This window comes from Choloepus didactylus, chromosome 6, assembly GCF_015220235.1.
Source record: "Choloepus didactylus isolate mChoDid1 chromosome 6, mChoDid1.pri, whole genome shotgun sequence".
Taxonomy (NCBI): Eukaryota; Metazoa; Chordata; class Mammalia; order Pilosa; family Megalonychidae; genus Choloepus; species Choloepus didactylus.
In genome coordinates, this window is record NC_051312.1 from 104,622,852 (window position 1) to 104,877,039 (window position 254,188).

General features: G+C 36.0%; 1 protein-coding gene and 2 pseudogenes across 5 annotated transcripts; 2 read left to right on the forward strand and 1 right to left on the reverse strand.

Moving 5' to 3' along the window:
- Positions 1 to 17,328: 17,328 nt before the first annotated feature.
- On the reverse strand, positions 17,329 to 186,230 carry NOX4 (NADPH oxidase 4). 5 transcript variants are annotated; one of them, XM_037841026.1, is made up of 18 exons: positions 185,895 to 186,226; positions 185,152 to 185,247; positions 148,635 to 148,745; positions 146,941 to 147,025; positions 138,095 to 138,192; positions 133,366 to 133,393; positions 125,532 to 125,604; positions 121,005 to 121,085; positions 104,284 to 104,500; positions 99,001 to 99,165; positions 98,806 to 98,868; positions 82,323 to 82,383; positions 53,755 to 53,836; positions 34,915 to 35,034; positions 33,264 to 33,372; positions 24,741 to 24,809; positions 23,230 to 23,330; positions 17,329 to 19,851 (listed from the first exon to the last, which is right to left on the reverse strand). In XM_037841026.1, the coding sequence occupies exons 1-18, from the start codon at positions 185,949 to 185,951 to the stop codon at positions 19,731 to 19,733; spliced, it is 1,737 nt and encodes a 578-aa protein (XP_037696954.1). In that variant the 5' UTR covers positions 185,952 to 186,226; the 3' UTR covers positions 17,329 to 19,730. The 5 variants fall into 5 exon arrangements, 4 of the variants coding, with proteins under 4 accessions (XP_037696954.1, XP_037696956.1, XP_037696955.1 ...); XM_037841028.1 differs by lacking the exons at positions 185,152 to 185,247; positions 185,895 to 186,226 and adding an exon at positions 185,300 to 185,317; XM_037841027.1 differs by lacking the exon at positions 185,895 to 186,226 and having other exon boundaries at positions 148,635 to 148,741; positions 185,152 to 185,242.
- LOC119535871 lies at positions 27,328 to 30,071 on the forward strand (annotated as a pseudogene).
- Positions 74,338 to 74,430, forward strand: LOC119538877 (annotated as a pseudogene).
- Positions 186,231 to 254,188: the final 67,958 nt, after the last annotated feature.

The following is a 254,188-nucleotide window of genomic DNA, read 5'->3' on the forward strand; positions in this document are numbered from 1 at the left end:
GTTTTTTCTGTCCTGTGGTTGTAGGCGATAAGATTCTCTTTCAATGTTGCCAAGAAGGCCCGTTGGCTTACACATTTCACCTTAAAGTAATTGCCCTTAGCCTTTTATGGTCTCTTTTCAGTGCATCACTACCACTCAACAAGAGCCATGAGCTTCAGTAGGCTTGTAATTACCACTTCCTTTGAACAACACAACACCTAAGTGTATTTTGTTCTACTAGTAGCCCATTCCAGTTCACACTGATAAATTTTAAACAATTGCCAAGTAAAGAATGCCAGGAGCTATCCACACTGGAACCTCTATTATAAATAGGGTCTTAATTGCCAATTCACTGGTAGGTTACCTAGCAACAAAACCCCATTTCAAAATCTGCTGAGATGGTTTCTGGCACCAGCTGTCTGCACTTTGGTTCCCTAGAGGCTTCAGGTGATCCTATGGAGATATCCGAAGCTGGGATGGTCTGTGAGAGCTATTCTACACCAAGACAAGGCTCTTTGGTTTTTGTTCCCCTAAACATTCTCTCCCTTATCCTTTAATATGAGTTGCTCCCAGGAAGGAGCTGTGACCTTAGGCTGGGAACTCCCTTCTGTGAAAGCAGTAGCAGGGAGAGACTCATCTATGTGGAACCAGCAGCCGACACTGACAGTAGATAAGGAAATGACTACCTTGTCTTGAAGGACCCATCTATGCATCCACAAACAATATCCACCAGACATGGGCATCCTTATCTTCTCCTCTACTTTCTTTCTGAGTGATCTTTTCCAAAATTCCCACAACTGTTGATAATTCTGAAGTTTCTATCTATTGTCTAAACTTCTTTTCTGAGCTTCTGCTTCATATATCCAACTGCTTACTTGAAAACTCACTTAAATATTACATAGGAATTAAAACTTATATCTAAAAGTGAACTATTAATAAGCTTCTAAAAATTGGTTCCTCCTCCAAACTTCTGCCATCAATAAAGGGCACCTATACTCAAGGCATTTCTCATACCAGGAACTTGGAATTCATCTCTAATACCTCATTCTCATTTGCCCTTCACATATAGTCTATCAGTGTAACCCTGGATTCTACATTCCATATACAATCAATTAGGAATATCTCTACTGATTTCTAACCTGCCCTCACTGCCACAGTCATCTCTATATTTAAATTCTAGTCTAAGATCTGTCATCTGTTGCTGAAATTGCTGTAATAGAATCTACCCTCTTGACTGGATTCTAGATGTGAATCTTAGGACCTCCCTCTTACTTTATTCCACTCTTTCCCGAAATTGCTACTCATCTTTTAGATTTCTCCTTAAATTTCACTTTCTCAAAAGAGTCCTTCCAATCTAAATTAGATCTCCCTCTCATTACTCTTATCACATACCTTTTTCTTTCATGGTATTCATCAAAACACGTCATTATGTATCTATTTCTGTACATATACTTGAAGGCAATTCTCTTCCACTAGACTTAGCTCTGTGAAGACAAGTCTTGCATCAGTTTAGTGAAATTATTTTCCCAATGAACAGCCTCTAGTAAGCATGAAGGAGACATTTAATGAAAAAATGAAAACAAAACTCAACAAAACAAGATAGATCTCAGCAAAAAGAGAACAGAACATATACACATGCATATTCACAAGCAGGAAATAAGATCTAGCCCAACCTCAGTATATCAAAGACTTTCAAAAAGTGAGGACTAGTGGTAGTTATGGAAGAAGTAAAGACTGCATCTACCATAGGTTTTACCCTTGGGAAGATGGTTGCTGTAAAGGAGAGACTAGGCCTCCCTATAATTGTGCATAAGAGCCTCCTCCAGAATGCCTCTTTGTTGCTCAGATGTGGCCCTCTCTCTCTAGCTAAGCCAACTTGAAAGGTGAAATCACTGCCCTCCCCCCTGCGTGGGATCAGACACCCAGGGGAGTGAATCTCCCTGGCAACGTGGAATATGACTCCCGGGGAGGAATGTAGACCTGGCATCGTGGGATGGAGAACATCTTATTGACCAAAAGGGGGATGTGAAAGGAAATGAAATAAGCTTCAGTGGCAGAGAGATTCCAAAAGGAGCCTAGAGGTCACTCTGGTGGGCACTCTTATGCACAATTTAGACAACCCTTTTTAGGTTCTAAAGAATTGGGGTAGCTGGTGGTGGATACCTGAAACTATCAAACTACAACCCAGAACCCATGAATCTCAAAGACAATTGTATAAAAATGTAGCTTATGAGGGGTGACAATGGGATTGGGAAAGCCATAAGGACCACACTCCCCTTTGTCTAGTTTATGGATGGATGAGTAGAAAAATAGGGGAAGGAAACAAACAAACAAACAGACAAAGGTACCCAGTGTTCTTTTTTACTTCAATTGCTTTTTTTCACTTTAATTATTATTCTTGTTATTTTTGTGTGTGTGCTAATGAAGGTGTCATGGATTGATTTAGGTGATGAATGTACAGCTATGTAATGGTACTGTGAACAATCGAATGTACAATTTGTTTTATATGACTGTGTGGTATGTGAATATATCTCAATAAAATGAAGGAAAAAAAAACCTAATAAAAGAAAACATAAAGTCATAGCTGGTAAAAAAAAAAAAAAAAAAAAAAAAAAAAAAAAAAAAAAAAACAAAACAGTGATCCTGAGAAGAGGGGAGTTTTCATTGCAAAATCCTCCACAGGAATTGATGGCGCATTGACATGATAAATCTGCCAATGGCTCTAGAAGGCAATATTCTTAAATTTAGATGGTAAACATCCCCATTAGAACCTCTAGAGTATAGTGCATCATGATGAAAAGTTCATTAATGACAGACAGTAGTAGAATGATTTATAAAAAGTTTAGATCAAAAAAATTATTTGTAGGCAACAATGGATGGAGCATGATCTGGAATTAGGCATCCCTGGGCTAAGACTGATGCTGATATACAGGTGTTTAGGTAGCAGTTCTGCCCTTAAGATGCTCGTAGTCCAGAGGAAGAAATATAATAAATGCCAGCACTCACAAATTATAAAAATATGCAACAGATTTGGCTTAGGACAATCAGAGAAGAGTTACAGTGGTTGAAAGAGTTGATCAGATAAATACTTAGGGTGGGCTTTGTAATATTATATGCCAGCATCTGGATGTTTTACACATTTGATCTCATTCAAGTGTCATTAACATACTGTGAATTTAGTATTATCCATTCTTCACAGGTAAGGACACTGGAATGTTAAAAGGTCATATAGGCTGTCCAAGGTCATACTGCTAGTTTGAAGTTGGAATCCATATGTACATCCGACTAGCTCCCAAGTTCATGGAGTTTCTACTATATCATGTTGGTGTAGCTTATTACCAGTAGTGTGTGTGTATGTGTGTGTTTGCACACATCTCATGGGAACAACAAGGAAAATTCAAGGAAACCATGAAATTTAAGATAATATTTCTGTTTATTCAGATGGATAGTATCTCTTGAATAAAGGTTTGAAGACATAAAAGACTGTTTGCCAACATTATGAGCATAATTACCAGCACTGAAATATATATCTGAATATGATTAAAAGGGGAAAAGTTAGATTGTATGTATGGTAACAATAAAAATTAAAAAAAAAATCCATGGAAGTACACTGTGCAAACAGTGGGCCCTAAGTTGAACCATTGGCTATAGTTAATATTATAAAAATGTGCTATCATCAATCGTAACAAATGTTCCACACTAATGAAAGATGTTAATAATAGGATGGTATATGAGAATGCTGTATTTTATACATTATGATTGTTTTGTAAACTCAGAACTTCTCTAATAAATAAAAAATAAGTAAAAATAAAAAGGCCCAATGAGGAAAATACTAGTTTTAGCCTCACTTATAGACGAAGAAAGTGAGGCTCAAGGAGGGTTAAATAATTTACTCTAAGTTCATACGACTAGTGAGTTTAGATTTCTAGCTCACCTTAGCTCTAGAATTTATACTTTTAATGACTACCTTAACTTGCCCATTAAAAATACTTCTTAGCTTCATATTCAAGTACAACTTGCATTCAGCTCTGTGCAACTTCTCAACCCTCACCTCCCTTGACATTTCATCCCCAATCAGCTGGAAAACCCACCATTCCTCATCATATGCCTCTTCTTTTCCAGATCCCTGAACTTGTCCACGCTGCTTTTGCTTACCATGGTGTTCCTATGTCTTCAACTTCTAAAAAATCTGGGCCCTAGGAATCACGTTTCCTATCAAAAACTTCCCTTTGTCAAATATGGCTCAGAAACATAGCTTCCAGCCTTTAAAGGACTTCTGTGGCTGTGGTAATGAGGACATCAGTGATGCCGCTGATGGGTTGCAAGTTGGAGGTCCTTCCTCCATTTTGAGTACAGCAAGCATCACACTTCTTAGATTCTGCTGCAACTCTGGGTGTCAAAAGATAACACTGAAGACAGATTGAATTTCTTCCTTTGCTGATAGGATGTAGGCTCAGAACAAGATTTAATAAAATGAGACCTCTTATAGTTCTATCTTTGTAGATTGACACAAGTATGGTCACAAATATACCATACCAAAATTCTAGGAAACTATGCCCAGGGGATTAATGGATCTCAAATGTAAGACCCATCAATCAAGTGTAGGTAGAGTAGCAGCACAGGCTGGGAAGACTTCCCAGAAAAGGTGCTGTTTGACCAGTGTTTGAAGACTGAGAAGGAAATAGCCAAGTAAAGCTGGGGCAGGGGTGGGGCGAGGAGACAGGTTTGTGTGGGTGTGGAAAAGTCATTACAAGCAGAGAAAGCAACAATTTGTTAACGTACAAAAGCAGAGGCAAATACTTATGTGACTTGGTTTAGTTAAATGTATGTGTGTATATGTGTAAATGTATATCTGTATGCCTATATATATATACGCAGACACAGATATCCATGCATATGGATATACATATACACAGGTATGCATACATATATACACATATATACTGGCATTGTAACTGTTACTTAGTACTACCTCAATAAAAGTTAGTGCCTTCATGTAAAAAAAAAAAAAAAGACTGTATTTGAGAATTGTGAGCTCATTTCTTTTGATAATAACATGGTTTTTCTAGAATATCAAAATAAAACCCTGCTTTCTTTTTCTTCAAGTGACTACTTTTCTCTAGGGCAAGCTTCCTGAGAACTTTGGGGTGTAACCTCAGGTAATGCCTAAAAAAATTTTGAGTGTATACAAAGACCTTAAATAAATGTTTTAGTTAGCCAGGCTGCTTTGAAAATACCACACAATGGATTGGCTTAAACAATGGGAATTTATTGACTCATAGTGTTGAGGCTAGGAGAAGTCCAAAATTGAGGTCTCAGCAAAGCAATGCTTTTTGTCCAAGGTCTGTAACCTTCTGGTGCTGGCTGTGGAGAGCCTTAGGGTTCCCAGGCTTATCTCACGGCTTCTCATCCTCACACTGAGATGTCTTTCTCCTCCGCTTCCCACTTGCTTCCGGCTTCCAGCTCCTCCCTGTGGCTTCCGGCTTCTGGCTCCTCCCGGCGGCTTTCTCTGACAGTGTGAATTTCTTCCATTTAAAAAGGACTCCATTAATCGGTATTTAGACCCACCTTCACTCGTTTGAGCCATACCTTAACTAGAAATGGTTTTACAATGGTTTCATACCCCCAGGAATGCAGATCAATTTGGGGTACATCATTCAACCCACCAAAAATAAAAAACAAGGACAAGTGATATGGATGTTGTAAAATGTTTTTGAATGCACATGGGAAAAAAAAAATCATTTCTATTATGTAAAGTGAATAGTCTTGAATTTAATGCTCTTCTATATTTTGGGCAGTGGATTAACTAGTTAGTATTCAGATTCCATCTAAAACTAGGATGATGGCCATTTGAGGAGAAGGGAACAGATGCAAGAAACCTTAGAAGGGAAAAATTAAGGGAAGTTGGTGGCAGAAGAAACAGAGAGGAAGAATCAAAATTAATAAGCAAGTTTTGAAGACTGAAACTGTATTTTCCATACTAGACAAATAATTAATTCCTTAGTGCTAAAAAAGGAACCTGTTGATCATATAAATTATTAACTGATTCTTTCTAGTTTAATTTTTCTTTATAATATTTATTTTCTTCCTTGAGAACAACTATTTTAAGATTCTTTCTATGCTAGTAAGCACCTCTAACAACACTCAAGTTTTTCTATTAGTTATACTCTTTAGTTATAACAACACAAAGGGAATTAGGTTTAATTTAGAAAATAGTTACTGAGAATCTATGAAGAATCAGATTATTTTGCTAGGACCTGAGCATATAAAGATGATTAAAACCATGCGATCATGTACTATATTGAAGAAATGTACAATCTGTGGAGGTGACAAGCAAGAAGACAAGTAACAATGAAATTATAATGGCTATATAATCACCTCAAAGCAATATTTTAAAACATACATTCATAAATAAGCCATAATACAGAAAAATGATGACTTATTTATAGTCTACTGCCAGATTTCTTTCAGAATAATTATAATAGTTACATTTATATGTAGCTATTGTGCCGGTTTGGATACATTATGTCCCCCAGAAAAAGCCATGTTCTTTAATGCAATCTTGTGGGGGCAGACCTATTAGTGTTGATTAGGTTGGAACCTTTAGATTGAGTGTTTCCATGGAGATGTGACTCACCCAACTGTAGGTGATAACTCTGATTAAATCATTTTCATGGAATTTTGACCCTGCCCATTCAGTGTGGGTCTTGATTAGCTCACTGGAGTCCTTTAAAAAGAGCCACACAGGCCCAGATGCTTGCTGATGCTGATACTTGGAGACGCTTGGAGATGCAGACAGAGGATGTTTGGAGATGTTTAGCTGAGAGATGAAGCCCAGAGTTTGCCCTGGAATATGCTAAGACAAGACCCCCAGGCACTTAGTGAGAAACATCCTGGGAGAAAGAACCAAGAACACCCAGCAACTGAGAGAGAGATGCTGGAGATGGCCATTGAAAGCAGACTTTTGTTGATGCTTAGGAGATGCTAGCTCAGAGTTTGCTCCAGAGAAGCAAGGAGAGGACAAAATGCCCCAAAAGCAACATTTTGGAGAATGCCATTTTGAAACACAACCTTGGATCAAAGGAAGAAGATGCCAGCCATGTGCCTTTTCAGCCGACAGAGGTATTCCAGATGCCAATGGCCATTTTTCAGTGAAGGCACCCTATTATTGATGCCTTAGTTTGGACACTTTTATGGCCTTAGGGCTGTAACTCTGTAACAAAATAAAACCCCCTTTATAAAAGCCAATCCATTCCTGGTATTTTGCATAATGGCAACATTAGCAAACCAGAACAGTTATCTACTATATACCTGACATGATCCTAAGCACTATGATTATACAATTGTTAGTTCTCATATAAATCTGAAAGTGAATATATTATCTCAATTTTAATGATGTTGAAACTAAAAGAAAGGAGATCTGCCCAACAACCATACAGCTAATAAAAGGGTGGAGCCAGGGTTTTTAATTTATAACTACCTGACTTTAACTCCTCATCCTTCCTGCTATCCCATACTGCTTCCATAATTTTCACACTTATGTTTGTCTATTTATTAGAATTATCATTGTTATTAATAGCATTGAGTTGTCACTCTGCATCAGTCCATAAACATTTCACATCTATTAATTCATGTAACCCTAGTCCTATAGATAATAAAACTAAAAGTTTTATTCATTTATTTTCTTTATTAAAAAGAAAAGTTAAAAAAAAATTTTTCCCCAAAATTACTTACAGAGCTCATATTGATGGAGACATGATTTTAACTTAAGCAGGATGACTCTAAAACTTCAGAAGCTTGTCTCAAAAGGGATTGTAACCACCACATTATATGGTCAATAGTGGAATTCTGTAGGTCTAGAAAGACACCAGTATATTAAGTCAGTTGAAACAAATCATCTGCCTTAATCTTGACAGAAGCATAAAAGCTCCTGGATAAAACATATTACTAAAGATATGGGACTTGATAATCAATATATTCAGGATCACTGTATTATATATTGACACTAAAATTTCTGTCTCAGAGTAAAGTGATTCCACTGCATTGAAATAAAGCAAACCTTGATGGGAAAACTGGTCCCTTGTATTTTCAAAAGCATATTAAAGAATGGCTGATGGAGTAAAGTTTATTTTTCCTAGGAATATAACCTGTCCTCTAGGTTAAGGTTGGAAGTATGAGATTTGATGAAATGAGATCAGTTGGGGAATATGGAAATAAAATAAGAGAAGAAAGAAAGAGTATCTTGAAATAGCTAATTCTACCAGCCCAAAACACTTCTACCACAGTCCACTTGGGGAAAAGACGGGGAAGAGATAGGTTGAATAGAATGAGTAGAAAAAGGAGAAGATGAACAGGTGGGAGGCACTAGGGGTTTTGGTGGAATTTTAATGATATTTAACAAGAGTGACTGTCAAATAAAAACAAATCTGGGCTTAGAAATGGTGAGACTTTATTCGGAAAAAATGCTATTGTAATTAGAACTCTCTAATCTTCGAAATCTACAAGTATCTTAAAATCAAACAAAAAAGGCATTTATAGGATAAGGAGGAGCAAGCAGAGATAAACAGAATCTTTTAAGGAAAACTGGGCAAGCAAAGGTAAATGACCAGTGGGGACTGACAGGTAAAGTGTCTCACTGTGGTCAGCCAATTCACAGGAGGAGTTGATAATGGGAGCATGTTTTACTTTTTTATGCTTGCCCAGGCTTGGGGACAAGCAGAGTACAGGAGCCTGTAGGAAGGAGGGAAGCCTGACAAATTTAGCCAAGATAATGCAGAGGGGAAGAAATGGGCAATTGTGAACACTTGCTGAGGACCAAAGAATGTTTGAAGTCTGCTCATCAATTACCATCAGTTAGGGTGGTGAAAAACCTCCTGAAATCCAACTTCCCAGATGCCGATAGTTCCCTCAGACTGCCATCACAAATTATCACAAACTTGGTGGCATAAAACAACAGAAATTTATTCTCTCATAGTTATGGAGCCTAGATGCCTGAAATTAAAATGTCAGCAGAGCCATGCCCTCTCTGCAGGCTGTAGGGTAGAAATCTCTTTTTTGTCTCTTCCTGGCTTCTGGTCATCACTGGCAATCCTTGGCATCCACGATTTTGTCACATAAGTCCAGTCTCTGCCCTCATCTTCACATGGCCTTCTCTCCTATGTGTCACTCCCTGTCTGTGTCTCTTCTTTTCTTAGAAGGAGACCAGTAATAGTGGATTAGAGACCACCTTAATTCAGTATCACAACCTGATTTTATCTGCAAAGACCCTATGTCCAAGTAAGGTCCCATTCACATGTACTAGATTTAGGATTTCACCATATCTTTTGGTGGGACACAATTAACCCATAACACCATTCAAGAGCCAATCTTGCAAGCAGACCCTTCTAAGGATAGCCGCCGCAGGCCTGCTATGTGTACTGTTATCTGCACACAGGTATATGCACTGTCTTTTATATATGATAACCATACCTACTATTAAGCATGGACGAATAAAAATTTCACCCTATCCAATCAAATTACTATTCTTAGTTATTGAGGTAGAGGAAAGAAAAAGATGGGAAAAGAGGCAGTCCATGTGAAATATCTCTCTCCCTACAGAAAAGATACTCCTAGTTGGGTCAGAAACTTTGATAAGTGAGGAATGAAGACTAAAGTCACCAACAGATGTACAAGCTTCTACCCCAGTCACCATACCCAGGAAAAGTAGATACTTGGATCATCACTTCATATGCAAAAGATCTTTACCTATAAATTCACTTAGTTCTATGGCACTTCGTGTGATAGGCAGCTACAGCAAGCACAGGCACAGAGAGGTCATGCTGGGCCCAGGCCAGTGCCTAAATGACTCCTTTAAGCCCTGAGGCAAAGGAAAGCTCAGAACCAAGAATTATAGGTTAATTCAGAGGCAGAATGAGGGGCAGACAGTAGCAAAGTCTGGGTTAATCCAGAGACCCAAGCAAATAGACTAAGTGTGACATAGGATCTGGGGTTTCCAGGGTATATAGCTGGGCTAGGAAACAAGATGAAGAAAGCATGCCTGAGAGTCCTAATAAAGGCTTAGGGTTAAAGCTGGGTTCAAGGAAATAGATGAGGAATAGAGTTTACAGCAAACAATTGAAAAGAGAAGCTGTAGTTACAGCATACCTGTGCCGATTTGGATATATTATGCCCCCTACAAAGCCATGATCTTTTAATCCAATCCTGGGATGGAACATTTTGATTGAATGTTTCCATGGAGATGTGACACACCCAAGTGTCGATGATGCCTTTGATTAAATTATTTCCATGGAGGTATTACCCTGCCCATTTAGGATGGGTCTAAATTAGATCACTGGAGTTCTATAAGAGACAGACATTTTGGAGAAAGCTGTTGAAAGCTGATGCTTGGAGATGTGGACGGAAGGACATTTGGAAATGCTAAGAGATGCTAGCCCAGAGTTTGCTCCAGAGAAACTAAGAGAGGACCCCCAGACGTTTAGATGTACAGGAGGCTAAGAGAGACAAGCCCAGAGACATTTTCGAGAAAGAAATTTTGAAATGCAACCCGGGAGCAACAGATGCCAGCCATGTGCCTTCCAGCTGACAGAGGTGTTCCAGACACCATCCGCCATTCTTCAGTGAAGGTATCTTCTTGATGATGCCTTAGTTTTGACCCTTTCATGGACTTAGAACCGTAAATTTGTAACCAAATAAACCCCCTTTATAAAAGTTAATCCATTTCTGGTATTTTGCATAACGGCAGCATTAGCAAACAATACCTTCAGGGTATGGCTGTAGATCTGAAGGTGCTGCCTGTTTGCCTCTCTAATTTGATGCATCCTTCCTTATACTGTCAGACAAGGATTCAAGGGTAGAGGTAACCACCCCAAAAGATAAGCCTTAACAAAGACCACAGAATTTTAACACATTTCTAGCCATAGTGCTTCAATTTGCTTTGGAAGACCAGTATGAAAGTAACTATCCCCAAAATGCCTTTTTTTTTTCCTAAGTCTCTCATTATAAATGAAAAATAAACAAACCATTTCCCACCACCACCATAAAACAAACCCAAGGAAAGTAGACAGTTATTTAAGAAACCTGAAACCTAAATTTGTCTTCTAATCAAAACCTCCGCGCAGTCTTGTCAGATAGACCAAACTCGGAATTTAACTTCAGAAATCTCTTTATCAAAATGCATATAAGATGACTTTGAAATCTATCACAATTAACAGTCACTCTAAGTCTAAGAGTATTTTTCATACAATAGTTAGGGACTATATCTGAAATGTAAAACCACTTCTGGGATGTATATTTACATCTCTCAGTTGACTACACATTTACCAGCAAGCTGCAAACATGACCTCTAAAACACAAACCACTTAAAAGAGATTTCTTGTAGATTTCATTGCATAATAAAAAGTCTGATGACAAACTTTTACTGTCATATATTTTCATATTTTAAGCTCTGGCAAACACATTCCCAACAGCAGAGTGATCAATATGAATAAGGGAAAGCATATTAGAGGAATTTTAATCTTCAGCATTGTGATTTGTACTAAAGTATCCTTGATTTGTGCACTTCCAAAAACATTTTTTTTCTAATTATCTTTTGTGTTTTTCCCTGACTGCTGCTGATGAGTAATTTTACAACACTAATGCTATTAAAGCATGCACCCCTGACCTCACTGTGACACAAAGCAAATAATGCACATATGGAATGCCAGCACGCAACTGCTAATCTTGCCTTTTAAATGCATTTGAACTTGACCTATTGAAATGCCCATTACAGAATTCATGACAGCTTGGCAAAATACTGGGGCCAAGACACCATCTCAGGAAAGCACCTTCTTTGAAAATAAATCATTTGAAAGACTGCAACGTGGTAAGAATTGAGAAAAATGCAGTTCCATATAGCACAGTAAGTGACCTCTTAAACCCTACAAACAAGTCCTCATTTCTAAAATGCACTATATATTAGAGTACTGTGGCATCTGATTTGACCCATGAATGACTTTTAAACTAATGAAAAAAATGAATAATAATTTAATTTAAAGAGCATACATTTAGTAACACTCATAGCACAATGTCTTTTACTCTGGAGCAAATATCTTTTCATCCTGCTGATGCAGGAAGGCATTCCAAAATTGTATACCTTTGAGGCATTCTTAGGACCTACAGGTGACTACAATCTTGTATCCTAAAGAACTTTTACTCATCCTGTCTCCTACAAAATTATAGGTGCCACTGAAGTTCACAGCCATCACAGAAATACAAAGTGGAGTGAATCTTGGAGAATTTTCTGGTCTGTACTTTTCTAATGGGAAAATTACACAGCTAATTTTAAGGTGGTACTTGGACATAGGTCTCCAGGACAGAGCTCATGGCAGACTGTTTATATCCCAGTTAACTATGTAAATGTAAGACAATCCTGTGAGTGACTCTATTTTTATTATTATTCATTTTGTGTAATTCACAGATCTCATATATGGAAGATGGTGAAGTGTAGGGAAAAACAAAAAAACAAAAACCTTTAAGCAGAAGTTATTCTATGGATGTAAATAGGTACCGTATCCTTAATGCTTAGGCAAAAGGGAAATCCTCAATAATCAGATATAAACACTCAACAGTTAGACTTCATAAATGAACATATTATATTTTATTAACTTTCTATGCAGAAAAATATATAATTTTGATACCTTAAAATTGTATAAATATTTAATTTTTAAAATTTTAACAAGTGCAAACTATGACATTTGAGAATAATATCAAAAAACAAAACAAAACAAAAACTACAACCCACAAACAAACCAAAAGTAAAACCCAAATCCCAAAACCAGGTTATTAAATTTATAGATCAAAATTCTATAGTTCCCCATAATACATCCTGAACTGAAATGCAAATTATAAATGAATTGAGAAATTCAGAAATTAGACCACTTTCAAAGGTTTTCATTGGCACCTTTCTGAAATATTTTTTTGTGTATATCTTCATATGGAAGATTCTTGGAATTGTTTGGGCTTGTTACAACAAAAGCAACACTACCCTATTTTCAACATCTTGGAGAAAATTCATGATTATAACTGCCAAAGGTGCACAATTAGATTACAGTTAAAAGAATTTTCAATATGTTTGTATAGCCACACTTGTTTGACTTGTAAATATTATGTCTTATTCCAAAACAACTTTTTAAAAGACATATACTATTCTTTACTTCAGTAAAATTACATATAAAAATAAATGTAATTTTTTTCAATTTCTTACAAGTATTGAATTTGAGTTAGTGCTTCCTTTCCAGCACTGTAAAATCTCACACTTTCATTTAAGTAGACAACAAGAATCAAACACCACACCAGGATTGCTGAGTATCTCACATTTTGATGGGAGGGCAACACTTCTCATTGCAAACATGCCACCGTTTAATGCTAACAATCAATGCTGGAAATCATTTTTTTACATTATTATAGAATTTTATTTTCTTTCAGGCAATGTTTCTTATAATCCACCATAAAGATACACACGCACTCACACACACATATACATATACTGACATATACATGTATGTAATGTAAATACAAAATTCTACATAATAATGTGAGCTTTGATGAAAAGACATAATGCGAAGTATCTTCAGTTAGTGTTAGGAAAAGATAAACTTACTTTATTTCCATCCACATGTGGGAAAAATTGGCTACATTATAGTGCTTTTGCTTTTCATGGAATCATTTCCAGTTTTAAAAGACAAAGGCCTTGGTTTTACTTCTGTAGGATGTCTCATAAACACTGGCTCTTCTCTCCATCAAACCTTAAATAAGCAGGATACCTCACATAACCCTTCAGCAATTCCTACCTCAATTTTCATAACTTAATGCAACTATCTCTAGCCACACTGAGCCTGACCAATAATTAGTCAAAAGGCATTCTGAAGGCAGTGATCCCGGACGTGGTAGGCAATTTTGTTTATGGGGATCTCAGAAGCACAAAGGCAGTAAGTGCTGGTATGTTTTAGGGTAGTTCTCTACACGCCCAGAAAACACAACTAAATGCAAAATCTTTCAGTTACCATGGACTGTGACTCATTAACAGTCCGTGTTTTTACTTTCTCAGAAGAGTGCTTTATTTTTACTGTTATCAAAATACCGAGCAAGGAAGACTTGTCCAGGAAATTGTGCTTTCCTCACCACCCTTCTCCTCCCCTTCTCCATCATTTTGCCCCACTGCATCCATGTCAGTTAGGCAGAGGTAGATATTATTCCCACTTATATGTATGTGGTCTAATAAGTTTCATGGAGAAAGGCTTCTGGTCTTCTGGTTTCTAATGCAGGGTCCTGTCCAGTCCTCAATGGTTGGAAATGGCTGGATGAAAGAATGACAATGGATCACACTCGGGGAAGAGCAGTACTGCATGTGATTATTCCTACTTTTTAGTGGTTTCTACCTTTCCTGTGAAAAGGAAAGAAAATAAAGACAATCTCTTGCTGATGTCATTTAGTAAGCAGATAATTTTCACCCTTAAATAAGGGTATAATTGCATTTGACGGGCACCCAGTTCTGTGGTTAAAAATGCAGAGCTGACTCTAGAGCTGGTATTTTCCTGATAGTGATATTCTCTGGAAACCTGGGGAATAGACTGTACAGCCTGTCTAAGCACAAAGCAGGGGTGCAAGCCGGGTCACATTTCAACATAGGTGTGACAAGATATTTCACATTTCTTTAAGGCTTAACTGGAAAGGAAATCCTAGAAGATTTAACTGCTTTCTCCTAAGCCAGTGTGTTGGCTGCAGTATATTATTGAGCAGGCAAGCAAGGCCCCCATTTTATGCACCATAGATTTCTCACCATTAAAATGAATTATATAGTCATCCTAAATTGATACCTAGGTTCAAATGAATGTACTGATATAGATGAACAGATACACTGTTATGATGCAACAAATAAAGTATCTGTTCCTCAATGTTTGCAATTGTTAAGAAGGTTTACATTCCCTGGGTGGAAGGATAAGAAGGGAGAAATATGACCTTTCAGTGTCAGAATTTTTATGTGCTGTGTATGCAGCTGAAACTATGTGCTGCAGCCTCTCTTTCTTTATCATTACATATATCAGAATATTTATGTAGTGCTGGTTCCCATCTGAATGTTGGGGCTCTCTAGGTTAAACAGCAGCTCATCAAAACTGTGATTCTTAAAGAAGCCAAATATAATTCTAGTCAAAGGGAAAGCTTCTGTTAAAATTCTAGTGTCAACAAAAATGTGAAATACTCTCTAAAAAGCAAACACCACATTATTTTACATTTTTCCAAACCGGAGCAATAAACAGTTTTGTTACAAGTTTGAGCAACTTTTGAGTTATAAAGAGAAAAGTATTATGTCTTGATGTACTAAATACTTTTTCTTTCTCTCACCCTTTTTTTTTCCTCCTACTTTTGTATCTATGAAGTATTTCTTGCCCTTACCTATTGTTAAATTTATAGTTTAACACTCAGCATTCAGAGTACTGGTGTCTGTTCTAAAACAACATTGCTTAACTTTTTGCTAATTTTCAATGATTCACATTGAATCTCTTCTTTTCTAGAAAAGAAGAGATTCCTAAGTAATGCAAATTACTAAGTAATGTAAATCTCCTTTTTTTCTTTGGAAAACTTCATCTAGCTAGCTTTTGCAAATTCCATCCTTTGAGACTGGTGCATAATGAAATAAAAGAAGTTGGGGCAATAGAGGGAGATTTAGACAGAAGGAAACAGTGAGTTCTCGTTGTTCCAGCGACTGAAGTAAATGCCAGTCTCATTACACTTGATTTAATTTAGTTGCTGTCTCAGTAGTTTACAAAAAACCCTTCTTTTCTCCTGGTCAAGAAGCAAGGTATGGTCCTAAGAATAGAGAACAATAGTTATTTGTTTTAATATCAACTCCCCTGCATTGTTAGAAATGGTGAAGTTACAGTTTTCATCTATGAACCAAAGTTTAACATTATAGTAGTGTTACAGTACTAGCATTTCCTAGAAACTGTATTGTTACATATTTCTCCAATGTAAAGTTCTAGAGAATATATTCCCTTTAGCAAAATTGTCATATTGTCATTTTGTCAAATATCAATTGTCATATCAGAACCTGATCTCTGAAAACAGGTTCTATGTGTAAAACTAACAAATTTAGAATGTGAAGACATATTGGAAAGAAGTGTGATTGTTTGTTTCTGAATCTGGAATTAACACATAGTACCCTATTTTTCAGCCTAGCACTAAATAGGGTTTATCCGGAGGTGCAAATTGAAAGGACTCAATTGAGTTGTCTTAGATATATGTATATATCATGCAGAGATAAAGAGTCATTCAGTAGTAGAGATTAGAAAAGTTGACCTCCAGTCTCAGCTCTGCTACAAACCCAATGAACAACCTGAAGCAAGTTACCATCTCCCTTTGGGCCTCAGTTTCCTCAACTGCAAAATAAGGGTCCTACTTACTTCAGCATTTTATGTTTCTATTATATAACTTGATATGAAATGCCCTACCTAGCACATGAAAAGAGAGTGGTTTATCATGAGTAGCACTTAAAAATGTGCCCCCTTGGTTGTTTAGGAAAATAACAACACTGTTTAGCTGAGGTAATCAACATATGGATTATTTCTTAAAACCTTCTCAAAAGTTTTTCTCTTTGTTGTAATAAACATTCTCCAACATCAGTATTATCTATTGATGACAATAGCCTATTTGCCGCTAGTAAATCTCTTTAAGAATACCTTATAATTTAAATCCATTATCTGCTATGAATGCTCTAAGTAAACACTGATTTGTGGATTTATAAATAACATAGCTACACAGATTAAATCAATTCAGCCTATGCTTGTCTACATTGCTTTCATTTCTTTGTTTTAAGTGCCTGTGCTATCACAGTCATCCAACTGGTAGTTTCAAGTCAATAAATGAAGAAAAATCATTTCATTTCTAACTTGAATTTTTTAAAAAAGCTAACTAAGCCCCAAACATACAGATACATGTGTATGTGTATATACACGTTTATATATGTTTATAAATATTTGCATCTGAGTTGCTGATTATTGTTTATAAGTAAAATCAAACTTTTCCCTCATATAAATCAGGAGAATTTAAAAGAATTTAAAAAAACTGATGGGTGGTCCTATTGGATTATTTGTTTGGGGGCATAGAAAGCAGGCAATTTCCTTTATCTACAAAATTAATATCTTAGTATAACCCTATAAAATGGATAGGTTCTTCCAAAAAACTAGAAAAAAGAAATGCGCAGGTAGAAAGATATATAGTGATCATCTTGTTGAGAAGTTCTTAAACCGGGGCACTTGCTCATAGACAGTGTTAGTGGGTCCCCCCAAATTGTATATACAATTTTGTGTGTATTTCAAAATATACATTTTCAATCAGGGTCTGAAAAAGATGCATTACCCAAAAAAGATTTAGGAATTAATGCTCTAGTCCAATGAGAAATCTTACTCCCAGAGTGAGAAGTAAATCTGTCATAGTTGCACCATTAGCCAGCAACAGAGAAGGCCCTGGAACCCAAATCCCTAAGGTTGCTCATGCTAGTGTGCACTCAAATGCTAATTCGAACAACTAGATTGTTTCTTAAATTTGCTTTATCTTGTGAACAAACACTTTCTTTCCAAGTTAAAGTGAGTTCACAGGGATTTCTAGGATACCATTTCATTTTTAACATTATTGCTACTAAAATTAATGATTTAAGAGTGGTATGACAAGAATTAGCCCCAGAGAAAGAATCCCTGCAAAACAAGCAAAGCTCTCTTAAACGTGCATGATGAATCCATAATGTCATTCCAACCTACAGAAGGAAAAAAAAATCTATGTTTAACTCCTTAATGGCAGGTTGAATGTCTACTAGAATTTAAAATAGGCAAGGAGGCTCATCTACCATAGCAGATCTGCACTGAAATATCAGCTGCCTTTTGAAAAATTGTCCACCTGTTTTATTGAAATTAGGTGCATTAATATAATCACATAAATAAATTATGACCAGTAAAGAGCTTTGCCATAGTATTGGACAAGTCTGGACTAACTCACTGATGATTTTTTTTTTTTTTTATTTTATTTTTTACTGTTTCTTTCAGATACTTGGTTTTATGAAAATTATTTTTAATTTAGAAAGTGCTTCCAAGTTATATTGGTTATTAAATGTACTCTCAGACCTATTTCTGCAGAAACATTTCTGCACATTTCTCATCACCTTTCCCAACTCACCTTCCTTCCACAGATGAGAGAAAAAAGAATTCCAAGGAGAGGAACAAATATCTACAAGAAAATATGCTGATGGGCACTCAACTCTAGATGGTTTAGCATATTTGATTATTACTGGTGAATCACAGCAAAAAAATGATAACAGCAGCTATCATATTATGATAGTTACATCATGCAAAATTTTAACAAAGGCAAGACAAATCATACTATTGATTTCAGCAATGTGCTATATTTTTGTAGCAACTGAGAAACATCTACAAAACAAAATCACAAAACTGTGCAAATGCCTTAATTCTTAAGGTGGTGAAACAGATTTGTCCTCTGAGTCAGGAATATAAAGGCCAAGGAAAATAAACGGATAGCATCACGCAGTGTAGTCTCATACAGACTTGAAGCCCAATAATTCCCTGTTGAGACTCAGGATAATAGACAGTGTAACAACAATGTTTTTGATACAAAACTTAAATTTGAGTAAGCAATGAAATCTTCCTGTTGTGTAAGAAAGTAAAATACAGATTTCCTTTTCAGGAATCTGACTGCACTTGCAATGTCTCCAGCATAAAACAATGTGTGACACAGTAGTGTGATCTTGAATCTCAGTGCCCAATGACAGACAAGATGCCCCTTTTGTCTCAAAGTGCAAATTAAACAAAGTATCTTAAGGGGCTAAAAACTAAGAGGAAGTGTGCCTATGAAAAATGTGAAAAAAATAACAGAGGCCAAAATGCTGAAAATGGAAAAAAGATACTAGTCTATAAGTCCCTTTATGATCTATAGGAATGGTATTTTTCTCATTACCATACAATAATAATAGATTAAATAAGTTATCGATGAAAAGGACCTAGTAAATCATTGTGTCTAATACATGCCAAGGGAGGGCACATTTTTCCTAGATAGAGGAAAAAGGAAGAAAGAAAAATATAAAAATAGATACTTTTATCGACATCGGCACAAGGGTCAGGCAGCATATGCTTTACAGACATCAAGAAGAGGCATTAACATTAGTAATGAGGAAGATTAGATATTGACACAAAGTACCCGTATCAATACAGAGCTCTATGTTGTATTTTCAATCACCTAATATATTTGCCTAGAGCTTTTCCAAATTAAAGCAACTCTATTTATAGGCAAAATAGAAAATGTAGCCTGTGTTTCAATGAATTTTTAATTTTGTTCAATCTTGCATTTGTTCAACCAAAAACAATTTAAAGAGGACTGAGGCTGCGAGCCTCACAGTGAGCAAGTTCAGCTCCTCACTGGAGAGCTCTTGAATCTGCCATAAAAATTAACAGTGTGCAACTAATAGTTTTCTTTTAATTTGAGCATTGTAAAGTGAATCATCACACAAATATTCTTAAGGGGTCTCTTTGGTTTCCAGATTAAACATGTAACGTGACCCGTCCTCTTGCTACATTCTTTGCATTTCCATTTTAAATAATCATAAATAACAAAACCTTGCTACTCTTTGGCATGGCAGAGCTGTTTGATTCAGCCGAATTTCTTAAAAATTGCACTCATTCCTTCTTTAGAGTCCTGTCTCATCTCAAAGGTTTTCAGCTGAAAGATTCTTTATTGTATTCAAATCTCGTTCCATAGGAGTTGTTGCGGTTACTCAGTTTATGAAGAGTCTTGGAAAGTGAATTGGGCCCACAGCAGAAAACACCAACTGTTTTCCTGGAAGGGGGAAAGAAATGAAAAATCAGGCTGAGAATTGGGATAATACGACAAAATATGCTTTATGACCATGACTTAAATTTGAGCAAAGTCAATTCCTTGCTGCTTTTCATATTGAAAACACTTCTCCTAATTATTCCCATGCATGAGTGACCATCAGGAAAATATTGTATTTACCTCATGTTTTTCATACTATAACTCACGATAATTCAAAGAATGTTACTATGCACATATATTAGCTTATTATCAGACACAGAGAGAGTGGTCTTAGGCTTTTCATTACAGACCATTGGTAAGGCCAGAAACGAAATCAAGAACAGATGACTTCCTACTTACATTGGTCCATGTCCATTCTCCTGTAACTAAGTATTTCATATACATTTTCTAAAGATTCCACATGGATTAATAAGGGCAATGATGAATAAGGGAAGAAAGGGAAAAGACATTACCAATTTGAAAGGATAATGTTGAGTGACTAATTTATATCCATATTGAAAGCACAAAGCATATTAATTTGGATGTATTTTCTTTTTAATTTATGCACTGTAATAATTGCAATAAATGCCAAGCAGGTTTTATTATTCACCAACATAAAATTTTAATAGTTAAGTTATACGTATCCCTAACAAATCCCAGGAAGTAAATAATGTTTCAAATGGATTCCCCTCCAAAAGTATGTTGATTTGTATTACATTCCTCCAAGGATATCAAAATGATTAGCAATTCATATCTCATCTTGGAAAAATCTAGGATATTCTCATTATCCGAGAATAATTGATGCTGAAAGAAAAAAAAAAAAAAACCAGTGAATCCATTTACACTGATACAAAAAATTTATAGTAAATACTGAAAAAATGCTTTTATTAAAACTTTTTCACCTTGAAAAAGGAAAAAAACAGACTATGAAAATAGGACTTCTACTTGAGGCCATGATGGAGGAATGGGGAAGAGATTTACCTTCTTGCATTAGACAACTAGAAAATGCAAACAGATATATGAAACAATTATTTTCAGCTACTGGACAGCAGGTAGCCCAAAACTGTGATTCTTGAGAAAAGGGGGGAAAAAAAAAAAGGAGAGTCCAGTAATTGTCTCAGCTTACTGCCTGGAGGCAGTTTCCAGGATGCAGTACAGAGAGAGGAAATCCAAGCAGAGACTGGCAGGTTTAATTTACATGCCTGCCTCCCTGACTTTCATCTAGTTTTTATGTTCTACAATTTATGTGCATGTGGTTAACCAAAAGACTACATCGAAAATGTTCCCTTCCATTTATATAGTGCCCTTTGTCTAAATAGATAATGAATCCTGAAGAGGCTGACACATTCTTTTCCTAAGCATGTTACATAAAAATCCTTTTAAAAACAATGCATTTTAGCTAACTGTCCCAGAGCAAATATACAAAGTGAAAGTGTTGTATAAAATGTCAACAGTAGATGGCGCACATTTGCTCTTCTTAAACCAGCTTTGAAGCTTTAAAAAAAAAAAAAAACAAGAAGCAAACATACAAAATCCCTCTAAGACATGAACAGTAAATAAATGAAAATCCTTAAGAACTAACCAAAGGAATCAAGACTTTCAATCTAATTTGCTGTAAATGATTCTCTGCTGTTTTGAGGTTTGATTTCAGAATTGAGCAAAACAAACTAGCAAGTTTTTCAGCACTATACTATGAAAACCAATAAAAGAATTCTTGTGAGAAGTCAGTGAAATGCCTTTAAGGAGCAATGAGTCTGAGGTGCATAGAAAGAGGCAGGTGAGTATGAAGGAATGTTACATCTAAGGTAGGTGATCTTGCAGAAAGTGGGAAAGGAATACGGCTAAAACTGGGTTGATATGTATATATATCAACTATATATATATAGTTCACCTTTAATTAGGCCAGTGAATATCACTAAAGATCTCCATTTAATAATGCTTCCTTTTCCAGCCAAAAACTACTTCATCAAGGAAAGTGAAATACTACAGACATAGTTTCAAACATGGCTGCAATCTAAATCACATGATTAGCTGTTTTCCTTTTTCAATTTTGCTTCTAGGACTCCACTCCATACCTACTAAAGCAAAATCGCTGGAGGTATATCCCAGAGGCATGTTGAAACAATGACTCTTTCAATAAATAATATTTATCCATAAATTCATGAATTGGAGCTTTTTCTTTTACACTCCACCTAATAAACTACTTCATTGATTTATAATCAAATTTCCTTTTTTCTATATTTATCAAAATATATTGCTAAATTATAAGTTGTTCAACTATGTATTAATAATTATAATGATAAAATCTAGAAGAGCAAATTTGAATGCTGAAGCCTTATGTCCACATGAAATTTTAAAAATTAAATCTTTAACTTATGTGCATTCCTGTTGCAGAAGTATGATTAGCTGAGCAGCAAAAGACTTTCAGTCATAAACAAATATGTTGAATTTTGATAAAATTCTGTGAGTAAAATGGAACGGGAATGCAAGTCCAAGAGAAAAAAGACCGACAAAATTTCCAATGGCTAGAGAAGAACTTGTTTGTTAATCTGTTTAATATATGTCATTGATATCAAGTAGCTATGATATTCAGATTTCTTTGGATATGTTTAAAGAGTTGCATTAATTTTAAAATGCTACTTTCTGAAACATGCTAGATATTACATCCTTTGCAACTATTTAAACTTATGATGAAACTATTTAGCTGTCAACTTCAAAATGTATGAGCATGTGGTTTACAAAATTGTTTTAGGATTCTTATATAACATTGCTCTGCACTATAAGTTTGCAGTAGACAAACAGGCTGGCTTTCCTGTGCCCTAAAATAAATGCTTTTCCTTCAATAGTAATTTCCTCAGATCATGGACACATAAGTTCTAATGTTAAGATTCTTGATAAAATTATAGTTCCCAAGAAGGAAATCAGGTTAGGAAATATTCTTGATTTAGAGACTGCATATTAAATTAAGAGGGCTTCTTAAAAATGTACTCATCTTCATGAAAAAGTACAAAAATTTGATTCATTGTTTGAACTATTTGTGGACTTTCCTTTTTCACCAACATGATTTTAAAAGACTTTTCCAATGATCACCTGATACATGCTGTGGGAATGAATATCCATTTGAATATGGGTATATGGAAATTTGAAAGTAGGTAGGAGAGTATGGTTCATCAACATATTATAGACTATTTCAAAGCCAAATTTTAATTATTTGGGATGACAGACATTTTGAGTGATCTCTGCCTCTGCTTCCTCCTTTGACAGTGATAATTGAATTAAGTGACTTTAACTTGCAAACCCATTGCTAATTCATCTTTAGAAACTTCATGTGATAACTTGGGATTTTTTTTTTTTTTTTTAATAATTAGCAACATGTCAAATTCTTTGAGGAACAGTACTTACCCTCTGTTACATTTGGCTATTTCATCAAACAGAAGTTTCCACCGAGGACGTCCAATAAAAAGCCTTGAATTCAGTGCTTGATATTTTTCTCCAATTATTTTCTGCCAAAAAGAAAGCATTATATTTTATATAACTAACATATTTGGACAGATAACTAATTGCTCTAACAACATTTCTGCTGATGCTGTGACTTCCCACCAAATTGCTGTAATATAAATGAATATAAGTATCAAATGGAAAACTATTAAGCACAATCATTTCAAAACATCATTTCCTTCCTCTTTTCCTTTAAAATGCATTCTCTTCTTGAATGTCATTCTTACAGATTTTCCTAGGCTTCAGTTAGTTGCTTTATTTTTAAACAATAATTTTAAACAACTGCAATATAACACAAAAAATGTATTCTATTTGCCCACTCTCAGAAAAGTTTCACTACATATACTTTATTGAAATATTTGTACCATATACAGTTGTCATCTTTGACTCTATATAAGTGAAATACTATAAACTGTCATCATAAATTTGGGGAGATGATCCTAGACAAGACAGCCCAAGACAGTAGAGCTCCAAATCTTGGATCTATCAACAATGGCTGTTAATGGGCTGGCTTTTGCAACTAACAGAACATTACATCTGAATAGATGATGGAGGGTCAGAGTGAAGTGAGCAGAGAGGAGAAAGTGAGACCCAGCAGACTTAAACAGAGAACCAAATGTAATTTATATTCTATACCTTAATTATAACAATACCAAGTGGAATATTGACTTACTTCATGAGTAGTAAAATGAAATATTTTTTTACATACCTAGTAGGGTGGAAATCTAACTAGAAAAACAAGGTTAGATTAGTTTTGAGGCTCTGACAAGCATTTCTATTTTGCCTTTAAAGGGTTATATCAATGTATTATAGAAAATACCAACCTAAAATTTGTGAAAGCATTCATGCCAAGATTTTAATACTTATCCAGCTCTCTAATGTCTCTAAACATTAGTTTTTTCATCTCTAAAATGGGGATAATAATATCATCTACCTCCTTAACCCTGTGGGATTACATGAAATAATATATGTAAAATGCCTAGTAGTGTCTAGCACGGTAAATGAATGATACATAATGGCTATTATTTTTTTTACTTTTCCTTGGAGGGAAATAAATTTAGTTGTATATGACCTCATCTTCTATCCCCACATAAATGCTCCTATCAACTAACACATCACAAGATTTCATTTATGGCCTCATCTCTAGGGATAAGGGATTTGGGGCTATAGTGAAGAGGGGAGAAATGAACTCAGGAGGTTTGCTCCAGCCCCCTCTGAGGAGATCAAATGAAAGGCATAGTATGGTTGAGTTCAAGGACAAGCTGTGAGTTTTCTGGACACGTACCAAAGGAGGCCTTCTTCTAGGAAACTTCTATTTAAAACAGCTGCAGAAATTTTCTTCCAGCACACCTCCTACAGTACATTTTCTATTAGCTAGAGGCTTGTTTAATTTACATTAACATCCAACCACATACCTGTATCCCATCTGTTTGACTGAGGTACAGCTGGATGTTGACATAGTCAGGTCTGTTCTCTTGCCAAAGCTGAGAGGACATAAAAAGAAGTAGCCATTTCAATTCTTCCTGTATGCTCAGGCAGTCTACTACTCTAAAATGGTTCATTCAGAATTTAACTCATATCTTGGTTATCACAATGAACATAAAGAAGAAAATGGGTATTGATAGATAAATAGATAGATAGATATAGCCATAGATGTAGATTATTTATATGTGTGTGTGTGTGTGTAGGATTCTAACATTAATAACATGACCCACTGGTACAAATTAAGCATCATGATGGTAGTGGAACAGAATAATTCTCTGTTATCTTTATAGACACAATATATAGATGGCTAAATACTATACTGATATTCCCCTAAGTCTTTCTCAAATATTATTGTCCTTATTCTATCCTCTCAGCATACCCAAATTTTACCTAGGAGTTCACCCATAAAGGGAAAAACATGATTTTCTTAGAAAAAGAAAAATCAGCAGTGATATATGTCTATTTGGAAATAAGCATATTTCCTTGCCTATTATTTTTTCTGGCTCTCCTGAGTCTCAGAAAGTACAGAGTGTGTTAAAATACAGAATGCAACAGACATAAAATCAAACAAAAGATTCTTGTTCCCCTCCCTTCCTTCCCCTTATTCAGCACTGGTTTCCCTTGTTTAAAAATGTACAAGGCAGGAAATATACCTGTCAAATAAGATAGCCTGGAAAACATATTGAACATTTCAACATTCTGCAAAATAAACTAAGAAAAATCTCATCTGAAAGAAAATAAATTGAAAAGGGGTAAAGGGTTTTCACTGTCCCTATGTTTCCTTTTTCTGGAAGACAGGAATGAATCTAGTAACCATTGGCTTTGCTTTGATTGAATCCTGACCTCTAAAATCTATATTTTCAAAAATATTATGCTTCTTAGAGCCTCCCTTTCCCACCCTGAAGTACCTCAATTGTTTCTTGATACAATCATCAGGTCACCTGATAGTTAACCAGAAGACATGTTTAGGGTTATTGTTATCTAGCCCTGACAATTTGACTGAGTCACTCAACTTACAGGTCTCAGTTCCTTCATCAGGAAAATGATAAGGTTGAGTGACATCATCTGAAAGTTCTCTTTCAGATGTAAAATTATACATCCTCTGATAGGTGGTAACATTGAATTATAAAACTCCAGAAAACATACTTTATTGAAAAGTAACAAGTGATGTTTCCCAGCACCCATAATGTTCTTAAAAACATTAGTTATGTCACATCAAGCAGTGGTTCCAAGTTACATTTAAACACTAAATTTATTTTAAGGCCCTTTCTGATTTAAAGCAGAGTTTATGAATTTTAATTGTTGAGGAACTGAGGAATTTCCAGGTGAAAATAATGGCTAGCACCTCGCAAACCACATGGCTTATGTTGATTCTTGCCTTAAATGCCTACAAAGACGCTGCTCTGCAAATAATCAAATAAATCCTTTACCAGTAACTGGTGTTTGGTACCTACACCCCATTCCTGCCCCCCAACTATGCAAACATAAATAATGTTTTTAATGATTTCAATGTTTCCACTTGAACTCATCCCCCACTGAATATAAACAATGGTATCTATTATAAGAACAATTTCCTCTAAGTCAAGGGAGCAGTGAAAAAACAAACATATAGATCAAAATAATCATGCAAACAGATTAGAACTGTAGTACCACGCCAAAAAAAAATTTTTTTTTTCATTTTTATTTCTCCTTCTAATCATTAATCATTCTTTCTTATTTTTCTCACAAATAAAAACAACAGTATGAGAGTCCCGGAATGAATTCACAGATCATTAATAAGAATGACAATAATTTTTAAAATACCATCAATATAAAAAACATTACGCACTTTGGATGTATTAAAGCAAAATTTTCTATCAGGCTTTATTATCCTCACAAATTGAAAGAATAAGTGAGGTTTATGGAGGTTAAATGCTTATCTAAGATTTCACAGCTAGTATAAGGTAGAACCACTGCTTCATAATAAGTGAAACACTACAAATGGCATGATGCAGCCCTCACCCCTCATTTTGATTCTCCTAAAATGACCTACAGAAGTGAGGTGACTTGAAGCAAGTCATGCAAGTTAGTTACTGGCTGAGTTACTGTCGGATCACCTGACACTTGGCCCTGCACTCTGTCTTAAACCACCACATTGACAAACCAGCCAAGCAAGATCTACCTGAGCACTAGTTTTGTAACCATTTCAGATAGCTGGGCAGCAAGACAGAGTGGCTAAGGCAGCTAGTTAGCTGGCAGACATCGTAGAACGATGTGGAAAAAATACACAGTTGGAACAAGATTGAAATGCCGGGGGTGCCCGGCCGGCAGGGGCGCGAGTCCAGGTGGCTCCGGGGGGGCGGTGAGATAGGAGTCGTCGGTAGGGGACTCTGGAGTCGTCGGTGGGGGACTCCGGGTTGGAAGCGCAGCTGTCTGAGGCCGCCGAGAAGCTCCGCTGCCCCGAGGCAATGCTCACCCGTGCCTTAAGGGGTTTGGCGGAAGGTGGGCTTGCACCCCTGAATCTTCCTGCTGGTGCCCATGGTGCTCACAGGGCACTCAGCACCGCCTGGAGTCAACTGCCCAAGAAGGAAGAGACGACCTCGAGGAGAACTACACACAGGAAGAGACGACCTCGAGGAGAACTACACACAGGAAGAGAGCCCAGCCAAGGCTGAGCCCGGATTCGTGCAGGGACACTGCCACCGACTGTAAACAAGCAGTGAGGACTTAGGGGATGATTGTGATTGCTGGGTCATTATATAAACGTTCCTTTTTACTTTCTGGTACATTAGAGTAGATTTGGAATCTGGTATATTTCAGAGAAATAACCTGAAATGTCTGAACTGTAATCAACTGCCTTGATCTCTGATGACTGTATAGCCTTTTTCCTGTAAAAACCTTGTGACTGATCCTCACCTGTATCCCCTTATCCTGTTTTTCAACTTTAGAGTCTTACAATTATTACTGACAACCCCTAATGTTTATTAATGAAAGGCCTTTAGTCAACCCAGAACTAACCCACCCCAATTCCAAAACAATCCTGCTGGAAGAAACTGGATCTAACCAAAGTTGGCCTGCCTGACATGGGCAGTAGTTTAACTTTAACCTATAAGTGACTTATACCTCATTAAAATACTAAATGCCATTTTCTTATTTACATTCTGTGACTAAGCATGTATTCAGTCTGCACCTGCTCAATAATTAGATCACCTCTAACCTCCTCATCTCAAGCCATTGTGCTTATTATCCTAAAACCTGCCCATCTTTTAATACTATAAAAATTATCAGAGTTACTAGAATTTGGGGAGTCAGATTTTTAGGCTGATAGGCTGTCTGATCTCCTGCTTCGTGCCTAGCAATAAACTCATTCTCTCTTTGAAGCGCCAGTGTCTCGGGAATTGGTCATTTGTGTGCATCAGAAAGAAAACCCACCACTTTTGATTGGTATCATGACTCCTTTTGCTTCTCTGCCTGCAGGAAGAGCCCTGAGGTCATTTTGCTTCGATTCTGGAGGTCTCCAACACTGACTCAGTGCTGGAATGGGACATCTTTCTGAAGTCAGTCAATTATTGGATCATGCGCTGTTTGTAGTGCTGGAAGACAGCACCCAGGTGCACTATAAAGAGGTTTGCACCAAGGACCTGAGCCAGTGTGAGCCCCCCAACCCGTTGCTGACCACCTGACAGCCTGGACAAAAACCTCGACCTGAGAAGCATCACCTTCCCTGTCTACAACCTCACCTGCCAGCCCATCTACCTGACCCGCCTGGTCTGAGGGACTGTTCTCGGTGAGAGGAAGGGAAACAGCCAGCTACTCCTGGAGGCCAAAGCCCTGCAGTTTCAGTACTTTTGAAGAGGAGGATGGCCAGAATAGCAAGGCGTGGCTGATCCATTTCCTGAACCAATTTAGTGACTTGGAAAAGATGCCACTGATCTTTAAGAAAAACTGGGTGGTCCACAGTACATCACTTTTCAGACAACTGGAATTTGAGGCAACTTCTATGACAGTGATTCCTTTGTTTCACTTGGCATACCTTCTAACTGTATTATTTGCAATCATATCTTTCTACAGGGATGATCGTGTTTGAAATAAAATGTGTATTGCAGCCTTTGGAGTGATTTCTGGGGCTTTGGCAGTGGCCAGCGGCTTTGGCCTGATGTTATACTTTGGAACGCCACAGGGTTCACTGTTGCAAATTCACCATTTCTTATTCAGGGTGTTGGGGTTGATGACATGTTTATCATGATTTCTTCCTGGAAATCTTTAATTTTATAATAAACTGCCAAATTGTTTTTGAAAGTGTGTGTGTCACTTTACACTCCCATGAGCAGGGCCGGATGCACAATTTGTAGGACCCAATACAAAATGAAAACATGGCTTCCTTGTTTAAAAAGGAAATGAGAACTAGTAGAGCTAAAATTACTAAAATATAAAGCTATTTTCTTTAAAAATATATTTACTTATAAAATGCAATAGGGTAAAAGTCATACATCGGAAGAACTCATGGAGACCGTGAGACTCATGGAGACCACGAGACAGCAGCTGTCCATGGTCTATTTAAAGGTGGCAATGTCCACCCCACCACCATCACCAACATCCTAGCCTTCTGTACAGGGATTATGACCTCTTTCAGGTACATACAATAAATACTTTTGCATATATACGGGAACAACCCTGCTTTTTTGTTATTTTTATAATATCACCTTCTGTTTTGGAGCATTTTTGGACCTGGATGGCAAAAGAGAAATAGTCTGTCCATGCCGGCTGAAAAAGCAAGAGACTCCTGATGGAAATGTACCTCATTAAAAAGGTCACACTGTCTCCAATTCAGTTCTCTCCCTGATGAACGTGGAACTGGTACCCATCCAAAGAATTTGTTCTTTAGACACTGTTTTGGCCCTTTTCTCACAAGCCCTGAGACTGAGTTTCTTGTGGTGATGATATATTTTGTATATCATAACCAGTATATATGGGTGATTCCAAGTGCAGGAAGGTTTAGACATTCAAAACCTAGCAAGTGACAATTTCTATATCACACCCTATATTAATCTAGATGAAGAGTGTTTTTTAAATTATGGTCCCGAGTCATGATGGTTGTTACTGAAAATGTTGAACACTGGGATAAAGATGTTAGGCAAACACTGGAACACTGTATGAGAGATTTTGAACACAGTGACTGTGTAGACAAAAATCTTACAAAGTTTTGGTTACGTAAACATGTGCAATGTATGTTGGGAGGTATGGGTAGAGGTTCATTTTCTTCCTATTATAGTTATCCATAATGTCAGTGAGATTCATCCTGTGTTGTTGGGTGTATCAGCAGTTCATTCCTTTCTATTTCTGAATAGTACTCCATGTGTGAATATATACTACAATATATTTTATCCATTCTCCTCTTGATGGACATTTAGTCCAGTTTGGGACTATTATGGATATATCTTTTCATTTTCCTTGGGTAAATACCTAGGATTAGAACTGCTGGATTATAGGATAGGTAAATCTTTAATTTTATAATAAACTGCCATATTGTTTTTGAAAGTGTGTGTGTCACTTTACACTCCCATGAGCAGGGCCAGATGCACAATTTGTAGGACCCAATATAAAATGAAAATGTGGCCCCCTTGTTTAAAAAGGAAATGAGAACTAGTAGAGCTAAAATTACTAAAATATAAAGCTATTTTCTTTAAAAATATATTTACTTATAAAATGCAATGGGGTAAAAGTCATACATGGGTAACAACATAAACTTACATATTGCAAAAAATGTTTTGGTGCCCTAATTTTATAAAATGCAATGAACAATAATATTTTAAAAGTTATATTTATCTACCGTCACAGAGATCATATGCAGAATCACTACACTTTATTGTTATTTGCCTCTCTCTCTCTCTCTCTCTCTCTCTCTCACACACACACACACACACACACACATTCTTTCAGTGAACTTGGTGACACAGCTGCAAACACAGAAAACAATAGCTTTTTATTTTTAAGTTATAAGGGGCACAACTGAACAAGTGTTGATCATGCCTTGGACTATCTGTGAAAGACCAAAAAGGGTGCATAAATTTGTGTGTAGATGATCATCAGCACGTTATTTAAACGCATTGTAAGCTTGCATGTCACGTTTACCATGGGTTCCTAAGAGGAAAAAAGATCCATCCAAGAACTTGAAAGGAACAGAAAACATAAACCTTAAGATTTTAATTGCTTTGAAGTTTCATACACTTACATTCTTTTTTTATTGTTGTTTTCCTTCCTGCTATTTGCTTTAGAAAGCATCATTTACATAAACATATCCCCCCACATTTTGGACCCCGTTATAGCCTTTCTTAAACATGTATAGGCCCTGTAAATCAATTCTAGGGAAAAAAAAAAAAAAAAAAAAAAACCACAAAGAAAATTACAAAGATAGGCAAAGTTACAATTAGTAACTCCAAGAAGAAATATAAATGGCCATTAATTATATGAAGAGAAGTTCAATTTCACTAGTATTCAGAGGAAAGACAATAGAGCTCACTGTTTAAGAAATTGGCAGAAATTAAAAAGATAGGTAACATAATAGATTGGAATAAAATTTCCCCATATTATTAGGTGGAAACGTAAATTGTTCCAGCCTCTTTGTGGGGTGGGGGGTGTTTGGTAGTATATATATACATATATATATATGTGTGTGTGTGTGTGTGTATAAAAGATTGTAAAAAGCTGACAACCTTCAACTCAGAAATTCCACTTATTAGCATCAATCTATGAAAATGCTTGCAAATTTGAGAGTGATGATTTGGCTCTTCTTTAAAGGTTTTCCTTACTTAGCCTCAAGGACAGCACTCCTCCTTGTTTCTCCTATTCCCTCACAGGCTACTCTCCACAAATCTCCTTTGTTGTCTATTACTCATCTTTCTGTCCTCTAGAAATTTCAATGCCCCAGGGCATGGTCTTTTAACACATTCTTAAGGCCATTGGTCTACTATAAATATATCAGTTTGCTCAAATTCTTTCAGTGGCTTCCTATCTCTTTTCACATGAAGTCTAAAGGCCTTATATACCACCCCCACCCCGTATCTGCCCCATAAAAAACCCTACATACATCTCTGATTGCCTCTCCTGCCATTCATTCTTCAGCTGCCTTACTCTGCTTCACCAGTACAGACCCCTTGTTTTTCCTCCAGTGCATCAAAGCCCATTCCTACAGAGTTTGATCCCTCTGTCTTGACATATTTGCTCCAATATATCTACTTGGTTTGCTCCTTTATTTCACTCAGGTCTCCCCTCAAAGCCATTTTGTTTAGCAGGCATTCCCAAATACCCTACATTAAAAAACATGCCTCTACTGATGATTCTTTGTTGCTTTATCACACTTTCTTTTCTTTTTAGTTCTAATCAAAATCAGACATACTATATATTTATTGGTTTGTCACCCATTTAGAATGTAAACTACATGAGATTGAGGATTTGGTTTTACTTTGTTACTTCATGTATCTCAAGCTCCTAGGACAGTTTTGATTCATTGTAGGCAGTTAGTAATTATTTGTTGAATGAGTGAATGACTGTCTTACTACATAAATGTGTGCACAGAAAGGTGTGTATAATGATACTCATTGCAACATTCTTTGTAATAACATATTAAGTATCCATCATTATGGAATGGTCAAATAAATTAGATACATCCATCCTATGAAATACTCTACAGCAGTAAAAAGAATGAGGTATCTCTATAGTTACTAAATACTAAAAATACTAGAAAAGGTTCAAGACAGTTTCAAGCCAAAAAAATCAATTTGCAGAACAATACTCATAGTATGATATGATTTATAGAATACTTATGAATTTCCTCTGTTTACATAGATTGGGTGAGTAAGGTAGTCAAGGAGGAGTTTGCTTTATCTGAATTGTTTGAAAAATTTGCAGCAAATATGCATATGTGTATTACTTCTATAATTTCATTAAATAAAGATAGATAAACAATAGACACATAAAAGATTAAAGGTAGGATAGGTACAGAATGTCTGTTGCCTTCTCTGTAAAAGATAAATCTTGTAGAATTTGCGATTTTTGAGATTTTATGCCAAGACATGTGGTGGTAGACCATTTGGAATATTAAAGGTGGAGGTAAGAGAAAAGAGCTATTAGAACAAAGAATGGAAAGTGTAGAAGCAGGTGCCCGCTGATAAGTTTCCTTCATCTGTCTTCCCTCACAACCCCCAGCCATATGCATACATTTTTATGTTAAAACATTCTATGTCATAGATGCATATGCATATTCACAAATACCCATATGTGAAAGATATGTATCAAATTACTAACAAAAAATATATCTCCTTTTTAGGTTCAAGAGATTTGCTTTTCTCCTTCTAAATTATATATGTTTTCCAGTTTATTCTATAAGAAGCATTTAATATTTTTGTAATATAAAAAAGGCTATGTTTTTTCCTAAAATAAAAAAGTTACAAAACTAAAAACAATCCTAATTTTACCTTGTTATGCAACACACAGAGTAAGTCTGCAAACCAACGGAAGGATTGGATGTCTCTGCACACCCAAATAAAATACAGTCTTCTAAGCTTGTATGGTTTCCAGTCATCCCTTTAAAATTAAAATAACATGGTAGGGATTAGGAAGGCAAAAAATTAAAGAATCCCTATGCCTTTGAAAATTTGCTTTTTATTAATAAGCAGCCAATAGAAAAACCAGTCATTTGCTTTCTAGCACCTGATACAGCACTTAAGTAATAATTTAAAACGCAACATGCTAACTCAAAGACAAGACAAACTCTGTGAACATAAATATTTTTACTTGTGAATATTACATACACATCACCCATTTCTGGTCAAAGATGGTAAACTAAACCCCTAGATCAGAATAATATCAGCCCCTGCACCTCAGAAAAACAAGTCTATTTTCAGTAAATTCTATGAGTGAGCAGTGCTCCAAAGGTCACCAAGTCTCACTCTGGCTTCCAAGCAAAATGACCCAAAACCATTCCAAAAATTTGGTTGTTTATCCCCTTTTTAATAATCACCGAAGAAAGAGATTTCACAACCACCTACTATGTAATGCATTCCAGCAACTCATACTTCCAAATCTGGATTCCTATTTATAATTATGAAGTAGACTTGAGGTTAAGAAAATATTCTCTCCTTTTCATAACACTAGGAGTCCAAGTAACTTGTAATGTGTTGTCAGGAACAAATGATTTCTGGCTTGGAATATGGTTATTTTTGCAAGAACATCCAAAAAGTCCCAAATTTGTATCAGGTATTTAAAATTGAAATAAAATATCATGCAAATACATTTTTTTCAACTTATTTGTTTCTTGGCACTCCATAAAAAAGGCTTTTAATGCAACTGGTGTCTATTTGAAAAGTGAATGGAAGAGATTTGATGGCAACTTCCTGCTGCTGTTATCATGCTTGTGTTTTCATGGCAATTAATATCAGTCAACAAATTTTGCTTATAATCCAGGAAATAAATTAATTTGAAAGATGATTTCCTGGTTAAGTAATCTCACCTGTGAAATGTCTTTTATTCAGTCTGCTGTAAATTTGCTTACTAATAGATTAAGGAATCATGTGCCCATTTGTCATCTCTTCAGACCATACATTTACAATAACCTCAGCCCTTCATTTCTCTATCCCATTAATGTCTTCTTTTAACCATATTTCTAATTATTCTCTGAAATTAACGTATTTATGAATTTTTCACTTTTTAATTTTTTACATGCCCCATTTGAATGCAAGCTTCTTAAGAGCAAGACATCTGCTTTTTTCATTGCTGTATTTCCAGTCCTTATAAGGCCAACTGGCACAAGGTAGGAGCTCAAAAGCATTTGTTCACTGAATGAATGTGCCACTTACAACTGATAAGAAGGTAGATAAATAGGGGACTGTGGTAAATAACTTTTAAGAGAAGGAAAGAACAGGAGAATAGATAACTGTGATACCAACAAATTTTACAAGAGATTATGCCTGGAGCCACAGACCACATGTTGAGAAATACCAGTAAATGGAGTTCCTTGAACAAGAAGTAGAAGAATTCCTTAAGGAATTATTTCATATTAAAAAGGGAGATTTCTGAAATATTGGAAGTTCTCTATTTGGACTAATAAATTGTATCAAAATGACATACAGCAAGGTGTTGAGTATTGATGCGAATGGGGTCACTCCAATGCCTCCAGCCACGCAGAGGCTAACCTCATAGTTCAGCGATTCCTCAAATGGACTTCCAAATGGACCATCGACGTATAATCTGTAGAGAAGGCAGACAAAGGTGGGTAAAACAAAAATAAGGTAACTTAATTTTCTGCATTATGTAACAAATGTGCTTAATCCAAGTCTTTCTTTCTAGCTTTGTGAGGCTCCTATCTTATTTTAATGTTTCTCAAACTGATAAGCCTAAATGAAGAAAGAATGTTGTTTATGAAATGCCAATATTAAAACAAGTTCATCTATTTTGAAGCATGCCATTTGGATGGAAAACATTCATTAAAAGTGTAGAGAAATAAAAAAAGGACCATGTGGGATAGCTAAGGACAAGTTAAAGCTCATATTATGTTACTATATTTGACTTAGTTAAAATATAAATTGCTTTACTGTGTCTAAATATAATAACTAATGTTCCTTTTAATAGCAAGGTCATTAACAGAAACATTTACTGAAACATTTACTGTGAATACAAAAAAATATGAGGAAAGAAAAGAATCTAATACTTTTCTTCCTCTTGCCCTAGTTAGGTTAATAAGTACAGAGACACTGGAGAATAATCTCAAAGAAATCTCTACTTGTCTTCTTGAGATTATATAATCAAATGTGTGTGTGTGTATAATTCAACTGCAGCAGAAGCTGCTAAAGTTCACACAATATTCATTCTTCCATTCTTTCTCAGTAATAGAACATTACTCTTATTCAGGAAAGCCAAGTGTCTGGCCACAATTCCACATTTCCCAGACTCCTTTCCATGTATGTGTGGATGTGGGACTGCTTTCCGGTTGAAGCGGGGTAACTGGAAGTGTCATTGGAACTGGGGTGGCTCCTTAAAGAAGCTGTCTGAATTGGAAGTTGCATCCACTTTGCTCTTCCTCCTTCCTCCTTCCTGGTGCCTGGAATATTGACCTTGAATGTCCAAATACGCTTTCTTTGATGACTAAAGGATAACCATGCCTTCCATGGACTGTCCGACTCCAGACTTCTTTATGTGAGACAAACATAAACACTATGTGTAAAAGATACTGCTATTTAAAATATTTTTCTATTATAAAAAATAACTGTCCAATTGAAGTGGTGGAATTGTAAACCATAGCGTCCCTTGAAATTTGTTCTACACCTATATGTTAAATGGTAATTTGAAAGCTATACCTTTTTGTATATATGTTGTATTTCATAATAAGGAAAACACTGAAACTATGGTATTATAACTCATAATAACATTGGAATTTCCTATATATCTACTTGTTAAATCATACTTTGAAAGATATTACCTTTTTAATAAGGAAATAACTGAAATTGTGGAATTGTAACCTACAATATTCTTTGAAATTTGCTCTCTTAACTACTTGTTAAATTGCACTTGGAAAGTTGTCACTTTATGTATATATGTTATATTCTACAATTAAAAAAATGGAAAACAACAACAACAACAACAAAACCTGTCCTAAAATATCATGATACAATATATTAGATTCTTGGTAGGAATCTCAAAATATCAGTGGCTTAGAAATAAAATAGGTGAATTGATTCCACCACTTCTCATCAAATAAACAAATCTAGAACACAAACATTAAAGCAACAAAATTGGGATTAAAAATAAATACTTCCAACTGCAAAACAACAGATTTATTGCAATGCTTTACAAATATTTTAGAATCCACTAAACCTAATACAAGTTTCTTTAATTAGTCATTCATTCATTTATTCATTAATTCAACAAATATTTCTATGCATCTGCAATATGCCAGGGACTGTTTTAACTGTGAACAAGTTAGAAAAAGTTCCTGGCCTCATGGTTCTGCAATTCTAGTAGGGGAGGACTGTCATGGTTTGAAGCTGTATTTACTCCAGAAAAACATGTTCTTAAATTTAATCTGTTCCTATGGGTGTGAAATCATTGTAAGTAGGACCTTTTGATGAGTTTACTTCAGTTAAGAAGGTGTGGCCCACCTCAGTCAGGATGGGTCTTAATCCTATTCCAGAACTCCTTGTAAGTGGAGTGAAATTCAGATAGATGGAGGGAGAGCCATGGGAAGCAAGAAGCTGGACATTGATGGAATCCGCAAGAGAAGCGAGAGACAAAAAGATATCACCATGTGCCTTGCCATGTGAACACAGGAGCCAAGGATCACCATTAGCCAGCCCCAGAATGCTGGTCTTTGGGAAGAAAGCATCGCCTTGATGTCGCCTTGATTTGGACTTGTTTTTAACCTCAAAACCATGAGCAACTAGCTAAGCCAACTTGGCAGGTGAAATCACTGCCTTCCCCCATATGTGGGATCTGACACCCAAGGGTGTAAATCTCCCTGGCAATACGGAATATGACTCCTGGAAGGGAATCCAGACCCAGCATCGTGGGATGGAGAACATCTTCTTGACCAAAAGGGGGGATGTGAAAGGAAATGAAATATTTCAGTGGCTGAGAGACTCCAAAAGGAGCCGAGAGGTCACACTGGTGGGCACTCTTATGTACAATATAGACAACCCTTTTAAGGTTCTAATGAATTGGGGTAGCTGGTGGTAGATACATGAAACTATCAAACTACAACCCAGAACCCATGAATCTTGAAGACAATTGTATAAAAATGTAGCTTATGAGAGGTGACAACGTGATTGGGAAAGCCATAAGGACCACACTCCCCTTTGTCTAGTTTATGGATGGATGAGTAGGAAAATGGGGGAAGGAAACAAACAAACAAAGGCACCCAGTGTTCTTTTTTACTTTAATTGCTCTATTTCACTTTAATTATTATTCTTGTTATTTTTGTGTGTGTGGTAATGAAGGTGTCAGGGATTGATTTTGGTGATGAATGCACAACTATTTAATGGTACTGTGAACAATCGAAAGTACGATTTGTTTTGTATGACTGCATGGTATGTGACTATATCTCAATAAAATGAATTAAAAAATACTAAAAAAATAGGTGAAGCATAATAATTGCTGAAACTAGATGATTTGATATATGGAAGCTCATTATACTCTTCTGTTTATTTTTGCATATATGTGAGACATAGGCAGTTTAAACGGGGTGATGCAAAATGCCTCTCTGAGCAGATACCTTTTAAATGAGACCTAAATGAAGTAAGGGTGCAAGATGTACAAACATCTGGGAGAAGAGTCTTCCCAGAAGTAACATAAAATGCAAATAAACAAAGAATTCTTGTCTTAAGTATGTACTCACACCAGGTAGACCTTTCCCAGGAACTTTCAGCTCAGTTTCCCTCTTTTCAATCTCCCAGAAGTGTGTCTATGTTTTATTCTTTTTCAGACGTGATACTCTGTTTGGACCATTCCATGCCACTCCTGTTCATTTAACAATTTTCTAGCAGCTATCCTATAAAAGGCACTCTTCTAGGTATTGGAAATTATAGCAATGAACAAGAGACACAAATCTCTGCCCTTTGTGATTAACATCAGCATACATAATGAACATCTTTTAGGTGCAAAGACTTGGAGATACAGAAGTATATCTATTGCCTTTAACAATTTTGTGCTGTCCACTTTTTCACTCATGCCTGATTCCTAAAAGGAAAAACAGATACATGGGCATTGTATTTGATCTACAAACAATAAAAGAGAAGAATAATGTAAACACCTCTTTTCTACTTGTCTGCTTTCCAACTCTCACATGCACACAGCTCCACACATACCCTATAGAGCTGTTGTTTGAGGTTTTGCAATGAATTTGGACAAGGAAACAAGAACTTGGAGATCTAGTCTCTTACTAGAGAGGGGATCATGGGCAAGTTACTTGTCCTTTCTAACTCTGATTTCCTTCATCTGTAAAATTAAATGTGATGACAGTTAAAAATTGTAGAGAACCACACAAATGTCAGAAATGCTTTTTCTTAATGGTATTGAGTGCCTGTGGGGCATTATCAGGTCATCTGAGAGCTCCAACTTCAGTAAAAGAAATGGACTATGTGCAATAATAGTCCATGGGGATCACAGAAGGAAAGTTGGTTTGGAGAACTTCAGACAATCAGATGTTTTCTCATTTGAAATGCTCTTCTGTAAAAAGTAAGACAGAATTTTGCTTCTTGGGAGGAAGGATGATTAATGAAATTATTAGTAATTGATTATTTGGCAACATCTGAGTTTATGAGGGAGGCAGGAAAAGGAACTACTTAAATCATATTTTATATTTTTAATCTGAATAATATCCAAAATGTATTGACTTTTATGAGCAGTGACTTTTCCCTCATTTTAGCAAATGGTCTTTAAAAGAATGCTTTGTTACTACTATCATTACATATATGACAAGGTTACAGAAAGCCAAAGTCACGCGACAACTTAGTGGAGGTGAGATTAACCAAATACATTTTTAAATTTTAGTTGATGACTAATGAAAAGATCATTCATGAAGGACTGTGGATCCACAAGAATTCTAATAAAAGGAGGGGTCTTCTTCCCTGCCCCACTCAAAAATATGTAAGCTATTTTTGAAACCTAAATAAGTTTTTCACCATGAAAGCAGAGTCCATTAACATTTTTTACTTAACTGTTTTAAAGAGTAAGAATGATAAGTTGATAGACCAGTTATATGAGCTCTCCCTCTTTCAATAGAGAAAAGAATCAGCTACAAATTAATACAACCATATTAGAAGATAAAAGCACAACTGACACTTTTTGAAATATGTTTCTACCATTTTCCACCACCTCCCCCCAGACACATCGATATCCTAATATATTAAAGTAGAACTTATTTCGATAATATGGAGGGAAAGCTAATCAGAATTTATAAAATTATTGTAAGCAAAACATCTTTACTCACTTAAAGAAACAGACATCTTGGCTGGTTTGAAGCTGTTACACACCCAGAAAAGGCCATGTTCTTTTAATCCATTCTTGTGGGTGGAGACTTACTGTAGATGGGACCTTTGAATTGGTTATTTCTATTGAGATGTGACCCACCCCATTCAAGGTGGGCCTTAATCATCTTTTACTGGAGTCCTTTATGAGAGGATAAGAAAGCAGAAAAAGCCGAAGAGAGCTCAGAGAGACAAACATCCAGAGAGTTTGGAGATAAAGCCCCTGGAATTGGGACAGAGGGATCCACCGAAGCCAGAAGCTAAAAGCAATGAAACCTGGGAAAGAAGGACCAGGAGACGCCGGCCATGTGCCTCTCCGTCTGACAGAGGTGTTCTGGATGCCAACAGCCTTTCTTCAGAGTCCAGGTAACATCCTGTTTGATACCTTGAGCTGGACATTTTCATGGTCTAAGAACTGTAATTTGCAAGTCAATAAATCCCCACTGTAAAAGCCAATACATTTCTGGTATACTGCATTTCAGCAGCTTTAGCAAAGAAACAATATCAATTAGCTCAGTACTTCCCAAAAGGGATTTCACAGAACAGTAATATAAGGAGAAAAAAAAGTATGTCTTGAGCAAATAAAATTGGAAAGTAAGTTATGATATTTTTATATTTGTTTATTTTAAAACATCTGTAATGCAAACTTCTCAGGCCTTTAACTTGCCAAAATGCCTTATTAATCTCCAAGTAGGGGATACACAATACTTTGCAAACATATTTCACCACAAACTCTTTGTCTCCACAAATCATATATTAGCATTTTAGAGAATAGGGAACAATTTGGAAAATGGAGACCTAGAATCAAGAAAAGACTTTTAAAACTCAAAATAACAAGTGTTTCTCTTTAACAAACAACCCCCCCCCCGTGAGGTTTTACAAAGGTTGCCTTTAGCTGCAATAGATGTTGCAAAAAACATTTTAAAAGTCAAATGACAACACTGTGAATATAATTACTGCCACTGAATTGTACATTTAAAAATTATTAAAATGACGGTTTTTTGTATTTATGTATTTTTACTGCAATAAAATAAGAATTTTTAAAAAGTGTATTAATTTTTTTTAAATATTTGAAGGAATGGGGGTAAGCATTTATGCACTTTGATTTAAATCAGTATATAATAATATAAAGTCAACTATCCCTAAGGCCCAGTATTGTCTGCTGTAGTAAAAAAGAGAGCGAGGTATGAGTTACAGCAATATCTGTCCTCAAGGAGATTATAAAGAAGGAAGTGGCTAGGACAGAAACATGCAACTATCAAGTAAGGAACAATTTGAGATGTGACTTAAATATGTAAATTATCCATATTACATATACACAATGCTTTGTACTTTTCACATATTATCCGTCATAATTTTAGCATTTTACGAGGTAGGTACAGTATAATTGTTTTCATTTCACAAACGAGGAACCTGAGACAACAAGAGAGAACATGGTTGGTCTGAAGTTCTACACCTCCTCAGGAGTATTGGGGTGGGTTGGGGAGAGGGTAGGGGGAGGAGAGAAGGTGAGGAGAAGTAGGCCAGGCCTGCCCATCCTTAAAGAAACCCTGTTAGACTGTGCATCTCCATCATGGATCTAAATGCATTTTCTGCCCAGGAAAGAAATGGGCGTGGAACCTTTGCTATCCTACATGTGGAGTGCTTACCAAAAACGGTTTCCTCTGCCTACCAGGAAGATGGTCCTGGATTCTCTATGGTGTCTCCTGACACTCCAATCCCACCCTTCTCCCCCCTCCTGCTCCATGCACCAACTTCGCTTGGCTGACTTTTACTCATTCTTTAAAATTCAGTGGAAACGTCCCTTTCTCCATAAAGACTTCTCTGAAACCCCTAGACACTCTCCAAATACACCTACGGAAAATAGTGTGCATATGACTGTCAATCATTTCATATTATTTTGTAATTTTCACTAGTCTGTCTCATCCACTGAATTCTAAGTTCCATGAAGGAGTTCCTCTTTGCAGCCACGGTGTCTAATATGTGGTGTGGAAGGCTGAATTATGTACCCCAACAAACTCATGTTTTTAACCTTAATCCAGATCCCTGTGGGTGCGAACTTATTGTAAATAGGACCTTTTGAAGATGTGACTTTTAGGTAAGGTGTAGCTAACTGAATCATGGTGGGTCATAATTCATATCATTGGAGGCCTTATCATGAGATCCTGGAAAGTCCCAGAGGCCAGAAAGGCGAGGATATCACTGTGTGATGAGAGGTACACATACAGGCCAAGGAACCCCAGGTCTTGCAAGCCCTTGATTTTGGATTTCTTCTAGCCTCAAAACCATGAGCTATTATATTCCTGTTCTTTAAGCCAACCTAGTGTGTAGTGTTTGTCATAGCAGCTTGGCAAACTAAAAGACCAAAGCATTTTTTTCATAGGTTAATATAATGTGATTGATTAAATAGGAATTAGGAAATAAGATGTGCTTTCATGTCAGCCTTTGGTTATAAAGTGAGAGCTATCTGGACGCTTCTCAGTACATAGGCAGGAAAAGAAGAGCACTATTGCCACACAGCTGCTTTATATGATCATGCATGCATGTGAGAAAAGTAAAAAGAATGTAAACATTCACTTTGCTAATCATAGCCTTTGAAGGAAAAGATTGGAAAAGAGAGGACATTATCGTATGGAAAGGCTAGATGGGGTCAAATGCTATAATTGTTCAGTGGTGTTTAGATTTTGTAGTCATGCACTCATTAATCTTTTTTACAAACATTCCTATTATTGAGATTCAAGTGGGGCACAGGGAGGGAATAGCTTTGTTGTTACAAATTCGAAATTCTGAAATTCTATAGACCCTTTCATTTCAAACTGTGACTTTAAAACTACTGCTTATACATTTTGATAAAGGAAAGTTTCTTAGAAATGAAACTTTCACCTTATAAAAGTGTAGACTTCACTCAATAAATATTTTTAAATGAATAAATGAAGGAAATGATGTGCCAGCCTAAGACATAAAAGGTTTCCTTGTGATTTATTAACTGTATCCAATTAAAAAATAGGGCATGAGGTGGATAACAACATTGAACAATTTTATAGCATTTTAGAGCTTATGAGACATGCCTACATAAATTCCTAATTAGAGCCCAGACCAATCCTGTGGCAATGCGCTTTCCTCCACATATACTATCAAATGAGATGTTACTTTTAATGAAGTATCAGAATATAACAAATCCTCGAGGCAATAAGTTTCCTAGATTTGTTGTTGTTGAAATAAATAGTCCAAGGATGATTATTCCAACCAATAATAAATAGTCCAATGATTATTCCAAGACATTGATAGGCCTGATTTTTCTTTACTATAAAAATGCCACAATGTAAATCCTAAGTCCTTGCCTATTATACAACAATGGAGCTGTCATCTGCAGAATGCTATACATTTTGGATGAATTATTTATAATTATTGAATGAGAATTAGACTGTGTTAATTCCACTTTATTGATTAGGAAATTAAGGTTCTGGAAGGTTAAATATTTGCTCAAGCCTACACATCTAATAAGTTGCTTATATCTACCATCAGAATGAACCCTATTTCTGTGTTACGAACCAAACAAATTAAAATTCTCATCCCCAAACAAGAGCTTGTTCTAAATCAGAGGATAATCAATTGAATCTTTTATCAAAGATTAGTAACCCTCTTTATGCTTACACATTTATTTTTACCTTAAAATCTATTTTATCTGAAACAGTTTTGCTTTGGTTAGAATTTCCTTGTATCTTTCACCTTCTTTACCTTTCAGCCTTTTGATATCCTTATGTTTCAGGTGACTCTCTTCCCCATCACCTGGAAGCAGCTGGCTTCATAGAGGAGTGGAATGGCCTTTTGAAGATGCAGTTACCACACCAGCTAGGTGGCAATATCTAATAAATGTGCTGTCTCTCCCATAGCAAGGATTCACAGGTTGAGGAATCAACCTGGAAAGGAGAGTAGCGCCAATCACTACCACCCCTACTAATAGTAGATAAAACAGGCTTTAAGGCAAAAAAACATTACTAGAGATAAACAGCATTACTAATTATTGATCATTCATCTGCAAGTATTTTTAGAAGACTTCCCTTTGTAATTTAAAGTAGGTGACTATGAGGAGAAAGACTTATTTTCTTCTATCCTCTTCTTTCCTGCTTGGCATGCTGACCACATCTTTCTTCTCTGGTGACGTATGATGGTAAAATTTGATATCGGAGAGAATAGAAAGCTCTTCCTTAGACTTTGCCTCTTATTATCTAGTGTCCAACTCTTCAAAGTGTGGTTCTCAGACTAACAACATCAGTACTACCCGAGGGCTCGTTGGAAATACAGAATCTCAGGCCCAACCTCAGTGAATCACAATCTGTATTTTGTCATAATCTCCAGGTGATACATAAGCACACTGAAGTCTGAAAAGCACTGGTCTAGAACATCTTTCTGGAGAAATCTGCTAATATCAATAATAAAGTGAGTTTCCCCCTTATTTTTCTCATGTATTCTGTGAATATTATCTCCTTCAAGGTTTATAGAAAGTAAGGATTTACTGACTTCCATATGTGGAGTATAATGTCAACCACCTGCTTGAATATGAATTATCACAAAAATTTTATGATAAACAAGGAGTGCAAATAAAATCACACACTCTCCATGCCTTTAGCATTGGTGGGAGACAGAGAATATCACAAACTTCAAATTACTTACTATAGAGAAATAATCACCAAATCCTAACGGAGAAAAAGTGGTTGAAATAGAAGACAGGTAAAGAATGCCCAAAATACACATAAATGAAGTCCTTAAAGAAGAAAAGCAAAACAATGGAAGACAACTAATATTTTAAATTGTAATCCAAGAAAGTAAGAATTCAGTAATACTATCAAGAAAACCTCAACCTGTAAAGTTATACAAACTTTTGAAATGAAATGTAGTCTTACTATACTTTGTAAGCTTATGGATTTTAATGACCTGCCTTTACTTCTCCGGTCACCACTCTTCTCTTTCCTAGGTGATTCTGGAATAATATTTTTCAGACATAATCAAATAAATCTCTTGCTGTTCCTTTCATTCTAGTTCCCTATACTTACTAATCAGTTGATTAGAGGCTCTTAATAATTGAGAAGAAAATTATATAAGTAATAAGCAAACCTCATAGAAGAAATGGATGGAGAAGACAAGATACTACACATGGAAGTGCTTTGAAAACAATAAAACACTGTAAGAATAAGACATATTTATAAGCCCAGATAGCCCTACTGCTTAGACATCCCCAAATTCCCTTTTCAGATTTTGCAACTAATTCAAAAGCCCAAGAAGGCCAGGATGCTGTGTCAATGTATTTCAGATTTGTTGTTATCTCCAGTTTCTGGCACATAGTAGGCACTTGACAAATATTTGTTTAAAGAAGTACTAAAAGAATAAAATATGCTCAAAATGCTTCTTGTCTTTAATGAGACTTCAATCATTATGGGGTGAAAATTTCTGTTCTCAAATCTTTCACAGCAATTGCTCAGAAATTTTAACAGGAAAAATTAGCTGTTTAAAATCTAAGTAGGAGGAAAATTAAAGAGGGATATTAAAGAATATTTAAGGAAGATTAATAAAACCATATTTTAATATACCATAACATAGTGAATTAGAATGTCACTCTGAAGTCCAGTTTAAATAATGGCTCCACTAGTAAGTACCTGTGTGACCATCACCAAGTTACCTGTCACTCTGTACCCAAATACATCATTTAGAAATGAGAGGTGGTATAAACAATGCATATCTCATGGGTTATGGTAAGGATTAAATCGGATAATTCAGGTAAGGCAGAGGCCACTGGTTTTCTACCATTTATCTATTTTCCCCTCATTTTCCTAATTTGGAGTGGGGTGTATTATTTTAACCCCTTAGATTGAACAAACAAATAAACAACACACAAAATAGCCAACATTTTCCACCTTTTCTTACCAACGGCAGTGGCCTGGAGACCCAGTTCAGTCTAGCAGGATATAAGAAGATTCGGGTTGGGCTTCTGGGAAGACCCCTTGAAAGGGAGGCCAACTAGCTGTCATGCACCTTTTTCACCCTTTCACCTTCCTTCACCTCCTGCCTAAATGAGGATATTATAGCCAAAGCTGAAGAAACCTTCTTGTAACTGTGAGAGGGGAGGGGGAGAGTTGCAGACACCTCAGCTGGAATATGCTGACACTTAGCCCAGCAGGACTTATCTTGGCACATCTTGTTATATGAGAAAAATAAATCCCTATCATTTTTAACCTACTGCTGTATGAGTTTTCTGCTATATGTAGGTGAATGAAGATACACTTTTAGCACAGTGTCTAGAGGCAGTAAGATTTTTATAAATACTAGAGATTATTAATAATAAAGAATTATGATTTTCTTCCATTTTACATTGATGTAAAAGTACATTTTTGGAAAACCATTTGGCTTTATCTGATTAGCTCGTACTTTAAGCAGTTCTTCTAATTGAAAATAATTTCAAAAATGTCTGAGACCTTTGCCCCAGAAACTTAAAATGAGGTATAACAACAATACATACTCTTCACTGGACATTTAACTAAGTAAGGGCTTGTACTAAACATTCTACATACACTTTCACTGCTAATCCACACAACAACTTTCACAGGAAAGTTTAACTTCAGTGGGAACTGAAACGCAAAAATATTAAGTAATTTTCTCAAAGCCACACACTATTAAGTGGAAGGACTGTTACTAAATCCCTTGCGTGTCTGACTCCAATGATCATTTCCTTAATAATCACATATTAATCATCACAGCCAATTATCAATTATTTTGGTTAGGGATAATAGACAGAGGCCAAAAAATATGAAAAGGACATACTGTTCCAAGGAACCCCTGGACAATCCTGCTTTGCAGGCTGTCAGGGTTCTAGGCCACATGCCAGCTAATGATTCTTTCTTCATCTGGAAGAAAGAGGAGTATGATTAACTGTTCCCTAGGAGAGGATAAGATTGCAGTTGTAGACCATTCCCAATAGATAAGCATGTCAGCAAAAACAACACAAAAAGGGGGACAACAAAAGCCTGAGAAAGTCTCCCAAATATTTCTGTCTTGCTCTAATGGCTCTCAATTTTTAACATGCATCAGAATTATCCAGAGAGATAAAATGCAGGGTGATGGGTCCTACCCCCAGAACTTTAGATTCAATAGGTTTTGGGTAAATTCCAAGAATTTGTATTTCTCACAATATCCTAGGTGATATTGATGTTTCTCATAAAACAGGTGAGAAGGATAGGGAGTGAAGTGGTGTAGGTTGTAATTTTAAATATGGTGATCAAGGTAGGGACTTAAGATGACATTTGAAAATATGAAGACCTGGTGGGATGAGGTGGATGGTGGTCTTCATTGTTTGGGCTTTAGAAACAACTTGAGGAAAGAAACCTCACCAGCAGAGGGCTAATAAATCTCTCTAAGCAATATGTGATTATTATCTAATACTACTTCATACATAAAATAAAAGCAATATTGTTTTAAAAATCAGTTTTACTGATATTTATTTCCTGGAATTCTGAATCATTCAATCAGGGCCTTATAAACAGAAGCCATACATTCACTTTGGGTCTACAAAGAAAATCTCTGGCAAGGAACTCCCATAAAACTGGCATATTATCAAAATTATACTACAATAACCATTAGGAATTGATAAATTCCTAAATTTAATAAATTCCTAAATTCCTAAATATAATATAAGACTATCTTTGAACTGCTGCTTTGATGTTAATTTAAACTGTAGAGTATGTAAACTGTTTTGGAAATTAAGGTTTAACTGATTATATCATATGACTCCAGGGCTGAGAATATTGAAGAACTATAATAAATCACTTTCTGCAAAAAGGGCATAGTTTTTATCCAAGGATTTTAAGATAAGATTTTATGATTTTTAACAAAAGAAGAACTTCAGGCCACTTTCTCTCTCAAATGACAGACTTAATTTATGAGTCAAAAACTAAACAAACAAAACAACATACACATATACAATCTAAAAAAAAAAACTAAAAAATTACTTATATCTTAGAAGATATACAACAGCTAAAAATGCAGGATGGGGCAGAACAAGGAAGGAAAATGCCTCTAAAGTTCTAAATGGAAAACTGTATGCAGTTAACTTATCTGCTAAAAAGTGCCTACGTTCCCAGCTAGGTCTGCGATTTTGGCTGCCTGACCCCTAGCTATAGGCTCTCAATTCTTACGAGTCAGGAATGAGTTATTCTCACACAGCACTAAGACATTACTTGCCCATCAGCTTTGCACTAATAGAACTGCTTGACCTACTACGCCCCTGAGCCACAGTCTTCACATTTTGCACAGTGCCTGTTTCTGTAGGATTTTGAGGGGTCTTTTTGATGGCCCTCCTTTGCTTTCACAGTCCTTATGAAAGGGTTTTTGTTTGTAACTCCCAGCCTGGGGGCTATGGTCTACTACCTGCTTATGGACCAGCTTCATTCTGACACCCTGCTTGCCTAGATTTGCAAATATCAATAGCACTGGGAATCCTCATTACCATACTCCCTATCAAAGTCAGAATGCTATACTTTCTAGATCTGTTTCCAGCCAGGTATCAGACTATTACCTACTGTTCAAAAGGAAACCTAAGTTTGGAAGGAACAGTAATCCTTTAATGAAGGGCAATTATAAAATATTACGTATTGACAGCCATACAAATGGGGAAGGAGCTCTATGGGAGGGAATACAGGAATCACCATGGGGTATGAAAAATGATAAGAATAGCTGTGATCATGGAACCTGTAACATAACAGTCCCCATCATGTACAGCAAGCACACAACAGAAAGTGCTCCTTTCTAACTAATCACTCTCCAAACATCTCTGGAGTCATCTTGTTGGTTAGAACAATGTGTCCCTTCACTCTCAGGTTCTAGACTGGAGTGAAGACATTAAACAGCCCCTGGGGGAGGGGAGGGGGAGACTTTACCCAACATGGAGGTATGACAAAGATTTGAGAATAGGCAAAGCAGAGCTAAGAATGAGGATGGTGATGAGAACTCACATTTGTAAAAGGCAGGTGCTTTACTTAAGTTCATTTAAGCATTACAAAACCTTATGAGGTAGAATCACACCAGGCCCTGTGCTTTCTTCGAAACATTTAATATGGGAAATATTCTTATTATTCCCGTTTGAAAGATAGAAAAAAAATGATGCTCAGAGGGACTACTACTGGTCCCCAGTCGAAAGGATGGTCAGCCAGGATATGACTCAAATGCAAAAGCTCCAAGTCACCCAAACTCCTTCCTCCTCTCTCTTGCTCCCTCCGGTCTCTCTCCCGACCCACACCTTGCCCAATAGTCATCAGCTTATGTTGATTGTGCCTCCTAACCTCCTTACATCCCCAGATATCCATCTGCTCTTCTCTGTTACCATAACCACAAGTTTGGATCATTTATCAACACCCACCAGAATATGAAATTCCCAACTAACAAGTGTGCAGGGCCCATGTGGTGCCTCACTCCCTTTCGAGCTCCATGATGAGTGAGTTACTAGCTGCATAACTTTGAGAAAGTCATTTTAACCTCAATGTCATTTCCTTTATCTGTAAAACTGGGAAACTAGTACTACTTTGTTCACAGGGGAATGGTAAAGATTAAATGAAATAATGCATGTAAAGTACATAGCCCAATTCCTGGCATGTAGTAAGTGTTTGCTAAGAGTTAATTATCATTATTATTATTATTAATGGCAATAACTTGGCTGAGGTGACAAGTATATTATAGACATGCATATCAAACAAAAATCCCTGAAGTGAGAGTGAAGGTCTCTAGAAAAAGAATGCCTTCATTTCCCTGGGCTGTAGTAACAAAGTACTATAAACTGGGTGGCTTAAAATCACAGAAAATTTACTGTTTCAAAGTTCTGGATGATAAAAGTCTGAAATCAAGGTGTCAGCAGGGCCTTGCTTCCTTCGAAATCTGTAGGGGAGAATCTGTTCCATGCTTCTCTCCTGGTTTCTGGTGGTGGCTTGCTGGCAATCCATGGTGTTCTCTGTCCCAGTTGTCACATGGCATTTTCTGCTGTCTGTGTCCAATTCTCCCCTTTTTGTGAGGACACCGGTCATATTGGATCAAGGGTCCACCCTACTCCAGTAGGACCTGATTTTAACCTGCCTAATTCCAATTGTAATGATCCTATTTCCAAATAAGGTCACATTCTGAGGTCCTGGGGAATAGAACTTCAAGATATCTGTTGGGGGGACATAATTCAATCCACAGCAAAGTGGAGCTCAAAACTTTATTTGGGGAGAGAATAGAACAAATATGGAAAGGTCATGTAAGGCTTTGCTGTTTAGGGATATTACCCAACATCACTGCTTTTAGCCATTTTTATGAAGCCCATTGGAAATGACATTGGGTTAGGACATTGCTTTTATCTTCCAAACAAGCAAGGTTGTTCTTTGGTGGCAAACCAAACGAAACAGGAATGGCTCTGAGTTTAGTCATAAATAATATTCCTCTCGCTAAACAGTTCTAACATCAGACAGCTCAAAGAAATTGATCTGCATTTTCACAATATTTGTATGTGTATTATGATTAAACATTCCAGACCATTGGGTCATGTTTTGCTGACCTAATGGCCAAAATGATTGCAAGTCACTTGTGGTGAGATTACAGCAGGTGTCCTCAGCCATTTTACATATCTAAGAAGCATATGTAATGATAAGAATAGATTATAGCTACTCTGTAGTCTAAATATATTGTAAACCAAAATCCTTCAGAGTTAATGACATTCAGCTAAAAAATGAGGAACAAAACTTGTTTTTTAAATATCTATTTCTTTGCTCAAACTTGTGAACTAACAACATGTGTTTTATATTAACAGCACATTCCTTTTTTCCTTTCAACTCATCTGTCTCTTTCTGACAACTGCCACACCCATTCATGCTCTGTAAATTTTCATGGAGCAATGTCTACAACTGCATACTGATGAAAGAGGATGGGCCTGGTTTCAGTAACAGGTCAAATGCAAGTTCACAGATGTAAGAATGTGACTAATGAGCATTATTATTTTTTAGAATAGTGTTTCCCAGCACCACTGCAGGTAACATTTTAAAAACTGATTCTCCATTAAAACATATATATAAACACACACTTGAGGAATTAGATAGTTCTCTTCTTCATGAATATTTTTCCCCAAAATGAAGAACACGCTTTTCCATGTTTCACTAGTTGTTAGTTGTCTCTTGCTAACATTATGCTTAGAATTTTGGGGACACTGTGTTAACTTATGACAAACTCTGCCAAAATCCAAGTTACCATAGTCCATTTACTAGCTTACATTAACCAGCATACATTAAGTTTCACTTAAAGAAGGTGGGCTTCTTTATACTCTGTAAATATTACTCTGTGACACTAGATAATAGAGGACAAGAAAGCTGCTTTTTAACTCATATTGAAGCTATCAAAACTTATCTCTCACTAATAGAGTCTGCATCTAATAAGTCAGCAAAATAACCCAACAGGTGAGGGAAAAATCTTAATATAAGTAAGTATACAGGCTTGTGAACAAAAGAAACAAATTCTATTTTTGTTCATGAAATTTTCAGCTTTCCAGAAATGTTTCTGTCACAAAATTACAAATGTACTGACTTTCAGTTATCTGTAATAATGAATAAAGCATGAGAGTAATTAAAACCAAGAATAATACAAAATTATTTAAAATTGTGTCTAGATATGCACAAATCCCTGCCTATTCTGCAGCCTGTACTGCAACTCTGTCTTCTCCTATCTCAACATATTATTTACATGCCCTGACTATTTGCCCTTCCTTTCTCCCTTCTCTAACTCAATTATTTCCTGGGCACAGCACAAATGTACAAAATTCTATTATCCGTTCTCTGTCCCACTTGCATCTGCTAAAATTCTACTGCTAAACTACTTATTAAATGGGCAATGGGAAGGTTGAAGTAATTGATACTCTGAAAATTAAATAAACTAATTGCATATAATATTATTCAGACCCAGAATCCAATTCATTGGCATTTAAATGTGATTTAATTTGATAGTACAGAAAACTGATGCTCATAAAGATATTAAGTGGTCACCAAAGCAGTACCTCATATTAGCACCTAGCAGTGGTTTAGAAATATTGAATAAATTGTACTTCCTACATATTAATAGGGGCAGATGGACAAAAGTATGCTGATGTGAGAGCTATCTTAAATAATCAATGAACAGTGTATTTCCCAGAGGTGCTTGGAAGCTGGCAGATCTAGTTAATTCTCTATGCAACTTTAAAAGAATAATACTAATTCATACTTGCAGCTAAAACTAAGTATTTATTATGTGCCAAGTCTGGTTCTAAATATATTATATATATAAATTTATTTAATCTTCACATCCAACATCAGTGGTTGGTATTACTATTATCTCCCTTTAATACAGATAAAAACCAAGGCACCGAGGTGCTGGGTTGCCCAGGTCACACAGCCAGTCAGTAAGAAAGTCTGCTTCAGAGTCTGAAGTCTTAATCGCCACAATACAGTGTGTGGTGACATCAATGGATGACTTTTATTCTTTTAATTCATAGATATTGAGAGTATCTGTCCCTAGGGTTAGACACTGAGAAAGGATTATCATATTGTGTTTCTGTTAAAGATTAGAATGGATCCCATCACTATCAGAGAAGCAATCTTAGAACAAGAATGACACTTGTAAGACTATGACAGCACACTAAGGAAACCTAGAGGAAAGCTGCAGATTTCCAGCTGTGAAAACATGGAGTGTCCCCTCTTCAAGCAAAGGTGTCAGGCAGTGAGCCTAAGAGGGAGAAAAGCAGGCAGCAGTGGCCTCTGCAAACAGCAGCTGTGGGCAATATTGCTGACAGCCATGCTGGATCTCTCCAGGTGGATGCACGTCCCCTGTCAACTTGAACACGAAGACTGATATATACATGCGAGGGCATGTAAGAGCACATATGTCTTTGTGTGTGTTGTGAGGGGATTGAAAGATTATTGCTAAAGATTAAACAGGGATTAGTATCTGAAACAATGGAGAAGCAAGAAAATTAGGATTCCATGTTTATTATTATCATCAGGCTTAAGTAGGTATTATCAAAACTAAGTATTAAGGAAAAAAATTCTAGCCAAGTTCAGTGAATACTTCAACGAACTGACAAACCAATCAAAGAATGAGTCATTTAACACAATGATCAGTTTTAGTGAAAAACATGTAAACCAAGCTCTAAGTATTTAACTAGGTTACCATTCCTTTCTATTTTCAGACATGGGGTTACTTATTCTTACCCTGTTGCATACTAACAAGTAAAGATAGTCAAATATACTTAAAGTAGAGGGAACTACAAGATTCCGCAGAAAGCATCAAGATACCAGCTTTATTAGCCTTCAGGGAATGGGGTACATAGTAAAGAGCTTGGTATTTCCTTATCTTCTAGGAAGATAAAGGCATAGCCCTTCAATCAACAGCTATACATATGGCTTCTAAAGAGGAAAAGGTCTGCCCCAGGTAAGAATCAGAAGCCTAAGTTATCAAAATGGTAAGGAGGAATACATAGAAATCATTAAGAGCGTATCTAGTATGTGACTATTCTGAAGGGCACTTATTACAATGGGAATGAATCCATGGATTGAAAGACAGAAAACAGGAAACCAGATGCCGGATCACCCACAAAATATCTGTCCCTGTTGATGCAGCAGCAAAGCAAAAAGAAGCATGACCAGACACTGATCCAGAAAGCTTACTGTTTTTGCACTCTACAAGAGATCTCCAGCAACAGCTGGGTTGCACTTGCAAGCGTCTTTTCTCTCTTACCCAGATGTGAAAAGCATGAAACATTATTTTGCAGGAGATGCCCTAGTCAATTAGGTTAGATTAATCAGATTTTATCCAAGATCCTAAGAAAGAATTCAGTTTGGTCTTTGCTCTCCCAAATCTATTTCAGCATTATGCCCATTCCCGTTTCAACACACAGTGAACTTCTATTGCTTACTTGGGATAATTCCTAGATTGAATGAAGGGAAGAATCTCAGAGTCTTGACTAACTGGAGGAAGTAGTAAATCTCGGAATCGTTCTGTCAAAAGAAAAATATACATCAATCTTTGAAAAATAAAAGCATAAAAATAAATTCAAAATCAAATTACATACTATTGTTTTATTTTGCGTTAACCATTTTGGCTTCACATCCTTTATTAAGACTTTACCCACCATTTTATACACTATAGAAATATATGTGCTTATTTGTCTTTAATAGCCATATATCTTTCTCTAATTAATACATTGCAAGTCCTTCAAACATTAAAATAATAATTTTCATTAGTATAGATTCATAGAATCTTATAACTGACAGGTTAGAAAAAACACACATAGGTAATAAATATGCCATGAGATGCACAACTTCATTAGTAACCTGGAAAATGCAAATCAAAATAATACACTATCACACAACATTCATATTACATGGCATTCTACTGACAGAAATTAATCTGATAGGACTAAGTGTTAGAGAGGATGTGGGGTCAACATTAGCCTTTTTACATTGTTGGTGCAATAGCTTTGGAAAACAACTGGTCATTATCTTTTTAAGTTAACCGTTCATACTCAATGAACCAACATTTCCATTCCCAGGTGTATGATGTGCAGAAATATTCATATGTGTTTTAGGCAACAAGTCAAAGGATGTTCATAGCAGAACTGTTCATAACAACACCAATGGAAATAACACAATTGCCCATTGATAGGAAAATGGATAAATTATGATATATTCACACAATGGAATATTATGCTGAAATGAAACTGAAGGACCTTAGTTATACATAAAAGCATGGTGAATCATATTATATAAGGTCGAGTGAGAAAAAAACAGCCTCTTACATTTAATAGTGAATCATTTGTATAGAGTTAAAAAAACAACTGAGCTCAGAAAAGTATTCTTTTGGGACATTTTATTTTAAACAAATCAAACAGGAAAAAAAAAGGATGGAGCACACAATTCAGGAAATTGGCTACCTTTTGGGAGAATGGGGAAGAAAGAGGGAAGAAGCATAAAGATGGGTATAAATAATTGTTAATATTTCAAACACATTTATTTTAGTAGTATACATGAATTAATGAATGAGGGCCATGGAAAGTCCAATGACGACCATAGGTCATGAACCAAGAATACAGTTAATCAAATTCTGTGCATATGAAACGGCAGGCAGGAAGGCAAGCAAGAAGGAAAGAAAAAAAGGAAGGGAATGGAAGAAGACGAGGACAAATGGAGGAAGGATTTTTAGTTCTACCTTGGAAATATTTTATTGCATAGCTGTCTGCTTTGCATAGAGTAACCTATTACTCTAATTCTGATCCCATATTGCCAGGACAAGATGCTCACCACCTTTACAGTCATCCCTACAAAAAGGCTTCCTTGATTCCTCACCTCCACCTGCCAGATCTAGAATTGGTGTCCTTATTGTGTACTGAGTCCACTCTATGATTGCACTCTCATGGCATTTATCAAATTATTTTTTTGTTGTTTGTAGTTGTCTGTCCACCACCTGCTTTTCTTCCTAGTGGATGGATGATACATATTAAGGTGCCAGATAAATATTTGTTTATCAGATAAATACTTGTTGCATAACAACACTTAGAAGAGGCCAACTGCTCGTATATCAACCATGAAAAGTAAGAGACCTACACTCCAGTCTTGATGGAGTCATAGCACCATGTTGAGACAAAGTGCAAGGCTGAAATTTCAGGCTGCAGGTAATCCATCACTAACTGAAGGTAAGCAATTTCCTCGAAATACTGGAAATCAGTACTTGATACCAATCACCATTTCCAATTACCGTATAGATGTTAAATCATTTGTGAGCACAATGTCAAAAAAAATATGACTGAAAAGAAGGATATGGATTTTATTTTTATTTTTTAAAATATGTTGACTGCAATATTTAACTGACTTCCCTGCTTTTTGATTTTACCACCCTGAGACTGCTTATGCTTGAGAAGTGAAACCAAAACCCAACAGCAAAGAGAAAAGAACTGGGTTTGATCAAACCACTCTACTGGATATGATATTCCTTGGGTGTTAAAAGTATAACAAAGTTTTACTGAATGACTCTGTGGTGGTTAATTTCATGTGTCAACTTTGATAGGTTTTATTGTTCAGTAGTTTTGGTCAAGCAAGCATTGGCTTCTTTGTCATGTGAGGGTATTTCATGGATGTATTTAAATTTTCAGTTGATTGTTTCTGAGGCTCATTATATCTACAGTCAACAAAGGCAATTGCCTTAAGCAAGGAGAGGAGTCTCCTCATACAACTAGTTGGAGATCTTAAAGTGAGCACTGAGATTTCAGCAGACAGAAAGAATTTCTATCTCTACTTCAAGTCAGCCAGCTTGTCCTGGGGAACTCATTATCTGAGTTCCCAACTTGCAGACTGCCCTATGGCAGAATTCGATTTGCCAATCCCCACAATTGCACAAGCCAATACCTATAAAAAATCTTAGTATTGGCATGTATATCCTGTTGGTTCTGTTTCTCTGGATGGATATGCCTAACTAATACAGACTCCTAATTTATTTAAAAGCAAACAAAAATTAGAATTCTTGACGCAAAATCCATTCTATAATATAGCATTTCCCAGCAATAGCTTTTCCCCTGGTAACATAATTACAAAGGACATTAGATTGTAAGTCTGGGAGTAAATCTCTGAAGATGACATTGTATTGATACAAAAAAAAAAAAAAAAAAACAAAAGAAAAGTAATAAGAATGACATCATTTCTATGGCTACCCAAACTATGAAGAAAGCTATAATGAATACTCCTAAATTTGGAGCCTCCTTCAATCTGAAGAACAATATCATAAAGGCAAGGAATACCACAGGAACATGAAAACCCTTGGGTACCTGTCATTACTGTCCAAAAAAAAAAAAAATCACACATGTACAAACAGAAAACATATACAGACCATTAAAATTATGTCCTAGTTAAATCTCTTTTTATTATTATATTCATTAATGTGCACAAATTATTTCACCATATAAATATTATTATTTCTCTTTATGTAAACAAGAAATAAATAATAAAAATTATCCTTAGAAATATCAAGTAAATGAAAAAATAATTTATAATTTTTACGTTAGATCTTCTGTAATCTACCAGAATAGCCTAACAACTGTTTAATTAACAGCTTATTCTTTTTCTGAGCTGTTAAAAAGACCTAAATAAATCAATGTTTTCTTTGTTAAGTAACTAATTTTAAAATGCTACCTCTTCTCTTGCATCCAGATATCAAACAGATGATAGCATGCCTTCCTCAGTAAGCCCAAACATGCAGAATTTTTAAGCTGGCTAATATTTCTTAAGAAAATGGCTCTATTATCAAACACCAGAGCTCAGTTCTTTTACCCAGCTTCTTAGAACAATTTCATTAATGCCATTACAGAAAAAACAACAGGATTTTCTGCAACTTGACATTGTGATGAGCTGACTAATGGTGTGGTAACAACTGACCATGATTTTCTACTAGTAGAGAATATAACTTAATTAACACACTTTTTGTATATTTCACTCATTCTTCTTTTCTCCCATTCAGTCAGCAAAAAGATTCTGAAGTTACCAGACCTGATGACATACTGCAGACAATTACATTAATTTGGGTTCTCTGGAGAATCAGTTTTGAGACAATGTGCTTAATTATTTAAAAAACAATGATGAGAAAAAACAAAATACTCTTTTCGATTCTAGCTCAAATGTTTTTTGTACATTTACTGTGACAGAATTTTTTTTCCCAATTATGGAAAATAGCCAATCTGTAAACCCCCCAAATATGCAAAATATGCAAAATGCAATAAGGATTTGCATAATAACAACAAAAAAGCTGTATGCAAATACATTCGTGTGATGTGAAGAAAACAAAATCTTCTCCCTACCACTACAAAAAAGAAAAAGAAAGAAAAATAAAATGAAAAACAGAAAGTAAAGAAAAAAAGTGCCAGTCATGAATGCTATGTGTCTTTTTTTAATCTGCATATTTTATTGAGATATATTCACATATCTTATATTCCATCCAAAGTATACAATCAATGTCTCGCAGTATCATCACTTAGTTGTGCAATCATCATCACATTCAAGTTTAGATAATTTTCATTGCTCCAAAGAGAAAAATATCAGATAGACACAAGAAATGGAAAACCCAAAACACTCCATATCCCTTATCCCCCCACCCCTATAATGGACCCCTAGTATTGGTGTGGTGCACCTGTTACTGTTGATGAAAGAATATTAAGATATTACTGTTAACTACAGCCGGAGTTTGCAATAGGTAATTTCTCCTCATATAACACTCTATTAATAGCTCTTTGTACAATTGTCATACATTTGTAGTAGTTCATGCAAGAACGTTTTAATATTTATACTGTAAATCAGTGACATACATGACTTTAAACAACCCCTTTAAATCAAATTCACCTACAATACACAATTACTTATAATCCCAATAACAAGTTACACTTCTATCCATTTCCAAACAGTTAAGTTCAACCTCATTAAAAATTATGTACATATTAGGTAACCGTTCCCTCTTCTCTAGCTTCTTTCTATCTCTAGGTACCCTAAATTCTATATTTTAAGACTCTGAGTTTACATATTCTAGTTAGTTCATATTAGTGAAATCACACAATATCTGTCCTTTTGTGTCTGGGTGATTTCACTCAGCATTATGTCCTCAAGGTTCATCAACATTGTCTCATGCTTTAGGACCTCATTCCTTCTTACTGCTGTATAATATTCCATCATACGTATATACCACCTTTTGTATATCCATGTATCTGCTGATAGATGCTTGGATTGCTTCCATCTTTTGGCAATTGTGAATAATGTCATTATGAACATTGCTATGCTGTGCCAGTTGGAATATATTGTGTCCCCCAAATGCCATTATCTTTGATGTAATCTTGTGTGGGCAGACATTATCACCTTTGATTAGATTTCATTGAGTGTTTCTTTGGAATGTGCCCCACCCAGCTGTGGGTGATGACTCTGATGAGATATTCCCATGGAGGCATGGCCCCACCCATACAGGGTGGGCCTTGATCAGTGGAGCCATATAAATGAGCTGACTCAAAGAGAAGGAACTCAGTGCAGCTGTGAGTGACATTTTGAAGAGGAGCAAGCTTGCTAGAGAGGAGCATCCTGGGAGAAAGCCATTTTGAAACCAGAACTTTGGAGCAGATGCCAGCCACATGCCTTCCCAGCTAACAGAAGTTTTATGGACACCATTGGCCATCCTCCAGTGAAGGTACCCAATTACTGACGTGTTACCTTGGACACTTTATGGCCTTAAGACTGTAACTGCGTAGCCAAATAAACCCCCTTTTTATAAAAGCCAATCCATCTCTGGTGTTTCACATTCCACAGCATTAGCAAACTAGAACAGATTTTGGTACCAGAGAAGCGGGGTGCTTTTGCTGCTGAGTTTGCAAATACCAAACATGTTGGAATGGCTTTTTAAATGGTTAAGGGGAAGATTCTGGAAGAATTGTGAGGAGCTTGATAGAAAAGGCCTAAACTGCTTTAAAGAGACTGTTTATGGAAATATGGACTCCAAAGATACTTCTCATGAGGACTTGAGCAGAAATGATGAATGGGTTGTTGCAAACTGGAAGAAAGGTGATCCTTGTTTTAAAGTGGCAGAGAATTTAGCAAAATTGAGTCCTGGTGTCAGATGCAAGGAAGAATTTGAAAGTGACAACCTGGAATACTTAGCTGAGAAGATCTCCAGACTACATGTGGAGGATGTACCCCGGCTTCTTCTTGCAGCTTATAGTAAAATGCAAGCAGAGAGAGATAAACTTAGAACTGAACTCTTGGGTTCAAAGAAATCAGAAATTGATGGCTTGGAAAACTACGAGCTTCCAGAGGGTGGAATCCCAGAAGCTACAGCCCAACATGAGGATGTAACCAAACATGGAACCCAGCCACCATTTCAGTACAAGCCAAAATTGGAGATGGAATTATCCAGAAAGGATCTGTGGAAAGTCCTATTGTCTGATGGCTTTGACCCCTGCATGCTTCATGCGAAGCCAACAGAATTTTTGCGAGATCTTTATAGACAGAGCCATTGCCAGGCTGGACTGGGGAAGACAGACAAGGAACAAACTGAAGGAAAAATTTCTTCAAAGACAGAGCCATGGAGGTTGAGGTCTGGAGTCAAGAGGTCTTGGGCTGGGAGAGCGGAGTGGCCCACAAGCATGGAAAGGATGAGTTTGCCCTGGATGTCGAGGGCGGGCCTTCCGCCTCGATGCTCAGGAAATGTTCTGCCACCCCAAGCCCCAAAGAGGGTGGAGCACATTCCCAGGGAATTGGGGAGAGCCTGGCTGCCACCACACTGTTCTGAAGGGGTTGAGCATGTGCCCCAGAGATGGAAGGGAATCCAGGAGCTGCCCCGATGTTTGAGGAGGGTGGGGCCGAGAAGGTGGTCTCCCCAATGTGTGGATATGTTGGAGCACTCACCCAAGTGTTTGGAAAGGAAAGGGCTGCCACAAAGGCCCTTAGGAAGGGTTAGATTCCCATTCTCTCACGCCCCAAGGATGCAACGTTGTTCTGTAAATGACTCTCAGACTTTGAAATCTAATGGAGTTTGTCCTGCGGGTTTTAGGAACTGTTTTGGTCCTGTTAACCCTGTTTTCCTTACTCTTTCTCCTTATGGCAATGGGAATGTTAATCCTATAAATGTCCCTCCTTTGTATATTGGAAGCATATAACTTGTTCTAAGTCCACAGATCCAAAGCTAAAGGAGAATTATGCCTTAGGACCCACCACGCCTGTAATTGATTTTGATGGGATCTTGTACTTAACTTTTGTTACTGAAATTATATAAGTTTTTGTGATATTGTGATGGAATGAATGTATTTTGTACTTGGAAAGATAATGTCATTCTGGGGTCCAGGGGTGGAATGTGCCAGTTTGAATATATTGTGTTCCCCAAATGCCATTATCTTTGATGTAATCTTGTGTGGGCAGACGTTATCAGCTTTGATTAGATTTCTTTGAATGTTTCTTTGGAATGTGCCCCACCCAGCTGTGGGTGATGACTCTGATGAGATATTCCCATGGAGGCATGGCCCCACCCATTCAGGGTGGGCCTTGATCAGTGGAGCCATATAAATGAGCTGACTCAAAGAGAAGGAACTCAGTGCAGCTGTGAATGATGTTTTGAAGAGGCGGAAGCTTGCTAGAGTGGAGTGTCCTGGGAGAAAGCCATCTTGAAACAAGAACTTTGGAGCAGATGCCAGCCACGTGCCTTCCCAGCTAACAGAGGTTTTCCAGATGCCATTGGCCATCCTCCAGTGAAGGTACCTGATTACTGATGTGTTACCTTGGACACTTTATGGCCTTAAGACTGTAACCGTGTAGCCAAATAAACCCCATTTTTATAAAAGCCAATCCATCTCTGGTGTTTCGCATTCCGCAGCATTAGCAAACTAGAACATATGCAAATATCTGTTCGTGTCCCTGCTTTCAGATCTTCCGGGAATATACCAAGTAGTGGAATTGCTGGTTTGTGGGGCAACTCATTTAGTGTTCTGGGGAACTGCCAAACTGTCTTCCATGGTGGCTGTACCATTTTACATTCCCACCAGCATTGAATAAGTGTTCCTATTTTTCCACATCCTCTCCAATATTTGCAGCTTCCTGTTTGTTTAACAGCAGCCATTCTTAAAGGTGTGAGATGATATCTCATTGTGGTTTGGATTTGCATTTCGCTAATAGTTAATGAAGAGGAACATCATTTCATTTGCTTTTTAGCCATTTGTATTTCTTCTTTAGAAAAATGTCTGTTCATATCTTTTGCCCATTTCATAATTTGATTGTCCTTTTATTGTGAGTTGTAAGATTTTGTTTATATATATACTGGATATCAAACCCTTATCAGATATACGGTTACCAAATACTCTCTCCCATTGAGTTGGCTGCCTCTTCATCTTTTTGACAAACTCCTTTGAAGCACAGAAGTGTTCAATCTTGAGGAGTTTCCATTTATCTACTTTTTTCTTTTATTGCTTGTGCTTTGGGTATAAGGTCTGAGAGCTACCTCCTATTACTAGGTCTTGAAGATGTTTTCCTATATTTTCTTCTAGGAGTTTTCAGGTAGTGGCTCTTATATTTAGGTCTTTTATCCACTTTGAGTTCATATGCTCTATATTTAGGTCTTTTATTCACTTAGCATTAATTTTTGTATAAGATGTGAGGTAGGGGTTCTCTTTTATTCCTTTGGATATGGATATCCAGTTCTCCCAGACCCATTTATTGAAGAGGCTATTCTATCCCAGTTCAATGGATTTGGGGGCCTTCTCAAAAACTAATTGATCATAGATCTGAGGGTCTATTTCTGAACTGTTGACTTGATTCCATTGATCAATGTGTCTATCTTTGTGCCAATAGCATGTTGTTTTGACCACTGTGGCTTTATATTAAGCTTGAAAGTCAGGAAGTGTAAGTCCTCCCATTTTTTTTTTTTTTTTGAATGTTTTTGGCTATTTTAGGCCCCTTTCCCTTCCAAATAAATTTGATAACTAACTTTTCCAAGTCTGCAAAGTAGTTTGTTGGAATTTTGATTGGTATTAATGATATTCTTTTATAATTTAAAAATCCTCTGCATCTAGTGATCTGATCAAAGACACCTAATTAGTAGCTTCAAGCACAACCTAAGAAAGTGCTGTTGTTTGCTGGAAGGATCCTTTTAAGGTCTTATTGGGCTCCAAATCATTGTTTCCTTCCAGGTACTGCCCCTCTTCACCTCTACCACCCCTCATTCTACACTATGAAAATGAATATTTCAACTGCTTTGAATATTAGACTATAAAGGGCAAGGGAAAAAAGATGAAACATCTGTAAAGGTGACAACATAGTCCCCCCCCCAAAAAAAAAACTTGGAAAGAAATGCTTTACACTTTTTTTAATAAATAAAGCTTTCTCTTCTTCCTCTTAACACTCTTATTGCCCTAAATTTGGCAGTTTTAATTTTTTTTTTCTTTCAAAAAGCACTATACCAAAATCCTTAAGGGACATTAAACAGCCCCATTAAAGACATAATCTTAGCTAACAAAAAAAGATAGTAAAATGGTACATAGTATTGGATGTAACAGAATAAGTGTTGCAAGGAAATAGATACACTATAATTTAGTTTTAAAACAAAATGAGAAAGATGATTACATCATAATATTTATATTGGCATTGCCATTATTTTACATTTATTTTGAAATAAAAACTGAGGATTATTTTCATAATAGAGGAAGTACTGAAGATGATTATACAAGATGCAGTATACGAAGGAACAAATCTTTATGTCCTCCTACTGTCTGAAGTACTTAGAAGCAACAGGTTATAATAGAAGAGACACCAAACTGGTTATCAGAAAGCCTGAGTCCTTGACCTACTTCTGCCTCTGTTCTTAATTCCTTTTCTCAAGTGACAAAGGAGGAAGATGAATTCAGTGTTCTTTAGGCCACCTTTCATATGCTTAGGGAATGGCAGGTAATCTTGCCAAAGTCACTGACAGGGAGCGAGCGTGAATCTATGTCTTGGTTTGCATGGAACAGTTTGGTTTATGCTTGCTGTCCTGGCATTCTGTTCCATTTAGTATTCATTTCACATTTTTTATTTTTTTAAATTAAATATTACTGTTAAAATAAGTTGGGTTGCTTAATATAGGGAAGTACCTCTCTCCCCTTTCTCCCCCAATCTCCATTTAAGGAAGCACTTGCTGCCCAGCCATGGAGAATGCAGTCAGCAGGCAGCCTCTAGCTGCTTTTTTCTCTTTTTTGCTCCACATAGTCCACAGACTTGGCATCTGGCCAGGATGTCTTCTATTTAAGAACAGACAAGACTCACATCTTAGTTGGTTTTTGTAGGCTCCAATGAACCATACATTGTATGCCATTGATTTTGTTTGCACAGGGTTTTAAGTGAGAACTTCACAATAACATAAAGAAAACCCTTAGTTTCTCTGGGTCTTGAATAAAAATTGCCTGTTCCTCCTTGAATATGTGCCAGGGGGGTATTCAGACTTTGTGCAGAAAGCAGAAGCTGAATTAGTATCAAGCTGGGCCTTGATCATTTTGAGGTGTTTCTTTAGTTGAATGCCTACATTGTTAAAAAAAAAAATGCATTTTCTGTGTCAAATGAAAATATGACATTTTCCTTAAAAGATGGCTAAAAGCTTAGTAGCAATAATGTTTACCAAAAACTGCCTCTGCTATTTGCTTTCACTTTCCTTGGACCTCTGTTCTTCCTCTGCCCCGTCTACTCATCAACCTTTGCTTAGCCTCAGAATGTTTAGCCTTCATGTCATTAAAACAGAAATTTTATATTTTATACAAAATAATACATCTTTATATTTTTTAAGAAAGCAGTTATAGGCATTGAGTCATTGATGTATTTAGAGGCCAAGAAGTAAGCCTGTTTCGAGTTCTTCCAAAAGCCACTTTTGACTTTTTTTTAATGGTATGTTTAACAAGTAGGAGCCAGAATAATGAGTATCACGGGAATATTCTTTTATCACTGTGCTTCCTTTGAAAATAAAAGGATACATTAAATAATTTTCCTTTGTGTAAAACTGCATTGTCTACCTTCAAGCCTTACAATGTTGAAAAATACCAGGTGTCAAAGTATGTGCATTGTATATGACCCTGCTGAGTTTTTCTGTTGTTATGTAATCCTTAGGCAACAAGAAAGTAAAGGGAGGGAGGAGAGAAGAGGGAGTCTAGTATTTTCTCTCCAGAGAATGAGGCAGTATGATGCAGAGGAAAGAACATTCAACTGTGAGTTTTTGAAGATGCTTCTTTTTTTCTGTCCCTTTGCCTCTTGCTAGCAATGTGACCAAGGGCCCCTCAGACTTTCTGTGGACTTTCGTTTCCTCACCCACAACATCTGGCCTTGAGGATCCTCATTTCTCAGCTTATCGTTGATGTGATACTTTATAATTCTTTTTAGATAAAAAAAATTCTAGAATATGGGTAATTTAATTTCACATCAAGTGGGATTGATGATATGTAATTTTGGTATAGTTGAAAAAAGCTCACAAGCTGTGGAGGATGTATGCCAAGTACAGTCTTTTTAATGATGCTTTCCTTTCCATCTCCTTTTAGAGTACTTATTCATGTATTAGCCTGGTTATATATACATTGGGCTGGATAGTCTCATCTTCTGAATTGGCTGAATGGGCTCCTTTTGTTTTTCTTGTCTAAGACAATTTCTTTGGCATTGCTTTTAATATTTTCATAGAAGGTAGTTTTATATAACCAGAGCTTACAGTTGATTCTTTTTTCTTCTCCAGTCTATTTCTATTTGAATTTTATCACCTGAAGACTTGACTATATCTCTATTGAGAAAATATTCTTGTTCTGCAACTAGATTTTCTGATTTATCTAAAGTAGTATTAATTTGAATGCTTTTGATGTTGCTTTGAAAGCAGTATTTTAAATAGCAACCATTGTTATTCAATACCAAGTTGCTATGGTAATAAAGAATATTCACTTGATTTAAACAAACTTTTCAGAAAAGGGAAATTTATATTTTATATTTTTCTAGTTGGTACAGATGTACTCTGGGTCTGCCCTTTAATCCTCATTTTTGAAGTAATTTATTTTTCTAAGACTACTGTGCATATTTCTCTTCCTAAGTAAAATAAAACATCAAATTTTGACAAGCCATTATTTTTTTTTGAATTCTTAAAAGAAAAGCTCTTCTTTCTCTAAGTAATCTTGTAATTACATTCTAATTCCTTTTTTAAAAAAATTTTAATTAGTTTATTTTTATTTAAGAAAATGACCATTCTCAGAGCCCACATACAATAATGAAGCAGTGTCATCTAAAGATACAATACTAAGAGCTTGCATTTGCATAGCTTTTTTTTTTAATTTTATTGAGATTGTTCACATACCATACAACTATCCAAAGATCCAAAGTGCACAATCAATTGCCCACGGTACCATCACACATCTGTGCATCCATCACCACAATTAATTTCTTTTCCACTTTTTAGAACATTTTCATTACTCCAGGAAAGAAATAAAGACAAAAAAGAAAGCTCAATTCCTCCCTTACTCCTAATCACCCCTCCTCCATTATGGACTCATAGTATTGATATAGTATATTTGTTATTGTTGATGAAAAAATGTTAAAATACTGTTAACTATAGTATATAGCTTGCAATAGGCATATTTTTCACTATATACCCCTCTATTATTAGCTTCAAGTTATAGTGTCATACATTTGTTCTAGTTCATGAAAGAGATTTCTAATATTTGTACAGTTAATCATGGACATTGTCCACCACAAGATTCACTGTTTTATACATTCCCATCTTTTAATCTCCAACTTTCCTTCTGGTGACATACATGACTCTAAGCTTACCCTTTCCACCACCTTCACACACCATTCAGCACTGTTAGTTATTCTCACAAGAACGTGCTATTATCACCTCTGTCCACTTCCAAACACTTAGGTTCAACCTCGTTGAACATTCTGCTCATAAGAAGCAACTGCTCCCACTGTTTAGCCTCATTCTATATCCTGTTCACTTATATTTCATATCTATGGGTTTACATATTATAATTAGTTCATATCAGTGAGACCATGCAATATTTGTTGTGCCGGTTTGAATGTATTATGTCCCCTAGAAAAACCCATATTCTTTGATGCAGTCTTGTGGGGCAGACATTTTGGTGCTGTTTAGATTTGCATGGAAAGGCACCCCACCCAACTGTAGGTGATGACTGATTAGATATTTCCATGGAGGCGTGGCCCCACCCATTCAGGGTGGGCCTTGATCAGTGGTATCATATAAATGAGCTGATGGGCAGAGGGAACTCAGTGCAGTTGAGAGTGACATTTTGAAGATGAGCTACAGCCAAGAGGGACACTTTGAAGAAAGCACAGGAGCTGCAGGTGAGAGACATTTTGAAGATGGCCATTGAAAGCAGACTCTTGCTCCGGAGAAGCTAAGAGAGGATAAATATCCCAAGTGCAACTAAGAGTGACATTTTTGAGGAACTGCAGCCTAGAGAGGAACATCCTGGGAGAAAGCCATTTTGAAACCAGAACTTTGGAGCAGACGCCAGCCACGTGTCTTCCCAGCTAACAGGTTTTCCGGACACCATTGGCCATCCTCCAGTGAAGGTACCTGACTGCTGATGTGTTACCTTGGACACTTTATGGCCTTAAGACTGTAACTGTGTAACCAAATAAACCCCTTTTTATAAAAGCCAATCCATCTCTGGAGTTTTGCACTCCAGCAGCATTAACAAACTAGAACAGATTTTGGTACCAGAGAAGTGGGGTGCTGGTGCTGCTGAATTTGCAAATACCAAACATGTTGGAACAGCTTTTTAAATGGATATGGGGAAGCTTCTGGAAGAATTGTGAGGAGGGGGATAAAAAAGGCCTAAACTACTTTGAAGAAACTGTTTGTGGAAATATGGGCTCTAAAGAAACCTCTGACGAGGACTTGAACATAAATGATGAATGTGTTGCTGCAAACTGGAAGAAAGGCAATCCTTGTTTTAAACTGGCAGAGAATTTGGCAAAATTGAGTCCTGGTGTTAGATGGAAGGAAGAATTTGAAAGTGACAACCTGGAATACTTAGCTGAGGAGATCTCCAGACTACATGTGGAAGATGTACCCTGGCTTCTCCTTGCAGCTTATAGTACAATGCGAGTGGAGCAAGATAAACTTAGAACTGAACTCTTGGGTTCAAAGAAACCAGAAGCTGATGGCTTGCAAAATTACAGGCTTCCACGGGGTGGAATCCCAGAAGCTACAGCCCAACATGAGGATGTAACCAAATATGGAACCTAGCCGCCATTTCAGTACAAGCCAAGATTGGAAAAGGAGTTAAGCAGAAAGGATTTGTGAAAAGTCTTATTGTCTGATGGCTTTGACCCCTTTGACCTTGGGCACTTTATGACCTTAAGACTGTAGCTGTGTAACCAAATAAACCGCCTTTTATAAAAGCCAATCCATCTCTGGTATTTTGCACTCCGGCAGCATTAGCAAACTAGAACATTTGTCCTTATGTGTCTGACTTATTTCAGTCAATGTAGTGCCCTCAGGGTTTCCTCATCAACCCGTTTTCTTTTTTTAAGAGGGTTTTGTTCACCCACCATACTTTCCGTCCTAAGTAAACAATCAATGGTTCCCTGTATAATTACATATATATGTATTCACCACCATCGCCACTATCTATATAGGGATATCTCCATTTCTTCCACAAAGAAGGAGGAAGAGTAAAAGAAGGTAGAGAGACAAAAGAAAAAGGCAAAGAAAGAAAGAAAAAGACAGCTAAACAGCAACAAAGGAAAAGTAGAATTAAACTAATGTTGAATAAAAGAGTCAGACAACATCACCAATGCCAAGAGTCTCAAACCCTTCCCCTATGCCTTCTCTCCATATGCATTTAGCTTTGGTAGATTGCCTTTGTTACATTAAAGGAAGCATAATACAAAGTTTCTGTTAACTATAGTCTTTAGTTTGCATTGATTGTATTTTTCCCCAATACCACCCTATTTTTAACACCTTGCAAGGTTGACATTCCTTTGTTCTCCCTCATGTAAAAACATTTTTGTACATTTTATCAAAATTGTTGAGCACTCTAGGCTTCACTGAGTTACACAGTCCCAATCTTTATCTTTCCTCTTTTCTTCTGGTGTCCCATATGTTCCTAACCTTCCTCTTTCAACCATACTCACAGTCATCTTTGTTCAGTGTGCTTACATTGCTGTGCTACCATCACCCAAAATTGGTTCCAAACCTCTCACTCCTGTCTTTTCCTATCTGTCTGTAGTTCTCCCTTTAGTATTTCTTGTAGTGCAGGTATCTTGTTCACAAACTCTGTCATTGTCTGTCAGACTATTTTAAACTCTCTTTCACATTTGAAGGACAGTTTTGCTGGGTATGGGATTCTTGGTTGGCCGTTTTTCTCTTTCAGTATCTTAAATATATTATCTCACTTCCTTCTTGCCTCTATAGTTTCTAATGAGAAATCCACACAGTCTTATCAAGTTTCCTTCGTATGTGATGGATCACTTTTCTCTTGCTGCTTTCAGGATTCTCTCTTTGTCTTTGAAGTTTAATAATCTGATTATTAAGTGTCTTTGCATAGGTCTATTCAGATCTATTCTGTTTGGGGTATGCTGTGCTTCTTGGATCTGTAATTTATGTCTTTCATAAGAGATGGGAAATTTTCATTGATTATTTCCTCTATTATTGCTTCTGCCCCTTTTCCTTTCTCTTCTCCTTCTGGGACTCCCATGACATGTACACTCATGAGCTTCATGTCATTCAATTTCCCGAGATGTTGCTCGTATTTTTCCATTCTTTTCCCAATATGTTCTTTTGTGTGTAGGATTTCAGGTGCCTTGTTCTCCAGTTCCTGAGTGTTTTCTTCTGCCTCTTGAGATCTGCTGTTGTATGTTTCCATAGTGTCTTTCATCTCTTGTGTTGTGCCTTTCATTTCCATAGATTCTGCTGGCAGTTTTTTCAAGCTTTCAATTTCTACCTAATGTTCACCCACTGTTTTCTTTATAGGCTTTGTCTCTTGTTATATTTCCCTGAACTTGTTGATTTGGTTTTTGATTTGATTTAGCATATTTCTTTGAAAATCTTTAATAGATTGTTTCATTAAAGTGAAACAATATCTCAATTGTATCTTGATTGAGATGTAAGTTTGTTCCTTTGACTGTGCAATATCTTCATTTTCCCTAGTATAGATTGTAGTTTTCTGTTGTCTAGGCATCTGGTTTCCTTGGTTACTCAAGTCAGATTTTCCCAGACCAGAACAGGTTCAGGTCTCAGAATGGGATTATATTCAGGGTGTATCTTAGAGGAATGACAGACTTTCCAGTGACATTTCCAGTTGCTGTTCTTTTCCTAACCTGCCTAGCAGGTGGCGCCTGTCGGCCTGTCACTCCTGACAGCTGTAAGGAAGTGTGGCCTCCTTAGTTTCTGTTTTGATTGTTTTCCCCCAGGCTGTGGGGTCTGGTTCTGAAAGGAAATCTTAGGGAAGATACACACCCTAGGGAGTTATCATCTGCATTTGAATAGTCTCTCTGACTCTGTTATTTCCACCCCTGTCTGGGTCGGAGATCTGGGAATTGAAAATGACTGCGGCTTTCTCTTCTGAGCCTCTCTGGTTGAGAGGGAGAAAAAGGGACAGGAAGCCCCCTTTTGGAGCCACTAGATGGCCCCCAATTTCACTCATAGGCCAGAGGTAACACCCGGTCTTCTGGGCTCTCCCTCCCAGGACAGATGAGTCTTCTGGTTTTTTAAGGTCAGTCATCACTAAAAGCCTCTGTCTGCTTGTTGGGGGTTTGTAGCTTGTATTCAGCAGTCCATATTTGTTAATTGAAACCCCAGCTAGAGCTCAGCTAAGCTACAGTTGCTCGCTCGGAGAGTGCTACTAGTTTCTAACACAGTGAGATTTCGCAGTTTAGCCTGCCGTGGGGAGAGGGGGCTCCAAGCATGTTTCTGCAGCTTTTACTTACAGATTCTGTGCTGCAATGTCAGGCATTCCTCCCAATCCAGGTTGGTGTACAATGTGTGGACAGTGACGGTTGTCCCCCAGCAGTTATTACAAATTATTTACTAGTTGTTCCTTGTTGTTTATTAGTTGTTCCAGGGGACTGACTAAATTCCACTCCTCTCTATGCCACCATCTTGCCCCTCCTTCTGATTCCTTTTTGAAATAGCTTTAATGGCATTCCAATTATTTTGTTGTAGTTTCATTTCCTTGTGACAAACTGAGCCAACCTTGAGGATAAGAATTTGTTTTATTCATAGTGTGTCACAAATAATAGGCACTCAATAAATATTTGTTGAGTGAGTGAATAAATGAATAAAATATGATTTAACTGATAAAGTTCATTTTGCTCAAAATGTCAGTCTTACTCCCAATTTCAAATTCTCTACCTTTAGAGATTATTGAAATATCGGAGATAGAGCAAAAATTTAAGCAAAAATATTCACCTCATCCTTTAAGATGGAACAATAGGAGTTCTTTACTACTTCGTTCATTTCATTTTTTTTTAAGAAAACTTCTGTGCTTCTTTTATTGTTACCAGTATATCCAAGCAAAGTTGTTGTTCTACTGTTTCTATTTGTAGCGTATGTATCTTTTGACCGCACATCTCCCTTACTGTACCATTAGGTTGTTGGGAACCTAACAGCACCTGACCTTTAGTACATGATCAATAAATGTCTGCTGGGAAAAAATTTCTTAGATTTTTTATATTGAACAGTATGCCCTGAATGTTGTGGGCATAAATTAATTTTCAAAGTTAATTTTTTCTTGAATTGTAGGAGCTCTTTATATGTTAAGTGTATTAATGGGTACTTGCTATAAATGATTTTCTGGTTAATTCTCTCTTTTTTTTTTTACCTACATTTTAATTTTTATGTAATTAAATCTATTTTTTTTCCTCCAAATTCTTCCAGGACAGATTGCCTTCCACATCCAGAGATTGATCCTTAATTTCCATTTTTTTCCTGATATTTTTAGGGGATTGACTTCTTTATGTTAACGTATGTAACCTATTTGGAAGCAATTTTGGTCAACTGAAATAAATATTTAATTTACGTTTTTCAATGGTTAAGTGTCAATAGCTTTAACCATTTACAAACTAATATTTCAAATTGATTTACTGTGCTTCCTTTTTCATATAATATATAGTTTTAGGTGTTACAGGGTTTGTTTCTAGGTTACCTGTTTTCCTTTGCTAATGTATTTTTTGTCATTTCTGTTGCAATTCCACAGTTTTTAAACCATTTGCACTCCAGGGAAGGCAGCACTTGGTAGTCAAATAGCACATGCTTCAGAGTAAGATTAGCTTGAATTCAAAGCCCAACTCATCCACTTAATACCTTTATGTTCTTAAGCAAATTATTTAACCTCATGGATTCTTAGCTTATCTGTAACATTTGATTTGCTTTATAACATGTCTCAATAAGGCCAGTCATATCCTGTTATTTATTGTCAAATTTTTCTTCTGTTTTTTTTTTCAAATAAAAAGTAATGGTTTTTCTCTTGATTGAAATTAGTTTAAGCCTATAATTTATTTGGGGAAGAATTATCAGATTTACAATATGCAGATTTTATAGAAAGACAGCATGTCTCTCTAAACTCTTCTGTTTCTTAAAAAAAATCTTTTGTTTTCTTCATAGTGGTCAATTCTTGTTTCTCATTCAAATTGTAATATATTTTTCCTCACAGTGTTTTTTCTTTTTTTTAGTATGGAAAGATAATAGCTGACACCAAATGAATGCCTTTGATAGGGCTAGGATTTGTTTTTGCAGAGGTATATATTGCAAAGACTAACTCCACTAGCTAAATAAATAAAAAAGAAGGCCAATAAAATATATTAAAAATGCTATTAAGGGTCTCTTTAAAAAGGATTATTTGGAAAATGTTAGCCTCTGTTCCTGCTCTGTGGGGAAAAAATACAGGAAGTGTAGGAATATTTATGTAAGTTAATTTCCAGACCTAATAAAAAAATAAATTCCCATTTCTATTGGTTTTGGAACTTGGCCCTGGGTGTATCACACTCAAAATCTGTTGTCTTTTCCACTATGCTATGCTGCCAACTTTAAAGATCAAGGTGGCTGAATACTATATTCCAACCAAAGAAGATACAATACACCAAGCCACCACAGAGCAGCTCTCCATTCCAGCATCAACAAAGGATTTTCACTGTTACTGTGAAAGTGGAAAGGCAGAAGATTATGCTGCAAATGGAAAGAAGGAGCTGGAGAAAGAAAGGAATACACATCTCTTGACTATTGCTGAAGGACATTCCAACTCTTAAAACATGTTTTCTTAATAGCTCTAACTGGAAGAATGGCTTCTACCAGGAATTGAGACTGAAAACATCTAGATATAACAAATTTTCTATATGGATCTTCTCTCCTTCCTTTTTCTTCCTAATTATGTTGATAGCTGCCCCTCCCCACAAGACATTTTACTAATTTCTCAGTACAGTATCAACAAAAAATAAGATAACCTATTTTTAAATTCTTCATCATACTGCAGTAGACCATCTTAACTCTTCTTCATTTACTATTTCACCTCTTCTTATACTATGGCCAAAACAGCTCTCAGTGTTCCCTAGCATTCAACATCCATTATTCAAATGGCACCCTGTAATTTTCTCAAAATATCATTTCATGGAAGAGTTAAGAGTTTCCTATCTGTTTATGAAATCTCATTCCCCTTCTTTGTTAAAGTTCAAAAATCATAATAAGTGCAGTAGCATTTTCACTAGAAACCACTCCTACAATTCCCTTACTCAATTGCCTTTTAAATGAACAAAAGACAAGTACCTTTCTTTGATGTTAATATAGTTAGTGTCTTAGGTATGTTCATTTTATGACCTTAAGAATCCTATCTGCTGGGTATAAAACCCAACTGAAGAAACACTTTGGGGAGGCAGATTTGGGAAAGCTCTCCTGCCCTCTGCCAACATAAATAATAAACCCTCTTTTCCTCTTCAAAAAAAAAAAAAAAAAAAAAAAAAAACCCTATCTGCCTGCCTGCATCAGTATTATGCATCAAGTTACAATTTCACCTAAAAAATTACAATTTACTTAGAGAACTGGCTCTATATTCATTTAGCTTCCTTTATAAAAGAGTTAGCAAATGCATCAAGGAAATGAATGCCTAAAAATTTTCCTTATAGTAATGATAATGGCACAAAATCCTTGCTTTTTGTCTTCTTTGAAATTACTTAATCCATAACAATTAGTCTGACTTGGCAAAGAGACATATACTTTCTGGACCATCCAGTATATTAATGTCATCATATTCTTGACATTGCTTAAGAAATTATGTAACCAATAAAATTCCTCCTTATTCTCATTTTCCTTCATAGTATATAGTAAAATCAAGCAAGAGACACTAGATAAAAAATAATTTAAATTTTTTCTTAGGAACAGAACAATACTTAGTAAAAAAGTAAAAACTCATGAAAACAAACTACCTTATATAATAACCTGACTTCCAGGTCTAGAAATTGAATCATTTGTTTATTTTCAAGCCTAAAATGTAACATTTTTTTTTATTAGATTGAAAACAAAAGTTCTGTATTTACAATCTTTGAGATTATAAAATGGCTGGAATAGAATAAAATCTGATGAGTAGTAAATTCTTGTCATTTACTAAGGATTTCCTATATTTTCTGTGGCATTATGATTAAGCTGTCATGTATTTAAAAATGACAGCATAGATTCCATGTAAGGGGAAACAATTTATTCTACCTCCTGAGAACAGATGGGTATTTAAATGGTGATGTTTACATCATGTGTTTCTTGGGTCCATGATACAAACATTTCCTTGATTTGTGAAGCTATGAAATAGGCAATCTAAACCCGGCTCATATTTATTAAATGGTTTATTATGTTCTGATAGCAAATAAGCTATGTCGGATTCTGTAAAATTAACTAATGAATTGTCCTCAGTGATATCCATACAGGTTCACAAGAGGCTAGAATTATAGCATGGTGTTATAAAAATAATATATACTTTAAGATTTAATGGGTGGCACATTTACTAAAAATTGGAACGATACAGAGATCAGCATGGTCCCTGTGCAAGGATGACATGCAAATTCGTGAAGCATTCCATATTTTTGATGGTAATGTTTCGGTAATGGATGGTGCCGATGTAGTACAACATTGTGAACATAATTAACAGCACTGAAATATATATCTGAATGTGATTAAAAGTGGAAATGTTTGATTGTAGATACAGTAATGAATTTAAAAATTTTAAAAAAATCCATGGAATTGCACTACACAGTGAACCCTAAGTTAAACCATGGACTATATTTAATAATATAATTATAAAAATGTACTTTCATCAATTGTAACAAGTATTCCACACAAATTCAAGGTGTTAATAATAGAGTGGTATACAGGAATCCTGTATTTTATGCATGATTGTTCTGTAAACCAATAACTTCTCTAACAAAGAAAAAAAAGTGAAAAAAAAAGATGTGGTGGGTTAATCCCCATCCTCACCCGGATCACCTAATCATACACACAGGAAACTGCATCTGTATTTGCTGCAGAAAGCCTCCTGATACTACTCAGAAAAGCCATCGTGCTTCACTCATGAATTTACTATTTCAAATGATACATGACACCTTCTTCCTTCCCTTCAAAGTTCCAACACCCCTGTCAATCTCAGTGATAACCTCACAATTTCACAGAGAAAACAGAAGGAATCAGAAGAGAATTCCCATTCCACTTACTCCAAATCTACCAACCAATCTGTACCTATTCTTTGTACATCCTCTCTGCCTTCCCTCCTGTTATAGAGCACAAACTGTCCTTAGGTCAACTCCTCCACATGAAGGTTGGGACCTAGTCCTGCTGGAATCCATTAGGAAGGAGCACTTGTGGACACTGCTCCTATAATTATATCGTCAATCTCTCCATCAATATCATTTTTCCCCTCTTAACTTCATTCCTATGATTCACATCATTCCCAGAAGCATTTAAGCTCACTATATATATACATTTATATAATATAATATAATATAATATTATATTATATTATATCTTTTCTTTATATCTGCATTGTCCTTATACACCCTCTGTGGCTACTGATCCATTTCTTTGTTTCCCTTTACACCCCTACTCCTTAGAATTGCTCCAATTTGTCTAGTGGTGTTCTGATAAATGTTTAATAGCCAGCTCTCCAGGAAAAGAAAAAAAAAAAAAAAAAAAAAATTACAAAAGCCCTGATTTGTGATGTTTGTCAATTTCTCTGTAATCAATACTCCCACTGTGTTTGATTTCAAGCTATCAACGTGATTTCAGTGAAGGGAGATTTGCAAAGAAAATCGACCTCCCTCAAGCTTACAGAAGCTGGCCTCAGCACACAAATGGGTTTGTCCACACTTACCATCTCCATTTCCTCTCTTACTATTAATATTTCCTGAGCCTACTTCAATCAGGTGTTTATTCCCAACACTTCATAAAACCACACCTCCCAAGGTTACCAATTCAGGCCTTATTTTACTCAACTTCTCAATGGCTTTTGATACAACTGATCAATCTCTCTTTTGTGAAACACTGTCCTCTGGTGTCCAGGACTCCAAACTCTCCTACTTTTTCTTTTACCACTGTGGCCACTCCTTAGTCACCTCTGCTGTACTCTTTGTATCCCTTCTCTATCTATTCCAATTCCCTAAATTAATTATTCTTGATGCCACATCTTAGGAACATTTTTGGAAAATTATGGAGGCAATTTCGTTCTCAAAATGATGATTAGGTGTTATGAATCTTATAGGATGGGGGTAAGGGACACTAGACATTCTAGAATGTTGTGGAGACTACTATTAACTGAACAATTTTCTCACTTCCTGCAGGCTTTGCAAATATATAGCTGGATACTCATGAAAATGAAAACCTCATTCATTACGATAATAAACACAAATATTTTTGCATGATTTTAATAGGCACTGATATTTCCAAGATTGCAACCACTATGTAAACTGAAGGAATATTGTTCTCTATTATGCTCAGAACTCATCATTTTGGAAAATCACATCATAAGGAAAACAGTGCTTATGACATTCCAATTGTATTTGGAGACTATTTAGAACTGCCTTATTTGCAATCATTCTTTATGTAGTACAAGCACGTACCTGTTTCATTATGACTTCTAGCATAGCAATGTATGAGAATTTAAATATTGAATATAAGTGATTTGCTATAAATTACTTGAATAATTCCTTTATACTAAGGTAAGGACATGATATTAAATATACACATAATTTTAAAAAATCAATATCTGAAATTTTTATTTTAAGACTGTAAAGTGAAGTGAGCATATACAATGTTATAAAACAGGGATAAGACCAGTTGAGAATTACTGTCCTAGGTGATCCCACACAGCTTTAGGGCTTTAAATTCATCAGTCAAATCCACTAATGAGTCCCAAATTTAAATTCTAGACAAATCTCTCTCTGATATCCGGACTCATGTATGCAAATGCCTATTCGGCCTTATTTCTTGGAAGTTTAAGAAGCATATCAAGTTTAATATATACAAAACTGAACTCTGAATGCCCACTCTTGACCCACAAACTTGCCACAGTGTCCCAATCTCAGTATTGGCTGCACTGTCCACTTACTCCAGCTAAAAACCTTGGCACCATCCTTAATTCATAATTTATTTTATCCCCACTTACAATTCATCAACAAAACCTGTCAGTAATACCTTCAAAATTCAACCACTTCTCATGACCCAACCACTTCTCATGACCTCCCTAAGCCAAGCTAGCATTTTTTTCTTACCTGGACTTCAGCAAGATCTTCTCTCTTAACTCATCACCCAATTTCCTCAACTGCCCATGCACACTTTATATCTTCATAGCAGCTGGAGTAAATCCTTTTAATACGTGAATCAGACCACATCAAAATCCTCCAATGGCTTACCATCAAACTTTTAATAAAATTCAAGTTCTACAAAACCCTACCTGATCAGGTCTATGGATATTTCTCAGATCTTATCAACTAAAACTTCCCCTACTTAGTCACTTATTTCTTTCCAGCAACCCTGAACTTTTACTTGTGCTTGGGACACAAGCATTTGATTGCTGGGTGGGGAGTGGGAGAGTGGGGTGGGAGTGGGGTTGCACTTCCTGTTATCTGTCTGGAATGCTATTCCTCCATATATTACTCCTCTCCATTAAGGGCTCTGTTCAGAGAGGCTTTTCTAACCTCCTGTAACAATCCAGGTCCAGTCAGAAACAGGAATGACTACATAATTTAAACAGAAGGAATTTAATACAGGGAACTAGGAACACAGGTAGTGGAAGAACTGAAAGTCAAATGGAGGATGGTGAAGAAACCTGGGTAGTAGCAGAACACTACTACCCTTTATAGGGGACAGCGGGAAATAGGGTATAGGTGAGGTTACCAGAACCCTATAAACCAGGGCCATATGGCAGAAGACAGAACCACTACCAAAGTACCTCCAAAACTATGATATAGCCACACCCCTTCCCCAAAAGCTTAACCTATTTTTGCAATGCTCAGAATCTCACCTGTTCTCCCTTCCCCCCTGTGCTGGTTTGGCTGTATTATGTCCCCCCAAACGCCATGTTCTTTGATGCAATCTTGTGTGGGCAGATGTTATTGGTGTTGATTAGATTGGAATTCTTTGATTGATTGTTTCCATGGAGATGAGACTCAATCAAGTGTGAGTGAAACATCTGATTGGATAATTTCCATGGAAGTGTTACCCCGGCCATTCAGGGTGGGTGTTAATTGGATCACTGGAGTTGTATAAAGGAATACACAGACAGAGAGACTCAGAGCAAATGAGACTGACATTTTGGAGAGAAGCTGCAGCCTAGAGAGGAACGTTCTGTGAGAGAGTCATTTTGAAACCACAACTCCAGAGCAGACGCCAGCCAAGTGCCTTCCCAGCTAACAGTGGTTTTTGGATGCCATCGGCCATCTTTTAGTGAAGGTACCCTGTGTTGATGCCTTACCTTGGACACTTTATGGCCTTAAGACTGTAACTTTGTAACCAAATAAACCCCCTTTATAAAAGCCAATCCATCTCTGGTGTTTTGCATTCTGACAGCATTAGCAAACCAGAACACCCTCAAACTTATTCTTTTATTTTTTTAATAACCCACTAGGCAGAATATATTAAAATGAAATGGATGATCATTTGGATGTAGATTTCAAAACCATGCTTTTCATCTTGGTCAGACTAAAATCCAAGCCCTTTCTATTGCCTAGGTTGCCCAATCCCTTGTTCACCTTTCTGATCTCATTTCCTACTAATTCCACCCTCACTCTCTCCATTGAGCCCCACTCACCTCCTTGCTGTTCCTTGAAGATTCAAACTTATTTCCGTATCAGCAACTTTGCAGTTGCTTTTTTCCCAGGCTAAAAACTCTTCTTTCTGAAATCCTTCTGATTCATTCCCTCACTTACTCTTCTACTCAGAAAATTCTTATCTAAACACCTGATCTAAAATTGTGTCACCACTGTTCATCACTCTTACTCCCTTGCCTTCTTCATTTTTTTTTTCATAGAACTTTATCACTATCTCACATATTATATATTTTTTGCTTTTTTGTTTACTGGCAATCTCTACTGACCAGAATACAATCTCTATGAAAGCAGGAAACTTGTCCAACACTATATTTCCAGAGACTGGAACAGTATCTGGCACATAATAGGTGTTTATTAAATCTTTGATGATTATTCAAAGTATCAAATGTTTTAAATATTATCTTCCACAAATTACTAACCATTGTAATCCCCTACTTACAGCAATAATAAAAGTATACTTCTAGTCACTCCTTTGTAGATGTAGCCCTTACTAATAAAGATTTGCTATGGATCTAGATTAAAGTTTACATTGTGAGAATATAAATTTATGACATTTCATATAGGTGAAATTTATGAGAAATTTCATATATGTGAAATTTATGAGATTTCATATATCTAAATGTGACATGTGCTATATGATACATAGAATGAGTCTGTTATTGCATATTTATTGCCAATCCATTAATTACTGATTGGAACAAGGGCAAAAAGTTTAGATTAATTATATGCAGGTATTACGTATATAATACTTCTGTAGGAAAACTCAAACATCTCTGGAGTAACCTGCTATCCAGACCAAAATAATAAAGGATATAACAGTATCTTAGACCATTATTCAATGGTAATCATATCTAATGAAGAAATTAACAAGAAATTTTTAGATGACTAGAATCATAATCAAGCCAATAGGTAATGAGTGACCATATGTTTGAAACTGCAAAACAGGAGTTATTCTAGAAGAGCAACAAAATAATGTGTCAACTCAAAGAGGTATCTACTTGTGTAATATACTCCACTTCCTTGTACCCCAGCAATTTCAAGGAAAAACCTGAATTGTGTTTAGGAGTCTTCTGAACTTAAAGGCTTCAGCACACTGAGGAGATACACCTAGAGCCTGGGGAAAAGAAAAGTCAAGGTAACATATATGAGAATTTAATGCCTCCTCTACAGCTGGGTGGAAGTGAGTAGTCTTGGAAAGATTATCCACGAGGCAGTCTTAAACCTGTCCTTAAGATTCTCTATGGCGTCCATGCAGAACATATTTTAGGGAAGAAAACATCACTCCAAAATCTCTCATATTGGATTAGAAAATAAATCTCTGATATTCAGTATCTTAAATATCTCTTTGTTACTTCTTATACCTACTTCTCTTAATGCTGAGCATTAATCAGTTCTTTCAGAATAAAAACCAGTGATCCTTGATCTCAGGGGTAAAGTTCTCATTTTTCCTTCCATAAAAGTAACCTCATTTTTAAAGACAGCTAAACCTTTGTTTTTGTATGAAAGTAACAGATGGTGGCAGGATTATTTAGAGGTTCTCTGCATGAACACCTAACATTTTTTTTTTTCCAAGTCACTAAATATTTAAAAATCAACAACCAAGAAGGTCTATTAACTGAAAAGCATCTGACTGGAACTGAACTCTGAATAGAATGATATTATTTCCCCCTGAATGGCATAGCACATTAAAAAAAGGATGATAAAATTAGCACTATTGGTGTTCCTAATAGAGAAGATTAAAATAAATGGTGAGACAATCAGTTATTTTAATGCACTACTGATAATACAAAAAGTTTTGTGAAGAAACTCAGTAACAATAGCTACTAATATAAAATTATGAAGTTTCTGCTTACCCTTATGAATTAAATGCTGTCTTCATTGTCCTTGTTTTCCTCTAGATATAGAATTCTATCAATTACCATTCATTACTGAACTTAATTCTTACTATTTTGGGATTCTTATCAGACAGAACTTCACTATTCTTTTATTTCCCAAACAGTGGGAAAGAATTGTGATTAAAACAACCAGTTCTAGGCTTATCATGAGAATTATTATTTCCATACTACATCAATATTTTCCCAAAAATGGACTACCATGATCTCTTTTGAATGCTACCATATGGACAATGTTTATTTAAGTCTGGCTTTTCACGATATCAATTAGTTCTTTACTGCTCAAAGATTCATTTAGTTGCTTGCCTATCAAATCTTAGGTTACGTATTTCCTCCAGTTTTTTCAAGTCTCCAAATCCAAGCTGGCTTCCTTCTCTATAAAGTTTATACACATTACTATTGTTTTTTCTAACTATAAGATATAAGCTCCTCATCCTCTTCCTCATCCCAGAATATCTATTACCCAACATTTTATCCTTCCCTGATGGCTCCTCCTTCCCAACTGTAACTTCTCATCCTATTCTCAGAGATCCATTGCAGAACCTAGTGTCCATCCCCACCAACTCCACTGACTCCTTCCTCCCTGCCTTCAAGCATCTACTATGCTTTCCCTTGATTCTAATCCATCTAAACAGAAACTTATTAACACGATTTTCATCAAATATCTCCAAATCCTTCAGCGGTTTCTTAAAGTCTACAAGTTAACCTAATTCAAATATCTTGTCACGGCATTCATGGCCTTCGCTGGCTGACTCCAACTGAATTTTCTATACTATTTTCCAGAACAAAATCATTGCTTCTAGTTGGCTAAATAACTCGTCCTCCCCAAATATGCTTCAACCATTACCTGGCCTGGTCTTTGGCAATTCTGAAAATTTCACTTTAAGTCATCCACTTCTGTCTTCATTTGCCTAAAAAATTTCCAAGGTACAGCTCAAATTCTGTCTTCTTTGTGAAACTTCTCTCAGAGTCCTACATTACATTGAATCTACTTTTTTTTCTGATTTCCTATAGTTTTTGAAAACCAAGTCCTTTTTTAGCAGTGAATTAGAAAAAGAATCCAAGTTACATTTGCATTCATGCTTTTCCCTGTAGCCTTCCCTGAAAACAACCAACCTAATCAACCAACCAGCAAAGTAACATTTACTGAGCACGCACTTACTTGTCAATCCATCTGATGGGGCAAGAGAATATAAGATGAATAATATTTCTTTTATTTGCTCAGAACTCTTAATGCAATGCATCTCTCAGATAATAAAAAAGCATTTATTGAATAGATGAATGAAATAACACCAATAGAGCAGCTATTAGGAGTGACCACAGTTCCAAAGATGCTATGGTATAGTAGATATAGATATCACACAGAAGACCATGTGAGAACTAGAAGATTTGTGTGGTCTCAGTCCCAGGTGTTGATTATTTTGAGAGTCAAACCAACTACTAATTTTAAAATCATGCCAGTTATCAAACACATTTCAGTGTTCCCCTATTACCAGTAAAGATGGCAAGTAGGCAGAAATCTATGAATTGAAAGCACAGTGAACAGTACATTAATAATTACTGATATCCAAGGTATTCCAATTCCAAAACCTCATCTTACAAGAAGAAAACATGGATGTCAAAACTGTACAAGGAAATAAAACAAAGCAACAGCTTGAAAACAAACATATTTCTATATTTGATGGTAGTTACACTATTTAAACGCATTCAAATTATTGTATATCCATTATTTTCAAAACATGTATCATAAAACTCTATGTTCTACATACCTGTCCAATCTCCTACTATTTTAAGATGGACTGCAAATGTTGCTTTGGTTTCAGTAGGACACTAAAGAAAATAAACACTAGAATCAATTCTAAATAAAAATTATGTATTACCAAAGTATCACTCAGTTACAACTTTTATTCTCATAGCAAATCCCCCAAGTCAATAAAAAATAGGAAAGAACAAACTAAAAATCAATATTGACTCTCATTACTGGAAACAAAAGCAACGTCTTTCAGTCAATAAGATTACCTACAAAATTCATGAATATTTATACAAACAAATAAAAACTACATGATCCAAAAATGTTAGTATATTACATGTAAAATATGTTTTCAGTTAGAACTTTCTGATGATTAAAAGCCATGTCCTTTTAATCACCACAAAGGAAGAAATGGAGACTAAGGATTTTAGTGTCTTTTTCCTCTCAAAACATAAGTATATACTTCACATTCTAACAAAATCCGGGGAAAAGAAAAAAAAAAATAGAATTCTTAACGTGCCCTGCATGTTTCATGTCCAACAAGGATGCTCCTACTGAAATAGCTCTATTTCATTCTCTCCCTTAATTCTTAGAAGAAATCTGGAGAGAACCAGGTGAGGGTAACTAGGGCTGGGGATGAGACATGGGACTGGAGTTAAGAAAAAGTATCCTCATGGTAGGTAGTCCTACATTTAGGAAATCTGAATCCCCCTTTATTTTCCAGATTCCCAATCCCCTATTCATACTTTCAAAATTCAGAAAGTTCTGAAAAAATGAAAGTTTTTTTCATAACTCATTTGGTGGCAGTATCTGACCTGCAATTATCTGACCCCAAAATTCATACAGAAACATTTTCCTATGGAAATAGCAATTTGCTTAAGAATGGTACCTCACATCCCACTGTAGGCATTAAGTAATATATGGATATGCATAACTTTTAAAATCCATGAAATTCTGAATTCTTAAAATACATCTAATCCTAAGGTTTTGGAGATGGGATCATTGGCCTGTTACTACCCAGCATTTCTCATGTATCATGTGCCAAGGACAGTGCTAAGTGCTTTATTTCTAAGATCTCACAATTCCCCCACAAAGGTGTCTTTTGTAGTTAAGGACATTGATTAATGAAGACATAAAGATATTAATTTGCCTGAGATCATAAACCAAATAAAAAGATGGACAGAATTTGGATCGAGTTCTGTCTGACTCCATAGTTCTTAGTCATGGCATGCCACTGTCTCTGTCAGAGGAGAGGCGTGGAAAATGGGTGAAGACTGCAGGAAAAATCAAATGGAATTCAAAGAAAGGAATTATTTGTTGAAGATTAGCATACTTTAGTACAGAATCATTGTAGAACACGAATTAAGGGGAAATGTGGGTTTAGAAGGCCCAAATTAAGATACAGACAAAAGAAATTGGCAGTGGTTCTGAAGACCCTGTGATTAGAGACTGGGTAACAGAAAGCAAGCAGCATATCCATCTCACTGTGTTGACCAATTAAGGTCAGTCATGTGGGGCTGCTATGAAAAGAGGATATAAAGGAAGATGTAGGAGATGGAGGTTTGTTTATAACTCATCAATAAAAAAAGAATAATAGCTTGAAAATCAATAGAAACACTAAGTGAAAAGTAAGGTATTATCATTTGTTCATCAAAAATAAACTAAAAAGCACATGGGAATTAATCTAACATGGAATTTCCAAACTACTACTCTGCAATCTGTGTTTCTAATAGGATTATTACTGCTAAGATTAGTTTAAAATATTTTAAAAATTGAAACATTTTTAAATGTTATTATTCAAATATTTATATTTTTAAATGATATTATTTCACATAGAATTTTGATTCTGATATACAATGATCATGTTTTTATTCCGAGTTTTAATAAATCTGAAAATGACTAAACTTGTCTTTAGTTTTCACCCAAACAAGATATCATCAGTAAAAATCACCCACCTTTTTCACTTTATACAACTTAAGATTGGCCAGAGTCTATATTTAATAAAATTTGTTGCTCACAGAAACCATGAAACCCAACTGATCCATGCTACCACCAATCTGATTGGCAATACACCACTTGATGTTCACTTCATTGCAAACTAGACTCTGGGTTATGAAAAGAAGACTTAGGTAGAAAAGTATCAGAATGGGGAGCAAAACAGTTGGTCTTTGAGTGCCTGAATATGCATCTGACTCAATTTCATCTTACAATGTATTCCAAAAGAAAATACACATCTTGCCAAAAATACTCATATCTCTGTTCTACAGCTTCAGTGCAGACATTGTAAAAGATAATTACACTGATGTTTAACATCTCTTGGGTCTTGTAGGAGACTACAAAACTCCCTCTCCTAAGTGCTTGTTTAAATGTATCAATGTAGCTTTCAAAGACTGATATGGTTTTGAATGTATAAAGCAGAATATTGTTTCTCTTGGTCTCTTGAGAAAGATGCCTTTTTAAGTTACTAATACTTTCCCAAACTAGCAAGGAATTCAGAAGACAGATTTTAACATAGCCTCTAACCAAGCATATAACCTCAAAATCGAAGGGGCATCCACAGACTAACAGACAGAATGGCTTCAGCAAGTGTAGTCTGAAGCACTGAATGAGGATCTTAGAATCACGGTTCAGTATCATTGTACAAATAATGTTCAGATCCATTAATGTGGCCTAAAGCAGAGGGTGGTGATTCTTTAGTGCTTTCTCAATGACTTTTTAATAGTGTTTACAAAACTTCTCAAAGGGAAGAGATAACAAAGTACTGATATTTAGGTTTATCTTGTTTCTCCTAGAACACTACTAAAGAAATATGCTTATGATAATTGTTCAGGTAAAAACTTGTGGAATAATATGTCTAACTATATTAATATTATTAAAATAAAAAGGTATGTATTAGTGTTTTTCCTCTATGTATAGGAAAAAGTTGAAAAGAATATATAAACTATTAGGAATATTAGCTTCTATGAGCTAGAATTGAAGGCAGAGAAAATAAGGACTCTCAATTATTTCATACACATCAATGTTATTGGAATTTATCATAAGCATTTGTTATAAATGCTTTTATAATTAAAAAGGATTTTAAAAGTTTAATTTAAATGTAAACATTAAAGTCTTGATAAGCATCTTCAGTCAACTCTGCTAATAAACTCACTGCCCTCCTCCCTATGTGAGACATGACTCCCAGGGGGGTGTAAGTCTTCCTGGCAACAAGGGGCAAGACTCCCAGGGATGTGCCTGACCCTGGCATCAAGGGATTGAGAATGCTGTCTTGACCAAAAGGGGGAAAAGAAATGAAACAAAATAAAGTTTCAGTGACTGAGAGATCTCAAATAGAGTTGAGAGGTCAATCTGGAGGTTATTCTTATGCATTATATAGATATTCCTTTTTAGTTTCTAGTGTATTAGAATAGCCAGAAGGAATCTGTTGAACTGTAATAAAGGAGACTTGATTCTTGATGATGATTGTATAACTACATAGCTTTCATCATGTGACCATGTGATAGTGAAAACCCGGTGACTGACACTCCCTTTATCCAATGTATGGACAGATGAGTAATAAAATAATGACAAAAATATATATAAATATATATAAATAATAGAGGTTATAAGGGAGATGGGATGGTTTGGGTGTTCCTTTTTATTTCTTTTTTATTTTTTTAAATTTTTAATATTTTAATTTTTTTCTTTATTTTGGAATAATGAAAATGCTTGAAAATTGATTGTGACAATGAATGCACAACTATATGATGCTATGTGTGTGCCACTGATTGTATACTTTGGATGGATTATATGGTATGTGAATAAATCTCAATAAAATTTCATTTTAAAAAACCCTAATAAACATCTTAATTTAGTTTCCTAGGATGTAGAAAATAGAGTTTGGCTCATGTTGACCGAAATATAAGTCAAACTACTTAATATAAGTATACATATCACCTAAGTTTTAGGATAAGAAAAAGAGAAAGTGACAATTTGGCTGTAACAAAAGATCTAGAGGAGTGGTTATTTTGATATTCTATAGAAAAAAAAAACTTTTTCCTTCCAAATATTAGTTCAACATAGTATCCAGTTTTAATGTGTCCAAATGACTAATAATTTTATAACAGTTCCACAAAAATATAAAAAGACATTGCTTAACCCATCTAATGTTTTGGACCCAAATGTAAGAATGATGTCACTGCACAAGGATTTATTCAATATGGAAAAGAAATTTAAAAGTGGCAATGTTTTTGTTTTTAATAGGAGCCTTGCAATCATAAAAATGATTCTAAAATAGAAACATCTAAATTTTTAATGTAACCAAACTTGTCAAACCAGAGAAAATGACCACAGAATATGATGTCTGTTAATCATTTTCGGGAGGTCTTTAGTTTTAACCCTTTCTTCCCAAGTTCTATTTTCACATTTTCCATTGCCTGCTATATCTTTCTACCTGAAATTCACTCAAAATTTAATATATCTAATATTGTGTTATCTTACTTCCCAAATTATTCTCTCCTTCTGACTCCCTTATGCCTGAAAATGGAATTAAATCCTCAGAACAGAGGGTTGAATCTCAAAATAATATCTAGTACTCCCTAGCTGCTATCATTCAATAAATTTTCAAGTACTTTCAAATATTTTTATCAAAGAAAATGTCTGATAACATCAATCTCCTTTCGAACAGTGTTTTTTGTGGAAAATGGAAAACACCCAAATTCTTTCTTTCCTATAGTCTATGGCTAACCACAATCTATTTCAAAATATTTCTAGCTTTATATTTAATGTTTCTTCTTCATTCACTCTAATCCAGCTAAACCCACATTAATCAACCAACATATCTCCTTGCCCTCCATCTCTCTATTTACTAGTCACTAGTCTACTCATGCACAATGTTTTCATTTCCATTTCTCATGTTTAACCCTAGTTTATCTTCAAGGCCTTTCTCAAATGTTACCACTTTCAAGAAGATATTCTTGATTTTCAATGCCAATAAAATTCCTCGCTTCTCTGGACCCCCAATTGTTTGTATGCCTTTTATTACATTCTACTTTTTTACATATACATTTTTACTCCCTTAGTGGACTACAAATGTCTTAAGATCAAGAACTATTTCTTACTCATTATTGCATATTCCATTGCACCATACACCCAGACGGCATGTACTCAAATAGCAGTTGGATAAAATATACAAGAATTAACCAAAAACTGGATAAGGACTTCAAAATGAGAAATTCTTGTATAATTTATTCATACATTCAACAGATATTTATTGATCCAGAGACCATGCTAGAAACTCATGTAAATTTCATAAATGAGAAGTGTTTTAAAAGTAAGAGAGAGGTGATAATAATCCAGAAGCACAGAATCCATGATAAAGAATGCAACATCATGGCTCTAAGCATTTCAATAAACATAAAATTTTAATATGAATTTGTTTATTTGAAAGAAAAAATGGTGTTTACTTATGCTTAAATGAAAAAAAAATATTCAAAATTAAAAAGATCCTGGAAGATTATATAAATGGGATTTTTATAACCTTGGTTGAATGTGTACATTTATCTCAACACCCTAAAAAAAAAGCAAAACACTAAAATGACAGTTTAAGGATATAAAAATACAAATCACAGTGGCAAGGACAACATGGAGAGTGAAAACAATGGAGAGACGTCAATAAATTCCTGAAAGATGAAATATGCATGGGAACTGACTTTACAAAACATATGAAGTCAAAATCCCACCACCTGCATAAGGTGGATCACCTTGAGAAGCAAGTACATCTTTCCCTCACAACACCGGAAAAGCTCAGGTCTCAGAGGCAATGGGAACTAGCTGGGGTTGGAACTCATGATTTATAAAAAGAATTATGTTCATGTCTGTATATAGTGTGATTTAATCCCCAGATCTACCTGTCCCCAAGCATAGCCAGGCAACTGCTCCTCCACAAACCTGAAATCAAGCAGAAGTGGAACAAAAAAAGACTCTAGACGCAGGAATAACAGATTACAGTGGAAGGCAGAGTTGAGATGCCATTCATTCATTCAGCAAATACTCAATGAAAGCATACTACGTGCCATCTCAAATTAACAAGTCAAAAACTGAGGTCTGCATATTTCCGTCAGAACCTGCTCCCTCCGCAGCCTCTTGTATCTCAGCTAATTCAACTCCAGTTGCTCAGATCAAAAACTTTGGAATTAACATTCACTCTTTTCTTTCTTTCACATTCCATATCCAATCTGTCAAGAAATCCTGTTACTCTCATTTAAAGTGTATTCAAAATCTGACCACTTCTCACCACCTCTACTACCACCACCCAACCCATCAGCATACCTCAACTGGATACTGCAGCAGCTTGCTAACTAGTACCCTGCTTCTGCTCTTGCATCCCTTCATCTATTCTTAATGTATCATGATCCTGTTTGAAAGTCATCCAAAGCATATCATTCCTCTCCTTATAACCCTCCAGTGGCTCCCTTCTCACTCAAAGTAAAAGCCAAAGTCTTTACAATGTCCTATGAGACCCTATACAATCTGGCTCCCTGTTACTCCACTGATATTATTTCCTACCATCCTAACTTTCCCTTTGTTTAGTGTAATTCAGTCACACTGACCTCTTCTCTTCCATTCACAAAAACACACACACACATGGACACATTCACACAGAAGCAAGTTGGTAGACATTAAGTACCACTTAGAGTGAAAATTGTCTGGCTTTCTAAGCAGAGAAATGACATGATCTGGATGCTCATTTTAAAATAATCACTCTGGCTGCTTGTTGAGATTAAACAGTACGGTGAGCAAGGGCAGAGACCAGTTACAAGCCTATCCAATTGATGTGGATTGGACTAGGGTGGTTAACTGTGGAAAGAGTGAATGTATTTTGAAGTTAGAGTCAAGAAAATTTGCTGACATTGCTGAGCATTAAAAAAAAGGAGAGTCAAGTATAACATTCAGGTTTTTGGCCTAAGCAGCTTGGACCATGGAGTTGGCATTAACTGAAATGGGGAAGGCTGGGTAGAACCTGTTTGGGGGCTGAAAGACTAGGAAATTAGCTTTAGACATGCTACTTGGATATATGAGTCTGAATTTCAGAGTTGGGATCTTCGCTGGAAACATAAATTCGAAATATGATAGCATCAATGAGACTGGATGAGCTCACTAGAGAAATGAGATTATCTAGAGGAGAAGGGGTTCAAGAAATGGACCCTGAAGTACTCCAAAATTTAGAGATCATGGAAAAGAGGAGAAATAGAAAAAAAGACTGAGTAAAAACAGCCAGGAAATTAAGTGAATAAACATGTTAGTGGATGTTTTGGAAATGAGATGAAAAAATGTGTTTCAATAAAGTGAGCAATAAGCCATACAAAATAGGACTGATTGGTCAAGCCCACTGAGGAGTGGGAAACGACTCCATTGGGTTTAGCATTTACTGATCTTAGGACGATACGTTTTATTGGAGTGCTGTGGGTGAATAAAAGCCTAACTGGCATGGATTTAAGAGAACATGAATGGAAAGGAATTGAAGAGCTGAGAAACTGAAACAGCAACTGGAAAGAGATATGGGTCAAAAAAGGAGCTATTATGTCTTTTTTTTCTCTTTTGTACCTGGGTAAAAGAAGGCATCCAAAAATATCAACTGAATAAATCAAGTTTAATGTTAAGCAGCAGATTTGCTCTGAATACACAGATCTTTTTAAAATTATATTTATCACATCAGCTCTCATTAAGCACTGAGGGAATATTTACTCTTCCCCCGGAAAAAAGGCCAAACCACAAGGTTATGTAGAGCAGTTAGGTGGCATTTAGTTCTCAAAGAACTTAGATGTCCTGCTATGTCTCATGAATATTAATGACCTTCGGGGACAGTTAACACCACTGTGCCTGGTCTATGGTTAAGGCACATTGTTGCCATGCTTAGCTTATCTATCAGCTGTCCCATCTGGGTTTCTAAGCTATACAAGCAAAAGATTTGTGAAACCCTAGAGTAAAGCAATTTTAAATATTAAATAGATGACAGCGAGACCAGAGATCCAAACAACTGATGCAGATTTTCTGAGTGCTTTTAAACCAATGGAATTTAAAAAATAATAAAAATAAAATTTTGCTAATTTTGAAAGAGTCCATTCTTGTCTGGTTTTCATTGAAAACTGAAAAAGACTACTCCCAAAGTGACTAGCTAAGAGATTAAAAACACAGAGTAGAATAACGATGGTAAGTGGAAGTACGCTATATAAAAGTACAGACAATAACAAACTAACTGCTAGACTTGCCTCTGACTCATGGAAAAAGAAATATGTGAAATCGGATTACCCATTCTTAAAAATAATGAATCACAAAAATTAAAATACAGATGTCAGGAAAGTACATGTGTGTTGCTGAATAAAAATAATAATGGAAGGATATAAAGGTATTCATGCAAGCTCTGACCTATTGCCACTATAAAAAAAAAGAATTCTGCATTATTTTTAAATTAAGACTATAAAAGAGTTAACGAACATAATAAATATCTACCTCAGTTAAATACTAAGAAATGCTACATTTTGTAGTAAGCAGTAGGTTTCATGCCCTCTCACATTTGAGCTTTTTTTTATTAGCTCTGATTTACATATCTAACTTAGTTGAGATCATACCTTGATTGAAGATTTGTGTTGATAGAAAATCCAAAATTTGGTAATTATAGAGCATGGCTGGAAAACCCTGGTAGAAACCCAGTACATAATTTAAGAATAAAATGTAAAACTCTACCCAGTCAATAAAGGTCTAAAGAGGGAGAAGAAGCTGGAAACATGGATTGTGGTTCTAGGTCTACCATCAATTGTGTGACTGGTTCAAGTCTCTTAAACAATCTATGCTTTAGACTTCCTAACAAATAACAAAATAAATAAATTTGTAATTTGGACTATAAATTCTGTAAAGTTCAATAAGTTAATATAAACTAGTGTTTATATGTCTCCAATTTAATATCAAGTTTTTAAAAAGTAGAAATATTTCACAAAAGGTATGTGTGTATATACATATATTTTAATTCCATTTGTAATGGAAATGGTGATACACTGCCAAGATCCTCTCCCTTCTCCTTCTCTCCTTTCTCCTCAATTTTCAGGATCCAAACACTCATCCCCCATTCCCCCAGATACTGAGCATGATGCCAGCTGATGGCTCACTGCTAAAACCCTCCCCAGGAACTGCCATCCACAGAAAGAAGCTTCCTCACCCATGTTTAAGTGCCTCTCCCTGGAGACATCCCAAATCCAATGATGGTCCATTGGGAGTACAACATTTGGCCTCCTGGCTTCAAGATAGGAAAACTCGGAAATATCATTTCTTCATCAGATCTGCTGGGTCTTTGTTGCAATTACATTACAGTTCACCTTCTGCCTTTGCTTAGAGTCCTTCACTCCTTATCAGGTGTTGTTCCTGGCACCCTCCCCAACAAACCTCTTAAATGCAAATCTCTACCTCCTAGTCAGTGTCTTAGGAAACCCAACCAAAGACACCATTTATCCTTAATGCTAATAAACCACTATAGGCAAATCATCTGTACCCCAAGTGACTGCCTCTAAACTAGTCTATGGCCAGAGCTAAGTCAGTTCCTGCATACTTCAGAATCAGGGAAAAGTTTTCAATTTAATCCTCGTCTTGGTTCCTCTGTCATGAACTAAAATCAACCACAAAACTTCCACTTATTGAGAGGTTTCTATATACCAAACTTCATGCTTAGTACTTGATTGTACCTTTATAATTAATATTTGGGCTAACTCCATAGAAAAGTTAATATTGTTATCCACATTTTATGAAGAAGTAAGCCAAAGGTTAAATAGGTTAATTTTCTTGCCCAAGGTCACAATACTAGTAAAGGGAGCATGGAAGTCTCCAACCCAGGCTGTAGAGTTCTAAAATCCATGACTCAGCACACAATACCCTCTGATCTCCATCAATCTCATCAGCAAACAAATGCCTGCTGTTTCCGCCCTGAGAGAATGCAGGTGCAGCAGCAGAAAACAATCACCATTTCCTGGGAAAACCATCAAATTAGCATGTCATCTTTGTGTAAGAAAGCCAATTTTATGTATAAGAAATGTTGAAGCACTTTAGTTAAAACTCCAACCTTTTGATTCCTAATAATATCCCTCCTCCAAACTTAGCTTTACCTTGACTTAGTCTACAACTTTCAACAACACTGGTCTGATACCAACTGCAAATACTGCAGTAACTCAATCAAATTGTGATTTCAACCACTTGGAGTTAGGCCAGACCCTACAGTGTAAGGACAGCCCTCTACAAGACTGCCCTTCGGATATTAGTTGCAAGTTTCAGGGCCCACGCCACCTGCACTTTTGACCAAGTGGCTCCAAGTTTGGGGGTTCCCACCACACCCTTGGGTTCGATAATTTGCTAGAACCACTCACAGAATTCCCCAAAAGTACTAGACTTACAACTATGGCTTTATTACAGTAATGGGATACAAATAAGAAAAAAACAAAAGAAGAGACGCATAGGACAAGGTCTGGGAAGGTCTCAAATGCAATCTTCCATGTCCCCTCCATGTGGAGTAGAACATGTCACCCTCCTAGCAGAACTCTGTATCTTCTCAATCACGGTATCTCATTTGGGCTTAGAGCATCCCAAGTTTATACGGGGGTCTCATTACGGAGGCATGATTGATAGAATCCATGTCCATATGGATAAAACTCAATCTACAGACCCCCTCCTTTCCTCTCCCCTGATACAACTTGGAGCCCAAACTCCCTAAGCACTTGATTGGTCTTTCTGGTGTGGCAATCCTCCCCATAAGACTGCAGGTATGGCTGGCCCCACCCTGTCATCTCATTAGCGTACAGAGGATCAGGTGTTGTCCTGGGCCTGCCAGAAAGAATAAAAAAATGCTCCTATTAGGGAAATTCCAAAGATTCAGAGGCTCTCTAAGAACGAAGATCAGCCAAATTTTTCATTATGCTACAGCTACTATAGTACTGCTGTGTCTTATCTTTTGTCATTTGCAGTTTACTTTGAAAGCTTGACTTTTTTTTTTTATCTTCATTTTATTGAGATATATTCACATACCACGCAGTGATACAAAACAAATCGTACATTCGATTGTTCACAGTACCATTACATAGTTGTACATTCATCACCTAAATCAATCCCTGACACCGTCATTAGCACACACACAAAAATAACAAGAATAATAATTAGAGTGAAAAAGAGCCATTGAAGTAAAAAAGAACACTGGGTACCTTTGTCTGTCTGTTTGTTTGTTTGTTTCCTTCCCCTGTTTTTCTACTCATCCATCCATAAACTAGACAAAGTGGAGTGTGGTCCTTATGGCTTTCCCAATCCCATTGTCACCCCTCATAAGCTACATTTTTATACAATTGTCTTCGAGATTCATGGGTTCTGGGTTGTAGTTTGATAGTTTCAGGTATCCACCACCAGCTACCTCAATTCTTTAGAACGTAAAAAGGGTTGTCTAAAGTGTGCGTAAAAGTGCCCACCAGAGTGACCTCTCGGCTCCTTTTGGAATCTTTCTGCCACTGAAGCTTATTTCATTTCCTTTCACATCCCCCTTTTGGTCAAGAAGATGTTCTCCGTCCCACGATGCCAGGTCTACATTCCTCCCCGGGAGTCATATTCCACGTTGCCAGGGAGATTCACTCCCCTGGGTGTCTGATCCCATGTAGGGGGGAGGGCAGTGATTTCACTTTTCAAGTTGGCTTAGCCAGAGAGAGAGGGCCACATCTGTGAAAGCTTGACTTTTATTTCAAAATATGAGATGAAACTCAATGGGATAGAAGAATATCTTATAGATTTTATTTTTCCTAACACTAGCACAGTATATGAAAGTTTTAAACAGTACTACACTTTTCTATACAGGGAATTTGTATGACTTTCAATGCTCCATAATATAAGAAGGCCATGTTAGTATGGAAAATCCAAAATTATCTATATGCATATTTCTCCTGAAAATAAATTTTTATTTTTCCAGTAAATCTCTTTCCTAAATGGCAATTATTTTTTGTTCTTCAACTCTCACAACAAGTATGTCAAAGGGAATAGGAGTACCAGAAATACGGACAACCTGAGCATTGATGGGTAGTTAGCAGGGCAGGAGAGATACAGAGCTAATAGCACAGCTGTTCCACCACATATATGTCTGCGGTTGCATCTCACCTTAGCCACCAACTAGTTTGTGACTTTGGGCACTTTATTTAGCCTCTCTGAGCTGCACTATTTTCTTCATCAAATAGAGTTAATAATACTTGTCTCATGAAAATACAGTAAAGATTAAATAATAATTTGAAAGGCCATAGAAGAACTTTTTATGCACTTAATTAGTAGGCATTATAGTACTTGAAAAAGGTGGGTATGTACATGTTTTTTCAGTGTGAATTGCCATATGGGAAATTGCTTTGTTTTAGTACAAAGGAACCTTTCAGGGAACTTATGGAGTGAAAATGTTTGAAGTATGGTTTTTACTTGTAAGTTCAAAATGGAAGAAATGGACAAAGAGAAGAAAATGGCAGGAAAAGACAGTAAATTAAACATAATAGCATAATGTAAAATTCAATTTAGAAATGTTTGCTGTATTCAAATTCATTTCTAGGCAGCAGCAAGATTTCCCTCTTTTCGCTCTTATGAAAACAGACACTCCCCAGGGGAATAGTATGAGCAAGTCAACTAGCAATCCCCCAAAATCCAGCAAGGCTATATAAACCATTTTCCAAGCCTACACACAATACATGGTACACAGATGGCCTGATAATTTCCTTTCACTTAGAAATTCTTCAGAAAGCCAACTTATTGTTACAATTTAAAAAATCTATGAGGTATTTTCTTAAAGAATTGAAATGAGGTTTAATATGGTATAATCAAAATATATAAATAAAAAATGATGTTTAAAATAAGGATGAATGTAAATGTAAAACCTAAATCTACAGAGTGGAGATCTATTTTAACCTAAAGATTGCAAAGCAAACCTAAGAAATGTTGGTAGCATATGTCAGATAGGAACAAAAGTTAGCATAAGTAATTTCCCATTGTTGTTAGCCCTGGAAATGGGGAGGAGAGGTGAAAAAAATGCCCCACTGCCTCTGACCAGACGTTACTCATAAATTATTTCTCCCTTGACTTTGATGGCTTTTCCCAACTATCTTTGCCATAGGCTATTTTCCCCACTTCTCACCTAGGGAAAATAGACACCATGACCTCAAAGATTAGACTCAGAATCTGGCTGGCCAGTCTTCTCTTTGAGAGCCAGCCACTGCTGCAATAAGTATTTCTCCTTTCTCCTTAATCCCTCTGAATTTTTCCTTCTTTCAAATTTGAACTTCCAAGTAAGAGAGTAAGTGCTAAATAGAGATGATAGAAACAAGAGGAGGCTATCCATAAGGTATTTCTCAATACCTGAATAACAGGCAATATTACATGTTTTCCACTTGTTCAACAAATATGTATTAGAATACAATATGTGCCAGATACTGGGCTATGAATACATCAGTGAAAGGGCTCATGGAGTTTACGGTGTAGGAGAAAGATAGGCATTAAAGAAATAACTAATTTTATAACATTAGTGTTGAGAAGAGTACCAGAAAAGGCCTAGAAATCCAAAGGGCCAGTGAAGACTTCCCAATGAAAGTGACATTAAGTTGACATGTGAAGGATGGTAGGAGTTACCCAGGCAAAGAAAATGTGCAGCGTTCAGGATGTGAATAAGTGGGAGAAAGAGGGAAAGCAGGTGGTTACCAGATAGAAGTGACCAAAGGCCCTAAATTGGTAAATTGGGAAAAGGTTCAGTAAGTGGGTAAATAAAATTTAATAGAATTGTTTAGTAAAGAACTTCTCATAACCTTCAATATGAATATCTAAGAGTGGTATACATAAAGCAGCATCTTCCAAACCACTTTGGGCATGTAACTGTCTTTTCTTTCCTTTTTTTTCCCCCTTGAATTTCAGAGACTATTTAAGAGAATTAAAGAAGTGGCCTTAATAACTCAAACTACAATCATCCTCTTTTTCCCTCTCCCTCTTTCTGATGAGAAATTCTGGTAGAAGCAGTAAAATAAAGAATATTTTCCTAATTGTGGAAAAAGTAAGAAAGAACAAAATGTGATAGATATAGAATTCTATGCATTTGCCTCTTGGCTTCCATACAATGCACTTCTGAACTTGACCTATCTGAAACAAGACTGCACTGGACATAGGGCTGTAGTGCTGTGGGCTCGCCCAGCTGCCCCAAGAGCCAGGGCCCAAGGTGATGGTCCTCTGTAGAGGCTGCCCATCAGGAACCCATCACCAAATGGAGCATCACTGAGGTGAGGAGAAGCTCTACTGTTTCCTTCCTACCATTCCAAACGCAATCTTATTTTCACAAAGCAATCACTAAACCAATATTTGTTTTCCAAAAACAGTCTCACACCTTGGGATTCCATAAGGAAAAAAAAGTCTTTCATTCACATGACAAACATCAGGTACCTTGGACTATTCTCTTATTTTAATTCATTATCAACTTGGTTTAATCTTTATACTTCTGTCTTTCTTTTTGAATTATATCCAAACACTAGTACCTGGAAATTGATGACAGCAAATATGGAGAAAGTATTCTGAATCTAAAAAGCAATCAAATTCTCTTTCAAATGTCTATACCACATGGTAGTATTCAGGAACTTATTGTACCAAAAAGTAATCTTCATGGAATTCCAAAGAAGATTCTTACTGAGCAAGCAAAAAATATTTTCACGCGATGTTCAAATGAGGAATTAAGCCAAATCTTCAAGTGCAGCCCAACTGAAAGTAAGGTGTTCTTGCTGAAGTGAGGTTGGAGATCCCAGAACCCAAGCTAGGCACTCTCACACCTCATCTTCTCTACTGCTTCCCAAACTCCCCCTTTTCACAGTTGTCCATAGGAAAACATCCTAGAGTCTTTGAGCTTTTTAAGCCATGTTGGACAAGGATTGATCTGTGTAGCACAATGGTTTTCAATTGTGGGTGATTTTGCCCCTCAGCAGACATTTGACAATGTCTGGAGATATTTTTGGTAGTCACAACTAGAGAGTACTATATGCCTATAGTCAGTAAAGATCAGAGATGTTCCTAAACATCCTATAATGCATAGTAAGGCCCCTCCACATCAAAGAATTATCCCAGCCCAAAATATCAATTGTGCCCAGGCTGAAAAATGCTGATTTAGCACAGTCACTCTTGGAAACATTCCTGAGAGAGAGCTCTTATTAAATCTCTGGACTGGTCTTATTGTTAGAATTTTCTTTAATATACTGAATCAAAATTTATTTTTCTTCTTGCCTACTAGTCTTATTCCCACAACTCAGGATCCCAAAGGGAAAAAAGTTGACTCTTTCAACCACAAGTTTCACTGTTTCTCATGACAACATATCTCCCCTTGTACTCCAGCCAGCTGCCCACACCAACAGCACTGGATGAGACAGTGTCTGGGCCACACTCAACTATCATCACTATTAGCGAAACAACAATGAAGTAATTCCTCCTCCATGGTAGGGCAGTGTTCTCATCTTTCTTCATGAAATAGAATGTTGTTAATTGTTTCACTAGATGCCAAACTGCCTTTCCTTAATCATTGACAAATAAATTTGCTACATACAGGATGCAAAAGTCAGAGTAAATGAATATAGATATATTTTTTGCTCCTAGGAAATGGTAGTGAATGAATAACTTCTAGTTTTTCTCTAGCCATTTGACTATTTTTCTGCCTCTTTCATCCCTTAAAAAGAGATTTTTCTGGCTTAGCTGTCTTCACAAGTACATGCTCTCAAGGGGCAAACCACACTGAAAATGCAAATGATAATAATTGCTACCATGTATTTACATGTACCTGGCACTTTCTAGGCTATATGTCAAACTTTGGAGAAAGGGTTTGGGAAGTAGGGAAAATGAGGATTACTTTCTTATTTTCTCTTATATACTTGTGAATTCTTGAATATTTATAATAACTTTATGCTAATTTTATAATATGAAAATAATTCTAGGGAATTTTTTGATAGATTAAGAATATGTAGCTAGGTTCCCCCATTATTTATTCCATTTTATTTCACCAACTTTACTTTCTACTAACTTCCCCATTCATAGACATTGGACTTTGACTCTTCTAAACACTGCCTGGATTTTCTAACACTTCTGCCTTAACTCAGAATACCATCTTTTCCCTTAAATTCAATCTCTCTAAAGAAAATCATGCACAGATGACATTTTGATACATTCTTCCTTAAAGGAAAAGTACAGATATCCAGGAAGTTTTCTCCATTTTGAATCAATAAGCTTTAATACATTTTAAATATATCACTTCCTGAATTGTAAGGTGACAGAAAATAAAGAATAAACAGATATGAATTTTCTGAACAGACAACCATATTTCTCTGTAAAAGATGGCTTACTTAAATTTTAAGGATATTGTGGCAACTTGGAATAATTTTTAGAAAAACATGGAGTACACAAAGAAAGAAGATATATTTCACTGTAAAGAAATTAAAAATCAAGAAAAACTTTCTTACCATTGTGAGTGTAAACGGGTGGTTTTCTAATGCAGACACACTAGGACAATGAAGAATAATATACTAAAAAGAAACAAACATAATTTTTAAGAGACCAAGACAGAAGTTCATCATTTCAATGATGCTGCGTCTGCTGATTTTCCAAAACTATATAAGAATGAAGAGTATTTTAAAAGTTGCCGACTACTGACTCACCTGGCCAGGTCTTGCTTTAAAATTTTCTTTGACCATTCGGATTTCCATGACATCTGAGGGATGACTTATGACTGAGATGATGGTAACTGGCTTATTGCTGCGGATACATCTGTAAAGTCTTTCAGCACAGTACAGGCACAAAGGTCCAGAGATCCAAAGCCAAGTCTAAGGGAGAATTTTTGGAAATACACTTTTAAGAAATAATTTTTTAGGAAGAATCTTTACATCTTGCCCAATGGTTTCTCTAATATATTTCAGTAACAATAATATTTTAATCTGTATTTTAAATAATAAAAAGTAAAAAATGGCAGATGCTCACTCCAATTCATTTAAAAAAGACAAAAGTATAAAATAAAAGAGGAAGTAATGCAAAACCCTGCCCCAGGTGTAATAACTACCATTAACAGGTAGGTGTACATTCCTTTGCACATCCTCTGCTCACACTATATATATGCTTACAAATATGTATATATATTGCATTTATATAATATATTTCTCTAAAGAGAGAAGAAAGGAAAGTGAATGTTCAAGAAATCTGAAGATGATTTTAGGAAAAAAGGTACAAGTCCAAAGTTTACTTTAAAAAGATAACACTAAGGATTTTGTAACTTTTAATATGCACATATTTTTAAAAATGGGATATGTTAGATATGTTTTTGCAACTTGCTTTTACATAATGTAATATGAAGAGAAGACAGAATTTAGAATTTCAAGAGCAGGACAATTTTGAAGTTCTGCTGGATAGATAGCCCCATTCCTAGGATAACTGTACAATGGGACATTTAGAAGCCTGTATGACTAACCATCACCTACAACTGCACACTACACCCCCCTCATCACTTCAAGGCGTTCAAGGCCTCCAAGCAAAACTCCCCATTTTAATGGTCACTATTTTTTTAATCAAGTTTTTCTTTGATGTATCATGTTTTTGATGTCATGTCTAACAAATCTTTGTTGATTACAAGATCACAAAGATTTTTTAAAAAACTTTTTATTGTACTAATATATATACAATGTAAAATTTTCCATTTTTACCACTTTCAAGTGCATAATTCAGTGATATTAAATATATTCAAAATATTATTGTGGATATAATTCATACCGCTGAATTGTGTATCTGAATGTGGTTCAAAGAGGAAAATTTAGGCTGTACATATGTTACCAGAATAAAAATGTTTTAAAAACATAAGAAAAGAAATAGTGTGCTAACATCACCAACATCCATTACCCCAAATTTTCTACCACCCCAAACAGAAACTCTGCACCCATTAAGCAGTAACTCTCCCTATGTTCTCCCTCCCCCGCCCCGGGAAATTTTTTAAAACCTTATTTACGTAGTTGCTGCAGACCATCCTCCCTCCTTGCAGACAAATGGTGTGTTTTCCACATATAACAACAGTTAGCTTGACACTGTGTGAAGAGCAGGCATCACAAGACAAGCTCTGCAATGCAGCAGCCTTGCAACTTTGGGACAGTCACTTACCCTTGGAGCACCAGGTACTAATGAGTAAAATGGGGGCCACCACCCCGTCCTATCTACCAGTCAGCATTGCATGAAGACCAGAAAAGTTCTGAAAATTGTAGTCCAACAGGAATCTAAAGGATTACTATCAAAAATAAACACAAGACCAGCACACTTATTCCAAAATCACCCTCAGAGTCACTCTAGCTTTTGACCCTCCTTTCTTCTCTTCTTAAGCCAGGCATTTGACATAACCTCTCCTGACTTCTACTTGGTACAGAAAAAGAGTACAGGGTGTAATTCCCTGCTTGGGCAGCTCCCACACCCATGAGGGAAGATTAGCACCTTTATCAAACTACACTGCCCAGTGGCTGGGAAAGAAGTTTATCTAAGAGGATGCATTCTAATCAAAGCCCTGGGTTTGCTGTCTACCTACATCACTTACCAGTCTGAAGACTTTGATTAAGGTGCTGTGCTGGTTTGGATGTATTATGTCTCCCAAAACTCCATGTTCTTTGATGCAATCTTGTGTGGGCAGACTTAACTAGTACTGATTAGATTGGAACCTTCTGATTGAGTGTTTCCATGGAGATGTGACCCACCCAACTGTAAGTGACACCTTTGCTTAGGGTGTGACTTCTTGATTGAATGTTTCCGTGGAAATGTGGCCCTACCCATTCTGGGTGTGTCTTGATTAGTTCATTGGAGTCCTATATAAAGAGCAGCTAAGAGTGACATTTGAGAGAGAGCAACTGACAGTGTCATTTTGAAGAGGAGCTGCAGCTAAGAGAGGACAAAATGCCCCAAGAGCAACATTTTTGAGAATGCCATTTTGAAACACAAACTGGGTGCAAGCGGATGCCAGCCACGTGCCTTCCGAGCTAACAGAGGTTTTCCGGACGCCAGTGGCCATCCTTCACTGAAGGTACCCTTGCCTTGGACACTTTATGGCCATAGGACTGTAACTTTGTAACCAAATAAACCCCCTTTATAAAAGCAAATCCATTTCTGATGTTTTGCAAAAGGGCAGCATTAGTAAACCAGAACAGGTGCTTTATGATTTCTAGGACACAATTTCCTCAACAGAAAATTGAAAATTATATTACTTGCTTCAAAGAGCTATTGTGCATAATAAAATAGATAAAATAAAATAGAATATGAATACAGTGCATTTCAGCACAGTGCCTGGCAGATGATAAAAATTCAACAAATGTTAGTTTTAATATTATATACAATTATAATATTTTAATATTAATGTAATTTAATATTTTATTATAATAAATTATATAATTATATATTTTGTGATATGTAATATGTATAATATATGTAATTATTATTACTTCTTTAACTGCTAATTTAATTATTGAACATTTTTTCTCAATGGATGAGGAAAAATATCTTTGCCACCTCTCTAGTGGCAAGCGCTATTGCACAAATATGCAAGAAACACATGGTCATTAAGCAGAGATTTTCTATATTTGGCAATATCTTAGGTTGTTCCCTTTGAACTGCCAGCTGCCTGTAATGGAATAATAGGCACTAACTTGCTGTTGAAACTTCTTGAAATGTACTATTTTGATGAATGGTTCAAGCCTCTGCATTAAAGTACACATTTTAGTCTAAATATATTTGTTCTGCAGACAATATATAACATCAGTGGGTCTAGAAAATCCTTCATGAGCACAAGATCCTTAGAAGTAAACAAAGCTGACAGCACACACTTCAATATTCATTCAAGAAGATGAGCCCCACTTCAAGAGCTGGGGGCACAGCAGAAAACAAGAACAGAATTTTCCCTCATGAAACTTAGACACTACCAAGGGAGACATTAAACAACTAATGTAGATATTGATAGAATGTCAGATTGCCGTCACTGCTATGAAGAAAAAAATGAGGCAGGACAAGAAGGGCATCAGAGGTCACAGAGGTCTGATGGAAGGGAAGGAACTTTTCCCTGTCAACATCTGAGGATTTGCTTTCTGGACAGAAGGTAACAGAAGTGCAAAAGCTCTGAGGCAGGCGTACACTTGGCATATTTGAGGAATAGTAAGGAGGCTGGTTTTCCAACAGCAGGATGAACAAAGAGGAGAGTGGTAAGGAATGAAGTCAGAGAGATTTACAAGTGGGGCTTTGTAGGTCTCAATAAGAAGTTCGGTTTTCACTCTAAGTAGGAAGCTAAGCCATAGGAGAGTTCTGAGTAGGGGAGTTCCACAATCTGATTAGCATTATAAATGACTAACTCTGGCTACTCTAGGGAGAATAAAATCCAGAGACCACAGACTGGAAGTAGGGCAGGACAGTTAGGAAGCTCTTGCCTGAAATCCAGGTAGGAAAGACGTGGGTGGTGTCAGTGGAGGTGATGAGAAATTGTGGTGCTTTGCTACATTTCAAAGATAGAGCTAAAAGATGTGCTGATGGCTTGGATGTATGGTATGGGAAAAAGAGAATCAGTTATGACTCCAAGAAATTTGATCTGAGTCAAAATGATGGCACCATATACTGAAAAGGGGATTACCGAGGAGGGTAAAGATTCATGAATTCAGTTTTGGACACAGTGAGTTTGAAAAGTCTATGGGACATTACAAGGTGATGTTGAGTAGTAATTCAAAGTCTTGAAATATAAATTCATAAGTCATCATTTCAATATTCCATATAACTTTGAGTTTTTCTTTTTAAAATATTTTCCATGAAGTAATTTGACAAAAATAATACTTCTTCTTAATAAGATGTTTTTTCAGCTTATAAATAAAGCACTTTTACATACATGATATAAAGGCTGCACAACAAATCTTGAGTTCTTATCATTATATCCATTTTACAAGTAAGATAAATTGTAATTCTGACTATTTAAACAAATTAGTTAAGTTCAGAGAGTTTTCCAAGACCTGATCCAGAGATTTTCTACTATGGTGTTTCAATGGCCTCTAGGGGGTGTCTTTTTTAGAGGGCACATTTCCCTATTTTTGCCTGGATACACACATAGGAAGGGGAAGAAAACCTCTCCCAGTGACACTACATAGAAGCTTTAAGGCTTTTACATTGCCTGGGGTAACTCCAGTTTGCAGATAGTTTGTTTCACTTTACCTCATTCTGAGACAGAACCTTGCTGTTCCAAGTTGCTGCTAAAAAAATGCACAGATACATGAAAGAGAACCATCAAACTGTAAGGGTAACAGGCAACATTAAGCCCATTTCCAGGTAACTCTGATAACTATGCAAACTGCCAACACCAAAGTGAGCTGTATTTCCCAAAGAAACTAGGAGGCAGGGTTTTGGCTTTAATATGAGACACCAGTGAAGAAGCCAACCACGTTGGATCCAAAGTAAGAGTGGAAATCCAGAAGGGAAGTGGAATGTTGAGTAGTAAAGAAAACAAGGGGAGAAAATGCACAAAGAAAAGTGGCACCAATCACATAAGGCAACATTCTCTATTGGGTAAGCACATTTCCCTATTTTTGTTTGCTTAGTTGTTTTCATGAAAAATAAAATCAAGGACTTGGGGATTTTAAAGTGGACTGAGAAAAATATAATAGGAAAAAAGAAAATGCAAGGAAAGATACAGTCTGAAAGTTACTTTTGTGTATCCATGGAACTATCATAATACAAACCCCTGATATGAAAAATGGCTGCTACAAAGTCAATACTTTTTTTGCTGCCCAATTTTAATGCAATTAAAACATCAATGTTCAAAAAAGCACTGTTATTATTCTACAAGGACAATTGCTTAATATAGCTTCAAAAAGATATTTAAATGCAATTTTGAATAACCATTATGGGAAGAGATTTTGCAGAGGCCATTTAAGAGACTGAATTAAACCAACCTGTGGAAAATTAGCTTGAAACCTGGGTTCTTCCAAACAAATCTTCACAGATGTGTCCTGGGGAAGCTCATCTGGTTTCGAAAATCCTCCAGGGAAAGATTCATGAAAATGCTCTGAGAGATACTCTGGTGAGGAAATATTCTGGTATCGGGTCCAGCTAAGATTGATGCAGCCAGGAGGGTGAGTATCTAAATTAGTTTGGTACTTCAGCAGCCCTCTAAAATTAAATTAAAAAAAAAAAAGAAAAAGAAAAAGAAAAGAACCACAGGGGATGAAAAGAAGACTGAGATGAGAGGACACTGTAAAAAATGAAATAAATAACTTGTTTTTCTTTCTAGTTTTACACTTCATGTATCTGAAAATTATTCCTTATGCATTTTATTTAGGAGGATTGAGAAATCTTAAAATTTCTGATAAATACTTTTACTAAGAACTAAAACAAAATTTTTGGCACCTGAAACACATGCCACAAATTATGGTAGAGAAGAAAACATGCAATCTTTCCAAATAGTCTTGAACTGACAGCCTTTACTTCAAGTCTATTAAGCATTCACACAATCACATACAAGTTTTCAGTTCAATAAACACCGGAATGATGAGCAGCTTTGCTATACCTTCAAACAGAAATGGAAAAGTACAGGGATCTTATTTGATTTAAGGAAGATCAGATAAACTAGATCTTGCTGATTTACAAAGAAATCTTTAAAAAAAAAATAACAACAAGAACTGGAAGCTTGGCTTCCCTATGGTCTGAAAACTATTTACACACAGCAAGCATACCCTAAATGTGTTACTTTTCTATTTTTCCATAAACAGTCTCAAAATAATGAAATCAGACAGGACAGTATAAAACAATGAAACCACATTTTGATTGTTCCTGGCTCATATTTCGTGACATTCTAAAATAAAGCATTCAACTTTCTGTGTTCCGAATGTCCTATCAATAAAGGTTTAAGGAAGATCTACCTCATGAGAACAGTGCATCAAATGATAGATGTGCAGAGCATCGAAAAGATCACTGCTTCCTAAGCAAATGTTGAAGAAAAAGAAAAGTTATGAAAAGCATTGAAAATTTTTTCATGTGTTTCATTTCTACTTTAAAGGGCATAAAGATGGTTTCCAAAATTATTTTCCCTGGTTGGCTAAGGGTGTGTTATTTTTAAATTATCCTTCATGATCTCAAATAATTAAGTAGCTTAAAAAGTATATTTTTAATGGTGGCAAGGCTATAATGATGTTACAAATGATTTTGCAAAGATAATACTTTAAAATAACAAACTATAAGATGAATGATGATAATAGAACCAATATATGAAACTTAGGAAAGCAATGGTCAAGGCAGTTTTGGTAGAATACACCATGCTATTCAATCTGATCCATCTGCTTTTTCCCCCTTTGCTTGTGCTTAGTCCCCTTTCCTTCTTCTATTTTACTTCCTTCAAACTGGTCATCATAAAGTCATCGGGGAGCCTAGATTGCATGCCAGGGGCTTTTAAGTATTGGGCACATTACACAACATCCATGGTGGACCACACATACACCGTTTTTTTTTAAAGTGTGATGGTTAATTGTAAGTGTCAACTTGGCTATGGTGCCCAGTTGTTTGGTCAAACACTAGTCTAGATGTTGCTGTGAAGGTAGTTTGTAGATATCAACATCTATATTCAGTTGACATTAAGTAAGGCATACCCTTAAAAACATGGGTTCATCCAATCAGCTGAAGGCACTGAGAGCAAAAACTGAGGTTTTACATAAGAGAAGAAATCCTGCCTCAAGACTGCCGCATAAAATCCTGAGGTTCCAGACTCCAGCTTGCCTTATAGATTTCAAACTTGCCAGCCCCCAAAATCAATGAGCCAATTACTTAAATATCTTTAATATACATGTATGTATATCTAGTTCTGTTTCACCAGAGAACCCAGACACATACATAAAGCAATGGCAATAGATATCGCGTAAGCATGGTATAAGTTGATGGATATTATACAAATGTAATCCAAGTACATAACAAACTTCTTTTTGTCAATAATCCTTCATAGGGTTCTAGTCCCATAATAAATTGTTGTGACTTTATACTTGGACAACAAATTAATTTGATTCAGTTTCCATTACAATTTAATGATTTAATCAACCATTGCCCTCACTGACCATTAGAAAGTAGTGGCTGATAGGTAGGTAGGTGAAATATCTCAGAGATGTATTCTTCTGGCCATAGGTTTTGCAAAAACATTAGCATAATGCACTTAGCACTATATTAGGTGGTGCTGTAGAGTTCAAAGATGAGTAAAATCTGGTCCCTACCCTCCAGAAACTTAAAATCTAGTCTGGGAGATATCATGGGAAAAGCTGAACATAAGTCAGACCACAAATAGTATCTGAAATAGACTATTTCATAATAATAACTTAGTAGTATTTATAGACAAGTCCAGCAGACAGCACTTTACATATGTTTCTCATGACCCTCACAACAACTGCATGAGATAGGAATTATCATTCTATTTTACAAACGAAGAAACTGTGATTTGTGAAGTTTAAAAAATATATCTAAAGTCACACTGCTGAAAAAGTGCACTTAAGATTTGAACCCAGGTCTGACTTAAATTCTAGGCCCTTTGGCTCTCAGTATACAGCACATTAGTTCAGTGGATCCCAACAGCATGACTATGAAAATAATAGGGAAGGATAAGATTATTTATTAAGAAAGTATCATGTCAGTATGTTTTTAAACATCCATTTCTCATGTAAATGTCAAAACAAAATAATAATAATACCAGATAAGTGCTTTCATTCCCATTACACAGATGAGGAGCCAAAGACTTTTGCTTAGGCAGGAGATTAGCTCAGGAGCAGTCAAAGCATGGAATTCAGAAACCTGATCTCCCTTATTCCAAAACCTTTTATCAAACAAATCAAATCAGTTGGTTAAAGAAGTAGGTATCACCAAATGGGTCCAAAATGAATAAAGTCCTGGAAATAAGGTCAGATTGAGGGTATGCTTGTAAGTGTGTGTGTGTGAGTGTGTGTGTGTGTGTGTGTGTGTGTGTGTGTGTTGCAAGAGGGCTGCTAACAATGGAGGGTCCTAACATCAAGCAAAAAAGTGGTATTTATTCCTTCTCTAATGTCATAACAGTATTCAAGTGGACATAGCCCTTCCAGGCTGGTGGTACTTAGAAGGACAAATGTTGTTACCATATAATACACCTCTTTAGGCCAACCCAGATAAACACTGTTGCACATAAAGCAGCAAATAATAATCTAAAAAGCCTTTTAATTTTGAGAATTTTTTTATTTCATGTTACTCTTATGCTAAATGGCATATGGTATCCCTGTCTTAAAACTTCATTAAAATTTTCTTTACTTGTCTTAGCTTATACTTCTTGCCATCAAAGACAAACAGATAAGAGAGAAAAGTCCTAAAGACAAGCAATGAGAGCAAACAAAAACTGCCAATCATCAAAAAAAAAAAATCAAGTGTGGAATCTCAGGTGATTTGGATATAATTAGGTGGTAAAGATACTGAAATGCTCTTGAGGAAGGACACTGGCAGGTTTTGAACTTAGCACTGAAGGGACATCAAAGGCTCATTCTTGGTTTAAACTTCAGAACCGGCTTGTGTGGTAAGGATTAGTGGTCCCATCTTACCAATGAGTGAACAGATTCAGAGGATTCAAGTAATCTACAAAGACCTGTCAGCCAGAGGCAGAGCTGGGAAACAAAGCACAGTCTGTCTGATTCATCTTCCACTATACCAGGCTTACTCCCCTTTGCAGAATATCCATTCTACTTTTTTGAGAATTTCCTAAAATTGAAGACTAATGTATGTCCTGAATGAAACTGCATGGCTCTACATGGTTATAGATTGAGAAAAACATTGGTATGTTTCTACCAAACCAATAACTTTTATATTTGTTATTTTCCAAGCTAAATTTAACACAATAGCTCACATTTTCATTATACTAATAAAAAGTAAAAGCGCTCATTTCCTTGGTACTAGTGCAGAATTTCTTAGAATTCTTAGAATATGCATTCTTAGAATGTAAAATTTCTCAGAAAATTGTATTTGAAGTCCATTAGAGTAATTTCATTCTGGAGAATTTTGAATAAGAATGTAGACTAGTTATTGTGGATATCTGGATTTACAGATAAAAGCCAGTATAACTCTAATCCATTATAACTACATTTGTTAAAATTTGAGTTCTATATTATATGTGGTTTTTGTAGTTGTTTTAAATCTCCAGTAACTTTAATTTAATGGATGTAACATAAATGTCTTTCAAGTTCAATGCAATCTTCCAAATACAGCCAAGCCCGCTTTGAAAAAAATGAAGCTCTGTGTCCATCTGCCAAGTAATCCAGATCCTCCTTGCCCCAGAAGAGCACCTACATACATACATCTATTTTCACATTTATTATTTTATTTTTAAGTCTTATTAATTTAAATTATATGGCCCCTTCATACAAAAAGTTGGCAATCTAGTGCAGCACTGTTCAATACAACTTTCTATACAACAGTGGAAATGTCATAGATCTGTGCTACCCAATATAGTGGCTACAAGCCACTACTGAGCTCATGTGACTGTTGAGTACCCAAAATGTGGCTAGTGCAGGTGAAGAACAGAATTTTTATTTTTATTTCATTTCAATTAATTTAAATTAAATAGCTTCTGCACAGATTTAATGGTATAATCAGACATGAAAACAACAACAACAAAGAAGCAAAATAAGAAAATGCTGTATAGAAGTATAGTGACCTGTATGTAGAAGTGCTAAATTCTGACTAGGGAATTCTAAAAACGGCTTCATGGAGAAGGAGGCAAATGAAGGCTATGGAGAGTCCAAAAATTAGAGAATAGGTGAATGGCTTTCCAAGAGGAGGGAACAGGATGAACAAAAGTCATGTGGGGACCATGCTGTATGAATTTATGTATCCCTTCATACGTCCATACTCACTGCCAAACTCCACCAGCCCTCCAGCAGTTTTCTTGCACAGAGTAGATCTCCAATGCAAATTTAGTGAATTGATTTTGAAAGCAAATAATACTCACATAATTTGTTTTAATGTAGCAAACGCATCTAAGAGTTAAATAACAGGACATTCTTGACATGTTGCATCTTTCATAATTAAATGATAAATAATTTGAAAGTGAAAAACAGGAAAGAAGAAAGATGTTAGTGAATGATAAATAAAAAGTCTTGCCAAGTTAAGACAATGACACTGGGAGAAAGCCCAGAGGCTATGTGGGAGTAGGAATGTTTATTACTAATTTTTTTAGTTACATGGTATTATGTCCTGAAGGAGAAGTTCTGAAGTATCTGTGGAATGTCTAGTGTCCCTTTAGCACAAGAAATGCAGGATTTTATGATGTTTCAAATTGCATGGTTGTGCATACTATTGTTTTTGCATATATAATGATCTTAGACTGTGCATTCAATAGTGTTTCAAAAAGAAAGAATGGGTTTCTTTCTTCTTTTCCTTTTTTCCTCAAGAGGTGTTATAGTCGCAGTATCATTTTAAGAAAATTGCCTGCCTGTGACAAAGTCACAGCAAATGTTAGAGCATAGAAGAAAATCCTACAAGGTTACAATATACAAATCATAAAAAATATAGTTAGGGCAAAGTTAAATATTTCAAAGTACCATACCTGCCGAGAAGACAATCACAAAACATCCCTATTTTAACTGCGTATTAAAAATCTCTACCAAATGCAATGTCATTTATGGGACCTTTTACATTTGCAGTGATTTTAATCCTTATTTAAAGAGGAGAAAAAAACATTTATCTCCCATGAGGAACATCCTTTTTTCCTGGTACTCTATAATACAAAAAAATGTTTTTCTTTATAGAAAAATATAACAGCTTGTTTCTGACAGCTCTTTTTACTTTGCTTGAGTACAAAAAAAAAAAAAGAACTCAATTCAAGAAAATAAAGCCAAATTCTACATTTCAAAATCCATTGGCACGCTCTAGCTTCTGTGGAATCTACTAGAATGCATACCACTTAAAGTCAGGATTTCTCCTGTTTAATTACCATTTTTCCAGTGCCCATAACATATAGCATGTTTTCAATAAATCTTCGTTGATTTAAATAAGTAAATGACTATTGAAGTGTATAAATACTTTTGTTGTTTTTGTTAAAACACGTGATTGAGGAGCTCTCTGGTTTTAACAGACAGAGTTGATTTTCAACCCATATTCTACCTTCTAAACACATGCAGAGTTTAGCAAGTGGCATTCAGTAAAATGAACCATGCAACTACGTTCACCTTTGCAGGAAGGTAGCACTAAGTCAGTCTACACCCTGCATCACCCCTTTTCACCCACAAGTACTGACATCTCAGCCCTGCTCTGACCCTGAGCCAGTCCTAACCTAAGCAGACAAGTTATCAAGAGCCTACCTGCTCGCAGCGTTTGGAAGAATAGTGCTTCCATAAGCTAGGGATCCAAAGTGCCCCAGGAAAGCCGTGGGCATCTGGGTACCCACCAAACCATAGCTTTTCCTCCATCTTTACTTTATTTGCCTGGCCCAGGCAGGTTCTTGCCTCTGCAGTCTTTCCTGGGGCTCTTGGTTTTGATTCCTAAGCATACTCTTGTTCTGTAGATTGACAGGAGCAAATACTGTGCCTCACTCTTGCTGATTGCATTACCCAAGATGCAATACTAAGTGGCACAGACAGTGTAGACATTATGGCCATACGACCTGAACAGCTATGTGAGGCCCTGCTCTTAGGAAGGTGCTGGAATTGGTTCAATGCTCTGTTGTCACAGTTTTGAAATGCATAATAATTTTTGATCAAGCAGCCCCTCATTTTCATTTTTGCATTGGATTCTGCAAATTACCTGGTTGGTCTTGGCCCCAAACACTCAGCTGTTGGCAAATCTAAACCCAGGAGTCTAAGAACATGGGATCAAGATCCACACCTTCCCTGAGGGTGTGAAGTAAAATAGGTCATTTCCGTTAATTTTCCTCAACTGAAAAAAAGAGATAGAGCCTAATACTCTCTACTTCACAGGCATATAGAGGAAGGAGCTTTGGCTTCCTGGGAAGAAAAATATATTCAAACATCCATTATTAGTCCTTCCTCAGCATTCAATCTCCAACTAAAATGGTAGTGGGGGAAAAGAATTATTTAATGTTTCAGAGAAACAACTAATGTACTGAAAATATTTCTTAAAATAAATGCAGACTTGCTGCTTCTTTCTCCCCACAAATTTCTCACTCTGCACCTTCAGCCAGAACCACTTGTTAGTAAAAATGAGGTCCCAAGTGAAAAATTAAGATTAAAGATTATGTGAAAAACCATTTGGTCTGAAGCTCACTATTTCTATCCTCAAAATGGGGAAAAAGTAAACACACATTTGGAAGATTAAAAATTTATTAATAAATGTGGCTTACAGCATAAATGAATTCAGGTATATGAAATTACTCTTTGATCCAAATAATTTTTAGCCATTGAAGTACACAAAAACTCTGAGAAAAAAAAGTGTCTGTCTATAATGCAATCAAACTAGTCATATTTAAAAGCTGATTCATCTAGCACAAGAACCATATACTACTTGTCAAAATAAATTATTACCTAGCTAATACTAAACATGAAAGGCAATCTCAAAGCTGGAAATCGAAGCAAATACATAAACAGATTATTCTTCATTATTATCTACAATGCTGTGATAATTGGGGAAAACTGGTAGGGCCCAGAAGGACAACACATTTCTACCTAAAATTTAATTAGTCCATTTCAGCTTAATCCAACAATACTGAGGGAAGACGTGTGATAGGGGTTCCGGGGCTAAAGTTGGTCAAGAACCATTCCTGCCCTCAAAAAGACAACAATTTACCCAGAGTATAGCACTCTGCTCTAATTTATTTTTCTCTTTCATGTAGGAACTCATAGACACATAGTGGAGGAGGGGAGAAGAGAAAAACTGGACCTTTCAGCAATTCAACTACAATCTTTGACATTCCCCTTTATTACCTAATTTTTTTATACAATGTACTTTACACTTCAGGATAGATGGTGTTTATGTGAATCTCTCTTCCTCCTGGACAATTTCAAGGAGGATATATGTTGATTCTTTTTTTCTGTGTCTCTGCAATTCCCCTTCTTCTAACCTGTGTTGTCAGCAATGGTAGCCACCACTCTGAGACTTGGAACAGACTTAAAAAGGTGTAGACAGCTCTGTTTGCTGAAATGAAGACTGCTTAGGAATGATTTACTCATAAATTCCCCTTTCAAAGCTGAAAGAGAGGGAAATAAATGACAATGCTCCAGGTCACTGCTGCAGATATTCTAGAGTTAGGGTTATTCTTGCAATGAGGCAAAATTTATTTCCATAATTAATTACACTGAGATATTTTAAGTTATCTGATAAAATGGAGAGAATTATATAGATAATAATAAACAAAATGTATATAGACAGTTTTTTCTTTATGCATATTATCTAATTTTTCTCTCCTAAAAGGTCTGTGAGAGAATCGGTTCTTACTCTGTAGATACGAAAGTTCCATGGAAAACTGATTTCCTCGAGATCACAAAACTGGTAATCTTCTAACAACCAATCTTATTTCCTCTCTACCACAATCTGAAACATTTGACAGTTTGTTTCTACTATATTTAAGGTCAAAATAGCAAATATGTATTGAAAAGCAAAACTAAGCTAATCAATAAGGTAGCATGCTTACTTGGGCTGGCCTATCTCTCTCTCTCTCTCTCTCTCTCTCTGTCTATCTATATCTATCCATCCATCCCTCTATGTATCCATCCATCCATCCATCCACCTACCTACCTTTCTATCTATCTATCTATCTATCCATCCATCCATCCACCTACCTACCTTTCTTTCTTTTATTCTATCTATCTATCTATCTATCTATCTACCTAGGGATTCCATGATCAAATACATTCCTCGCATTTGAATACTAACTGGATAGGTCATCTAACATTTAGAGATATTTGTAGCAAAATTTTATTAAAAGGCATTGGGTTTTGAAATCTGTGGAGTTAAGGTAGCTTCTCTATATAGTAAATATTGTCTTTTCCCCTGCTATTTTCTTTATTCTTTTCTGACTTAATCATTTTACAAAGACACAATGTGGCAATAAGAACACTGATAACAGTAACTCTTCCACTATATTTTTATTGGCTCCAGTCTAGAACCCAGCTTCTTTCACTTCTATTTTCAAGTTCTGTCTTAGAATTCTGGAAGTTTAAATATTATATAAATATAATTTTATTATTAGATTTATTATTAAGGTATTGCATTTATTATTATATTATTCATCATATCAAGGTCATACATTTTAAGAAACAGTTATAAAGCAGTACTAAAAAAAAAGACATTTTCTTCTTACCCAAATTTTTGGGAGCACTAGATTTCACCTTCAAAACCTTGGAATCTATGTAACTTGTAACAAAAATGAATTTCTTATTTAAAACACATAAACATACACACATATATACTCATCAACTTATACAGATAAGTTGAAAAGATATTCTAGATTTTCCCATGACATGAAAATATTTCATTCATAAGCAAGGATACCTTCCAAACCATGAAAAAGTAATTCAAGAAAAGGGTAGAGATTCATTGCATAGACTCTGGGACCAGACTTCATGGGTTCAATCCCAGCCCTTTCAGGTCCTAGCGGAGTGGCTTTGGGCAGTCTTCTGTCTCACATGCCTTGTTTCCCCCAACTGTAAAATGGGATAGTAACAGTACTTACCTCACAGTGCTGTATTAGAAAAACACTAATTTATGCAAAGTGCTAAAACAGAAACTGTCATATATTAAAAGTTAGCTAAATCTTGGCAATTTTTATGAAGAGTATCATTTTTTTGCTCTAAAATGATCATGTGGTTGATAAGTAGATCACCATATTTGTCGGTTAAGTCCTCCCAGTAGTTTTCATGTAAGAAGAAAATTGCCCCAGGGTTTTTTATTTAACTTTAGATAAAATGTAAGCAGGAGATATAAAATCATAAATGTAATATTATAGCTCTCTGGTAAAAAGCTAATGTTAAGAGACTTCAGTAATTCTTAACTTTTTTGGACCACATATACCCTTGGGAATCTAATGAATGTTGGGGTTCTCTCTCTATACAAAATGTACAGATGTGCCCAAAACAAAATATACGTGTGTGTGTTTGTAAGCATGAACGTGTATATACATACATACATACATACATATATATACGTGAGTACATGTATACATAGATATATATGTGTGTGTCTGTTTGCATTTCAGGAAGTTCATGGGTCCCCTGAATGAAATATCCCTAGGGATTATGTTTCCAAGTTAAGAACTCCTCTATGGAAGGAGAACTAGGATTTTGTGGTAAGAATAGTGGGCATCAAACTCATAAGTATGTCAGACTCATCAGAAATTAGGCATCTAGGAAATAATCAGAGTAGGTCATCTGTAAGAGTGTCCACAGATGATTAACAAAAGGTTTAGCCACAATCATGAGTACCCAACTGTAATCTCTAAATTGAGTTAAAGCTAGGAAATCAATAGCATTTATTACTTTAAGGTTCTGGCTCCCAAATACCCATGTAGAACCCCCATCAGAGATAAGAACTCTCTGTGATTCTGGCTCAAGGCTTAATTAAAGCAGTGCATCAGCTTCCCTGCACTGTATGTCTCAATCTACTCACAGCCACTGCTTAACTATTAATAATATCCCCTTTCATTCTCAAAAATGTCCAATTTGGACAACAGATTATATGGCCACTGCAAATGTAGAGGCAAAGAAGGGAAAACTAAAAAGGAAGCACAAGGGAAAATTAAATTCTTCTACTTTGCTGCCAGAATAGAATTGGCTTAACACACATCCTCCAGGCCTTCCTCTTCCTGGGCTCCACCCAAGTTCCCATTTAACTATCCAAAGAAGAGAGGGTGCCTCTCTCCAATAGGAAGAGGACTGAGGCCTCTCCAACTGCTCCATCAGTGTAGGAGAAGATAGATAACATGAAAGCAGCTTCTAAAAGAGTAGATACTTGGGAATCAGCAACTTTTAACATTCTATCTATATCATATAAATAACTCCATCCCCTAATAATATATACTTAATTTCCTCCTCCTGTGCACAGTGGAAGGAGGATGTTTTCAAGTCAGCACAATAAGCCTAACTTCACAAATATTTTTCTAACCCTGGTTAACTTCTTGAGCCTAAACACCAGTGAAGTTGACAGTATCTCCGGTTCATTAATTCCACTGTTAACAAAGGCTGCCCGCTGTGTTCTGCTCGTTTAAGTAGTAAATGTGTTTAGAAACACACATTAGCAAACCACTCATTTCAAATTCCCTAGAAAACATTATTCAAGTAGAATATAAATCATGCTCTATGATGAACTTGCCAGAAAGTAGTCCAAAAAGGCAGAGAACTGTTTAAAGAAATAATTCAGCTATCTCTTAATGCATAAAAAATAGTCTGAGAAGACCAGTAAAAGCTGACATAAGAAATTATTTACACTATTAATTTGCTCCCATTGCTGTTCATACATTTGAGTAAGACTTTCCTCTGCTAACTTTTCTAGAATTATGACATAATTTTCTTCTCATTTAAATGGAAAAAAATACAATCACTACCCACGCAATACTCCCGAGCTAAAGCCAGTGGGAGTGTTGACTCCAGTAAGATTGGAAAGGCTGAGGCGCTGTATCTCATTTACAATACATTCCCCCTCCATGTGCCTTTCAAAGCAGCAGGGTGAGGCTCTTACACTGGGGCTCGCTGACATTCACAATTGCTTTTTATCAGTAAGTGAGAACAGCAGCATGTATGTTCTCCTGATTAATTTTTCAAATAAAAATAAATAAAGAAAAGTCCCATAACTCACATGTCTGGAAAGAGGAAACAGTTTTGGCTTTTGAAAAATGTCTTCTTAATTGAAATATATTTAATACCTCACACAAATAGCAACCTAAGATGGCATGTTAAAAAATTAGAAGGGAAAATTTCTCAGGAGGAGACTTGTTTTGCAAGCCCTAAGATAACCCCTTACTGCTAAAATTGACTGAAATTTAGAGACTTTACAATGTGAAAAAATGGTTGCCTTTAAGGAATATTCTTTTGATTTGCTAAGCAGTTATCATTATATGTTCATCAGATTACTTTGCCAATAGGAAAATTTGGACTCTTCAGAAGTGCTATGCCCTTAACAAAAAAAAAAAAAAAAAAAAAAAAAAGATTCTTCAAACAGCTACATATGGTATTTGTTCTTTACCCAGCTATTTGCATTGGTATTAGCATAATTTTTCCTGCTAAAATTTACTGAGTACTTCTATGTTCTGCCTACTTTGCTGTATTCACTTACTTAAACCTGAGTCAACCTATGATGTGAGTGCTTTTATTAATCACATTTAATAGATTAAAAAAGGAAGATGAAATTATCTGTCAGGGACATACGGCTATTAAGTTATGTAGCTCTTAACCATCGTGTTATACTGACCCTCTTGGGGCGAAAAGTAATTTTAAACATCTATTTAAACATTGAAAAGAAAGATTTACGTTTATTGTATATGAAATGTAGTTTTAAAGATTACCAGGCCATAGATGTGCTTCTAAATGATTAAGAAATCTATAATATAGGAAACAGGAATGAAAGCCAAGTTAAGCTATGGGCATGGATAATCATGGAACAAGATAATTAGATCCTAAATACTATTTGTTGCAATATTTGGAGTGAGAAAAGTTAGATTTCTATTCTTCCAACGTCACATCACACTACCCAGAGAGAACTGCATCTAGTTTGGTGCCCACACTATAAAGTCATTTAGGGAAGCTGGGCCAAAATGGAGGCAGCATAATACAGTGGTCAGGATGATGTGAACTCTGTAATCAGACCACGTAGGCTCAACCTGCAGCTCTTCTATTTACTAGTTGTCACCCTCAGCAAATTACTTCATATCTCACTGCCCCTCTTCCCTCAGCTGCAAAATGGAAAAAAAAAAAAATAATAATAATAATATCTACAGGGATGTTGGGAGGATTTGATGAAATAAAACCATTAGTAAAGTACAAGATGAGTACACAATGAATATTAACTATTACTATTTTCAAAGAAGAATGTTCAGAGTAATTGAGGGGATTTGAAGTATCATGAAACAAACAGCTGAACAACATTTAGAGAAGGAGAGGGATTTGATTTTCACAGCCTCCCTAGTCACAGAATTTTGAATCACTGAATAGAAATCACAAGGAAATAAATTCTGGTACGAAAAAGAAAGAACTTAGTGAGAATTAGAGCTTCCCAACTCCTTAAGAACTGGACTTTCACTTAGTAAACACATGTTTAAACAAGACTAAAAGAGCCTCGGACAAAGTCTATTTTAAGGTTTCTTCCAAATTTGAGATTCTATTAAAAAAAATTAGGGACCTTTGAAAATCATATGAAGCAACTGTTCCTCTTACTGCAAAAGTCTGTTTAGGTAGAGAAATCAGTCAACAATTTCTGATCACCTCATCTTGGGGTCTTAAAAAGTTTCTAAAGTTTCCAGCCTACATTGACCCTTTAATTCTCTGAACTACTAAAATTCTTGTAAATAAAGTATATAAAAGTATAATAAATAAAAAAGTAAATAAAATATAAAAAAAATATTTTTATATTTGAAAAATATATAGTCTTGTAATTTTCTCTAGTTCCTTCAGTTGATTTTTAAAAATTACAAACTAATTATCCATGCTAGAAAACTGGAGCTCGTACATTATATTGCTCTTCTATACCTTATAGTGCTTAGTACATGGTGGGGACCAGGAGTAAATTCCCAGCAAATACTGATTCTCTGTTCAAATGTAAAGATTACTGTGTAACAGAAATATCAAAATTACTCCAAGAAATGTCTTGAACAACTGAAATTCACACTTATACCCAAAAAACTGGAGAATGAAATAATTTAGACAGGTATTTCAGAAGTAAAGATATGTTTAACTTTCCAACATTGGTACAAAAGAGAATAAATGAAATAGACTTACTTATTTATACACAGATCCTTTTTAAATAAAAAAGAAAAATTCCCATTTTGAGAGAGCTGGAAATTTTGTCAGCAGTTATTTTTTTTCCCAGACTGGACACAATCTATGTTGCTTTATTCAAAACTAAACTTCATAATTGTATATTATGTAGCATGCTTACAGTATTGTTACAAGAAATGTATTTTACTATAGAATCATTCTTCATTTATATAAATAATTTAAAAACAACTATTAATTTGGTTGGAATAATTGATTATGCATAATTCACCCTGTATATGCTTTTTTTGTCACTTCTTTGTATAAACTAAAGTTACCTTTCTTTATGAGCTTTGTTCACAAAAATAAAATCAAAATTTAAATGTCTTCCCTTTACTTGAAAAAAATGGAGAAAGAACTCTCAGTATAAACTTTTTTAAATTTAAGAAATGTTTGAACTCTTGAACCTCTAAAACAATTGGTTCTACTTTGAATTACAAAGACACAGATTTTTTCAGAGTTTTAATTTAGTAAAAGGTGGAAGCAAAAGAATGCGTAATGAATTAGATTAACAAGTGATTGCATTTTTTCTCTCATCTGATATGGACCACAATTCCAGATAAGGGAAGATTATAATCTTTAAAAATGAAACATAAACCAATCTCAGAAGTGAGGTATCTACGAAAACACAGAGCCTGGTGGTAAAAAAAAAATATATATATATATATATGAATTTTTGAGTCAAAGTGTGTGAGCTTGAATCTAGAATCCATCTGTTACGTAAACTCCAGAAGATAATTAATTTCTCCAAACTTCTGAATTCTCATCTGTTCAGTGGGTTTAACAATGTTACTTATCCTCATAAAGTTGTCAGCATTTAATGACATAAACTATGTAAAGCATTTTGAATGATATTTGGCTTACAGTAAATGCTCTGTAATTGTTTGAAATTATTATCATATTATCTGATTATTCATAGTCTGCTTTACAACCATGCTTTGAACAGGCAAAACCCTCTACCAGGAGTTTTTTTTGTTTTTTGTTTTCTTGGTGCCCTAACGCTCCACAGAATGTATTATCCCCATAAAAGGAAATGAGCAGAACCAGGGACGTCCACTGACCACAGTCTTCTTCGCTGTGTGGTAAGACTAGCTAGATGTCAGGGTTATAATGTGTGGCCATGTTTTGGTGCTCTACAGCTATAGGTTCTAGAACATGGCATCGAACAAAGCCAACCAGGACATATGGAATAGAGACCCATTCAATACTGTTGCCTACACCAGGGGTTATCCAAAATTAGGGGAAAATAATGCTTTGGACATGTTCCCTGAAATAAATACAATTGATGTATATGTACTATTATACTGATGGATAATGTACATTACAAAACATTCTGAAGAAAGGATTAGCAGCATGTCTGAACCATTCTCCAAATACTGTTTTCCTGGACACATTTTGGGCTAAAATTAATGGAGAATGTCAGTTGTGCTATCAGGCAACATTGTTTACTATTGGTGAAATGTATCTGGATCAGGAGGACTATCACTACAGCGAACTACAAAATCATTTTGGAAAGCACAGGCTTCAGCTTCCCTGTATGCAGTGTGTTCTTGTGACTGAGTGTACCCCTTCAGGGGAAGTCGGGCTGTTAACAAGATACCGGTAATTGTGGAGTATGAAGTTTACCCAAGGCAAGGTAGCCCAAGCCCATCCGATATGGTACCCTCGTCTTAAAATCAAGTTGCAACATTGGGGGAGAGGAGATAGAAAATGGTTCCTAAATAACCACGGTGATTTCCACTGAAGAAATACCTGACATTATCCTGCTGACATTTTATGTATCCTGCTCTGTACCCTTCTGCTGAACCAAGTGAATCTGATGCCAGCTAGCCTACTGTGCCATTTGTGTGTGACTGTCAAGTCCAAATCACCAAGGTCCACTGGTTGTGGTTTTGCAGACATATGCATACACAAAAATAGAAATTCTTAAAAATATATATTTATGGTGCTTAAAATTATTTATATTAATGTATGCATAATTTTGTTCCTCTATCCCAAAGGATTATTTTAAGCACCATAGATTTGAGTTCACTGCAGTAACTACTTGGGACTCATGTGCATATTAGAATATTTTGGGTACATTCTTTGTAACAAGCTTAGGATACTTTCTTTTCCCTTTGTGATTTTTAATTTTTGTGAAAGATCCTTGTTTTTGGTGAATATAAATTTGTGGCTCTCTCTGCAACTATTACTACCTGTAGGTCTTTCTAAATGAAAAAAAAAAAAAAAAATCTGGTACCTCCATGGTTAGAAATTCTGTAGTTGCAAGATAAGCAGTTTCTGAAAATACAAACGCTAAAATATCTTCTTGAAGTTCTTCCGTTCTTACTAACTTCAGTTTAGAGGAGGTTGGGATGTATCTGCAGGTGACTACAAAAACTACATTATGGGAAAATTAACTCTAGCTTCAATATTAATATACTTTTATACTAGTTTCATTAAAACATGCTATGCTAATTTTTCTATTCTTGACACTATTGTCAATTCCAAGCTACCAAACTACTTTAACCACTTCCCATGAAAACTCCTATAGAGTTGTCTTTCATTACCCCATTTTTAGGCACACATGGTTTTAAAAATATTTTTTTAATTATTTTCCATGTTAACTACTAATAATGAGACTATATTAGAGTACCTTTGCCTAAAATCTCCTTAATTCAATTATACTCAGGACTGAGACATGGAATATTTTAGGAATTTTTAAAACTTACCCTGAAACATGCAACATCAGCAGCATGTAGAAGACAAAGAAGAGGTTATGAGTATACCAGAAGATGTCATAGTTAGAAACTCTGAAAGAACAAATAACTTAGTTTCAGTGTTGCTTTAAATTCTACCTCACTAAAAAGCCTATGCATTATTTCAAGCATATGTCAAAACGAAGAAAGCAAAAACATGAATTCATCTGAGGTTTATCTATTAATACCAAAGGATTAACATACCATGCAGAGAAAACTGACAAAAATTAGGAATAACATTTTTTGTGTCTGAACTCCCTTTGTATTTCAAATAAATATACATGAAAATAACTAAAAAAGAGGTGGTTTATTTTAAAGTTATGATATAAAGCTCAAAAGCTGGTAATAGACTGCTAAAATGCTCTTTTGCTGTCATTTTTAACAATATTTTAAATTTTTGGATGATGTCTAACAACTAATATTCTCATCCCAACTCATATTTTGAGTGCAGCACAAAGGAAACATTCAAGCTGTATTATTATTATTATTTTTCTGGATAGTGTTACCTAAGAATTACACCTTGGTGCTGTCACCCTGGAGAAAGACAAAGAGTCTGGAAAGGAAGGAGTATGACAAGCACAATCAATAGAATGTTTGAGAGAAGTAAAAAGATTAACAGTTATTTTATTTCATACGTCTGAGGTAGATATTCATATGTTAGAATCTAGGAGGTTTTAAAAGCTATTTCTTGATTCTGAAACAACCTCTAGAATCTTTAAGAACAATTGATTTAAGAAATAGTCAATTGTTTAACATTTACTTTACTCATAGTTCTGATATTATAAACAGGATCATTAACATCCTTGAAACATAAACCTTCTTGAATACTTAGACGTGGAATTACTAGGTCAAAGGACATGCATCTGTAACGATTTGGATACACACTGCCAAATGCCCTCTAAGAACATGTTTAATCAATTATAACCGCAACAGTAGAGTATTAGTGCCTCTTTCCCTAAACCCAGCCCACACATGGTATTCTCATGTTGTTCAATAACACAATGCTGATCAGTTAAAGTAGTACCTCATTTTATAAATTTTCATTACTTTTTATGAGTGGGATTGAGAATTATTTCATCTGTGTATTACTTTTATTTTCTGTGCTTTATTTGTTCATAATCATTTCCCATATTCCTACAGGATACTTTTCTTAATTGATGTGTGTAAGCAATCTTCATTTTAAGAATGTCAACCCCAGACTGATTCCATATGATTGTCATATTTCTCCAATATGATATTTACTTTTCAATTGTTATCATCTATATTGGCATGCAACATTTTAGTTTTCATAGTTTCAGGCAGTCAAATGGTTTTTAATGGATTCTTTGCCCATCTTGAGGGCTGATAAATATTCATTTAAAATTTCTTCTAAATTTTAAAGGAATCATTTTTTATAGTTAACTCTCTAATTCATTCAGAATTTCATTTATTCAAGCCTTATTTCCTTCACAAATTTTCAATGGCAGTTTTTTATGTATCAGTTTCTTATATAAGGTAACATCCCTTACTGGTCTATCAACTTTGTCCCTTGTTCAATGTATCTGTCATTTTTGGCAACAGGATTTACACAGAATAGTAAATCTACACAGAACAGTAAATTTACACAGAATAGTAAATCCTATTCTGATTAAGTTACCAAGGCTGAATCACTTTAAAGTTTGGTAAGGCAAGCCCCCCTTTTTATTCCTCTTTTGTAACATGTTCTCACTTTGCTAAATTTAAAACAAAGAAAATGACCTGTTTGGGATTTTGGTTGGAACTGTATCAAACATATAAAATAACTGAGGAGGAATTCTATCTTTACAGTATGCAGTCTTTATTCAACTATCTTCTCATTTCTCTCAGTGAAGTTCTGTATTTTTTTTTATTTCTATATAGTTTTTTTTCAATTTCTATATATTTTTATTTCTCACTCAGTTTCTAAGTTTATTCCTAGATGATTTATGTTTGTTATCACAATTGTGAATGTTATCTTTTTATTTCATTCAATTTTCAAATTGATTACAACTGGCAAACAGAAGAGCTAGTTTTGTACATTTATTTTTAATCAATTACCTTTTAATTCTTTCATTTGTGTAATACTGATAGTTTCCATTACTTCTCTTAAAACTTTTTGACAGACAATTATATCTACCTTCCTGGAAATAAAGAAAGTAATTCATGGCATGCTCTTTACTAATTCTAAATGTTTTATATCTTACCACTTGCAAATAATGGCTGAATTTAAAATATCACCTTGGCTTGTTCCTGATTTTCTTAAGGATTGAATCTTTGGTTTCACTGTTAAGTGTACTTTCAGCTCTGGCTTTTAAATATTTTTTAATTCTATGAAGGAAATCCTTAAATTCTTACTTAATTGTTATTATTTTAATCCAGAATTTGAGGTCAGATTAATTAATGCCATTTTAAAAATCTATTGAGATGAGAGTATGATTGTGTTTCTACCATTTATTAATAGGATGTATAATTAGTTTTAAAGATCAGCTATATTGCATCATCTTTGTATTACTGGCCTACATTCTACTTTCAATATATTTTTTTAATTTGATTTTTGTTTTTATATTGTTTATTCCCCACGTTATTATTGACATTACTAATAAGGCATCTTATGAGTTTACTTATAGTACAAAAGGGAAGAACACTAAAACTGGTATCAAAAATCAGATATTGGAATCTTATTTATTCCCTTAATTTCTCTAATGCTTTATTTCTTAACTGGTAAAGAGAAAAGGTAGAAGTAGAATTATCTTCATGATACCTGTTAGAATTTTATGATTCTCGTGATAAAGCTCAGAGAAAAGCAGATTAGATGTTACAATCTCCTTTAAATAGATGAGAAAAATTGAAAGTTAAGAGATTTTCAATGAATTGTATGCGACTAGAAACACTTTATTTCGTTTTATAAAACTACTTCTCAACCAAATATTTTTTAAGAATGTAGAATTTCCATGTGTTTTCAATCTTATAAATAAATCAGACAGATGCCCTAAATCTCCTTCAAGAACTTCTTAAAATGCTAAAGTAAGTTTGTTTATGATTCCTTTACCAAAGTGAAATAAAATATCTTCCTACAAAATAGGAACCTCCATCTACTAATGTTAGGGATTTGCCTTTCTGCAAGGCAATTTTTAATTCTTAGGAAACATTCTTTAAAATGTGCTTACTATTTGACCTAGTTATTCTACATCTAGGGGTTTTTCCTCAGGAAATAATGTAATACTATGCAAAGACATACAGTTGTGGATGTTTGCTTCAATATTGAAATAATTAAAAACCTGGAATCAACATAAAACATTCAACAGTAGGGGACTGGGATAATAAAGTAATATATATCTACATGATAATCTGCTCTATCAGTAAAGAGGACATACATATTTATTAATGTGGACAAATGTCTATAACATATTTAAATACAAAGCAGATTTAAAATAATATGTATAATATGATCCTACTTTGGTAAAATATATAAATATTTGAAAAGAGAGAGATCAGGGGTGAGAAGAGGAGAGAAAGTTACTTTTACGGGAGTTGGGGGACGAGGAATGAGGGAGCAGAAGAAGCAAGGCTCAAGTCTGTAAACTTAAAAGCCAAAACAGTTATAATGTTAATCTCTGCATGGTGAAATAGGTTTTGAGATTTTGGACTGTGTATGTGTGTTTAAAAGTGCAGGGATTGACTCATTTTAGTATGTTATTGCACAATATTTTTAAAGTTTTGTGTGTATACACACACTTAATTTCACATCTCAACAAGTAGAATGATTGCAGATTTTTGAGGATTAGAAGAAATATGCACTGTGTTTGTTCATTTGGCTTTAACAAAAAAGTTTGATCAGAAATGTCGTCTGTAAAATATTCCAAAAACACTGAATGTATCCACCAGAAAGGGTATGTTAATGTTCTCAAAATTACATGTATATGATTATTTTGGCCAGCAGAATAAATTTGAATGTAGATCTTTTTTAGTAGCAATCAATCAAATGTTCCCAAAATTTGTTACAGAATACTAAGTTAAATTAAAGCAAAGCAAACTCACAACAGGAAGTGGGTTATAAAATAATTTTAAGCCATACATTTCTTGGAATTCGCTAGGTCTCTGTGTCTATGCATTGAGCTCAGTTCCATGTCCCATGGAGCTACACGGTCTTTCAGAAGGAAAACCCTGAAGAACTTGAATTTTGTGTCATCAAATTAAGTCTCCATATGCAATTCCTTACCAACCCAGAAAATCTGACTAACACAAAGAAATTTTTCAAAAACAAGAACTGAAATATAGAAATGTTTCCACTTCACTCTCATGTACCTGCATATGCCATTAACTAGGACATTTCACTGCTGAGGATTTTGCTCAATCAAGGCAATTTCTTTCTTTTTTGTGGATTCAAACCTACAACTTTTAATTTATTTTTGCATCCAAACAAAGAAAATAGATCCTGTATATGAAAATGAAGGTAATCTAGAGAAAATCTGAATAAACTGACCAGTAAACATTGAAACTCACCGTATGGCATATGTAGAAGCTGTGATCATGAGGAACAGGACCAACACCATGCAGACTCCTGTCAGGCCGGGAACTAAAAAAAAGTATAAAAGTACATTTTAACATAAATCATACTGAGAAAATAGTATGAAGAATTATTACCTTGAAATCCAAAGTACTATACTGCTCTATGGGAATTTCAATTCATGTCACTTAACTCCATATATGTTTCCTCAAACAAGCTTTTTTGGTCAATTATCACAGTCTCAAAGCACTTAAAACAGTGTTTAATCCCCAACATGAAAGAATCCATTTTTTTAAATTCCTGAATATTGCACTCACATTCCTGAATATTGCACTGAATATGTGTGTGTGTGTGTATTTACCCATATAGATATTTACTATAACAAATGTCAGTATTTAATGCAATGGGGCAAGGTTAATATTCACCAGCCTTAACTATTTGGGTCTAACACCACCTCAGTATTAAATCTCCCCAAATACCTCCTCCTTTTATGGAATGCATAGCTTCTTCAGTTTCAGTTGCAAATAACTGCTTTGGGGTTTCACTATCTGGAATAACTTTAAAGAAAAAATAAACAAAAACCTAAAGCTTTCTGTAAATCCCAGCTTCAAGTGTGATCATAAAATAATGGACTACGAGAAAAAATCTCAGTGCTGGCATTTTAAGAACATTTGCAGACATATTTCCCCTTGATGGGAGAAATGTGCTGAAATCAGTCCTTCTTACATGGCATAAAGTATGTTTAGGAAAAAATAAATAAAATGGGCAAAGGTGTTATTTTTCAAAATTAATAATGGTATAACAGATTGCTACAAATCCAGAGTTAGATCACAGCCTGTCCAAAATGAAAAGGTGATACTCAATATTTAAAGAGCTAAAAACTCAATAATCTTGTTTCTTTTTACCTTATTGCTACCTAATTAAATATCCTGCCCAAATGCCACCTTTGTTTACTCTTAGAATCATACAAGTAACAGGAAGTCCTAAATGCCCCAGCTGAGAGACTCCAGCTTAAATAAGGTCACAGTGAAAAGCTAGTGGGACAATTCTGTCTCAGAAAGTATAACTATTCACTTCTCTTCTTGCCAAGGCACCACCTAGAGAATAGAAGAGCCATCAAGAACTGAGAGCCACTAGCAGAAACAGACAAGCTGGGTACCATGTAAGAGCAACACAGGTGTTTATCATTAAGATTCCAGAGAGTTTAGAAACATTGGAAAATGAAAAAACTTAAAAGTCCCAATGCAGTAGGAACTTGGGAAATAAGGAGAGTTAGTCTTTGGATCTCATTCCTCTTCATTCTTCCCAACACTCCAATTTGGAAGCCGAACAAAATTTGCCCTTCCCTGACATGTTAATCCAAATCATCTCTCCTCACACTCACTCCTCTCTCATAGTCTTCCACATTTCCTACAGGTGAGTGCTTATTTCATAGGGATAACTAACTAACTAAACTAGTTTACACTAAGGTACTAATAGTAAGTAAAAAGTACTGTTTTAAAATATGCCTACAAAATGGACTCAGCCATTCCAATCCTAAGCATTTACCTAAGAAAAACACAAACATGTCCACACAAAGACTTGTTCAAGAATGTTCTTAGCTGCTTTATTTTAAGAGACAAAACCTAACTAGACAAAATCTCCATCAACAGATGAATGGATAAGCAATTGTGATATATCAGTAACTGGGTAATCAATCAACAGTAAAATCCAGTACTGCTGATATATTTATACAACAACATAGATGAATCAAACAGTTAGTAGGCTGAGTAAAAGAAGCCAGACCACCCCCCTCAAAAAAGAAAGAGTACAACACATGATTCCTTTATATAACACTCCAGAAATTTTAAACCATTTTTTAATGATAAAAAGCAGATCAGTGGTTGCCTCAGAGGGGTAGAGAGAGGAATGTATTACAAAGGAGCACCAGAAAACCGAAAACTTTTGGGGATAATGTAAATATATGTCATCTTGTTTAGGTGCCGGTTTCACATGTGAATATGTACGTTAAAACCGATCAAATTGCATACTTTAAATATGTATAGTTTAGCTTACTTCAATCATATCTCAGTAAATTTGAAAAGGAAAAAAAGGGAGGTCAAGTCATAAAAGGAAAAAAAGACCCTTATCTGACAAAATGAATAAAATGATAGAATCCCAGATGGCTCCATAAGTGTGAAGTTTATGGTTGGAAAGGCCTTTCCAAAGCTTTCATGGTCCTTTATCAATGGTTTCCTCTGTCTGCATACAAGGTTTCCTATGTGGTTCTAAACATGCCAAGATTAATTACGCAAGGTCTAAAAGTTACTTTATCTGCAGAACACCTGAACAAACTCAGCATATTTTAAATGAACCCTTCGTTTCCAAAGTGTATTATTTGGAATATCAACTCCTTGTGATATTAATTGCTATTGTTCAAAAATCCATTCTTTGAGGAGTCACAGGGCACATGAATTTAGTCTCTGGGAAATACTAGTCAAGAACCCCAGTTAAATTAAAAAAAAAATTTCCTCAAATTTGTTTGACCAAAGAACTTCTTTTATAACAGAACATGCAAAACTTATTGGAAAGACTTAGAGGAAGTGAAATAGTTGACTTCAGTCATTTGAAGATGAAGTAGATATCCCTGATAACCCACCCAACTGTTAATATAGTCCAGGATTAATGTCCCATTGCTGCCTCATGAGCAAAACCTCAATCTCACTGAATCTCTTCTGTAAACTAAGGAGAATGAATTCAATTGTTTTTCATGTTTATTCATATTTATGAAGATACCTGTCTCCCAAAAGTATAAGACCAGAGTTTACAATGTACAAAGTAATAGATTTTAGATAAACAAAAAGAAAAACTAACTAACAATTAGAGGTCCAAAAATAGAATGGGCTACCTTGAAAAGCAGTTGAGTTCCTGTCACTGGAAGTAAACTGAGGCTGGCTAGCCTGTTATCTGGGATGTCGTACAGATGATCTATGCATTAGACAGAACAGTTAGACAAATGTCTTTTATTCATTCTGTGACTATTTTCTGGTTATCTATGTTGTATTTTTAACTGCTCAAGAAAAAAGGAATCCTGCTCTAAAAGAAATACCAGTACAGTGAAAGAGACAGGCAGTTGAAGCAGACAATGTCAACCTAAAGTATTAACTGATGAAAGAGAGCTAAGCATTGAGTACTGTGGGGGTACATAAAAAGGCAACCTACCCAGATTTGGGTGATATCTCAGCTAAGTCCAAAAATATTAGCCTCTATTCTTACATATATTCCAAGAGTCAGGAAGCACATGTTGGAAACCATTGGGCTAGTCTAATTCCACTGGGCAAAGTTACCTACCCAAGTGAAGTACACTTATTTTTCTCTCAATGCTTTAAGCCTTTCAAGTTATGAAGCCCAGCCTATACTTTTCCACTTAGAAAAAGACACGCTAGGTATGTGTATTCTTATTACTTTTATCTATGCATACTAGATTCATTAGTTAGTAGTACTTAAAATGAGTGATTGCATTATACTGCAATTTCTAGATGAACCTGAGAAATCATTTATATCCATACCCAGATGTGGTCAGTAATATACCATCTTTTTTTTGTTATCCTGTTTCTTCTAACCTAATTGGAAACATAAGTGTATTTACTCATGAAGGCTTTTCTATTTGAAATCAGATGTTGTGGATTTTATTCTTACCATAAAAGGCACTACCAAATTTGGAGATATGTAATAAGCATTTTGACATGAATGTTTGGATAACATAATCTATTAAACTGGTTTTATTTTATAAACTATTAATTAGAATGTTTTTGAAACATTTCTTATTTAGTATGCCTACCTATCATATTTTATGTCATTTGTATGTTCACAGATCTTATTTTCCTCTTTTCTGCATGATAAACTTTTCTCAGCCCCTCTTAAAGAGAGAGGGAAAAAAAGGCTCTATGTGGCATTACCAAAAAAAAAAAAAAAAAAAAAAAAAAAAAATCCAAGAAAACCATCTACTAATAAAAATATTCTCTGTCACTAGTAAGTCTAAAAACATGTGTGAATTCCTTCATCAGGAACTTAATTTTGCTAGGTACTATGGCTAAGAACATTCAAATACGACTGTGGAACAGTTTTAGGCAGAGATGTATTAGTAAAGCAAAGCTGAATTAAGTCTGCAGAAAATAGTGTCTCCTACCCCTTTACCATCCTTAGACCCCACTTTGTTCCTTCTTCTGCAGCTCTACAATGGGGAAGAATAGATGCCCCAGGAGATCCGGAGTCATGATTAGGTGGTCATCTATCCCTGGGCCCCATGTCTAAGACAATCTGGCAAGTGGATGGCTCCTGCTGGACAGCACAGTATTTGTTCATGGTGAGTTTGGGCCACTAGAATGGTGCTGACTTGCTGATTTGGGGTAAATAGATTTTTTATTGAAAGGAGCCCCACGAATATTATTTGCCAGAGGCACTGCATATCCTAAGGGCAGCCCTACCCCATCCTTAAGAAGCTGAAATGGAAAAGACAATGTAAATAAGGAGATAAATTATTATAATAACATAATACTCTCATAACATAGCTTTAGGAACTCAGGGTGAGGAGAGACTAGCTCTGCCTAGTAGAATTAAGTAGTTTATGCTTGCAGGTCAGCTGGGACTTAAAGGTTGATCAGGAGCTGACCGGGTAAATAAAAGAGATTAACTATTTCAAGCAACAATTAGGTAGCGGTAGGAAAGTATACTCAAGAGTAGGATAAGATGTTCAGTAGGAATAGAACAATAGCTTCTGAGGTAGATGGGAAGGTTAGTATAAAATATTCCCAGGCCCCATCCCCAAGAATCTCTATGATAGGAACAGAGAATTTGCATTTTTGAGTGTCTCTTCTGCTTGGAAGATAAACACCTTGTATGAGACCACTGAGCAAGCATATAGGATGATGGTGCTTCAAGATAGGTGGCGAAGATAGAGCTAAAAAGAGAGACCACCTGCTTAAGTGGAATTATTAATTATACAAAGTATCTTAATGGAATATCTTTCTCATATAAGAAATCTTTTTATACTTTATTGTAAACAAGCATCTTTAAAGACATTAAATTTTCCAAGGCTTCAACTAAACTTTGTGCTGTAGAAAATAATATTAAAATAAAGTTATTTATTTCTCTTAAATTAAATCATATGAAACAAAAATACATTGATTCATACATAAGGTTTTGTTTAACAGCATTTTTCTTCTCTTTCTCATCCAGTTCTTAAGGCTTAAGTAAAAACATGTTTTCAATGAACAAAGTTGTTAGAAATACTACATTGTATTCCTAAAGAGAAAACAAATTCTTTACAAGTGACAAATATCACACATCTATATACGGAAACAAAATATATGCTATAAATCTAAATATATAGCTTGTGACATGGAGACAAAAACACCTGAATTACTGTAATTTTTCACCATAAAATAGTTTCAAAAGTAAAACAATGCTTTTGATGGGGTAATGTTATGGCCTCATATAAAATTCTGATCTTGAGCAGAGTATAACAGCCAAACATTTATGATGGACCATCTCAACTACTTAATCATCCTTGTCCCAGAAAAGTATGCTAAAAATCCTCAAATGTAGATTCCTCCTTTCATCATTATAGGTATGAGGTTGAGAAAGAGAAAGAATTTTAGTAAGAACTCTAACATCAGAGCAAATTTTTGATGTGTTTAAATGTGCTTTAACCAATTGTCTAGACTGAAATTTCATGGATAATATGCTTGAGCAGGAAAAATAAATTATAAATGACAAAGGAGACAAATTTCAAGAAAAAATAACTGATTTTCAGGACCATGTTTCTACTCTTCGATTCTTAAAGGCAGTTCAGCTCTTTCTTATAGGGTGTAGGATCATAAAGAGTCTGAGAACTTGGTGTTTCTTCCCAACACCTTGAGGACAAACATTATATGCACATCATCTTCATGGCATTTTCCACAGCAAGGGACATAAAGCTGAGCCTCAAAACACACATGTTGTTATACTGTGTTCATTTGAAGAACATATGAAAGGGAAATTCATTTACTTATTTTTACTCTTCACTCATTCAAACTTCAAATGTTTGACTTGCCTTTCTGTGTTCATTGCAAACTGTGCTGGTTTGGAAGTTTTATGTCCCCCAAAACACCACTATCTTTGATGCAGTCTTGTGTGGGCAGGAAACATATTGGTGTTGATTGAGTTGGAGACTTTTGATTGGATGTTTCTGTGGAGATGTGATCACTCAACTGTGGGCGAGATCTTTCATTGGATAATTTCCATGGAGGTGAGGCCCCACCCATTCAGCATGGGCCTTGATTAGTTTATTGGAGCACTATACAAGCTCAGAGGAGCAAGCTTGCCACAGCCAAGAGGGACAATGTGAAGAAAACACAGGAGCTGCAGATGAGAGACAGCTTGAAGACAGCCGTTGAAAGCAGACTCGTGTTCCGGAGAAGCTAGGAGGGGACAAATGCCCCAAGAGCAACTGAAAGTGACATTTTGAAGAGGAGCTGTGGCCTAGAGAGGAACGTCCTGGGAGAAAGCCATTTTGAAACCAGAACTTGGAGCGGACACCAGCCACGTGCCTTCCTAGCTAACAGAGGTTTTCTGGACACCATTGGCCTTCCTCCAGTGAAGGTACCTGATTGTTGATGCTTTACCTTGGACACTTTATGGCCTTAAGACTTTAACTGTGTAACCAAATAAACCCCCTTTATAAAAGCCCATCCATTTCTGGTGCTTTGAATTCCGGCAGCATTAAACAAACCAGAACAGATTTTCGTGCCAGAAAAGTGGGCTGCTGCTGAGTTTGCAAATACCAAACATGTTGGAACGGTTTTTTAAATGTATAAGGAGAAGATTCTGGAAGAACTGTGAGGTGCTTGGTAGAAAAGACCTAAACTGCTTTGAAGAGACTGTTTGTGGAAATGTGGACTCTAAAGATACCTCTGATGAGGCCTTGAGCAGAAACAATGAACGTGTTGTTGAGAACTGGAAGAAAGGTGATCCTTGTTTTAATGTGGGAGAGAATTTGGCAAAATTGAGTTCTGGTGTCAGATAGAAGGAAGAATTTGAGAGCAACAAGCTGGGATACTTGGCTGATGAGATTTTGAAACTAAAAGTTGTGGATATAGCATGGCTTCTCCTTGCAGCTTATAGTAAAATGTGAGCAGAGAGAGATAAACTTAGAACTGAACTCTTGGGTTCAAAGAAACCGGAAACTGATGGCTTGGAAAATTCTGGGCTTCCAGGGGGTGGAACTCCAGAAGCTATAGACCAACGTGAGGATTTAACCAAACATGGAACCCAGCCACCATTTCAGCACAAGCCAGGATTGGAGATGGAGTTATCCAGAAAGGATTTGTGGAAAGTCCTATTGTCTGACGGCTTTGACCCCTGTGTGCTTCATGCGAAGCCAACAGAATTTTTGAGAGATCTTTATATCAGTCTGGACTGGAGGAGACAGACAAGGAACAAATTGAAGGAAAGAGAGTGGAGTAGCCCACATGCATGGAAAGGGTGAGTTTGCCCCAGAGGTGGAGGTTGGGCCTTCCACCTCCATGTTCAGGAAGAGGTTCTTTCTTCTTGCTATGTGTTACCTTGGACACTTTATGGCCTTAAGACTGTAACTGTGTAAGCAAATAAACCCCCTTTATAAAAGCCAATCCATCTCTGGTATTTTGCATGCTGGCAGCATTAGCAAACTGAACAAAACCTTATACCTGACCCCTAATATCTGTCCTGATACGTAAATTTTAACATACATATAATTTCTGTGCCATTTGACAATGCTTATTTTCAAACACTTTCCCGAATCTTCAAAGGGTGCAATGAACAGCAACTTACCAGTTGTGAAGAGAAGTTTTCTAGGATCCTGAGAAAAAGGAAAAAAAAAAAAAAATATTTGACTGAAAAATAAAATATTAATGATACAAAATTCTACAGGGAATCTACAAGATATAAGAGCCATGCATTGGGTAGCTAAGATACAGCTCTCCCAATACAAATGAGAGGGTCTCAATTAAGTTTCATCATGTTTTCATGATGTGAGAGGAGATCATAATGAGTACAGAATCAACTCAGAGAAATCAATCCATCTGAAAAAGGCAGAGCACTGAGTGAGGAGTCAGAGGCCTGGATTTGAATCATGATGCCTCCTTACAAGTTGGAGGCAGTTGCTTTAAGCCCATCATTTGAGAATTTTGACATTCAGTATCTTTGGCTATAATGTGAAAGCATTCATATATATTTTGTCTGCCACAATGGCCAACATGCATCTACAGGATGTTAAGGCAGTGAGGATCAAAAGCAATAAAATGCATAAAAGGATTTGTACACTGGAAACTCGGTGCAAAGGAGACTAACTGAGAAATTATTACATTTAAAATACTGCAAAAAGTGGTAAGGATACTCAAATAAAGACAATAGGGTTACTTTTACTTGCAAATATAAAATGTTAGTAGTGTTATTACAATATCTCTTTTAAACTACATCTCTTTTGAGGTAAGGGATTGAAGTTAACTCCCTTTCTACTTTCTGGAAAAGTTTAGTCCTCAATAGATTTTTGGATTTTATTTTTCATCCTCATGGTACTTAATATTGCACATAACTCTGAATCTGCAGTCAGGTCATGCTATATCAGGTAGGAATCCATTTATATGGTGTGATTTCAGGGACCATGAATAAGGACCTCTTTCCCAAGAATAGTTCCTTACCTGGAACTATTGATTTATACCCCTAGTAGTTTATTGATTTATACCCCTAGTAGTAGACACATGGCCAAAGGGTAATCTGGAGAAACACAATAAACAACTAGTAATATCATAAAACAGGTGGAGAAAAATTGTAACAATGCAAATATTAACAAATAGTCATTGAAAACCAGAATATGGAACAATTAATATGCCATGGAAAGAAGATGGAACATGAGAGTAAGAGGTAGTTTCACAGATGACAAGAAGAGGCAGATTTAGGGAGCCCGTTAAGTATGTGCACCAGTCAAAAACCAGAGCAGAGGTCATTCCAGGCACAAAGTGAGAGCACAAAGAAAGAATAATAAAGTGCATGACATACATGCATTTTTTTCAAAGACAATTCATGGAAGTATATATGTTTGTTTGTTTATTTTTGTACTGATTACATTAAAAAGTATAAACAAATTTTTTATAAATAAAATTATAAGCATATTTTACTTTCATCCTCACCTAGTGTAATGCGTAGTTCTTACTAGGTGCTTAATAAATATTTATTATAAGAAAGAAGAGAGGAAAAGAAAAAAAGTGAAAGAAGAAAGAAGAAAGGAAGGAAAGAAAGGGGAAAAATAAATTAAAACAATGAGTTATTCTCAATCCATCAGGTTAGCAAAAATTTAAAAAAAACAAAACACAGATGAAGTATGGAAATAGGTATTCTCATACCATTTTCAAAACTTTTGCATTCTCAAAACCCTGTAGGTAGAAATGTGTAAACTGGTGAAGGCTTTTTGGAGGGCATTTGGCCATGTTAATCAAAACTAAAAATATGCATACGTTTGGAACCAAAATTCTATTTCTTTCATCTGTGGTAGAGAAATACTAGAAGAAGTGTACAAAGAAAGAAATTTACTGCAGTGTGGTTCATACAAAAATTTGGACTCAACCATCTGTGAATAAGGAAAAGGTTGAATAAATTATGGCACAACCATATGAACAGAATGAGATAGATCTATATTTTCTGAAACAGCAAAAGTGCTAGACTATAGATATGCGGAAACAGCAATTTTCAGAGGAAGATGTATCACAAAATATAGCTAAAAATATCTTAGAGGAAAACATAAAATAATTAACTGTGGCTATCTTTAGACAGTAAGGGAAGATTTCACTTTTAATTTCATATATTTGAGCTTATATTAGTTTTGAAGTAAAATAGATTTAATGAGTAAAAGCCCTAAAAGGTCTAAAAGTATTGGAATGCTGAGAAAAAGTATGTTGCATAAAAATGATGGAACAACTAGAGTTGGCAAGACATATGAATTACAAAAACAAAAAGGAGAAACAAAGAAGGAAAAGAGAAACAAAGAAGGATATTGCGTTGCAGGAGCAGGGAGCAAATAACCCCATGTGATATGGATAGAGTGTACATGGGTAGAGGAATAGGGAGAAGTAGCAGGAAACAGACGTAAGTGGTGGTTCTGGGTCCAAAATTACATGAAAAGAGCTTCCATTTGCATGCTAAGGAGTTGGATTTTTCAGCTCAATGCTCTCTGCATTCTTATGGCTACCTGGTGAGCTTTTTAAAAATTTCCATGCCTGGGCCCCACCAAAGACCAATTAAATCATATTGCTGTTAAAAATACCCGTAGAGAAGATTTAGGCTGTATATATGTTGCCACAACTGAGAAAAAAAAAAAGACAGTCTAAATGGATGACAACTGAATGCCAGGGATGACCCTGGACGGGATCTGAGGATGGAGGAGAGGAGGCTCAAAGGGACACAGTTGAGACATAAGGAAAAAAAAAAAGGAAATATAGAATGTAAGTTTTGTATCAATGTTGAAAAGCTTGTACTTCTTAGCTGTGCTTAATGGGATTGCATAAAAGAATGTTCTTGTTCATGGGAATTGTATATGTGAATTATAGTGTTTGTTCAAGGATGTGTGCAGCTAGGTCTCATATGTTCAGAAGACAGAGCAACAGATGATGGATGATAGATAGGGAGGGAGGAAGGGAGGGATGGAGGGAAAGAAATAGTGGTGTGACAGCATGTTAAAGTTGGTGGATTCCAATTAGAATGGCTGCCATTAAACAAACAGGAAACTACAAATGCTGGAGGGGATGTGGAGAAATTGGAACTCTTATTCGTTGTTGGTGGGACTGTATAATGGTTCAGCCACTCTGGAAGTCAGTCTGGCAGTTCCTTAGAAAACTAGATATAGAGCTACCATTCGATCCAGCGATTGCACTTCTCGGTATATACCCGGAAGATCGGAAAGCAGTGACACGAACAGATATCTGCACGCCAATGTTCATAGCAGCATTATTCACAATTGCCAAGAGATGGAAACAACCCAAATGTCCTTCAACAGATGAGTGGATAAAGAAAATATGGTATATACACATGATGGAATACTACGCGACAGTAAGAAGGAACGATGTCGTGAAACATATGACAACATGGATGAGCCTTGAAGACATAATGCTAAGCGAAATAAGCCAGGCACAAAAAGAGAAATATTACATGCTACCACTAATGTGAAGTTTGAAAAATGTAAAACAAATGGTTTATAATGTAGAATGTAGGGGAACTAGCGATAGAGAGCAATTAAGGAAGGGGGAACAATAATCCAAGAAGAACAGATTAGCTATCATGGGTAAATTTAATGTTCTGGGAATGCCCAGGAATGACTATGGTCTGTTCATTTCTGATGGGTATAGTAGGAACAAGTTCACAGAAATGTTGCTATATTAGGTTACTTTCTTGGGGTAGAGTAGGAACATGTTGGAAGTAAAGTAGTTATCTTAAAAAAAAAAAAGTTGGGGTATCAGGGGAGGGGGGTCAGGGTATGCTGGAGTTCTGTGTATGGGGTTTGGTTTGTTTTTGCAACTGTTCCTATAACTTTGAATTTATTTCAAAAACAACAACAAAAAGAAAATACCCGTAGAGGCAAGGGACTTATCAAAGGCTGCTTGCCGTTATGGTTTTGTGGCTTCTTTCTCTGTTCACTGTTATTTTTTTTCTTTTGTTTTGTTAAGGGAGGTAAGCTGCCCACAGATTACTGCATTATCACTGCATTATTAACCTACATAGCTCTGGTGACACGTGGAGGAAAGAATGGAGTGGGGCAAGATGGAGAATGATCTTTTTATGTCATTACCAGACTTAATCAGCAGAAGAGGGCATGGTCTTGGTCAAATGGGATTTGGAGCAGTTAGGTTTGAATGTGGTCTTAGCAGCATGAGGACAGTACCAAGCCACAGACACCTACTGGCCAGGTGCTGGCCCTGCAACTTGCACGTATAATTTCATTTCATGGGCTACTTCACATGGAGGGAAATGCCCCTAAGTCAGATGCTGCTTGCTACAGAATTCATCCAAAGGTCACCTCTTCCGAGGATCAAAAAAACAAACACAAAACAAAAACAGAATAAATCATGAAAACTCAGTAATTTTTTAAAAGTCACATAAACTGATTATCCAGGATCTACAAATAATCAAGTTGCTTTCCTGCCCTTTCCCCTGCAAGAGCAGTATTTGGGTTATTAAATGATTTTTACCCTGTAATGGCACTGTCAACATTCTCTGCTAAATGATAGGAATTAGATAAAAAGTGCTGAGAAGCAGAAGGCAGCCCTGAGTGGCAACCATCTGAACACTGAAGAATTTTAAAAGTAGGCACTCTCCAAACTCCCATTTTCAGCTGAAAAGACTACGAAATAGTAATTACCTATATTTTCTATTGAAAACGAATAAAACTCAACTTGACAACTGTATTTTAAAAGCACTCAAAAGGAGCAGCAAGGTACAAATTTCCTGTGAATACCAGACCCTCATTAGCCATCCCACAAATGAAAGGAAAATGGGAAGACAGACCACCCACCTCATCTCGGTATCTTGCTGCATTTAGTTCCACGAAATCCTCACTGTAGTTCACTGAGAAGTTGAGGACATTCACCAGATGGGCAGCCACGTGCACACCTACAGAATCACACCAGACACAAGTCAGTGGGATTTTCATATTTGCTCTACAGCAAGGAATTAGTTCCTCTCCCTAGGTAATACAGAGTCAAACTTTGACAGCTATATGAGCAATGACATATTAAAGACAAGAGTGAAGTTTTAAAGATACAAAAGAACTTAGTATTATAAATGACAAATAGGGTGGGATGGGGAGGGATGGTTTGGGTGTTCTTTTTTTACTTTTATTTTTTATTCTTATTCTGATTCTTTCTGATTAAGGAAAATATTCAGAAATAGATTGTGGTGATGAATGCATAACTCTATGATCGTACTGTGAACAGTTGATTGAATACCATGGATGATTGTATGGTATATGAATATATTTCAATAAAACTGAAATAAAAAAAAAAGAACTTAGTATTAAAATTTAGAGAAATTATTAAAAACGAGTGAAGTTTTAAGATACTAAAGAACTTAGTATTAAAATCTAGAGAAATCAAATTTTCAAAGGCTAGAATGAAATAACCCTAGTAAGTCAGATTTCAGAAATCTTGACACACACACACAAATGCATTCACACACAGACACATACACGTGTGACTAATTTGTATGTATGTATAAATGTATATATGTGCATATATTTATTATATTTATTTATTTAAGTAATTCTTGAGTATTTTAGATGTTTCAAATCTTCCATTCCTGACGTATATCTTGCATACTTTTTATTGCCACTGTACCTACAATATAGGCCTACTGAAAAAATTTTAATGAGCTGATGTTTTCACAACCACAGGGTGAAACCATAATATCCTAAACTCAATAGCAAGTGTCAGGAACCTCTTTCACAGGACAGAAACTCAGGAAAATAATAATCACCATTTAATAAATAATCTATATACAACAGCACAGTAAACAGAAAGCTCAACTGACTCAGAGCTCATAGAAGATAAAAATGTAAATTAGTAAAGATTTGAAGGCAAACTTATTTTGGCACAGCTCGGGAAAAAGAAGAAGATGACCTGTGCCCTGGCTCATCTCACCCCTCCTTCTCTCAACCTTTTTTTATAGTAGAAATAAGATTAGAACTAACATGACATTGTATTGTATTGGAAAGAACATCTTGGCCACATTGCTTACCAAACAAAGCCTCGGTTTGCTTTCCTACAAAATGATAGTGACAGATATTCAATGAGATAAGTGATCTGAAATTGCTTAGTAAACCATTACAATTTATACAAATATGAACTGTACTGGTTCAAAAGAAGAAATGAGCTGGAAAACAGAACACTGTACAATCCCCTCCAACCTAGAATATGAAATCTAGAGAGGCCAGTTACTCATAAAGACAAATGAAATCAAATCTAAAAGCTTCTTGAAGGACTTACAAGCTCCTGGATATAACCAAATTGAAGGGGAAATGAAGGGTCAAATGAAAAGTGGACAGGAAGCTGGAAATAGGCTAATTAACAAGCAAGAATAGGTGCCCACTGTGTGTTTTATGCATATTTTTCTGTAAACCTACAAATTCTCTAATTAAAAAAGAAATCATCTTGCTCAGGGAGCAAGAGTGAATGATGCAATTGGAAAAAAAAAAAAAAAAAAAGTTTCCCAAGGAAGTAAAACAGAGTGTCTAGAGGAAACTCAAACATAGCAAAGGTATAAAACATTATTTAAGCAAAATTGTCTGTCTCCTATATCTATATCAATCCTACAATCTATAGTAAAAAATAGGCATGTCATCAGCAAGATGTCAGAGAAAGACATTCCAAAATCATATCTCCCAAACAGAATCTTTGAAAAACAAGCAGAAACTGTCAGAACAAACTTTCTCAGAACTCTAGAAAACAAGGAAAGGTTTACAGTAATTAAAGAAACGCTGAATCTAGAAAAAGGCAACCTGAATACAGTAGGAGAATCTTGTGGTGTTTCTACTAGCTCCTCCCCACCCTCTCTCTAACTGAGTCTCGTGGCACCTCACGATCGCAATGTGAATCCTTGGTCCTCTTTCCAGACAGAGCAGAGCACTCTTTATTCACAGTGTGGGGTATATGTGTGCAAACTCCATCCCATCTGGTTGCTGCCTAAAGAACTAATGCAAGGAACTCATGCCTGCTCCCCTGTCCCAGAACTCACTCTGAATGAGAAGTGGTTGGTTTGAGGTTGGTTTGATTCCTAAAACAGAGTGAGGGAACAATAAAACAAATCAATAATTGAACTTCACACCTTGAGAAATTAGAAAAAGTAAAGAAAACTAAACCCAAAGTTGGCAGAAGGAAGGAAACAATGAAGATTAGACAGAGATAAATGAAATAGAGAATAGAAAAACAAAGAGAATTGTTGAAACCACAAAGTTGGTTCCGAGGAAGGATCAATAAAATTGACAAACCTTTAGCTAGACTGACAAAGAGATAAAGAGAGAGGCCAGAAATAACTCAAATCAGAAATGAAAGCGGGAACATTACCACCAACCCTACAGAAATAGAAAGGATCACAAGAGAATACTATGAACAAAGTATGCCAACAAATTGGATCATCTGGATGAAATGGATAAATTCCGAGAAACACACAAATTGCCTATGGACTCAAGAAGAAATAGAAAATCTCAACAAACCTATAACAAGTAAAAGATTAAATCAGTAATCAAAAACCTCCCGACAAAGAATACCCGCAGACCAGATCACTTCACTGGTGTTTTCTATCAGTCTTTCTCAAACCCCACCCCATCCCCCTCAAAAAAACCAAAGAGGAATGAACAATTCTTATCTCATTTTATGAAGCCAGCATTATTATTCTGGTACCAAAGCCAAACAAAGATAATGCAAGGGAAAAAAAAAAACTACATACCAATATTCTTCGTGAATACAGATACAACAAAACACCAGTAAACTGAATCCAACAGTACATTAAACGGATTAAAAGCCATGATCAAGTGGGATTCATCCCAGGAAAAAAAGACTGATTCAATGTAAGAAAATAAATCAATGCAATATATCACATTAACAGAAAGAAGTAAAAGAACCATTTGATCACCTTAATAAATGCAGAAAAGGTATCTGAAAAAATCTAGCATCCTTTTTTAATGAAAACTAGTAACAGAAGGTAACTTTCTTAACATAATAAAGGGAATATTTGAACATTTTACAGTTAACATCATACTCAGTGGTGAAAGAATGAAAGTTTTCCTCCTAAGTTCAGGAACAAGATGCCTGGTTTCACCACTGCTGTTTAGCATTGTACCAGAATTTCTGGCCTGAGCAATTAGGCAAGAAAAGGAAATAAAAGGCTACTTGTAGAGCCATGATTCTATACATATAAAATCCCAAAGAATCCTCATGAAAGCTACTAGAGCTAATAAAATGTTCATCAAAGTTGCAAGGTACACAAAAATCAGTTGTGCTTCTATATACCAGCAATGACCAGTAAAGGAAATCAAGAAAACAATTCAGTTTAAAATAGCATCTAAAGGAATAAAGTAAATAAGAATAAATTTAAGCAAGACTACACTGAAAACCACACTGAACTACAAAACGTTGCTGAAAGAAATTAAAGAAAATTAATGCATTAGAAACTTAACATTGTTAAAATGGCAATACCACTCAAAGTAACATACAAATTCAACACAATCCCTATCAAAATTCCAGCAGCCTTGTTTGCACAGATAGAAAAGTCAATCCCCAAATTCAAACTGAATTGAAAATGCTCCAAATAATGAAACATCTTGAAAAAGAAGAACAAAGTCAGAAATCTTACTTTAGTAGTTGGAGGTTACATAAGGGATATTAGTCTATAGTGTTCTTTTCTTGTGATGATTTTATTTGGGTTTAGTATCAGAGTAATAATGCTGTCCTTGTATTTTTTCATTGGTTCCAATTTCAAAAGTTATTACAAAGCTACAGCAATCAAAAGAATGTGGTTCTGGCATAAGGACAGACAAATAGCCCAATGGAATAGAACTGACAGTCCAGACATAAGTCCTATAGCCAATTAATTTTTGACAAGGCTACAAAGTTTATTCATTGAGGACAGAGTACTCTCATCAACAAATAGTACTGGGAAAACTGGATATCCAAATGTGATGGAATGAAAAAACTGGGTTCCTATCTGACATGATTTACAAAAACTAACTCAAAATTGATAAAGGACTTAAATTGAGATCTAAAACCATAAAATTCTTAGAAGAAATCATAGGAGAAACTCCTTAGGACCCCTGTATTTGGCAATTAATATTTACATATGACACCAAAAAAACATGAGAAACAGAAAAGGAAAGATAAACTGGACCATCAAAATGTAAAACTTGCCCATCAACAAATATTATCAAGAAAGTGAAAAGACAACCTACAGAGTGGGATAAAATAGCTGCCAAATATACATCTGTTAAAATCCAGAGTACATAAAGAACTGCTACATCTCAAGAATCAAAAGACAACCGCATTAAAGAATGGGCAAAGGACTTTAGTAGACATTTCTCCAAAGACATACAAATGGTCAAGAAGCACACGAAAAGATGCTCAGCATCACTGGTAATCAGGAAAACGCAAACCAAAACCACAATGAGATACCACTTCACACCCACTAGGATGGCTATTATTTACAAAAATAATAAGAAGAAGAAAATAATAAGTGCTGAAAAGGATGTGGAGAAATAGAAACCACATTGCTAGTGGCACTGTAAAATGGTGCAGCCACTGTGGAAAATAATTTGGCAGTTCCTCAGAAAGTTGAAAATAGAATTACTGTATGACCCAGAAAACCGACTTCTTGGTATGTACACAAAAGAACTGAAAGCAGGGGCTCAGATATTTGCAGACCAATATTTATAGCAGCATTATTCACAAGACTCCAAAGGTGGAAGCAATCTAAGTGTCCATCAGCAGATGAACAGATAAACAAAATGTGATATATACACAATGGAATGAAGGTCTGAGGTATGCTACAATATGGATGAAACTTGAAGACATTGCATTGAGTGATAGAAGCCAGATACAAAAAGACAAATATTGTATGAACTCACTTATATGAAATACATAGAAGAAACAAATTTCATAGACACAAATAGTAGACTGAAGGTTACCAGGAACCAGGGAGAAAAGGAGTTCTTGCTTAATGGGTGTAGAGTTTCTGTTTGAGGTGATGAAAAAGTTGGAGTAATGGATATTGGTGATGGTAGTACCATATTGTGGCTACAATTAGTATTACTTAATTGCATACTTAAAAGTAATTAAAATGGGAAACTGAGTTGCATATGTTACTACAATAAAAAGTGTTTAAAAATGGGCAAAGGACTTGAATAGATATTTCTCTAAAGGTTTATAGATGGTCAATAAGTACATAGAAAGTTGCTCAACATCATTAACCATTAGTTATATGCAAATTAAACCCACATTAACATGACACTTCACACACATTAGGATAGCCATTCTTGATTTTTAAAAAATGGAAAATAACAAGTGCTGTCAAGCATGTAGAGAAATCAGAAGCCTTGTGTATTGCTGGTGGTGATATAAAATCATGCAGCCACTACGGAAAACAGTTTGGCTGTTCTTCAAAACGTTAAACATAAAATTACCATATAACCAGAATTCTACTCCTAGGCATATGCCAAAAGAACTGAAAGCAGAGGTTCAGACACATACTTGTATATGAATATTCATAGCAGCAAATTCACAGTTGCCAAAAGGTGGCAATAAAACAAGTGTCCATTGACAGATGAACTGATAAACAAAACATGGTAGATACATATGAGGAATACTATTCAGCCATAAGAAGAATGACGTTCTGTAGCCATGCTCATGGATGAATTCTGAAAACATTATGCTAAGTGAAATAAGCCAGTCACAAAAGGTCAACTATTATATGATTCCAATTATGAAATATCTAGAACAAGCAAATTCATAGAGACAGAAAGTAGAATAGGGGTTACTATGGGATGGGGGTATCAGGAATAGGGAATTATTGCTTAATTGGTACAGAATTTCTGTTTCGGATGAGGAAAAAGTTTTGGTAATGGATGGTGGTGATGGTGATTGTAAATATGATTAATACCAATGAATTTTACACTTACAAATGGTTAAAACAGCAAATTTAATGGTGTATATATATATATAATCAAAATAAATAATAAAACAAATAGGAAAATAGATAGATAGATAGATAGGTAGACAGACAGGCAGGCAGAGATGAAGTTGTCTAGTATAACATCAAAAGACCGTGGCTCAAATCCTGGTTTCCTAACTGGGTGGCTTGAGGTGAGTTGCTTAAACTGCAGAAGCCTCAGTTCACTCTTCTGCGGAAGAGAAATGACGATACATGCCCTGTGGAGCTGTTGTAAGGATTAAATGATGATGATGAAGATGATTTGATAACTTATGATGATGATGATGACAATTATTATTATAATTAATGTGTTTGTACTGACGCAGAAAGAGCAATAGCTGTATCACAAAAAAGAAAAAAGTGAAAGGCATTAGATGCCGAAGTCTTTGGGAAAAATTCTTGAAGGATAAAAATGTTACACACTGCATTTTCCACCATGTATTTTGTCAGAATAAATTTTTCCTAGAGAAAGAACAAAGAAAACCCAGCTGAAGAAATCCCTTTTGTATTCTTCTAAAAATATGTCCATTTAAACACAGAAGTCACACAAAGTTGCCAGTTGGCTTCCCAAATCCTCCAAACATTTACTTCTTTAATTACAAGGTACAAAAAAAAAAAAAAAAAAAGAAAAAGAAAAACAAGTGATCAGTAAAACAAACAAACAAAGATCAACCTTACTTATAATAAAAGAAACATAAAATTGAAAATATAAGATACCACTTCTCTCCCTTATAACTAGCAAAGTTAAGAAAAAAAAAAAAAATAAAGAAGCAGAAGAATACAATCTTTATTGGCTTGAATGTAAGGAAATGAAAAAACTTCATTGCTAAAAGTGTTTCTGGACACGAAAACATTCTGAAGAAAATTTGGTAATGAAAATTATAAGCCTTAAAAATAGCTGTGACATAAACAAACACAAGGACATTTTTTTAATCACTATGACATTTTTGTAATAAAAATTTTAAATTTATATAAAAATAACAAATAAGTGGTGGTCTATCCATTTGATAAAATAATATATGGGAATTAATAGAAATGTTTAATACATATCAAGTAGAAAAATATATTCAACTTCTTACAAAGGACTTTAAGATCAAAAGAATTCAGGAATTCTAATTTTAGGCAAAACAGAGGAAGCTTCACCAGGCACTTTGTACAGATTCTCTCATTTAATTCTCAGAACAAAACAATGATGTAGGTAGACTCATCCTTATTTAACATGCATAAAACTAAGGTTAAGAAAGGTAATCTAGCCAAGGTCAGACCATTAAGGAGCAGCAGAGTTCAGACCCTGTTTATCCAATTCAGGAGCACAAGCTCATTCATGGAATACTCTACACTATTTCAGTCTTTTGAGTGTTCCCCAGTTGAACTAGATATTTGAACACAATCACAGTTAAAACAAATCAAGCACAAATGTGGCAAGTTTCCTGATCTTGCTCCATTTCTGACTGTTCACCCTCCCTTAACCCTAATCTATCCCCAATCCTTCCTTACTTACCACACCCCTAGTCTTCATCTCATCCTGAACACTTAACCCATCCACAGCCTTGAGCTGCACTGGAGTCCTAATCCCATCACTGACCCTCTCCCAATCTCTCACCTCCAGAGCTCAAGATTACGGAAGAGAAGACACTCAGGGACAGAAGAGTGAAGATGCCTGTTTCAACAATACTCAGCAATTACAGAAGGATGAAAGTTTGATTTTTTTGTAATGGCTACATCAAAACATTCCTGAGGCAAAATGCCCATACATAAAAGGCCAATCAAAATGTACTTAACATCAAAACAGCTTTGTCATATCAAATAATGGCCAAGTCAAAATGCCAGGTGCAATGCCACTGGGATAATTAAAACCCAAGATTATAAATTATAATAGCCAGTTCCATTATAAGAAATGTATGTGCATATTCTCATTTTAACCTTACCACTAACTATGAGATAGGTGCTGCCATCAATTCATTTTTCAGTTAAAAATACAACAAACTGAGGATCAGAGAAGTAACATCACACAGTAAGGAAGGCAGCTGAGGATAAAATCTAGGCAATCCAACTCCAGAGTCCATGTATGTAATCACTGTTTATTATTTTCTGTTCCATAAATGTGAAAAGTATCACATAAATGCTCAAGATAAAAATTTATTTTAAAATTGTTCTTAAAAGCCAAATGTTTGTCATTTTATTTTTTAACTTGGAATGGAGCTAAACAAATTTCTACAAATTTTGGCATTTGATATTCTACACAATTATTCATATCAAATAAACATTTGTCAAACATAATTTAGGGTGGAATCATAGTCTATGAATATACAGTTCACATTCTAATTTTCATGCACTTTTAAACTTACATCATATCGTGACTAGTAAAGCTGGAAAACATTTAGCCTGCTTCTTCCATCTTTCTAAAAGAAATTATTTATTTTCAGGAAATAGCTATTATCAGCTTGGAGGTCAAAATTCTGGACATTACAATGCAAAAAATCATAAGACACTCATTTATTATAGTTCCCCCTATGCAACCCAACTTAAGCATATGAAAGAGAAAACTAAGCTATATAATAAGAAAATCACAATTTGATAGCAGCAGATAACTTACACAACAATAAAAATACCATTTATAAAATTTTTAATTCTAATGTAATATTTAACCCCTTTTGGTTTTCTCACCTGAGAAAATACAGATAGTAACACCACAGGTTATATGGAATGTTCTGCTTTTATCCAACAATCTTCTTGTTCTCCTGCTTGGAACCTAAATAAAATAATTTAACTTGGTAAAATGATGCAACAAATAGGATATATATACAAAGTTTTCACTGTTGCATTGTTTACAATATCAAAATTTTGGCAATATGGAAAAGACCTGTCAAAAAGTTGTGAGATGATTTATGAAACACTTTGAAATAATTAAGGAGAATGTCAGAAGTTTATATGTACTGATATGGAAAGATTTGCACGATATATTGGAAGGTAAAAAAGTTATGAAACATAAACTACACTGTGATCCTATATTATTTAAAATTAATCATATTAAATATTAATATATATACAACAGATATTTACCCCAAACTGCTGTCAGTATTTGTCCTGGCTGGGTGAGATTTGGGGAAACTTTCACTGACTATTATGCATGTTTCTAGAATAATCTGAATTTCACAATATGTATGATTTCTTTTTGTGGTTTAAAAATAAGTTATCCTTTTTTTTTTTAAATGAAGCAATGTCATCTTGATGTTATAGAATAAGATCAAGTATCTTTGAATACTTATGATTCACACTGAGGAACAATTCTTTATGACTTATTAAATACTGAGAGACTTAGGTGGGCGCTTTTAATTTCCTGCCACTTACCTTTTTCTTCATGCCAAGCTGGTGGCCAGCCACAGGGATTAAAACCTAGCATTTTATAATTGTAGGCTGCTTAGGGAAAGAGATATTACTACAAGTTACTGCCTTATAAGTAAAGAGCTTCCGAGTAAAATTATTTGAAAAGACTGAGAAATTTTGCTTCAGTAAATCCACTCATATGAACTTCACAGAATATCAAAGCCACCTCAAATTAACAAATTCTTTAAAATATCAGTGTCTATCCAGTGGAAACTTACTATCTTAGTGAGGAAAGAGACACACGCACACATATGCACACACATGAGGAAAACTGAAGGGAAAAAAAATCTCCATTTAGTTTTAATAAAAGGACTGTCAAAGTACTTCTCTGTTTTCTTGGATCTTTCATTTTACTACAATGAATAAATAAATATTACACTATTATTTTACTAAGACATCTTTTTCAAGGCTGTTACACAGCTCAAAACATGTCTGTGTTTTAAGTAGAGACGTTACTCCAAACACCAGCAATCATCCCATTTTTTCTCAAGTCATGGGGCTCTTGGGTGCTCAGCTGGATTTAACTGAATGAGAATACAGAATCTCAGAGAGGCACAGTATAGTGGACAGACCTCAGAACTGGGATGATCACAGCTCTGCCATTCACCATCCTTATGACCTGGGCAAAGTTCTTTAAACTCTCTATGTCTGTTTCCTCGTCTGTAAAACAGACCTAAAAATACCTGCTTGCAGAATTATGGGAGGATTCATGAGTATATGTGAAGTGCTTAGCAGAGTGCCTGTGAACAACACTGTCAACAACAACTATTTCTATTATCCTCTGCGCTGTTCCAGCATTGAAGAGTAGCTCGCTGGTCATCGTCACAGGTAACATGCTCCTTACTGTCATCTTTGAAGCAACCACTCTAGAAGGTCAGAACGTACTATAATGACAACTAAGCAGGACCAACATGCTAGTGTTACACCTGATTTTTCTGCTGGAATCTGTGGCTAGGATTTTTTTTTTTTCTTACCTTTTGGGATCCTCGAAGATAAGCCAGGAGGGTTCGGCACATGGGTAAAAGGATAAGGCTGCAGTTGAGGTTAAGAACAGATGCAGAGGCTCTGCTTAGACACAATCCTAGCTGAACAAACAAGGCAAGGGTCAAAAAACAGGCAAAGACAAAAGACGACTACAAACAGCCCTGGCCTGGCATACAGGCTGCAGGTCTCCCTGCTCGTCCTTTAAGGATCAAGGCAGATGCCAACTTCTTCAAGAGTCATGAATAATCCTTCCTCCTTCTTCACCCCAAATACCCCTAAGAGAAACATTTCCTTCAGCTTTGCACTACTCCCCTGAAACTTAGAACTTGTTTCACTTCTGCTAGTGTTACAGGCACGCAAGAACCTTCAATGCAAGGTCAATTTCTTTTTCTGCCCCCATCATAGTGTTCTGGGGCTTAAGAGCCCTAACAAACCTCAGTATATTATGCACTTCCAAACTACTGCAATATTTGTTTCTTTGTTCACTGATAAGGATGCAAGAATTTCAAACAAGGTGTTTTCATTTCTATTCTCTCTGGAACACTCAGCCTCCACACAACCCATCCCCTTACACATCACTACTTGCCTCCAAACTCTTCATCTTACTAACTCTTCTTATCTTTCAGGTTTCATCTTAAACACCACTCCTCTAGAGTTCTTCCCTCATCCTAAACTAGCAAAGACCCCACTGTTAGAAACATTCCTATTGCTTTCTGTACCTCCTTCATTATAATATTGTCTCACTTTTTTTTTTTTTGTTTTGCTTTAAGAATCCTGGGATTTATTTAGTTATAAATTACCCAGACAACCACCCCACTTCTCTCTCTCTGTTTTTTTTTTAATTCAGTTTTATTGAGATATATTCACATACCATACAATCATCCATGGTGTACAATCAACTGTTCACAGTACCATCATATAGTTGTGCATTCATCACCCCAATCTATTATTGAACATTTTCCTTACACCAGAAAGAATCAGAATCAGAATAAAAAATAAAAATAAAAAAGAACACCCAAATAATCCCCCCATCCCACGCTATTTTTCATTTAGTTTTTGTCCCCATTTTTCTACTCATCCATCCATACACTGGATAAAGGGAGTGCGAGCCACAAGGTTTTCACAATCACACTGTCACCCCTTGTAAGCTACATTGTTATACAATCATCTTCAAGAGTCAAGACTACTGAGTTGGAGTTGATAGTTTCAGGTATTTACTTCTAGCTATTTCAATAAATTAAAACCTAAAATGTGTTATCTATGTAGTGTGTGAAAATGTCCACCAGGGTAACCTCTCAACTACATTTGAAATCTCTCAGCCATATTGCCTCACTTTTTATTGCAGTCACTTGTGTTCAGGGTCCTCCATTCCCTGGTAGACAGTGAGCTCTGCAAAGGAAGGGAGCTTGTCTGTCTTGCTCACATCTGTATCTGCCTGAGTCTATCAGAGTCCCCATACCTTGCATATAGTAGATGCTTAAACATATTTCTGAAGAGATGAATGGATGAAAGGATGAAAAGAAGTCTTAAAACTCTGATGCCTACACCAGTTCATTTTTAGCATTTTTGGCTAGATGCCACCACTCCTCCCCAGCTGAGTCTCCTCCCCTTTCTAGATGCTCCTTTTCATCCCCATGCTTCCCTCTGGCAAACAAAATTATAGTCTCTTTCCTGGTGGGATGACCTCCTTCAATTGGAACAGTATTTATAAGTAATAGGGAACCTAAGACAGAACAGGGAAGGTAATAAAAAATGTACTTTTGATTATTGAAGTGGAGGCTTCTCTGCAACTAAATACTATGCATAGAGAAGGCTTTGATACCTGAAGCTCCCATTCCAAGGCCTTCCACAGCCTCAACCTCATCCAGAGAATTCAAAAGTACTTCTGTTTGGTTGTTTGTTTTTAAGTCAAAGGGCATATGGGGTTCAAGTCCGCATTGTAACAATTCTATTTTCTTAGAAACTGCATAATCTTGCCAATTCCCACTTGTTTATTCTAATCAATTAACAGATAATATAATGGAAGTAAGGCAGAGATTCAAGTTAACTGTATCACAGTGCTGGTAATCCGGTCTCTGCAGGGGAAAAAAGTCTGAGCTGTAGCGGATTTGCCGAATCTGCATCTAAATGCTCCAGCCATGACCAATTTCAAGCTACCAACATGTTGTCACTGAAGGCTGAGTTGGGAAGACATGAATGAGTAGCTCTCATGAGCTGGCATGAGCAGGCCCCGGCACACCGCTGGATATACCTGTGCCTCAAAGTCCTCATCTATTAATGGGGATAATCATGGCATCTAATTCACTGGGTTCCTGTGAAGAGCAAATGAATTTCATATATGTAACATTCTTAGAATTCTTACAATCCTGTCTAGAACTCTAGTGTACAATTAGCTGCTACTTATCACTCCACCAAATAGTGGAGGGTCTCATTGTGGGTCATACAAGGCAGGGATGAGGCAGTTCCATTAAGGATCTTGGCTCAATTCCCTCACCAAATTTCTCTGGGAATCCAGTCATTTACACTACAGAGCAAGAATAGTATGCAAAGGCCTCTTGGCAAATCCACAGACTTACTACAGACACTGAAATCATTCCAGAGACCACAGGAAGGGGGATGAGAAAGGATTGAAAAGATTAGCCACCTACAAACACAGCCCAAACATCTTTGCTGTAAGGGTCCCAGCTCCCCCTCTCAAATAAGATGGTGCCCTTGACAGCTGGAATTCATGTGCTTGAATATACATTGGGAGCAGGATACATCATAGTTGTTGGTTTTGTTTTTTGTTTTTTTTTACGCTCATATCCTCTGGTGATAGCTTATTTAAAGCATTGCCTCATATTAAAATAAATGAAAAAGATTATGGAATAGAATGTAAAGACGTTATCAGACTCAATACAGGCCAAGCACAATTTGAAGCACTTTACTTCATTCAGATATTAAAACTCCTGCAACTCCAGAGGTTATTAATATTATCATCCCTTTTATAAAAGTAAGGAAATTGAGATATAAAGAAGTTTAAAATTTACCCAACATCACACAACTAGGAAGTTTTGGAGCCAGAATTCAAACCCAGGGATTTTGGCTCAAGGATCTATCCTACTGATCACTACTTAACACTGATTCTTCAAACTGACTTTAAAGAAATGCCTAGGTCAGTGGCTGCCACACAGCATGCTATATGTATTTTGTTGAATGAATGGATGAATAAATGTTTGTGGTAAGCAGTTTTTTACAACATCCCTCAACCTCCCTTCCTTAACACCCTTTCCAACCCCAAGAAGGTATTTGTCCTTGTTCTTCTATTATCAAAGCCACTCTGAGGTAGAAATATTTGAGAAGCACTGGAGAAGGTCAGGGCCACTACTCACTAGGATTGCTACACAGTATGGTCAGGATGGAAAACTTAGTAAACTTATTCTCCGTTTCTTCCATTTGGCATATGACTTCGTACCTTGAACTTTTAGGCTTTCTCCTTTTCTATGAGTAAATAGTGAGACCCTCAAGACTAGATAACTATGCCTTTAATGCTTTCATATCACCTTACATTTTAATTTCAAATCTCCCTCAATTGTTTTTGAATGTATTTTTTAATTAATCCTCAGACCAACACTGAAAAGTAGGCTCAGCAGATGTTATCATCACACCTTCAGAGATGAAAATCTTTTACAAAATAATGACAGTGAAGTCTACAACCAGAAATTCTCACTTAATTGCCTTGGGGCAGGGCCTGAACATCAACGTTTTCAAAAACTTCCCACATTTTCAAATACTTTCCACATGATTCTAATGTGCAGTCTGGGTTAAAAATCACTATCGTAAGCTACTTAGCTAAATTATACTATTTACTCTATAAGTAAAAAACAATGCCAACCATTAAATCATAATAAGTAAATGAAATTGTTTATTTCTAACCCCCTGGCCAAATTTATTTTTAAAAAAATAGTTGAATTTTATATTAGAAAATACAAAAGTAAATATTCTAAATTGGCATAAATGAAAAACAAAACAACAGCAAAAACGATTTCACCTATAGAAAGCTGACATAATAAGGTAAACCAACATAAGATTTACCATTTCCTTAACATCTAATATGGAACAGGCTCTGAGCTAGTTGCTTGTAATGCATCCTAGCCAATTTTTTTTCCCCTAAAACCTTACAAGGTAAAAACTATTACAACTATTTTACGGATGAATTATGTAAGAGTCTACGAAGCAAACTTGCCCAAGTCATATAGCCAGTAAGAAATGAAGTTTGTCCTCTGTTCAGTATGACACTTTTCATCCCAGGATTAACCAAGGCAAAACATTTGGCACTGGAGAATATGGAAGGAAGAATATTAAATTAAGGGAGCTGAGGAAAGCCTGCCCCAGGATCTCCCATGGGTCTTATACCTTATGGCTAGGTGGCCAAAACAGGTCGTTAGTCATCCAGGGTTCTGGGGTTTGATCTCCTCTCAGACCTGATTGCTTCACTTCATTCCTTGGTCATGAGTTACCTCACTAGCCCTAGACAGAACCACTCCCTCTTCACCGGCATATTTATAAATATGCTTATGTGTCTTCTTAGACTTCAGACTTTCACTGAGCTGTCCATTGACTTGGTGCCTATAATTCCCACAAGGCTAGTCCCTAGAGAGACGGAAATCCCAAGGGCACCTCATCTCTCCTCACTCAATCTCCTAACTCTTGGGCGTAAGAAAACAGGAACTGAATTACTCCTTTCTGCTCTTTCATCACACCCAAGTCATTCACAGGTTTCTCAAAGGCAGGGACTGTGATCTTTGCACCTTTGTATCTTTAGCCCCTAGCACAATGGCAGTGTTCAGAAAATGTTTATTGAATTTAATTGACTCTTTAAAGACATGCACCATGAATTGATTAGTACTTTATGTGGTTACAACTCATTTATATACGTACTGTCTCCAGGGTAATTTTATTCGTGAAGCATGGTGGTCTACCAGTAATTTTAAAATGGTCAGCTTACAAGTCATGGGAAGGAGTTATAAAGTAGTCACTGAAATTCCATTGCTATTACCAGGAAAATAAAGTCCTTTTACCTACCTGAAATACAGTATTACATATGTGGATAAAGGAAAAAAAATTGTCTTTTACAAAAGGCAAGCACTTCAAGAAAATTAATTCCTAATTTCATTATTCTTACTCCAAGAATATATATGCAAATCCATCCATCAAAATGACACTCAATAAATCTTGAGTGAATAAATCAATGAATAAATAAAGGAGGAAAGGAGGGAAGGGAACAACATCAGTAAGTTAATAACAGAAGTTAATAACAAAAATTTAAGTCTCTTTCAAAAATCTTAAAAACTGGCAATTTTGAGGCCCTGAGGGAAACGTACAGCCTTATAAGCTTATATTATAAACATAAGAGATCTAAAACTTACTGAGCTAAGATTCTAACTTAAAAATGACAATAATATTAAGCAAATAAAACAGAAAAAGATAACAAAGAACAGAAACCAATGAACCAAAATTAAAAATACCATTGAGAAGAATGGCAAAGCAAGAAAGTTGGCTTTTTGCAAAAACTAACAAAATAGACAAATTTCACACAAGACTGATCAAAAGAGGAAAAAATCAAAAACAAATACAATATTATGGATAGAAAAGGGGCATAAATACTGATATAGCAGATTTTTAATAGAGAATACTATCAATGTACTTGACAACTTAGATGGAATAGATGAATATCTAGGAAAATATAGCTTAATAGTACTGTACAAGTGGAAAGAGAAATGTTAAGAGTCCTAAAATTATTAAAGAAGTTGAAGCAGTAGTTTAAAATCTTCCCACAAAAAACATCAGGTCCAACAGTTTTGCAGGTGTGCTCTATCAAACTTTCAATTAACAAATCATTTCAATCTCACGCAAATCCATCTTGAGGAAAAAAAGGATACTTCTTAATTCATTCAATGAGGCCAAAAGCAGAGAGGGACAGCAAACCAAAGAAAAAATTAGTAGCCCAGATCGGACCAAAATATGGGTGCAAAAATCCTACATAAAATCCAATCTAACAATATGTAAAAATATAGTATATCATGGTAAGTTGAATTTGTTCCAGAAATATTGTACTTTAATATTAGAAAAACTACATTTTCAGATTAAAGGAGGAAAAAGGCATGATTATCACAATAATGGCAGGAAAAAAACTGATTAAATTCAATATACATTCAGGTTAAAAAATAATAAAAGATGAAAATTTTTAAAAAATAATCTGGTTATAATCTAATAAAATATCTACCTAAAAAACCTTTCATAGAAGGACAAGGTTAACTACCACAGATGCTTTTTCAGTAGAGACATACAATAAAAATAGATTAAAATATAACATTTTGTAATGTTATTTAATGCATACTATTTAATATATATATAATATATTCATAAAAACTGTAGTTGCTTACTGATGATCTAATTATCTACATAGAAAATCCACAAGAACCTACAAACAAATTGACATCAATAATAAGAGAGTATATAAGGTGGCAGGATATAGGATAAAAATATAGAAGCCAACTGGACTGCTATATAAAAGCAAACATTAAAATCAAAAATATTTCATTTTATAAAACAACAAAAATTGTAAATTACCAAGGAATAAATCTAAGAAAAAAAGTGTTAGATTTATATGCAAAAAAAAAAAAAAAAACCTAAAAAATCTAAGTGAAGACCTAAGTAGATATATAACGTGTCATGTTTTTATGCAGGAGGTTTTAATATTGTGAAGATACCAATTTTTTCAAAATTGCTATATGAATTAATACACCTCCAATCAAAACCCTAACAGTTTTTATGAAGCTAGACAAGCTGCTTTTAAAATGTATATAGAAAAGCAAAACAGCAAAACAAACAAAAGGACTAAATGAAAAGGAGGAAGGATGTGGTCTCCAGATTACAAGGCTGATTATAAAATTATAGTAATTAAGAGCATGTTTTTTATGTAAACTGATCAAAGAGGGCCCATATATAGTGTTACATGTACATGGAGCTTCCCTACGTGATAGTGATGGGATGTAAGGTCAGTGGCGAAAAGACAGCCTATTCAATAAAGGAAAAAATTGGTTATGCATATGGAAAAATATGAAATATCTCTCTTTCAAACTACCCAAACTTTCAGTTCCAGAATGGAAAGCAAAACTTTAAAACTCGAAATAGAATACATATGAATCTTTTGGACATCAGCATAAGGCAATAATTCTCAAGATATAAAAATTGCTAACCATTTAAAAAAAAGATTGATAAATTCAATTATCAATTAAAATTAAGGAGCTTTAAGAGTGAAATGGCAAGCCAAAGAATAGGACAAGATATTTGCAGTCAATGTACCTGACAAAAGATTTCTCTCTAGAATATATAAATAATACCTACCCGTCAGTAAGAAAAGACAGAAAAACATAATTTTTAAACTTGGGAGAAAACTTGACCACACAAGAGAGGTCATCTATATAATGAAGAAGCATATGAAAAGTGCTCAGATTATTAGTCTTCAAAGAAATGCAAAGTAGGACTATAATGAAATACCACTACTCCCCCACCAGATAAACTACGGTTAAAAGGACTGACAGTGCCATTACCAAGTGTGGTGAGCATGTTGAACTACTAGAACACTCACATCTTACCAGTGAGAGTGAAAATTGTTCAAATGCTTTGGTAATCTATTTGGTAGTATCTCTCAGCTTACAATCCTGTGACCTAGTAATTCTACTACTCATTATAGTCCCAAGAAAAATGAGTGCATATGTCCACAGAAAGCTATGAAAGACTGTATAGGGCAGCCCTACTCATAATATCCAAAAACTGGAAACAATCTAAATGTCCATCAACAGTATAATACATAAATAGTTTGTAAGATATTCAATAAAATACCAGACATCAGTGAAAAAGAATAAACTATCGCTACATGAAACATCACAGACAATTCTCACAGACACAATGTTAAACAAAATAAGGCAGCCAAAAAAAAAAGAAAACTTACTCTAATACTGCATATAAATGAACTTGAACATAGAAAAAAAATAAATCTCTGAAGGCAAGGGGCAGAAGGACAGGATATTGGGATTATCAGTTAGAAGAAGGGCATGAGGCAGCCTGATTGCACTAGTATATGTGTGAATATGTATGTGTACAAAAATTCAACAAACTGTACCCTTAAGAATTGTACACTGTGTATGTAATAGTTCAATAAATAAAGAAAACAGAGGTAAATATCTATATGAAATTGTGGTAGGGAATGATTTATTAAGACACAAGAACAGTTAGAAAAATATAACTTACCAAATTGACACAAGAGAAAGGCATAAAAGAAAGACCCTGTGACCCTATAACTGTTAAAGAAATTGAAGCATCAGTTTAAAAGCTTCCCACATAGACATTATACATGTACAAAGACTGATAAATTCAACTACATAAAATTAAGAACTTCTATATATGGAAACTTCAACATATTAAAATAAACTTGAATAAAAGTGAAGAGGCAGAAGCCACAAACGAGAGGAAAATATTTGCAACACAAATTTGGTTGTTTGGTTAAAAGATTAGTATAAAAATTTACAAAGCACTCCTACAAATGAATAAGAAAAGACAAACAACCTAATACAAAATTGAACAAATAGGCATCTCACATAAGAAGACACATATATGGCCAATAAATGTGAAATGCCTAAACTTATTAGCAATCAGAGAAATACAAATGAAGATTAAAATGAGATGGCATTTTACAACCATTCAAATAGCAAAAATTAGGATGTCTGATAATAACAAGTGTTGGAAAAGATGTGGACTAACAGGAACTCGACACATTTCTGTTGAGAACATAAAGTGATTCAACCTTTTTGGTTTTGTATTATCTTGTAATGTTGAACATTCATAGATCTATTACCCTACTGTTTCATTTCTGGTTATTTACCAAGAGAAGCATTTTCACATGTATATCAAGAGATAGGTACAAGAATGTTCATAGAAGCATTCATACTAATTAAAAAAAAAAATAGCATCAACATAAATGCCCATGATAGGAAAATTAAAAATGGACTGGGGGATATTCACACAATGGAATAATATATAGTAGCAAAAAATAAATGAACATGCATTATATACACATATATATGTGATAAGACTATTTTTTTAATAGCAGAGAAATGAGAAACCTGAATTTCAATTTCAGAACAGTGTAACTGTCTTCTAAGATGGGGGTAGAAAGGAGCAGATAAATCTTAAGAGAGGGTCATATGTGTTACTGTAAGTTATTGATAATGTTCTAATTCTATATGGGTCCCTGGATATTCATTATATTAGAAGTAGTATGTATACATTAACAAATGAGGGTCATGCATTAATCGACAATGCTACTGTGTTATGAACTGAGGACTATTCAATAATTAAATTTTGTGTTCCTGAAGTCCATTTAAAATAAACAAACAAACAAAAAAGCATCTGTGTCTGTAAAGTTCTTAATTCAATGTCTGTCACAGGGCAAGAGTTCAATAAATGGTAGCTATTCATAATAAGAGGATTGATAATTTCTGGGTCACCATTGAAAGCTCCATCCCAGATCAGCTGTGCCTCATACAAAGCTAATAATAACCACATTGCACAAAATATTTTTCAAAGAATCAGTCCCCTTCAGTACTAATGTAATACTTTTTGACAACTAATTTTAAATCAGATTGCCATCTGCTATTGTCTGGTACGATCCACATTGTCCATGTGAATAGCGTGTAACATAGAAACTAGAGACAGGTCACATCTGTACACTTTTCCTGAGGTAAACAAAAAAAAACTACTCTATTTTAAGGATACTGACTAAGAAATATAAGTCAGGTGCTTTTCTTATCTTCAAATTGGTTATGCTCCTGAGATTTCCAACTTAACTGTTGGTAAAATATCAATGTGGTTACACAGTGTTTGCTGTCAGTATATGACATACTATTGCTGAAAGGTTAACAGGGTAATAAGCAGTGTTTTTCAGGAAAGCAATAATTTTTATTGACATACAAAAAATATTTTCATGGTTAGAATACCTTAAGGATATAATCCAATAATATTCCAATGAGTGGATAAATGGAATATAAACCTTTCTGGATTATCTAAAGAAGATTTTAAATATAATTTTCTCATCTCAATCAGCAAGGTTATTATGGTTTGGGATGATGGGTTTTTGTTGTTTATTTAAGCCTCCAGAGATATGGAATAATTGTTATATCTTTTGATCTGGCATCTCCATATGATAAGAAAATTTTAACTCAAGGGGTTTTAGATGACAATTTTATCTGCAATTTGAACATACCAGAATAAAAATCATTTTAAAATAAATTAGCCAAACGCTATCTATAAATTCAGGACATAAGAGATACAAATATATTATGTTTATTTGGGGCTCAGTGTTATAAAGAAAATTCTCAAACTTTTTCATTGCTGAGCTATTTATTGCATGTTTGGAAATGTTTTATTACAATGTTTGCATTAAACCGCATAACAATTTAATTCAAAGTAGCATTAAGAATCCCCTTGGGATAAGTGAAGTTTATTTTGGTACCTTACTAGTCCTTACAATGCTGCCAAATTTAACCGGAAATTTTACCAAGAACCCATTTCCTTCTATATATTAGTTCCTGAGTAAACTTACTTTCTCAAATTGAGAACTCATTTTTACTACGTTATCAGAATGAAGAACTCCCTCACTCAGAAGCAATGGAGAGAATGAGGAAAATGGAGAGGGAATCTGTTAGAATGGCACAATAAGAAACAGTTTTAGGAGGAACTAAGATGGCGGCTAGCTGAGACAGGCTGAAAAAAACGCCTCCGTGAAAAACACTAGCTGAAAACCAGAAAGTGACCCAGAATACCGGTTACAGTGATGCACCAACTGGATGAGGGCTCCTAGCTCCAGAGGGGCCGTATACTTGGTGAAACCAGGAGTCAGCATTCTGAAACGAGTGAGTAAGCTGGCTGGAAGACCCGCAGCCGCACGGCGGGCTGGGGAAGCCAGGGTTCAGTGTATGGAGACCAGCTGGCTGTTTTAAAAAAAAAAAAAAAAGGAGCGGCTCCAGCAGCAATTGTGGGAACCACGCAGTAAAACACAGCAAGAGGGGGCTGGGCTGGCCTCTTGCTGTCTGGCTGGGAAGATAGCCCACAGCAGATACCCTTGGGTTAGGGGAACGGAGGGGAGAGCCGGAAGCAGAAAGAAACCCCGTGGCTAGCAGCTAGCCCCTGGAGGGCTGGATAAACTCCTGCCTGGGGCCGTGCCCACAGCCCAAAGCCCTGCTAGTTGTCCCGGAGCTGGGAAGGAGGAACGGTGCGAGGAGGAGGGGGCTGAGACGCTCCACTCGGCCATTTTTGCTTCGGGCTGGGAGTGCGCCACCGCACGGCCCAGCAGCCCAGGGGTCCCCTTGTGGGCTGGCACGCACTGGAGACGTAGCACAGCCTTCCCTTGGCTGAGCTACTGGAGGAGCGCGGCTGGGAGGGGGGATCCGCTCGGAGAACCCAGGGACGCTACTCCAAGTCCGGTGGTTTATGGATCAGCGAGAGTGAGAGGCTAGGGCTGAACTGAAATGAAGGCTTAGACTTGTGCGGCGGCCTTGAATCTCTGGGATCCTGGGGAATTTGAACATTAGAACTGCCCTTCCTCCCTGGCTACCCGTACACACACCCCACATTCAGGGCGGACAGCTTCAGCAACACACCTAAACTGAGTTCTCCAGCTGAACCCACAAGAATCATTTCCCCACACAAAGCGGAACAAAGGTTGAGAACTGACTCGAGGGATATAGGTGACTCACAGACGCCAACTGCTGATTGGTTAGAGAAAGTGTACGTCACCAAACTGTGCTCCTGAAAACTTAGATCGATATCCCTTTTTCTATACAACTTGAAAGAGCCCTATCAAGCAAAACAAATGCCTAGAGGCCAAAAACAACAGAAAATCTTAATGCATATGATAAAACCAGAAGATATGGAGAATCCAACTCCAAACACACAAACCAAAATATCGGAAGATACAGTATACCTCGCAAAGTTAATCAAAGATCTACAATTGAGGAACGAAAACGTGGCAAAGGATTTAAAGGACGTCAAGAAGCCCATGGCCCAGGATATAAGCTACATAGAGAAGAGCCTAGAAGAGCATAAAGAAGACATAGCAAGAGTAAATAAAAAAATAGAAGATCTTATGGAAATAAAAGAAACTGTTGGCCAAATTAAAAAGACTCTGGATATTCACAATACAAGACTAGAGGAAGCCGAACAACATCTCAGTGTCCTAGAAGTCCACAGAACAGAAAATGAAAGAACAAAAGAAAGAATGGAGAAAAAAATCGAAAAAATCGAAATGGATCTCAGGGATATGATAGATAAAATAAAACGTCCAAACTTAAGACTCATTGGTGTCCCAGAAGGGGAAGAGAAGGGTAAAGGTCTAGAAAGAGTATTCAAAGAAATTGTTGGGGAAAACTTCCCCAACACTCTACACAATATAAATACACAAAGCATAAATGCCCAGTGAACTCCAAATAGAATAAATCCAAATAAACCCACTTCAAGACATATTCTGATCACACTGTCAAATACTGAAGAGAAGGAGCAAGTTCTGAAAGCAGCAAGAGAAAAGCAATTCACCACATACAAAGGGAACAACATGAGATTAAATAGTGACTACTCAGCAGCAACTATGGAGGCGAGAAGGCAGTGGCATGACATATTTAAAACTCTGAGAGAGAAAAATTTCCAACCAAGAATACTTTATCCAGCAAAACTCTCCTTCAAATTTGAGGGAGAGCTTAAATTTTTCACAGACAAACAAATGCTGAGAGACTTTGCTGATGAAAGACCTGCCCCACTTCAGATTCTGAGGGGAGCCCTGCTGGAGGAGAGACAGGGAAAGGAGAAAGAGGTATAGAGAATTTTAACAGACATATATAGTACCCTACATCCCAAATCACCAGGACACTCACTTTTCTCTAGTGATTACAGATCTTTCTCGAGAAGGGACCATAAGCTGGGTCGTAAAACAAGCCTCAAAAAATTTAAAAAAAAAAAAAACATTGAATATACTCAAAGCACATTCTCCAACCACAATGGAATATAAATAGAAGTCAATAATTTTTGAACTGTAATTCCACTAGTCACTTCCTACCTGATATAAAATACAAACTCTAAGGACAAATCAGTGGTTTTGAACTCAATGTAAAATATGTAATTTTAGACAACTATATAAAGGTGGGGGAATGAAGGAGTATAGGAACATAGTTTATGTGCCCTATTGAAGTGAAGGTGGTATCAAAGAAAAACAAGATTGATATGGATTTAAGAGGTTAATTTTAAGCCCCACAGTAAACACAAAGAAATTATCGGAGAATATAACCATAGAGATGAAAAGTAGAGTTTGGGTTAAGAGAAATGGGGGAAGGGGCAATGGGGAGTTAAGAAATGAGTGTAGGGTTGCTGTTGAGGTGAAGGGAAATTTCTAGTAATGGGTGGTGGGAAAGAGCATTACAACATTCTAAACGTGATTAATCCCACTAATGGAAGGCTAGGGAGGGAGTGGAATGGGAAGATTTAGGCTGTATATATGTTTCCACAACTGAAAAAAAAAAAGTCAGTAACTAGATGACAATTGAATACTAAGGATGAACTTGGAAAGGGACACAGTTGAGACATAAGGAAAAGGACATATAGAACGTAAGCTTTTTATCATTGTCGAATCTATTGTACTTCTTAGCTGCGCTTAATGGGATTGCATGAAAGAATGTTCTTGTTCATGGGAAGTGTATACGTGAATTATAGTGAATGCTCAAGGATGTGTGCAGCTAGCTCTCATATGTTCAGACGACAGAGCAATAAATGATGGATGATAGGGAGGGAAAGAAATAGCAATGTGACAGCAAGTTAAAGATGGTGGATTGAGCTACCGGGGGAGGGGGGGTCAGGGTATGATGGAATTCTGTGTATGGGGCTAGTATTGTTTTTGCAACCGTTCATATAACTTTGAATTTATTTCAAAAAAAAAAAAAAAAAAAGAAAAGAAACGAAACAGTTTTATGTACTTACTACATGGGTAATACTCTAACAATCAAGAGTATTTGTTGCATTTAGTTATTATTAATTCATGACCTTCTTAAGCATTAGCTACCTCAAATGTTCAGTAACAAGATATGACTGTGTGTCTGGCCCACTCTACGCAAATGATTTGTTTTACCGTTTCTGGAGAGGTTAACATGCCACTCTGGAGTTGTCGAATTTCTTTCAAATTAGTTGTCACTAGATGGCAGTGTTACTTTCATGTTTCAAACACCATCTGTCAAGGTCTCTAAGAAACATAATTAACTGAGAATTCCATATGTAATTCTTAAAATTATAGACAAATTTTAAATGAAGTCTGAATAAAACACAGCTTACTCCTATAGAAAATTACAAGAAAATATGCCATTTGAAGCAAGACATAAAAGAATATAAAATCTAGGTACAAGTACATGGTCATCTTCTTAAAATCCCAATGACCTGGTTTCTTATCACAAATCTGCTACTTATTAACTTTTAATTTTGAGCTAGTTTATTAATCTATTGAGCTAATCTTTTCTTATCTTAAAATTAATATAATATGCCTAACTCTTAGAATTTTTTGAAAAGAAAAACACTCTTAAAAATGCAAGTACTATATAAATTTAACTTATTGCCTTAGAGTCACTATATCACATCACGGTGGTTTGGAGCTACATGTATCTACCCCAGAAAAACATGTTCTTAAACTTAACCCATTCCTGTGGGTATGAACCCATTGTAAGTAGACACTTTCGATGAGGTTACTTCAGTTAAGGTATGGCCCACCTCAGTCAGGATGGGTTTTAATTCTACTACTGGAGCCCTTTATTAGCAGAATGAAATTCAGAGAGAGAGAGAGAGAGAAAGGCACAGGAAGCAGCCAAAAGCTGGAACCCAGAAGAGAACAGAGCGGTCAGGAGAGGTTGCCATGTGACAGAAGAGTCAAGGACCGAGGATCACCTGTAGCCAGCCCCAAAACGCTGGTCTTCAGAAGAAAGCATCATCTTGATGACACCTTGATTTGGACTTTTATTTGGCCTCAAAACCATGAGCTAATAAGTTCCTGTTTTTTAAGCTGACCCATTGCATGATATTTACTTGAGCATCAAGGAAGTTAACACACACATCATTCTTCGAAATGTTCTCTTCTGTACTTCTATAGTATCGATACATTATTCATTCAACAAGTATTTACTATCAACCTACTATCTTCAAAGCAATTTACAAGGTACCAAGGGTCCAATAGCTAAAAACAAAAAATTCCCATTCCCTTTAGGCACTTATATTTTAGTAGGGGAAATAGATATTAATCAAATAACTGCATAAGTAAATATAAACTATAACTGTAATGGATGTATAAATGAGAGATACAGAAGTAGGAGCATGTGTAACAGGAAATTACACCCTAAATAGGAAAGTTAGAAAAGCTTTCTTTATTAAGTAAAAAGTGAACTGAGATTTGGAGGATGAGATCAGAAGTCATGTAGGAATGGAAACAACATCCATGTAGGAAAAAAAAAAAAACAGCATGAGAAATAGTGTCTGGCAAGTGGGAGCATGGTGTGTATAACAAATTAATTGCAGGCCAATATGGTTGGATTGGAAATGGAGGGCGATACAACATAAAGCTAGATAAGCAGGTATGGGCAGACCTTGCCAGACTTTGTAGGTCATATGAAGAATGTGTTTTTATCCTAAAAGCAATGCGGAATGATTGTGTTTTATACAGGAGATGCTATGAAGATATTAGTACTTGGGGATAATTACTCTGAATGTAGTATGAAGGACAAATTAGGAGAAGGCAATTTTGGCAATTACATCACTTTGTATTGTTAATAATCATAGTGAAATTTCATTAGCGACAAGGACTACATTTTATGGTAATTATATCTTACATATGGAAGGGATTCCATTTTGACCAAGTATCTACTTATTAGTAAATTATTTTCTAAATACTAAAACATATACTTCTAAACTTGGGAAACTGAAAGGGCCTAGTTCACTTCCCACCTGCTACCCCATGTCTAAACTCCTTCTCTTACAGTCCTGAAAAAAGGAAATCTACCCTATGCTTGAATTTTCCCATAGACAGCAGCCTGCTCCATTGTCAAAAACTTCTGTTTTCTTACAGTGAGATGACATCTGTGTCTATAATTTCCATCCACTGAGCTGTTCTGGATAATAATTTTCATAACACAAACATGCAAAAACTAAAGATAAAAATGCTAAGACTTCCAAGCCCAGTCTTGTTTCTACCATGCTAAACACAATTAGTTGCCTCTAAAATTCCTGGTATAATTTTAAGACCCCCTCATCACCTCATGGACCTTCCCAATGATCTTCATTAATGTGTGACCAGAATTCAGCACACTCTTGACACAGACTAATAGTACAGCAGAGTACTGAAGCCCATCATCTCCCTCGTTCTGAACACCATCTCTTTATTCTATTTAATACTGTATTATATTGTGGGATAATCATGTTGCATAATGGCCCATCTTGAGTTCGTTATGTGTAGGTTTTCTTCACATGAACTGCTATCAAGCAATGATCCCTCTGTCCTATACTAGGAAAAAAATGGGAGTGGGAGAGAACAGTTGCATAAATGCAAGAATTTATTGGCTCAGTCCACTGTATTTTGTTGGCTGTGAAATTCAAATTCTGATATCTATTCTTCTCAACTTTGTCTCAGCTGGTAATTTTACATTCCCATTTTCTACATCTTCATCCAGTGTCTTAAGATAGTTATTAAAATGTAAGAAACCTTGTGAAGTAGCTGACTCTAGAGAAGACTCACAGACTATCTTTTCTGGTAAATTAACTTTCAAATAAAATTTTGCTCTCAACAGGGAATTTTCTCAACGATTTTGGGGAAACATAACGCAATATTCTACATGTAGATCTCTATTCAAAACAATTGTACAGGGGATTTTAAAAAAATAATTGGTCATTTTTGTAGCTACCTCTTTTGGTAAGTCAATAATTAGCTAGTCCAGGAAAAAATAAAAATTACCTTAGAGGTTTATAAAAGATTATTTTTATATTCTGATTTGCTTTTTCTTACTCTTTATGTTTGTCTAAAAGTATGTAAATTTGTACTCAGTAAGATCAATTTTATTAACTCTTTTCCCCTAAGGGAACAGTTTTAATAAAGCCAAAAGAAGTCTACACAACATCTAATTTTTGCATGTTTTAACATCAAAGAACTGTATAGCTCTTTTATGGAGCCTTTCAAGTTATCCAGTCCAACATTCCTTCTGTCTCTACTTACACTGCAAGTCTGTTAAGAAGCAAAGGCTAGTACCCAGGCCGCCCCTCCATACTCTGTCAATTCCCTAACAGCACACCACTCTCCAGAGCAGAGACATGAATTCAGACTCCCTTTCTAGTGCTCCTTCCAAACCATGAAACTTTCTTACTCTTTCAGTTGCTTATACTTTTACCCAACCAGTAGGTTATCCAATATTCTATGTAAATATTTATAAAGGCTTCCCATGCCTGGCTGTATCCCAAAGCTACCTGATGGAACTACTTAAAAATAAATATTTATCTACACTTGCTGAGATTCTGATCCAGTAGGTTTGGATTGGGGCCTTCAATAGATGCGGTCAGACTGGGCAATCACTGTTCTGAAACTCTGAAGTTAGACAAGCCTGAGTCACATAGCCCTTTACTAGCTGAGTGGCCTTAGGTAATTCTCTTAACCTCTCTGTTCCATTTCCCTCATCTCTAAAATGGAGAAAATAGTAATAATAACACGTCTACCCTGAAGGGTTATTGTGAGTATTAAATGAGCATATATTGCATTTTGTGCAGTGGCTGGCATATAATAAGTCAACAGAAGCTATTATCATCATCTGAGTCCCTTGACATTCACAGACCTGATCCAGTTTCAGAATTTAAGTGCTCTTACAGCATGTCTTCCTGTGGGGCCCACTCTTTCCAGGCCTGTTTTTCCATCCTCAGCTCTGGGGGATGATGTTCCATTTGTAGCTATGGGAGTTGTGCTTTATTCCATTCAATTGTGTTTGAAGAATTCAAAACAATTTCTAAGTACCTAGTAGGTATTCAGTAAATGTATGGTAACTGACTGAAAGAATGGACCTAAGAGGTGATCCTATTTGATGTCCTGATTTTAGAAACTAAGGAAAAGAGAACCAAAACCAAAAGTGGTTACCCAAGAAAATGGCAACTCCAGGATTAGAACTCAGGACCTGAGATTTCCATCATACCATATTAAAAAGGATAGCAAATCTGTCCCCCATCCCATTATTCTGGAGACTGGGGCTTACCCTATGGAACTCTTAGGTCACTACAGTTCTTTGATAGGTCTATAGGTTATCTAGTCCAACTTTCTGTTTTTCCCAACTTATAGTACAAGTATGTAAACAAGCCAAATTGATGGTCCCATTAGGCCACTTAGAAATACTTCCATGTTATGTGGCTCAGTTCAGCTCCTGGTTGATTACCCAGATTAGTTCTTTACTACATGTTTTACTACACATCTCAGTTCCCTATCCAGAGTCCATGCTGTTGCCATTCCCTCTATTTGGGATGTCTGTCATTCTACCTCTTTCAACCCACATGCTAACTATCAGATGAACTCTTTATTATTCTTCAAGTTTCAGTCCAAGGGTCACTTTCTCTGTGAGGATTTACTAGAGCCCACGTACCCACCCCTGTTCTCATTTCCACTTCCAAATTTTCCCCCTCTTCACAAATTTTGACAAATTCAAAGCACCCATCCCATGCTTTCATTTCACCTTTCCCTGTAAACTCTCTAAGAACGCTTAACTCTTTATAACAGTTTACCTATTTATCCCCTTGTCTCCTGCACAAAGCTAATAAGTGGCAACACTAGTAAGTGCAAAACCCAAACTTCCTCTCCTCCTTGGGAAGCTCAAAAATGCATGATCAATAATGAGTAAAATTATTTCTAAAAGGGTACTCTCTGGGGATAATAAGCTCTGAGAAATGAAAGTCAAAGAAAATTAGTCATGATACAGATAACTGAAACAGACAACCTCGTAAAGTAGTCTATATGATTTTCAAAGGCAATGGTAGGCATTTTTTTATTGTGTTTACAACAACCACTAGGTACAAGGCAGAAAATCAGAACAACTTATTTTTCCTATACCTAAAAATCAAATCTGTGGTCCTAATTTAAATGTTTAATTTGCACCACTAATCAATTATAATAGGAATATTTATGTAAAATATAATGAATATTCCATGGGGGAAAGACTTCTCTTAAAAATAAAAAAAATGACTCTTCAATAAAAGGCTACTTCAAAAACAGATTACCTAATTATTTCAAACAGTAGATGAAGAACATATCATGAGGAAACAGAAAGCAATAAATAATAACTGGAGCAATCATTTCTTCAAAAAAAAAATTCCTAAAATAAGCAACCAATTCTGTGTTTTGGGTTATATAACCAAAAGCTCATGAATGCCCATTCATACCATAATAAATGCAGTTCATTCCAAATGATCCTAGCTGGTTTCTGTCAACTAGCTGCCTTGGAGACATTTAACTATGGTGCAATTTTTGACTCAAGTCGACCTCTCTTCCAATCTACGAACTGCCTTTTTTTAAACATGGTCTCCAAAAGAAGCTATCAATTCTAAATAAAGCTGTGAAGGGAAAAACATCATAAGACCAAAGAGAAACACACACATACATACACACACACACACACACACACACACACACACACACACACAGTCTATCCTAACTTTATATCCAGAATTTCCTTATGCTTAACTCAAATCTTTATCTTTTCTGTCATCATCCTTCATTCTCTCTTTCTAAAAATGAACTTTCTCTCCTTTTTGATAGAAATGTGGTCTCTCCCTTGAAAAGTCTACCAAAAGCAGGAAGGAAATGTAGCTATTATGGGGGAATAAAAGAAGGAAACAAGGTTGTAATATGACATGTATGCCCTGATTTTGTCTACGTTGTCTTTCCTGTGCCAAAAGCCAAGAGGGCTGAAAAAAAGAGATTTACTTCTAGACTATAGACTATATGTCTGGCTAGCAAAGTTAAAGTTCAACATAAATGGGATTCAGAACTGCATATGACTACATCCATGGGCTTCCAAAGGCAATGCCGTCTAGTGGAGAGGTCACCAAATATAAAATCGAGGAATTTTTATCACAGCTAACACCTCTGACCTCTGCCAAGGTCACTTGTCTTCTCTCCAGAACCTAGAATTAAACAACTTAAAAAAACAACAACAAAAGCACTGTCATTTTCTCTCATAGGGCTGTTCAAAGGATAAAAATGTATCAAGTGAAAATTGTTTTTTAAGTCTTTGGCTTAAAAAATATTAAAATGGAAACTTCTATTAAACTACAGTCAATATTTATACTCATCCCTTAACCTCTATGCCTTTCTAAGGCACAGAAAGGAGGGCCTCAAGAGTTATGGAGCATCTTATTTTAGTTCATTGTTACTTTTCCCTCCTTCTACAGAAATTATCTGTGCAGCAGGAAAAGCTTCAAGGAGTAGAATGTATTTTGCCATAGAGAAAGCTGACACAGGCCCTGCTTCTTCTACATCACAGGTCCAGCACATCTGAACAGGATTACTGAGTATTTAGTCACCTCTCAGCCTCTCTTCATCAGAAACAATCATCCCCAAGCCCTGCATTATCCTTCCTCATCTTTAAACCATTTTTAATTTCTTAAGATTCTTCCTAAAATGTAGAAGCCAAAGCAGACACCTTGGTGCCCCGTACATATGGAAAATTTTTTGAAAGGAAATGATACTCGTAGCAGTGGTATCCCCTCCTTTGGTTAGAATTTTTATCAGACTACCCATAATGCCACAGATTAAAACTCACATACAGAATGTAGGAATCCAACATTAATGTTTTTTCTCTCATGTCTGCCAAAACAAATATATCTACTTAAACTGATTATCTATTTTACTTCTCCTGAACTCAATCAGGTTTCTTAGTAACTTACTGACTCTATAAAATTGTCTTAAAATCCATTGCTATCTTGAAGACAACTGTATAAAAATGTAGCTTATGAGAGGTGACAACGTTACTGGGAAAGCCATGTGGATCACACTCCCCTTTGTCCAGTGTATGGATGGATGAGTAGAAAAACAGGGGGAAAAGAAAAAAAAAGAAAAAAAAATTTATTTCAATTGTTCTTTTTCACTTTAATTTTTATTCTTATTACTTTTGTGTGTGTGGTAATGAAAACATTCAAATATTAATTTTGGTGATGGACACACAACTATACGGTGGTACTGTGAGCAATTGATTGTACGCTGTGTATGACTGCATGGCATGTGAATATATCTCAATAAAATTGAAAAAAAATCCTATCACTAATCTCAAAATAATAGTTTATAAAAATAAATTTTATCTGTGATATAACTGTTGACTCAAGTTGAAGCTCTTCCATTCTTTCTTTGAAAAAAAAAAAACATGTCTTCAAAAGAAGTTATCAGTTCTAAGGAAAGAACTCTGTATGCATTAAAATGTCCAAAATGTCTAACCAAGTAGCTACTCTGTGAAGATGGGATGAATAAATGAATAGTTTGATACAGACTATCTACCTAAGCTTCCTCATGCTCTCCTCTGAAAGCATTAGACTCTTCTGAGGAACTCTTCACAGAGCTTAATTGATGGACACGTAGTGACCCCCCACTAGTTTAGTTGCTGATAGAACAATGGATTAAATTAAATACAAGATGATATATCTTTATCCTCCCTTTTCCAATTTTCAAGATAAGTTTTAACTTCACTAATTATCAAATTTTATAAATCAGAACTTTGCATTACCAACACCATTCTTTTAAAAAGAAAAAAAGGATTGCCATAAGAGAGGAAATATAAATCAGATGTAATCTTTTTTCCCTAAAAAGCAAACATTGAATAAGACCAAAAAAAATCACATCTTGGCCTTTCTTATTGAAAAAAAATAGCATACAGAAATATTTGCCCAAGTATACAGGTTAAATTCTACTAAGATAGTCCACCTCAGTATGATCTATGATAGAGAAGGAGGAGAAGGAGAAGGCAAGGGAGGGCAAGGGGGAGGAGAAGGAGTAGATGGAGAAGAGAATGAAAATGTCCAACAATAGGGAAATGGCAAACAAATTATAGTTGTACATTGCAGAATACAATGCAGTCATTGAAAATAAAATAAATAAGACTTGTATTATGGAAATGAAACCATTTCTGTGACATATTATTGAGATACTATCTATGTATATATATGTATATCCATATATGTATAGTTTCTATCTATATATACAGTTAAACATATTTATACAAGTATTCCATAGACATAGACATATATGATACAGATATAGATGGTTACCTCTAAGAAATAGAGGGGAGTCTCTATTTTTTTATTCTATTGTACAATCAGAAATCAATATATATAAGCATGTATTTCTTTAAAATTTTAATATATTTTACAACTAAGTACCAAGAATTCAATGAATTAATAAGCAATAAAAATCCTCAATAAATGAAATTCAATAAACAATTTTAATTTATAAATAAATGAACAAATAAAAAGAAACAATAAATGAAATATTCTTTGAAATTCTAGCAACATATCCAAAGGACATAATTATAAAAATGGAGATGTTCTTCGCTATGATGTTTTCATGACATTTTCTGTATCAATGAAATAATGAGGCCAATTGGATATCCAAAAATATGGGAATGTATATGCTAAACGTGTTTTAATTTATTCAATGGAATATTAAACATAAACATGTTTATTGTAAGTTTGTGATAATAAGGGTAAATCTAATGTAATATTTAAATTTACATTTTAAAAAGAGGATACAAAACTGTTTATTCTGAATAATTACATTATTACATAAAAAACAAACTTGCATTTAGGAAATACATCAAAATGTTAGTGATTATGTGCTGAGGCATGCATAACTGTTTTGGGCTTCTTTCCCTATTTTCTATAATAAATATTAAAGACTATAGTTATAAGAAAAAATATTTTCTTAAGAAAAGAATGTGGGAAAAACCTTGAAAGTAAAATTTAGGGAGCAATGATATCTCCAAATATCAAGAATATTAGTGGTGATATCCCCTTTTTCTCTACTTTCATACATTTTCCATTTTGTTCCTACAAAAATATGTACTACCTTCACACTGGAAAGTACATGATAAATTTTTAACATTATCTTTGAAATATTTCCACGTATTAGTGTGGGACCTTACAGAAGAAAGACATTAAGCTGCTGACCCCTTTTCTTCTAGCTTTTTTGATAAATGAGAAGGTAATTAATGTAAAGCACAGGATAGGATAGGATAAGATAGGATAGGATAAGATAGGATAGGATAGGATAGGATAGGATAGGATAGGATAGGATAGGACAGGACGGGATAGGATAGGACCGGAGCAGGGGAGGAGCAGGAATGAGGGCAAAATATAGTGAGTGACATTAATGCCATAGAGAAAATAAAGGGAGATTACAGGTAATAAGGAAGAACTATTGTGATAGAGGGAGAACATAAGAAAAACAAGTCACTGACTCTTTAACACTGCTGCAACTCAAGTAAGGCAAAACATTTAATATCATCCAACCCGTGGCCCCCTTCTGATAGGTGCCATATCATATTTATTATGGCTTGGCTATCTTATGCGCTGAAATGAAATTTACCAAATACTGTATGAAAACTATTTCAACACTAATTAAAATACTGAAGAAGAAAATCCTAGCATGCTGCCATTTGCCAAAAACAAAACAAAACAAAAAAACAGAAAACTCCAAGCAACAACAAAAAACACATCCACTCACAAACTTCATAACCTGGATTAATTCTTTAGGTTGGTGTGAACTGTCTACTATACTTTGGAGTTCAGAAAGTTAGGGTGAGTTGGAGCTATGACACTTCTTTATCTTTTCACCTATCTTTTTCATAATCCATTCCACTCTATCTATCTATCCTTTTAATGTTCTTTTATTCCATTTCCTAGGTATTCCCAAGTTTGATATTTGTTACTATTGTTACTTTTACTGTAACTGTTTATATGGCCATTTTTTGTTTAAATGGTTAACATTATGGGCAATGCATAAAAAATAAACCATATAAATATAAAAATTAAATCACACTTAAAATACCCACTACATTCATCCCTCAGTTACCCAATATCCTTTAGTGTCCTCAATGAAAACCAGTTATTACAACCAAATATCTGAATATTTTTTCAGACTTGAGCCATGCATGATGTCATCCCCACGTTCATCATGCTCTGACTTTCCAACTGCTGCAATAAGTAAACAGAAGTCCTATGTTTTGTTACAATGTGAAAAAATTAGGTGTGCTCCATTTTAAGAAAATCTGGCAAGCAAAGTCTTTATATTATAAAAACAACAAATACCATTTAATATTTATGTTATAACAGTATCCTTTATATTCACCATGATGCCATTTGAAATAGCAGGAAATCTGAGGTAATCTAAGCATACATCTCTGGGAGAGCAGATAAGTAAAATGTGGTAGATGCAATATATGGAATACAATGAACTAATTAGAAATAGAATAAGCCCTTTGGCTCAATGGCATTTTTGTGAATTAAAAGAAACATACACATAAAACATCAATAAAAGGATATACATCAATCACATTAGAAAGGTTACTACTGTAGAGAGGAAGATGGGAGTGTTAAGTGGATGAATTAATAAATGAATGAATGATGAAGAAAGCTAAAAGGGGACCTGGCACAGATTCATGAAAATAGTGTGCTATGAACTGATATATTACTTAAATATCCTGTACCTGACATCCAAAAAATAAAGGTTTTTTTTTTTAATCCTTTGTTTTTTAGAGAAAGGATTTACTGATAATGTACTAGAAAATGAGTTCTCATCATGCATGTATCAGACTATGGGTTGCTTGACAGAAGGCTTGATAAAGGCCAAGAAATTTGGAACTAATTTTGGAAACCACCACAAAGTGAAAATCAAAGAACTGTAAGCATACATTTTTTCTAAATTATAATTAAAAAAAAAAAAATGCTGCCATTTGCAAAGCATCTTTTAAAAACCATTCAGAATTTACACATTTCACAAAATTAGGCATTAACTTCTCTCAGTTATTGGAAAATTTTAGTTATCAGAACATTCTTAACTCCATGCACGTTTCCTCAAATAAATGACTAGTGTTGTCACGAATTGGTCTACTATAATTTGCTATTAGAAAGGAGGGAATTAACACTTTTTTGAGGGCCTCACGCTCATTTCTTCTTTCTCATCTTACTTAGCCCCTCCCAAAAAATGCCATTTTTATAAATCAAATTATTTGAATATTGGCATTTTGATGTTGCTAATTCTAATAATATAATTCCCAATTTAAAACTGAGGACACTGAAGCTCTTAAGGTTTCAATAAACACCTAAAGATCCATTCAACAAGAGGTAAATTCAAGATTTCAACTTAGGTTCAAAATCCATGTTCTCACTACATCATACTTCTCTCACTGATATGCTGGATTTTTCACAGTTACCACATTTGAAATTTGAGTTAATAGTCTTTTCATGCTTAGCAAAAGGCAGTAGAAGCCACTTAGTTTAAATAAGAATTAGAATGAATATCATAGTTAAGACTCTGACCAATTAATTAAATTCCATATATCTAAAATCTGCTGGCTGAACAAAATGTGTTTTCTTCTTTAAGCACGACACACTCAAAGTGTTATGACCAGTTTTCCTTGGGCAAACCAAAATTAAGGTAACCTTGTAGATCGATCATGAGCTGGCAAATTTAAACTCTTGGAATATTTTCATTTGATTCATTCTTTCACTCACTTATATTTGAAAATATGTACAAGATTAAAAGAGATGAAGAGTTCAGTGACGGGTTCTACATAGTCCAAGTCAAACCTAATCCCCCACAGAAAAATTACGAGGGAGGTAACAAATGGAACACAGGCAGACATCAACAACTGCTACTTCTCTAGTGAGGGAAGATCATTGATATTGAAGTGCTACATTCTTATGGTTTGATACATTTTTTGTTCCCAGCAGGAGTCCAATAATACAGACCACTGATGATATTTGTTTGGTTTTCCCTTTAGATATTCAGAGCTATGGGGAAAAAAAAGAAAAAGAAAAATTGTACTTTTCACCTTTTATTGGCCAAACTCACTACACTTCACAAATGTGCTTTGGAGCTCCTGCTTTTCAAACTAGGGAGTTAACAAAGTTCAAAGGCCCACAGTAACTTATCAAAAGTAACTTGGCCAAGGAAAATTATTAAGAGGTAAAAGCGTTCTCTTTTATCCTAATTCATCAGTATTTTCAGTAGTTGGTTCTCATTTTCTTGTTCCACAATTCTCACTCCTCAAAGCACCTTCATCCACCTTGAAAAATCAAAATAGAAGATTGATGATTTTTCCAAAATGTTTTAGAGTGAAGAAAAGGGACAACAGGAAGTTTTACTCAAAATAAGATGCTAATAGAAAGACACAAAAGGGAGAGCATATTGGGGAGAAAGGGAGCTAACAAAGAGAAACAAAAGTATAGTTTGGGGAAAAAAGAAAATTGTTTTGATCACTGCCTCTCTAAGATTAGTTAAACAAGAATACCTGTTATTTGCAATCAGCTGTTTGATAATTCTACCATAGGCAGAAGGAATATAGCCAAAAAGGCATTCACCATATATCATTTCTTTAATTTATCTTAGTGTTAAAGGCCTACATTTTATCGCAAGTATATAACACTTTGGGTACATCACTGATCTCTTTTTTCACTTGGACTATATCAGATCTTTGATATTTTTGATATATGTCTGGAGATCTTTGATAATTGCCAAATCCATGAAAACCATTAAAGTAAGCAATTTTTCCAATATAGAATATGTGTTTGATTAGTTCATCCATAGATGGGAGCCACTGTCAAATTCAACTTCCCAATTTCTAAAAGTCTACACAAATTCTATTGATGGATCAAGTTCATGTTCTCCTTAATCTATTCACTTTTTCTTTAGTCTCATTGTCAGGATTTAAAAGAAATTACTTTTCACAAAACATTAACATTTCATCACACTACTTGAGTTTTATCACATGAAATTGTGCTAGGACGGATACTAGGAAATGAGCTAGGCTCACTCCCCATTTTGGTAAATTTCTCTTATACACTAGTCTCACTCTTAGTTCATGCCTCAGCAAAATTATTAATTACAACAGACCTTCAAGATCCCACGTCAATAGTCAAAATTGTAAATGTAAAGTGTATTGGATGTTAGGAGTCATCTACCATTTTTTCTGTCATGAAGACAAAACCTTCTCTCATTCCTTTCTCCAAACTTGCTTAATGATTCACTCCAAGGGGAGCTTTTTCATGGCACCATTGCTGGAGTCTTAAAAACTGGGAGGAATGATAGGAGACAGAAATTGTTTCAATAACAATCATCTTTCATGTGTGTGGTGTTTTCAGTTCTTCAAAACACATCTTTTTTATATTGCCATCTAATTCTCAGCACAGCACTCTGAGATAGGTAGGATCATTTCAGCTAAGATATAGGTCAAGTAAATTGTTGTATAAGTCTGTGAAGTATGAGTGCAGAGAAAAGAAAAGAGGAAAACATAATTTTTATGTGCCTTAATTCATGAGCAAGTTACAATTTCTGTGACTTAGCTTCTTCTTATGTAATAGAACCTACCCTACAGAGTAGTAAGGAGGCTGGCAGAAGATATAAAGAACTTAGCACAATGTCTGGCCCATTCAATGAATGTTGGCCCAAGCTATTATTATTATTAAGTCTTTTAACTTGCTTTGAGGTCCACAATAATCTTGTGAAATAGGCATTTTTATCTATTGAGGACTCCCAAGTTTCAGTGAAGATTAACAAATGTTTTTTTTGAATGAAATGGATTGCACCTTAAACTGAAATTCCACCTAGCAATCATAACCCCAACTTGCCACAAGCTTTGTGCCAATTATGAAAAGCAGCACACAGCCTTCCTTGCTCCAGAGTGATTAGGGAGGCAGCCAGAGGTCAACCAAAGGACTGAAATGAAAATGTTCCAGCTGAACAGTAAACACGCAACCTCAATATCAAACATCTATTTATTAGGCACCCTTTTGAACACTGGGTGTCCACCAATGGAACAAAGGATAAATCTTTCTGTTCTAGATATCTGCTACATTCTCACACATACCTTCCATCTTTAAACTTCTCTGAATTTCATTTAATACTTATATTTATAAATATAAAAATTAAAATTTACTATTTAATACTATTATAGGATTAGTACTATTAATAAATAATATTAATTAGTATCAATAGTAATAGTTACCATTTACTGAGTGCCTATGTGCCAAGTGCTAAGCATTTCGCCCACATTTTCTCATGTAATCCTCATAACCAACTGAAGAGGAAGGTTTAAGCCCTATTTTATAGACGACTTAAACTTAGGCTCAGAGAAGTAATTTACCAAAGTCATAAAGAGAAAGAAATGCCTGAACCAGACCTCAAACTCATACCCATATAGCTCTAAAGACTATGATCTTTGCAGTCAGAATTATGATTGTTTGATTTACCTCCCCAGAATTACCTAGACATTGCTAAAATCAACTTTATGGTAAATGCAATGCTCAGCATTAAGGACTTGAGGAAATACTGACCACAAGTTAGAAGACCTAGCATCCACCCTTAGTATTGCACTGCGTCCATAAAGAAGTCATTTAACTAAGCTGAATTCATCTATAAAATTAAGTAAATAGACTAGGAGAATCCCTAGGGTTCCCGTAGCATTCCTCAGTTCTAAAGGTTCCTTCTCCCTAGAGGGCATACATGGCTACTACTATTATCACTACTACTGGTCTCAGAAGCATGCAAGGCACAACAGCCCCTCAAAACTCACAGTGTTACTAAACAGTCAAAATGAGATATTGATTCAGCTTCCCAGGGGATGCTAATTTATCTGATTTGCTTCGCATTGCAGGGAGTAAGGGAGTGAGCAAAAGCAAGGTTCAAAGTAGTTGTTGCGGCACTAAGATGAAAGTTCTACAAACAGCTGAACAGGAACTTCACAACACCTTCCTAAATGGGACAGGGTAAGGTTTTGTGCAATGTCATTCTGGAATGCTGGTGTCTAGCTAGGTTTTTACAATTGAGGATAAAACTATATAAACCCAAGATTAGTTGCTCAAAACTCGGGCTTATCTTCCAGGGGAAGACTGAAGAAGTTGTTAGGTATCAGTCAGGATGGGATGCACAAGTCTGCCTCAGGTTTAAGAATAACCCAGAGACTATTTTCTTACCTTTACTTCTGATCAAGTACTTCTTAACAGATACAAAAACACATTAACAAACACACAAAACACAAGTATAACCAGAGCCTAGCAAGAGCCGTTTTGAGAGGATGCATAAGAAACCTTGGGGAAGAGCAGAGAATTCCAAGTTGTAAACCTATTTGTGCCAAAAACTCACCCCACAGAGTGGAGTGATTTAGTGTCAAACAGATGCAGACTCAAATTGGACCTAAAGAAAGTTACCTACTTACTCAGAATCTCAGTTTCTCAATTCTGTAAAAAGGGATCTTATAATACTTATCTTCTAGGATGATTAAAAGGATTAAATGAGATTATAAAGGTAAAGAGCCTAGAACTGTCTGGCACATAATATGTGATCAATAAATGATGAGTTGTTGGGGCGTATCATATGAAATTGCTGATACTCAATTGTTTTTATTAAAAAACGGCATTTCCATGTGGCTCAATGTCATATTAACGTTATACAGAGACCGAAAAGCATAAGGACTAAGTATACAAGTACTGGACCCAAGCTCTGTGAGTTAGAGACCTGCCTCTGTCACTCACTAGCAAGTTACAGATCCTCTCTAACTCAGTTTCTTAGCTGAAACATGAAAAAATAAAAATACCTACTCCATGGGGTGGATGGGAGGATTAAATAAATTAATTGATGCAGCCCTTAGAAGAATGCCAAGTACTTAGTCCTCAATGAATGTAATCTTCTACTGACATTAGTAGTATTAATAATAAAATTAAAAAAGTAGATTTGAAAATCTCTGACACTCATCGCAAACTTCTAATCCTGTACTGTTTTGGATGGTGTTGTTAAGAGACTTACACTGTATAGTGGGCACTTAGCTGTATATAAAGAAGACATTAAACATTAAGCTCTGGAATTCTGATAAACATTATGGAATCAGAAATAATTAAAATAAAAATAAGTCTCATGATTCCCTAACGATTTATCTGAGACAAATTTAAAACAACAAAAATAATTAAAATATATCTTACCACGAGAGTAAATCAGTAATTTCCTTACTTCTTAAATTGTCAGGCATTTCTAAATATCATTTCACATAAAATGAAGAGCTAGTCATCCATACAGGGTGGAGCTGCATGTGTCTTTGTACGTGTACATGCAGCTGTCCATTATAGCAGGCTGACTACCACTGGGTGGGTTGTTAGGCCTTAAAAGTGACTGATGATTGTACACTTTGTATGACTGTATGGTATGTGAATATATCTCAATAAAATTGAATTATTAAAAAAAAAAGTGACTGAGTTACTAACTCAGTGTGTGTTAGGGAGCAATTCACTTCAACCTCATGTTTCCACCATGGAAAAAAATCAAAGTAAAAATCTCTAAGCCCCCGTCCAACTCTAAAATTCCATCATTCTCTATTGTACACAGATGAAGAATAAAATTGATTTCATCAAAGTAATTCACCTGTCAATAGACAGAAAGAAAACTCTTTTCAAAAAACAGAATATTAAGAATAAAAACAAAACAAAAAAAAATCACTAAAAATATTTCCTGAATTGAAACCATGATGCATGCCTGGGAAATTCTAGCTAGCCACCTTGATATTTCATGCAATAAAGGAAGATAGTTAATGATCAAGCCTCTTTTGAAAGTGATGAGCTGCATATATTCCCTCTCAGCAGAATTGAAGGTGCCCAGGCTTAAATACCGATTTAAAATCTTAGGTCCAGAGACTCCAATCTCTGGCCTTAAGAAATTCACATGATATCAGATTTCTCTCTTTGTAAAACGTTAATTACTATAAAACTCCTTGGGACTCTTGAGAGGGTAAGTTAGTTAATGTTTCTAAATCACTTAAAGGATAACGACTGACCAAAGAAAGATCATCACAAGAGAGTTAGGAAGAATCTCAATGCTCACAACTTATTTTCAATTAACATAAGTATCACAATAAGAGTAAAAATAAGATCTGTGTGACCATGCAGCAAGTCTAAAATAACATTCGCAAGAAAAAGCAAAAAAAAATTTAATTCTCATCATGGCACCATGAGTATAACTAGGTTGAAGATGAATATTCCAAACACAAATGTTAGTTGTTTTTTTTGGGGGGCGGGGGTGCGGATATAAAACAAGACACACTGAATCCGGTACCATTAAATACATTCTCTTCTCAAATGAAAATGCTCATACTAATTAAATGATATCCTTTCATTATTATAATTATAAAAATACAACTCTAAAAATAATGAACATGAATGTGAGGGCTTCTATGAACAGTACTTTGAATTCAATTGCCCCAACATTTTAAAAAATTTAGGAAACTAAATTTCTCAAGGTTGATCACAATACATTAGGGCTTTCTATTAAATACAAGCAACTATATTATTCATTCCTTGAAAAGGAATAAATCAAAATGACTTTCATCATAAGAAATCAATGGAGTTCTTTATTTAAAGGGTTGCTAAGGGAGAATAGCGGTAGGTTGTTGTTTGTTTTGTTTGTTTGGGTGCTTGTTTTGGCTTTCCTCAAAAGACCTTTTTCCCCCTCTCAGCTAATTTGAGGATTCTAAAACTCACAGCATGTCATAATTAAACATCTCCTAGGAAGTGCAGAGTCTGATTAGCACATTAACTCAAGCATAAACCAGCCGTGACCATGTTGCCTCTAGGTCCGGATCAGACCAGCCTGGGAAAGAAAAATCATGATGAAAACTCCTTCTAAAACATAGTACTCCCAACATTATTGTATCCTTTAACATTTAAGATCTTATTTTCCCTGTCAGTTCTTATGTAATTTTTTAATCTTTAACGTTGGTTTGAGAAAACTTTTTAGCCTATCTAGAAATAAAAGTGCATACTCCAGTTCTGAAAATTAAATATTTTTACCTGCATTTCAAAGGCTCCCACTACCAGTAAACTTGGAAGGTGAGGCAGGAGCCAGAGAGCTTTTTTAGTTACATGTCAATAACTAAAGCCTACAAACTTCTGATCCAATATCAACTCCTGTTTCAGGGAAGAGGAGCAATGGGACTACTCACATGCTGATGTCTTTTTTATTGGGCTGGTTGTTTGGTTGTTTGTTTTAAAGCTTAAGGATAAGTGCAGATGGCCATGAAGGTAGGACTATCTCCCCTACAGTCTATACCTGTCCAGTATGGTAGCCACTTACCGCAAATGGCTATTAAGCACATGTGTGGAATGGCTCAAAGCCATTAAGGAACAGACATTTTAAGTTTATTAATTTTTATTAATTTAAATTAAATTTAAATGCTGATATGGTAGGTCTGTATAGGTTAGAATGAAATAGCAGCACATCCCAAAGTAATTTAGGCAGAGAATAAAAATATATATTCGGGGCTCCCCTGAAGAGCTGGGGGAGGATGCGGAGGTGTGAACTTCCTCACCTGGATTGTTGCTGATGTTCTCACAAACATTGGGGACTGACGGCTTGACATGCTGAGCCCTCTGTTTGGGGGCTTGCCCCTGTGAAGCATGTTACTGCAAAGGAGAGACTAAACCTGCTTATAACTGTGCCTAAGAGTCTCTCCCTGAGTGCCTCTTTGTTGCTCAGATGCGGCCCTCTCTCTCTAACTAAGCCACCTTGGCAGGTGATCTCACTGCCCTACCCCTACGTGGGATCTGACTCCCAAGGGTGTAAATCTCCCTGGCAATGCAGGATACAACTCCCAGAGATGAATCTGGACCCGACATTGTGGGATTGAGAACATTTTCTTGACCAAAAGGGGGATGCAAAATGAAATGAAATAAAGCTTCAGTGGCTGAGAGATTACAAATGGAGTCGAGAGGTCACTCTGGTGGACATTCTTATGCATTATGTAGATAACACTTTTTAGGTTTCAATGTGTTGGAATAGCTAGAAGTAAATACCTGAAACTATCAAACTCCAACCCAGCAGCCTTGACAATGTAGATTACAAGGGGTGACTGTGATTGTGAAAACCTTGTGGATCGCACTCCCTTTATTAAGTGTATGGATGGATGAGTAGAAAAATGGGGACAAAAACTAAGTGAAAAATAGGGTGGGATGGGGGGGATGATTTGGGTGTTCTTTTTTACTTGTATTTTTTATTCTAATCCTATTTCTTTCTGGTGGAAGGAAAATGTTCAAAAATAGATTAGGATGATGTATGCACAACTATATGATGGTACTGTGAACAGCTGATTGTGCACCATGGATGACTGTATGGTATGTGAATATATCTCCATAAAACTGAATTTAAAAGCTGATACTCATTTGTGTCATTGGAAAACTTAAATATGCTTGGAACAACTTTTGTATATGAGTCTAGGTTTTCACCTATAAATCTTATGAACTCTAAAAACAAATCAAGTATTTCCGATAATTTAGTAACTGAATTGTGATCAGTATGAGTATAACATACACATACTATCTCCAATAATTAATAGGCAAATAATGTAAAATACCTTATTAATAATTTTTAACATTGACAACATATTGAAATAATACTTTTGACATATTTGGTTCAATAAAATATATTATTAAAATTAACATCACCTGTTTCTTTTTTCGTGTTTAATGTGGCTACTGGAAAACCTTAAATTGTATATATGACATGCATTATATTTCTATTGGGCAGTACTAATAAAGAGTAACACCAAAAAGAGGTATAAATACGTGCAACAGGCCATCAAATTCATTTCCAGAAATACCACCCTGATTTGTATGAGTCTAACTTCACCTTAAGGAGGTTTATAATATTGGAACGCTTATGTCCTTTTCAGAATTTCTGCATTTCTATCTTGGTGGAACCATGTTCTTGCAAATATTTGATAGGCTCTAAGATGCACTCCTCTATGGCATTAAGTTATTAATATGTAGTTATTAAATATTTAAAACATGGAAACCAGCATTATCTATTTTAAAATTAATTCTAGCTCATTGTTACATTGTATTTCTTCGCCATTTGCAAAACGTCTGCAAATTCTTATACTATAGAAACAATATCGTTATCATCAAAAGGTTAGAAAAGTTAGGCCTAGGACAAACAAACTTAAACCCTTCTTCATAAAGCAAATACTAAAACTATAGAGTTCCTTTTCCACTAATATGTAACATGAGCTGAAAATGTCTATCCCAAAGTGGTTTAGATAAATGAATGACTAGAAAATAAATAATGAATGATTCTGGGAAGTTTGAAAGTCATGTTTCATCTTCCTGCATGATGCCAAAAAGAAAGACCATTCCTTTCCACAATGAGTCTTGATAAAACATTGAATTCTGACTGGATAGCTGAAGGGGGGCCCCTTATGACCACTCCTACGTTTCCATGAAAACTGACTTATAATATCCTACCACTTCTTCAATTTGTTTCTTGACCTCTTTGTTCCTAGCTTTTCTTCATTCATCTGATCAATATTTATTCAGCCTCTACTATGTGCCAGGTGTTCTATAGGCCTCAATGTCAAACCTCACCAGTCTTTCATATTATTCATATAAAAGCACTAAAGAGGGATGGAGGCAGAAGTAGAATATATTTAAAAATTTGTAAATAAATTAGTTGGAATATAGGTTATACATATAAAATGTTCAGCACACTGACCAGTCACCAAAATAAATTTGGAGTTCATATGTACAGCAACCAGGTTCATAAAAACTAACTTGGTTTCCAACATAATTAATTCTTAAATAAATCATTACTTTAACTTTTATCACGGAGCTCAAACTCAAAGTTCAGTCACCGCTTTCTAAGCATCTATTCTTAGATTTATAGTTACACACATACCTCCTGAACAAGAGCAAAATGTACTATCATTGTAGATCTATCATCATAACTCACAAGAGTTTTTTCAATCTCCCACTGAAAAATCTCATGTTTTTTAACTCACACCTCAGGGGGAATTTCTATGAAACAAAATAAAAATAAGTCAGAAAACCTCGTATGTTTATTAGAGAAAGTTTTTTTAACTCATTTATTGAATTATAATTATTCACTTGTTGGGTTTTCCATTAGCAACTCAAGGGCAGAGACAATGTCTCTAGGTGATCATTTTACAAGCACAGTCGTTTGTTAGAGTTTCCTGTTGGTTGGATGGAAGGATGCATGGCTAAATGAAAGCAATGAGTGTTCAGATTTAAGAATTATCAATAAGATGAGTTTAGTCTCTGATACTATTTTTCTCAACCTATTAGCTAAAATCATAGGTGTTAAACTTTGAAGGTATCAATTGTGTGACAGTAGATACATTATGAAAAGTAGTGCTTTGTTGTGTACGGTAAAATATCTATTAATTCAGCTGCTATTTATTGCTTAATATGTGCCAAGCACTATACTAGGTGCTGAGGTTTCAAGAAGAACAAGTTCTGTATATGAAAGGGAAGGCTGGTTCTGCTGAATTCATCTGAATTGCATATTCATAATTTTAAATAGTCATTAAACCATGGAAAACAAAGCAATGCTATTTAGAATGCAATTTCTTCCCACATAAGGAGGTATGGCAAAATCTCCTTTCAGGTGCTTTAACATTTTTCAATACGTTTTATACTTTTCCTTTAGAAAATGACATCTCTCTGTACAAAGTAAGATGTCCTCAGCAAGGCTTTCTTTGGTCAAGGAGTCAACTAGGAAGATATAGAAAGAAAGAATGAGATCAGAAACATCAGGGGAAAAAGAAAAGGAAAATATCAACTAGAAACAAATCATGGCAAAGGTTTGCACAATATCATTCTCATATTAGACCAGAACACTGGAACTAAAATCAATCACTAACCTAGGGAAAAGCAGCTGAGAAATGTCCAGAAATGAATAACCCTCTTTAGATAATTACTTTGTGAGAACTGGCAGTAAAAGAAAACAGTGCAGAAATTCTATGAATAAGTAGATGGGCTGTCTGAAAGTCTTGATAAGAGAAAACAAAAAGCCTGTCATAGGATAGTCCTCCTGGTAAAGAAAATCCTTCAGGTCATTTTGCAGCTGGCAAGAAGTAGCAATTTTTCCCAGGTACCACTAGCCTGGTGCCTCAAGTTCATTGGTTTTCACTGAGCAGATATTACTTTTTGTTCTTAAAAGAGTCATTCTTTTTCACTTGGACAAATGTAAATGATAAATCAAGAAAACTTGTTTTGACCACTTTCGAGAACAAGTGTGTCTTAGTGAATGGAAAAACTGACCAAGACTTGTAATAATGTCTGCCCACATTTAACTCATTCTATCTGGTCACCTGAAGGCCCACTTACCCCCAACATCTGGTGGAGGTAGTGATATTCTGGCCCTTGGTTATACAGCCGGAAGGCATTCCAGAAAAGCAGGACATTCAGGGAGAGCCAGATGAGCTAAAACAACCAGACAAAGGGAAAGAGAACAAAAATTAAAAACAAACATTACCTGATGACTGGAAACCAAAATTACACTCCCTGGACACAATATTTTCAAGGGAACCCCAGACAATCAGTAATTGCCGAAAGCATTTGAAGTAACCAGCAAGCTGAAAGCCACACAGAGGGGAAGGGGGGAAAATATGTGACCTCCTCCAGTCTCTTCACCTGCTAATAAGCATTTGGGTTGCAAATAGGTCTCTTAAATGATCTGCAGAATTCCACTGCAGACATTAGTGACTAAGAAATTATGTTGTTAAAATAATACATCAAACAAAAGTAATCTGGGAAAACAGCAAAGGAAAAGAAATGTCTAAAGGGTTAAAAAAAAAAAAAGCCGTGTTCCTTAAAGTGACCATCTTCCCCCTTCCTCCACATCTGTTCTCCCAACAGCATGTAGGAAATGTAGGAAAGTTCACATGCATTTGAAGGAAAAGAGGATAGTTATCTAGCGATATTAATAGCAGAAAGTTTTGTTAGCTAAGGATGTTCGAATTAGAAGCAAAATTTCCACTTCCAGCTTCCTACCCGCGCACGCTCAGAGAATGAATCAAAATCGCTTCTCGAAAGACAAAATGCAAGGAGAGCCTAGCCCTCCATCCTACCAGGCAGAGGTGTTTAACCCCTTCGTTGGCCAGCCAGCTCCTCCAGGACACAGCCATGCCGCCGGCCCCGCCGCGCTGCGCTCTTGGAGAAGCAGCGGGCGGTGGCCCCGGCAGCGGTTACAGTTGTGCGGCCTGCGGGGGGGGCGGGGGGGGCGAGGGGGACCGAGGGTCAAAGAGTGAGTGGAAGCCGGGGCTCGGCGCTGAGCCAGCCCGGGCGGGGTCTGCGCCCCGGAGTCGGGTCTTCCGGGCGCCGCAGCTCGAGCTGCAGCCCGCGGCCCCAACCCCGCGCTCTGACCGCGCGTTCTCCAGCCCAGCAGCCCAGACTGCAGGAGTCTGCACCGCCGCGCCGGCCCCTTTTGTCTGGGCGGGAGCCTGTTGTTGTAGCTGCTGCTGTTCAGGATGTCCCGGTCTGGGAATTGGAAGGCGTCCCCCTCAGTCTCTAGCTCAGCCGGCCAGCCCTGAAATGCTGACAAAGAAAGTGTTGAATGATACTCATAAAAAAGGGGGGAACCCTCGGCAGAGCCCTCTTACACAAACTCGCTCACCCACCTACCCATGCATGCACACCTAGTTCTTTTGGTTTGTTTTCCTCCAAAACGTTCAACTCATAGAGTAACCTTGGTAAGGAAATTTGAGCCGGAAATAGGTTTTTGTTTACTTTGAGCCCCCCTGTTCCCGCCCAACACCACCAACCCATCCTACCCCCAAATCAAAGGACCCTACTCACAACTCACAACCTAATAGCTAGTGCCTCACAGCCTAATGCTTCCCTGTACGCACACACCCCCCAACCCCCGCAGACCATCCCATATTGATGCTAAGCTTTTTTAAAAATGCTGAATGAAACGAGACCAGTGGGCTAATGGTTAAATTTGACACAATTTTCTGGGGCTTTGGGGAAGCTCTGATTCACATTATTTGGTATTTTGCTTTTTACTACCTAGCATTAGAGTCTGTCTAGTAATAGGAATCCTCTCAAACTTGTACTAGAGTGCCCGTGAAGGGCAAGAAGAGTGCAGAATTGACACAAACCACCTAATCCACACTGCAACATAATAGTGTTTTATGAGTTAAGTATATCAGGATTAGGGAATAGGAAATTTCATTTATATAGAAGAATATTGCCAAAAAGTAGGAAAATAAGATATAAATTAAAGATTTATAAATTATAAATTATAAAGACTTATTTAAACAAGAACTTTCTGCAAACAGCAGAAATTAACCATTAGTAACCTAATTTCATGGATTTCAAGCTGTTTTTTTTTAAATTGAAATATATTTTAAAACACTTGCCACGTATATGTCTAAAATTTCATAAAATCGTACTACCTTTAGTTATGCAATGAATGTATCCTAGTTAATTTCATGTCCCTCTAATGATTATAATCCCCAGTTTGAAAAATTTGAATAACTCCATATCAAGCCCCTGCTAGGTTTCATGCACTTTTCTTTGATGTATGTCTCTCATATTAGGTATGATCAATACTGAAAACTGCCTCAAATCTTTCTGGAATTAGGGAGCATATTAATTGTAAATAACACCCTGTTCTTACTGACCATGTAATACCTAAAGGAGCACAGAAAAGACCAGAAAAGAGCACAAAGAAAAACCCCTGGAGGAAGGTCAAATTCTGGGACACACTGATATCCTCAAATCACTCCCCTAAATAACTATCTGTGGTAAATTGAATTATGTACTCCCCAAAATACATGTTCTTGGTCTTAGTCTGTTTTCCTGTGTGTGTGAACCCATTGTGACTAGGACCTTTTGAAGATACTATTATTAAAGTTGTGCCTAAACTGAATGAAAGTAGGCATTGTTAATTCAGTATGGCTGAAGTCTTTATAAGCAAAGGAAATAGGACACAGAAAAACAAAAACAAACAAACAACAAAAAAAAAAAAAAACAGAAAAATGGGGTGGAGCTAGAAACAGGAAGTCAGTGGGAACCCAGAAGAGAAAGGAAAGGACATTGCCACATGAGGAGAATGCCAAGGAAGCCAAGGATTGCAAGCCAGCCAGAAAGCTACGGACCCCAGGAGGAAGCAAGCCTTCCAGCCTTCAAAACTGTGAGACAATAATTTCCCATTGTTTAAGCCAACACATTGTATAATATTTGTCTGAGCCCTGTGGTGACTAAGACACCATCATAGAGCTTTAATTTCAGGGAGAGGTGAAGGGAATTTGGCAAAGTCATTAGGTTCTTGTCATGAGTTGAAGTGAGTGAGACAATTGAAGAATAGTAGAATAAAAGAGAAAAATAAAAGAGATTTTGAAAGTTAAGCTACTTCCAGGAACAAACAAGACACAAATAGTGGATAGTCAAGCATAGTAGCCTCATAGTAGCCCTCAGTGTGAAAGTTAGTACCACCACTTTATAAATGAGGAAACTGAAGCCAAAAGAGATTAAGAAACTTGCCTGAAATAGCAAAAAAGAACATATTTACAGTTGAAACAACCCATAATGTAATTTTATGAAATCCTTTTGTAAAGTAATAGAATGCCATATGTACCATTTTGGATGTATTATGTCCCCCCAAAAGCCATTATCTTTGATGCAATCTTGTGGGGGCAGATATATTAGTGTTGATTAGATTGGGACCTTCTGGTTAGGTTGTTTCCATGGAGATGTGACCCACCTAACTGTAGATGATGACTCTGATTAGATAATTTCCATGGAGGTGTGGCCACACCCATTCAGTGTGGACCTTGATTGGTTCACTGGAGCCCTATAAAAGCTCAGACAGAAGGAGCTCACTGCTAGCTGCAGATGAGAGACAGTTTGAAGATGGCCATTGGAAGCAGACTTTTGTTCTGGAGAAGCTAAGAGAGGACAAATGCCCCAAGAGCAACAATTTGGAGAATACCATTTTGAAATGCAACCCGGGAGCAAGTGGATGCCAGCCACGTGCCTTCCCAGCTCACAGAGGTTTTCCAGATGCCAGTGGCCTTTCCCTGATGAAGGTACCCTTTGTTGATGCCTTACCTTGGACACTTTATGGCCTTAAGACTGTAACTGTGTAACCAAAAAAAACCTCTTTTATAAAAGCCAATCCATTTCTGGTGTTTTGCATTCCGGCAGCATTAGCAAACTGGAAAACCATGTAAATATTATTTTCATCATTATTATTTTGTAGTGGCCCTGTGAAAGGGGCCCAGAATCTAACTTTTTATGCTGCCTTACGAAGAAGTGGTACTGCAAGCAATCCCTAGAGGATAGAGATATTGCCAGATTATGCAGGAACCTTCATTAATAAGGTTATTTGCCATATGATGTTCTTTAGGCCGATTGTTTAGCACAAATATTCTTTCCTAACCTGGGGAAGGCTGTCCTTAAAAGTAGTAGGGAGAAGTCTGGTAGCTATATCAGTATTTTAAAAATCGTAATGAAAATTAGACTTTTGCCAGGAAAAGACTTCAGAAGAAAAACCTTTGCTCTTGGCTTAAATAATGGCAAGATAGTAGAGTAACACTGCACATCCAATGTTGACTATAAACTTTGATTTGTAGTTAGAAATGTTCTTGTCCTATTATGTAGTACTTAATAAACACAGAGCGTTTTTAGTTTTGTTTTTTTTTTTTTTTTTTTTTTTTTTTTTGGTACACAATGCCATTCAAAATATGATCAAAGTATGAAGTCCATGGGGGAAAAACTGATAAAATTTTGCTTTTTTACTATACACCTTTATGTCTCAGCTCAGAGACACACCTTTCCCATGAAGCTTTTTCTAACTCACTTCCTCCCTCCCTACTCACACAGACTCATGGTGGTGTGCACTCTTCAGTATGTTCATAATACTTGTGCACATGATCATTACTGCATTTTTCACACATGAATTTAATTATATATATGTGTGTGTCCATCTAATTTCACTAATAGACTGATCTTTTCAAGAGCAAGGATCCTATCTTAGTCATTTTTATTCTAGGACTTAGCACAAAGCTTGATACTTAGTAGGAGCTCAAAGAATGTTTATTAAATCAATTAAGTCTGTCATCTTTCTGTGCCTCTATCTCATAGTCTAGTTTCTCAAATGTTAACTCTCCAGCAATAAAATTGTCGAAAGAACTGCTACTGCAACTAGAAAGAGGAGAGCTTTATTAATAGTACAACAATTTGCTACTTGAACAACACCAAGTAAAAGCAAGTGTGCCGAAGCATTTAGGGGTGTTGAGAAGTTATGGCCCAAAAAAAAAAAGAAAAAAAGGGAAATGGCAATTGTCACGTGAGTTCTATTCTAGAGGTGCACTAGAACATCAAGGCAGAAGGAAACTTGTCCAAAACTGATTGGTCAAAGATGAGACCTCTTGTCCTGTTTCCTGTAAGTCTCCTCAAAGCTGAGCGTTCCTGAAATCCATTACTTCAATGAGAGTTTCCACCTTATGCGCCTTCTTTGCTGGGAGCCATTTTGTAACCCAGAGCCTGGAAGGTCAATTAGCGTTCCATTAACATAAAAAAAGTAGCTGATTAGACAGATAATTAACTACCAGGATGGTGAGAGTGGGACAAGGACCCCTTGAAATGGATCCCACACCCACACCAGAGATCATAAGATATGCATTTGAGACAAGTGGGCTCTTGGATTACTTTCCTGAGGCTGCTGTAACAAATTACCATAAATTCAGTGGCTTAAAATAACAGAAATTTATTCTCCCACATTTCTGGAAGACAGAAGTTCAAAATCAGTATCACTAGGCTAAAACCAAGGTGTGTCCCTCTGGAGCCTCTAGCAGATCATCCATTTCTTTGCCTCTTCCGTATCTGGTGACTATTGACATTCCTTGATTTATGGATGCATTACTCCATTTTCTGCTTCATTAATAGCACTGCTTTCTCTTCTTCTCTGTGTGCAATTTCCCTCTGTCTCACTTTTACAGGACACTTGCGATTAGATTTAGGGCTCATCTAGATAATCCAGAATAATCTTACAATATCAAAATCCTTAATTTCATCAGATCTGCAGAGACACTTTTTCCTTATAAAGTAGCCATTCTACGTTCCAGGGATTAGGACCTGCTATTTTCGGATGGCAATTATTCAGCCTACTATAGCAACTAAATGAAGATAACTCATGTAATTTTCTCTCTCTGATTGCATATGCCAGCCTTAAAGAAGGAGCTTTTGAGAAAATCCACCTTAAAGAATAAAAATTGAGACTCTAGCTAGTATTTCTGTCAAGAAATAAAAAAGTATAGACCAGGAACCATGCCTGACAGAATTCAGTAAGATTTCTCCACCTTTGTAACTTGATTGAGTTTGCTATTGTTATCCTATACGTCAATATCAAGAGTGATTAACATTAAAACTTAAAAGGAAAAAAGAGCTTGTATGTATTCTTGGTAACAACAAAGAGACTAGGGAATTCTATCCCAGTTTGCAACATAATAGGTGAGGTGAGGAAAAAAAATTCCTAAAGATCTGATTTAGTGACGGTGGCATTAAAGAGAACGGGAAACTACAGCAGGTCTCTGAGGCCCATGACGGAGAAGAAGGGCCACCAGGGAACCAGTGAGATATGGCCCAGAGACTTAACACTTCCAAGTCTGGAAACAAGTTCCAGACAGTGACTCATTGTCATTCCTATATGACAAGTATAGACCATCATCTGATTCAGTCATTTAGGTATGTCTACCGTGCACTCACACAGCTAGGTGAGCTCCTTGAGCAATGCTGAAGAAGTTGGAGAGGTTCTTAGACCCTCAAGGGCTAGACTCTTTGTTGGAAAATAAAGATTACAAATTTGCAGGCCATCTGAGAGCACCAGACTGAAGATGTTCAATAGAAGTTTGTGGAGGAAAATTGAATAATAATGAACTTTTGTTCGAGTTGCCCTACATAAAACATTTTTCCAGACTTCTGTATTTCATAGACCTATAAAATCTCAAAAAGAAAATATATGTAAAAACCATCACAGACTTGCCAACTTTTTGCACTGCAGAAAAGACAATTTTGAAAGTGGAAAAAAACAAAAATATCAGCTACTATCAGATTCATTAAAGAAAATTCATTTTTTACAAAAAAAATTAAAAATACCAAATACTTTCAGCTTCCAAAGAAACTCATTACATTACCTACCACCCCCCTCTTCTCTTTCATTTCACAACAGATTTGTGATTATTTTTCATTATTTGATTCTCAAAACTCTTCTATAAGATGGGGAGGGCTATTCTTATCTTCACGTTAATTTCATAGATGTGGGAACCAGGGCTCATGGAAAGTAACTAGTTACCCAATGTCACTGTGGCATTAAGTAGTTGAGTCCCAGGAACCAGTACCCCTATTACTTTCTTTACACCATATAGTCTTTGCTGAACCAGGACTTCCATATTTTCTAATCTCTAATACTTCAGGCACTAAAGGTCACTGGGGTCAGCAGTTCTTCCCAATGATCCAAGGTATGTAGGGATTTTCCAGAGAGCTTTTGTACCGCCAACACAGTACATACACTCAAAAGACTGACTTGTCTGACTATTGTTTTTGAAATTATTTGTCCTTTTTTATTGTGTCATTTCCTGAAAACGGCCATTAACAGAATAATTCCCAGATGTTTGAGTTGGTTTATTGTTCTTAAACTTTTTAACAGAAGTGTCCCGGAAGGCCCCCAAAAATATTCTTAACACCTGCTTCCAGGTTTCTGGTTGCATCCTCAAACAGCTTGGAAATATTAAGGGAATAAGTCTGAAATTCTTCCTTAGTGTCACTTCTTTTTCTGAACATGTCATAAAAACTTCAGCCATAATTGCCAGAATTGAAGTTAAATGATACAAGTTTTAGAATCGTAAAATGTCAGAATTATAATTGGCATTAGAGAGCATCGTATCTTCCACTTTTTTGTGTGTGTGAGAGGAAATTGAAGTTCTTCTCTCAGCTCCTTGAGCACACCATGATCCCTATGCCACAGGACCTTTCCAGAGCCTGATAGCTTGTATTTCTGTAGTCATACCTGAGCTTATTTGACTAATGTCTGTCACTGTCATAGATTGTGAGCTCCCCTAAAGTACGCACCGTATCTGTTTTTGTCATTCTAATTCCCCAGAGCCAAGCACAGGGCACAGAGTGGAATAGGTGCTCAGTAATTATTTTGAGTTAATGAGATGAAAACTGGGAGGAAAACCTAGATCTCCAAACTTCTCTTCTAATAATCTTTTCACATTGACATTCACCTTTCAACACTGACGTGGTGTTCAGTGCTTCTTTAGTCCTTTCTCTTCTCTTCCTCAAACATATCCTGTTTTCTCAAATCTTTATGGATATGTGCATGTTCTTCTTGTTTCCCAGCACATCCTGCCTGAATGGTGCTGACAGTCTCCAAAGTCAAGACAAACATTGCCTTCTCTTAGAAGTGTACATGGACTTTTCCCAGCTGGGTCAGGAATCCCTTCCTTGTGAGGCTGTGTCCACTGTGTGCTGCACTCTCCCAGAGCAGTTATCACATTGCATCTGTTCGTATATTTTCCAGGTTGTTTTTCTGATTAGACTGCAAGACATGAAATTCTTCTTTATTACCTAGATCCTGGCACATAGTAAGTGCTCAAAATATATTTAATGAACAAATGAATGAATGGAAGTCTAGCACACAATAACAATTTAGGATATTTTCAAAATGAAAACTCAGACAATATGAAAACTCAGCCATTTTATTCTAATTGCCAGGAGCGTAGCAAAGGTTTTGGGTTAAATTTGATGGAGAACAATTTCAGGAATAGAAAAGTTAAAAAATGCCTTGATTTTTGTCTAGAATGCCTCCTTGTCAGTTTCCCATGGAATTTAGCCTTCAGTCAAACTTCTTTCCTACTTTCCAAGAATTTGAAAATGGAGATTTCAAAGAATTTTTTGTTTTTTTTTCCCCCCATTCTCACATATTGACTTGCTCTTACTTATACCCACAGGGCATCTTAAATGTCCCCAATGTTAGTGTGTATCACACTATATAATTCATATTGGTTTATTTGTCTCCCTGTTGGGAATCAGACACCTTGAGGCCAAGGAAAGTGTATAATTCATCTTTGTAATTCCATGGCCTACCACAATGACTCTTGGCTTATATTCTAATCAATGAATATTTGATAAACAAAATAATATTTAAGACTCTATCCCAGATTATTCAACATTCTAAAGTCTGAGGTCTTTGCTACTGAGTTAAATAGTGAGATTGAGAGAAAAACTATAACAGGGATGAAACTCTATCAAAAAGATTAATTATGCACACAGTATTTGATGTAATATTTGTTTTTCAGATGTTATGTGTATTATATTGCATTACTGTACCTCTTGAAAAGTCAAACCCTTAAATAACATACGTAATTATGTACAACCTGTCTAATCATAGTTATTCAATACCCTTGGAAAACTATTGTATTGGATAAAGTATTTAAAAGGACAAATATATTACACCTTAGAATTCTAAATTCTTGTCCTATTTTTAGTTAAAAATAAAGTTTTGTATCCTTAATTCCTCCTTCCCTTTCTCTCCAATTTCCACTGATTCTTTACCTGGAGTTTCTCTTGAATCAGTTTCCTACAGAAAGTGGCACTATGTCTCCTCTTGTCTTCCATAGTCCTTTGTTCAAATTTACCTAAGCTTAATTATTACACTGTGATGTAATTATTTGCTACCAAAATGTCTCCATATCAATGGGATTTTTTTGGTGTAGCAGAGACTACAAATATTGCACAGGTCTCCTCTTCCTAGAAAAAGTTTTGGCTGGACTCTAGGGACTACATGTCCCAGCTTCTCTTGCAGTTGGAAGCAGGCATTGACTAGGTTTCTGCAAATGGAATGTGAGCAGAAGGGATATGCACATCCCTATTAAAAAGGAAGTTTTTTGCACTCCGTTTTCATTTTTTGTCCCTTTCTCACAGGCTGGAAATATGCTTTGAGTATGAAGGTAAGAACAATACTCTGAGAGATGGTAAAGAAATAAGATATTAGGAATTTGGTTAACCTCAAGGATGATACGGGGGTGCCCTCCTGTATATCTCACTTCTAGGCTCCTGCGAGAAAAAGAAATAAAATTCTGCTTTATTCAAGCTACTGTATTTTGGGTTATAGCAGCTTAGCTTGTACTCTGTTGTTTTAGAGATTGGCTCCTGTAAGTGGGCTACTGCCATAATAAGAACCAAAAATGCATGACATTAATTTAGCAAATTGAATGGCAGGTAGAGAAGACCATATTGACCATACTCAGGCTAGAAAGTTGTGCACCTTTCTTATCCCAGTCCAAAATATGCTAACTTGGAAACAAAACTACATTCCTACTAAACTTGTACCTTTAGGATACTAGGCTAAAAAATGTCATATTTTTGGTGTATGTTGGCTACTGCTTGGAAATCTTAGCAAATTACTGGAAGAGACATGAGATAAAGTTAGGCAAAAAAAAAAAAAAAAATGGCCCATTTGCAAATAGAAATAGAAGGGAATAAATACAGCTTTGGTAACGGAGATCACTCTGCCTGTGACTTGCAATATAAATGTATTTAAAGTCCGTTAATTTGGGACCTCAGAAGGTTGAAAAAGCAAACTGCTTCTATACCACAAACAGCAGGGATTGTCACTCAGAGTCAATCCAGTGGCAAAGATGAGTTTAAGGTTGTTGACTTCCCAATCAAATTTCCAAGTGTTTAGTTTTAGATGACATCTAGATAGCTGACATTAAGCCAAGGGAAAGAGAAATGAGCATAGCAGAAAGGACTGTAAATAAAAGAGGAGAGTCTGTAGGCCTAAAAAGTTTGTCCAAAAGATGTCTTTTGGTTACTCCACATGGATTTGACTGGAAACAAACATGAAGTCTATATGGAATTTTATTTTGAAGGAATTTTATTACCAAAGAAATCACAAGCCTGGTTTGGTGTACAAGGGCCTCTGTTAGGTTTGTGATACAATACTCAGGCCCCCAAAGCATCATCATAGAGAACACAATCTCATTTCCCCTCTTCCAATGTGAATAATAGACAATGAAGAACCTCCCAAATACACAAAGCCAAAACTTCAGGGGTCAAAGGACAAGGGAGATACCCCAAGTGGAACCAGGGCTAGGCAGATGGGTTGACCAAGGAACTAACTCTTCCCAGAAGAACTTATCTGCTATGAACCAAAATATGCTATGTGATTTCAATTCTTTACATTTCTGGATGGTTTTTTTTCTTTTGGTTTTCTGTTTGTTTGTTTGTTTTGTTTTTGTTTTTGGGGGGCAGTTATTCTGTCACTATTCCACCATTGTATATCAGGATTGGGGAAAGCATATAACTTGTGTTTAGTTCATGGGTTGCTAGATAAAAAGTAGCCACTTCTATACTTGGTAGAGAACACTTCATCCTAGTCCCGGATTTTCAGCTGCATACAGTCACTGGATGGGATTTAGGTGGACTCTTTTGGAGAAGGGTTTGGTATGTTTGTGAAGGAAGAAAAGGTTACATAGATACTTATGTGGCTAGGAGAGCAAACAGTGAGAGAGATTGCTAATTGTACATGGTTATTTTTTCTCTCTTTGTCCTTTTAATAATAGAATCCCCAGAGTTTTATCTGAGCAGAGAACTTCCCATATACAGACTCTATTCCCTGGCCTCCCTTGCATGCAGAAGTGGATGGACATGTGACTAAGTTCTGTACAATTACAAGTAAAGTCTTAAACCTTCTAGTCATGTCCACTAAAGAGGACGTTACATGGAATCCACTTCCTCTCTCTTTCTCCTTTCATGGGTCTGGAATAAAGATGCTGATAAACTGTCTTTGACTCAAGAATGAAGACTAGACTCCAGGAAATAGTTGAGCAACATGATTGAAGTAACTCGGTCCTGGAATGCAAAAGTTTCTGTTAGCCACAATTGGTCAGACTACCTAGGAAAGAGAAAAATATCTACCAACTTGTTAAATCCATTGTATTTTTAACATATGTTACAGTAATTTATTCTGTAAGCTAAGGGTAATATCGGATTATGAGATTATGAGTTTACAATGAAAGAACATTTTTGATATTGAGAAACAAAGCCATGTTATCATTCTAAATTTTTCCTTCACATATTATTATTGATAAGTTAGGGGCTATATCGTAATCTTTGTATTCCTAGCACTTATCCTATGGCTTAACATGGTAATCAACCCACATCTCTTTCATTAATTAGTCAAATGATTTACATAGTGACAATACCAAATTAAGAATGGCTTATAATCTAAAAGCTTTTTAAATGGACATTAATTCTGCTTCCTCTATGTATTAATTATAGTTATTTTCCTAGTATCTATCTCTGGGCCTTCCCATAAAGAATTGAATTGAATTACTACTCATCATAGCTCTCCTATCTGGATGAAAAAATGTCCTTGATTTTTATTTATTTGTTCTAGAAAATTCTGATCATTTATTTTAACAGCAAATTTAGAACAAAGACAGTAGGCTATTTGGCAAATGTGAAGATGCATTTAGTAGCAGAAGATTTAAAACATTCTTTTTATATATCTATAATCCCAAAGCCAAATTTTCAATGACAAATTCAATAATACAGTGCAAACATTCCAAAATATTATGAGGCAACACAGAAATGAGTCCTCAAATGACTTCTCCCACACAGAACTAATTTAAACAAGAAGAGTCCAAATCTATTTGTGATAATTATCTGAGTGGTGTTACTCATTACTATGGACTCTGTAACAGTATATAAATGAGGAACATGCATGGGGAATATTAGAATAATACAACTGGGCCACCATGTTCAACGCAATAGAAGAAAACTGCCATTCATTTGCCTGTTGATTATCAAATTGCCCTTCCTCCTGCAAGTTCATTATTACTAGATATGTTAAAGTTTTCCTCAGTAAATGAATAATCAGACTGTGAAATTGAATATTATAACTTAGGGAGGCAGTCTCATATATTAGATAAAGCAGTGAATTAAGAGATAGAAGACTTGCTTTCCACTGAATTCTGACTCTGCCACCAAGTTTTTTCTTATAAGCAATTAAATCTTTCCAAGCTTCAAATTCTTAATTTATAAAATTAGTGGGATGGCCTAAATGAATAGTAAGGTATTTTCTGGATCTAGAGTTTTGTGATTTTATATATTTCACAATCTATTGCCATAACATTAAATTCCATCCAACATACATTAATTGAGTGATATGCATTGTGTTAGGTACCATGCTAGATCAAAGCTGAGCCTAGAGTGCCAAGGAATCATCTCTAAGTAAGAAACATTTAAACTTAGTCCTGAAGGACAATAGCCAGGCAAAAGAGAAGTAGGAGCAAAGTGGGTTCCAGAAACATGAAACAGCATGAGAAAATTCCCTGTAATGGGAGAGAGCTCTTGGCCCAGTTAAGTTACCAAAAGGAAACCAGTGTTTCTGGAGCACACAGACTGATGAAAAGGTGGTACAAAGTAAGACAGAAGATGTAGGCAGGGTCAGCTCATTCAGAGCTTTATAAATGGATATATTATGAATTTTTGACTCTGTACAAAGAAGTGTGGGAAGAAATAGAAGAGATTTAAGTATATCAGCAACATGATCAGATTTGCTTTTTTTGTTTGTTTTGCTTCATTTTTTTTCTTTATTAGAGAAGTGCGTTTACAGGACAATCATGCATAAAGTACAGGATTCTTATATACCACCCTATCAGAAACACTTTGCACTGGTGTGGAACATTTGCAATAAGTGTTGAAAGCATATTTTAAAAATTAGAATATTAGCTATAGTCCATGGTTTAACTTGGGGTTTACTGTGTGTGTAGTGCAGGTCCATGGATTTTCTTTTTATTTTTTATAGTTACTATAAAATTTAATATTTAGATATATATTTCAGTACTGTTAAATGCATTCATAATGTTGCGCTACCATCACCACCATCCATTACCAAAACATGTCCATCATTCCAAATAGGAACCCTGCACATTTTAAGCCTTAACTTCCCATTCTCTTTCCCTACCATGTCCTCTGGTAACCTATATTCTAAATTCTGACCCTATGAGTTTGCTTATTCTAATTATTTCTTATCAGTGAGAGCCAACATTTGTTCTTTTGTGTCTGGCTTATTTCACTCAACATGATGTCCTCAAGGTTCATCCATGTTGTTGCATTTATCAGAACTTCATTCCTTTTTATGGCTGAATAATATTCCATTGTATGTGTATACTGCATTTTGTTTATCCATTCATCTGTTGATGGACACTTGGGTTGCTTACATCTGGCAATTGTGAATGAGGCCACTATACATTGGTATACAGATATATATTTGAGTCCCTGTTGTCAATTAATTTGGGTATATACCAAGTAGTGGGATTGCTGGGCATATGGTAATTCTATACTTAACTTTTTGACAAACTGCCAAACTGTCTTCCACAGTGGCTGCACCATTTTACATTGCCACCAGCACTGAATGAGTGTTCCTATTTCTCTGCATCCTTCCCAGCACTTGATAATTTCCATTTTTTTTAAATAGCAGCCATTCTAATGGGTATGAAAGGCATCTCATTGTGGTTTTGATCACAGTCATTTCCTTGATGGCTAATGATATTGAGCATTTTTTCATATGCTTTCTGGCCATTTGTGTTATCTTCTTTGGAGAGAAGTCTATTCCAGTCTTTCTCCCATTTTCTAATTTGGGCTGTTTGCCTTTTTGTTGTTTAAGTTGAAGTATTTCTTTATATATTCTGGATATTAAACCCTTATCAGATATGTGGTTTCCAAATATTTTCTCCCATTGTGAAGGCTGATGTATTACTTTCATGCTAAAGTCATTTGAGGTGCAAAACTTGGTAATTTTGATGATGTCCCATTTATCTATTTTTTTCTTTTGTTGCTTGTACTTTGGGTATAAAGTCTAAGAAACCATTGCCTAAACAAAATCCAGAAGATGCTTCCCCTATGTTTTCTTCTAGGAATTTCATAGCTCTGGCTCTTAAATTTAGTTTTTAATTTAGGTCATATATTTTGAGTTGATTTTTGTATAAGGTGTGAGGTAGGGGTTCTTATTCTTCTTCTTCTTTTTTTGCAAATGGAGATCCAGTTTTCCCAGCACCATTTGTTAAAGAGACTATTTTTTTTCCCAATTGAGTGTTCTTTGCCCCCTTGTCAAATATCAGTTGACCATAAATGTGAGGGTTGACTTTTGAGTTTTCAGTTTGATTCCATTGGTCTATATATCTATCTTTGGGCCAGTACCATGCTGTTTTGATTACTGTGGTTTTGTAATAAGTTGTAAGATTGGGAAGTGTGAGTCCTCCAAGTTCATTCTCTTTCAAGATGGTGTTGGTTATTAGGGGTACCTTACTATTCCATATAAATTTGATAATTGGCTTTTCCATTTATGCAGAGAGAGTTGTTGAAATTTTGATTGAGAGTTTGCTGAATCTATAAATCACTTTGGGTAGAATTGACATCTTAATAATATTTAGTATCCTAATCCATGAACATGGAATGTCTTTCCATCTATTTAGGTCTTCTTTTATTTCTTTCAGCAATGTTTTGCAGTTTCTGTGTAAAAGTGCTTTGCATCCTTGGTTAGACATATTCCTAGAAATTTGCTATTGTAAATGGGATTTTTTCTTGATTTCTTCTTTCAGTTATTCATTGCTTATGAATAGAAACACTACTGACTTTTCATTGTTGATCCTGTACCTTGCCACTTTGCTGAATTCATTTATTGTTACTAGGAGCTTTGTTTCGGATTTTTCAGGATATTCTGTTTATAGGACCGTATCATCAGCAAATAGTTTTCTCCCTCTCTCCCTCTCTACCTCTCTAGCTATCCCATATATAAAGGACTCCAGGAAGAGAATTAAGACCCACCCTGCACCATGCTTTAACAGAAGTAAACTCATCAAAATGTCCTACTTACAATGGGCTTATACCCACAGGAATGACTAACTCAAAGAACAGTTTTCTGGGGGAAAATACAGTTCCAAACCACTACAGCAGCCTTTGTCTGGGATGGGTTGAAATAATGGCCACCACTGCCTTTGTCTTGGGTGGGTTGACACACTGGCCACCCTCAGGGCTGGGTCCCAGCAATACAGTCACTAATCAAAAGCTGTGATCAGTGATCGTCAGTGCCCACCTCTTGTTTTGGGGAAGAGGATTTTCTGTCACCAACAAGCTTGCCAGAGACTGGCCCATGTGGTGGCCCGCTATGAGAGTGGGGAATGAGAGCCAGTTGCCACAATGCAGAGAGAGCAGTTTATCATTCTTTAATGTTATTTATCAACCTCTTCCTCCCACTCTTCCCTGGATGCTCTACAGTATTCTTCTGGCCTCCAGAGATTTGAAATATTTGTTTCAGACAGTGCCTGCCTGTTTAATAGTTGTTCTGGTGGAAGGACTGAATCCTGGAACTCTGTATTCCAACATCTTCCCACGTTCCTCTCTAAAATTTAACATCCTAAATATATAACAATCATATACCGGCTATTTAAAACAGGCATGCTTTCTCCCAGACTGTCCACTTCTATATTTTCTTATACTCCATTCATTGTTTCAAGTTGCTTTTGTCTGGAGGGCAAATTCTGGAAGGGGTGGCTTGTTGGAGAGGAGTTTCCCAGGTCAATCTTTCCTAGCTAAACAGGACCAGGGACCCATGAAGGGGGTGCAGACCATGTGAGGGGATCAGGAAGGGTTCCAAGAATTTCTTTCACAGCAACCCAAAGCAGAGATTTCTTGACCTGCTCAGCAAATGCAGCCCTTCAACTAACTGTCCTGTGCAGCCCTAAGGAAGTTAGCATCTTTAAATCTTCTCTGCCTCCACCTTTGTCTGAGGTGAGTTGGAACAATGGCTGCACTCAGAACCCAATCCCCAACAATCTGAACTCAGTGCTACATTAATACTAAGAGACTTTAATATACCACTTTCAAAAATGAATAGAACAAATAGACAGAAGATCAATATGGAAATAAAGACTAGAATGACATTATAAAGCAACTAGACCTAACAGACATGTGGAGAACTCTTCTCCCAGAAACACAGAATACATGTTCTTCCCTGGTGCACATGGATCATTCTCAGGGATGACTGTGTGTTAGGTCACAAAATAAGACTCAATAAATTCAAAAATTTAAAAATTTAAACTCTCTGACCACAAAGGAATGAAGCTAGAAATCAATAACAGGGGGAGAAATGGAAAATTCACAAATATGTGGAAATTGAAAAACACACTCTAAAACAAACAGTGGGTCAAAGAAGAAATCACAAGAGAAATTAGGAACTATCTTGAGGTGAATGTAAATGAAACATAACATACCAGAACTTACATCCTGCAGTGAATGCTGTGCTGAGAAGCAAATTTATAACTCTAAGTACTTACATTAAAAAAGAAGAAAGCTCTCAAATCAGAGACCTAACCTTACAATTGGAAGATCAAGAAAAATAGGAGCAAACTAAACCCAAAGCAAGCAAAGGAAGGAAATAACAAAGATAAGAGCAGAGATAAATGAAAAAAGAATTAAAAAACAATAGATTTAATGAAAAGTTGGTTCTTTGAAAAGATCAATAAAATCAACAATCTTTTAGATAGACTGACCAAGAAAAAGAGAGAGAGGATGAAAATTACTAAAAGCAAAATAAAAAGGGGGGGGGGAATACTAGCAACCCACAGAAAAATGAAGGATTAATAAAAGGAAACAATGAACAACTTACACCAACAAATTAAATCACCTAGATGAAATGGAAAACTTCATAGAAACACATAAGCTATGTATACTGATCCAAGAAGAAATAGAAGATATCAACAGACCAATAACAAATAAAGAATTTGAGTCAGGTAGTTAAAAACCTCCCAAATAAGAAAAGCTCAGGACCAGATGTCTTCACTGGTGAATTTTAGCAAACCATTCCAAAAAATTTAACACTAGTACTATTGAAACTCTTTCATGAAATTATGAAATTGCAGAGGAGGGAAATTTTCCTAATTCATCCTATGAGGCCAACATCACTCTAACAATGTCAGATAAAGATACTACATTAACAGAAAATTACAGACCAATATCTTTTATGAATATAGATGCAGAAATCCTCAATGAAATATTAGCAATTCAAATCCAATAGCATATTAAAAGAATTATACGCCATGATCAAGTGGGACTTATCTAAGATATGCAAGAGTGGATCAACAAGAAAATCAATTAATGTAATATACCATGTTAATAGAACAAAGAAAAAAAATTTGATTTTCTCAATTGATGCAGAAAAGACATTTGACAAAACCAAGCACCCCTTCTTGATGAAAATATTTAGAAAACTAGGAATAGATGGAAACATCTTCAAAGTGATAAAGGGTATATATACATGAAAAACCCATAGCTCACATCATAATCAATGGTGAAAGACTGAAAGCAGTCCCTCTAAGATCAGAAAGTTCTTTCCAGAGCAATTAGGCCAGAAAAAGAAAAAAAAGGCATCCACATTGGAAAGGAAGAAGTAAAACCCCCATTTGTAGATAACATGAGCCTATATATAAAAAATCCTGAAAAATCCATAATAAGTCTGTTGTACTAATAAATGAAATCAGCAAGGTGATCAGAAACAAGATCAACATGAAAAATCAGTAGTGTTTCTGTATACCAGTATCAAACAATCTGAAGAGGAAATAAAGGGAAAATTCAAAATAATAAAATATCTAAGAATAAATTTAACCAAGGATGCAAAGGACTTGTGCTTTACATTGCTAAAAGTAGTCCTAAATAAATGTAAGGATATTGAGTGTTCATGGATTGGAAGACTAAATATTATTAAGATGTCAAGTCAACTTAAAGTGATTTACAGATTCAGTGCAATCCCAATCAAAACTCCAACAATCTTCTTTGCGGAAATCAAAAAGCTAATTATCCGATTCACAAGAAAGGAATCTTGAAACTGCAAAGCCATCTTTAAAAGGAAGACTGAAGATGGAGAACTCCCAATTTTTACCCTTATTACAAAGCTACAGCAATCAAATCAGCATTTTGACTGACATATAGACCAGACCAATGAAATGAAGCTGAGAGTTCAGAAATAAATTCCCACATCTATGTCCAATTGATTTTTCACAAGGGTGCCAAGCCCACTAAATTGGGAATGAATAGTCTTTTCAACAAATGGTGCTGGAACAAATGGATGTCCATATGCAAAAGAATGAAGGCGGACCTCTATGTTACACACTATACAAAAATTAATTCAAAATGGCTCAATATCTAAATATAGGTATCAAAACCATAAAACTCCTGGAAAAAAAGCATAGGGAAGCATTTTCGGGAGTTTGTTTTAGGCAATGGTTTCTTAGACTTTACACCAAAAGGGGGCAACAAAAGAAAAAATAAGCAAATAAGACTTCATCAGAATTAAAAACTTTGTTCATCAAAGGACTTCATTATGAAAGTAATGAAGGGGAGGCAATAGGGAAACAGTTAAAGGTTAACTGGTAGAGAATTTCTGCTGGGGTGATAGAAAAGTATTGACAATGGAGAATCATGGTGGAAGCACAAATTTTGAGTGTAATTAACCCCACCAAATTATATTTTGAATTTGGTTAAAGGAGAGAAATTTCAGGTTGCATTTATGTTACTAAAATAAAAATCAAAAAAAAACATAGGACTGTACAACCTGGTGAACTCTAATTAAAGTATGGACTGTACTTAATAGTACAATTATAAAAATATTCTTTCATCAGTTGTAACAAATGTACCACACTAATGCAAAGTGTTTACAATGGGATCGGGGGAGGTAACGGGAGCTCTGTATTTTCTGCATGATTTTCCTGTAAATCTACAACTTCTCTAATAAAAAAATTACAAAAAAAATCACCAAATATATATATTTGCACCTAATACCAGAGGCCCAAAATATATGTAGAAAATTGACAGATTTGAAGGGGAAAACAGGAGGGGATGTGATTACCTCACTTTAGAATTTCTTTTGTGTAATATTCTGCTTTGTTGCAGTTATTTTACTTATCTCTTATTTGAGACTGTAAGCTATTTAGGAATTATGTTTTTTACTCTTATTTTCTAGTTCAGTTCTTTGCACATGGTAGATATATATTAGCTAATTCACAGTTGAATTCAGAAGAGGTAAGTTCTAGTGAGAACTACTTCTCTAGCAAGACTCTAAAAACCAAAAGATTTCTTAGAAAATCACAGTTTAATTCAAAGTTCAAAAGTATCTAAACAAATTAGAAATAAAATCCAAATAGCTAAACATTCCCTCTCAGCTAAACCAATTCAAAACTTGTATCTGCCTTCATAGTTTATACAGAGAGATTTATTTGTATACTAAGTACCCATTCATTTAGAATATATACAACCAGGAAGATCAAATAAACATGTTTCCAATGGTATAATGCAAAAACTATCCGTAAGCAAATTAATCTTCCTCTAACCCCCAAGACACTGTTAGATACATGAATCTTAATATCATAGAGTTTTTAAAGCCACTTTACCCAAACCATGATTATTTAGAAGAAAAGTTGAGGCTTAGAAGTCACTTGCTCAAGTCACACAGTTGGGATGTCTGTACTACGGATGTGATGTGTCCTATAAGCCATCACTGGCTCTCTGAGAAGTGCTGCTCTCTGTGGGCTGACAGCCCAGCTCTTTGTTCAGACCTTGCCAGTACATTTGATGGTGACTTTAATCATTACCACCTCTGAACCACTTTTTTCATCCTAAGATTAATTACGTTGAGAAAATAAACGCAGTTTTATTTATTTATTTATTTGTTTGTTTATTCATTTACATAAACTCAACATCTATGATTGTAATGTGCCCAGGACTGGGTCTAATTCTAATCACTGAGATAATACAAAATCATGTGATGAATGACATGCCATAGATTCCCATGTTCTGACTTGGTCAGAGATTATCTAAACAGAGACATTTCTTTGAGACGGGGGATTAGGGATATGAGGAGGAAGTCAGGGAGACAATGAGAAGGAAGAAAACTAGTATTAACTAAATTCCTGCAATCTCCCAGGCACCATGTGTGGATGATTATAGATGCTATATTATATAATGTAATGGTTACAACAGTCTGTAAATTAGCTACCATTAACCCCATTTTAGAGAATGAAAAAATGAGGCTCTGAAAATTTAAGCCACTTACCAAGTTTACAAAGCAACAAAGTGTCAGAGTTGCTATCCAAATCCAGGGTTGTCTGACTCTAAAAGGTTTCCACTAACTACACAGTCTCCCATACAGAAAGACCCAGCCACAAAGGTGAAAAATTGATATGTTCATATTGTTCAGGAAACATAATTCAGATCCAAATTCAAATCATGATGTCATGGAGGACCTTATCAAGATGTGCCTCTCATTCTGCTTTTATTTTTCTTAATGATGAATGCCAAGATTATGTTTCTAAAAAAAGAAAAAATAGAATCAGTAAAATAAGCAGAATATTTGTAAAGAATAAATCATTCTGAGCAAACTTAATTACTTTTTTTCTTCCAAAAGAATTAACATGGCTAAGAGATAATGGAAGTACAACAGACACAATATATCTTGATTACTAATACAATAGATAGTGTATCTTGGATATTAACAAGTATAATTAATTGAAAGTAGTCTCAATCTGGAATGAAAATTGACTTAACTGGAAGAAAAAGGGCAATGTCATTGTCAGGGACAAGTCTGAGTTGTCTGTCTTACACAGTCCCAAATGCCATTTTTAATGGTACTCAAGGAGCAGCCATGGTCTGGAATTACAAAGTGGACAACTCCTTCTTTCTAGGGCTAGATCTGCCTATCTAGGAACCCCAACTTCCCACCAAACTTACATTAGATGGAGGTGTAAATGGGGTGGGGGGCAGGAAGGTACACATTAAGGGAATGAATAGCAATTGTAAAATGAATACATAACAATTCAGTGAAGAGGTGTGCACAACCACCATAAGGCCTAATGACCCCCAGAACTTTGTTATGGAATTTAAACTGAATTAAATTCCATAACATAATCATAATAATCAACATAATCATAATAATCCCCTCTATGATTGATGAATTCCCATCAATCATAGAGGGGATTATTCAGACTTGAAAGCTTAGAATAAGAAACCACTGAGACAGAAAGCAAGCCATTTTGGACTTCGCAAGATTCATAATTTTCATAGGGCACTCAGCCGTCAGGGGTTGGAGGGAAAAACTAAGCCACGTTTGTGTCCGAGTCCCCTTGATTTTAACCAACTAAACTGCTCTAGTGCCACTCTGCATAGAGACAAAAAAAATTTCTATTAAGACTTCTACACCTCTTCAAAGGCAGACACTGCTAGGCTTTGCATGTAGAAAAGATAATGACCTGGGGTTGACTGATAATAGAAATATACACAACCTCCTGTAATGAAGATAATTAGAGCCTGCAGAGTCATAAACAGAGACAGCATCTTGCTTTCTCCCCAGGAGCCTGTGGACGCCTTTAAAGAAAATAGATCTTGGTTTCATCAGAAGACAAGAAAAGGTTTCTGTGCAAACACCTGTTGGGCCTCCAGTCAGGAAAGAGATGGCTTAGCTTCAACATGATCACACTCTCAGGCTTAGCCCAAGAGGCACCTCCTTGTTCAGATTTTACATCGAGTAATGTCTTGGTCCCCTTATTAAGAACAAGGCAAAAAAAAAAATTCCTCATAAATCAAACAGTGCAAAGAAGCATATGTTTTCTGTTCAGGGATTTAAAAAAAAGTCTCAGAACATAGCTTCCATTTGCCCAACCTAAAGACAGTAAACCTACCCTATGTCCACAAAATGTTCTTCTATGTTTCTCTATGTTTTAGTCTAACTATGAGAGTGATAGACTAAGACTACTACAATTCCAGATCAAACATTCTCAAAATTGCTCAGATGGAAGAGTTTCTCAATGTCACAGTCCTTCTTGCAAAGGACATGAAAGATTCGAATTGCAATTACCGCAAAGCATGCTAGTTTCATACTGAATCAGATGCCATTTTATACAGACTGTGGTGTTGATACATAAGAGCAGATATCAGTGTTTACGAAAAGTCTGCAAAAAAGGAAAAAACAAGAACTTTCCATTAATTTAAATTTTTGTCATTTTTTTTCCTGGAAAAGGGATAATTTTCTTTCATAGCAGTAGGATGTTTCTAGCTTACACAATCCAGATGCATATTACTTGAAAAACACTGGCTTAGATCCACAAATTGTTTAGTTTAGTAAAATTGTATTCCAGGATTTAAACTTTATTCATTCATAAGACAAATCTACAAGTGACTCCTTCCCTCTGGACTTGTAGTCCACTCCCTTCAGTATCTAAGCACAGAGAAAGTCTCTTCTAATTTTCACACAGCCCTTCCTGTGCAGCTTAAAAGGTCTCAGATAATAATTTTCTGGAATATTTGACATTTTATCTTTTTTACTAAATGTAATTGTTTGCACGTAAAGTTACTTGCAGCAATGCTATCATTTATTATTCCTGTTGAGTTCCCATAGCTTCTTAATGCAGAGCATTAGGGAAGGTTTTTCTGGGAGAAATTTCAGGAGTAAGGGTTATTATTGAACACCAGTCCTTTCCAGCCCAATTGCTAACAGATATTATTATAACAAAGATCCTATATTGTTTTTAAGGATCTTGTTTATAAGATCAGATGACAGTCTAAGTCCGCTGTCAAACAAATACTGAATTTGGTTTACTTCTGTAACTGGAGTAGAAGTATTTTCTTAAAATTGCTTCTTTAGAGCATATTGAAGGATTTAGAACCACTTAAAATATTTTCCAGGATCCATGTTCTTGGAGGTTTTCATTTTTCTGATTTTTCATGGGACCCATACAGACTTCCTACTTGTTTTCAAAGAGGCCCTCCTTCTCTTCAGATCAGGTCAATTTACTGAACTCATACATGTATTAGAAAAACATGCTTCTCACCAGGATTGCCAATCTTCTCTGGAGATTATAAATGTAATTAGCAATTGTGTATTGCAGAGCTTGGCTGTGAGTTCAACAGAGCAGTTTTTTTACCTAACATGACATAGGTTTGCTGTATATATTGGATCAAGTTTCCTCTTGACTGAATCAATATGTTAATCTCAAGTTAAGCATATAGCTTGGCTGGTGACTCCTTCCCTGACCCAGGCCATGTGCCTGTGAAGGAAACTGTGATTCCTTCCCAGCAGCCTCCAGGTAGCTCCCTGTCCTGACTTGTGCCCCTCTGTGTGACCAGTATCTAGCAGAGTGCCAAGAAACATAATTGGCACTGAAAATATGTTGAATAAATGAATGAATGACTTAAAATCTTTGGAGACATATTTGTGAAACTCTTTGTATTTCCAGGCTCAGGGAAAGAATTCAAACAGAGCTTTGTCTTATCTCACTGGATCCATGGAAACCTTGACTTAAAATCTCAAAAAACAAACACAAAACAAAAATGGAAAAGAACAAAAATATCTCTAGCTAGTGAGAATTTATAATGGCATGCCACAGAAATTAAAAGATTTGTTTATAACATACTTTTTAAAAAATAAGCAAAACAATCTTTCCAATGCAGTGAGCTGAAACAAACAAAAAGCCTCTAGAAGAAATGTGGATTTCTTTAGAAATTACAAATCCTTGTTTAGGTTCTGGGTGATTACATATTAGTGTGCTAATAGATTTAAGAAGATAGAGCAGAAATTTCATCAAAATAAGAGGTATCTTTAGGAAAATGATGCTGGAATTCCTTTATTACAGGATGTCTTAACCTGCTGGACCAAGGACTAGTTTCATTAAGTCCATTAACCTCCTGAAATTGTGAGCAAAATTCAAGTATGCCTAAGTGCATTTCACTATGAAGAGAGCCCAAAGCTTCTTTATTTCAGTCTCCAACTCAAAAAAGTTAAGAACTGTGTCAGTAGAGTGACGTTTAAGAATCACAGTGTTAGGTAATGTTATCTGCCCTTGGGTGATTTTGACTATTCACAGGTCATTTGTAGCTCAGAAACTGTAATTTTCAGAGGGTTTAGTTCAGGAGACCCTAGGACTTTACAATAGTCTCTGCAGTGTGTACTAATGACTGATCACAAGGCATAGATAGATACTTTGCTGATATCTTTGACATAGGTGGTGATATATGAGATATAAGTGGTACCACATATTAATCATCTGTAAAAACACCAGACAGGGCATTTTCTCATTAAGTTCTTTCCCAAGAAACTGAGGCCACTACAAATTGGTCAATATAAAAATTTACACTTGTGATAGTCAACCTTGGGTGTGAAGTGTCAATATGATTTGTTCATTAAAAAATTCATTAGTCACCACATATGGCAAATAGAAAAACTCCTTGAGAAGAATATTATTATAAAGCCATGTTCAAAACACACTAACGTAGTTAAAATAACCCAATTACATATTTCCTGAAGAACAGAGGGTTTATGATGGTGGGCAGGGAAATTCCACTTGTTTTTATTCATTTGACCAGTTCATTGTCTATAAGAACCTCTGATTAAATATCTTAAATTTTTAAAAATGTATTTGAATTCTGGTTAAAAATAAGCAATCCTGAAATAGAAACTGACCTTTATAAAAATTACTTCATTAGTCTCTCTTATGTGACATAAAGCAAATAAGGAACTTTAAAAAATGTTTTAATTCTCAGAACAAACCTAGTAAATATTGTTATCCTCATTTTACTGAGAAGAAAACTAACTGAGGGTAGGTAAGTAATCTGCCCAGGAGTAAATATGCAAGGATATCATGATATAAATGCATATCTCTGACAAGATATTCAATTTTTTCCAACTACTCATATTATCTTTTAATTGAATTTATTGAGAATATAAGTTATCTTCAATAAATTGCACACATTTTAATTATACATTTGAGTTTTGATATATGTGTACACCCATGTAACTACCATCACACTTAAGATACTTCCAGCATATTTCCAGCAATCCAAAATGTATGCTCAGTCCCATTTACAGTCAACCCTCCCTATGCCTCTGGCTCCAGGGAACCATTAGTTTTTTCCCCATTTTTTAAAAATTTGCATCTTCATTTAAAAAAATTCACATACTGTATAGTTCAACTGTTCAAAATGTATAATTCAATATTTTTCATATATTCATGGAGTTGTGCAACCATCACCACAATCTAATTTTAGAACACGTTCCTCACCCCAAAAGAAAACCTTACCATTAAAGGTCATTCCCTAACTCCACCTCCTCCACAGGGTTATGCAAACACTATTCTACATTTTTCCTATTTTTCTCATTTCATAAAATTGGAATCATCCAACATGTGGACTCATAACTGGCTTCTTTCACTTAGCATGACTGAAAGTTAATCTATGTTGTAGCATGTATCAGTACCAAATATTCCATTATATGGATATATGACACTTTTTATCCATTCATCAGTTGTGGGCATTTGGATTGTTTTTACCTTTTGACAATTATAAACAATGCTATTTAAACATTCATGTACAAGTTTTTTATGTGGATGCATGTTTTCTTTTCTCTTGGGTATATAACTAGTATGGAATTACTGTATCATATATATTGTAACTGTTTAACATTTTGAGAAATTGTCAAATTGTTTTCCACAATAAATTCACCATTTGGATTTCTCCACATCCTCACCAACATTTGTTGTTATTTGCTTTTTTGATGAAAACCATCCTAGTTTGTGTGAAGTGGTGTCTCATTTGCATTTCTCCAGTGCTTAACGATGTTGACCGTTTTTTTCATGCTCTTATTGGCCACTTGCATATCTTCTCTGGCAAACTGTCTATTCAAATCCTTTGCCCGTATTAGTTGCATTATTACATTTTTAAAATTATTGAGTTGTAAAATTTCTTTATATGTTATACATACCAATATCAGTCCCTTATCAGATATATGATTTGTAAATATTTTCTCCCATTCTGTGGCATCTTTTCATTTTCATTTTCCTGATAGTATCATGTGTAGCACAGTTAAAAAATCTTGATGTAGTTCAATTTATGTATGCATGTATGTATGTATATATGTATGTATGTGTTTTAGTCATTTGTGCTTTTGGTGGCATCTATGAAACCACTGCCTAACCCAAAGTTATGGAGATTTGCTCCTATGTTTTCTTCTAAAGTCCATGTCTATGATCCATTTTGAGATAATTTTTGCATATAATATAAGGAAAGGGACTAATTTATTTCTTTTGCATTTGGCTATCCAGTTATTCAAGCATCATTTGTTGAATAGATTATTCTTTCCCCATTGAATTATCTTAGCATTCTTGTTAAAAAATCAATTGACCATAAATGTTAAGGGTTTATTTCTGGACTTTCAATTCTATTACTTTCATCTACATGCCTATCCTTACTTCAGTACCACACTGTCTTGATTAATGCAGCTATAAAATTAGCTTTGAAATCAGGTTGTGTGAATCATCCAATTTAGCTTTTTTTTTTTCAAAATTGTTTTGACTATTTTGAGTCCCTTGCATTTCTATATGAGTTTTATGAATGGCTTGTCAATTTCTACCAAAAAGGTGGCTGGGAATCTCATAGAGATCACACTGAATCTAGAAATCAACTTGAGGTGTATCGTCATCTTAACAATATTGAATCTTCTGATCCATGGGCATGGAATGTCTTTCTATTTGTTCGGGTCCTCTTTAATTTCTTTAAACAATTCTTTGTAGTTTTCAGTGCACAAGTCTTTCACTTTTTTAAAAAAGTTTAATTCAAAGCATTTTATTCTTTTTTTGATGCCATTGTAAATAGAATAGTTTTATTAATTTCATTATAGATTGTTCATTGCTAGAATATAGAGACAGAGTCAATATTTGTTTAGTGATTTTTTTTTTTTAATCATTTTATTGAGATATATTCACTGTTTAGTGATATTTTATCCTGTAAAATGCTAAACACATTTTTAGGTCTGATAGTTTTTATGTGTTTCCTTTTGGTTTGTCTATATACATGATCATCTCAAGGGCAAAAATAGATAGTTTTATTTGTTCCTTTACAATATGCATACCTTTTATTTCATTTTATTGCCTAATTTTCTTGGCTGGAAACTCAAGTCCAATGTTTAATTAAAGTGGTGAGAGCAGACAAAATTAGAGAAAAAGCAATGAAAACAAAACTGGTTCTTTGAAAAGATCAATAGCTAAGGCAAGACAGAAATTATACAATGCAAAGAACTGAGAAAAAAAAAGAGAAAACAAAATAATCAGAATCTCAGATTCATATGGGAAAATATCTAGTGTCCAATAAACATGCAATCAGAGTTTCAGAGAGATAGAATGGAGAGAAAGGGAAGGAGACAGAAAAATATTTGCAGACAAATTAGCTGAAAACAACCTAAATCTCTTAAAAATTTTTACTTACAGTGATTACAATTTTATTCTGCTATCTCCATTCCACTGTTGAGTTCACCTATTAAATTTGTAGTTTTCTTCTCAAGAATTTTCGTTGGCTTTTTGTATGTTTTGTTTTCATTTCCCCAATTTTATTTCCATCTATTCACTATATATTTACCTCAAATTCAACATTTCTTGTGCTCTTTATTAATTTCTGTAGATTTGAGTTGCTACATGGTGTCATTTCTCCCCAGTGTGAAAAAATATAGGGACTTTTCAACAGTGTATTTCTATTTTCTCCCTGATTCTTAGTACTATGTTGTCACATGTATTATATCTATAGACCTTATAAACCTCCAAATGCAGTGCTATAACTTAGCTTTAAACAAGCGTATGTCTCTTAAATAAATTAAGAGAAGGGAAAAATCATTGAACTTAAATATAAATCAACAGAAGTTCCAGATCCAAAACACTCAACAAATCCTAATCAGGATGAACACAAAGAAAAATAGCCCTGGGTATATCATAGCCAAACTTTGCTTTCATTGCTTCTAGATTGCTCACCAACCTCAGACTTTTCAACAAATACCTCAAAACATTAAGACTTTAGCTGTCTATACTGTATAAAGAGTTGAGCAAGGCGCTTAGTTTAAAAAGCTGCAAGTTCACAGATATCACCTGGTTCAGCATTATCTTTGAAAGGTAGATTCTGCTTGATCTCTGCTTGAGTTTTTCCCATGCCCCTGGGGGCTCCCCTGCATATGAAGTCCAACTGTCAACCAAATATTTGGGTGAAGTTTATACTCATGTGTTAGTATCACTCCTGCTATTCTCTTGCTGCCAGGTTTTTGCATTTGAATTTCCAGCTTTTATTCCAGTCATGAATACTATTCTCTTGCACCTTTAACCAGTAAGTCTATGGTTTTCTGCTGCCTTAGTGGGTACTGGGGAGTGCCCTCAGGTCAGAAAACCATAAACTCAGCTGCGGTTTTTCAACAATAAACTACTGGCTTCTGTTTTGATTTTTTAATGTAAACAGTTATTTTTAATATTTGGTCCTGTTTATAATTGTTGTCAGCAAAAGGGTTTATATGACCAGTTTCCACTATCACCAACACCTCTCTGCTACATCAAATTACTTTCATGATACCCATCCCTAACTATATTATGTCTAAGAGTTTATCTCATCCATTTTTAAAAGCATATATCTAGCAAGGACCTTCTTCTAAAGACTTTTTTTTCTTATTGACTAAAATGGAAAACTGGTGTAAAATGCTGTGTTACATTTTATCAGGTCTGGATATAAACCTTATACATTTGCTAAGTATAACCCCAGGGGTTCTTCAAGTTTTCAAGTTATTTGGTTGGCCAGATATCTCTTTTAAAATTACTTCAATGTATATTCCTCTTAAGAGAAAATAAGCAACATAGGATAAGGATTATGTCTGTCTTGTATACTATTGTATGGTCACAACCTAGCACAGTGTCCGGCACATAACAAGTGTTTACTACATATTGAATGAATGAATAATGTGAAATCTCTGGAGGACTATTTGTAAAATTCCATGTTAAAATGATCTCTAGTTTTCACTGAAGCCATTCCAACAGAGCATAAATAGAATAGAAATTTTGACTTTTTCCTTATTGGAAAACAAACAAACTCACAGAACGATAAAGATTATTGTAACCCATAATAATTTTTGAAATGACCTATATAACTGCTTGTTGAGTTGTACATTGAAAGTTAGCACCTTTCTGTATGTATGTTATATTTTACAATGATGGGAATAGCTGAAGTTGTGGAGCTGTGACCCATGACATTCTTTGAAATTTGCCCTCTAGCTACTTGTTGAATCATACTTTGAAAGTTATCACTGTTATGTATTTTTGTTAAAGCTCATAATAACAAAAAAAAATGCATAAAAAAAAGAATATGAGCTTTAGGCAAGTGCAAAAAAAATTAAATGAGCTAGCTAAGTAGAGCTAGGTTTAAAACAATTTTTTACCCACATAGAGGTTGAGACATAATTAAGAATTTACAGTAAGGAATCAGTAAAGAATGGAATAAGGAAAAACAAAAACAAAAACAAAAACAAAAACAGATCTTTTAGGGAGCAGACAAGCATTTAAAAAGAGTAGACTCCATGTTTTGTATCAAGACAAGACATAATTCATACCAGCATAATTTGGAAATGTGTTCTGGATAGCTATAGAAAATGATCACAAGAATTCAATTACTGAAGTTCTTACAATGACTACAAAAAATTATCAGGGGTGGTGCTAAAATCAGTAGAAAACATAATTATAATCAGAATTAAGAGCTACTCAAACTAAAAAGATGTTATTTTCAGATTCTTAGTGATCTGCAATAGCCAATCTTATACATTGCAAGAGTATGTCAAAGTCTGTCAGTCTGGGTTAACTATCCCTTTGACACTGGTGAGACATGAGTCCAAAGTCCACAGCAGGCCCCTGTCCCCTGAGGAAAAACGGCTGAATATCACTGCTCTGCATTCTTGCTAAATTGCATCACCCAACAGTAAAAGAAAACCTGTATGGCAGATTAGAAGGAGCAATGGAAAAGGAAAGGAAAAGATTTGTCCTCTAGGCATCAGTGCTCTCATTCATCAAGTAAAGAGACTAGATCAGATGAAAGATATCTAAGATGCACTGTATTTTTACAATTTCCTAATTTCTCATTCAAGTGATTTTTCATTTAATGATATATCTGTGATCATGACCTAAAACCTTACTGAAACGATGAGTTTTAGAATTTAATTTATAAAAGCTAAGTTATTACCAGATGGTAAAGAACATCTTGTAGTCTTTACGTAGGATTGCATTGCATTGCTCTCATTTATTAATTCCATAAGTATTTACTAAGTGTTTATTATATTGCTAGGTACTGTGTTAGGCTGTGGGAATAAAATGGCAAACAATCCAATTCAAGCCCCCGATTAAATTATAGAGAAATAAAGGAGTCAGCCAAAAGAAAATTTCTGAACCATGTGAAATGTGTTATGATTTGAACAAGTGCAAGGCAGTCTGAGAATACAAAAGAGATTCACTTCACTTTGTTCTGAGAAAGTTAAGGGAAGGTTTTCAGGGTAAATGATATTGGCTACTTTTAAATTTTTTAACTTATTTTTTACTTTATTATTTACTATGAGTAGGACATTGTGCTATGCACTCTAGAGAGATATGCAGATGCATCAAAACAATCCCTACTTAAAGGTGATTATGGCTTTGAATGGAAGATAAAACACAGGTAAATGACGTATTGGATAAAATGTAAAAAAATGACATAAGAAATGATATATTGATGTATATAAAAATGACTTTGTAAAACCTATAAAAATCTCTATCATTTTTAAAGAAGTGGAAATTGCTTTCAACTAAAGAATTTAAGGACAGCTTCAATGAGACGGTGGTATATCAGCTGGTATTCAAAGGACAAAGAAAAGCATTCCAGAAATAAGAGATTAATTAATCCAAAATTTCCAGAGCTAGGGGGTGACCAACAATGTCAATCATTGAATCCTGCACTGCCATGGCTTACATATATGGGAAGTTCAAGGGTGTGCCTTTCAAATGTCAGACACACTTACAATGAAAGGCTCAAAGAAAGCAGCAGGCTCTCCCACTCTCCTCATCCCTGGACTCTGATGATCTCTGCTGCTCTATGAGTGTTATCCTAATCCTTTTCTGCTAAAGGCAGTCCTAAGCCAACATCATTAAAGCTTAGCAGCTCAGGAACAAAAGCATCTCTCTCCCTCCCCCCACCCTGATGCCCCCATCCCCCGTTCCCCTTCTCTCTCTCTCTGTGTGTGAATGTGTCTCTCTCTCTGTTGCTCTCTTTTAACAGCCACATATCAGATAAAATGAAGGACTCTAATTACCTTTTCTTTGGTCATTTCTTGGACCAGTCACTATGAAGTGTAAAACGGGTTACTGTACCCTTGTCGCCAAGGAGCAGTGTGCTGAGTGACAGGCCCTCTAGAACTGGAAAAGTTTAGGGAAGAGGTAGTTCCCTAACAGCAGAAGGTTTCTGCATAGACAAAAAGACAGTTATACACTCAAGTTGTTTTCCTGAAAGAGTTGAGGAAAAAGAAATGATAAAAAGCTTTATTGGTAATTTTTGTCTGCTATATGTGAAGGTGTATAATGTCATGTCAATACTGATAAATATTTATTGAGTTTAAAAGAAACACACAAAGGATTCCCTTAAATGTCCAGTGTTTAATAACATTTCATTACATAACTTCGCATAAAAAAATATTTAGGAATTACACTCCAAAACATATCCCTCAGCAAATACAAACACATAAAGGAAGTAAAAGAACAGTTTGAATTCTGTAAATAATTTAATATGAAGATATTAAAAATGCTAGAAAGAGATGAAAAAATTAGAGCTTTTGAAAGCGGATCTTTCAAAAATGCTTAAGGAATTGATTTCAAGGAATATTTTAAAGGTTTTCCAAAAAGTAAAATAAACTTTTTCATTTTCTTGAATGTAACAATAATACCAACTAAGGAAAGTAGAAATATTCCAAAATAGTGACTCCACAGCTTATCTTGGAGTACTTCTCAGGCAACCACAGTTATCCAGAAGGTAGGAAGAAAAATAAGTCCTTCAAGAAACCCAACTAGATATCCCCGGAATTCGTGATCTTGTGTCAAAGGGCAGCCTCTCTCAGAGCCTCAGGTCTTTATGTTATTATATCTGGTTAATATAGTATAATTATAATAATACTTATAACAAACTTAACTTAGCTATATGGACTCCCAGAATAATATTTTAGGGCCAAGAGATGAGAAAAGAAAGTACTTGAGCCACAAGCATATTGGTAACTGCTGCTTCAGGTGTTATATGAAGTTCTTTTGGTGGCGAGCCACAAACACAGGTATCCAGCTGGCCAAGCATGCTTAAAGGGGCAGCTCTGTTCCACCCGAGAGCCTGGAGGAAGAGAGCAGAGAATAAGGGCAGCTGGGCTCATCTAACCCAGTCTCCTGTGAGGTCCATGGAGGAAGGGGAAAGAGCACAGGTGGGTCCCGGCCCCTTTCCTTTATTGTGACCCAGAAGGGGGGATAGGGCTTTCCTTTGGATGTTGGGGATTGGAAGTTTCAAACTATGTGGTGCCAAAAAGCAGAAATGGCAAGGGCCTTTTTGAGAATTTGAGGGCAGCTTCTTATCCAATTTGAGGGCGGCTTCTTATCATCCAAGCCATATGGAGATACAATCCTTGTTAGTTAATTATGGGGCATGAAAGGGCAAGGGGCCATTCAGAGAGGAAGCAGAAAGGGAACTTCAGAAAAAGCAGCAGGGACCATGCAGAGAAGCTAAGAACAGTTCTTAATATCCAAACCACATGGAGGCACAGGACCTGCTAGTGGTGGTTACACCCAGGGCAGGACTAACTGGGGTGATCACTCAAAGGGAAACTTAGAACTATCCAGGCAGGATGATGAAGCACAAAATATAATTTCTTTTATGCCATTACGATTGCAAGGAGGGACAAGAGACAACGCAGCATTGAGAGAAGAAACAAATGATTAACAAGAATGTAAAAGAGCAAGGTAGTCTGAGGATGAAAGGATGGCTTCCAAACAGATGGCTTAAAAGATGCCTTCTAAATGAAATTGTTTGCGTAGAAGATATATGGCCTGGCTTTGTTATTTAACTGCTTGTATTTGGGCATCCTTCTCTACTGTTTTCCCTCTACAGCAGTTAAAATTCAAAGGGCTTCCCATCAGACATTAACTCTGGCCTATTTAACTGAGAGGAATTAAAACGTATGTCCACACAAGGGCTTGCACATCAGTGTTTAGAGAAGCTATATTCACAATAGCCTCAAATTAGAAACAGCCCATATGTCTATTGTTGGGTGAATGGATAAACAAAATATTATAGATATATCCATACAACGGAAGCCTACTCATCAATAAAAAGGAACAAACTACTAATAAATACAACAACATGAATGAATGTCAAAATCATTATACTACACAAAAGAAAGTGGACACAAATATATTATAGTGTGTGTGCGTGCATTCATTTACATAAAAATTCAGAAAATGCCAGCTGATGTATAGTGATAAAAAACAGATCAGTGGTTGCCTGCGGCTAGAGGCAGAGGGAAAGATGGACTGCAAAGGGACCAAGAAAACTCTTGGGGGTGATGCAAAAGTTCTATCTTTGATTGTTTTGATGACTTATGGGTATATACACATGTCAAAATTTATCCTATTGCATACTTTAAATAGATGTGTTATTCTTCATAAATTCTACCTCAATAATGTCAATAAAAAGCAAGTGTTTCTGAAAATTTATGAATGTTAAACACAGAGCAAAGCACTGTTTAAGGCCTAGTTAATACAAATGTCAAGTAGGTCCAAGTTCTTAGTGTGCTTTATAGAATAGTGTATGAGGGGATTCTTGTAATTTAAGATTTATTAAAGGCAAGAGATATTTATTTGAAAGAATCCAAGTGAAAGGAAATAACAAATACTAAGGATCTATTAGGTATCAAACATTTTATTTATATTACATCATTAATTTCAATGTGATATGTACAGTAGCACCCCATTGTTCAAGTAGGTCTCTGCCCCAAAGATTAAGAGGCAGAGCAGCCACATAAGGTTGTAAAGTGGCCTTCTGTCCCTCAGGGCCAAGGCAAGGCAAAATACGAACACTTTGCATAAGTCCCTGAGGGGAGCCTAGGCCCACAACAGTAATTCGTGCCTCTTGCAAAGGCCAATGTCGGGGCCAATGTTGTTGACTAATAATAGAGACATCCGCACCCGTATCTATAAGCCCAGTAAAGCTATGCCCATGAATTGTAAGAGTACACATAGGGCACGGCTCCTGCAGAGCCTCTGTGAGAAAAATTCCTGCCTTTCCTATGCTACCAAAACTTCCATTTTCCCAATTTTTAGAGGAGGAACCAACAGGTACATAAGGTAATAATAAGAGTTGAGCAATTCTTTCACCTTTATGGGCAGTCCATGGAATAGAAGAAGACATGACCACCTGAATTTCCCCAGTATAGTTAGAGTCAATGACTCCAGTGTGTACACGAACACCCTTAAGATTGAGAGAACTGCGTCCAAGCAAAAGACCCACTGTCCCTTTAGGTAAGGGGCCATAATAGCCAGTGGGGACCTTAACAGGATTATTGGGCAGAAGACATACCTCAGCATTGGCAGCGAGGTCTACTGCTGCGCTCCCTTTCTGTAAGGGGCTGGGAGCCCACCCCGCTTGCCGTTTCCCGAAAGGGAGATGCCATCCTTATGAAAAGCAAATCGGCACTGGTTAGCCCAGTGTCGACCTTTTTGGCATTTTGGGCACATACTAGACTGCTTTTGTGGAGACTTATTTTTAAAGTGACCGCATTCTTTTCTGGTATGACCCACTTTTCCACAGGAAAAGCATTTTCCTGGGAAATGAGAGCCAACTCTCAAATTAGCCATGGCTTTAGCCATCATTTCTGCTTTATAACCTTCAGTCCCAATATCTTGGCATAAACAAATATAGCCAGTAAGATCAGCTTTACCTTTAAATGGGGCAATGGCTCGTTGACAATCTTTATTAGCATTTTCATATGCTAGCAGCTGCAAAATAGTATCGACAGCCTCTGAACTAGTAACCTGCAGGTGTATTGCCTCTTGGAGCCGGGCAATGAAATCTGGATACGATTCTTTTGGCCCTTGTAAAACCTTTTGAAAGGATTGTGCAGCTTTACCCTTAGCTTCAATTTTGTTCCAAGCTTACAAACAACAACGGTGAATCTGCTCGATTGCCTGATCATTATAAACAGACTGATTTTCAACAGTGGAATAAGCTCCTTGGCCCAGTAATTGATCTAGATTTATATTTACTTTCTGTTGCCGATTATGTGCAGCCTGTCGTTCTGCATGCTCAGTCCACCAAGTCCTACATTGTAGATATTCTCCTGGGCTAAGGACTGTACGGGCTGATGTGGTCCAATCTATGGGAATTAGACAAGAACCTTCAGCTAAACTTTGCAATATGCCAACTGAAAAGGGGGAATGAACTCCATATGTTTGTACAGCTTTTTTCAATTCTTTAAGAATTGCAAATGGGACATGCTCATGGAAGTAAGTATAAACTCCATCAGGATAATTAGCGTCTTGTCCAGGAGGCACTTCCTCACGAACCGTAACAGGGAAGGCAACAGGACAACATATGGCCTCTAAATCTCCTTGCCTCCTGGCTTCTGCCAGACCCTGCTGTATGCCAGAGAGGCGGGCAGGTTTAACTACCGGGGTACAGCTATGTGCAGGAAGAGGCGGCAGAGGCGGCGGGGGCCATTCCTCCCAGCAAAGCGCAGAAGGAGGTTTGGGGCATTGACAAGAATAAAAAACCTGAGATTTTACTGGATCTTTTTTACCCTTATCATCATCAGAAAGAGGATTGGGACCAGTATTGTCATCAGACTCATATTCTTCCTCCTCATCATCAGTTTTTAAAAGTTTTAAGAACAGACTTAATTAAAGACCATGTAGACCAAATAGTAACAGGTAAATCAACCCCTTGCATATGTTTTTGTTTCAATTCCTTACCTACCCGCTCCCAGTCACGCAATTCAAGGGAGCCAAGGGTAGGGAATCAAGAGCAGTATTTTTCAATAACCTGCAGCAATTCTAAGATTTGTGACTCCCCCACCTTGACACCACTGGCCCCCAGCAGCTGCTATAAGAGGGAAACATAGGAAACATATTTATTGTGTCCTTCAACATTACCCATTACCCTGCTTATAATGCTCGGAGTCGTTCTACAAGGAACGCAGACAAACACGGCCATTACTTCCACCTGAGTTCCAGGGCCGCTGTGCCTCCTTCGTTCAAGCAATTCTTCTGTAAGGAACCAGGTCCGATTCTTGAGTCCCTGTTCGAGTGCCACTTATTGCTGACAGGGCAACGCAGGAATGAGACACGGACACAAAGCTAAGAATTAAGGGAGCAGGGGGCCCACTTGCGTCTCGTGCTAAATGGACGACAATGCAGCCTTGCTCCAGCTATTTATTTCAGAAGATCAGATGTATATGCTAAAGGTGCTCAGGTGGGGGAGAGCCCACCAAATACTTATGTTTACATCAGGTGCATACAATCTAGGTTTAAGACAATGGTAGTCACAAGACACACATCTTTACAGGGCGGGCCTGCATGGCATTCTATGCAGGCCTGCGGCTCAGCATTCCAAGCCACCACCCCAGATATGCCTCAGGCAACATGGAAGACTCAGTTCCCCACAGTGATAGGTATAATTTATTATTATAATTAGGAAAAAAACTAAGGCTCTGAAAGTTTACCTATTTTTTTTGCCTTTCATCTTCATTTTACATAAACATTATCAATGATATTTCTTTTGTTCTAGCAGTTTATTTGTAAATTTCATTCTTTAACTCCATGCCAACTCAGACATTTTAGAGGGCTAACTTCCCTTTTTACAGAATAATCCCTGGCATATAGTAGGTGCTTAACAAATTTTTTTAATATATGAACAATATAAATATGTCCTATCAAATATCCTCTTCCTGTTAAATATCTGCTACACTATGCATAGCGATTCTCACAAAATAAAAGCTAAAAGAAAGATTAAAAAAAGACTGCTGCAGCTCTGGTATATGTTGTTCTATTGGCTTCCCCAAGCTTCCATTAAAGAATAAAAGCTACATTGCTGGTTGTTACAAGGAAGGTTCTCACCAATCACTTGGAAATACTTTCCTCTATTGTTGCTTTCTGTCTTCCACACATCTAGGCTCAACAAACAGCCCCACTTCCATTCCTGCTTCATTGAGATGGATTAAAAATTATACCCTTTTGACAAAATATTTTCATATATGGAGTATTATCTTGTATGGAACCTAGAGCCAGAACTTTGCTTTTTTGCTGTTTAATTCCTACCATATGTAGATGATACAAATATAAATTACAACTATAAATTAATGATCAAAATGATGATAAACATCCATAAAGAATTACTTAATAGTTTACTCTTTGGGTAAAGGAAAGGGTTATGAAGTTTGTAACAGACTTTTAATGTGATATCTATCCAAAAATGTTAAAAATTTAACATAAAGTAGAAAACTAAAGCTATCCAGAAAGTTCACTTTGTTGAGTCCTTCATTTCCCAAAGATTTCATAAACATAGCACCACTGCACAAGTTTGTCGATAGCAATGACACCACAGTGGGATTCAGGTTTAACCAGAGTTGGCATTGACCATACTTCATATAACCTTGTATCTCCTGCAGATGGTCAGAATCTGGGCAGTGTGGATATGAGACACGCTGAGACTTTAAGAGCAAGAAGCTCCAGTAATTAGAAGGAGGAAGCCAAGAAGAAGGGAGAGGGGGGTTAAGGAAATTAACTCAGCTGTTTAACTGAACGTATTTGGGTTTGTTAGGCATTTCAAATAATAGAGGAGTTTAGGAGTTTTAATTTCCAAGTTTCTAAAACAAATAGCATACAGTGGATTGGCTTAACAACAGGAATTTATTGACTCACATTTTCAGAGGCACCCCCGTAACTTCTGGCCAACCAGCAATCTTTGGGGTTCCTTGGCTTTTCTGTCATGTGGCAATGCACATGGCAATGTCTTTCTCTTTTGGGTTCCTTTGACTTCCAGTTTCTTGCTGCTCCTCATGGCTTCTCTCTCTGTCTGACTTTCACTCTGCTTTTAAAGGACTCCAGCAATCCAGAATAAAGCTCAATCTGATTCAGTTGGGCTACATCTTTACTGAAGTAACATCTTGTAGAGATCTTATTTATGTTGGGTCCATGCCCACCAGAATGCAGACCACAACCAGGAACATGTCCAGGCTGGTGTGTACATTTCATTCCATCACAAGGGTTTGTTCATGAATGTGTGTGTGTGTGTGTGTATGTGTGTGTGAAAGAGAAAGGAAGAGAGAGACAGAGACAGAGAAAGAGGAGACTTTTAAACATAGCCTGAACATCAGTTAGTATTTTGCAGAGAATAAGAGTGAGGAGAGCAAACAGATAATGCTGGAAATCAATGGGAAATGACTGTGTGATGGAAGAAATCTTGGTCAGAAGAACATGCATCTGGACTACACTGAGCTGAAAAGGAATAAAAGCTAAGATAGTCTGCAGGGTCCTGATTTACTCTCCCACCTAAATCAACCAAAAAAATGGACAAAATGTAGAAAACAACAAGTTTTCCAAACACTGGACATCAGGCTAGGAAGGGCAGCGATCCCAAGAGCCAGAAACAAATGAAGAGAGCCTCAGCTTATAGCTTTGAGAATGTTTCTCAATTAGAAACAGCCCATGCATCTATCATCAGGTGAATGGATATCATCGGCTGCAGAGCAGGGAGGGGGAACTCAGGCAAAGCCCTGTATCTTTTAAATAAATTGAATTAGTAGTTAAATTGCTTCCCCCATGGAAAACAAGCATCAGATGACTTCAATATTGAATTCTATAAAATATTTAAGGAACAAATAATACAAATTTTTCATACATTTCCAGCAAATTGAAAAGGAGGTAATACCTCCCATATTGTTCACCATTATCCTGGATGTTCACCAGATGAAGACATTAAAAGAAAACAAATTACAGCAAAATCTCACAGAAACATAGATTCAGAAAAATCTACACAAAAATTTAGCAAGTGGAATTAGCAATATATAAAAAAGATACCATATCATGACCAAGTGGGATTTATTACAAGAATGTAAGATGGATTTAACGTTTAACTATTAATTGATGTAATTCACCAAATTAACAAGCTAAATTATATAGAGGTGCAGAAAACCCATTTGAAAACATCTAAAATTCATTCTTGATGAAAACTCTTCATAAAACTAGAAATAGATGACAGCTTCATCAACTTGATAAAGAACATATACAAAAACATGCAATTAATGTCATACTTAATGGTGAAAGACCGAATGTTTTCCCTCTAAGATTGCCAATAATTCAAGGATGTCCATCCTCACCAGTGCTATTCAACATATTGAAGGTTCTAAACAGTACATCCAAACAAGAAAAATAAATAAAAGGACTCCATAGTGAAAAGAAGGAAATGAAATTCTCTTTATTCATAGACAATTTGACCATCTCTGTAAAAAATACAAAACAATTTATGAAAAGCCTACAAGCAAAAGTGAGTTTAGAGAGTTCCAGAATACATGATCAATAAACAAAATCCAGTTGTACTTCTCTATGCTAACAATAGACATTAGAAACTTTAATTATAAAATCATCAAAAATATAAAACACTTAGGGATAACTATAACAAGAGGTGTGTGTATTTGTTGGGGTCCTCTAGAGAAACAGAATCAATAGTATTTATACAAATATACACACACACATAAAATACCAGGCCTTTGAGAGTGACATCAGATTCATTCAAATCCCATATTCCATGTATTACAGAAGTCCAAAGCCCTCTCAAGGTTTCTTTGGATCTCTGGGAGCTTATGTTTTCATGGTCCCCTTTGTCTTCATTTCCTGCTTCCACATGTGCTGCTCTTTTTCTGAACACATATATACAACTGAGGCTCTTTCTATGTGGAAGTTCACTCTCAGAAATGGTTCATAAGACATTACTGAACTATATGGAGTCACAGAGAGGGATAACATGTCAACTGCAGATCAAACATCTTATAATTCCCTATTAGATATACCAATTCTCTAATGTCATCTATAGGCAACCTACCTTCGAGGTTTCCTTTCTTGAACATTCCTCTAATCTTACATTCTCCCTTGGTTTTTATCTCTTTCTCTCTCTTATTAGCCTTGTTTTCTTTTCTTTCCAAGGGTAGTTTCCTCTGGAAGCTAATGAAGCCTCAGTGCCCCTCACATGGGCCACTTCCAAGGCCCTAGGGTGTGGTCTTACAGCATGTTCAGATGGTCATTTTTATTTGCAAAGGAAGATTAATCAAGTGTTTCATTAGAGAATGAATCTTAATGTGTAGAGATTAGTCCCTATGAAGAAGATGACCTTGGCTTACTAAAAATTACACGAAGTTCTTTCAGAGTCAGGCAGATTTGAGTACTGACATGCATCATCTGTGTGATGTTGGGCGAATTACTTACTCTCTCTGAGACTCCATATTAACATCTGTTAAATGTGGAAAGTAATTTTATCCTACAGTTACTTCCAAGATCAAATGACACAAATGACATAAAAAGCTGGGTAATGCCATAGAATAGGCAACTAATCATGATTGCAATTATAATTATTATGATGTGGTATTAAGAGTGTCCACTATTCTTTATTTAAATTGCTAACTATTCAAGTCATGACAAGCACCATCTCTCCAAATATATTGACTGTTTTTCCTATCAGGTAAGAAGTCATTATCCCTAAAGATGGACTGACCACTTTTCTTTAGCTGGGCTGCTATACAAAGAGGGTCTCAATATTCAATCAAGTGTGGATAGTCTCCCCTGAGATTATAAAATAAATGAATATCTCAGAAAGTTGCAACATCAGCAAAAGAAAAAACCTAGGATATGATTGACTGTTCAGGAATACTTTCTTAATCAAGCCAGTTACTGCTTTGATGTATTTCTAGAAAATTTACAATTAAAAATCACCTTTTGAACATTGGTACTTGACAGAATAATTGTTCATATAGAACATATTTTTTTTCTGAATAGTATGAGGTCAGGACTGTTGTTAATTTTTTCCATATGGATATCCAGTTATTCTAGCACCATTTGTTGAAAAGACTTCCTTTCCCCTTTCAATCATATTGGTGCCTTTGTCCAAAATCAATCAATCATATATTGTGGGTCTATTTCAGGAACTCTCTCTTCCGTTTCATTGATTTTTATGCCAATATCACATTGTCTTTACTACAATAAGTCTTCAGTAAATCTTGAGATCAGGTTGCAGATATCTTTCAGCTTTGTTTTAAAGAAAATAAATAACTTTAACTTTTCATATTTGAATGGGAGTATGAGAGGAATGAATGTATAAAGCTTGTAAAGTGATGAACTATAACACCATGATTAAAAACATGAGGTATCAAATCAAACAGATGTAAGTTGAAACCCTATCTTACCACTTCTTACTTACGTGACATTGAGCATTTTTCTCTGAACTTCTATTTCCTCACCTATAAAATCAAGACAAAATTATCAATCTTTCTTGTTTGATATAAGGATTAAATATATTTAACGCAGTTCTCATTCTGCCTGGAATTATGCTATTATTATTATGTAATAGAACGGAATTATTAAACCATAATTATCAAAATTCCTTCCTTCTTCCCTTCTATGAAGATGGTTTCTGATGAAGACAATTTTTGTTTTCTGAGCAGGTGGAAGATGAAGATGCAGGTGGAAGAAGCCAAATCCTAGAGAGCACAGAGAGGCTCAGAGGAGTAAAGAAAGGGGAAGAAATGGTTTCGCCTGTCATTAGGCAGACTTTTGTGGAGTGGGATGATGGACATGCAGGTCATACAAAGTTGTGTGCCATATAAACTCTTTGCTGTGTCATATATCCTCTTTCTCCATGTCCTCAAAAGAACTTACATAAAAATTTATGTTCCTTTTCAAGGGATTTTGGAGGTAGATTTGTGTTTATTTTGAATGTAGCTTTGTGATGAGACTAAATTTAAGGCAAGAACTGCAAAGTACAAATGGATCTGTTTACAACCGTAATCAAGTTAATCAAAACCAAGGTGTCAGTGCATCAGTAGGCAAAGAAAGGAATACATTTGGGAAATCTGGAAAGAATTGGCCCGAATATACATACTTTTAATGTGCCAAAATAAGTAATAATATTGGAAGACATTTAAGCAGGTGAAATACTTGAGGACAGATCCTAGAAGTCCTAATGCACAGGGTTATTAGTTAAACACCAGCAACAAGATGTTTAAAATATTTATTTCATATTAATTCTGGTGTGCATCCTGATACGTCTAGAGACTCGAGATTCTTAAAGAGGCTAATAAAAGACCAGGAAACAAAATATCAACCACCAATCATTTTAAAAAGATAAACTGTGGCCTGAAGGAATGTAAAAACTCTAAATCCTGTCTCCAAACAGTTTAATGCTCCCATTTTTTCAGTGACACACTGGAAAGCTTTCACTAGTAAATATATCCAAGACTGAAAAATAAATCAGAGTCGTTTACCAAATTGGGCACAATGTATAAAGATTGGACAGGATGAAAGAATCTTTGAGAACAATAGTCATAATTCCATGGGCCTCATTCCACTAGATTTTGAAGCCACTATGGTGTCTGTTTGGATTTTGGGGGAAAGGCTCACTCTGGATATAGATAGAATGCACAAAATACATAAAAATACAAGAAATAAAAATACAAAAGAAACACAAATATGTGCTATGTAGAGAGCTACTTATTCTACATGCTGTCAAGCATTGTGTCAAACATCATAGTCATTATGCAAAGTAACAGTTATAATCCCAATATAATGAGGAAAAAATAAACCTGCATTTATTTTAAATAGGGTTTAAATGATCTGTGCAAAGTTACATGGGTTGATGAGATAATATCCAAATCTATATCTGCTTGCTTCCAAATCCCATGTTCTTTTCAGCCACAGGCTGTAGGTATGGTCAATGTAGTGGTTATCTTTCAGAGGATCTGCCTAGCACACAAAGACCCCTTAATTGCCTTCTCCTCACTCTCTACAATGTCTACCTTCTTAGTTGCTCCACACTCGTTCTTCCAGAAGTCTGTTTTTCAGAATTTGATTCACCTCACCACCCCATGAGCACACACCACTCCTTCCCTGACTGGCTAGGTTCGTTAGACCAGGAGTGGGCACTGAATACAAGCTGGGCTAATTGGAGTTCCTTCTCTGACTATTTGAAATGAATGACAAATGAGTAAAATTGCAAGCAATGTGTGACTTTGTAGGCTGAGGAGCAGAGGAAGCCAAACTATAGAGAAAGAGAAGAAAGAAACATATGTACAGAAAAAAGTAGAGGTGAGAGAAAGAATTCTACCTGTATTTCTGATGGTTTTCATTTCCAGAACCCAGTTCCAGTCCTTTCTGTGGCCCAGCTGCATACTTCCTATTGGACTCCATGGTACTCCATTGTCCGTTACAATTTGTTGCCCTGTTTTGTTTAAGTTAGCTCCAGCTGGCTTCCTTTACTTGCAGTCCAAAACTTCTAACACCAAATATGCCAGTGTTGATTTTCTCCAAAAGGAAAAACACAAAATTTCACTGGCCTCAAAGATCAAGTGGACCCCAGGGGCTTATGCCTTTTTCACAAAGATCTGGATAGATCTCTAACTCTGCATTTTTCTCCGTGAGAACCCTGAGACCACCTAGTCCTCATCCCCATTCTCAGCTTCACCCACATTCCAAGTCCAAACCTGTTTCTAGGCAGCAGTGATATTAAGAGACCTAGGCCAGCAGTTCAAATGAGTCAATATTAAGACCCACACAAGCTCTGGGTCACACAGCCCTAAATTTGAATCACAGATGCCAGTTTCCTGGGTGACTTGAAAAAGTCACTTGTCTCTAAACCTAGATTTTTGTAAATGTAGACAATACTGTGTCTCTCCAATGATGGAGATAATACTATGTGTCTCTAATAATGTGCCTGACATAAAAGCAGGCACTCGGTGAGCAGTATTTTTTATTGTCTGCCACAATTCTCACCTTATTATCCTATTGCTAATAAGTGACATTGCCATGACTTGATTCCTTATTATTTTCTTATTTGGGTTCTTCCTTTATAACAAAGTCTTCCCTGCCTTCCTTCCTCCTTCTCTCTCTCCCTTCCTCCCACACTCCCTCCAGCATTTCTGACTGTAGTTGTGGCTCTTAAGCATTCACAGTCTGGTGGGAGAAACCTCACAATGGTACAATAGCACAGTCTACCTAACAACTGAGGGGCGCACCTGTCCCGACATAGCACAGGAGCATCTAACTTAATCTGGAGGCTCAGAAGAAGTTTCCCATTGCCAAAGCAACCTGAGTCACTGCTTGGAGAAAAGCCACCCAGGTTAACTTTTACCTGAAGTTTGTTCTGCTGCTGACTTATTGTGAGTGAGAACTAAACTTCTTTTCAGTTTAACTCTTAAGATTTAGGATGCATTTGTTAAAAGAGCTAGTGTTAATTATGTTGACTAAGCTCTCAAGAACAAGAGGCTCATTCCAAACACAACACCCCAAATTATGGCTACCTGCAGCCAGACTCAGGAGCTGCTTTCCTGCACAGACCTCTGACTACTGTCTGCTAGAAGGGTGGTTGATTCTACACAGCTTGTACTGACTCCTTCCTTTTGATCCATGGCAGGCTGGATTTCCTCGTCATTATCCACATCCTTCTTTCCCCCCAGCACAGCCCCTCATGGTCTGTGTATCATGTCTGATTATATCACCTGATTCACCTCAGAGTGTCTGTTTTATCTCTAACTGCCCAACTATGCTGGGAGGTCAAATAGAACAAAGTCCTGATTACAAACAATAAGGCAGCTTCTTCAAATTCTTCTACCCCAATGTAACCCAGCTCTCAAATTTCTGTTTTTATCCTTTTCACTAATTCTTCAATGACACATTTGTCATGCTCACCCTTAGTGACACTGCCCTGTGATTCGATTAGGTGGGAAGGCTCTTTCCTAGACATTTTGAAGAATGGCTTTTGTTGTGGGCATAAGCATAGGCCTTTTTGTTTTGTTTTGTTTTAGTGTTTCCTAAATCTTTCAAGTTGATTGCAGTGGGCAAAAACTGAAGGCTAATAGCTTCAGTGTCATAAGCAAGAGGTTTATTCAGACTTTGGCTCTACCACTTGATGATGTTCATATAAAGTTCTGTTGGCTATAGAACTGGTATCTTGTATGCCAATGAGGAACCTTAATACCCTTGCAAACTTTTCTGAAATACAATATTTTTCCTTCCCACCTGTATTGGCAAAATCTACAGTCTAGACTCTTGCCATGACCCTACTCTTTACTCTCCCCTTTTTCTTTCTCCACCTCCTCTTCAACAAACATATATTACCTTTCCACCACCCTCACCATAGCCAATGTAGGTCATCCTCATAACTGTCAATTTTCCTACAGAATCTTGCTTTGTCCTCCACTCCATCCTATTGAACTAGATTCAGGTTTCTCTAAACTACTGTTGCCAAAGGCTTCTCCTTAGAGCTGAATCCAATTCTCTGAGTGACTTAGAATAATGTTAGAAAAGGAAATCAGCTCAGAATGGTCTCAGAGTTCTGCCAGATTGTGCTCTCCTGAATATTCTTACCCAGTAGATTGGACCTGTTTGGAATCTTGCCTGGAACCACACCTGGGCTAGATATGCTTTGGGGGCATGGGGCCTTGGCAAGCTTGGCTGTCTTCATTGGATTTTCTTTAAGCTGCATTTCTATCCGTTTTGGTTTACTGTTCAGTTCTGGCATAGCCCCACTTAGGGCTGTTTACATTATGACTGATAGTGCACAAGGGTAGATAATAACTCTCAATCCTAAGGGAGAAGTCTCTAAGTAAGAGCCTGGATTTTAACTCCTTCCCAGTTTGAATGCCTTGAATTTGGGATTTAATTTTATAAGTTGGAAAAGTCACTTAAAATAGAGCTTCTTTAGAAGAGTTTGACCTACCTTTGCAGTCCTAGAAAACTTTTTCAATTTTTAATTTTGTTACATTTTTAAATCAAAATAATATAAACACATTACAGGCAAAAAGGAAGAGAATAAAATAATCATTCACTCTCACTACCACAAGATAACAACTATTAGAGTGTTTTACGTTACCTTCCAGCCACTTTTTATGACTACAGGTTTTATGAACAAAATTATGATCCACACAATATTCTTCTGAAGTTCTATTATGATCATCCTACCCTGCTTGGGGTTTTAGTTATTTGATTTTGTGCTCTTCAGCTGTGTATCACCTAAATGCTTGAGTCAAAAGGCACATGAGTGAGTTCTCCAGGGACTTCTCACTGATTTTTCAGTGGTGCCTAAGACCAAGTAAGTGTCCAAGAAACAGCATTAGCTTACTCACTAAAAGAAGTGAGCAGTGATCTTTTCCACCTCCTCAAAAAAGGACCTGAGTAACAATGAACTTCTAGATGTTAGAGCATCCAAACACAAAACTTCAGCAGTCCTTAGTACCATTAGCATCATCATGATCAGCCTTCCCTACGTTCCTCTCTGCTTTTTGCTTTCACTCTGTGTCTTTTTTCCTTTTTGTGTGTACCTCTCTCTCATCTTCTAGGTGTAAACACTGTGTTAATATCTGAGGTTAAGGGATAATATGATAGAATTTAAACAAATTTTACACAGTATAGTGTCGAAACATCCTTAAATGAACTATTTCTAACAAAATATCTTGAGAAACAAGATGGCAGCAGTGCAAGGAACAAATAAATAGCTTTAAGTCATAAAAAATAAATTACAAATGAATTAAATAGACTTTTTTCCTTAAAAAAATCTTTGAAAAAGCAAGAGAAAACAGAAGAGCATATTTATTCCAGCTATGGAGAAGGAGACATTTCCAAAAATAGAGGAAATGAGATTAAAGGAAAATCCCACAGTCTCTGCCTTAGTACAGGCCTGCAACTGCACTAAACTCTTGCCTTCATGCTGCCCCCAGGGTTATCTTTCTGATCATATTGCTCTCCTATTAAATCACCTTTGTCAGAGCTCTGTCACCTACTCAGTAACATCCAGTGGTCTCAGCATATGCTTTCTTAATCTGGTTCCCATCTAGCTCTACAGTTCCATAATATGTCATCTCCCTTCCCTACTTTTTCCCATTCCCACTTTAGTTACCTAAAGATCCTGTCTTATAGGGTGGCTGCAAGGATTAAATTGATTTGTATATTCTAATACTTCAAATAGTGCCTGTCACATAAAAAGCAACTCAATAAATTTTACTGTAAATACTTCCAGTACTATTACCACTATCACTCCTCTTCCTCCTTATACAATAACTAATTCTTCTTTCCCTTTTCCTCCTCTTCATCCTTCTCCTCATGATTATAATTATGATTATGATTATGATTAGCCACTTCATGAGGCTAAACCATCCTCATTTTTCTCTCAAGGAAATAAAAATGGAAGTAGTTAAGTCAATTGCCCAGGATTAAAAAGTATGAAGCCAGAGTTCAAATCCAGGGCTGTCTGACTTAAAACTTTTGCTCTTTATTCCATAACACAATCATTTCCAATGAGAAAGTTGTGTTACATGAGTCTTCATTTTGAAAATAATGACATAGTTATTGGAGAACTTGGAGTTGTACATCTGAACTATGTAAATGGGATTATGCCGTCTTCTAAAATTAATAATCTAAAAGTGAGCTGAACTGATGTCAAATATTTGACTGAAACCCAAAAAAACAAGGCAGATCTAAAGCTAACAAGAGCAGCTTGGGTCTTCATATTCTGAATTTTTGCCATTATTTAAAAATATAAAGACAGAATGTAATGTGTTGGAAGTAAAATGTCAGCCAACGTCCTTAGTCAAAACCGAGAAGAGCTTTATTTTTAAAATGTTCCAAAATGAATGTTATGCAAACATTATGACCTACTGAACATAGTATTCAATTTTTCTCGTACTGCATATTAAAAATGTAATAAAATGTTTTAATTTTAAAATCATACTCACATTTGCAGAGAAAAAAATACCCCTTTATAGTTATTCGGATAATGCTTGTAAACACTCTTATATTTAATGCTATATAATGTCTGTCATGGTTATACTGTGCCTTATCACCATTTGATGTTTCATATATGAAGGTGACAAATAACTTAGTATAAGACATTGTACTAAAAATAGCCATACTTACTTTTTTTTCCTCCAGTTTATCAGAAGAGAGTTTAGTTTTCAATTGCAAATTTAGAGAAACAGCATAGAACTCCCCAGGGCCATACTACATTTTTAGATCCAGTAATATTACTTATTGGATATTTATCCATCCTATCAAAATTTTTAAAAATAAACCTGCCACAGACATGGACTCTTTCTTTCTAAAGTCAGCCCTTAATAATGAGTTGAGTTTGTGCCAATACTACCATGCTGCCTGCTAGAGAACCCACACTTCATCTAGTTTCTGAACACTACACTTTAGGTATCCAAGCATATATGACCTTGAGAATGCTAGTTGTATGACTGCATTTTATCCGTAGCTCTACCCCACATCTCTATTTCATCGTCACTTTTGAGCTTCCCAGGACCTGTTACCTACTTTGGAAACTTCTGTTCTATTATCCTCATTCAGTCCTAAACCAAAACATGGATGGAGCATCTAGGGCTGTTTTGCTCTTTTCCTCTAGCCACTTTGCTGGCTTCTTTACACATTTAGGACTTCAGTGGGCAGGGACTGGGGCCTGCCCTCAGGCTAAAAGCCATAAAAGTGTGAAAATCACCAAATGCCCTTCCTTTCCTCCATGTGCTGAACCACAACCACCAATGTCTGCTTGCATTTGGTAGCCTTCAAATAGTTGCTTTTTAAATATTTTGTCCAGATTTTAAACATTCATCTTTATGTGGGTTAATCAAATAAGAGCTATTACATATGTCCTGAACAGAAATCTCCTCAATATGGTTTTATAATTTTTACTAATTTTTTCATTAAATTTCTGATCATCTTCAAAACTTCAATCCATTAATTAAATTACCTTAATAATTATCCATTTGAAGCATCAAATGACACTGACATAAAACTGTTTGTGAAATTCTGATTATGGAGCCAACAACAGCTAGAGCATCACTTTTCATACAAACCCAGGAAAACTTGGAGTTGGAAAGGAATTAAATTAATTTAGAGTATTCATTTGATCTCAATGGAAAAGACTTCTCAGAGTGCTATGTAAATACTTTTCTGTATCACTTGTTTGTTTTTAATTATCTAGTGCTGTGTAACAAATTACTCTAAAACTCAGTGTTTAGTGACTTAAAACAATAATTCTTTTTATTTTTAAATTTTACATTTTACCATGTCCTGGGCCAGGAAGTAAGGACAAGGCACAGCAGTTACAGCTTGTCTCTGCTCCATTATATCTGAGGCCAAGAATCTTTCTCTCTCTGTCGCTCTGTCTCTCTCTCTGGACTTTCCCTCCCCATGTGATAGTTTGAGCTTTCTTAGAGCTTGGAAGCCTTAGGTGAGTTGGATTATTAATATGGTGACTCAGGAGTTCAAGAAAGAGCGTTCAAGAGACATGAAGTGGAAGCTGACTCCTAAGGCCTGAGACAAGAAACAAGCACAGTGTCACTTCTGCTGAGTGGTAAAAAAAAAAAAAATGAGAGCCCATGCAGAACAAGGAGCACTCATGCACCACATCTCTCAATGGGAGGAGTGTCAAAGAATTTGGAGCTATATTTAATTCACTTCAATCTGCCCACTGGTTCCAAATCATTTGCATCTCCCCCTGCAAAACACACCCTCCCACTCCAAAGTCCAACTAAATTCTCAATGAATTATGGAACTAATTATGACATGAGGTCTGGCATCACATCATCTAAATCAGGTCCAAGTGCAAATAAGCACCTCAGGTGTGGTTGCTCTCATCACATAGACTTGTCAACTAAAGAGAAGTTATTTGTCACCTTCATATATGCAACATCAAATGGTGATCAAGCACAGGATAACCACGATAGACACTCCCATTCAAAAAAGGGAAAAGGAAAGCATATGGAAGTGTCTAATCTATAACAATTCCGATATTCAGCCATATACAGATCTTCAGTTCTTCGATTAGGGTACACTGTGTTCCTGGGGAGCAGTGCTTCGTGGCTCTTAGCTTTGCTGTCTGGGCTGTTGCCTTCACCCTCGGAGTCATTCTTCCTTTGCTATAACAAATTGCCTGAGCTTGCATCTAAGTAGTTTTTCCAGTCTGCTTGCTGCCTGTAATAGATTGGGTGTCCAGAGTCATCTTCATTTTGAAATGTCTCTGCCCTTTTCATGCCAAGTTCATAATGTCTTAAAAAATTTGGTAGTCTTCCTGTGTATAAAATTAAGATCCACTCCATTAGACAAAAGCCACATCCACATTTCTTTCTGAGATAAGTCCTTCTCTAACTTAGGTCTCTTGTGAGGAGTTCTAAAGTTTAGCAGACAGGATCCGAAAAGGGCACACACACACACACCCGCCACTAAGACTTTTTGCTTGAAGGATCAATAAAGTACTGCTTTACATTTTCTGAGATCTTAATATGGTGTTTTACAGGAGCTTGATTTCATCTTTACTCTGAGGTCACATTTTACTGCCTTGGATTTGGTCTTTTGCGGTGAGGCAGTGCTGTACTAAGAGGAACTTCTCTTGGCTAGAAAGATTTCTGCAGGCCTTCTAAATTCACCTGAAATTCTGCTTGAAAATGGAATGGTTTCTTTTTAATTTCATCTCTTTCTTTTCATATTTTATCATAAGCAACTAAAAGAAGCATCTGGAACTTTCTGTATTCTTCCTGGAAATCTCCTTTGCTGGATCATCCAGCTATGGGAATATTTCCTATCTTCTAAGTTACCTCAGGCAACAGTGTTGCCAACATTTCCACACTACATACAAGAATTATTTTCTGTCTAGCCTCCAATGAATAGTTCCTTCATTTTCCTTCAAACTTTACCAATTATGTCCTCTAGGTCCTTGGAGCTTCTTCCCACCACTGTGTCCCAAAGCACATGTATTTTAGCAACACCCCACTGCCAGATACTGATTCTTCTTAAAACTACTTTTAACTTTTGAAGTATATGCTGATGCTTCCTCAGGAATATATGTCCTTGGGTCTCTGGTGGCATCACTACAGTCTCCAGAGTGTGTGTTTAATGGTAAATATGTTGTATTAATTATATTTTCACTTATTATTATTATTAGAGAAGTTGTGGCATATTCATTTTTAAATTTTGTGGGAATGGAAATTCAGTATTTAATTTTTAATTAAATATGCATAAAGATGCACTTTTGGTTTTTGATCCCCTCAATATCAAAAAGGTTTACTGCAAAATAAAAGGATGTTACCAAATCAAAAAAATAAGTATATATATTCACACCATTATAATAAATGACAAAACCATTGTAACAACAGCCTACAGACTACTCTAAATACACTCCATGGCAGGAGGACTCAGCCTCTGTTTCCTACACACATTTCATGTACACAGAACCTATAATTTCTTATTGGCCCCACTGGGAAGTCTTTATCTCACAGTTGCCAGTATGGATATAGGCATCAAAAGTAGCAGGAAAGGCAACAAGAGTTAATATTTTTTTCACCACCATCATCGCTGACGTATCAACTGTTGTCCAAATGCACTTCATCTTATTGTGGAGTGTGCTGAATGCTGTTCTTGAAAGAGAGGTGTTGGTTATACTGCTCCTGGAAAGATTCAGTAAAAGAGAGACACATTATTACACATCTATTTTCCATTTTAAATACATGCTAAAGTTAGAACTCTGATCACTGGATATAAGATTTGTGCAATACTAAACACATCTTGGTAGAAGCTGAAAGTACAAAACGGAAGTCTACCAAACCCACCCCTGCTTATTTTAATGTAGCTTTAATAATAACATTTATTGTTCAAAAAAATGAAGAATCCTGAGCAAATGTTATGCTGAAAACAATGCCAGGACAACAAGTGTGAATCAGGACTATCCTGGCCAGAGTAGTAGATATAATCTGCAATAATTTAACCAAAGGACTAGTCCTTTCTCATCTTTTACCCTTTTTTATCTTCCATGTTGGTTTTGCCCTGATGGTATCAGGACAGTTTCCTCCATATTTACAAAAGAAAAGGCCTCTGGGTTGTCCACACCAACCACTCTTTGTGTGACAGTTACTCCTTGAGACTATGCCTCAGATTCTCAACCTAATAGTCTACCTGAAAGGCAGAAGGTTTTTAAACTAAACTATTGCAAATGTCTGTGTCTTTACTACCTGAAACAGCATAGTATGTTCTATAGTTCCTTGATCTGTATCTTTGGCCTTTGACTGTATAGAAAGGAACTGTTGATGGATTAAGCTTAGACTTCTGGCTACTCATATAAAACCTATCCCTTTACTCAATCAACCTGCACTGATTTCCCTTATATCCCACACAATGTGTTTGACTTTAAGGATACTGTAGTGATCAAGATAAGCCCTTCCAGAGTTTAGAATCTGATTGGACAGTTACATGTTAAACAAAGAATTCCAGTAATGCATGACAAATGTTTTGAATTGGCAAATACAGACTATTAAGGTGCTTAAGATGCACCTAAGGCATCCTTTGGAATGATGTTTCAGGTGAAAACTGAAGAATATAGATGAGTGTGTTTAGTCAGGTGAAGATGTTGAGGTAAAACAGAGTATTCCAGACAACTCGGAAGGTCAGTGTCTTTAGGAAAGGTATCCTAATAGAGGCGATAACAATTTTGAGCAGGATAAAACAGGAATAGACTTTGATCTATGACTCCCACCCCCCAGTAATGGAGTCTACCTTGATATCGTAAAACTGCTTGTAAATGAGGTGGATGCATTCTTCCCAACTACTAAGAAAAGAAGGGTAAATATTTCTCTTTATACTGAAGATATGTCTCTGTAACATATTAGGTATATGCTTAACAGGCAGTTGATTCTGCTTCCCAATTATTTTCCAAGAATCAATCAAGATAAAAAATTCTAAAATGAAAATAACTAGTTTTGAACAGATATCACCTAATATTTATTTGCTTTAGAGCCAAAAGTTGTATACACTTGGCCACTAGTTCAACCACCTCAGGATATTCTTCTCAACTAAATTAACTAGGAGAATTTACTTGGTACTTACCCTACTTGGAATTAGAAGTTATCTAACTACTCTTTTGAGGTTCTGTTGACTTGGGCAATGGAATAGATTATTGATTGTCACTCAGTATTCATTCTTCCATTCTTGCAAAGTAATAAAATATTAAACCAGGCATTCACTATCCAGACTAAAGACTCTATTCCCCTGCATTCCTTGAAGCTGGGTGTGATCATGAGAATAAGATACAGTCAATGAAATACAACATTGTCATTTGGTAGCATTTGGAAATGCTCTTTATTCTCTCCTGTTTTGTACCCTCCTCTATCCTGCTGCCTGAGTCAAGGAGGCCATCACTTTGCCCCATGCAATGAGGGCTACATCCCAGAGAAGGAGCCCAAGTCTCCAATTAATGAAATTTTAGAGTTTAAACAAAATAAAAGCATTTTCAACTTAAAGATTCTGAAGATTTTACTTCTCTCACACTATTTAAAAAATAGCAAGGAATGTACTCAAACAAAATAAAAACTAAATCCAGGGAAAATATATGATCCAAGAGGCAGTGCTAAGTTTCCAGTGGAAGAGTAGTCTAAAATATCAGCAGAGAAACAGGCAGTCACTGGAGTACCAAATGAAAGCACTTTAGAAAGAATGCCATCAAGTAGAAGACAGATTCCATAATTTCAATAATACAAATAAAAAGATGGAAATATTCAGTGATAGAGTGAAAGCATTCATTAAAAATAAACAAACAAATAAATACATGGTTGTCAAGGATTGACAAGGTGTTCAAAAAGGAGATTCTGTGTGATCTTGGTGGTTAGGACATTGCTGTTCAACTGGTAAAGATTTAGTGATATAGAATTACATGGGTTACATTGCTTTCTCTATTGGTCTACACATTACTTGGTTCTGCAGTGAAAAGTATTTTGGTTGCATTTATTGGTTTTCAATAGACTGAAATGTAGTTACATAAAAATACAAATATTTTAACTCCCAAATGGAAAAGCAATATATATTTCTGACAGAATTTTGGAAAAGGGAGAGAGGAAGAAAGATGATAGAATTGTGGGTATGCTTAAAAGTAATTGCGTATGGAGAGTGGAACTGGATAGGAGAAGAAAGGAGGGCCGGTTTTTTCACTTAGTAATTTTGTGGTCTCTTTTTCTAACTAAATAGAAGTACTATTTTGAAAACAAATGTGCCAGTTTGAATAGATTATGTCCCCCAAATGCCATTATCTTTGATGTAATCTTGTGTGGGCAGACGTTATCAGTGTTGATTAGATTGAGTGTTTCTGTGGAGATGCACCTCACCCAACTGTGGGTGATGACTCTAATTGGATAATTTCCATGGAATGTTGGCCCACTGGTTGTGTGGGCCTTGATCAGTGGAGCCATATAAATGGGCTGAAAAACAGAAGGAACTCAGTGCAGCTGTGAGTGACATTTTGAAGAGGAGCTACAGCCCAGAGGGACACTTTGAAGAAAGCACAGGAGCTGCAGATGAGAGACAGTTTGAAGATGGCTGTTGAAAGCAGACTCTTGCTCCAGAGAAGCTGAGAGAGGACAGATATCCCAAGTGCAACTAAGAGATTTTTGAGGAACTGCAGCCTAGAGAGGAACGTCCTGGGAGAAAGCCATTTTGAAACCAGAACTTTGGAGCAGACACCAGCCACGTGTCTTTCCAGTTAACAGAGGTTTCCTAGACACCATTGGCCATTCTTCAATGAAGGTACCTGATTGCAGATGTGTTACCTTGTACACTTTATGGCCTTAAGACTGTAACTGTGTGAACAAATAAACCCACTTTTATAAAAGTCAATCCATCTCTGGTGTTTTGCATTCCGGCAGCATTAGCAAACTAGAACAACAAATAAGTGTCATTTCCTAATACTTTAACCTCTTTCATATTAAGGGCCATGCTCCTAAAACTTCAGGCTCAAGCAATGACTTGGTTGAATTTATTTCAATGCAATTCAACAAATATTTCTCAAGCTTCTGCTATGCTAACCCTGTCCAGTTTGTCCTTTAGATCTCTTCTGAAATGTTCTTTTCTTCAAGAGGCCATGCCTAGCCCCTAGCCTAGGTTGGATACTCCTGATCTTTGCTCCCAGGTACATTAAAAAAAATTTTTTTTTAATTCAGTTTTATTGAGATATATTCACATACCATACAATCGTCCATGGTATACAATCAACTGTTCACAGTACCATCATTTAGTTGTGTATTCATCACCCAGGTACATTTTTAACATTGCTTTGCCTTCCCTCCTAGACTATAAGCTCTGGGAGGGGAGGAACTAATACTTTTTAACCTTTTCCTTCTTCATAATAGATTTAAAGGAATATCTTGAATGAAAAAGATCAGGTAAATGCAGAGTTGAAAACTCATGGGTGGATCAGAGGGTCAGAGGGCTGTAGCAAATGAACCAAAGTGAAATCATAAAATAAAGTAAGTGTTGAAGAGTGGAATAGCAGTTTTGCACTGTATATACCAACAACATTCAAGTAGAGTCTAGACAGCCATCTGTTGAGGATTCCAGCAATGAGGAAATGTGCGCTGAACACCTACAAAATTTTAGAACAGATAACTTTTTACTACACTGTCTTTCTTAATCCTTATAACACTGTGAGGTAAATATTACTGCCCCAGTTTTGCCAGAAAGGAAATGTGAGGCTGAGAGTAATTCTGCAATCTGCCTTAGCTCATTAGGGCACAGCTAGAAAGATTTAGAGCTTGAATTAGAACTCATCTTTACTTTATTCCAAAGCCATATTGTTCTTAACGTCTTTTTTAAAAAACTCATATCATTTTATGATGCTCTAAAATTTACCAAAAAGCAAAATAAACATCCTATGACCTGCTCCCCACCCCCCTCTGATTATTGAATGTACTGAAAAACCCAGACTTGGTGGCAGCATTACTCAGCCCAGGTACTCAGTCTCTTCTGAGTAACAGAATGTCTATTGAGTAGTATCTTGAACTTTTATATTTCGATTACCTGTTATTTTATACTCTGACTGTTGTAGTCTGTAAATTGAATAGAAAGAAACCAAAATAACTCATTTTTGTCTCATTTTGGTCTGAATATAACACAGCATTTATTGCAGAATGAGTGCAATTCTAGATGATTTTTTTCAGCAATAGGCAATCATATCATGTACTGAGCATTTGGATTGGTGTATGTCTTCCTGTTTGGACCACCATTATGCAAATGAGGCTGTTTCTGTCTAGTAGAAACTTTTATTTAGTTATATTTAGGGGCTAAATTTGATGAGCTACCTGTTGAAACACTCAAACTGAATCTTGTGGCTTTTAATTTACGAACTTCTTCTCTGTCGTGATTCCTAAATAAAAATCACTGACAAATATAATTTGAGAGGCTTCAAAAATAACATTTCCATCTTTCTGCAGGTTATAAAAAGAATATATTTTAATTATATGAAGTTTAAAATAGACTACATAAATAGTTTTCCAGTGGCTTTTGTAATAGGCCTTCATTAAGGTTTTTTTAAACCTTCAATATCAATATGAATATTGTCACAACAGAAAAATCTATAGATGATTATAAGTCACCAGACTTATGGACCTACACCTCAATATAAATATGGTTGAGGCATTGTGGCCCTTCAAATAGAAACAGTTTAATCAATACTCAAATTTGGATAGAAAAGTGCTGTTTAAAAAGAACTTTACCTTCATTATTTTATCTCTTCCCTGCAACATTACTCCATCAGTGTGAGGGGAAAGCAAAGGCTCAGATTTGACCAATGTCATATATCCACTCCTTAAAAAAAGAGCCTGGGAGTCAAACTTCTGACTTCCAAATCAGAGCTTCCCACCACGTTCTCTAATCTGTAAAGTATCTGCTTATTCATGAGGATGAGGCTGCTTGTGTGTTAGATTTAAGGAGCACCCATAGGCTTATGTACCCCCATAACTTCCTTTTTGGTCCACCAGTGGTTCATGATATAGCCACTATTATGCTTTGTCCTTTGAGTTAGAAATATCAGAAAAGACTTCCAAATTAAAAATATTTCACTGCTAAGAAAACATTAATTTATTAGCTTTGTAAAAATTGATCCAACTAGCTCTGTAATCCATTCCAACCTCTATCCCCACTGTCACTGTCTTCATTTAGGCTCCCACAATTTCTCCTCCACATAATTAGAGTAGTTATGACTCATTCATTCAATAAATATTTATGTCTACTATGTTTCAGGCACTAAGTTATATGCTATAAATATACAGAAACAAACAAATGATAATCTGCACCCATGCTTAGAGGTTCTAATTTAAGTGTTCTGAGGATGGATTTAGGCATGGGTGTTTTTAAAAGCCTCCTGGGTAATTCTAATATATGGCTTTGGTTAAGAGCCACAGCTGGGAGAGTACAGCCATATAATGCCGCAGAAAATCCCCCAAATTTCTCCCTGCCCCATCATGCATAGGACCCTGAACTCGTGAATCTTCTCACCCTCTGTCCCCATAGGACAGGGTGGGGTGCCATGGACAGAGACATGGCTACCCTTCTGCAGGGCAGAAATAACTAAACAGAATTTTTAAAAAGCCTTGGAATTTTAACTGCTGAAATTGCTAATTTTGCAAGACACTAGATGGGACCTAGGGAGAATCAGTATGTATGTTTTTTTGTATGGAAGAGTGATCAATTCTAGAAAAAATGGAAAAAAAGGTGGTTTAGTAGCAAGGAAGAGCTAAAAGCTGGAGAGTGTGAAGTAGAGATCAGGAAGCTTGCAGAGAGTGGAAGGTGTAGCCTAGGATCTTCACAGTAAGGCCCAGGTGGTGAGGCTTTCCTTCTAACGTGGTAAAAAGGAGTGAGGTATTCAACTTCCTCCCTGTCCACCCACCCCAACACTCCCTTTGCCACCCCCTTTAAATGCCTGGAGATAAGTATATGAGCATCTTAAGACTCTTTCCCAAAAATGACATTATGTAAAAAGATGGGTGTCTTAGTTTGCTTGGGCTGCTATTAAAAAGTACCACAAACTGGATGGCTTAAAACAACAGAAATTTATTGTTTAACTGTTCTGGATGCTAGAATTTCAAAATGCAGTTGTCGGAAGGGCTATGCTTCCTTCAAAGTCTAGGGAAGAAAGGGAAGTATCTGTTTCACGCCCCTTCTAGCTTCTTGTGGTGGCTTGCCAGCAATCTATAGCATTCTCTGTCCAGTTGGCACATGGCATTCTCTCTGCCACTCTTCGTCTGTGTCCAAACTTCTCTTTCTTGTAAGGACACCAGTCATGTTGGATTACAGGGGCTCACCCTACTCCAGTATGACTTCATTTTAATTTGTCTAATTCCATCTATAATGGCCTTATTTCCAAATAAGATTACATTCTGAAGTATTGAAGATTAGAACGTCAACATATCATTTTGTGAACACAACTAAATCCCTAATAGTGGGTGAGATGCAGATAGCATCAGGGAGTGAAGGATATTTCCCTCTTCTTGCACAACTTCTGTGTTTGCAATCAGTAGACACTAGCTGGAGAAACTATAAAGCTTATCTCCAGACTCAACCTGACCTTCAAAGAATTCAACCAAAGGCTTACTCCCTATGGAATAGAAAAAAAAGAAAAAGAAAAAAAAAAAAAAAAAGAAGAAGAGCCTCTCAGAGTTTATATGTATTCCAAATAAGTGGCATATATAATAAATCCCGAACTTCTTTAATTGGAAATTTTTCAAGAACAAGAAAACTATAATGTAACTATCATACCTCCTGCCACTGAAAAAACTCAAATGACTGGAGACGCTTTTCATTGTTTATTGCAATTTTCTGTGCAGTAAATAACCTTTAAATTTCATTCCATGAGTAGCTTTTCATCATATCATTTGCTTTCATTTTGCATTATAAAGCAGTATTGCTGTATATGTTATTAACAATAAATATTAGCAGGCTAAGGCCATGTTTTATAGGTCCCCTTTGATTTTTCTTCAGGTTAATTATATCCAAAACCAATAATCTTCTCTCAAATATCATCCTCTTTGATCTCTGCTATTATTTCACACCACTGATCAGTCATCCTTCATGAGACTGTCCTCCCTAGATTTTCGTGGCAAACCTTATCTTCCATGCGTTGGCGTCAGGCGAAATGCTTGACATGTGTTACTTAAAGCTGCATTTTCAAATTTGTTTTTACCACAATCCATGACAATAAATGCATTTTATATTGCACTGAAACATACCCCATATATCCATATCTGTAAATACATCTATATCTATATCTACCTTATATATATAAACGCATGTACATATATAGTCATTGAAAAAAAGTGTTAGGAAGCAATACTTATTCTTACCATGTGTGATGCATTCTACTTTCTCTTCTAAGTTATTTTTCTTCTTGTCCTTCTAAATCATAAATTGATTCCTGCTCCTTACTGAATTTGAAATTAATTTCATAATTAATAGATAACAACCTGTAATTTATAAAGCACTAACCTTACAATAAATTTCTGAATCAAGTACTATTGGTTCCATTTTACACATAAGGAAACTGAAACTTAAAGTAATCATGTAACTTCTGAATCTTCAAAGTGTCAGATCTAGGACTTGAATTCAGTTCTGACAGACACTAAAATCCAAAGTGGTATCCACCATACTACTTTGTGTTAGTCATTGATCATTGATATCTTCTTTTAATTTATCCTTTGTGAAAGCAATTACCAAATTCCTCTGATTCTTTCTTCAGTGTGTTAACTTTATGTTCCCATTTCTTTCCATTCCCATTATGATGAACCTCTTACAAGTCATCACCTCACACTGAGACTACTACTGTAGCTTCCTAATATTCTTCCTGCTTCAGATCTGCCAACTTCCATTCACCTTCAATTACACTTACTTGTGTTCCTCTCAGTGCCAAGCATAGGTCTGGACACAGAGAAGGTTTTTAATAACTACTTTTGTAGTTTGTTCTCTTGGTTTTGTAGGAATCAGTTCAGTCTTTACATCAAAGTCTGCAGAATCTGACACACCAGCAGACTTCCAGGGAATAAGGTGAGAGAAAGCCCATTTCTGAACACATAGCAGGATGGCTGCTGAGAGATAGTGAAACTATAGGCTGAGTCTAGATCACTAAGGTAATGGAATTATCAAGACTTATATGTTTTTATTCCACATTTCACCACTATTCCAATACCAGCTAGGCATGAGATCATGCCCCCAAATTACAATAGTAATGCCATTTTAGTTCAGTCGATACATGTCTTCTACCCACTCCCACCCACTCACTCCAAAACAAAGCTTTCCAGTCAACCTGCCCCACCTCCATCCCACAGCACTCTACTTCACACTCACACAGGGATCACACAAATTTCCAACTTGAAGAGAACCAATTTAACAACAGGGCTATTACAGTAGAGGAAGTTTTTTTGAGAAACTAGTACTTTTTTTTTTTTAATGTGGAGATACAAACTTATTAAGCAGCAAGAAAGAGAAAGATCAATCTATTTTTCTATATAAGTCATGATATATGGATCCAATTTTTAAAAATTTTGTTTATTAAAAAAAAATCCAGATGACTACACCATTGCAGTCCTAACACTATTGAAAAATTCTTTTCCCAACAATTAAAATTACATGTTTATCGTAAACTATGCCTTAGTTCATTACCAGACTGCTAAGATAAATACCACACAATACGTTGACTCAACAACAGGAATTGATTGGATCAGAAGCTACAAGCCTTGCTTTCTCCCAGGGCTGGCAATCCTTGTGCTCCTTGGCTTTCTTTTCACACAGGGGTGACCTCTCCTTTCTCTTCCAGGTTCTACTGACTTCCCCCTTCCAGCTCCTTCTCATGGCTTGTTCTGACTATACCTGAATTTCACCTGTTTATGGGTCTCCAGTAATCTGGATTAAGGCCTGACTTCATTCAGTTGTGCCACATCTTAACTAGAATGACATCTTCAAGAGATTATGCTTACAATGGGTTTACATTCACAGAAATGTGGTTTAAGACCAAGAATGCTAGTCTAAATTGGGGTACACAGCTCAATTCACCACAAACTACATTCACATATGTACTTGTGAGTTTTCTATTCTATGCCAGTTTCTGTCTCATTTATTGACAAACCAATCAAGTTTTAAAAATTATTTTACCTATATAATGCATTTTAATATTCAGTATTTCTGGTCCCTCTCATTATCCTTCTTCTACTGAAGATTCCTGGATATTTTTAGATGTTTAATTTTTCCAGAATACATTTAAGATCAGTTTGTCCAGATCCAATGAAAAGCATATCAATCTATCATCTATCTATCTACCTACCTACCTATCTAATCTATCTATCTTTTTATATAAATATAAATATTTTAACAGATATAACATAGATATAATATAGATATCCAGGAGGCATGTGAGAGACTTCCAGATATTTCTTAATTCAATATCCTATCTTTAGGTTGGGTTAAAAACCTTTCTAAATCAATGACTTGTATTCATAAGGATTCCAGGAGCACATGGTCAACCTTGATATTTAGTTAGCCCTGGGTAGAAAGGATTTTATAGAATTACATTTTTTTTCAAACTCACCTAGCATGTCAGAGATGTGAAATTTGAAGGCATAAAGATAGAAATGACAGAATTTATCAAGTAATCATTCAAGATACTAAAATCAATCTCTAAGTTTTATTGTTCATCTGCTTCTCTTGCCCCTTTAAATTTAAGTGAAATAAATAATGCACATAAAAATAAAATAAATTGATGGCACAACAGAATAGCTAGTGTACTTGTTATGTACACATATAGTGCTTTATAAATTTATCTCTTTTAAAATCAAAATAATGCATAAATAATTTTAAGAGCATAATAGTGCCACAAGATCAGTAGTGGTTTCATGCTCTACTCCTCAGTGGTGAAGTGACCTGTGTATCTCAGTTTAGACGTGTTCTTGTTCTTGGTCCACACTGTGGTGCGTATGGAACCACTGTAAATAAGATCTCTTCAAGATATTACTTCAGTTAAGGTGTGAGTCCACTGAATCAGGTTGGGCTTTAATCCAATTACTGAAGCCCTTTCCAGCAGAGCGAAAGTCAGGAAGAGAGAGAAGCCAGGAGAGGCTGCCATGTGCATCACCATTTGACAGAAAAGCCAAGGACGAAGGATCACCAGCAGCCAGCCCCAGAATGCCCCAGTCTTGGGGAAGAAAGCATAGCCTTGCTGATGCCTCGATTTTGGACTTTTCCTAGCATCAAAGCTGTGAGTCAACAAATTCCCGTTGTTTAAAACAGCCCGTTGCATAGTATGTGCTTTAGCAGTCAGGAGTGTAAAACATCCTCCCTACCCTGAGGCTCTTCCCCCAGAGATAAGCCCATTCTCTTTGCTGTTTCTGCTGAAATTTACCTCCAGAGTTCTAAAAAGAAAATGCTTATAGTATTATTTCTTATCAATTTATTTCCTGTTATTGTTATAAAAGATTTCAAAGAAAAATCAATACTTGAATTTTGAACAATGAGGTGATCTGCAGATTCATATACATATGTGTATGTATCTGTGTGTATGTGCAAGTAGAGAGAGTTGCTATATGTTATATCATATTTAATAGCCATGATAATTTCCATACTGGTATTAAACCTGGTCTGACATTTCCTAGTGACTGATTTATTTGCTCATGGCTTTGAATCAACAAAATAATCTTTAAATAGTGACATGGTAAAAAAAGTAAACTCATATTGTTTGCTAATCTGTGAGACTCAAATAGTTTGTGTGCTCCAAACCTTTGTGAAGGTTAGTGCTATGGCTGAAATACACAGACCATTTGATCAAGAATAGGACAGTCAACAGTAGTTTATATCCCTGATCAACCAGTTGTTGCCCTTGTGTATCTGGGACCCAATTTTTGCCATAGTGGCTAACATATAATAAACTCTTAATAAACATTTATCAACTTAATACACAAAATGAACAAATGAAAAATTTAGAATCATAGCCCTAAACCAAAGGAAACATAAAGGAGATCCTAGGAAGAAGGTGTGAGAAAAAAATTTTAAAAATGAAGAAATCTATATCTCCAGGAATAATAGCAACTAATAGCAAATTACAACCCCAGGGGAGATATTTAAAGGAAGACATCCTCATGTTGGGGGTGGGGTGGGGTGGGGGGGTTGGGGGGGAGGATAAAAAAATTAATTAAAACCATTCACTAGAATATATGGGCAGAAGGACGATCTTAGTTCATAGGAATTGTAATTGGCAGGATTAGCTGTACAGATATATAGTCATCTCTCTGTTCCTATATGATGAGCATTGAATAGAGTTCAGTTCCCATCTAATACAGATCAATAATAAATGCAGTGAACTCTAACAAGCTTGGCTCTGAAATATGAAATCCCTTGGCAATGTTATGGGGCAGGCAAGCCCACTAACAATAGTCTGGGCAGACATTCATTCAGATGTGCATGATGTTTTAATGAAAATGTGATGCTAGCAATGGTAACTTTACATGTGCAGTCACATTGCCATGACAACCAGTAGCTCTGTAGAGTTCAGAAATGGAATAATAACTTGCTTATGCCTGAACATTTAACTTAACAGTTTTTCATGCTGCTAACAAAGATTAAACTTACTAAGAACCCTGAGTCAAATCTGGCAGATATGGGAAAAATCCATTTCTGAAAACAAATGTTTAAAATAATTGCTGCCTACTTTTGCTTCCCAGTTCTGAGGATAAGTCCCGAGGTGTGTGGCAAAGCTAGAGCCTTGCCTATGAATTTTTCCATAGTGAATGCTAGAATTCTTAAGTGAAGACGACTTTGCAGCATGAACTTGAATAATAATTACAGCCATGGCAGTGTTGGTAGCACTTCATTGACAACTACTTCTCTGGGGAAGGAGAGATCCAGGCCAGGTCAATTAATTACATCTCTAAAGAAATCTTTTCTCCTGGAAGACTTCTTGTTTTTAATTCATGCCACATTACTGACATGTTGATAAGTAGTAAATCACTTCCTTTGAACACATATCATGTTCTCTGGTCCCTTGCCTCCCTTCTGTTGACTCCTTAAGCATAAATATCTCTAGGTGCTGACATAGCTTAAGGAGCAAGAAAAAACAGGCTTTACTCGTATGTTTTTTATGACTGAGACTGACTGACTGGGTTTATTGTCACGTGAAAAAAAAGGTAGCTGTATTTTGTGCTTCCTGAACTTAGTCTCCCTTAGCATCTCCTAGGACATCACTGAAAGGAAAATGCAATTTAGGAGTAATTACATGGTGTGCCAGTTTGGATGTATTATGTCCCCCAAAACTCCATTATCTTTGATGCAGTCTTGTGGGGGCAGACATATTAGTGTTGATTAGATTGGAATCCTTTGATTGAGTGTTTCCACGGAGATGTGACTCAAATCAACTGTGAGTAAAACATTTGATTGGATAATTTCCATGGAGGTGTTACCCTGCCCATTCAGGGAGGGTCTGAATTAAATCACTGGAGTTGTGTAAAGGAGAGCACAGATGGAAGGAACTCAGAGCAACTGAGAGTGACATTTTGAAGAGGAGCTGCAGCTAAGAGAGGACAAAACACCCCAAGTGCAACATTTTGGAGAACGCCATTTTGAAACACAACCTGAGAGCAAGTGGATGCCAGCCACATGCCTTCCCAGCAAACAGAGGTTTTCCGGACGCCAATGGTCACCCTTCAGTGAAGTTACCCTGTTGTTGATGCCTTACTTTGGACATTTTTATGGCCTTAAGACTGTAACTTTGTAACCAAATAAACCCCCTTTATAAAAGCCAATCCATTTCTGGTATTTTGCATAATGGCAGCATTAGCAAACGGGAACACATGGGGAAGGGGTTGTATAGAGGGGGGTGAGGACCAGATAAATGACTCTCAATTACCCAATCGGGTTCTGATGCAAAGAGACTCTTGTGCAGGGAAAAGAAGCTGACCCAAGTTGTCTCTAAGGGCAAGGCAATTCTACTTGATAGTGGCATGAGGCAGGTAGGAGAGAGAGGAAGTGGAGGAGGGACTGTTAGGGACAGGAGCTAACATTCATGAAATCTTAGTTACCAAGGGATCAAACTCTAAGGAAGCATAATGGAATGGAAAGAGCAGGGGTCTTGACACTACATGTATAAAAAGTTTTTTAATTAATTCTCCATTTACTAAATGATCATTAGCACTTGAATATTTCTGCGGTTCTACTTCCCCATCTCTTTAAATGGAGTGGCAATATAAACCTAATGGTATGACAAGGCTGCTACTAGCCTCTATGAAGGCTTTGTGTGAATTGGGAAACAGCAACAACTCTGAGCTAATGTGGCCTCTCCAACTAGTGGCTTAGCAAAGATGTAGTAGCCCTTTTCTGCAAAGAAAAAGGTGACTTTTCCTTCTGTTGATTATAGTCAGGTACAAATGACTCACCCCTGAAAGTAGGGAAAAAACTGCACAACCATTCATTGTGGTCCTGCAGTCAGGGTAAAGATCAAACAAGATCATATATTAGAACATCAAGCTCTGTCTGAAAAGTCTGGGGTTAGAAAGAAACACCACCTAACTATTGATGTTACTGCCTACTTGGGGCACTTTGTTGCAGCCTGGAAGCCAGCAATAATGCTTACCCCTACGTCTGTTCTGGTGTTATCACCTGGGTTCTAGAATACCCCAGAGCACCTCAGGTATGTTGACCTGACCTATCAGAGGAGGATTTATTGTCCTAGTGCTGGTGGATCCCATAGTCTTCTCATGCAGCTCCTTATATTGAAATCACCTAACGATTTCCTGGGATGCTTAGCAAGTAGATTCTGAAACCCCAGTGTAGTTTGCATTCCTTTCTTAAATCTCCAGTTTCTATCATTAGAATAAACATATCATGCCTTTTTTTTTTTTTACTTCAATTGCTCCATGTCTCTGAATCGATTATAAATGTTTATCAACACAAACTTTAAGGTAGCATGCAAAGTAGTTACCAGTGGATTAGTGCTCTTGATTTTTACCTAAACATCTTAGCTAAGCAGATACCATAAAACTCAATGCCCGTGGTCATATTTTAACTTTACCCAATCACCAAACTCAACATACTATCTCATCATTTTTGGTCTTCCAGTCTCTGTTTGTCAGTCCTGAGATGTTTTGTAAATATTTAACAAATATTTGTTAAGTTCCTAGTATATGCCAAATACTGTGCTTGGTGCTAGAGATAAGCAACAAACAAACAAAAAACCTTGGTTCCTGCTCTCAAGGAACTTAGTTGAATAAGAGAAACAAACATTAAACAAATGAATACCTATATAACTGTCCAATTACAAAGTATCAGTCATGAGGAATAGAAAAGGGAACTAGAAGAGAGAAAAATGAAAGGAAGAGGTCTAATTTAAGTGGGTGTTATGGAAAGCCAGTCTGAGGAAATGAAGGTACGACCTAACTAAAGAAAGTATAGAAGTTAACCAGTAGGCATGATGGTAAATGTTGAACTGCTGGTTTTCCAGGAAACAAGCAAAGCCCTGATTTGTAGTGTTTGCTGATTTAGTGGTTTAAATATTTCCACTATGGCTGATTTCAAGCGGACATCACTGAGTGTGGAGTTGGAAAGAAGCATGCACACCATTATTCTATATTTCTACCATATGGCTAAAATAGATGTAAATAAACTGAATTACATAGCCAGATAATAGTAAAATGTAGCAAAAATAATTAGGAATTGGTGAGTTTTGAGAAGTTATTGCCTCCATTTCAATGTAATTGTATGTTTATATAATTTGATTTTTAGTAGTTGTTGTTTTTAACATCTGGCTACTGAAAATTTAACAACTAACTCTCATGAGCTGGTGTGAGCTGGCTCCAGCATACCACTGGAAATTTAATCAAAGAGTGAGCAGAAGAATAATGCATACAGAGGAGACAGTGCATGGGAAGTCTCTGAAACAAGAAAGAGCTTTTTGTGTTCTACCCATTTGGGGGACTGAATCATGCCCCTGCCCCCAAAAGGCATGTTTACGCTCAACCCCTGGTCCTGTGGAGTGAACCCATTTGTAAATAGAACTTTTGAAGATGTTATTAGTTAAGGTGTGCCCCAAACTGAATGAGGGTGGGCCTTAACCTGTTGGGGACGATTAAGGTAGCACGTATAAAATCCACCCTCAGCGATGCCGGAGATATGCAACATGACCGCTAGGGCTGATGCAATAGCGGCTTAAGTTGCCCTCAGCCTTCTACGGAAGTGATAGCCGTTTGCGCCTAAGATTTGCGCCTAGAGTGCTAGCTTTACAATCTGCCTTCTACCCCAGCAACAGTAGCCACCAATCCTGTGCTAGCCTTATATCTGCCATCTGCCCTAGCAACAGCAGCAGCCAATCCTAGATCGCCACCCGCCTTTGCAGCCACCAATCCTAGGCCGCCACCCATTCGTACTAGCCACTCCCTCTACCTTAGAGTATATATACCCTGCCTCTTCAATAAAGTTTTGCAGCTTGATCAGAAACCTGTCTTGCTGTCGTTCCTCGCGTCTCTTGTCCCATACCATTCCTCCCTCACAGGATTTGGAGCTTCCGTTGAATGTCCCGCCGGCCGGGACATTAACCAATATGACTTAAGTCCTAATGAGCAAAGGAAATTCGACACAGAAGAGGAAACCATGGGGAGGAGACAGAAGCTATAAGCCATCAGAACTGGAAGAGAAAGGAAAAGAAACTGCCATGTGCATTACAATGTCTTAGTCACACCATGTGATGGAGAAACCAAGGAACCCCAAAGACTGCTGGCCATCCAGAAGATACCAACCTTGAGAGGAAACAAGCCTTTTAGCCTCTGAAACCATGAGCCAATAAATTCCCATTGTTTAAGCCAACCCAAGATGTGATATTTGTTTTAGCAGCTGGGAAACTAATACAGTCATCTTGCCAATTCCACCTTTCTGATGCTCCCATCTATCTTCAGAATTTGGTCTGGTCTATGCTTAATAGCTCTAATGACAATTTCATAAAGGATTAAAATCCATTTAATCAATCAGCAAAAACATAATAAAAATTCTGTTTTCCTTTGGTATATAGCAGAAGATGGAAGAAGGCAAATAGATTCAAGGCAGACAGAATGCAACTCAGTGGGTAAATTGCTAGGAGGCATGGATTCTATCCAAGTATAATAATTCACTATTTTTCCAGAAAATTATTCTTCCACACATTAGCAAGATGACCTTGAGCAATCTATATAACTGTCAGGGATATCAATCTTACAAAAGTTGTGGTGGTTAGTACAAATGCATATTTCAAATTTTTATTTAAAATTTTAAATTAAAAATGGCACTAAAATAATGATAGTGACAGTAATAATAGTTAATGCTGGTTACATTGAGCAAGTTTATTTCTCTAAATTTCAGTTTCTTCATGGTAATTCTTTCCTCTTTACTTTATAAGAGTA

Excerpts from the sequence above, each read along its gene's own strand:
- NOX4 (XM_037841026.1), bottom strand. The coding sequence starts at position 185,951 with ATGGCTGTGTCCTGGAGGAGCTGGCTGGCCAACGAAGGGGTTAAACAC. Across the intron at positions 82,384-98,805 it reads ACCCGTTTACACTCACAATG|TGTCCTACTGAAACCAAAGC; the intron begins GTAAGAAAGTTT and ends TATTTTCTTTAG. Across the intron at positions 23,331-24,740 it reads GTCAAACAGATGGGATACAG|AAAATAATTGGAGAAAAATA; the intron begins GTATGTGGTTGG and ends TCTTTTTGGCAG.